This window comes from Amphibalanus amphitrite, unplaced genomic scaffold, assembly GCF_019059575.1.
Source record: "Amphibalanus amphitrite isolate SeventyFive unplaced genomic scaffold, NRLGWU_Aamphi_draft 000063F_arrow, whole genome shotgun sequence".
In the NCBI taxonomy this organism is placed as follows: Eukaryota; Metazoa; Arthropoda; class Thecostraca; order Balanomorpha; family Balanidae; genus Amphibalanus; species Amphibalanus amphitrite.
Genome location: NW_024881559.1, coordinates 247,502 through 526,108, shown reverse-complemented (window position 1 = coordinate 526,108; position 278,607 = coordinate 247,502). Strand labels below are relative to the sequence as shown.

The following is a 278,607-nucleotide window of genomic DNA, read 5'->3' as shown; positions in this document are numbered from 1 at the left end:
GACCCCTGTGGTCCTATAAGTTGACGGGTTTCTTCTCACAGCGCTGTGAAGGAATGAAAAGAGGTGTTTATGATTCCCTTTGTTTCTAAGCATATTTATATGTTGCAAACAATTTACCTATGGGGAGTTGATGCCACTCTTGAATGAAATGCTGTGTGGTACGTTATTCATCCTAAAGGACAGCTGATCATTGGACAAAGGACAGAATGCTCGTTTATTACTTGAAGTTGGGCTGCGTGTTATTACTCCGCTCACAAGAGTGCCTATGTAAATTTGTTCATAAACCTTGCTGGCCTTCTAAACAATCAACAAAACGTTTCTTTATTATTTAACACTTGCATGAACAGAAATATAGTCACATCGATCTTGCCTCCATGCTTTTCCTGTTTGTTTCCTGTCGGGATTGCAGTTCCATGATCTGATAATTTCTGCGTCATCCTCAAACTTGAACCCACGATTGCTGTGATATAGGGGCCACGGGAATGGACCTCTTGTAGCTTAGATAGCGTGTAGAATGACCGAGGGGCAATAAACGTGGAGAATAGGTAACACTTTCTACGACATAGTTCCCTTCTCGTCGGTTTACTAATCCTGACAGATAATGCAACGCAGGTATGTGAGCCTATATTGTTTGGTATTGTCCTGTAAAAAATGCATCACGATGCTTCTTCAAAGGTTTTCATATAGATTTAGGTTCATGGAATATGTTAAGCTGTTTTAGTATTATAAACAACCAGTATAACGCCTTTTGGGGCGACTAACGGAGCGAGCGAGAGGGTGGGCCTTGCACGTGCGAAATTGCGAGGGGGTACCTCCAACTGACTTGTGCACGGCACCCTACTAACTGGTCTCTAGCGATGTGCCAAATTTGGGCACAATCGGCCCAGCCGTTCTCGAGATCTGGAAGCGGCACCCTGCACGTGCGCACGTGCAAAATGGGTCCCAACTGACTTGTGCACGGCACCCTACTAACCGGTCCCTAACCGTGTACCAAATTTGAGCGCAATCGGTCCAGCCGTTCCCGAGATCTGGAAACGACCCCTGCACGTGCGCACGTGCAGCAGCACCCCAACTCTGGCACATGTATATGCAGTGCCTAGTGGGTGCCTACCTACATGCCAACTTTCAGCGCAATCGGCCAAGTAGTTACCGAGATATTGCAACAATTACAAAAGTGACACCTCTTCGTTTTGCACGTGGCACGTGCATAAGGGGTCACCCACATGCATCGGGAATAGTCCAATACTTGGTAGAAGGAATGAAGCTACCCTACAAAAATTACCGCGTGTAAATCGGTCAAGTGGTTGCTGAGATATAAGCCTCGCAAAAGCGTGACCACGGCCGGCCGGCCGGCCGGCCGGCCGGCCGCTCATACTCAGAAATTTCCGTTAATCTAAGGAAAGACTACGCTCGCTTCGCTCGCTCCGTAACCACTGCGAACCAAGTACAGTTGCTATTGCGTGCGGGCTGATGCGGTCGATCCTGAACTGAACACACGCAAATGTAGCTATATACCTAATTAATCGGACACAGAATGCAGACGTGCATGCATCGAATAAAAATTGTTTTCGCCTGTTTACCTATGTCTAGATCGTGTTCGATTGTGTCCGACACATTCGTGCTTATTGAGACGTTAAGCCAGGCTTTTGTGCCTATCAGCATTTGTCTCGGTCGTATGTCGTGTGGCATGCCTTCAGATCGGTTATCCACTTTTGCTTCTTCATGTCCTTGAGGCTGGCGATAAGGAAGCGTTAGTTTCCGGCGGTATTTTTCGCGATGTCATTACTTCTCGGGCGATGGTGGACGCCTTTGTCGGGTGTGACGCTGGAGACCACTCGTCGTCCCTCCGATAGGGGGTCGGTGTGGGAGCCGTCCAGGGCGCCTCAATGCGGGCCCAGGTGACCGGCATTGGCTGGCCGTTCGGTGCGTCGCTGGCCGTTCGGTGCGTCGCTGGCCGTTCGGTGCGTCGCTGGCCGTACGGTGCGTCGCTGGCCGTTCGGTGCGTCGCTGGCCGTTCGGTGCGTCGTTGGCCGTTGGGTGCGTCACTGGCCGTTCGGTGCGTCGTTGGCCGTTGGGTGCGTCACTGGCCGTTCGGTGCGTCGCTGGCCGTTCGGTGCGTCGCTGGCCGTTCGGTGCGTCGCTGGCCGTTCGGTGCGTCGCTGGCCGTTCGGTGCGTCGCTGGCCGTTCGGTGCGTCGCTGGCCGTTCGGTGCGTCGCTGGCCGTTCGGTGCGTCGTTGGCCGTTGGGTGCGTCACTGGCCGTTCGGTGCGTCGTTGGCCGTTGGGTGCGTCACTGGCCGTTCGGTGCGTCGCTGGCCGTTCGGTGCGTCGCTGGCCGTTCGGTGCGTCGCTGGCCGTTCGGTGCGTCACTGGCCGTTCGGTGCGTCGCTGGCCGTTCGGTGCGTCGCTGGCCGTTCGGTGCGTCGCTGGCCGTTCGGTGCGTCGTTGGCCGTTGGGTGCGTCACTGGCCGTTCGGTGCGTCGTTGGCCTTTGGGTGCGTCACTGGCCGTTCGGTGCGTCGCTGGCCGTTCGGTGCGTCGCTGGCCGTTCGGTGCGTCGCTGGCCGTTCGGTGCGTCACTGGCCGTTCGGTGCGTCGCTGGCCGTTCGGTGCGTCGCTGTCCGTTCGGTGCGTCACTGGCCGTTTGGTGCGTCGCTGGCCGTTCGGTGGCCACCAGGCCGGGGGCCATCGGTGGCGTTTCGGGAGCGCACCGTTACGCGGTCCGGCTAGCGATAGCCGCGCGCTGAACACGGGCGCCCTCACCTGCCGCGCTGTATCTGCTGCCCGATCGGCCGGTCCGGCCATCGCCTGACTCTCGGCCCGGCACGCGGCCACGGCCCGCCGCCGGCGTGCAACACAGCGCTAATCGGCACGGCACAGCGCCAGCCGGATAGGATGCGACATGCATATTTGTCGCACCTCAGGTTCTCGTTCCGGCTCATGTTGGCGAGCTTTGGCGAATAGATGCGGCTGCTCCTGTTCTTAGTTTCCATTTATTTCTTCCATTTTTTCTTCCAATGCGTTCCGTTTCCAAATTCCAGTTTCCTGCACGTTTCGCTGCTAATTGTTTCATAACCATGGATGAGAAATACCCAGTGTCCTATCCATCCAATTATCATTCATGATCGTAGGAGCATCATAAAGAAATTGGCTTCTTATACCGAATTCGGATTTCATCAGTGAATAACTTCTTCTAAAACTGGCTTGAGATCCAGCTTTGCCTTGAAGCTGGTTCGTCATGATAATTCTTCACCTGCAGACGGAGAGTTTCGGAACTTTCAGTTGAATCTCTCAGCAAATAGAAACTGTCACGTCGTTGTCTTACAGGCAAAATAAACCCCTATGTCAAACCGACTTTTTCTTAGCCGGGGCCTCTTTCATCCTGATCACCCTTATTTCATACTGGTTGGCTGCTAACAGAATAAGAACCAAATTCTCGCTCGCCATGTTCCTTGTTTGCATGCGGACACCCACACACTAGATGCGCGGTGTTCAGTCGTCGTTAACAGTCCTGTTAGTCAGCAGCCCATGGTGTATCACGTCGCATTCCGCCGACCCGCCCCATGGCCGTGCCTGGCTCTCCCTTTCGTTGGCGATAATCTGTCCCATTTATCAGTCTGCCGTGGGGCGAAGCTGACCAGGAACCGGCGCCGGAGTCAGGGTCGCGGCGATCCTCCGCCGCGGCCAGGGTGAAGGTCACGACCCATCATCGCCTTTGAATCCGCCGCTGGACAGAAGAGAACACAGACATGGATGAGAAATGCATCGTATAACTCTCGTCCATGATACGGGTAGACGCCGGACGTTTGTCTTACGGCGGTGAGCGGTGAAAAAGTGATTAGGGCTGGGTAAAAAATGAGGGGGTTTCGCTGTAGTAACTAGCAACATCCATCTTAAGCTCATTTGCTGGCTTTTTATCTGAAATTCTGCGTAGTAGGGGAGAGCGGGGCAATGGCGGACGGTGGGTAATGCCGGCCACCCATCTCTAGTGAGTACTTTGTCCATCAGTAATCAGCTGATGTTGTTTACATTTCAGTTGAGCGCCATTCTAGCACGTGGTGCAAGTTTGTCACGGTAGCTTCATTATTTTCATTTTTATAGCGTTAAATGTGTTTTTCGCATCTGATTTTTAATTTTTGTTGCATCTATTTGCTGACTGTGAAATGTGTTAACGCATTTTCAGAAGTGCTGCTTTGCAATGACCTTCAATTAAGCTTTTCTTAGGCGACTGCTGGTTGTGACGCGTTTGCGACGCAATGCCTTTGACTGCTGCCTGCTTTCTTAAAATAAAGGTGACCTCGGGGTAATACCGGACACGTGTCCGGAATGACTCCACGCGGTTTTGTTTGCGACTTCTGTCGTTAAAGCTCAACGTTTCGGGTTGCTGTGTTTACGGCTGTGTTAGTTTGCTTGCTGTTTACGGTTGTGTTATAGTTCGTTTTTCTTAAGTTTGCCCCTCACTGTAAACGTCTTTTTGAACACAGCACGAGAATTGCTAGCTGAATTACTGAGAAAACTGGTTGGCGCACATTGATTTCACCAGATTTCACAGACGATCAATTTGATCAAATTTGTTTACTATTTCACAGACTCATAGCTCGTAGTTACCCATACCTACAGCTCCACAGTGATAGACGACTTCTCAGGAATTATGTCTGAACTAATTAATAAATTGCACGGCGTTTAACATTAACGTTACATCGTCGGTGTTCAAAACTTATTTTGAAAATATTATTCATATCTCCAATACAATGTGCGTCAACCAGTTTTCTCAGTAATTCAGCTAGCAATTCTCGTGCTGTGTTCAAAAAGACGTTTACAGTGAGGGGCAAACTTAAGAAAAACGAACTATAGTTTGCTGCTCTGTTGGCGCCGCGCTGTTGTGTTGCAGCGAGTGCAGTGTTGTGTTGCAGTGCAGTGCACTGTTAACTGCTGAATACAGTTGTCGTTTCTTAATTCTCGCTTAAATTTCCATCGAAAGAACGGTTTAAGGATGAATACCAGTGACGATATTTCGACTTTTTGTGCTATTGCACTTAGTGTCCGGCATTACCCCTCGCTTTTTTGCACCTCCATTTTTCACCACATTTTTGCGTAGGCTCTGAATCTGTCATCAGTGATCCGAGATGCTAAAACTGGGTGTTATCTGAAAGCCTATTCCTTTGGCTATAACCACAGTCAAAATCACCATAAAATAGCTTCAAATAGCTAAGCTATTGAGCAAAATGCTTATGGTGTCGCCATTGCCCCACTCTCCCCTAAGTTTTTCAAGACATTTGAAGGGTTAAATTTCGTATAGGTATGCGCGGCTGGTTTGTTCTCGGCGATTATCCCTCGCGGCTGCGGTCCGCCGTTTGCAGGGGTGCGTTCGGCCGCGTCATCGGTGAGATCATCTGTCGGCCGTCGGCGGCTGGCGCGCGGGGTCGTGACCTGCGCTGACTCAGCAGCGACCCCGGTGTCTGCCGCCAGAGGTGCGCGCCGCCCGCCGCTCCGTCTGACAGGCTCGCCGCCCGTCCCGTCCCAGCCGGTACAGGGACCCGCAGTTGCTTCTGTACACACTAGTATTTCAGCGTATTCTTGGCCTGTGACACCGTTGGAGGCGAATTGGGAAATGATTGTGTGCTTATTAAAACCACCAGCTGAAGGGCTTTAAACTGATGTGCTGCTCTCCTAATTCAGTGAACTTTTTATGGCTATATCAGCAAAACATTGTTTTCAGCGCTTTTTCCTGCCCCATTCCTTCTGAAACCTGGAACCGCTTATTCCATTTACTCCTGCCATCTGACGATGGTCTTGCTGACTACTAGTTCCGGCGCTAGTTACTGCTCCAGTTTTGCACCCGGCACAAACTCAGGCGGCACCGGGCCGTGGCTCGACCAGGGGAGGGTCGGACCGAGCCGACTGCCTGGGGCCCGGTTAGATCGGACGCCCTGCTGGGGAAGGGGACGGGAGTGAGGGGGAGGGGAGGAGGTGGTCACGTGGTCCGTCCAAGCTCGCAGACGGCCTGTCCTGCGCCCAGCCATGTTCCGTGATCCAAAATGGCACGAGAGCTGTGGAATGCCTGGAGGAGACGCTTCGAAAGCGAACTTCAGCAGCACTAATTTACCATATTCTGTGGAGATAAATGAATATTATCTTAATGCAGAAAAATTGTAGGTATGCCTAAGCTGTATAAGCTGTATCTTTTTAAAAGTTGTAAATAGGATTATTTTTAGGGACTTATAGGTTTCGGATACGCAGTGAATTGTGTTACATTAAGCTGTTTCGCTGTTATGGTTACTAACTGAAGAGTTATCCTTTTTTCTCACAGGGAATGACAATACAATAACAATACGAATAAAACCAGACGTTTCGCACAAAAAAGTGCCTCCGTCAGTGGCAAGAAATAAGTAATTAGCCATAAATGTTTTCTTTCGATAAAATCGATGAAGTGGTTATCTTTATTTTTTTAAAGATATATTTTCAGCAGTTTTTTAAGCGCATCATGGAAGCTTATAAACATTTGTGTATTTTATCGGCAACCCGGCTGGCCAGACCGAGACGGTGCCGCATATAGTTCTCATCGATGTTAAACCTATACACTTATTTTTCTCCACTGACGAATTGGCACGTTGTTGTCCGAAACGTTTGGTTTTATTCGCATTGTTTTTATATTGTCATTGTCCGTGAGAAAAACATACTCATATGGACTGGTCTCAGTTCATGTAGAAATTGTTGCATATTCATCAACACAGATAAAATGAATATTAGCCCTCACCACACATATAAGTAGAGGTAAGTAGACCGCGCCCCCTGTTTTTCACCAATAAATCGCGGCAAAGCGAAGGATTGCGACGATTCTTTGGTGCCCTGGAGTTAATCAATTTTACAACTTCCCGGAAAATTAAATAGCCCTTATCATTTTTGCATCTTGTCTGAGAATTTTAAATCCCTGAACCAAATTACCTTTAACCTGTGATTATTTTTCTCAAGATCATGTCAGGCCAGAATAGCAATTGAAAGTCAGCGCACATCTTCTGTGTGTTTCCATAGTCGTTTCGTGATTAGCAACGTGACACCATTGCATGTGAAATATACTATCTAATGTTTGTCTCATTGATTGTTGTGGGTGCTAAGGTCACGTGAAACTCAGGTTAAGGTCATTTACTTGAAATGATCTCGGTTAACTTCCTTAAATTTGCACCTTTTTACTGTGGTTTTTAGGAAGTGTTTGGTTTGAAATTTAGCACTCATTTTAGCATTTGAAAACTAGGCATACTTAGGTATCAGTTATAGTGCCTATGCAATATGTTGCAAGGCTGTAAGTGCTGGTTAACATTCTATGGATAGCCGGCAGAACGCCTAATGGGTGATCTGGCGTGACCCGTCCTACCCCAAATGCTTTGATACATCATCTTTGATCAAAGCAAGTGCAAAGTCGGAGTCAGAAGCAAGCCAAGTCCCAGCAAACTTCACTTGTAGAAATTCTAGCAGGACCCAATTTTCCGTGCTTTTGGGTTATTAACCTGATCTGGGAGGTCAACCAGTGACCTAGGATCTCAGCATTGACCAGGACATAAAAATAATTGGCTTTCTCTCGTCAGCGATGACCAGGACCCTCAAATCATCGGATTTCTCTCGTCACGAGCAGCTCGCTCTTTTTTTATTTTTCAGCGAAGCTCTGGCTATTTTTATCAAGGGCCGAATGGCTGAGGGTTTCTACGCCCCTCCGCCACATGTAAGACGCTGAAAAGAAATGCCTAAGTGGGTGAGCGTTAAATATCGATTGGTTTTTAAGTGCCGAAGCCCGAAGCACTTTAATTTACTTCGATAGCAGTTTTAAGACCAACGAGCTCGAATACTATAACTTCTTGAACAATGTAAGCACCACATAAAATGAATCGTAAGAGAAGCGGCTCAAGATTAAGGAGCTATGAGACACTTAATAAAAAACGGCATAGAATAGAAACTGCACCTAACTTGCACTGGTTTTTAAACCTTTTCGTTGCAGACTGGTAGATTAAATTTTAGGATTGATTTCAGCTGATGCTCAAATGGAGCTATTCATTCGTTAATTCATGCGACCATCCAATCCCATTAATAAAAGAAGCCAGTGACAAAATTGTTCATTTTAGATAAGTGTGAAATACAAACTCAATAAAAGTTGAATGATACGGCAAATTTGACAGCTTTTATAATGAACACACAAAAAACTTTAACAAATCAAAGTTGACAGTAGTGATGTCAATTACGGGAAATCGGAATACCGATACCAAACCAAATGCCAACCAAAACCACGAGGAAATACCGAAACCAAACCGACTTGGAAAAATGAGGGAAATACCAACTTTTTACCGATTTCTTAGCCTCTTATACATTAGTGAGGGTTCATGATACCAACAAAATACCAAACACATTAAGATTCAAATACCAAATACCAAGTTGGTATCGGTTTGGTATCGGTATACCAAAAAGTTGGTATCCAATTGACATCTCTAGTTGACAGCCCCAAATAGGGGAGAGTGAGGTAAGACTGATGAGCCAGGGGCAAGTTTAGCCACCCCATGTTTCTCAGCTCCTATGGCGCTAATTGACTTGAGCTTCCATGTGCCGTTCGCTTACGATGCTGCAGTCTTTCACGTGAGACGGCAACGTTCTCACGCTCAGCACCCGGTAACATGTGGTATCGCCCCTGATAACTAGGACATGTTTTGCCTTTAAAATGAGATGGTTGTTATCTGCGGTGCGTGGTTATTTTCCTTAGCGGGTGTCATTAATCGAAAATGGCCACGGGTGGGGCAAGATGAGCCATTTTCACCTGGGGGAAGATGAGCCGGATAAGCCATTGTTGTCTCCGCTGTCGAAAACCAGACTGAGCTGCGCTTGTTTCTGCTGAATAAAAATGGTAGAAAATTGTTTTTCTTTGTTGATTACACAAGTTGTAAGTGATTTGCAGATTAGCTGAAGGATAAAATGATTTATTCCGTGATAGAAAACTTGACGAGCTATTGGAAGGCTTAAAACAGCCACTTTTTGATGGAGGAAAAAAAAACTTTACCATAAGTATCTATGCCATGGAGTAAATAAAAGAGCCCACTCTTCGCCGCGCCCGGGAAAAGAAAAGGTTCGCTTTTTCTATCCATGCTCAACTTTCCCCACGACGTGTCTCAACTTACCCCGCCCATGGGGTAAGATGAGCAACGTGCAAGATGATTTTTGACGTAGCCTTTTCAGTACAAAAATAAGCGGTATGAAACATTTCTGGCCACCATTACATGCGCAAATCGCCACTCTGTCCGTCCAACCCGTAAACGCAGAAAAATGATCAGTAAGTTAGCCTGTAGCTTACGAAAAACAAAAAGCGGCTCAACTTACCTCATTCTTCCCTACGTAACACAATTGAGGGCATTTTTAGGCCATCAGTCAGACATGTGCATGGATCCGAGAAAATGGATCTGGGATCTGATCCCACGGATCCTGATCTCGGATCCGACGGGATCATAGATCCAGCTCTGTAATTTATCGAGAAATCCGTAGGGATCACAGATCCGAGTCTCATTTTTTGCTTCAGATCCAGTGAGATCACAGATCCTCACTTATTTTTTATCAACACATATATCCCAAAAAAGCACTTGTTTCAACTCACAAACGTTCTGTTTTAGTGATTTTATGTGATCACACGTCATAATCCATAGTTTTGTGTCACTTATTGGCATAGAAACCCTTTAAAACTTGGTTTCAAATGTGGTGCATAGTGGGATCCATTCAGATCATAGATCCATATTCTTAATTTATCGTCAGATCATATGAGATCATAGATCCAAGATGTATTTTTCACGCCGGATCCGGTGGGATCCGGTGGGCCTGTACTTTGCTTCGAGATCCACTGAGATCATAGATCCATCACTCGGATCCATGCACATGTCTGATCACAGTATTTGTCAACAATTGTTGTTTGGGGGACTGGGGAGGGTGGTTACTGGCTCATAATCTGTCCCCCCCCCCCAAAAAAAAAGAAGAAAGAAAACGAAACCGATCATCCGCAAAAAGAACTATTGAGCTCGAACCAAGGCGACGAATCGATTTATAGGTATGCAGGATGACTAACGATGCCACTTTTTGACTTCTTGTGTCAAATAAATTCCATCATCTGGATAGCACGTCAACATTCTATTTGACATTTTGCAACAAACGTATACTATTTGGCGCGACTAGCCTCATAAATGTTCTGAAACTAAAACCGTTTCTTCGCAATTAACTTGAACCACGTTATCCCAGCTTATGCACGACAAAAATAAAATAATGCTTCAGGATCACTGGCCTGAATTCCAATGCTTAAAGTTTACTCAAAACCGGTGTGGCTGAGGCACTCTTCGCTACATCTCGTGACGGCCACCATTGTGTTGCATTTTTCGGTAAGCTATAAGTTAATAAGGAAAGGATTGGTGAGTGGGTTGAAAACAGCCCTCACCCTCCACCCCCTCCTTCTTCTGGAAACATAAGTAACCGAAAGATCTGGCGATGGTTTATCCACCTCCTCTGCCGCCGCGCTGCGAGGCCTCGATTCGTTCGGTATGTGGCTTCCTGAGCGGTCCTCCCCGGAGGCAAGGTGAAAGGTCATGGCCTGTATCAGAAATTTATACGTTGCTGAATATGTTTTATAGTTCTTCCAAGGCCTTGGACATCGTTTTATTATATCGGATAAGCATTGCACTTTCTTGTCAGTCAATACATCTAAAGAAAACTTCATCATACTCTTATACTGCGGCAATTGTAGTTCTGCTTACGGTTGCCTCTTTATGATACGGGCCACCACCACCTCCACTGCGCTGGAGCTCTGGCGTTCTACCCCTCCCCGCTACGGACCGGCCCTCGGGCTAGGTGTGTTAGTACTGAGCGCAAACCTGTAGTAGTCACGTGACTTTCATTCACGTAGCGGGAACGGAAGCTATAGGCGATACCAAGGACGGGCTCTGGGGAGGCAACCGGCGCGGAAAAATAGCACGATTGTAGTTTTGGAAGAATATCTGTTGCGGTAAGAGGAATTATACAAAACATACGTCCTAGGAGCAAACATGTGTTATTCGTCCATACTTTGCACTACATTTCCTTTCTCCAATGGCCAGCACTTAGCAAATAATAGCGCAATTCTAAATTGGTAATATATGTGTACAGTAGCAACTGCGGGTCCCTGTACCACCTGCACTGCGGCGGACTTCGCATTCCGCACCCACCCGCCGCCAAAAACACGCCACCGGGACACACTCCGCACATTCACAGCCATTCCGACTCCCAGCGCGGTGTTCTCGGCCGCGTAATTTGTCATCCGTCTGAGTGCATTGCAAGATAGTGCAGGACTGTCGTTACTCGTTAGGGTTGTGCTCGGTGCTCCTTTACTTCTTCCATGGGACGTCTGGATGTTTCCTTTGCTGACGTTCCTGTCTTTGAGAAGCGCGACCAACTGAACGAAACAGGTAGCGAGTTTAGAGTGAAATGCCGCTCGCTGACATCGCGACGTTTGTAAAGATCGACATTTTCTTAATGCCTTCTTCACTTTTCTCTTCACAGTCGAAATACACACGCAGGAAGTGTTAAAAATATAGGTAGGGGAGCTGAGGCTAGATAGGATAGAGTCACCAGTTAGGTTAGTTTTGGACGGACGTCATGATGGGGGCTGAGGAATGACACCGATGAGAAAGGGAGAAAAACTAGCATTCTAAGCACGAAATGATTTTCTACAAATCAAGCAATGGGGCAAAGTGGAGCTCCAGAGCACTCTTTTCGGCTGGAATTTCCGTGGAATTTCCCATCTACGTAATGCGCTGCCACCTTAACCTATCTGCTACCACCACGCTGCCGCCTTTGACGAACGGAAGGAGGAAAGTCCCAACTCTTCAAACTTTTGCTGCACGGCTGCATTGCCATGCTTTGTCACTCCTCACTCGAGGTTACTGAGGCCCTACCCGCCATCAATCGTGGCGAATGCACTTTTTTTCTGCATTCGGTACTTATCAGGACTAGCGGCCAGCGGGTGCATACTGGCACGCCAGTCAACCAGCCTGGTACCTATAGTTTTTACCGACTGCCCGTCTATAGATGCGTTTTGGTCACTGATCAAGGTATATAGTGGCAGGCTGATGTTTGTGATGTGATATTATTGGAAATAGCCTTAGTATTTTCTCTGACAGGTCAGGTAAAAATAATACGGGCAGCACAGGTCGTGTCAAACGTAAAGCGCACATTCGACGGAGGATTAGTAGGCTGATGACTTTGAGTCAATGATTATCTCCCAACTACAGGAAGCATGAAGAATCAAGGAGTCGATCCCACATGACGTCGCGATTTCGGTGAGCCATACTCGTGATTGTTGTGCGTGACTAAGAAAAAAAAAACGATGCCCAAGGGTAAAAAGTTGTCAGATGTGGACTGATTTTAATCGACGATTCATCAAACACTCCGCTTCACGTTGTGCGAAAAACTGAATGTATTCAATTCAACAAACAGTGACAATCCTCCCACTAGGAAAATGACCCAATGGGCCAGCGACAACACGGCACTTTGCCAATATTTGGCATTCCCGGCGCAAAGCAGCGACACCCGGCGAAAGTGGTCCGCGGGGAGAATGAATGGCCCGGTAAACAGGTCTCCGTCTGACGGCCAAGGTCGCCGCCCGACTCCTGACCCGGCGAGAAGCAGCTCTTACAGCGGGCTGCTGACGGTGTCACGGCGTCCCCGTCCGGCGATAGCGGGCGTCCGCCGCTGGCAACGGGGACCATGTGTGACTGTGCTGCAGCAGGCGTGACATCAGGGAGCTGCCAGTTGGCTTCTCAATCTGCGTCGAATGGAACTTACGTTAGATTGATACGCCTTACGTTAGCGTTGCTAAGATAAGGATTCTTGAACTTGGCTGAATTGACGTTAATTTGTAGGAGGGGTCGACCGCCTTTCAAGCGTCAAGATGGTGGATGCATTGCTTATCAGATGCTGTAGATATCCGTAGGCATATAAACCGCCCGAAGTAAAATTGCATGCCTTTTGCCATGAACTGTGACGCAATCCAACTAGACAGCGCAGCTTTATAGGAAGTCGTTCTATGAAGTACCTACCTTCAATCCTGGGATGGTGAGTCGTTCACGGGGATTCATTCGTGGTAATATATTTTAGCGGACTGTGTTTTAGCAGATAATGACTTTCATTCGCATTTACCCTCTTTTCGTGTGGACACAATGTGCTCTTCAGAAAGGAATTGTGAGAGCGAAAGCAAACATAGTTTTTGTATTGTTATATGTGGATATTCCCACGGTCTGTACCATAATATTATTCAGACTTGCGGGTTTGGTAGTATTCATTGTTCATGAAATGTAAGTCGGGTCGGGTTGGATACGCATACTGATGGTGCTCGTTGTAGTGTAGGCAGAAAACGATTTTCTGGCTTGGTCGAATCGCCTGTTAGAGATTAATTTAGGTATGTTAGGTTGTTCAGGCCTGCCGTCCTTTGTCAAACATCCAAGCGGCGCTAAGTGATCTCATGATGAACGGATGTGTGTGAGGAATGTTGGCTACTATATGCATAGGAGGTATGAGCGAAGTGTTCGGATTTCTGCGGCCAGTGACTATATTGTGACGACACGGTGACGATGGGTGCAGCGTTCCGCGCGGTGCCCGGTCGTCCAATAGAGTGCGCGCTGGCAGCTCATTGACCCCTACCGTCCTGTGTGACCAGTTTTTCCGATACATACCTCAAAGTGAGGATTAGTGAGTAACTCGTTGCTTTTTTAATGAGTAAGTAGTCGGCGCACCAGCTTGCACTCTTTACGCAGCTCTGGTCCGGCTGCATTGCCTATAGTGGGCAGCGTCGTTAGGCCTATAGTCTGCATCCTCTGAGTGTGGATCCCAATTACGACTGGTCGGTCTAGCACACTCCCGCTATTTGCGTTGTGACTTTAACTGACAAGTGATCAGGAAACGGGCTGTTGATATCCATCCACTATAATCTCCGTGATGTGCTGCAAATTCTCCAATCAAAATATATGGATTTCGAGGAGCCAGTACCATACTACTGGCACTTAGTTTCACAAACAAGTGATCCGTGAAAATGGCGTGCGTCCACAAAGCATCCATAAATATATAAAAATCCCATAAAAATTAGTTAAAAACTATGAAAAACTATGAAAACGAGTACCTTAACCCGCGCCCCGCTTGGGGGGGGGGGGGGCAGAATCTGCCCCTCCCGTTTTTCGCTAATAGCTTCTAAACGCGTTACGCCAGCGACGTGAAACTTTCAGTACCTTATCATACATCAATTTGACACGATCCCTGAAAATTTGAGCGAAATCTGTCGGAATTTTTTGAGAAATTGACGTTTTAGTGACGTCATGTTCGCCATTTTCGCCTCCAAAACGGCAAAATTTCAAACGCCGCTAAAATCTTCCATTTTAAAGGAATCAAGACGTAACAAAAAGGTTATGCGTGATTCTACTGTGTCTATCAAATGGCTATCTCGGTTTTTTGAAAATTCTGGATTTTGGCCCAAATTGTTTTTAAAAAAAATGACTTTTTTGGGAAAATAATTATAAAATCCAAAATTTTGAGGGTATCGAAAAAACCGGAATATATGTCAGAGAAGTGGTCTATGTGCACCTACATACCAATTTTTAGAAGAATCGGTTCAAAAATGTGGGAGTTATTCAAAATTTTATGACGTCACGACACACAAAAATTTTGAAAAAATGATTCTTTTGGAAGTTCTAGACCTCGTACGGAAACAAAAATAGCACCATTCGATTCGCCGTGAAAAACTGCATCAGATAGACACCTTTTTAGGCCTCAACAACCAACTTCAAAATTTGACCTCACTTGACCTGACCTTGACCTGACCTCGACCTGAAATTCATCCAGAGGTGGTCCATATCACTTATTGAGTGTGCCTATTGAATTATATGAGTAAAATGACCCATAAAACATGTGTCGCACATGCCCTTTTCTATATTTTGTTTTTGGTGACCTGACCTGACCTGACCTGACCTTGACCTTGACCTTTGAATGACATTTTTTGCAACGAATATTGTCTTGGTAGTCTAAGAACACGTTTTGGGCAATCAGTCTCAGTCCATTCTTCGGCAACTACGGTGCAAGTCCGATACTGTAGAAACTTGCATTTTGTACCCTTGACCTGACCTTGACCTGACCTCTGACCTACTTAAGCAAAAAGATTTGGGCTCTTTAGATCCGCATTGTCGAGAGCTTTCGATTGCCGTTTTCCCCGTCTTTCTACGACCATCGGTTCGGAAGTTAGACAGGGGGGCAGAATCTGCCCCCCCCCCCCCCCCCCAGCAGGGCGCGTATGGCTGAATAGCCCAGCGGGGCGCGGGTTAAGTTGCCATGAAAATTGGTTAAAAATTATGAAACCGAAATGCCCTGGCCATCAAGCATGATAAGTAGCCAGTAGGTATGAACTCGGGTATTCGATGTTATATCGGTCACGTAGTTACAAGAGCTTATACCAGGGCCTCGTCTAAGGAATTTTCACTGGGGGGGCAGAGACTGAAAGAGCCAAACCTAGGGTACCCCCAAATCCTGTTTTCTCACCGGATTTAGGCTTCTTGTTTTTCGTCACAGCCCTGAGACCATGATTTTTTAACAAATTTCTTTTTAAATTTATTTTTCATCCCGCGCCGGGCCGGGGGATTTTGTAAGGGGGTTACCCTGCGGTTTTCGTCAAGTGACCTCACCTCAGAAAAAGTTAGAATCCGCGTCACAGCTGCACCGACCAAACGATCACCTTAAAACTTTCAGCAATTAATGAGAGTTACAGTAGGTATATAAAAAATGGATCTCTCGGAATTTTGATATCGGTGACCTAACGTCAGGTCAATTTTGCGACCTCTCCATTATTAGTTAATAGGATAAAATTGAAGGGCGCCTTTTTGGACGAATGCCATTCCAAACACTCTCAAGCATTGTGTTACAGGTAAACTCGACAAGCTGAACCGAAAAATGGCACCCGTGACCTGTCCTTATGACCCTGAGGTCATATCAGGTCATAAAAGGTCCCATTAGTTTTTTGACAATAACTTTTGATAGAGACATGCTAGAGCGATGAAAACACCGCAGATGTGTTCAGCTTCACGATACGGATCGACTGATATGCAACATGACCTTTTCCAGTCAGGTCATGACCTTGACCTGAGGTCAATTTTTCAAAATGACCTTTCAACGTCAAATTATAGTTAATTCGACGCGTCTCGACAAGAGGAACACGATGCTGGCAAAATAAATGTCACTTCCTTGAGTCAAAAGTTTTTGCAGAAAAGCGTTTTTCTGGAGGCTAAACCGTTGACCTGATGTCAAATCTGAGGACACACCGGCGAAAGAGCGTTAAAAGAGCTTTCGAATGGGCTTTTCAGCGGCGCTGTAACTCTATCGGTTCCAGAGTTAGCCGTTGGCAGTTTCCATTTTTTTTTTTTAAATGTACAAATTTTGACTTTTGATGACCTCTGGCGATATGACCTTTGACCTGACCTAAAAAATGACTGAAGTGTTTCCGTCATTATTTTTGACGTTCTTTCGAATGCCGCTTACCGCGTGTCGCTACGTGACCCAGGAGCGGAGTTAGACGGGGGGGGGGGGGTGTTCAGACACCCCCGGCCCGGCGCGGAAGTAGCGGAGCACCGGCCCGGCGCGGGTTAACATTGTGTTACCCCCTCACCAGACAATGATAAACATACGTATCCGTGTTGGGCGTTTGATTGAGTGTGTGTGTGGGGGGGGGGGAGGCACACACGAGTTGGGTCACTGGCCAGCTGCTAATTGACAATTTGCTACTTGGCGCTCTCAGCTCTGAAAATCACAAACCTCTGGCTTTTCCCGTAGCCATGAACAGTTATTGAACAAATTATTTTATATTTCTCGTTAAATCCAAGTAAGACTCCTGGCAAAAACGTATTGCAGATGAGGTACTTTTGTGAGAGTTCACGTGTTGACTGGGGGGGCAAATGTTGGCCACTGGGGGGGCAATCCGCTCGACTGGGGAGACAATTGCCCCCCCAGTTAACATGTTAGACGAGGCCCTGGCTTATACCTATGTATAGTTTTTTGTTGATTCGTGACTAAATTTAGCAACTGCAGCCACCCGTAGTCACAGTCAGCACCGAGATGACATAGCTTCAAACAAAGAATTTGCATCTGCAATTCACCGGTGCTAATAAGCATTATGGGTGTGAAACTAGCAATCGTAAGAACATGTCCTGTTACAGACGCTGGCGTGACACTTTGTGAAAATTGGAACTGAAGATAAGTTTGTGGCTCCTTATTCAGCAGAGAACATTTGTTGTTTCACATTTCATTGCTCAGTAACAGGCCTAACGATCAATGTTGCAATTACGCATTCACATCTAGAACAGTGCATGTAACTTGTTCGCCTGTCAGCATGACAACCCATCGTAAGCTGCACGCACACTGCGTGCTTGTGATGTCTGTGCCGAGGCCATTACCTCCAGAAATGTGTAGGATCATTTACAATATATACCTACACTTTGGATAGGAATTAGGATCACCAATTGAAGACGAACGACAGTCATCACACTTAGAAATAAGTAACTAATTAAATAAGTAAGTAAGTTAGGTGGTACGAGTTTGCATAGGTACCTATTATGTCACTGCTACAGCCTACAACATGTTAACCCTAGAACGCCTAGGGGGGGGGGGGTTGTATCAACCCCCCCCCCTGAAAAGCGCCCGAACCACTATTTTGCTAATTCTTGTCACCTCAATGGGAATATGCAGCAATATTAGCTTCTATAGGGAGCAAATGGACCTCCCAAATCCAAAAATACAATTAGATTTCAAAAATTTAAATTTTGATTTTTCGAATTTCTGCCGCCGACTGTGACCTTGCCGACTTCCGGCGCTCCCAACGCGCCATTTTTAGAGCTAGGGAAACGAAATACATACCAAACGATAGAGAATTGATCAAGGAACACGATAGTGAAGGTTTCAAGTCGATATCTCCCACCGTTTTGCCGCAATCGCCGCCGAAAGTTGAAAAAGTCTATTTTTCCGAAAGTCTATTTTTCCGAGGGTTAACCCTCGCACGACCAGGCCATTTCTCATAACACGAACGACCGGGGGGGGGGGGGTTGTTACGACCCCCCCTGGCGTTTCGAAACGGAAGGTCGTAGAGCTTAGCGGAAAAAAACCAACGGATTGCTCTCAACGAGATCTCGCGATTGGTGGTATATTTTTTGGTCCTAGGTCAACATTTGACCTACTTATGACCGGTCAAAGGTCAAATTTTCCGAAAAAATCAAACTTTTTCAACTTTGCGCAACGATTGCGGCAAAACGGTGAGAGATATTAACTTCAAACCTTCAACAACGTATTCCCCACTCAATTCTGCATCATATATGGTGTTTTTGGTGTATTTACCCTATAAAAGTAAGAGGCCTATTGCTGATGAGTGATATGGTGTCACATCACCCTCCGGTGTTTGTCCCGATTCGTCGGCTGTTGACCACTGCTCCGCTATAAATACTGTAGGTAACGACTCAGAAAAGATATGTGGATATCCACTGCAATGTGGATAGCATCAGCAGAAAACCTCGGGACTCGGTACACACTTCGTGAAAATCCGGCCGGAGGCTGTACCTCTTATGACGTCATAACTCCGTGACCTGACCTGACCCGGTCAATTTTCTTGCACCACACGATAGCCAATGCTTGCCCCAACATGCATGGGAAGTTTCATCATGATCCATCAAACAATGTGGGTATCACCGGCAGAAAACCTAGGGATTCGGCGCACACGTTTGGTAACTGTCGGCCGGAGGCTGTACCTCTTATGACGTCATAACTCCGTGACCTGACATGACCCGATCATTTTTTCGGCAAAAGATGCGCAAAGGCTGCCCCAGAGGGTATTGAAAATTTCAGCCCGCTACGACAAGCCGTTTAGCGTGCACTTCGAAAAAACCTCAGGGGGGGGGGTGATACAACCCCCCCCCCCTAGGCGTTCTAGGGTTAATAACACATGTTATTAATCCGTTCGTTTACAAAGGACTTGATAGTTCAAACTTCAAAAATCTAAAAGGTCTAGAGCTATTTGTATAGGATCAGGCATTTATTTCGCATTTCCGGAGTGTCGACAACCTGAAAACGGATAAAAGTAAGCCATCATACTACATGGCTTATATGTACTTTGTAGTATTTGATAAATAGTTTGATTTATTTTTGATTAGTAGGGTAAGGTGCCTAATTAGCGACCCCCTTAATTTGAACCGTCATTGCTCACGCTCTGTGGGTGCCACTGTATTACTGGCTTGATTTTCGGAGAGATCGTTCATTTTTCTATTAAAATATAGTCATTTTCTGCCCCAATATTCACTAACTTATTTGTAGTGAGCATTTTGGCAAACCATTGCAAAAAACGCTAATAGGGAACTCTTCCCGATTAGCGACCGGGGAGGGTCGCTAATAAGTCTATGGGTTTCCCCATATTAAAAATGGCAAAAAAATGCGACGCCTGAAAAGATGAAATATGATCTGAAAAAGGTAACCTATACGCAAAGCACTCAATCACTCGAACATGCACGTTTATCCAACACATTTACGTAAGTAGAAACTGATCACGTGATGCACCGAAGGCGAAAAGAAGGCGGAAAACCAAATTTTGCGGGCTATCTCGTATGATATTCGAGGTCCGCGCTGAATTCGGCACCCCTGCAGTCGGTGACGACATTTGGCATCCCCTGCCACACATTGCAAGCTTCAGCAACACCTCATTTTCATTTCTCTCTTTTCCCCTTTCTTTCCCTTCTTGAGCTATTTGCGACCATGTCAGGCGCAAATAGGAAATATGAGTTGCGACACATTTTTAACCGCCATGCTGTGCACAGTTGAGCGATTCACTATGGGAAAACGGCAATCAATAGAAAAAGGAATGTCGATTCAGAATAAAAAAGGTGCATCATCCTAATGTGCCTCGCTTTTCATCAGAGAGGGCCCAAACACACACGTTTTGGATAAGAAACTCGTCATTTTTATTTAAAGTCACCTGAAACGTCCCACCAGAAACATCGACGACCGGAAAATAATTCAATTTGATAACCAAAGTATGGCTGACCTTTTGACGATGTTTTTACCCCGTTTTCTCCTGCCAGTTTTTCTGTAGGGAGGTAGGTCGCAAATCGGAAAGGGTCGCTAATTAGGCACTGACACCTTACACAAGTGTATGAATATGTGATGTAAATAAATGTTACCGTTTCTTCATCTGTGTTTTGTTCCGGCTTTTTCGGCACTTCGGCAAAAGTAAGTTCCCCCATTAGATTTGCTCACACACACTAAGGATAGGCTCCCACGTTGCTATTGCTTCCGGGTTCACATAAACCGGCTTAACGTAAAACTTTGTTCTTGGCCAAAATTGCCAGATGTAATGACCCCCGGCTCCAGACTGGCTTTAGGCTGGCGGAGCAAAAAAAAAACACTGAATCAATTCCAATCATTACAGATATAATATTTTGCATTAAACAGACATTCCAAAGCTCTTCAATGCGGAAAAGATTAATTTTCAAAGCAACAAGGTCTTAGAAATCAGCTATAGTTGGTGGGACAAAGCGCATATTGATGGGACAAAATACCAAGTTGGTGGGGCAGCCGCAGTGGCGCGGGAACCGGGGGGGGGGGCTAGCGGGGGCTGAGCCCCCCCCCCCCCAGCTTTTCGGCTGGGGGGGGCTCGTAATGTATTTGAGTCCCCCCAGCTGGAGGAATCGAAATCGGAAATCTACCAACATAATTTCATAGATTCATACATAGGCGTGGGAACCGGGGGAGGGGGCAGTGGGGGAAGCTTGCCCCCACAACTCTGCGGCGGGGGCGGTGCCCCACACCGTTTCATGAGGCCAGGAACCGTTGGGCAGCTTGTCCTCCCCAAATTAGGGGTTGTGGGTCACAAAGGAAGAAAGCATGTAAGTGAAAAATCCACCTATTTCACTGGGTCGGCAACTCATTTGGCAGATTAAAACCTTTACTCCAGGTTGCCAAAACGGTAGTTTCTTCACTCAGCGGAGACGGAATACCTCACTTTTTGAAAATATTTTCGTGTGTTTTTTTTTTTGTTGAAAAGGCCAAGGTCTGAAAAATAAGTGGCCTAAAACCGGTGAGAAACTAGATTTGGGGGTACCCTAGGTTGAATTCTATTATGGTTCAGCCCCCCCCCCCCCCCCCCAGTCTGGAAGAAGTTCCCGCGCCACTGGGCAGCCGCCCTACCAACTGTATAGAAAGCTCCGCCCCTGCCGGTAATAAAAGCATCTTATATATCTGTTAAGATACGATTTATTTATTATTTTATATTTTCGACATGCAAATATTCCAGGTTAGCTGCACGTACAGTGCGCACCTTTCTGCCCTGTGTTACAGCACTTATAGCACGAGCAGTAAAGGACGGGATCGTATGTCTCAGGTCCGCCCGCCAGTTTACCCGTGCGGCGAAGCGGCAGGGGCGTTATAGGTAGGATACGACGCAAATCCGATCCGGTCACAGCCTGCTGCGCCTCCCCCGACGAGCGCGTATTTGTGTTACGGAATTGTGTCAAGAAGACTCAGGACGGAGTAGGTATTTTTCGAGGCAGCCGTTCGCCCGGAACCTGTCCTCACGTCGCGCATGGAGAGGCGGCAGTGGAGGGCAAACGAGCCTGGACCCTGACCCCTCTATACCGGCGGCAGCATTCAGAGCGACTGACGGGAACAGATGGGCGGGCTGGCGGCTGGCAGCGTCGTGAAAGGACGCGTGCATCACTGGGAGTCGGTGCCGCCGTCCGGACCGGTCGACCCGGACCGCCGCGCCGGCCCGACGGCTCACCGCCGGATAATCCGCGCTTGTTTGGTGACCTCTGGAGGTCACACTACTCGCTCCGTACTCCTGTCGTGGTGCCGACCGGTCCTTCGGCACAGTTCAAGGCCGAACCGTTTGCGAGTTTGCGTGCTTTGGCGGCAAAGATATCGGCTGAATATCGTAAATGTTGCGAATGGTTTAATAGGAGTCTACAAGGCGCCGTATTTTAAAGGTAGTGTGCCAGCTTTCTTGGACCGTATGGAGTTAATGGCCCAGATAAGGAGAACCGGATTTTTAGAACTTATCCATACCTTCAAAACTCATGGAAACGTCTTAAATTCTTCAAATTTTGAGTACCCCAGTGCGAAATTCGCCCCGACGGGTTGTCGGTCGTACCCCAACCACATTTCACACCACTATGAACAATAAATGCACACACTGAAATCGCTATTACCGATATGCTCATCCAATCAAGTTTCGATAAACCCGTTCATCATCATCTCCTGCGGTTTCGAACACGCCTGTTAGGTGGCTTCTGATGCTCGTCGAGGTCGGAATTTCCAAATACGCGTGGTGCGTCGGGCCGCGCGCTCTGACTTCGGCCAAGAAAAATGCGTCAGCTGATCATTGTCATTTCTGCCACTTGCGTGTGGTGAAATGGGGTCATAACTTATAAGACGGCTTTTTCATATCAATTATTTTACATAAAATCATATTTCAAACCATAAATAATGTTCGACAGCCAAATAAAAGAAACAATACCAATACGGGCTTACAGTTTAAGGCTCGACATTGTGTTGTCTACGATTAGACAGCTGATAACTCATTCCCGTACGTCGTATGGTCGTAACACTATAATGACCTTTGCTTATTGTCACAAGTGCGCCGCATTCGCGATTGTTGCCCGACGCCTGTTTGCAGGTGAGCCCACTACAGTTGTTATACATATCTAAAAACCGAAAAACTTTTAGGCGAAAAAGGCCCTATTCCAGGCCCATTTTTGATTTTTTTTTGCGATATTAGGTAAAAACAGAAGCTTCTTATCCTAGGAAAAATAAAATGGGAAATCTTTCAAAGGTGGCACACTACCTTTAATGAAAGGAATTTTGAGCTGCGAGTTCGTGCTGGATTCGAAGACTAACCAGTCACGATATCAACCTTGTATAAACAACCAATTAATGGCATACTCTAAAGGCGTGCTGGATTTTTTTTGCGCTTATTAATGATCCGAAATCAACTCTAGTTGATTAAAAATAAATTAGTGGAGAGGGTGATTAATACAGAATGACAAAGTTTGCCTCCGCGGGGGGCAAATAATATGAATTTTAACATATAAACAGCACACTGTTAGATTGATAATTCTTGGACATTTGACCTACCACAAACGGAAATCAGTTTTGACACTTCGTTTGTCTATAGGAGGTGCTCGAAGTGCCCTCCCCTCTACGTACAACAGAGTTCGGCCAGCTGCGTCATATACAATATCCAGATAAGTCTGTAAAAGGGCTATCGAATGCGCTTTTCCGCGGCACTGTAGCTCTATTGGTTCCCGAGTTAGCCGTTGGGTGTTTCGAAAATTGTTGAAATAGACAAAATTTGACATTTGATGACCGAGCTGTGACCTGACCTTTGACCTGATCTTAAAATACACCGAAATATTTCCGCCATTATTTTTGACGCTCTTTCGATCGCCGCTTACTGCGTGTCGCTACGTGGCCAAGAAGCCGAGTTAGACGGGGGAGTGAAAACGCCCCCACCCCCAGCACGACCCGGAAAACTCAGGCCACCAGCACCATAGGCGGCGGAACGGGGAGGGCACCGGGGCACCGTGCCCCCCTTTGATTTTGGCATTTTAACATAAACCCTATGGGCTTTGCATGGAAAGAATGGGACCAAAAGTTGGCGCCCCCCCCCCCCCTTAATTGAAGATGTTTTGCCGCTGCTAACCAGCACGGCGCGGGTTAATTAATGTCAAAACGACCATAGCTCAGACGCATGATGTTCGTTGTTCATTAAGCAATCATTAAGCAATCAAGCATTACCTACGCAAATGTAATGCGTTGTATGCACAGTGTACGCGCTGCCGAATACCGCTCGGCCGCGTGAGTGTGCACAAATTGTTCCACCCCGCGCACGCGCCATCAGACGACAGACATCAGATCAGACTTTCCTAACTGATGTCTGTGTTTTGTGCATACACGGTTAGGTGGCTGTTGCAGGCTGTTGTGAACGAAGCGCCTTCATGACATATATTGCGTGTTTCATGACCGCAAAACCGAAACACCTAATGCAGTGCACACTGCACATCTTTCCTTAATACTTGCATAATGCATATGCTATGCGTGTTAATGCCATTGTGCTGGGTAGGCAGCGTAAGCCTTAGAAGCCGGCTTTGGCTGAAGGATATCGAAAGAAAAATCTCCAAGTTGTAGTAAAAATCTTGGATCTATGCAAAAGTTCCTACCGCTTTACATATATCTCATTATATAGGGGAGAGGCGGGAGAATTGGGACTTAATTCTCAAGCCATATTTACTGAGATAGGTATTATTTGAAAAGTATTGTTGCCAAGCTGCTTCGTGCAGCACCAATAAAAGATAGGCCATTTCTCTGCAGCATGCCATCATAAAAAACCGAGCGTATGCAGTGGTGTGGTTATGTGTGGAGAAAAACAAAAACACTTATTTTGGGGAGAATAGGGACACACGCAGGAGAAAAGGGACAGACACGAGGCTGAATTGGGACACATAAAAATGAGATATTGGGACAACATTTTTATCTCGAATTTTTGATCTGTCTATGCCTAGGCAATCAATTGATACGTTGGAACTTATATTCACACTATCTGCTTCGTTAAGGCCGGGATTGTCATTCACGATCACGATGTTCCCATGAAATGTACATTTTCAGATTTCTTGGTCTTCGCTTTGATGTATTTGTGGATAGGGGGCGCAGATGCAAACCCGTCCAAAACATGAAGGTAAATACACATCTTTTTGCACCATTTTACCATTTTCACCATTTGGTGTCCCAATTCTCCCACACCACCACCATATCAAATCGCGCAATTTTTCGGTCATTTGTCAGTTACAGAGCGTGTTCATGCAATCTGGCAATCGCATAAAGACGGTGTTTAGCTAGCATCGCAACATCTTGAAAGAAAGATAGTTTGGCATATGCAATACACAGACAACTCAGAATAACACTCGAAAAAACAAGTTTTTTGGTGCTCAGACAGCACAGCCCAACCGACGGACACAAAAGGGTTGCTGAGGCTTCCCATTGTTGCACGACACATCGAATCAAAAGGTAAAGGCAAAAATCGTGCAAGGACGCTGCCCATTTTTTAAATATTGGCGTGTCCCTATTCTCCTGCGTCCCAATTCTCCCGCCTCTCCCCTACTGGACAGATTCACTTGCGTTTTTTTTTTTTGTAGGATATCTTCATCCCTTTTACTATGCATTGGATACCTCATGCGTATAGGTGACTCCACTGCACATGCCGACTCGGGGTTGTGCTCGACTCATGTGTTGAGTCGGTTTGTTAAGTCGGATTTGTACTTACCACTCGACTCAAATCCGACTCAACAGTTCAGCTATTGTAATCCACTGGACTCAAACTCGACTCGTTTGAGTCAGAGTTGAGTTAAATTTCCGACTCAATTCATGAGTCGGCTCAACTCAACTCATGAGTCGACTCAACTCAACTCATGAGTCGAGCACAACCCGTGGCACGACGGCCACGTGCAAAATGAGGAGGCGTCAGTCTTTTGTGACAATTTACAATGTTTCGGTAATTACTGAACCGATTGCGTTGAAACTCGGCATTTTAGACAGGCACCCGTCGGACAATTCATTTCTATGTGCCACGTAGGTGCTTCTGCGTGTGCGCATGGGTGCAGGGTTTGCTTCCAGATCGCGAAAACGGCTGGGCCGATTGCGCTCAAATTTGGTATAACGTTAGAAACCAGTTAGTAGGGTGTCGGCTGTTGGGCACATGTCAGTTAGGGTACCCACGCGGACTTCCGCACGTGCAGAACCCACCCTCGTGCTGGCTCGTCTGTCGTCCTAAAAGGCGTTTTACTGTTAGACAATAGCCGTTTTCACGACGGGCTATCTGGCGAATGCACCTAATTCTCACCAAACTTGCACCAAATTTCTTTTGACAAATATCTTCATATAATGAATTTATTTCAGTGTTTTAATCGATGATAATAGTGTCTGATGATATGACAAGGCAGGTATATAAGCAACTAGTGCAACCCTATAGCTACTAAGCAATACACTGAACCTAATTTGACCAAATCGTCACCAAATCTGCACCTAATTTACACCAAATGTGTACCAGATATCCGTCGTGAAAACGGCTATTATGTACGGAATGAAGATGCCTCGCTTACTGATTGCACATACGTATTATTTACAGTGTTGCTATATTTGTATACTGGATTCCTTTCCTATAGGCATGCTGTGAGCAGGCAGTCATGTTGTTTCGCACATGTCCTTTATGATGACCATTGACCAGCGACCAGGTCACCCTACGGTCGACAGAAGGAGAGCGGTCACTCGGCCGACCCGCAATGTTGGATATTAACTCACGAGGTCAGTGATAACACCGCTCGGCCCGAGACCAAAGTGAGCCAAGGTCGCGCAACAGCCCGGCATGCACCAGCCGCGACGAAATCGGCTGCCGGTACCGCCATTCCATGGAGAACGCTGTCCGACAGTGTGTTGATCTGCGAAACCCATTACCCAGTAGTCCGTTTGAATGGGATATGCTGGAGTTGCGTGCCAGCCGTCTAGGTGATACGGAATGTGGGCTTTTCAGCTCGAGCTTTTGTGGCGGCATTGTGCGAATTAGCGGAGAAACCCAGAGTGGCTTTGGATACTGAGCGTGTGCCATGAAATAGCACTGGCATACCAGAAACACCGATTATTTCCGTTATTATTACAGCGCTATTTCCTGTTATGTTTATCACCGGATCTCAGTTCTGAAAATGTCACGGGCTCTCTGTGAAAATGGTGTCATCCGCTGAGAATTTGTTGCACGTATGGAATTCCGTGGTCTGATTCACACGTGGCATGTGTCATCATTTGACACAGATGCCTACCTGATCCAGCAGCACCATAAGCACCTTTCCTCATCTGCAAAGGTGAGAAAGTTGCCATGTTTAATTTTGTGAATGCCTGTAGAGTGTAGACGGCCCCTTCTATTCCCGACCGGTCCGTTAAAACTTAAATGCACTCCAACACTGAACACATTCTACATTGTTCATAGGAAAGTGCTAAGGGAAAGGCACATGTCCTCATTCAGAACGAATGACTCGATGACCGGTGCACTACAGGCGTCTTGTTGCTAAATCAGGTAGGTATGATTCAACGATGCCTTTTTCTTTTTTCAAGGGTTGGAATTCGCTCTTTTACCGCGCACCTAACAATTAATGGAATATTCTGGAAATGCTTGGAAGTTCGGACGCACCGTTATCACAATGGACGTGTTTTCTCCCTTCATGATAAAAGCGATAAAATAGGTATTTTGTATCTTTGATTTGCATCGAATGCCAACCGTAATGCAAGATTATCGGTCTTGGCATTTTGAAATGAATTCCTGCGCTCCTATGAGTCTTCGCACGGTTCGTCGAATGAGACCGTGGACTGCCCAGCATGTTTTCCGACCGGCGTCGGTCTGAACCTGGTAGCGTCCGGAGTGGTAGGACGGTTAGCTGAAGTTGCTCAATTCAGGTGACGTCTCTCTGGAACACCCCTGTAATCGACATTCTACATTGAGCTGAGTGGATCTTTTCCTCATCATGCCGACAAACATGCCAGACTGTCGTGATTGTACTTGTTAGGTGTTTTACGCCAGCATCCCGCGGCCGCGGGCACGCCAGCTCGGCTCCGAGTCGCCGACCGAGCGACGGCGACCGGACGCGTGGCGGCCTTTTCCAGACTCCGCTGGCTGCGCCGTGTGGGCAGACACAATGTGGGTTAGCATGCAACCATCGACCGACGCTGGCGGCGCGCGGTGCCGCCGACCCGACCCGCCCCGGCCCGGCGGAGGCGGCGCCGGCAGTGATCGGCGACCGGCCGTCGGTCCCGCCGGGTTATGGTGACCCACCCCGGCCAGCGCGCGGTGCTCTCCCCCCGTCCATGACCGCCGCGAGTCTCCCCACCTGTCCCCGACGAGCCGTGTCGTAACCGACGCGGCGATAGATCGTGCGAACGCCGGCGCCGGAAGCGGTGAGCTCCAGTGGGTCGGGACTGCCTGCGCGTGGTCGGCGCGGCGCGGGCCGACCCAGACGCCAGTGACCCCTGACCTGACGAGCAGCCGGCGGCCCCCCGCGGCGCTGGAGTGGTGCTCGTTTGACGTCAGCGCCGACGAGCTCCGGCGACGGGCACAAGGTCGACCAGCTGTCGGACCGGCCGCCGGCGGCGCCGCGCCAGCACCCGCCCCCGTGCATGGCGCTGGCGTGCCGACGAATCGAACGTGCACTTTTTTGTACGGAAGGACGGCGCCGAGGACATTCTGGACCGTGACGCAGTGAGTCAATCGGTCTATACTGACCGGACTGCATCGGTCATGATCGGTCGCCCAGCGCTGTATCGGTCTACACCAAGCGGGAAAATAATCCACGAACAGTCAATGAAATATTCATCCCCACCTGCCCGTGAGACGAGTCCTTGCCTAACGGTGATGATGTAAACCGCTCGCCGCGAACACTGCCTGAGTCACACCCTCCTCCGACCCTATTGTGTTGTGTTGGCTGGCCGGGCTCCCGATGGCCACGTGTGCTGATTTGGGCTCAACTGGAGCGGTTAAACAGCATATCTGTATGCCTGTAGCCGTTATGATACCGTTCACCGGCCCACGTGGTCAGTAACTGGACGGGTGACTGCAGGTGTTTGACTGAGGGGGGCTGACTGGGCGAGTGTCTGAGTGGGGTGAGTGGGCGGCGGACTGAGTGAATGGTGGACGGGTGGGATGACTGGTCGGGGCGACTGGCTGGGTGATTGACTGAGTGGCGTGGCCGCCGGGATGGGTGTCTGGTCGGGGTGACTGGCTGAGTGACTGACTGGGTGACTGAGCCATTGACTGGGTGACTGAGTGGGTGGCTGGGCGGGGCGCGGTGACCGCCGCCGGGCCCGCACCGAGAGGAGAGCGGCGGCAGAGGATTGCGGCCCGCTCGTGACCGGGGGAGGGGAGGCTGATCCGGCGCCGGCCGCGGTGACGGCCGCCCGGCTGGCCGGTGCCAGTGGTCAGTGGGCCGAGCGCCGGAGAGTGGCCAGCACGGGGAGTGTCGCGTGGCGTCAGCAACACGTACCGAGGGCCGGTCCGGACGGCCACTCTCACTGTCACCCGGCGCGCGACCAGACAACGCAGCCAACGAGCCAGACCTATCGGCCTGGGAACCACAGCACAGACGGTACTGGGCAGGACGACCAGTGTGTGAGGACAGTGAGAGACGGTCCACAGTGCTGCGGACTGGCCTCTGTCCGGCTCACTGTCCGACCAGTGTGTGAGGACAGTGAGAGACGGTCCACAGTGCTGCGGACTGGCCTCTGTCCGGCTCACTGTCCGACCAGTGTGTGAGGACAGTGAGAGACGGTCCACAGTGCTGCGGACTGGCCTCTGTCCGGCTCACTGTCCGACCAGTGTGTGAGGACAGTGAGAGACGGTCCACAGTGCTGCGGACTGGCCTCTGTCCGGCTCACTGTCCGACCAGTGTGTGAGGACAGTGAGAGACGGTCCACAGTGCTGCGGACTGGCCTCTGTCCGGCTCACTGTCCGACCAGTGTGTGAGGACAGTGAGAGACAGCCCACAGTGTGTGAGGACTGGCCTCTGTCCGGCTCACTGTCCGACCAGTGTGTGAGGACAGTGAGAGACGGTCCACAGTGCTGCGGACTGGCCTCTATCCGGCTCTGCTCACACCGTCACCAACTGCCGGCCCGAGTCGGGTATACTGATAGGTCTGCCGACTGTTCAGTTCAGGATCAGAGGGACTCCTGGACCCCCGTCTGACCAAGGTAGGTCCAATGACAGCCCCGTTGGCGGAGCGGACCTTCACTCCCCCCGTGTGACTCCCCCCTCCCGACCACCCCTGGATCGCCGAGGGATCAGCCGGCCCTCGCGGCGCGCCTGCGCCCACCGTTCTCGGCTATAGTACCGTAATACCATGGCGATGCTATGACGCTGTAACGTCACTATACACTGATGCCATGGTGATGTGGCTGACGGCTGGTAGACTGAATGGCTAGGTACCGGAGGTGACGGCGCCGCAGATTGACTGATTATCACCAGTCGACCACCACCTGATGGTGATCTGACGCCGGAGGCCCGTGCCGGCTGCAGAGCGAGCTCCACCGGCCGTGATTCCTCCCCTGTCCTCTCTCTCCCCTCTTCCCTCCCTTTATCTCCTCCCCACCCCGTCCCCACTGAATTCCTATCCCCACTGCACGTCCATTCCCCACCGTCAGCAGACAAAACATAGATCGTGTGGCGACAGTTCAGTGCCTGTTCTGTAAGACGAATCTGACGACAGCTCAGCGTGTGCTGTGTTACACGACTCTTTGACGGCTCCTGTCGCTTTGTCGGCATGCAAATTATAGGTTCAGCTGAGCGAACGTCTTTCAGGGCGGCATACAATTCTCGGCCAAGTGGATACGAGTGCCACTGTTTCATAACGGGGCCGCTTCGTGCTGACAGGAGGCGTGCGTCTGTCGTATACCGATCTCTCAACCAGAAGGTCGGCTGGTGCGCTTGTGAAGCGACTGTCACGGAGCCGCTGAATCGCCCTCCCATGTATCTCTCTGACGATCATCCGGGATGGAGCGGTCGTGACTGTCTCAGAGCTGCTTGGTCCTCTTCCCTCCCCCTTGAACGCATTTATGACGGAGCTACTGGGACTACCCCGCATCCCCCCCCCCATCTGACGGCCGGCTAGTGCGCCCGTGCCTCGGCTACCACGAAGCTGCTGGATCGCCCTCCCTCTCCTCCTCACGCTGGGCGGCTGGTACACCCGTGACGCGGCTGTCACGGACAAGATTCTTGGTCACGGAGCTGCTTGGCCGCCCTCCCCTGCCTCCCATCCCCGAGTCGTCAGGGTCAGGCGCCAGGGCAGCTCGTGATCCAGACTAAGGTCGGCTTCTACGCTCCGTCGTCAAATAGCTCCCGCTCGCTGATCTGAGTTCGAACAGCTCGCCCCTGGCTCCTCAGACGAGGCACCGTCTAATCGCGCTATTAGCCGTATGCGTAGGTATATCACGCCGCGGTCGTCTCCTTTTTCCGTTACCGTGGTCCGTGCGGTGACGTGCGAGACAGGAGAAACGGCACGATAGCTCCCAGAATCTCTATCGTAATGTCTGTATCCTGGACCGTTTTATCAGTTATTAGGTAATGGCGCAGATAGCATGCTGAACCGGGCTTTCGTAAGGAATAAGGACTGAAACAATTATCGTAAGTAAATTTGATGCATAGCTTTCGTTGAGAGGCATGTCACTGTCAACCTACTTAGTTGTCTTGCTTGGTGTCAACGAAAGTGTTCTTTATCTTTGGAAGCCCCCGTGTAATGTTGTGTGGTTAGTAATGTGTTTGCCCTTATATGGTCACGTATTAAGGAAATGTACAAAAACAAGGCTGGTTTACGAACAACCTGGCATAGCAAAATTTCCATTTAGTCTCTTGGTAATCTGGATTAGTCAGCATGCAACCATTCGTACCAGAACTGTCAGCATTCCTCTAATTTTACATAACAGAAACAAAGTACAAATAACAGAAATAACATCGGTGCTGAAGTTACCGAGGAATTTCTGATGCCACGCGTCACAATTCGCCGGATGTTGCAGCGGGTTCGTGGCGCAACACCGGGGATCAATCGGCCGACTCGACTCCGCGACCTTCACGCTCTCTGGCGGCGTATAATCCGCACCGTCTCGGGACCGAGACCGTGCCGGGACCAAAGGTACCGAGACCGTGCCGGCCGACTGTACCATGATGACGGAGCGGGGTGGCCGGTGGGGGGCTGGCGCCAGGAACGGACTTGGGATGAACTTGGCGACTATAGTCGACGTTGAACTGGGAAAGGATCACACCTAAAGAAAGAAAACAGCTGACTCTGCAGAATGGGACGGGTCGAGCTGATCTGGGAACGGGTCAGACCTGCAGTGGCTGGTGCCGAGGCCGGTATTGGCTCGCTGTCGCTCGCAGCTCGTTCAGCCAAGTAGCGTGACACACCAACAGCCGCCGCTGCGGTGAATAGCTCGGACTCATCCCCAATCACTGGCTGCTGATCTCATCGCCAATCGCAGTGTATTTCACGGCGGATTTCACGGCGGATGGATGTCAATAATGGTGATATATGCATTGATCATCGTTGGATTTCAAATAGGTGTTACTGGATTTGTGTCTGAACCTGCTTTGCGGAATACCCCAACCATATGTGTTTTTGAATGGCATGCATCAAATTTTAAGCATTGAAATATTTGTGAGCCAACTGAACTTTGAAGTTTCCATGATATAGGTAAGTATGACAAAGACTTTATGTAGTTTGCTGCGTTATTTTCCCGAACGCCCGAGTTATATAACTGGCGTAAGTGCCTCCATACTTCAAAAATACTGTTATGTCCCGTGCCACGTTTAGTTTAGATAATTTTGTCACGAGATCTTGCCGCCACCTCCGAGTCAGCTGATAGGAGCGCTGTCGACGTGGGCCGTCGGGAGTCGGTCACGCAGGTCCGATGGCCGCTTCCTCAGCGGCGGCGGTGCCGTGAGGAGATGTTCGGTCGATTGTCGACCCACGAGCGGGCCCGGCCGTGGGCAGAGGGCAGAGGCGTGAGGAGCTGCTCGTGAGACGGCGCTCCTCCGCCCCGTGCCAGCCTCGGTACCGCGCGGCCGTGACGGCGGCGGCCTCAGACAGAGATCAGCGGCCCACCAGGGGCGGGCGCTGCAACTGCCGTGAACCACTTGGCACTTACATCGGCGGATCTAGAAAGGTCGTTTGGGACGCTGTGTTAGATATTTTTCCCAAAAAGGTTATTCTATTTCCAAAAACTCCTCGGGTCTCACTTCTTTAATGTGTTAGATATGGTGCAGTTTAACGCAAACTTCTTCATCAAAGTTGTTCAGATTTCTTGTAATGCGAGAAAAAAGATAAATCTCAACAATTTCGGATAGGTAATGCGCGAGGCCCGAGGGGCAAGTGCCCGAAATGCGTGCGCCCCTTCTTACCCCCGCCAGTAAGTGAAGCTAGTGTAATAAAAGTCCAGTGGGTGGAACACATGGGTATCAATGCGAAATTAACGAGCGATGGACGGAAGCACAACCATGCATATTGCTTCAGGTAGATAAGCACGGCTTACCTACTTTGACTAGAGGAAGCATGGATAGCCATCCTTCGAAAGCTAGAAACGTGCGATCGACATGCCTCGCTTTTAGTGCGCTGGGAAAGGTACTCCTGAATTATAATGCACGGTCAATGCTTAGTAGCTTTAGTCACTAATGAAGGGCAACTAGGCGAAGCTTTGGCAATTCATGGACATAAAACGTATTATCATGCATAAAAGGTGGTTTTACTATGAAACAGATATGCAGGCCACCGGGGTAGCAGCGCCGGCCACCTGTCTGGGGCACCTGTCTTCCGTCCCCTTCCCACGCCTCCCCTCCGACTGGGCGCCTCCCCTCCTTCCGACCGGGTCAGCAGGCCGAGCGGACGTCCCCCCCCCCCTCCCTCCCCATCCGGCGGCGGCCCCGCTGTCTGCGGCACCCCGGGCCTAGACATCTCGTATTTCCTCCGCTCGCGATGCACGATACCTCCATCGGACGGCGATGCGTCCGGCGAGAGATGCGCGCCGGTACGGCGTCTCAGCCGGATCCACCGGCGGCGGTGCCGGGGGCAAGGCCAGGCGCCCGGTGCAACGTCATCGCTCAACGCCGGAGGGTGACATCAGCTTTCCGCCGATCGCTAACAGTTTTGATTTAATTGGCACCTATTGCAGAGCGAGCAACAGGATAAAGATTGTTTGTAGTTGCAGTTGCATCAATTATGTGGCGAAATAGAGTCTAATGAAGCTCGAAATATTGCGACCTATTGAAACCCATTTATTAGTGGTTGACCTGAACAAGTTTATTTGGAATTACAAACAGATGTAGATACGAAAGACATGTAGGTATATTGTATATATGCTAAAATACTGTTGACACTGGAGGGGCATGTAGCTGTCCGAGAGATATTTACACCTATACCTAATAGTCAATAGCTCAAACGTTCCTGAATCTGGCCCGGGCAATGAACAGGTTCATAAATACAGGGTGTAACGAAATTATCCGGACATCTTTCTTCGCGCTGTAATTAAGAAGCAAGACATTCTGATATTTTCCCTTTTGAATTATTATATAGCCACCTTTCATAAGAGCGCAGGTACACATTTTTGGAGCATTCCAGCCACTGGATTTTCCAGCACAGTGGGTTTCATATAGAGTAGCGCCTTACTAACCTGTGCCCGCAGTTGGGCGGCGCTGGTGGCGGGTGTCCCCTCATTCATCTCCTGATGGACAATAGTCCATAATATATCGACGGAATTGCATGGGAACTATTTCCAAGCCATAGCCCTTTAGCCCAGAAGAACAAAAAGGTCCTCTCGGCATCACTTCTCATTCTGCTAGGGACTTGAAGGTGGTGCGCCGCCCCGTATGAAGACTGCGCGGCTTGAATCAGGTATCGGTACACGTTCAGAAACCGAGCCATCCTGTGCCGTCTGGTTGAGTGGCTCCAACCAATCGCTAGCCAGGATGTTGCGCCGGTAATACTCGTCACTGATAGTGGTTTTCTGTGTCGTCATGAACAGCTTGAATATTACACAGCAGCTGAACATGCTCCAGGTCTGGATTTTGGCCGGTTGTTTGACGCCGGCGACGGCCGGCACATTCGAGCTGCTGGCAGCCCACACATGGCCGATTTGACGGTTCAACGGGTATCGCAGCTCGAACAGCTTCCCATCCGACCAGGTCACCTCATTCGTGTCTTCCTTCGACCAGTGGACACGCCCTGGCCTGAAGCCAAAGGTGGTGGACTGGTTGTTTTCCCGTCAATTTCATTGTCTTTTCCAGTTTGAAGGGCAGTAAAACCAAGCTAAAGGGCGGGTAACGGTGAATCATGATGTGGGACCTCTTATTATCTACCTTGGTAAGAATTCGAGTCAGTATGCGGATTAATTGGTGCCGTTTCCTTGTCGCTATCTTGACAACTCTCCTCACCACTTGGCAAAGGGCGCCTTTTGCGATCGAGGCCGGGCTGAGTCTGCCACCAAGTCCCAGCTTATTACGCCTCAGGCAGATGTGCTACTGGCTGCTGCTGATGTCCAGCTGCTGACAGACCAGCTTCTGGCTCATGCCACCATGCCACCAACACGTAGCCTTACTACGAAACGAGAGACTGTGCTCCTTTCTCTCCACTGCCTTAAACGAAAACTATCAAATGAACCCGTCGGCGACTCGACTCTTACTCAGAGCAAGAGTCATTTCGCAAGGTCAGATCACTGCTGAGTTGAGAGCAGATACCAGAGGTATGCATTCATCCAATTTTCCAGCTTCTGACATTAAAAGAGAAACTGTGCGAGCAGATATGGCGAAAAAATAGATGTCCGGATAATTTCGTTACACCCTGTACGTGTGGTGTCTGTATTTTAACCCGCGCCCTGGTGGGGTCTGTTTATAACGCGACCTGGTGGGGGGGGGCTATTTTTTTGCCCCCCTCGTATCTCCGAAACTATGTACTGGACGGATCCGCAAAATTCAAACGGCGTTCGAAAGGCCTGTCAAATTTGTCGAATGAAACCTAATTTCATTGACCTCGGGGTCACCGATGACGTCACAGGTCAGGTCAAAGATGAAATGTTTCACCGTTCACGGGTCTTCTAGGGAATGCGCTATAACACCGAGGAAAACGCATTTTGTCGAGAATCACCGATAGGGCGTCAGTTGCCTACTAGATATGTTGCTATTAGAGGTCACTGACAATACCAGGTCAGGTCACAGGTCAGGTCACCAAGGGTCACAGGTCAGGTCACATGAGCCCAACTTTACTAAGGTTGTGTGCTGCATGTTTTATGGCCAATTTTTCATTTCCAACTCAATTCGGTTGGTTATAAGACTATCAGGTAGGTACGGCTTAGGTCACTTTCTGGTGAAGTTCAGGTCAAGGTCAGGTCAAGGTCAGGCCAAAAAAGGTCAAATTTAAAGTTGATAGTTTTGCATAAAATGGGTATTGATTCGATGCAGCTCGTCACGGGGAGTCTAATGGTGGTTTTTGTTTTGCGCTACGGGGTCTAGAATTGCTAAAAATTGAGTTTGAAAATTTGACGTCATCAATTTTGAACAGTTTTTTTTTCGCTATAACTTCGCCAAAAAAAGAGGTATCAATCTCAAATGTGGTATGTGGATGGAAGGCGGTAAGGACTATCACATATATTCCGGTTTTTGCGAAATTCAAAAAAAAACTTTTTGGATTTTTCGATTATTATATCCAAAAAATTATTTTTTGATTTTTGGGGGTCAAAATCCAAAAATTTCAAAAATCCGAGATAGCAGTTTTGTAGCCCTGTCGATTCTACAGCTTTTATGTCTTTATCATTTTTCTGTATTTGCAAAGCTCTAGGCCTGACAGCTCTTCCTGCAAACCCTTTTTTGGGTCGAAAACGGCAGAACATGATGTCACTCTGACGTCATTTCCGGCCAACCTATCATAGCCTTTGGAAAAAAATTTTGGTCGCAATGTGTAAAATTGATGTCCGGGAGGGTACTGAAAGTTTGGTGACGATCGGCGCAGCGGTTCTGGAGATATAGCGAAAAGTCTGGAGGGGGGGGGGGCAAAAAATAGCCCCCCCCCCCACCAGGTCGCGGGTTAAGCGATGCAAAATGAGCACTGTTCTGTGACACAGGAACAAGCATGCAATAATTCGTTCTCCGTCCTAATTGGGAAGAAAGGTGAGTGAGACTTGCGGTCTAAGGATTTCTGAAAGAGCGTGGCGATGTGGTGCCGGATAACACCTCATAACTGGAAGACATTGTGCAATCCTGCTTACATTGAAGCATCAGTCAACCGTCTGAGAGCTAGTTAGTACACATCACTTTCACACGAAATAACACACAAGGTATTCACAAGGCATTTCTCGTGGTTAGTGCCATACATACTAGGTACGTACTCATAGGCATCGATATGTATCGATTTATCATGTAAACTTGCGTGACCATTCCCGCTTCGGTTGGATATAACTCTCCTGTGCTGTTTCATAGGGGCTAAGAATGGTTAAATAATTTATTTTAATCAAATCAAAAAGCTGTAAAAAAAGAATTAAGGCAAATGTAACAGGTCTTGCATTTTGTAATCCAATGTCTTCTAAAGATCGACAGCCCTATCGACGGGCTGACGATCAGCTCGTCGTCCACCCGCTGTCTGTGACGGTTTGTCGCCGCGTTTTCCGTCGTCCTGAGTCAGCCGCAGACAGAACAGCCCAGAACACCGCCGACGGCACGTAAAGTCCCTCTCCGGGGCACCGTTTTGGATCACGAGCGGAGCTGGTAGCGTCACGGACCAGGAAAGCAGCTCGTTCCGGGAGCGGGCGGCGGGGATGGTCTGTCCGGCCGGCCGGCCCGGGGGCGGGGAGCGTCGCCTCCGTCGCCGCCGCCGCCGCGCCGTGCGGCAGTCGGGGTCGTCGCGCAGACAGGTGCGGACGGACGGACGGACGGAGGGACAGACGCGCCGCTGTCAGTGCGGGCCACCGAGCCGCCACCGCGACTGGAGGGACAGTGACGAGCCGCGGACACAGGAGTCGGCCAGACTCCCAGGGACGTGATACCGTCCGACACCGTCCGCGTCCGACCTCTGAGGAGCCGGAGCGGCATACCGCTGACAGGTAGGATCGTGTAACCCAACACCGACGGGTTCAACATGATGATAAAGGTGGATTGCTGAGTGGTGTCCAGTACGGTGATGGTCCTTGATTCGTGTCGCCGGTCGGCATGAAATAAGATGCGGCAGTTGCGAAGGATTTCGATGACAATGCTGACCTATCGATTTCGCATCACGGTTGATAAAATACTTGGGTAGTTCAATAATGTTAATATTTAATGCAACTTTAACTGTGTAAGCATTCTTTTTGCTCAGCATCGGTCAATGAGATAACACATCCATTATGATAGCTGATGATTAGGTATAATCATAAAAGCGGATGATTCAGCGAAGTCTAAAAAGTGAAACAACCGTTTCTCTGTAAATCTGTAAAGCATAGCAAGGTAAATCAAACGTCTAGCTTTTTTAGGACGAAGGGGAACATTAAGAACCACATTTCAAGCAATTGCTTCAAATCGGTCGATCATTCAGCTGTGCCTGCGGGCTACGCACACAAATATTTCGTTCATCTAAGCACTTCAGCAGCTACGTACAGTTTAGCGGCACTCCAGTTTTCGATGACGAGTTTGTCACGACCGACGGTACCTCGTCGTCACTGTAGGTAAACCCTCAGGCAGGTCACCCCTGGACCCATCGTGGTGTGGTCGCTGTCCTTGCAAGGTTATGCGCCGGATGTTATAGAGCCGTCCATCAACATAAATGCTGACTGTGAACAAAATGGACAAGGGCATACAGCTCACGGAGACTGCATTTTCCCACAGAAGGCTAACTCGAGACATGCGGCGCAGTATCTCACCTAAGATATGGATGCGACTTACGAGATATAGTGATATTTAGCATATGCCGAAGTATGCCTTTAGCATTAGCGCGAGCGTGCGGTAAAAGCTTTTTGGATTAAACCGAATAATGTTGAAGGCAATTGGACAAAGGTTTCGGCCCATGGGCAAAACATTTTATCAGCGAACTTTTGAAGCATTTCCTGAGACGGAGGAAGGCGCTGGAAAAGAGCTAAACTGATAGAAATCTAACGTGAACTTACGTGTTGCATTTGGTCGCTTTGAACTATTGAACAGATTGTAAATGTTGGTTTTCAATAAGATAATATTTTAAATCCTAATGTACAGACATATTAATTAATCACCTACATTTATGGCGTCAATTTCATGCCTTTTACAACTGCAATGAATTGACAAAAAACGCATTTCACATTGATCAGTAAAAACTTTATTCATACTGACATGGGTAAAAAACCAAGCGCTCACTTCACAGGATAGTATACCTTCCACTCTTCTCTAATATTGAAAACGAACGTTACTCCTAGCTTCTCATATGACATAGATTGAAATAGGTAGATGTTCTTGGTTTGATATGAATCCAACTCAGAGGCAGACACAAGGATGGAACACAGTGATCTTGAGTCGGCTTGGTTTAGGTATTATCTTGGTCAGGGAATATGTACATTTTTTAGTTCTTGATATTCGTTCTTGGTTTTTTCACTTCTTTCAAGCATGTACAATTGTTAAAGAAGCTTAAATATGGAAATTAAACGTAACGGCATATGCTAAAATAAATATCACACTTGGGCCGGAATGTTTCATTCAGGACCTCGGGCTTTGTTGAATTTTCCGCCCTCGACCTTCGGTCTCGTGCGGAAAACTCAACAAATCCCTCGGTCCTGAATGAAACATTTTACCGGCCCCGTGTGATATTATATAATCTCGTACCTAACCACATCTCTGCTCAGAGAGGTAGTAGCATTTCTCATCCATGCCCAAACGATCTAGTAAACATTGTATTATTATATAATATCACACGGGGCCGGTAAAATGTTTCATTCAGGACCGAGGGATTTGTTGAGTTTTCCGCACGAGACCGAAGGTCGAGGGCGGAAAATTCAACAAAGCCCGAGGTCCTGAATGAAACATTCCGGCCCAAGTGTGATATTTATTTTAGCATATGCCGTTTAATTTCCATATTTAAGCTTCTTTAACAATTGTACATGCTTGAAAGAAGTGAAAAAAAAACCAAGAACGAATATCAAGAACTAAAAAATGTACATATTCCCTGACCAAGATAATAAACCAAGCCGACTGAAGATCACTGTGTTCCATCCTTGTGTCTGGCTCTGAGTTGGATTCATATCAAACCAAGAACATCTATTTCAATCTGTCATATGAGAAGCTAGAGTAACGTTCGTTTTCAATATTAGAGAAGAGTGGAAAGTATACCATCCTGTGAAGTGAGCGCTTGGTTTTTTACCCATGTCAGTATGAATAAAGTTTTTACTGATCAATGTGAAATGCGTTTTTTGTCAATTCATTGCAGTTGTAAAATGCATGAAATTGACGCCATAAATGTAGATGATTAATTAATATGTCTGTACATTAGGATTTAAAATATTATCTTATTGAAAACCAACATTTACAATCTGTTCAATAGTTCAAAGCGACCAAATGCAACACGGTAGTTTCTATGGCCTTGGCAACACGTAAGTTCACGTTAGATTTCTATCAGTTAAGCTCTTTTCCAGCGCCTTCCTCCGTCTCAGGAAATGCTTCAAAAGTTCGCTGATAAAATGTTTTGCCCATGGGCCGAAACCTTTGGCCAATTGCCTTCAACATTATGCGGTTTAATCCAAAAAGCTTTTACCGCACGCTCGCGCTAATGCTAAAGGCATACTTCGGCATATGCTAAAATTCATAACTAACTATTTTATACCTAATAGTTTATTCTACACACGATGTGCGCGGCTTTGAGCGTAACATCAAAACTTTCGTGTTCTATGCCTAAAAACAGTTGTAATGCAAATACCGGGCTTCTCAAAAAAGTCAGACGAATTTGTAATTCATATATTTCAGGGCATATCAGTGATACAAAAGTGAATAAGGCACCACCTGAAAGCCTGATCAAAGATCTTTTGTTTGAGGGCTTTTCAACCGTCGGCGGTTGCCTCACTGAGCCGCACCGATGACATGTTCGAGATGGGCTCCGTTTCGATCGATGCAGAGCTTGGCCCGGCGCAGCGCGGCCTCTGCCGCAGCACGGCACACGGAGGGCGGCAGGCGGCGCACCGCCGACCTCACTGCGTCCTTGAGCTCTTCAAGACTTCTTGGGTTGTTCTGGTACACCTGGGACTTGAGGTGACCCCACAGGAAAAAGTCCGGTGGGGTCAAGTCCGGGGAGCATGCCGGCCACGGGTGCGTCTCAAACCTTGAGATAACGCGCTGCCCGAAGCGCTCCCGCAGCCACTCCCGATTTTCTTGAGCAGTATGGGCTGTGGCGCCGTCTTGCTGAAACCACTGGTACCTTAGTGCTTCTGGATTTCTTCTCAGTCTGGTCTGCAGGATCCTCCAAAACTTTGTCAGGACCGCCCGGTATCGCTGAGCGGTGACAGTCTGTGTGTCACCACCTCCATCTTCAAAGAAGTAGGGCCCGATTACGCCCCTGCTGCTCATGGCACACCAAACCGTGATTTTTGGTGAGTGCAGTGGCGCCTCTGCTACCACGTCGGGCTTCTTTCCGGACCAAAATCTGAAGTTCTGGCTATTAACCTGGCCATCCAGATGAAAGTGGGTTTCGTCACTGTACCAGACTTGGTTGACAAAGTCCGGATTCTGTTCGCACATCCGTACGAACCACGCACAATAGCGTTTTCTAGCAGTCTTGTGGGCTGCGGTCAGAGTCTGGTGGATTGAAATCTTGTACGGGAAGAGTTTCGCGTCAACTCGTGCCATCCTGTGTGCTGCAGCGAGGCTGCATCCGATTTCCTGTCCGAGTCTGCGCATGGACTTGTTGGGACTTCGCTGTAACGCATCTCTCACGCGAGCGATGTTCTCAGGGGTTCTTCGACTGCGTTTGCGGCCGCTGCGTCCCTTGAACCGATTGTTGACATTTCCCTGAGCCAGAAACTTGGCAACAATATGCAAAATTACGTTTCGGGACGGTCCTTTTTTGACCTTGAAGTGTTTTCGGAACTTTCGCTGTGTCGAAACGACCGACTTATGTAGTCTCAAAGTATAATTGTACGATTTTTGTTTTTGCGTCTTCAGACCACGGCTTCATTTTTGCAACTCAGCTTGCAACTCAGCAAGTATGACATAATGTAAATCTCTGAAAAAAATCTTGTTCTTTCCACGTGTATTTTATTTTGTTTAAATGTTGCTAAGGGTCCTCCATTCGCAAAAGAAATTCGTCCGACTTTTTTGAGAAGCCCGGTAATTAGGTCCATTTGGATATTTTGCAACAATATCCCAGTCATCTGGAAAACTTGCATTGCAGTTGACTCACAGATGATTGCGCTGGTTCCGAAAATGTTTTTACATTGATTTGGAGTAAAGTTAACTACGAGAAAAAGTGAAGCGACGACAGACAGTAGTGTATGTACATACGGAGAAAATAAATGCAGCAGATCTTTGGTGAGTATTTTAGGCGGGGTCTTTTTTATGCGTCAAATTTGATATGACGGACACAGCGCACCCACTCAGGTCCTTTTTCATTCCGGAGAGGAAGGAAGGGGAGGTCCGCTAAGCATGTATGAAGATTGATGTCTGATTCTGTATATCGCTCATCCACGTTTCAATGGGCTATTCTTCCCTTCATTAATTTAGCACATCTGAAAGGAAAACCGGCCCCGAACTTTGACCTGCATCCATTTGACTGCTTGCTCTTGCCTTGATTTATAACTAATTGGTATATTTCACTGAATGGGATACGCAAAGAAACAATAAAATGAGTGGAAATGTTGTTTATCTTCAACGAAAGGGAAGGAAGATAGAATGTCTCGTTATTGCCGTCAAATCTTAAAACCCTGACAATTAGAACAGCTAATGAGGCTTTTGTAACAAACCCGTCTGCACCACTCTAAATCTGCTGCCTGTGACATTTGTCTTATGGTTTTTGCTGCCTCGTGTGAAAACCAGCTTACCTACGTCGCGCTGCCTGTCTGCAACTTTGATGACTTCTCTCCCAGTGTGATCAGCTGCAGATCAGATGCACCGTGTGCCGTGCATTCTGCAATTATGGACTGTCGGGACGCAACCCTCAATATGCGGTCAGAGATCGGCCATGGATATGGTATGCTCCATTTGAAACGAATTTCACAAATGCGGTTCAAGTGAGAGAATCCTCTTAATGAGAATATGGAATTGGGGCTAGCAGTTCTAGACGAAGCCTTGCACAAACACTTGATATGAAGATAGCAAACATGTCTTGCCATTTCAAATCACTTTCATGGAATCGGATTTACGCAACCACTGAACATTTCGCCCATATCGACGCCGGATGGTTTTCTCTGGCCGCACTCCGGTACAGTTCGCGCCGGGCTCCATATCGGCCGGGCGGCGGGCCCATCATGGGGCCGAGGTGCCGATCACTGAGACGTCGTCTCGCGGTGTGGCGCTCAATAATGAGCGTGGCGCAACGTTGGGGCACCAGTGTCATAACTGGGATCCGAGGCGTGGTGCCGGGTCATTCGGAGCTCCTCTGCGCGCCGACCTGGCCGCCCTCTCGGCCGCCGCGCCGCCGAACGGGTCATTGTCAAGGACGACGCCATACGGCGCGGTTCTCCTCAGCTGGCCATCAATGGAAACACCACTTTGGCCGCCCGCCACTTAGTGGCTGTACGGCGACTCCAGGGTCTTTGTCACAAATAGGTGTGCGACCCCTGTTTCCTCAGAGGCGTCCGTTGCGTTTTTCAGTTATTCCACGGACTGAGATTGTTGACCCTAGACGGATTTCTTAAACGGTTTCTAATAAGGAGCACCGTTAGGCGACGCTGAAGGCCTTCATAGCCAGGCGTGCTTCATGGGCCGTGAGTTCTAGTATATCTTCTGCTGCACTTCACCGTTACAAATTGATGCAATATCATATTGCATAGACGCAGGCCTGAGATTGCCCTGAGCTAAACATATGACCAAGAAAGCATTTTAACTTTAGTCCAAGAAAGGGTAGTTTCATTGCTTGATTTCGGGTCTAACGTTCTTACCGTTCTTGATCAATAACAGCTGGATCTGCTGGATCTGCATGACCCTAAGCTTTTGGCAGCCAATATATGTCTAAACCATGGCATGTATTTAAAACTGCGTAGGATGGCGTTCGTCAATAGACGGTGCATTCAGGTCTCCAAAGTGCCAATTGTTTAAAGTCCGCCCTAAACAGCTACTTGTTCCTCACCGTCAGGGAGGTATTTTCGTCGCATTAAAACGTCAGCGGAGAGGAGCAGTTTCAGCATTGCCAGCAATCATTGGAGCGTCTCTGCGTCTCTGTGGCAGTTACCTTCAGCGGGACGAGAGGAGCCCGCCGCGCCGCCCGCCGTCGCCATTATGCCCACTGAAAGGGAGTGCCGGACTCGGCAGCCGTGGCCGTTTTACATCGGCACATTGCCGAGGCGACAATGGTGGCGGGTGGAGTGGAACAGGTCAGCCTGCGAAGGCCGACCGAGCGCCCGAAGCCGACGGCATCGGGGCGATGCGGCTGACGAGTGTTTGTCAGCAGTGGCAAATTAGCATAGTGCCGCCGGACGCCGCGGTGTTTTATACAACAGCCAGACATCGGCCATGTGATGTAACACGGAGGCCGTCTCGACACCGACCGGCGCGGCTGAGGCGGCGCGGCTCGGGGAGCGGAGCCTGCCGTGGCAGCAGCCGTACCGACCGAATGCCTCTGCCAATCGGCTCTGTGACGATTGTGTACCGACCGAATGCCGCTGCCAACACTGCTTCAAGATAGGCAGCATCACATATGTACTGTAACCCGTACGACCGTACATTGCCGCGTACAGTGCCCCGCTGGTCTGCGGCTTTATGTAAATCCGCCATTAGACTTAAGCTGTTGTGGGAGCTTCCCACCACGACGCCGCGCCGGTGACATATCTCTAGCCGGTGACGCGGGCTGAATCTGTGGCGGTGACGCCGGCTGGATCTCTGGCCGTTGACGGGGTTGGAACACATTCAAGTGGAGAAAGGAGTCCGTGAGCTCTGACTTCACCGGAGGATGGCGGTGCCTCGCTCAACCCCAGCGCCTCAGCATACCTTAGGAGACTAAACAAGCATCCCGTCACACCGGGGCACTAACCGCCCGAGTGGTCCGGCCGGCTCTGGGGCGGAGGTCTGTCCCGCGCCCATAGCACGTCCCTCCGCGCCGCCCCGCCGGAGATCCCACCACCAGCGGCGCCCTCCGTCCCACACCGACCGACGGCCTTGTTTGTTACGGCCCGTGGGTGCTCCCCACGGGTGCGCCGCTCAGGTATGCCGTCCCTCCGAGACACCATTGTTGTCACCGAACCGGAGACGGCAGTCACCTATCTATATCAGAGGGCGGTACAGAAGGCAGGGAACAAATGTATTAGAGGTCCCTGCTCCATTTGTGGGTGCTGCAGTCTGCAGCTACTCTGCACATTTCAAAACTAGGCATGAATGTTAAACGCTTTGCTGTTATCATTACCTAATAAGCAGTCCATACCGTCAGTAGGTTAATAAGCTGACGTATATTCTTTATAAAAACCGAACTGACAATGGACTGCTGAAGTAACTTGAACTTTTCGTCACAACGTCCCCGCCTGGATACTGGGTGACAAAACAATCGCCCAGGGTGCTTCAACACGTGGGGACAAGAAATAGGTGGTGTTGACACGCTGTTTATTCGTATATAGCCGAGGTTTCGCGGAAAGCAGCAGCGTGACTGTTATTTCGCAATCATTTACAGTGGATTACGTTCCTATCAGAAACGATTAAGCTTATGTTTGGCTTGATTCGGCCAGTCGTGACTTGCTTGCATATTTGGCAAATAATGATTTTAAATTGAGATATTCTGAAAACAATGCCACATGCCGAGGAAGCCCACAAAGATATTCTGAACATCTTGGTAAACAAGCTGCATTCTGTGAAATATTACCCTAAATACTTTTGATAGCACTGTCGATAACGTGCAATCACTGTAACCGTCGGCATCAACACAGCACCGGTATTTCCCTCGCATGTCAAACGTAACCCGACCCCCGCTGTACACAGACCAGTGCCTGGTTCCATATGGGATAAGCCTGCTGTCGTGTGGCGCTTCGTGCCCGTCCGATTGCCGTGTGCCCTTGTGTGCCGTCCCCGGCCGGCCGGCCGGTCTGACCGTGGGGCGCCCGTTCTGCCGCAGGATGGGGAGCGGACGCTGGGGGAGCGCGGTCCCCCTGGCGGCCGGCCTGCTGCTGCTGGTGCTGCTCACCCCCGTCCACCCAGGTAAGGCCGCCCCGGCCACCCGGCCGTCCGCGGCGCCTCACGAGACACGTCAGCCCGCACCCCACCACAGGCACACGACAGGGGGCGAGCGTTACCAAACAGCAGAGAGGGACATGCACCGATAACTATGCAGAGGCGGCCACCGGTCTTCGATGGTGTAATAAATGGTGATTTGGTGAAAGTTGCAGGAAGTGTCAATGCTGCATGGATATCTATATCTATGGCCTGTGCACAGTTTGAGGCACCTATGATACAGATCCCGCTTTTCGATTGATGTGAAGTAAAATACCCACATTCACCCCGCTAACAAACCATCAGAATGTAAGCCACAATGCACGTAAAATACAAAATATCGGACAGTTAAGAGCAGCGAACTGAGAACAATTGCACAAAGTGAACATAGCCTGTCAATGCACACAAGAGAATGTTGGTGATTTCCTTCACGGACTTTATTAGATCCATTGTTCCAGAAACTTCTTCAGATTAAGTGTCGTCAAGCCGAGTGATTGGTAAACGATATCACCTTTGCTTTTTTCAGAGTTTCAGTCAGTCATGAAAAGGACAAAATCAGCATTACGTGGTGCTGCTATTAAAGTTGGACCTAAATACTGATGTGTGTGTGGGCGCTGTTTCATACGAACTAGAATATGGGAGTTCGTCGTTCCACTAAATGAGATTGAAAGTATTGTATCGTCCGAGCATGCGGAGTTTACAAATAAGTGTATAAATGTGGGTAACTGTGTCGGGTGGGCGGATGAGGATGAGGCGATTTACGATCCAGCGTGTCGGTCGAGCATATTCGTCCGGCGCTGGTGAAAGGCGGCGCTCGGGGCGACCCGCGGGCCTGCCGGACCGGGGCCGGGGATCGTGAGCGGCTCGTTTCCGCACGGCTCACGGGAGGAAGTACGGTGATCGGTCGGCTCGTCGTGTCCCCGACCCCGCCGTGAGTCGCCCTGAGTCGCGCTGTGTCGCCCTGAGTCGCGTCGAGCCTCCGCGAGCCGGGCGGGGTGGGTCGAGATGCGCCTGCCGGCCGGCGGCGTTCGCGGCCGTGTCGTAACATGACCGGATACTCACGGCCTCTGATCTTTGCAGCGCCGCTGGACTGGGACGCGCCCACGCCAGGTGAGTCGGCACGCCCCCTCCCTCCCTCCCCGTGCCGCCACAGGGCTCACACCTGCCCGCCGGCCACGAGTCATGGGCCGAGTCAATGGGGCGCGCAAGATCTCTGTCAGCAAAAATAGTCGCACCCGTTTTACTTAGACTTAAATGTTCATTGAATATGGTGTAGCTTCGCGAGCCTCTCGTTATTCGGCCGAATTTAACGCCCGCAAGATCTCTGTCAGCAAAAATAGTCGCACCCGTTTTACTTAGACTTAAATGTTCATTGAATATGGTGTAGCTTCGCGAGCCTCTCGTTATTCGGCCGAATTTAGATTGCTATTTTAAACATTGCTTCGATTGAGAAACATCCTATATAAGAACAGTGACAGTAAGACGAGCAATGGGTTAAAAGAAACATGCTTAATCAAGTATAAGTGTTTGTAACATAAATATGTCTGATCATATCATTCGTGTTCAAACTGAAGGAAAATGTGGTAATCTTGGTAGCATGGTAAGCACATCATGTCTGCTTTCGTTTGCGCGAGCCGCTGCCTCGAGCCGTACCGTTAATGGTCGGTGGCCGGGCGTGGGATAGTTGCGGTCGCCGTGAAGACCCTGCCACCTCTCTTTGACCCGTGCCGCGGCGCCGAGGCCGCCGGTCTCCCCACTGACGCGCTCTCTCCGTCCGCGGCCCGCGCAGCGCCCGGCTGTTTCCACATGATGCGCCACTACGAGAACGGAGAGCAGATCGTCACCGGAGAGCCGTGCCTCAACTGCACGTGCCGCGACAGCATGCACATGTGCTTCCTCAAGGTGTGCCCCTACGTGCGCCCGCTCAGCAAGGGGTGCACCGCGGAGAAGCTGCCGGGACAGTGCTGCCCGACCGTCACCTGTGACCAAGGTGAGCGAACGCCGCGCGGCACCGGCTCTGATGAGCGCTGTTCGTTTGCCTTCTATCCCCAGTCAGATTGATAGGAATCCGATTCCGCTATTGTTTGTTATCCGTATGATGAACTGATTCTATTGTTATCGGTAATCGGAGTGAAGATCTTTGCCGTCATTATGCGCCGGAATACAATCGGTTCTCAGAAGCATAATCTTGACGCATCCTATTAGTAGTTACACTGAAATATGGACCGCCTCTTGTGCTGGTATAGCTGACGCTTACAGCCCGCTGTGTGGGCTGCAGTGCAATTTCCATACGGTGCGATACCCTCTCCAGTGTGACGTCACGTCGTTTCTCTGTACTTCCGCCGGCGCCGGGGCGGGGCGGTGGCCGGCCACACAGTCCGGATGGCCGGCCTGGGGCGTGTGCCGCCGCCACCATAGATAGTCGAGCGGTCACGGCGGCTGCCCCCGCGGCACGGCGGCCGGTGTGCGGAGTGTCCACCGCGCCCGGTCCTGTCCCGCACCGACCACATTCCACACACGTGGAATGTGGACCCTTCACACACCGGACCCTTCAACAGGCAGCCGCTCGGCCGTAAAATGCATTCATCCAGATTAGTGGGATTCCTCTATTCCGCTTATACACGCAGCTGCGTGGGTCAAATCTCTGAGGCCGGCTGAATCCCGGACTTTGTTGCAGACATAGGTTATTGAACTGTTCTTGGTTTTTATCGAGCATAGCAATGATAGCTGGTCATCAGTCACAGAAAAGTTATAACTACAAACTTTAACTAGTGCTGAAGTACCGCATACAAAACATGCGGCGACATAAATGTGCCTCTATCATGTGTATCTACCTGTATCATTTAATCGCTACTGCACGCGACTATTAAAACAACAGTTGCATGCATATAGCCACTTATGCAAAAAGTCGGAAATACATGAAACGAAGGCTACCACCATGGCACGGCACACCTATGTTTTCGGCACATGAAAGGACCACATGCCATTGGCCGCAGACCGTCGTCGCCTCCCCCGCCGCACCCTCAGCGGCACAGCCATGTCCTCAGCCCTCACCGGTCACCGACCACTCCTCGGTCGTCCCTGGTCGGCCGTGACCCCACTCCTTTCGCAAAGCGTCTGTCCCGGTCCGGTCGGACCGAACGAGCCGCTGCTGCTGCCCTGACCCGACAGGACCGGCCGGCCGGCGAGCGGTAGCCGACGAACCGCGGAGTCCGATCACACAACAGACCCAGCATTTATGCTAACTCAAGTGTCTCGGTTTCGCAGGTTTGCATCAACACCACTTTTATTTTGATACTGTGAGGTCAACAGGCATTGATTAAAGTAGAGCTGAGGCCATGCGCCGGGCGAACCGGTCTGGCCGGCGCGTGGCGGGCAGCACCAGCGGCGGCCAGTCGAGATGAAAGGCCCGATACCAGCCGCAATTGGCTGCCACCCGTGTCACGGCCGGGCGAATCGGGCCGATATACAAACTAGGTATACTGACAACTAACGGCAACGGGGCAGGCGCAGAACGGCGAGTTAGCACATAGTTGGGCGCTATTGCCATTTAGCTGAAGGTAATTAGTGTTTCCGGTTATGCACTTGTAGCAGACAGCGAATGGTACGCGATGATATATGTGATAGGTTATCGTACTGGAATTAATAAGTTTGTTTTAGCATAATCTGTACCTAATTTTAATTGTAAAGACTTAAGTAAGTGAAGTGAGGAGTAGCATCAAATCAAGCACACTCGACGTTCACCGGCGATAGCATAACATGAATGAGCAGCGAACGATGGCCATCGTCTTTGGAGACTGCGATGTAGACCGCAGTCACCATGCATAGGGGAGAGTGGGGTGGGTTGTATCAGTTTTTACTCCGAGACCCATAACCTCGTAACTATCCGTGATAAACTCATTATTTCCATACCATCCCCTTCCTTGATTCTTCTGCTTTTTTGTGCAAAGTAACTTTTCCGCTACCTCTACCAGTTTTTCTTCTACGGTCTCCCGAATAGAACAATGTTTTTGATACAACTTGCCCCATGGCTTGGGTGAGTTGTATCACATGGTGGGGTAATTTGTATCACTATTTCACGTTTCAGGGAGTGTGCTTGCTACTGGTTTTGAACATAACAACAACATTAAATGGGGTTAATACAATGTATAGGTATGCTCAAAGGCTTCACTTTATTAGACCAAACTTAGGTCAATGCAATCCGAACGATACATCAACAGACTAGACGCCAAAGTGGCCCGTTAAGAGCAAAGAAGCCAACACATTGTGCCGAAATGGAACGAGCATTGACTAGCTACCTACAAACGCGAGCCAGGGCTTAGCTTTCGCGATCAAAAGCAACATACCCATACATACATACATACATACATACATACATGTTACAACATACCCCACCCGGCTCTGATACAACATGTACCTAGCCGCCATCTTGGAAAAAACATCCTCGTGCTAAAAAACAGCGGACAGCTGGAGAAATCCGTTTTCACTCACGCAGCCTTAGAACCTACCCTCACCACCGCTACGGAGATCTTTCAAATTCGTGCACATCTAAATGCCCAGAACACATATTTTCTTGCAACTTATTTTTTTAGAATGACATTAAAAAAACATAAAATCGGCTCTCACCTCGAGACGCGTCCACTCAGCCACAAGACAGAACAGGGAAAGATGGCGCCCGGAAAACCTCGTCGACTGGTCGTGTCGCGAGCGCCATCCATTGGATAAGTTTGGCACAATTCGCCCTGATACAACTTGGACATGATACAACTCTCCCCGCTCTCCCCTACTCGGAATGCCTAAGCATCTGCCACTAGTAAACACTCCTTATAAATGATAGCACAAGCTATCAAACTGCATTTCTTTCCCACATTTACCTATTTCTTTCACATCAAACCACTGTTTTCCGGTGAAAAAGCACGTAGCCGTCCAGGATGTGCTAGCGGCCTACCGCTCGTGCAAGTCGCCGATGACCGCAACGCCAAACAAGCGCTAACTGCGCCCGATCGCCAAAGCGGGCCGGCGATGGCGCTCCATTTTTCGCCTGACCGTCACGCTGCCCGTGTCGACTCTATTGGGCAGTTCCCGTTCCCGTGATGGCGATGCTCGGACTCGCTAATGTGACGGAGCCGACGACGACGACGACGACGTCGACGACGACGGAGGCGCCGCCGGCAGCCGACGGGACCGACGCGGCGGGCTGCACAGTGGACGGACAGAGCTACCGGGACGGGGCACAGGTGGGTGAGCGGAGAGAGGCGTCGGACTATTGGCCAGCGTCAGAGGGAATTGCGCGTAATGAATAACATCACGCTGCATGGGTCGCTTCTGATAGCACTCAATTTTACGTAATTATTTGGTTATATTGATGTAAATGGAAGCGTGCTCTCCTTGCACATGAATGTTCGCAGACACCCAAAACCAACAATCATATATCTTGATAGCATTGCTAAAACGGCACATGGAATATGACAAAGAATGAACGGCGTGTTTGCAGATTCCGTCTGACCCGTCGGAGCCGTGCGACGTCTGCTACTGCATTCGGAACCACACGGCGTGCGTCCAGCAGCGGTGCACCATGTCCGTGCCCGGCTGCGAGCCGGTGTTCGAAGACGGCGTGTGCTGCCCCGTTCGATATAACTGTGGTACGTCCATCCTGCCCCTGCCCCTGTACCGGGGCGCAGGCTGTTCGACATTGCATGTCCCGCCATCGGTCAAATCTGACGGTTTGATTTCGCTATTCACTTCTATGAACGGTTTTAGACGATGCGGTTTCGGTGCAAAGCAAAAACCGACCTGTCATCCATGCAAACAATCAGTGACCTTCAGTTGAGGAAATATCACCCACATCGAGATTGCGATGTGGCGTGTAATTCGCATATTTTGACACCAGGTGGACAGTGGCCGCCAATCAGCCCGGGGAACGATGCCCATCGATGAACTAACACGAACACGTGGCGTGTGTCTGACAGATTTCCAGACGACAACGCTGCCTCCGCTGACAACGGCGCGGCCGGACCCGTCGGCGGGCTGTCTGCACCAGGGCGTCAGCTACGCGGACGGAGAACAGGTGAGACACACACAGCGGAGTGTATTACACAGACGGTAAGTAGTCCGAAGACGACGTCGAGGAAATAATGCCATGGTTGGCGACCTATGGCAAGTTCCGAATTTTGATCCGACAATACGAGTATAACTCGAGAAGATTTTCAGGCCATTCAATACCCCCTGTAAAGATCTGCTTCTATCCAAGTAGACGCGAATTTACCAATAGCCGTTTTCACGACGGGCTATCCGGCGAATGCACATTGCACCTGATTTGAACAAATCTGCACCCAATTTCTTTTACAGCAAATATCTTCATTTTATGAATTTATTTCAGTGTTTTAATCGATGATGCTCTTTGATAATATGATAAAGCATGCAAATAAGCAATTAGTGCACCCCTAGCTGATAGCTGCTAAGAGACACACTGAACCTGATTTGACCAAATCTGCACCTAATCTGTACCAGATGTGCACCAAATTTGTACCAGATGGCCGTCGTGAAAACGGCTAATGCCGACCAGATTTTCTCGCCTCTCTATTGCCATGCGTCTCCGGACATAAACACCATCTTCCATGTTCTCTGTCCGCAGGTGACGAGCGCCGACCCGTGTCAGCACTGCTACTGTATGCACGGCGAGGTGAAGTGCGCCGTGCGCAGCTGCAGCACGCCACTGGACCACGAGCGCTCTTCGTGTCGGCCCGTGCCGCCGCCCCCTGGCCAGTGCTGCCCCGACACGTACGACTGTGGTGAGTGGCACGGCTCGGCTCCGCCACCATGGGCGAGCCGCGGGTCTGCCGGCGGGGTGCGATAGCCAAATACAGCCAGCTGCAGATGATGGGCAAACAGAGGTGGTGGCTGTCTGTGAGTCTCTGTCTGACTTTGTGGAAAGTTCCTGTTTGTCCAAACACGCTCGGCGTGTACCTCTTATTGTACGCTTCTTATTTGTTTCTTCTGTGCACTGTCGAATGTCGATGGTCCGATCGTGATCTTCGCCTGAAGTCTTTTGATTCTCAATGGATATGTTGCTGTAAATACTCAATGTCTGAATACAAATACCAAGTCTTCATTGCGAGGATGTGGTTGGTCCCATCTCGCACTCGACATGTTCTTCTTTGTCTTTCTGCGTCATTGTGCACGTGTGTATTATGCTCGGTGGCTCAACCAAGTCTGTCTGTCGAGGTAAGTCGGTGATCATCAGTCGCTGCTTCAAATCTTCCAGTCCGCCTGTCCGTGCTTTCCAGGCGACCCATCTATACGACAGGATGAGGGTGCCAGACATCTGGGATACCATAACATGACACCGGACCACGGTAATTTCCCTAGTTGCAGTCCCCTAGCAATCTCCGGTAGACCGCATGTCACTGATTACCAGTCTGCTGTCGTGACATAGCGAACCGGCATGGGTGCATGCCTAAAGGGAGGTGCCCGATGTCTTGACAGGACGATCGTCCGATCTCAGTAATGAGAATGTCTTTGTGTAATGTGATTTAGAAGGTACCGGTAACATGACACCCATGTATGAATGTAGACAGCTGGCCGATTAAGGTAACAGTATCACATGGAAAGCATGAAGCACATTTCCATATTCACGAATCACGGACTGCACGGTTGTTTGCGGATTGGACACAACACTGACATTCGTGCATTGCTATTTGTTTGTAGCTGGATCATGCAAATCGTTTGTTAGTTTCAGTGTCTTAACATGCACATGTCACCTGTAAAATACATTCACACCTGTTCATATAATTGTTTACGCTTGCCTCCATTTTGAAGACGATTGTGATATATGTAGCATGTTGTAGGTATTCTGTAACATAGTTACATCACCAAAGCACCCCTCGTGGACCAAGTTTAACCCGCCCCGCACTGAGACAATCTCCCCTTCCACCCCAGATGCCTCGGACGCTAGCGTCAACAAGAGCTCCGAGCCCAGCACGACTGGAACTAGCATCACGGACATCGATATCACGACTGAAACAGATGTCACAGAACCAAACACCGCGACTGAGGCAGTCGTCACGGAACCCAGCACCGCGGCTGAGACCGACGCTACAGAACTCAGTGCCCCGACCGAAACTAGCAGCACGGAATCCACAACTGCAACTGCGGCAGGCGCCACGGAAGTCAGTTCTGATGCAACGCAGACAGACGGGACCGAAGGAAGCACCACCGAGTATGCTCCCGCAACTAGTGAAATAACGAAGGGTTCAGCTGTCGTGGATGCGACATCTGCAGAGGATGTCAGCGAGGCGGAAGGCCCCACCGCGGATGCCCCGAGCGACCAGAATGACAGTACTGCCGATCCCGCACAGGGTACGGCGAGTACGAACACAGGCAGCGGCGCCGAGACAACACAAGGCAAGGCTGACCCGGTCACAGGCAGCGACGCCACGAAAGTTCCACCGGTCCCGGACAGCGCCACCACCCCCAGCACCGACAGCAACACCGTCACTGGTGACACCGAGTCCACCCCTAGCGAGCTCGGCCCCGGAGAGAGCACGACGCCACTGCCCGACAAACAGTACCGACTCGAGGACCTGCTCGACTACCAGAACGAAGTCACAGGAGAGGAGCTGGCCCCAGGGATCGAAAATGGCAGCGGACTGGCGCCGGGCGCTGAAAACGGGTACGAGGTGACACCAACTGCAACAGATCGCAGTGAGGTGACACCAGCCGCAGTGGACCGCACTGGGGTGACACCAACTACAGGAGGCGACAGTGAGGTGACACCGACTGCAGTGGACGGCGGTGAAGCGACCACAACTGCAGTGGACGACAATGAGGTGACACCAACTGAGCCTACTGAAGGCCAGGGTGTGAGTGATGTCACGCAGCCGGAGCAGTTGGCGGATCAGCCATCGTCCATTGCGCAGGGTCCTTTACAGACTTCAGCGGAGGTTCCCGAACCATCCGGTTCCGAGGCTCCATCGTCACTGGAGAGCGCAGATCAAACAATCGACAGGACAACCGGGCCAAGCGTCAGCAGCACAGCCAACCCATCTGATGTCGCTCTAGAACAAAGCACAAGTCCCTCTGAATCTCCTGTATATGAGAGCACAGATAGCCCTGCTACCACCACGGAGCGAGCTAGCCCTTCTGAAGTTACTTCAGAACAAGAAACAGCTAATTCGGCAGACGGTGCGGCTGAACCGTCTGATACCACCACAGTCGCCACAGCTGGACCATCTGATGTTACCACAGTCAACTCAGTTGGGCAGTCTGATGCCACCACAATTGACACAGTTGGACCATCTGATGCTACCACAGTTGACGCAATTGGACAGTCTGATGCTGCCACAGTTGGGCCAGTTAGACCGTTTGATGTCATCACAGTCGAGCCAGTTGGACCATATGATACCACCACAGTTGACCCAGTTGAACAGTATGATGCAACCACAGTTGAGCCAGTTGGACCTTATGATGCCACAGAAGTAGAAACAGTTGGACCGTCTGATACCGCCACAATTGAGCCAGCTGAGCCATCTGATACCATCACAGTTGAGCCAGTTGGACCATATGATGCCACAACAGTAGACACGGTTGGACCGTCTGACGCCACCGCAGGTGAACCAGTTGGACCATATGATGCAACAACAGTTGGCACAGTTGGGCCGTCTGATGCCACCACAGTAGACACAGTTGGACCGTCTGATTCCACCACAGTTGAGCCAGTTGGACCATCTGATGCCACCACAGTCGAGCCAGTTGGACCAGCTGATGCCACCACAGTTGAACCAGTTGGACCATATGATGCCAAAACAGTAGACACAGTTGGACCGTCTGATGCCACCACAGTGGAGCCAGTTGGACCATCTGATGCCACCACAGTAGATACAGTTGGACCATATGATTCAACCACAGTCCAGCCAGTTGGACCATATGATGCTACCACAGTTGAGCCAGTTGGACCATCTGATGTCATCACAGTCGAGCCAGTTGGACCATATGATACCACCACAGTTGACCTAGTTGAACAGTATGATGCAACCACAGTCGACCCAGTTGGACCTTATGATGCCACAACAATAGACACGGTTGGACCATCTGACGCCACCGCAGGTGAACCAGTTGGACCATATGATGCAACAACAGTTGGCACAGTTGGGCCGTCGGATGCCACAACAGTAGACACAGTTGGACCGTCTGATGCCACCACAGTTGAGCCAGTTGGACCATCTGATGCCACCACAGTTGAGCCAGTTGGACCATATGATGCCAAAACAGTAGACACATTGGGACCGTCTGATGCCACCCCAGTTGAGCCAGCTAAGCCATCCGATGCCATCACAGTCGAGCCAGTTGGACCATATGATGCCACAACAGTAGACACAATTGGACCGTCTGATGCCACCACAGTCGAGGCAGTTGGGCCATCGGATGCCACCCCAGTTGAGCCAGTTGGACCATCAGACAGCACAGCAGCAGAAAGTACTGAGACTGGCGGAACAGATGTAGGCTACCCATCGGAAGAAGACAGTCCAGCAGCTGAAACTGAGGGCTCCGGACCTGAAGAGTACTTCATCGAAGGCCGAACCGGTGACTCGGGAGACCTTGACGTGCAGGGAAGTGGATACACAGAAGCAGCTGATGAGCCCGTCGCCACCGAGCCGACCACGGAGGGTCCCCTTGTCTCGGTACCAGCCCCAGGCACGACCACCGAGTCACCTGACGCCACCCCTCCCAGATTCGAGCCTCCAGCGTCCGCCGACCTTCCCGCACCCGGTACAGGTGGTCCCGACTATCCTGTCCCCAGCACGAGCACCGCATCCCCCACCACCCTCAGTCCCGACAGCGGTGCATACAGCACCTCGGGGCAGTCGGAGCAGGGCACAGATCCAGAACAGCCCGCCACAACCACACCAGGTATGCATGCGTTCTGAAATGCAGGACTTTTCAGCGCTAATACGCTTGATTGTACACTTTACGATGCACGTGAAAAACAATTTTCAAGATTATTAGCTTGCGAGGTGAAAGTTTGCTGTACTATAATTGTAGACTGTTATCGTTTTAAAACATGTTCCAGCATGGCTATTCAAATTAATGTTGATAAATGCCTTTTCCAGACTTTCAATGCATGATAAATTAATATGTCAATGGTTTTGTTAATAGTAATATGACATTGGAGTACGATCTTAAATCACGTAAAATTCTTCCACTGGCATCCTTTGCATTAAAATATTTCCGTACATAAAAAACACTAGATGCATGTCTAAATTCGACTAAATAAATAGACAACAATATTTGCGAAAATGAGAACACTGGCGAAATCTGACCACCGTTTGTATTTCAGCGGCTCTCGATCTGGAGACGACCTCGGACGACAGCACTTCTGCCGAAGACGCTGCTACTCCAGACAGCACAACAGTTCCAGACAGCTCAGCTGTCACAGACATAGCCACCACTGAAGAAAGCTCGGCTACGCCAGACGCCACGACTGTCCCGGAATACACGACTCCTGTCGAGGAACAAGAGGCGACAGCCGGTGATTCAGTTGAAGGTTCCGGAACGACTGTCCCAGGATATGAATATCCAACAAGTGAAGGCGCTGAAACGTCTTATCCTGGTACAGATTCAAGCGAGTCTTCCGTGAGCCCAGCAAACGAACTGTATCCCACGGTCCTAGCCCCCGGATCCGAAACACTGGATGAAGGCTCTGGATCGGGAGAAGAGCCACCTCAGACTACTGAAATGGAGCAGCCGATTGTCTCTGGAAACGAAAACCCACTGGTGACAGATGGCACTCCATCCACTGATGACAGTCTAACCACTGAGGCTGCTGACGAAACGACCACAGAACGGCAGCAGTCAGGTGATCAGGCTAGTGATACAACATCACCAGTAGAGAGCAGACCCGACGGCATCATTCGCCCCAAAGGACATACATTCGAAGACCTTCTCGGCATTCCAACCACAACCGAGGGCAACATAATACAAGTTGAGGACTCTACGACTGTCGCTCCTGCGTCTCCGTCAACTGAGCCCGACAGCTCGCAGGGAACCACGGTGAATGCTGGTGCTGCTGAGGACCAGACGGAAGAGAGCGATATTCTGAAAATAATCGATGGCGTTCTCGATCGCACCACAGAGCCCAGTCTCCCCTATGATCAAGAGAGCGGCCCAACCATAGACGGCTCTGGCCAAGGACCAGATCAGGAAGAACAGACGGCTGTCCCCATTGAGTCAACCACTGTCACCGAGGCACCTGGTGTCGAGAGGCCAACCACAGAGATCCCAGAGAACACGGACGTGACTGAAGATGCTTCCAGTGGAGTTGTTCCCACAGACAGCCCCATTGAAGAAGCCCCCGAGGCTGACACGAGTGCTCCTGAGGGCAGGTACGCTGACGAGGCTGGTCCGGTCCTCGAGGCCAGCGGAGACGGTAGCTCCGCGGAAACTGAACAGCCCGGGTCTGCGATTAGCGATGAGGAAGGCTCAGGGAGTGAGGAAACAACTCAAACGACCCCCGAGTATGTTCCCGTGGTGATCTGGGAGAGTGACAAGCAAACTACCACGGGATCTGTCAATGGAGAGAAAGGAGTCACGGAAGAGTTCTCCTCCATAACGGAATCTGTCACTGTAGGAAATACATCTACGGAGACTGGTCCTCCCTCAGAGGCTGACACTGATGCGTATGTTGCCTCCCAGACTGGGCCGACCACGGGACCTACAACTGAAGGATCGTTACCCGATGAGGCCGGTGCTACTACAGTGCTTGCGGCTGAGGCAGAGGCAACCACCGCAGCAGGACCATCCATAGAAATCATTACTGAAGCAACGACAACCGCTGGGCCTGGTGAAACCACGACTCCTGCTGGCGTGGATGTAGAAGGTGAGACCAGTCATGCCTCGAGTACTGTCACTGCCGTAGACACAGCAACTGAGGCCGAATCAACTACCGTGTCTGATGTAGAGACAACCACCAGCACCGCTGCTAGTGAAGTTTATGGCGATGACACTATACAGAGCACAGAGTCTGAGCTTCTCATTGGTTCAGAGGAAAGCACAGAGCCCACTACAGAAAATGTTGACGAAAATGTATTCCCCAACTTTGGCTCCATTTTTGATACCATAACCGACGCTCTTGGTCTGGGATCAACCGAATCTCCCAACGCTACGTCTGAGGCTACTGATGCTACGACTGAGGCACCTGTAGTAATTTATGAAGAGACCACACAGACGCCCAGTATATCTGTGGAAGACATGGGACAAACCGAGCCTGGCACTACTGCTTTACCTGCCGAAGAGGCCACCACTTCTCCCACAACGAGAGATGATTTGATTGATCAGCTTCTCGGCATTACTCATGGGGAATACACTTCTACTGAGGCGCCTGGAAACGAGGAAGCGAAGGCTGGACTAATTCAAGGTACCGAAGACGGTTCTGGAAGCCTAGAGGGAGACAAGGCTGCAGCGACCCCGTCAGATATCGATACCACTTCATCTGTGGTAGAATCGACAGAGCCTGATACCACTCCATTCGGGACAGACGCAACCGGTGACACCAATGCAGCGACATCTTCGCCCGAGCAAACCGATAGTCCTGCTGAACAGGATGGTGTAGACGGCTCTGGGGATGGAGCCCCGACCACCACGAAGGATACCGCTCCTGAGACAACAGAATCCAGCATTTCCATTATTTCTGCTGAGACCACCACATCAAAACAAGATGTAACTGCGTCACCAACATCCGAGAGCACTTCCGCTTCAGTGGAGTCCTCTGGAGATTACGTTGAGGATTATACTACTGAGGGCATCACTGCTGTGACGGAAACCACTTCTGAGCCGGCATCGGACGAAATCGAGCAACCATATGCTGGGACTGTAGAGGTTGGGGCAAAAACAACCGTCAGTCCTACAGAATTCCTCGAGGGATCCGGAGTCAATGCAAGTGATGAACCAACTTACGAACCGAAGAATCCAGATAGTGCCGTCGGCCCTACAGAATCTGGTGAAGGCTCGGGGACCGATGTGGGGGAGGAATCGAGCTATGGTACTACAGTGTCAGAAAGCACGGTCAGTATAGCAGAACCTTACGAGACTGCAGAAACCAGTGCAAGTGAGGAACCATATACCACTACCACGGAAGTTAGAGGCACGACTGACCCCACAGATCCATTCGAAAGTGAACCGGGCATCGAAACAACGGAAGTTGAAACTGCCGAGGAATATACGACGAGTGGGCCCGTTGTGCCCATTCAGGATGGAGTAACCGATACTGCCACGGATTCCAGTACTGGTACTACGGCGTTGGAAGATATTCCCAGCCCTCCTGAAACCACAGATCGCTCAGAAACAAGTGTGACTGAGGAGCCAGTATCTGAGACGACCGATGTCGTAAGCAACGACGAATCAGTCACAACTATCAAGGATACTGCACCTACCGATAGCCCAACTGGCAGCGAGTCACCTACTGATGTGTACAGCCCTGGAGACCAGCTAACACCGGAGAGTGTCGCACCAGACAGCGCCAGTCAGTTGGCGGGAGAAGATGAGTCAACGCCCGCTTCCTCCACGGATGGCATAGAGCCGACGAGTCAGCCGGTCACAGAGGGCAGTAGTTCCCCAGCGCCCCCATCCGCGGGCACTGCCGGTCCTGACTCCATCGCCGAAGACATCCTGTACCCACTCCTGCACCTGGTTGACGATGAACGCAAATCTCGAGAAGATGTCACCAGTCCCGCTACCAACATCGAGGCGGCTGAGGTCGTACCAACGAGTACTTCGGCGCCTGTAGTGAGCATCCCAGAAACTGGATCCTATGGCACGTCGACGGTAGAAACATCACAGACTCCGATAACTGAAATCTATGAACAGACCACGCAGCCCGCAACGTCTTATGAAGCCGGAGAACCCGTGACAGATTCTGCAGCTCCGTCCAGTGGTGCTGCGACAGAGTCTACGGCTCCGTCCAGTGATGCTACCACAGAACCTGAGACAGAATCCGCTGCTCCGTCCAGTGGTGGTGCTACCACAGAGCCTGTGACTGAGTCTGCAGCTCCGTCCAGTGGTGATACCACAGAGCCTGTGACTGCGTCTGCAGCTCCGTCCAGTGACACCGTTACGGAGTCAGTGACAGGATCTGAAGCGACGTCTAGTGCTGTTTCCACTGAGCCTGGGCTGACGGAAGAGGAAACTTCATCCACTGACTCTGCTACAGAGCCAGTTACAGAATATTCTGTTCCGCCCAGTGTTGTCACTGCCGAGCTCGTCACGGAAGCCACAATTACGTCTGGTGATGGGTCAACGACAGAATCTGGAACCTCGTCCAGCGCCTCTAGTGAGGAGCCTGAGACCACGGATTCTTTGAGTGATACCACTGTCGAGGTTGTAACAGAATCGACCAGTCCGTCCAGCACCGATTCCACCACCGAAGCTGCTGCAACGTCAAGCGACTCTACCACCGAAACTGAGACAACAGAATATGTAGATCCATCTAGCAATTTTGTGACCGGGACAGTGACAGAATCTGCGGCTCCGTCCGGTACCGACATGACCGAAAAAGAAACGGAATCTACTGTCCCACCTAGTACTGAAACGACCACATCTGTGGTTCAGCCGAATGAGGCGGATGGCGAGGTGGTGAGGGAATCTGCGCCTACATCCACTGCTGATACTTCAGAAGAAGTGACGGACTCATCAGCTCCATCAAGTAGCGATGCTGTCGAGCCTGGGACGACGGAATATGTAGACCCGTCGCGTGACGCCACCGTAGAGCCGATGACAGAACCGACAGCTCCATCAAACGATATTGCTACAGAGCTAGTTACTGAACCAACGACTCCATCTGGAGATAGTGCAACAGAACCAGTTACGGGGCCTGACGCTTCATCCAGCGATAGTAGCACAGAGCCTGTGACAGACGGCGCGGCTCCGTCTCTTGACGCTACTACAGAGTCTGTGACTGACACCGAGACTACGTCTGGTGAAAGTATCACTGAACCAGTGACAGTGCCTGACACTTCGTCCAGTGACAGCACCATCGAGCCTGTGACAGATACCGCAGGTCCCTCTGCTGACAGTACCACCGAGCCTGGGACTGGTGACGCGGCTACGTCTGGTGACAGTACCACCGAGGCTGTGACAGATAACGCAGCTGCGCCCGGTGATAGCACTGCAGAACCAGTTACAGAACCAGGTACTTCCTACACCAGTAGTACCACAGAGCTTGTGACTGATGCCGCAGCTACGTCCAGTGATGGTACCACAGAGTCTGTGACTCATGTCGCAGCTTCGTCTGGTTACAGCACTACGGAACCTGTGACTGATGCCGCAGCTAGGTCCAGTGATGGTACCACTGAACCTGTGACTGTTGCCGAAGCTTCGTCTGGTGCTACCGAGCCTGTGACAGATGCCGCTGCTCCCTCTGGTAAAAGTACCACCGAGCCTGTAACAGACGCCGCAGTCCCGTCCGGTGAGGCCGCCACTCAGCCTGAGTCGGACTCTCCGTCTCCGTCCGACGCCAGTCCGCCGCTGGAGGACAGCTCGGTGCCCGGCGAGGGCTCTTGTCTGGTGGACGGCACGACGTACGCTGACGGCGAGGACGTGCCCACCAGCAGCCAGTGCCAGCTGAGCTGCGTCTGCCGAGCCTCGGTCGTCAACTGCGAGACGCGCAAGTGTCCGGTGGCGCCCGAGGGATCCTGCCGACCGTACTACCAGAAGGGAGCCTGCTGCCCCGCATATGACTGCGGTAAGCATGACGTGGGCACGGTGTCCACCAAATACATAGATAGGCAATGCAAGCAGAACAGAGTTCTTTACCGTCTCAAGGGAGAGGGACAGGAATGTCCGTCATTTAGCGATACGCAGCTATTTATCTTCACTAAATATATCCGCCCATTTAAGCAGGGTGCAAATGTAAAAAATCACACAATAGTCAAATTTTACATCCCATTCTAAACTTGACGATTCAATATGTAGCTACCAAAATGTAATCGTCACTTTCACTTATTGCTGCTTCCTTCAGAACCGAAGCTGACATGATGCCTTTCGTATTTGCAGCGGAGGAGCCTCCTACTCTGGTGTCCCTGCAATGTTACGAGAACGGCTCCATCTACGCCGAGAACGACCCGGTGCCACACGAGGACCCGTGCCAGTACTGCCTGTGCCTGGACGGTCAGGTGGTGTGCGCCAAGAGGCTGTGCGAGCTGCCGCCGGAGCTGGAGGGTCGGGACTGCAAGCCGCTGCCGCCAGCACCCGGCCTCTGCTGTCCCAGCGAGTACTCCTGCGGTAAGACGGCCGTTCCGCGCTATTAACGAATTAAGCTTGACTGGCACAGATATTAACATATAAATTCATAGACTTTTAGCCATTAGGCTATGACGTAGCCTATTAATTTAAAAAAGTGTCTCAAATTTTACTCACTGAATTCCTCCAATGTGTCACTCTGACCATGTTTAATGTTGGTTTCGTTGCAGACGTGTCTGTGCTGGACAGTCTGGGACTGCGGGCGGAGGACACCAGTGAGGGGCCAGAGCCGGGCTCTGTGATCGTCACCACGTCACCGCCGACCACCCCTGCTCCCGTCACCGAGACGCTGAGCATCAGCGGCCTGGCCATGACGCCGGCCACCACCGCGCCGCCGACAGTCGGCACCGACACGGCACTGGAGAAGGAAGGTGGCCGCCAGCCGCCGAAACAGCCACGGGAGCAGTCGACGGAGGGCTCAGACAGTACCACCGAGCCCGCCCTGACAGTGGTTACCGCCGAACCGGCCACTGGAGCTGAAACTACGGAGAGCGTTACTGGTGCCGAGACTACTCAGACTGATACTGGTGCAAATGTTACCGAGTACCCAGCTGATGTCGATACTACAGTGCCTGTGACAGGTGCTGACACCGAGTCTACGGCTGAAGTTGGTACCACTGAATCTGCCGCAGTCACGGAGTCAGCGAATGAATCTAATGTATCTCAGCCTTCTCTGGACGCAGATGCCACCGAGTCGGCGTCTGTAGCTGAGACGACCCAGCCCAGTCCAGTTCCCGACACAACACAGCCCACCACCGATGTAGGAGCCACTGAGGTAACGACCGACAAAGATGGCACAGTCTCCATCACGGGCGACTATTCCACGGTCACCATGAACGGCGTCATCGCTGAATCGACTACATCAAGCTCCGCTTCTGAGCCTACCACTGGCGATAACGTAGTCGAAGTCACGACTGCTGTGGGATCCGCAGACGATGCCAGTGCCACGGAATACACCAGCACGAGCTCTGATTCTACCACTGCGCCTGATGCTACCGAGGCAAGCGCTTCCGGGTCTACCAGCATCGACACCGAGTCTTCCACTGACACCGACACTACCGAGTCTGTGACGCAGACTGCTGACACTGAGTATTCCGCTGGGGACTACGCTACCGAGGTAACGACTGGTGCTGATAGTCCGAAGACTACACTAAGTCCTGGTGCTGAGCTCACAATTAGCTCTGACGCTGAGCCTACCATGGATGCTGGTGCTGAGTCTACCACTGGTAGTCCTGAATCCACTACCGGTGCTGTTGCTGAGTCCACAGATGCTGATATCACAGAGTATCCGACCAGTGCTGACGGTGGATCCTCCATTGAGCCTGGTGCCTCTGAGTCTACCACAAGCAGTTCTACGCCTGTGTTCGCAGCAGAAGACAGCAGTGCAAATACCATTGACACTGATAATACAACTAATGATGTCGAGTCTAGCACTTCATATGAAGTAACTGCAGAGCCAACTACTGGTGGTGGCATTCCGTCTACATCCAGCGCTGACGCTGAGGTCACAACAGACGGTGAACTCACAACAGACACTGATTCTACCGAGCCTACCACCTCCACCGATCCCAGAGAAGCGACTTCGGGAACAGATGCCTCTGAAGCTTCGTCGGGTGCTGATGCCACGGAGCCGGCAACTGGTGTTAACCCGACTGAGCCAAGCACCGGGGGCACTGACACCACGGTCAGCTCTGGAACCACTGAACCTGCTACAAAGTCTGACGCCACAGAGAGCGCCACCGGTCCCGACGGCGCCGATGTGACTGGTGATACAACCACCGAATACCCCACAGACGCCGACACCACAGGCGCTACAACCGGCGACATAGAGTCAACCAAAGTTGAGGCAACAGAGCCCTCAACGAGCACTACCGGCGTCGACGCTACGACTATCGCCGATGGCACCACTGAGGCTGCTGGAGTAGAACCCTCTGAATCCTCTACCGCTCCGACTGACGTTACAGGATCGGATGCTACGTCTGGCACCACTGAGTCAACGGTTGATACTGATATCACTGAGCCTGTGACAGACGCTGATGGCGCCGATACCACCACAGTGACCGCCGACACCACCGAACCATCCACGGAAACGCCTGCCGTAGATGCTCTCCTCGAAGCGGTAGGCCTCAAACCGACAGAGGACACCGAGAACGCAAAGTCCGAGGATTCCGCCGCCGGCGACACGCAGCAGTCAGCTCCGACGACCGAGTCGAATCTCACTGACATCACAGCGGACACGGAACCGGCGACCGCAGAGCCAGAGTATAACGAGATTGCCACCAACGGCGGACCGCCCGTCAAGCCAGTGGACGAAGCCGTGAAGGCTGAGGGCAGCGGCGAGCCGGAAGAACTCTCGTCAGAGTCCGATCCCACAGGGTCAACTGGAGCTGAGTCAGCGACTGAGGATGTCCCGGGAGCTCAGATCATCGACACTACCCCGACCGGACTGTACGGGGGTCAGCCGGAAGATGCAGCGACTGAGGTCACAGAAACACCGTATGGAAGCACAGATGGGTCATTGGAGGTCACCACAAGCACCGAGACGCCAGTCACCGACGCACCATACGGGTCCACAGAAGCACCATACGAAGCCACCGATGCAGCAGATGCAGCCACAGATGCTCCAACCGAAACCACATACGCACAGGTTGATGCCTCAGGCACACCAGCTGGAGCAACAGGCGAACCGGCTGAAGACACGTACACAACGGTTGACTCGACAGATGCTCCAGCTGAGTTCTCAAGCACTGATGCCACGGGAGCTCCAGGTGAAGTCACTGACACACCGGCTGAAGCCTCAGACGCTCCAGCTGATGTTACAGGCACTCAGACCGAGACCCCTGGCAGTCCTTCCAGGCCACCGGGCTCGTTCGACACGACCATCGTCTACTCCACGCCGAACCTGAGGCTGACCAATGACACCTCCGACCAGCCCGAGTCCCCGCTGATATCAGTCACCAACGAGACGCTCGACATCCTCTCCTCGGTCGGCGCCGACGCCTTCGCCAACACCACCGACATCACGGACGCCGAGGTGGCCACGCCGGAGCCGGCCGCCGCCGCCGCCATCGCCAGTCAGGGCGCAGTGCCCGTCGGCACCTGTCTGTTTGATGGCAAAATCTACGCGTCGGCGCAGCAGATCGCGCGGGACGACCCGTGCGACTTCTGCTTCTGTTTCCGCGGCGACATCATCTGCCTGCAGCAGTCGTGCCCGCCGCCGGTGCCCGGCTGTGTGGAGCAGCCCATCGTGGGCTTCTGCTGCCCGCGCTACGAGTGTCCCGTGGACGAGGAGGGCACCGAGCCGCCGACGGTGGTGCCGCCAGGCGAGCCAGCGGCCAACTGTACCGTCCAGGGCGCCACCTACCGGGCCGGCGAGCTCATCGAGTCGTCCTCCGGGCCGTGCCTCGAATGCAGGTCAGTCACCACCCGCCCGTGCACTGCCGCGCGGTGCAATTTCAATATTTGTTCTGGCACAATGTAGAAAGTAAAACGAGAAACACCAGTCAAGTTACTCCGGAATCGCCAGACCAGAATTCGAATACCTTTATATCACCTAAGTCCTTTATTTATTAAATGCGTTGTCCTTTGTCACTGTACCGGGTAAATTACTCCCATGCCACCTCCTAACAATAATGTTTGATCAGTTTTTCCTTCATAGCTCCGTAGGTCTTTCCAATATGGCGCAGCATAAAAAAAACACACGGGCCGGGTTGGAGAGAATAAAGAGATGGAAAAGACATTTTCAAGCAATTTCCATCTATAGAAAAATGCACTAGGTACTTACCCACGAACGATGGCCACGTGTCGTGCCGACGATCGCGCCACAGGAAGACTGCGCAGTGCGTAAGGCATTGTTTTTGCAGCTGACCGTGCTGGATATAATTATCGCGGCCAGCCCATCCCACGCCTAACCGCCATTGTTCCGTCCTTTCATAACGTAAAACGCAAAATCTGAAGGCAAATAGCGCCAGCACTCAGCAGTACTCTTGCTGTTGAAGTAAATAAAAGCGAATGCACTGCAGTCTACACTCCACACTCGTCCCCCACGTGGCTGTTACTGCCATCTTGCGGCAAATCTAAAACTAACTGTCGTGCGGCACAGTATAACTTCAGGCGTTCACTACTTGTGCCACCTAGCGGCAGGTTTATCATTGCGGTACGGATAGCTATAGATTCTTCATGCACATGGGATGTTTTTTAGATGTATTTAGATCAAGACGATTGGATGAAACCATCAGCGGATGTTCAGGTGATTAAATTAGCGTTGACCGTGCGCCAGCACAATAACGCTCTCACACTTAGCACCTACTGCGAACAGCCAACACCCACGCGCATAGGTAGTCTTTGTACCCAGTACCTACCCACGCCTTCTGTCCACCGTTTGCATTTGTCTGCCAACTGCGACCCTCTGGTAACGCGGGGCCGTTCCGCTCCCAGGTGCGGCCGTAGCGGAGAGATGGACTGCGAGCCGCGCCACTGCGAGCCGCAGCCCGTGCTGAAGAAGATGATGATCACGGCCGCCCAGCGGAGACGGCGGTGAACCCGCTCCCCCGGAGGTGTTTTCCGAGTGGTCACCAGCTGAGTCACGTGCCGTCCCTACTCAGTGCGATAAAACTGGTGAGCCGCGTGGGTGAGATAAATATGACAGAGGGCGGTGAGAACATTATTCCGTTCACCGGTATAGGTGAGAATCTGAACTATGGGGCCGAGGAGAGGTCCTCAGTGGCGTGAGAATCAACTGGGTGTGCGACCTGTCTGTGAGATTTGGCCAAACATAGAGTGAGTAAAATGTATTGGCGTTAGTTCTATGGGTAGATGGTGCCAAAGTGGATGGTGGATGCTTGAGAGAGGAGCTGACGCGAGAGTTATAAGTCACGCACGCCACGAGTCACGAGAGCTGGGAATGCACCAATCACTGTGACGGCATCAAATGAATGTTTGACGTCACTTCACGACGTGTGCCACACGCCCGGCTGGGTTCAACAGTTCTGAGTATGAGAGGATGCAGGGCATTGCCGAATGACGACAGGGTGTCTCGTTGTAGTGCGGGACGGCTCCGAGCGGTTTTGTGTGTACGCTGAGATACGTTCTGTCGCCGGTGTCCTTAGAGACACGGGGTCTGTGACTTGGGGCGACCGTCTTTGGGACACAGGGCGGGCGTCGCTGAGACACGGGGGACCGTCTGCTGTGGAGGAAGCTTTACCGGTGTGTGTATTTGGCATGTGATGGAACTGGCAATCTGGTGATACTGGCGCCGCTCCGGCCACGAACGTTGCCGTCCGACAGACTCCGTAACTTTCGTATGGCAGGGGTGTGACTCCGGCTCCGACTGAGCCGAGCACCTTTAGCTTTTGGCTCATCCGAGCTCAGGGCTGGCAGCTCCGACATGACGGGCTGCGCTGAGCCAACGTCTGAACAAGTTAATCGTGTCGCGCCCGGTTGGGCTCCGGCTTTGCGGCCCTTTGACATGATGCCACAGATTATCGTTGTAATACATATCGACTGGAAAACTCGGCGTGTGAGAGTACATACTGTGATACTGACACGTCAGTAGTGTAAGTTCAAAAGACTTTGAACCGTGCACAGCTGATTATCGTTGACGCAACAGTGCAGCGGTCGCTTGGCCAATCCATCACGACTGCTGACACAACGCATCGCTAATGCATTTGTAACGACACTCGAGCTGCGTACGAAACCACACTGTAAACACGGATGATGTATTACATAATGCCACATTAATCATATATCACAGTGGCCGCAGACTGAGCGACGGTACCTCCGCAGACACAGCTTCGCACAGTCGCCTGGCCGGCCTATCGGAGGCGAGGACTGCGACTCTCCAAAGGTCTCTGACCGAGTGTAGGTCGAGCCAACAGAGGAACTGACGCCGGGAAGACGACCTGGGCCCCGTTCTGTCATAACAAGGCGACACTGCCGCCCCCGCCGCGTTGTGACTGTGCTGTCGCGAGGGCACCACTCAATGAGCTACACCTATCATCTGGAACACGGAAACACAGAGAGGTTGAAATAAAGACGAGCTTAAGACGTTCTAGGACTTGAACCGCTGATGTGGCTCGTCCTAACACTAAACGCGATTAAAATCGTGTTGCACCGCAGTTCTTCGATTACGAAACATGCTTGTCGGGTAAAATTCTACATAAAAGGTTTACAATGTCAAAGACAAATATGTTACTGAGGGCGAACTTTAAATTGTTCAAGCACGCAGCGCAGCAATGCTAAATGTTTCTCGAATGAATATGTAAGTTGCATCCTTCTTCCGATAATCATCGGAGGAAGGTCCTTGGACTCACCTATATTATACAATAAATTCCTGGACTGTGATGCTGCAACCATGGACACTTTTACTTGGTCTCGATGAATGTGACAAATAGTCTGAAAAAGGACATCAAGGATTATTATGAGATACCGCAATAGTTACCGTAAAACAGCAAACGATTCCAGTTTGAACGATGTAGATAATGCACTTCAGTCGACGGATGAATGTAATTCATTGCGTTAATGAGTCATGAGGATTAAAATGAATAGCCATTTCTACAACAAACGACTATTTAACTCACAAAGACTTTCGGATGTTCAGTGAAGGTTACACGCATAGACCTCTGTACACCCGTGTGGGAGAAGCCAACTGCCGTGTGGGAGGACAACTCATGGCTCCTCTGAAGGCGCATGTCTGTACCCACTGCGGGCGATGGCTGATTGTTGTGCTATGCTGAATGCTGTGTGGGATCGACTGGAAGGTTTGGCGCAACAAATGTGATGAAGGTTACATGACGGTGTACAGAGGTCTATACTACACAATATGCATACATCCCATAACCACTGTCCCTTAACGACTGACCCTGCCGACTATATAGCGCCTTGCTGCCGACTGGGCACGGTGAACTGACCTGGCCTCGGCGCGGCGCTGGCCGGCCGGCGGCCCGGCGCCGGGGAGCGCGGTCGTCCCGGGCTGGTGCCGGAAGTGGTGCTGGTGCTGAACGTGGTGCGGAGGTCACCACCGGGTGTCACCACTCGGCTGGTGACGCTGGCGCCGACCGCGGCCACAGAGTGATAGTGTCGGGTCTCGTCCGGAGCGGTCGACTCACCATCTGATCAGCAGCGGCACGGCAACACGGTTAGTCAGCCGCTGAACAGGCCGGGAAGTAAATAAGGCCACATCGTTCATTGAGGCAAAGTTAGTGCTCGAATACGCTACGGCAATGATGCCATACCAGATGGAACAAAACATATCTATTAAACCGCTAGTTACATAGTATGTTGTCAGGCTGGCAGCTCTCGTCAAATTATCCTTTATTGCAACTTCTTTATTGCATGATATATAGTGACCATAATGCATAGCCTACATCAGTGATTTGCGCTTAACGTTTTATGATCAATGCAGTTATTATTCGCAGCCCCAAAAACAGCTTGTAGAAGAATCAATGGATTAGCTAAAATACTACAGCGATTATTTGGAATTAAATGGGGTGAGTGCAAGCATATCAGACCGGTGAGCACCAGTAAAACGCCGAATGCCGCTGCCAGACTCACCGTTTGGCGATCTGCCGTGGCGGACCTTGCCGGTCCCCATCTCGTTCCACTGCATTTCCGTGTAGAAATGTGGTGAGCTGGCATTCAATTTCTGGGTGATAACCAATCGAGTGTTTTGGACACGCTCGGTCGCTGGAGGGGGCTTTGTTTGTGGTTTTGGTTTTAAATTCTCCGTCCGAGAGCCTCGATTTGTAGCACTATTTCTGTCGCCGCTATCCGCTTTATCTCTGTGGGAGCTGGGCTTTGTCTGCGTCCGTGCTGATTCAGTAGTACGGTGGAACTTTGTCGCCCTGTCTCCAGTAACAGACCGGGGACCGCCGTGCCGCCTTTCCTCACCTCTGTGTGCCTCAAGATCACTGTTCGGCCCCGCTACCCTACGTCGCTCATTATCCTTCCGCTGGTCAACATCCACACGCGAAGTAGTGCTTAGTGTTGTCGGCGGCTCTTGTCTCGGGACAGACGGACTATGGCTCGGAGCGGACGGGGCTTGTCTGGCGGCTCTGGCGGCCGACACTCTCTGAGCGGGCGTCCCTTCTCCGGGCCCAGTGCGGTGCTGCCGCGGCGGTGTCACACCGCGGTCGGCCGCGGGGCGGGGACGGGACACCGGCCGCCCCGCGGCGGCGCCGCTCCGTGCGGGCTCTACTTTCTGTGTGACCTGCGTGCCACGATCAGCCCGACCGGACCCGGCCAGCAGGCGACCCAGCGCCACCTCCACGCTCCTGCCAACAGCCGTGCTGCCGGACCGGCCGGCCTGGGAGCCGGGGGCGACCAGACCCGCGTGCCGCGCCTTCCAACTACCGAACGTTGACGCTGGTGGCATCCTGCGGCTCTTCTTGGAGGGCTGTTGTGACGACTGGGGTTTCTCCGATGGGGCTGGGGATTCAGAGGTCGTCCTGGAGTTATGGGGTTTCTGAGACTCCTCAGGCAGCTGATGCGTCTCAGGCCTCTCACCTGGTGATGATTTGAATACGTCCGATGTATCTGACCGACTGTTCAATGATTGTGACTCCTGAGCCGACGGCAGTTTTGACACGCTATGGTTTAACAAAGACAAGTCGGACTTTTCCGACAACTGGCAAGACGTATCAGACACTGTGATGGAAGACTTCGCATCCAAAACTGACTGGCGACAATCTTCCTGAGCTTCGTTCGCCCTGTCAACCACAGATGACTGGCAAGATTCAATCGAAGTCACGAGCCTGCTCCCTTCCACTCCACTGATGCTCTCACCTGCAGTCCGTCCTATGTCTTCTTCCAACCGATCCAATTCAGCTTTACGTTCTGAAGTTTCCAAACTTCCTAACAACTTTGGAGCGTTATCAGAGGCCTGTGCGTCTGATACTCGGAGAGCTGCGAGGTCATCAGACACGGATGAAGAAGGCGTTGGCGGTGCTGCTGCCGGCGGTGCTGTCCCCGTTTCCGGGGCTGCAGCAGACTGCGTCAGCTCTGACTCCAGGGAAGCTGACAGCGGCGAGTGCGGCTCCGTCTCCCGTGCTACGGCAGCCGGCTGAGGCGGGCCGTTCCAGCGAGAAGCCTCCGGCGGCCGCGGCTCGTCCGAGCGTGGTTCGGCCGGCGACGCCGCGGCCTCAGACGCCGTAGGCAGCCACTCCGCGCTGCCGCCATCTGTGAACACGGCCTATGACTGTTGCTAGTCCGGCGTCTGTTGGCCGGTCGGCCATTCCATCCGGCTAGACAGAGCTACTAAATTGACCGGCAGCGCCGAGTGTTAGTACCTGTTAAGCATGGCAAAATGCAAGTGGCAATAGTCTGACAAGAGAAATGGGACTCAATGGAAAAAAGGATGGCAGAAAAATAGGCTTTTAAATATCTGCTCACAATCCCTTAGAAATAATTAACGGCAGGTTTCCGTAAGTCACTTGCCACGGATTCTATATAGCTAAAAATGAGGCACCGTTACAGCAAACAAAATAAAAATAGACCCAGGAAGTTAAACACAGCACTGACTAGTGCAATCAATCCCAAATGTTTTTGGTTCACTGTTAACCCGCGCCCAGATGGGGTCTGCCGAGCAACGCGGTCTGATGGGGGGGGGGGGCCATTTTGGCCCCCCCCCCTCAGATCTCGAGAACCACGCAACATAGCGACAAGCGGTAAACGGTGTTGGATAGCCCCAACGGGGAACTACCTTGTGACCCAATTTCATTGACCTCGGTCAAACCGATGACGTCACAGGTCAGGTCAAAGGTCGAATTTTCACCGTTTACAGGCATTTCAAGAAATGCGTTGTAAAATCGTGTAAAATGCATTTCATTGAAAATCATCGATGGGGAAATGTTCTTCAAACACATATTTTGCTATTTGAGGTCACTGATACCAGGTCAGGTCACAGAGGTCAGGTCACTGGGGGGGTCACAATATGAAAGTGTCGTGTGATACATGTTTTATGGTCCATTTTACATGACAAATGCGATTATGTGGGTCAGACAGACTTAAGGGCCAGCTAAGGTCACGTTTTGGTCAAGGTCAGGTCAAGGTCAGGTCAAGGTCAGGTCAAATTAGGTCAAATTTCAAAGTTGATATTTTTGCATAAAATGGGTATCGATTCGATGCAGCTCGTCACGGGGAGTTCAATGGTGGTCTCCGTTTTGCTCTACAAGGTCTAGAATTGCTAAAAATTGAGTTCAAAAATTTGACGTCATCAATTTTTAACAGTTTTTTCGCTATAACTTGGCAGAAAAAAGAGGTATCGATCTAAAATTTGGTATGTATATTGAAGAGCGCAGGGACTATCACATATATTCCGGTTTTTTCGAAATTCGAAAAATTTTTGGAATTTTTTTGAGTTTTTCTAAAAAAATCAATTTTTTTGATTTTTGGGGGTCAAAATCCAAAAATTTCGAAAATCCGAGATAGCAGTTTTATAGCGCCGTCTTTTCTCTACACAACCACATAAAGAACTTTAAAATTGCTTGTTAACTGTAGAATTGGTGAGCGTTTCAAGATGTCATGTTTTTTGCTCATTTTTACTCGAACATGACCTCAGTTTGACCTCAATAACTCCTGACCTGAGGTGACCTGTGACTTGAAATTTTGTGTGAAGGTGTCAAATTGATGTCCGGTAAGGTACCCAAAATTTGGCGGCGCTGCGCGCCGCCGTTTTCTCGCTATTTAAGAAAAACCACAGGGGGGGGGGCCAAAATGGCCCCCCCCATCAGGGCGCGGGTTAACAGGTGACTGGAACTCAGGCTTGTTTTAAAACTGATCGGTGGCTCGGTGTGGACCAGCCTTCTAAAAATAAAGTGCTCGAGATGCGATCTCCAGCAATTTCTGGCCCGTTTAATACTGTGGCGCCGGCCACGCTAACTAGCCGGTCAAAATGCAAATGAAATGGTAAAAGGGAAGCCAACGTAGGAGCCTACGAGTACGAACGGGACAGCGCTATGTCTGTGAAATGTTGAATCCACCAGTTGTTAATAATTAATGGCGAGATGTTCAGTAGTTTATAAAACAGATGTCGATGAGGCAAAATAAATATCAGTTATAAGCCTATATGACAGTTCACAAGCAAGCATGGTGACTGACTACACGCAATCACGGAAAAAGTTAATGATTACTTGTTAATATAAACAGAGACAGAGTAAGCACAGAGGCATGTCTAAGTACTTACCCGCTGTTCCAATATGCACCGTTTTCATCTTATCGACATACAGGTGCCGAAAATGAGTCATCGAGAGATCCCTCTGCTGTTCCCCGGAGACGGACGTCGCACTCAGCTGCTCCACCTGGCCGACGGGTACCGAGAACATGAGCTATAAACCACCCCGCGGACACACACACCGAGTATACACTGCTGAATAATGCACCACACAGGGGGATCCGTCGCCGGCCGCCGCGAATACAGCGCAACAGCCGGCCAGCCCGGCCACTCCCCTGGCATCGCCGTGCTGCATAACTCTGCATAAACACATAAAGCCGGCCCGGACAATGGTGCCGGTGACAGGCTCCGTGCCCCGGTGGACGCGCGTGCAGCGGACAGGCCGGGCGGGTCCCCGGGAGCTCACCTGCACGTGCTGCCGCTCCCCGTCAGACAGTCCGCCGCCGGACACTGGCCGCTCAGACACCGACCCTGCCGAGTGGAGGAGCCGAGACTCCGCACCTGGGAAACCAGCGGCGCCATATTGAGTGCCATGGAAGTTAGAACAATTCATCAGGTTCGCCGCGACAGAACATTCGTAACTGCAGGAAGTCCAGAAATGTTATAAAAATACAAAGCGCGCTTGTGAAAATGTGTTACTCACTGCATGCGTCTATGGCGGACTCAAGCTAGGTCCAATAATAGCTCAAAGAATGGTAATTTTCTACAACTCTTATGTTTGTTTGTTGGTGGTTCGGGGCGCGCCGACTGCAAGGTCATTTTGCAATTTGCTGCAACTCATTAACCTTACCAATGGGTGCCGCTGACGCTGAGCGCGTATCTTACCTGATACGGCGGTGGCTGGTTGGGTCGGCCGCCTCCATCCGGGCAGGTGAGACGTCTCAGTGGCCGCCGAGGCCGCAGCCACCGGGGTCCTCCACCAGGGAGATGGTGACGGTTGCGGCTGCGGTTCTGACACCGCAGGACCCGGGTGAGATCGCTCCTGCGCTGCTGGGCGCGGCAGCGAGTCGGCATCGCCCGCCGGCGCCGCGGCGTCCAGCTCGTCGTCAAAGATCTCCTCGATGACAACGCCTGAGTGGTTGGAGGCGGCGTCATCGGCGTCGTCCACCTCGGTGATGACGAGTCCCGGGCTGGAGTCGCGCTCGATGTGGATGGCGTGGATCGTCTCCACCACGGTGCGGCCTGATGTCGAACTGGTGGCGGAGGCGGCGGAGCTGGCCGCCGGCCGCGGAGGCCACGGCCCCGCCCGGCTGCCGCTGCCGCCCATCTCGGATCGAAGCTGGCGCTTCATGCGCTCGATCTCGGAGCGGATCTGCTGCTTGGTCCGCTCCAGGTCGTGCCAGTTGACGTTGCTGGCGCGGCGCCGCGGCTGCTCAGCGCGCTCCCAGCCGGGCCGGCTCTCACTGGCCACGCTCTCCAGCAGGCTGGGTGCGCTCTGCTTCTTCAGAATGGAGCGCGGCGCCGGCTGGCCGCGCTGCTGGGCCGTGTGCCGCAGGAACGCCTGGTGCCGCCGCTCCATCCGCGCCCAGTCGTCCTCCAGCTGCCGCTGCAGCTCGCTCGAGCCGCGCCGGCTGTCCTCGGTCCGAGACGCCGCCGGAGACCGGGGTGGGGACCGGGACGGAGGCGGTGACTTGGGGAGGGACGGCGGTGGCCGAGACGGCGGAGGCGACTTGGGAAGGGACGGCTGGGACCGGGACGGAGGCGGCGACTTAGGGAGCCGGGTCGCTGCCGGCAGTGATGTCGGCTCTCGTTGTGCTGAAGGAGTCGGCTGCCGCGCGTCAAACAGGCCCGGCAGCGACACTGGCTGCCTGTCGGAGGCTGTAGCCGGTGGAGCCTGTACTGCCGGTGTCGACAGAGGCCGGCGGGCCGCGCGGAGGCCGGACAGCGACAGCGGCTGCTTGGCCGGCGGCGGGGACGTGGGCGACTTACTGGAGAGCGTGGGCAGGGAGGCCGGCTGGCTGGTGGACAGCAGACTGGGCGACGAGCGCTGAGAGAACAACGACGGCCGCTTCCTGGCGCCGCCCAGGCTGATGGTGAAGCTGGTCTGGGTGCGGCTCTCGGCGGCCGGCGCCGCGCCGTTCAGGTACACCCCAGTGCTGGCGCGGCGCCGCTGGGCGCTGCCAGCCGTTTCTGGGGAGTGCTCCGGCCGCGCCACACGCACCTGTACTGTGTGCCGGTCGGCGGGCGCAGCAGCCGCGCCGCCGCCCGCCCCTGTCCACTGAGCCGTGCAGTCGGCCGCGCCGGCGCCGCTGTCGGGTGTGACCGCCGGCAGGCTGGAGGGCCCGCGCCCCGCGTCAGAGGCGAGCCCAGCCGGCCGCAGGGGACGGCGCGCCGCGGGCCGGCCGATCGGTGCCGCCGGACTGTCGGACCATAGAGAGGGAGCCACACTGGGAGGCTTCCTACCCACACTGGCCGAGCCGTCCGATACTACAGGCACCGTGGCGAAACTGGGCAGACTGGTCGACAGGGATTGTCGCCGGGGCCGCTCGAAACGGCTGGTCCACAGCGGTTCAGGACCGGAGTCGGTCGGCGACTCTGGGGGAGGCACCGAGGGCAGAGGAGGGGGAGAGTCCGGGGGAGAGTCCGGGGGAGGCTGCGAGGGGGGCGGAGGGGGCAGGTCACACGGCGACTCGGTCGGTGAGTCGGGAGGAGGACACGAAGGAGGCTCGGGCGGAACCTCAGATGAAAGCTCGACGTCGGCGTTGGCGCTGAGATCTAGCGGTGCCGGTCGGGGGCCGTGTCCGCCGGCCGGCGGGCGTGACTCGGAGCTGAGGCGTGGCTCGGCCGGCTGGCCGTTGGCCAGGCCCGCGGCCGGCTGCCCCACACTGGCCGTTAGCAGCGTGGTGGGTGACTGAGCGGGGTCAGCAGTACGGCTCCAGGCGTCTCCTTTGAGGCCGTCCCGCAGACTGCGCCGCTCCTGGCTCCTGGGCAGCCAGCTGGGCTGTTGGTCCGTCCCACCGAGCAGTGTAGAGCTCGACAGGCTGTGAGGCCGCGCTGGTCTTGTGCTGGGCAGACTGCTGGGGCCGGACGGCAGCAGGTGGCTCTCGTCGGGACCCCACAGGTGGACCACACTGGTGCTCAGCCGCCGCCGCGGGCCGGTGGACGCGGCGGTCGAGATCGAGCTGGGCGGCCGCTCATCCTCCGTTTCCAGAGTCATCGCGGCGTCCGTCCGGCCTCCAAAGACGTCACACCGGTCTCCAGTGACGTCAGAGCGCTCGTCGGCTGTGTCGCGCACGGTGAGCACGTCGGCGGTGACGGCGCTCCAGCACGATCCGATCGAGTCGGGCGAGAGGAGGCGCGGGTCGGCCGGCCGCTCGGGCAGCTCGTCACCGGCCGCCGGCGCGCCCAGTCGCAGGCAGCTCTCGGACAGACGCCGCTCGCGCTCAGGGCTCTGGTCGCCCGAGGTCAGGTTGGTGCAGTACAGGTAGCGGCGGATGTCGCGCTTCTCCTGCTCCAGGGTTGGACTGGAGGAGGAGCGGTCCGAGACGGTCAGCGCCCTCGTCCCTCCGCCGGCGCCCAGCTGCGTCAGACTGGCTGCGCGACCCACGCTCGTCACGCTCACGTTGATCTTGCCGGTGACCCAGGTAGCCGTGTGTCGCCGGCGCGGCTCCGAGGCGCTCCTGGCGGCCGCCTCTGCCTGGCGGCGGTGCGCGATCGTCCGCCGCGCGTTGAAGGCGCTCTGTGGCCGGCGCCGATCCTGGCTGGAGAGCAGCGGGGTGGCCGGGGACGCGGTGGTGCTGACCGGCCGTCGACTCCGGTAGGTGCGCCGCTCCGAGCCCGCGGCCGCAGAAAGGTCTGATACAGAGTCGGCAGAGAGCGGGCTGAGGACGCGACGGAGGGATGGCGGGGAGTCACTGCCGTCCGCCGAACTGGAGTCTGTCTCCAGCTCCGCCGACCGCGGCTCCGGGAGACTGGTGACCGGCTGCCGGGGCGGCGACTGAACACGGATACTGGCCCTGCTACCGCTCTTCAGCTCTCCTGTCCTTTCAAACAATGACGGTGGCGTCCTGTCCGGCTCCTGTTCAGGTTCCGACGGTCGCTTGGACTCCGGCCGCGGCTCCTGACGGCTCTGTCGCTCCGGCTGTGTCTCTGAGGCTCCGTCGGACGTCAATTGGACGCTGGTCCTCGCGCCGTGCTCGGTGAGCGCCCTCCCGATGCTGAACTTGAGAGCTCTCGGTGCCGCCCTCGGCGGGCTGCCTGGGGTCTCTCCGGCGAACAGGAGACTGCCGGTGGACTTGCTGTGCCGCCGCGGCTGGGGCCGAGGAGCGGTGGGGGCTGCCGAGTCGTGACCCCTGAGCGAGGAGTCGTGACTCGAGTCGGGCTCGGGCCTCGAGTGGGTGCCGGCTGGCGCGGCCGGCGGGCCCCGCAGGCCGCTGAGCGGGATCGTCAGCCGGGTGGTGGCGGTGGGCACGCCGTGCGGTACCAGGCGCGGCCGGCGCTCCCCCGAGTCGAGCAGGTCGCCCACGCTCGAGGTCAGACGGCCGGTCGGACGGCGCCGCCGCGGAGGGGCCACCGGCACTGAGCCGGCGTCGGTCTGCGGTCCGCTTGCTGCGCCCACACCGCTCGCACTGTCACCACGCTCCGACGCACTTTGTTGCGTGGCCGCGGCGGCCTGCTCCGCCGCGCTGACGGTCACCAAACTGATGCGCGCCGGCCGGCCGGGCCGCGGCGGCCGACCCTTCACGTCATCGGTGACGACATCGCGGTGGCCGGTGACGTCACCGAGCCGCTGCGCCGGCTCCGATTGGCGGCCGAGCCGGAGCGGCGCCGGCAGCTGTCGGCAGAGGGGGCGGAGTCAGCCGGCCGTGCCGGACGTGCTGGGGAGGAGCGGCCCCACCCCGGCCGCAGCTGGGCCGAGCGGGCGCTCTGCCAGCTCTCGGCGCGTGAGCACATCACTCCCGGCGCGTCACGCAGCGCGAGCTGCAGTAACAGAGAGAGTGACGGTGACGCATCGCGCAACAACATCGAACGCGTCGCGTGTTTTATTGAAAAACTGGTGACAGCTGACCTTGGGCGCCCTATATACCGAGCCTTCCGTTCTCCATAAACACATCAGAGCCGGCGGCGCAGTCAGTCGCGACGGCATTGCACAGCGCCCACGACACACAGCCGTCACACGAACATACCGGCTGCAGGGCGGGCGCAGTACCGCGCCCCGAACATCGCGGGGCTGGGGTAAAATAAAGGAGCAAAATTGAATTCGCTATTAGCATTTAGCTTCACCCGTTCCTCATGTTAAGTTTTGCCATTCCTTGCTTGTTTTGCCTTTTGTCCATGTTATTCAACGCAAACAACGCACGGGAAAAATACATTATGAAAGATGGTGAAGCTTTGCGTATGCACTATTATATCATAGCTAAGGGCGACAGAGGGCCTGGACATCTGGGAATAGCTCTCAACTATACAAAAATAAGAGCCGTCTCTTTTCATTCTTGAATTAAAACTTTCCAATGTACTATAAATCGGTAAAAGGTTTAAGGCAGTTGAATACCAGCGAAATGGACGAATTTGGATCCCAGTCTCAACTTTTATTGGATTTGGCGCTGATCGAGTTCGAAAAGAAAGGGTGTCGATACTGGTGACCTGAGCAGTGAGGTGTATCGAGCACCTAGGTATAAATAATAAGTATGCATTACTGGACGATCACGTATCGGAAATTAGCGTTACGTATCGGGAGCTCGAAATATAACCATTTAGTAGCGATCAAACCACTAGCAAATGCAAACATAATTAGTAATTACTGATGAATAGATCGCAAATGAACGTTAACAGTAACATATATGTACTGACGTACTGGAGTCGTTATCTATTCCTATTCATGACATATCTTGGCGCATTGGCGCAAGAGTGAGAGTGACAGTGAGAGGAGACCTCAGTCGGGGCGTCTCCGGGCCAGACTGAATAATCAGCAGCCGGCCGCCTGCCCAGCTCATGTGTGATGTATGAGCCGCTCGCCGTACCCTTGGCCCGGATCCAACACAACTTCCCCAGAGTGAAATGACATTTTGTCGCTGCAAGTGTCTCCCATTGCAGCGTCTGTAGGCTCATCGGTCTCGCAGTCTTTTTGTTGGCCCACCCTGTCGCCCCAAACGCAGTCGCCGCGTCAGAGGCGGTCTCTGTTCCTCCCGTCACAGTGAGGGTTTTTACCTGGGACGGGGTCGCAGCGTCGGCGCGCAGTGCCTTCTCGATCCAGGTCGGCGGCCGGCGGTCCCCTTTGATCGGGGACGGAGCGTCCGGTGCCGTTTCTGACCGGCCGCCTCCCGGGACCGGGCTGCCGGTGATGATGGTCGTCGAAGTGTGGTTGACGGCCTCCTTCGCTGTGTTCAGCACGGTCGTCGACCGATGATTTGCCTTGGCAGACCGCTGTCGAAACCGATTGGTGCCTAGAATCTGAAAATGAAGGGATGTTCAAGCTATATAAGATTATCATATATTTACTAGTACAATCTTTTTGCGTGCGCGAAAGCATCGCAGAACGCATTACAGGTGGCCATTAGAAATAGCATTCATGCGTAACTGATATTACGAGGCGGATATGGAAGCTTCCCATCTGCTATATTTGGTCCCTAATCCATGATCGGCTTTTGTTTTTTGACATGCAGCGCACAGCTCAGAATGTTGGCTAATGTTATAGCTTGTTGAGTCCCTGAGAGATGTAAGTACAATATCCATTACAGGAGCTAAATGTGCGTTTTTATTAGTTGATGCGATTCAGATCAGGACTGCTTTCGCCCTGGACTCCAGATCGGCACAATTGGTCGAGGGCACTTTTTCTCGGTATATCTTAACGAAGCGTAAAAACAATAGGTATGCACCGTTTACTAAACAAGTAGGTAAACGGCACCTTATACATTAATAGTCTAAATGTGTCTTAACTGGGGTAAAGTAGGCAATATGCATGCCTATAAACGAATGAACGATATAATGAACGAATGAACGAATAAACGAAGACGGTGGAGTTTATGTCACAGATGTCTGTAGTGTAATGCGGTACAGCATATCTACAGGCGCCTGTGGTGTAGTGCGGTACAGTATATCTACAGGCGCCTGTATTGCGGTACAGTATATCTACAGGCGCCTGTATTGCGGTACAGGATATCTACAAGCGCATGTAGTGTAGTGCGGCACAGTACATACATGTACCCTATCTATACAGGCACCTGTGTAGTGCGGCACAGTATATTTACAGGCGTTTATTATAATGTGATGCGGTACAGTATATCTACAGGCGCCTGTGGTGTAGTGCGGCACAGTATATCTACAGGCGCCTGTATTGCGGTACAGGATATCTACAAGCGCATGTAGTGTAGTGCGGCGCAGTACATATACATATGTACACTACAGGCACCTGTGGTGTAGTGCAGTACAGTATATTTACAGGCGTTTATAATGCAATGCGGTACAGCATATCTGCAGGCGTCTGTACTGTAATACAGTACAGTATATGCACATCGGGTGGGGCGGAGCGGCGCTGTTGTCAGCGGTGGCTTGGTTCTGCTGACCGGGAGAGGTGCCTAGACATAGCCCAGACACATGGCTGTGCACCAATCCTAGGACGTTTCTTAGGTCATATATATTGTATGTAATGGAAATACAGATGTGATGAGATGAAATGCGTATATCTCAACTGATCTGTAGTGTCATGCGGTGCAGAAGTATCTACCAAAGGCGGCGGAACGGGGGGGGGGGGCACCGTGCCCACTTGATTTTGGCATTTTAACATGAGCCCTATGAGCGTTGCATGGAAAGAATGGGACCAATAGTCCCATTCTTTCCATTCTTTCCATGCAGTGCCATCCCCCCCCTTAACCCGCGCCCCGTAGGGGGGCCGAAACGCCCCCCCCCCCTGTCCTTTTCCGTCGATATCTCCTAAACGGCTAGAGATATCGCCACCAAACTTTCAGGACCCCTCCGGGCATCAATTTTACACATTGTGACCAAAAATATTCCAGAGGCCATGATAGGTTAGCCACAAATGACGTCAGAATGACGTCATGTTCTGCCATTTTCGACCGAAAAAAGACCTTCGCGAGAAGAGCTGTCAGGCCTACAGCTTTGAAGATACAGAAAAATGGTCAAGACATAAAAGGTGTAGAATTGACAGGGCTACAAAACTACCACCTCGGAGTTTAGAAATTTTTGAGTTCTGACCACCAAAAATTAAAAGAGCATTTTTTTATATATAAGCCAAAAAAAAATGAGTTTAAAAAACGGAATATATGTGATAGTACCTACCGTCTTCTATCTACATAGATCGATATCTCGTTTTTTGGCCAAGTTATGGCGAAAACACTGTTTAAAAATGATGACGTCAAATTTTCAAACTTAATTTTTGGAAATTCTAAACCATGTAGGGCAAGATAAAGACCACCATTAGACTCCCCGTGACAAGCTGCATCGAATCAATACCCAATTTATGCAAAAATATCAACTTTGAAATTTTACCTAATTTGACCTGATCTTGACCTGACCTTCACCAAAACGTGACCAAAGCTGGCTCCAAGGGCTGCCTGACCCACACAATCGCATTTGTCATGTAAAATGGACCATAAAACATGTATCACACGACACTTTTGCATGGAAAGTGAATTCGATTTCACTTTCATATTGTGACCCCCAGTGACCTGGCCTCTGTGATCTGACCTGATATCAGTGACCTCAGATAGCAAAGTACCTATGTGTTTGACGAACAATGAGTACCATCGATGGTTTTCAATAACTTACCAATTTATTCGATTTCACAACGCATTTCTTGAAATGCCTGTGAACGGTGAAAATCCGATCTTTGATCTGACCTGTGACGTCATCGGTTTGACCTAGGTCAATGAAATTTGGTCACAAGGTAGTTCCCCGGTGGGGCCATCGAACGCCGTTTGAATTTTGAAAATCGGCTGGTAAATTTCCGAGATCGTAAGGGGGGCCGAAACGCCCCCCCCCCCCCCACTTCGGGTGGTAGGGTCCGCCGATAGCCCTACAGGGCGCGGGTTAATTGAAGGTGTTCCGGCGCTACTAATATCTACAGTCGCCTTAATGTAGTGCGGTACAGTATATCTATCTGCAGGCGCCTGTAGGTAGTGCAGTGCGGTACAGTATATCTACAGGCGCCTGAAGTGTATTGCGGTACAGTATATCTGCAGGCGCCTGTAGTGCAGTGCGGTACAGTATATCTACAGGCGCCTGTGGTGTAGAGCGGTACAGTATAGCTACAGGCGTCTGTGGTGTAGTGCGGTACAGTATAGCTACAGGCATCTGTTGTGTAGTGCGGTACAGTATACCTACAGGCGCCTGTGGTGTAGTGCGGTACAGTATATCTACAGGCGCCTGTACTGCAGTGCGGTGCAGTATATCTGTAGGCGCCTGTGGTGTAGTGCGGCACAGTATATCTACAGGCGCCTGTAGTGCAGTGCGGTACAGTATATCTACAGGCACCTGTACTGCAGTGCGGTGCAGTAGGTATATCTGTAGGCGCCTGTGGTGTAGTGCGGTACAGTGAAGTCACCTACCCAGACCACCTCGTTGGCCCGTTCGGCCGCAATGGGCAGATTGGGCCCACAGTCCCGCCGCTGTAGGCCGCTCAGGACCGGCTGCTGCTGCGCGCCGTATATCTCCGACCACGGCACCCACAGCTGAACGGCAGCCTCCTCAGCGCTGCGAGCCACCGGTGCACCATACGGCGCCAGTCCCAGGATCTGGGGACGGGGACGGCGGCAGCGCTGCTCGACGGGGCTCGCTGGCTCCACTGGGGCCGTCAGATCGGCGGAGTGGACCGTCACGGCCACTCCTCCGCCGTCAGGACGGTCACTGCCGGTTGGCGGTGGAAGTCTGTCGAGGGCGACCATCTCTTCAGCACATTCACTTACAAATTCTCCGCCGATAGCGAACCCTCTTGTTTCATCACTCGTCTCCCTGATAAGGCCGCTATCCCAGTCTGATCTGAAGACGGTGCGGAGATTCCTGACATCAGGCAGCTGCCTGATGATGATCTCTCGGCTTCCGTACCGCAGCTCGCCCAGCGTCACCGACCAGTGACTGGTTATGTCGGACCTATCATCAGACACTGCCGGACGGGGCCAGACGTCTTCTGCGTCGGTCAACGGTGGATACCAGGTGTCCGCCAGATCTGTGTCTGCTGGACGGAGCCAGACATCCTCTGGTCCTGCTGCGGCCTCCAGCACCACTGTCGAAGGACGGTCCTCCGTCGCTGCTGTTTCCGCTGACACCGGTGCCAGTCGAACATCCGCGGCACCTCCTCCGTCCTCCACGCGGAGCGGCCAGCGGCCTGCCGCGCCGGCACCTGAGGCCGACAGACGCCGCAGGAGCTCTGAGGTAGACGCCGGAGTCATGGCCACCCTCTGGACAGTGACGCCACCGGTAGGTGGAGGGAGGCCGTCAGTGGAGGCCCTCAGCAGCAGAGCTCGCCACAGCTTCGCCTGAGTGGCGTCACGCGGGTCTCTCGTTGTCAATGCATTACATTCACGAGTTTTGTCAGTGGTCGAAGACCCCGAAACCCTGCTCAGCATTGCAGACATATCTCTCAGAACAATGACAATGTCTGCAGGTGAGGAGACTGGATCATTATGGACAACCTGAAAGTCAAACATGGGAAGTCCCTTTCTCACATCAAATCTCTGGTTTATAATGGAGCCAGTTTCATCATCAAACATTTGCGGTGTCCAATATTCTGAAGGTATGTCGTTGGCAAAGACTGGCTTGTCATCGTCGAAACCTTTGTTGGTGTCTGATGCAGTGGAATAGACGGCGCTTTTATTATTGCTGGTGAGAGCCGCTGGCATTCGAGTACGATCCTCCTCAACTATATTCAGGCGTATAGACTTAGCTGCAACGTTCATCATCTCCACAGACCTGGCCGGTCCCCCGGAACGAGCCCTACGATTCCGGCGGGAACAGGTGGAATGCCCGACCGGACTGCCGCAATGTTTGAAAACCACCATTTGGTTCACGGCATGTGGCGGTGGGTTCTGATTTACGTCGTCCTCTCTAGGCAGCTGGCTTAGATGAGACGACACTGGCTGATGCTCGTCATCGTTCATTTCTATCCTGCTCCGCTTTTCTTCGTATCTTTTACTCTCCTTTCGCTCATCTGGTCGGTCCGTCATATCAACAAACTCCCACAGCTTTGTTGACTGCTCTCCGGCCTCTGAGGCAAACAGCCGCTCGTCGATGTCCTCCTGGAGAACGTCGTGTCTGTCGGGCGGCGGCGGCCACAGCTCCGGTCTCAGGTAGCTCAGACGCAAACGGCGCGAACTGCTCCGGCTCGGGACGACGGTAGTTCCTCCTTGGCTCAATTCACAGGACAGGAAGGAGTCGCGACGGGTGCTCGGAGGGCCGACAGTGTGGGACACAGAACCCGTCCGCTCCGTCTGCCGCCCACTGCCATCAGGGCAGACTCCGATCTCGGCAGCTCTGCCCACGGTCTCGGCCGCCGCGGCCTCACTGAGCCGCCGACACGGCCGGACGCTGATCCGCTCGGTGCTCGTCTCGCGAACAGTGAGCACCTCTCCCCTCCCCAGACGGGTGTGGGTGCTGCGCGCGCGCCGCTCCAGCACCGGCAGCGGCCCGGCGCGCTGCAGCTGCCGCAGCTGGCGCAGCTCGCGCTCACCCACCGTTCCCCCGGAGCCGGCCACCAGACGGCCGAGCTGCAGCAGCGCGGCCTGCGGCGGCGGCAGCTCGGCGGGCTGACACCGCTCCGTGACCCGCAGCTCGCGGCCGGTCAGAGTCTGCTCCAAGAACCGCGGACCGCCGCGCTGCAGCGGAGAGAGCTGTCTGGTGCGACGGGTAGTGATGGTCACTCGCTCACTGGGAGACGGCGGGCCACGGCCTACACCGAGCTGCCGTCGGTCGGAGCCGCTTGGGTCTCGGCTCCCCCCGTTCATGTCAGGATCTTGCTCTGACGGTGGTTTTTGGTCCACATCGACCGCCAGTCGCACTCGTTCAGAGGGGATTCTGTCTACACGGCCTGTCCGCGCCCGTCTCACCACATCACCACTCACTGCATCTGGCACCGTCTCTGTCCATCTCACTCCTGTTCATCTCACACTGACCGGCCGACGGGGGCTGTGACGTCACGCCCGCGAGGTCCGGTGGCGCCGGGGTCGAGGGTGTGGTGAGTCGCCGGGCGGCACCGCAGCCCGCCGCCGTCACCGACCATTGCGCGTCGTTTACTGCTGCGGCAGCGGCGGGCACGGAATGCAGGACGGGGCGCCGACCGAGCAGGGCAGGGCCGGGAGAGGGGTGGGCGGACGCTGCTGCCGCACCGCACACTAACATGCCACCGACACGGACGGCTCTCGTGTGGCGGCCTTGGCGCGTCTATGCGGCGGCTGAATGGGCCGCGAGGTGCGCCGGCAGGTGTCAATGGGACTGACCGGCCCACCGCACGCCCCCAAACGAGCGGTCGCACTCCCCAAACGGTGGCCCGCGGGGTCCGTACAATGGTTACCGCCGGCCGCCGGACGATACGCCCACTACACAGGACTGTCAATGGACCGCTGGGACACGCCGGCCCGTGGCGGAGATACACCGACATTGGCAGACATCCGGCGGTTATACAACAGCCAAACAGCCACCACTAGTCGCCGGCTTACAGGGGCACTCAGCTGCTGCGAAATCGAGTCAGTCGCATCTGGCTCAGTAGTGTCCAATCAATCTATGCAGCTTAAATGCCGAATAATCGAATTTATTATGCAAAACCGATGTAATGCATTCATGATCCAACTGCAGTGAGGGCATGAGCTCGACTTAGACATAGGAAGCTTGTCAAACTTGTTTGCAAAACCTGTGTTCCCAAGTACCTGACAGCACATAAAACACAACCGTTTTATGTTACCAAGCCGCTTTGTGACATTTTATCCGTTGACCAAAAGTCGTGACAACTGAGATGCCTAAATGCCTCATTGAATTCAACATGCATGGCTAAGCAAGCCACTCAGCTTTTTAGGTAGGTATAGCACAAATCACAATTATATGGTATATTGGCGTACATACAAATTGAGCACTTTATCAGTGAATAGCCTCAATAACTATGCATAACTTGGTCTGTCAAGGATCGAAAACCGGCATGGCATTAAATGTAAGCGCTTGATTAGAACGTCCCTAACTACCAGTGCCTATTGTTGGTGTGCTCTTAAAATGACGGGAAGACAGTGAAACTTCTGAAGATTTTCCACATAACTAAGCATTATGCAGGACGTATTGAAGTGGATCCAACGTGTTAAGAAGTAACCCACAAGTGTCTGAGTTATTACCTGTAAATCGTTTATGCTTAGTCCTGAAAAATTACTTGCGTTGTAACCGATAAGGACCTTCAATGAGTGGTCTGAGGCCTGGGCTTTGACTAACCTCCCGTTTTTATGATGAACTGTTATGAACTATTCTAAGATATTTTCTTTTCCGTTAATAATACTTGTCAACAATAAAAAATGCAGTACCATTGACGTACAGAGCAGTAATTCGTTTTCAGGGGGGTCCTGACCCCCCCCCCCGAGATCTCCACCTCTGGCTATATGTCATCCTCATCGCCAAACCGTGCGGCAGTTACGCAATCTATACCTACATGAGCTTCCAAATCTGTATGAGTTCTATGAGTCCTTTAGGTCGCAAAAATTGACTCATCTCATAAGATTCCTTCTAAAAACGCTTGTCAGAAATCCTCTTAGCACAGTCACCCATTCCGTTAAACGTCCGGCTTTAGGTACTGCCGGCTCACAGGCCGGGTGCGTTCTAAGGACGACGCGTGCCGTGAATTTTGATGAGCTCAAGTGTGAAGAGAAGTGTCGAGAGTGAAGGTTATCGATCAGTTCTTATCCAAACTCTTCAAACGCGACCTACTTGGCTGTCTGCCGGCCTGTCGGCTTGATTGACAGCGACACCATTCGAGGGGTCAGAACCAGGGCGCCGCCTGTACGCCACTGGTCGAGTCAGAGGTGCGGTACTCGGCCGCCGACGGCGCCGCCGTCGCCCTCAGCTGGTCCTGGCGGCCCGCCGGCCCAAGGTCGCCACTGACGGGAACAAGGCGACGGCTTTACAAGGTGAGGGTCAGTGGGCGGCCGCGACTCGGGCCGGCCAGCTGACCATTTGTCCACGGCGAGGTCTCCGAGCGCGCGAGTTCCGCGGCGGCGGAGACAGCCCCGCGCCCAGCGGGACAGTTCAGCCCACCAGAGGCCGGTGCGCCGTCCGTCCTCTCAGTGCGGGCCGCGCGCCTACACACGGCGCCGGGCAGCACCGGTGAGACCGCACTGCCGGCGACGCTCGGACGCTGGCCATTGTCCCCGGCCGTCTCGGTGATCCGCAGAGCTGGAGATGGATGGTAGGGACCGCCTGCGGAGGCCGACCGGGCGCGGCCCTCTCCTCTCAGCTCCGATCACGCACCAGCGCGCGCACATATAGCCCACCATTCACGGGTGCCGGCGCTGTCAGTCGTAAACTCCAGTCGGCGAGGGCCTGCCGTCCTGTTAGAATGCACGGTATGCGACAGTCGCACGGATTAGCAATGAATGGCCTGCAACATATGCGAGCCATCAATTAAGTTTTTGCTTTTTTTACTGCAGCTCGATGCTATTATTTGAGAATACTTGCGGGGAAGTCGAACAGGCAGCTCACGGAAATCGGGGGGACGCGCGACGGTAACAGATTGGGCCGTTTTTACACCGATCTCCGTATAAAACGCATTCAAGGCGTCAGGGGCCACATCCGATTAACTGTTGTATCATGAATGTAATATTATACCGGGAACGAAATTTGTGAGGATTAATGCAACACATCCGCTGCATCAATGTTGTGCTCAAATTAAGTACCGATGCAAATTAGACGCCTGCCTAAGCCTACGGCATACGATGCATGGAACATGCAAATACGATGTCACGATAAGCAGCGGAGGGAAACGTTTATATTGAAAGTCTTTTGAAATCGCATGGCTCATTAAAGAGATAATATATAAAAATATGACAACTAGAATTAATAGCATCGGTCATGCTACCGGATAGCTATTGGGCAATTCCAAGCACGATGTCAGCGGCAAGGGGTGAAGGGTTAACATGCCATATCGTATGGCCCCGGTTTGTTCCGCCCACCGACATAATCTGGCCTTGAGCGGGGCCGCTGGCTCCTCTCATACGCTCTCCTCCCGTTTGGAGGATTATATGTCGAGCTGCGCGCCTCTGAGGAGAATTGTACGTAAAATTCATATCCCCTCCAAACGGTCAAACGGCCGTTTGGAAACGGTTAATCGGAAACGGTTAGTTAGCAAACGTTATTTGGTTGGACGGATACTATTATGATTTCAAAAGACAATTTACTCAACACAAGCGACTTTGTCGTGAAACATACAGTCACGGAATATGTTAGGACCCATAATATAAAATTTGCCGAAGATATAAATATGGATGCAATTGCAATCAACAATCTTTCAAAATAGGGCCATTGAAGTGCTCACGCTTGTCGTCGCGAAAACACTATTATATGTACTGAGACGTCTTTGTGTTTCAATTAGGCAATTCACTGGACTTTATGAACTTCTTTTTATTGGAGTCTCACCTAGTTATGTCCATGGCTTCGTGTTAAAGAAAAAAAAAATGAGGATCCAGGCAAGCACCTACCTTACCAACTAACAATTTCACTCGAGAACTCAAAGAATAAAAAGGAAGCAATTGCTCGGCAGTAGCACTATTTAAGCTCAATGCTCGGCAATTGATTTAACTGTTGTTGGGATTATCCGATTTATAGGACGCTAAAGGGTCCAGTTCAAGAGTTCACACGGTTTCGCACCACCGAGCTTTCACGAGCTTTCACTCTTCCCAGTGCAGAGTTTGCCAGTTCGCGTGTGATGTAAGTAATGAATAATGCACGACGATGGCCCACCGCCCACCACTTAGACCCATCTGAAACATGCAGCACTCATGCAGAACGAGACGTTACAGTCGCCGAAGCTTTCCAAGGCTATCAAAGGACGCTTGACAGCATCCGAGACATGTTCGTTGCAAATGATGACTGTGCACCCCACGACAGTGAGAGTGGCCATTGTGTTTCTCTGTCGGACGAGAGACGGCCAGCGTGCTCTATGAACATTGCAGCGGCATGTATTTACGGCTTAATATTGCAATATACGACAACATTCAACAAGTAACATAGGAAACCAGTACATGATATTTGCATGGCTCATTGTGTTTGGTGCCCGTCAGTGAGCAGCATTAACGGTCCGGGGTACGGCCGTTGGACCCGCTGGTGCCTATTCCCCGTCCCTGAGCCCTCTCTGCAGAGAGAGAGGTCTGCCCGTGGCAGCGGCGGGACGTCCCCGGCTCTCACCAGTGATGTGATGGACGACAGCGAACTCCTGGCGGCGGGCAGCGGCGGCCGCCGTCCGCCTGACCCCGTCTGGCCCGCCGGCCCGCTGACCGGGGTCACAGAGGTCAGACCGCTGACCGGGGGCGTCCCGGAGCTGGCCGGGCCATCGGGTCGCGGCTGGGAGCCGAATAGCTGCCGGCAGAGAGACATATGGCGCCGTCACACAGCCCGACAGGCCGCTGACCACTGCGACCGCCATGTGGGAGCGAACTGTCCAGCGAGTCAGGAGCAGGAAGGCAGGCCTGTGGGAAGGGTTTTGGAGCACGTATGTTTATAACATATTGTGAGTAGGGTCCTGGGGTTTGCAATGCATAGCTATGAGAACATTAAAGAAAACACCTGGCCGTCAATTTTATGGTCCTGTGACATTTGCATTTTTATCAGAAATAAATACAATGGTTTGCTGGAGAGACAACACTGTGTGTGGTTTGTTCCGCGTCATTATACAGAGCTAAAGCTTTAAGATCGGGCAGGCCCGTGGGAGCTGAATGTCGCCATTGTCACATTCGTACTAAGCTGTCGGAATGGAGATAATGAGACAGGAGCGATGAGCAATCGTCAGATGCCTACAGAGCTTCATGCAGAAGTGCGCATTGGTGAAATATTCATACCGGTTCCTTCGTATTGCAATGAATAATTCTCCGGTAACCCCTCATAGTAACCATTCTAAGGCCAGCTTATTGGGCTATTGAAAATTTAGAGAAATACCATCGACAATGAAATATGCAATGCGAGCAAAGATTGTGGGAATATCCATAGACCCCTTGATGTTACGAGACGAATAATAGTTTTGAAGCAAGGAACATATTTTTAGAGCTACATTAATATCGCTTTTGTCATTTAAAAGGATTACAATCCACTTACAACATCATTTTACCGCGCGGCACATAACTGCACAAGCAGCGGCACAAAAGGAGCGCTCGGCCGCTGACCTGTTTGTATTTGGCGGCCTTCTGAGCGTTGTGGCGGTTTTTGGCCAGCCAGCGCGGCGAGTGGTGGAACTCATCGAACACGGCGCTGTCCTTGGAGCTGACCGTGGAGCTCGAGTGGGGGCCTCCAGTCTGCTTCACCAGGTCCAGCGAAGCCACTGGAGACGTCAGGCCGGGCCGGTAGCCGCCGTCGCCCCGCACGAACAGAATGTCGCTGGCAACGACGCTCATCTTACCGGCCACTGAAACGGCACAAAACATATCATCTTACTACTGAAACGGCATCACACACAGCGTCTCACCGCTGAAACGGCACAACATATCGTATATACCATCGAATACCTTTCACAACCTATTTTTCATTAATGACATTATATGTATAGCATGTAGCACCATCTTTTAATGGCCAATTACAGGTGTTCAGCATGTCTATCAATTATAAAGGCGCATATCGCTAGGAAGCTTAAACGAAAAAAGGGATAAAGTGGTTCATTCATGCAAATGCATTGTATATATGCATAAGGGCGACATTTAAATGCACGATTTGTTATAAATCATCCTCCACTTTCCCGGTAGCAACATTTGCAGTTGGCGCTATCAGACAGTCTAGCTAAGCATTTAGCTTGTCAAATAAACGGTCGTGTATAGGAAAAGTGGAAGGAATTCACATAGCTGTATCGATTGTCGCGCAAATGTAGCAATCGTGTCCCCACCGATAAAAACCTGACCACGAAATATACAGCCACCGCGACATTGGCCGCATGGCCAGTTCCGCGGCGCATGATGTCACGGTAACCGCTGGGACCGGACCGGTCTCCGATTCAGGGCCCCGGTGACCGCGCCCTTGCAGTACCTACACCAGTGTATAGGTCTGCCTCTATCTGCTGGTCGAGACGGCATACTCATACCGACTCTAAACGACTGCCGCGCATGGCAGGCTTCTCCATATTCGTACTGTCAATGTAGTGTTTCAGCAAAGTTCAAGCGATACGGGCATTTGATGGCAAAGACTGTCCTCTGCACATTTATAACCGATGCCTATTTCAGCTTATTATGTCCTAGTTCGAAACTCAAATTATCACAGCAAATGATCTCGTTAGAGGTGGAAGTAGCATTTCAATGGAATCATCTGTTTGCAGGGCGCGTCTCTGAGAGCCCGCCACGGGCCCGGGGGCTGAGCACTGAGCAGTTCGGGCGTCTCTGAGAGCCCGCCACGGGCCCGGGGCTGGGCGCTGAGCAGGTCGGCTGCGGGTCGAGGTCGGCAGTTAGCCATTGACGGCCGCACTTACCAGAGGGGCACGCCGTGCGCTGCCCCGGCCCCCACACGCATAAAACCCAATTACGTGCTTGACATCGGGGGCGATAAATTAGTCGCCCTGCTGGCGTCGAGTGGTTATTTTTACGGAAGCGGGCCCGGGGCGGCGCGCAGTCACCTTGACGCCAGGTGAATACCAACTGGAGCGGCGCGAGGTCGCGCGGGTGATACGACGACCGCCGGCGGACCTGGTCCAGCCGCTCCTGCCCTGCCCGGCTGCGTAACGCGTGAGATAACACGACGCGGAACTGACCGATCTGACGCGCTGGGGCGGCCGCGGATTTCGGCCCGATGACAGGCACTCGGCTCAGTCCGCCGCTGCGACTGTCACATTCAGCGGTCGGTCTCTGCCGCGGAGGAACCAATGCGCGATAGATTGAGATTAGCCGGCACGGCGGACAGAACCGACGGGCAGCGATCTGTGCGGAGATTTAGTGCAGATCGCGGGCGGCCGCAGCACAGCTGCGGGTGACAGAACTGTCCGTTTAGAGTCAGTGCTGTACTCGGTGCTGTCAGACCGCTCCGGCGCCGTGGCGTCCGACACAGAGCACCTGTCGGCCCGCAGACATCTCGGCGCCGCGGTCGGGCCAGTTCAGAGGTCACAGCCGCCGTGGGTGTCGCGCGGGACAGGTCTGCAGGTATGCAGGAGACCCTCGGTGCCGACGCGGCCGCGCCGCCCGGTAGTCGCAGTCCGCGACCGCCCGCGCGGTGTGCTGGCGTCCCTCGCACGCGCACAATGCAGCTGTGCGACGTCGGCGACATTGCAAACACCCCGGCCGCTGCAGGCGATACTACCGAGATAGCAGCCAGCCCGACTGACGAGTGGGTTTTATAGCGCGCACGGGGGCAAGGACCGGCCCACGGCCCACCGGGGTGACAACAGCCGGCCGGCCGGGCCCGGAACGCCCACAGTGGCGAAGCGCCATCGCCACCGCGCCAGCGAGCCGGCTGGAACGTCAACACACAGCTGCGTAGGTATGCAGGCTAACAGCGAGACCCAGGAAACCGGACGGACACCGCCGCAACTCAAAGGGGCGAGCGATCGCGGGCCATCACCCCGCGGTCCTGACCCGGCCGTCCTGACCCGGTGAAACAGCTCGCCACGAATCGTAGCGTAGATCGACAGAGCATCAGATAGCCCCGGAAGACGAGTACAAAAACATCTGGCGGCCATTCACACTTCAGACCGGATAAAGTAAAAAAAGGTTAACTGAACAGGCTGTGCTGTTATGCTTCTGAAGGCAGCCGGTGACCAAGAAATGAACTGCATCAGCTTAGCATGTTGATAAAAATGCATTCCGTCAATGCGAGAGCCGCTGAGGCGGCTATGTTGAACAAACATGTCGTGCTGTGTAAATGTTACCAGGCAGCCTACCGTCTGACAGTGCACCGAGCAAAACCAAGAGTTTTAAACCGCAGAAGATAGCGACTACTTCTACATAGTTGAAATGTTCATTGTATCGCTCATCATGTGTGATGCTATGCAAAAAAAGACACAACAGATCACTAAAAACCGTGCTACTGAACATCACATGCATCTGCATGCACCGCATCTAACATGCCGACTACTTGTGTTTTTATCCGATGAGCCAGGCTATATGTTAAAACCGGCAGCAGTGCACGGTACTTGTAAAATGCAGAGGGCAGACAATCCAAATTACAATTAACCTTAATTTGTATGGACGCAGTTTTCAGTTATTATTCAGAGAAACGCGGGAAAAAAATCATTTCGGCAGCACAGCTATTGCTACGCAGGGCTGCGGAGTCGATGGATTTTCGGCGACTCCGACTCCGACTCCGACTTCGGCTTTCAAAAACCAGCTCCGACTCCGACTCCGACTCCGGGCAGAATTGTCGACTCCGACCGACTCCAACTCCCGACTCCGACTCCGCAGACCTAGCACGGCTGCGGAGTCGACAGATTTTCGGTGACTCCGACTCCGACTCCGGCTCGGGTTTCTAAAATCGACTCCGACTCCGACTCCGGTCAAAACTGTCGACTCCGACCGACTCCGACTCCGACTCCGACTCCGCAGCCCTGTTGCTACGAAATGCGATGATTGATTAACGGACAAAATAATTAAATGCCAAAGGCCGAAGAACACTACCTACCTATCGTCCAACCACCAAAACTATTGGACTCACTAATCTACCCTGAACTTTTGACCCAACCACTCCCCAGCAGCGACACACACACAAACGATGATTAAATACATAGAATCTCTGGAGGACGGATCCAGCCGATACCCGAAACAACCGAACAAAGAACCGTTTTCCTAGACTCACTTTGTATTTTGTTTGACGAGACCTTCTTTGGGACGAGAATATCAGAGCATAGTTTCGCCTATGTCGTAGAACAGCGATTAAAATATCGGGTGCTCTTGAAAACGGGTGTATGGAGATCGCGCTCGATAGGCTGACAGGCTGGGTCGGATGGCGTTCAGCTCGCAGGTGCTCGACTCCCCACGCGGCGCACAGGGCCGTATTTGGGACCGACACCGCAGCCAGAGTGTGTGGGACTGTTAACAAGCTCGGCTGGCTCGGTGACGGCTTGGTCGGCAGAGCGTGTCACCGGCCGGCCGCGGCGCCAGGCACGGAACGACGGTGATGGGCCGCCGCGGCCACCCAGCCTCCTCCGGTCCGGCAGGCCAACACAGCACCGGGGCGGGGCGCGCAGTGGCTGAATCGCCACTCAAAGTGCCACCGTCCCGCTGACTCTGATCGGCCCTGACCCCGGCGACATCTGCGCCCGTGACGGCCGCGCTTCCCGCGTTTAGGTGGGCCGGTCTGTGTGTCTGTCTGTCTGTGTGTGACCTCGCGCGCCGATCTGATCTGATTGGCGGCGTGGTCGGCCGGCGCCGGGCACGCACCGAGCAGTGCCTCCCATCAGACGCAGCGGAAGGACTCTCCGGGTGACCTCGAACCACTGACTGGCCCCCAGCGTCCCTACCAGGGTCCAGCGGAACCGACCCCACCTCACCAATAGGTAACCAATAGCCTAACCGGGTCACTGTGGACTGACCCGTATGGAGCCGAGCTAGTCTGACCTGACCTGACAGGACTAGCCGTCACTGACCCCACCTGATGGCCTAGTCTGACCTGACCTGACCTGACAGGACTGGCCGTAACTGACCCGGACACTGACGGCCTAGTCTGACCTGGCCTGACAGGACTGGCCGTAACTGACCCGGACTGACCTGAACCGACCCGGACACGGCTCAGTCTGACCTGACCTGACAGGACTGGCCGTAACTGACCCGGACTGACCTGAACCGACCCGGACACGGCCCAGTCTGACCTGGCCTGACAGGACTGGGAACGGGTCTGACCTGACCACAGACCGGCCCGGCCGGCCACAAACAGCCGGTGCCGGCCGTTTAATATTCCGCCCGATCGCGGCCACTCACTAATCCTGGCACCTGAACAGGGCGGAAATGAGAGGCAATTCGGAGCCGAGTCGGTTATCGCGATGGTTCCGGCATTTCTGAGGAGGTTCGCGTGCCCAGGGCGGCCCGAGCGTTCATCTGATAGAGCAGCCGTGCCGAATTCCCACCTCGATGACTAATGGGAGACGCGCCACTTCTAAAGGCTTTGTAGCGGAGGACGTGCCGTTTCCTTAGCATGTGGAGCTGAGTGCCCGTCTATCTTTATGGAACCTCGGGTCAAGGGTGTCTTTTTTCAGCCGCTTTTCTCTAAGAAGCGCGGACCTCCCATCGGGTGAGACGTCAATTTATTAAACTGCTTCGGTCTTCATGAGAGGTACTTTTTCATTTTCGATTTCGATACATCATCCCCAGTAATCATTTATACGGGAGCGATTCATGGACGGGGTTTCCATATACATCCATCAGGATCTATACGGTGATAGCGAGAATGCATTGATACCGAGGAGCAGATAACGTAACGAGCGAAACGAGGCAGCATCTACATAGCTACTGACTGCCGGCTATCATACCTCGTATGGGGAATAACACCAGTGAAACGTCGTGAAAACGGCTTCCATTTAAGCATACTCAGAAGTGATCACCAGGGCATTACATAAGCCTTTATATACAGGATCGCGACTCTGTCGTATTTTAAATTGGGAAGACGGTGTCACACTCGGGACATTTATATCGGTATTACATAGAACAGTCATGTCCCGCCACCGCTTTGTCACTGTTTATCCCGATTGTAACGGACGCAGCACGGAGACGCGTCACGGCAGATGAGTGAGTACTGAGCAGCGCATCGGTTACCATATTTCCAAAGAAATCAACTCTCATTAGCATCGATTACCCAATACCTAGTCCATAACTTTGCATTCGTTACAGTGTTGGTGTGAATCTTGGTGGGCCGTAGGTACTTGAATGACCGATAGGTTAGGCAGGTGGCATATGCGATAAGAATGCATTTCAAATTTAATGCCTATTGATTTCTCATGAATCTAATATTATGTGTCACAAAACTGCATTGCTGTGCAGAGGTAAATTCACCGTTACTTAGGAAGTTGCATTTTTAGGTAGATAAGCACTACTCAGAGACATAAGCCGTAAAAGCGTAAAAATGAAACGGCAAATGTACCTGTGTACGAAATAGCATGACGAATAGGACCGATCATATGTTGACTGTCCTCGTCCTTGAAGCCATGATATGAGGAAATAGCGCTAAGTCTGCAAAAAATGCATTGAACACGCTCACTGGTTAGGTAAAAACGTCGGGCATTTGATATTCAAAACAGAAAGTAGGTACTGACCTTTGAAACCAATTGGCTATATTTTATATTGTAGGTACAAAACCGTTTCGATATTAGCGGCCATAGTACAGATACGTCACACATGATCAAGAGCTCAGAATAGCTGTTATTTACCTCTTAGTATCTACACAGATATTTTCCTTCACACTTTCCCTTAACGGCTCTTAATCCGCACAGTTTCAATATGATTGGTGCATTTCCTAGCCACTCCCATTCTTGATTCATGCACGTTTCAGCAACCATTGGTATCGGCGCCGTCAGCTTGCGAGTGAGGTCACGAATGGGCAACAGAATAAGACCATCGAATGTAAGAACTTTGGAACAAATAACAATACAAACCATCGTTGTTATACCAAGGACATACACAAACAGAGCATTTATTTTCACCGGCAGTCACAAGTCAGTGCAATGTAAACATCATTGGTGTGGCCTGACCCGAGCAGCTGCGGCTCAGTTCTGGCAGGCGGCGGTCGGTCGGCCCTGGCCAGTTCCCACACACGGGCCCTCCTCTCGTGACCGCCGCACCGATGGTGGCGGAGATCGGGCAGAAACACGGCTCCATGGAGTCGACCCGCGGAGCTGGCACGGACCCTTCACGGAACGGTGCTGAGACGGGACGAGATGGCACGGTTCGTTCACGGACGGCGCTGAGTTGGGACTCGGCGAGCGGACGGGAGGGCAGACCGGTGACGTTTATAATGTGCGGCGCCAAACGAGGTGAGAGTAACGCTTCGATACTGTGGTGCCGGCCATCGCTCTGTGCCGCGCTCGGCGCTGGTCGTCAGCCGCTACTGACTTTCTCGTGAATGACAGTCGTGAATGACATTTTGACCGCTGTTCACAGATGGGAGCTGCAGCCTGCAGGAGCGTAATTGGAGCCCGACATAGCCACAGGTACCTAGTGTTCCTAATTCTTATTCTCTGAGCCATCCCTTCCATAAAGGGAGCACACGTCGTAGCTACACGACACAGTGGTAGACGTAAAAAAAAAACAAGTAACAACCCTTAAAATAATGTTACAAAATGATACTGGTAAGATGATATTCACCTCATTCCCTGTGCTGTGAGCGTTAGGGTATACATGGCCCATCTGACGGCATCCTCAGATGTCACCGATAGTTAAGTCGATAATAGGCTCATCTCGTTATCACATTTGATAACTCGAGCGACTTCAAGGCACATAACAATGGACACATCCATTTTGTCAATGCGCTCATCCAGCTACTGGCCCGCCATTCCGTTACCATTTGATGACAGGCTAGTTAACCCTCAACTGGCAGCCGACATTCAGGGCGCGCGTGCAGGACTGGCGGCCCGGAAGGGCGGATGCACACTACACAGAGCGCACGCAGGCTCCCAGCGTGAGCGGTGGCTCCGGCCGGTCCGGCACGTGCTGGAGGCCGTCCTCGCCCCGCCCTGTCCGTGTCGGAGCCACGGCTGGCCGTCACGCCAGGCGGGCAGCGCCGTTCCGAGCCGTACCGAGCCGCCGCCGTGCAGACGTCTCCCCCAGACGGCCCTTTGGCGACTCTCCGAGCACAGTTCTCGGAGTCATCGGTGTTGGATCTACCGGCGCATTCACCAATCTGCCTGTCGCGAGGGGCGGCCCGTCGACAGCTTACCAGTGTCGGTACATGGACCCGCCCATGGAACACAGTGCCGAAATCCTGTCCGCCGAGGACGGCGGCGTGGTTCGCCGACAGTTCACCAGTGTTGGTCCATGGACTGGTCCGTCGAACACCCTCTGAGCGCACTGATGGATGGCCCGCGACCCGGCCTCCAGCCCGCTAACCGCAGGAAGGCTGAAAAACGGCGGCCAGCCCGCCCGGACCCGCGCTGGTAATTACCGAAGGTCGACCGTACACATTTATCAAAGCACCCGATAAGTCAATGACGGCTCAAGGCACCGACGCTTTGTTCGAAGACGGTGCGTAAATCCTGACTCAAGCTTTGATATATCGCAACTCCTTATATGGCTGGCCGTCATCCAGGTAAAAATGGAATAATGAACAACGTAACGACATTCCGTGAGTGGTTTCTGCGTGCTGTGATGCTTGACGGTGAGGTCAGAGTGGAAAAAGTGAAACGTGCGACTCACTCAGGACGACATGAGCAGTGCATTCGGGCCAATCTGAAGAGACGTAAAACTTCTCGAAGTTGACAGGTCTGATGCCTGTGACAGACCAACAGCACCCGGTAAAAGTGGCCCGGTCACAGGGAGGTTCAGACTCGCCGCCAGACATCATCGGAAATGGACCAAATGCTAATTTGCAGGTGCAGCGAGTGCACAGTCCCCTGGTGATACGCCCACCTTGTTATGGCACGCTCGTTTCGTCAGCACTCTGCAGCAAGCAGGTCTTCCCTAGTATTTTTTTTTTATCATATGCTTCCACTTTCCAGCGCCTTGGAGCCAGACAGACCTCGGGTATTGGTGTCCATTTACAAGGAACGCCGCGCTAAATATAGCCACTGCTGTCACGTGCAAAGTGTTAATTCGCTGGGAAGGTGGGCCTAACAAGTCACAAAGCCTGGGCGTCAGCCCCTTCTGTGTAAGGACGGGCATTGCGGGTCATTTATAACCGTGATGAATGAACAGACATTCAACCCGTATGGCCGACCAGGCCCGAATTGCATGTGGACCCAGGTCGGAAGTCTTACAATCGTTCAGCACCCAACGTTTTCAACCAAATAGAATGCCTCACACTTTCTCTTTCTCGCAAGCTTGGCCTCACTCCCTCACTCCCTCGAATTGAACAGCATTCAATAGCTTATCGAACTATTAAACTTTACCGAAGGAAAATGTCAAACTGATGCGCTATTGCACTGCTCCACTACTGACCGCTGATAGGCATGCCTACACAGTGCTCGTATACATTTCGTGCCGTTTTGCGTTATAGTCATCACAAAGAAGCAGGTACGAAAGTCTTGCAGTTGTTTTTGAAGCAGTAGCCCGCTCAGAATTCTACCTTAGAAACCCGCCGCCTGTTCACGAAATCCAATCGACTTGCCTATACCTATCTGCCACATTCGCCAGTCTGCCCTCCGCGGAGCCGGCGGCGGCGGCGGACCACGGGAGAAAAACGATCAGCGGCGGCGCGCCGGCCGGGGAGGAGCACCGCAGATGGTATCGGCGGCCGGGCCGCCTCCCCGCCGCGGATTACACCCGGCCGGACCGACCTGGTTGGGCCGACAGCACACCGGCGCGGCCCCGGGGAGCGCTGACGTCACCGACGATAAACTCCGCAGTCGGCAACGGCTCAACGGAGAAACGGGGGAGTAGCGTTCTCGAGGAAAAGGACACGCTTTCGATTGTAAGCATACAAGTACAATCCAGAGCAAGGATCGCTCGTACAAACTTGACGACGTGCATTCGTTTTATGCATTATTCGTATCGTCATGCACTTACTGGAAGCACTTGTCAATATTCTTGGAAGCCTACACCGCAGGCAGTTGGCATAATTACCTACTGGTTGTTGTCCCGGAAAGGATGAATCCAAATCAGCCATCGCATAAAACGTGATTCCATTTCCCTGAAGGTCGATGTCAGGCGTTTATGACGTGTTTGGAAGGTCAATGAGATACATTATGCATGCAGCCCGGCCCATATTTGACTCCTTGAGTGACACTGAATTCTGAAATCAAAACATGAGTGGCTGGGAACCAGGGAACACTGAATATTAAAACAAAACTAGTTCTGCCGAACGTTATCAACTCTCAACGAGCAATGTAGGCCAGACAGTGTTTAGTGTCTGCTTGCATGGATAATACACCGTTCACTGTCTATTCCGGCCGTTAGGCTCTTATCACAAAGCGTATCGGTCAGTGACGCCCATTCTGCGAAACCGGCTCGACTTCAGCCGAGCAGCGGCGGTCGGCTTAGTTTCAGCCGCCGCCGCCGGTGTTCCAGATTCCCTCCCGGATCCTCGCCGACCGTTCCCGCTGATACCCTGCATTCGGGACCCGACCGCCCCACACTGGCCGGGCGAGCGGACTGGGGAGTCACGGCGCCACAAAGACACTCTGTCTGGATACATATGACGTGACTGCTGCGCTCCGGCCGGCTCACGGCTCGTCCCTGTGAGAACCAGAGCCATCCGACCGCCGCGCCGGGGTGAGCATCCACCGGTGGTTTCCGGCCGCGGCCGAATAAGGACCGGCCGACAGGACGGCCGGCGCTGTATTAGGCGGCCACCCGCCGGCCGGCCGCGGCAGGTGTCACCGCAACAAAGGAAGCGGGCGTACTCGGGATTCAGGGCGCACAACAGGTGCAGGGATCGGGTTAGGCCGAGCCAGGCGCTGCTCGACATGGAACCACCCGCTAAACGCAGATGAATATACTAGGGAAGAATTGGATGGGAATCACCTTCCAGAGGAGCGAGCTAGATGCCACGGAGGACAGTGAGCACAGCCATATACACACAGGGCTCGCACGGGGCCTAGACGGGAGTGGGCTCACTCAGACATGCCCGAACCGGGGTAGAGCGGCCCGAACCGGGGTAGAGCGGCACGAAACTGCTATGGCACGGGTGGTCTCAGATAGCATGAGATAACTAGGACCAGACGGGACAGGGCGGAACAAGGGGAACATGACAGCGGCGGCCAGCCGGGCCGGAGTAATGCACGGCCAGACGGCGGCGCGGCGGCGCTTTACCGACGCGACGGGCGGCGGTCGCGCGCGAGCCGCACGGGGACGGATGTGGGCGGCTCCCGACAGGACAGGGGAGCGGCGACACCACGTGACCGGCCGGCGCGGCGACACGGCGCGTCACGTGACTGGACGGGTTCGGCCCGGAGCCGGCCCTCCTAATAAGGCGGCCGGCCGCTCGGCGCTGAATACGCTATCGTGACCGGGCCGGCTGCCGTCCGCCGCCGAGACGCGGCCCACCAACATATATGCATACATGCATGAGCCAGTGTAAGGCGGTCAGTGTGGTTGGCTGGCCGGCGACTTTCCTAGGCTTCCTCCACCTCCCTGTTCGGCGCCGAGCCGAATTCCGGGAACGGGACCGGACTCGGAGCTGGCCCACCCAGGGATAAAGAGAGAGAGAGAGAGAGAGAGAGAGAGAGAGAGAGAGAGAGAGAGAGAAGAGAGAAGAGAGAGAGTGAGTGAGTGAGTGAGTGAGTGAGTGAGTGAGTGAGTGAGTGAGTGAGTGAGTGAGTGAGTGAGTGAGAGAGAGAGAGAGAGAGAGAGAGAGAGAGAGAGAGAGAGAGAGAGAGAGAGAGAGAGAGAGAGAGAGAGAGAGAGAGAGAGAGGTGCCGAACCAAAGTGCGGACCTACATAAGGGACCACAATCCGCTCCATGTGACCACGCCTACGGTACGGTCCGCTGAGATCAGGACCCGAGGAGGTCAGGGCATCGACTCATTACTTGGAACCGAAGAGACCCTTGGAGCAAATACAAATGGAATCGCTTGTCCAACGAGCAGATGATAATAGAAGCGGCACTCCGAAGAAAAAAGCACGTTACCAGACTCAGCTAGCTAAGAAAGGCAACCAACAGACAACCGGTCGATAAAAATGCACGAACGTAGCTTGTAGTTAGACGTAAGCACTCCTGAGAAGAGGACTATACGTCAGAGAAACTCGCTGATCGGCGCGAGGAATCCTGACTCAGTGCCACCAAATCGCCAGTAGACAGTCAGACTCAGCGCTAAACGTGCCGCGTACGTCAAGCCTAGTGATGTCAATTACAGAAAATCGTGATACCAGTATAACGCCTTGACGGGCGACTAACGGAGCGAGGGAGAGGGTGGGCCTTGCACGTGCGAAATTGCAAGGGGTACCTCCAACTGACTTGTGCACAGCACCCTACTAACCGGTCTCTAGCGATGTGCCAAATTTGAGCACAATCGGCCCAGCCGTTCTCGAGATCTGGAAGCGGCACCCTGCACGTGCGCACGTGCAAAATGGGTCCCAACTGACTTGTGCACGGCATCCTACTAACTGGTCCCTAACCGTGTACCAAATTTGAGCGCTATCGGTCCAGCCGTTCTCGAGATCTGGAAACGACCCCTGCACGTGCGCACGTGCAGCAGCACCCCAACTCTGGCACATGGATATGCAGTGCCTAGTGGGTGCCTACCTACATGCCAACTTTCAGCGCAATCGGCCAAGTAGTTACCGAGATATTGCAACAATTACAAAAGTGACACCTCTTCGTTTTGCACGTGGGACGTGCATAAGGGGTCACCCACATGCATCGGGAATAGTCCAATACTTGGTAGAAGGAATGAAGCTACCCTACAAAAATTACCGCGTGTAAATCGGTCAAGTGGTTGCTGAGATATAAGCCTCGCAAAAGCGTCCGCACGGCCGGCCGGTCGGCCGGCCGGCCGCTCATACTCAGAAATTTCTGTTAATCTAAGGAAAGACTACGCTCGCTTCGCTCGCTCCGTAACCAATACCAAACCAAATACAAACAATACCCATGGAAAATACCAAAACCGAACCGACTTGGGAATATGAGGGGGAAATGCCAACTTTTTACCAAATTCTCAGCCTTTTTTAGATTAGTGAATATTCACAATTACCAACAAAATACCAAATGCATTAGCTTTGAAATACCAAATACCAAGTTGGTATCGGTTTGGTATCGGTATATCAAAAAGTCAGTATCCGATTGACATCTCTAGTTAAGCCCGAAGGAACATCACAATGATTGCCGCTGAAGTATAGGTAAGCCACACATTGTCGAGTGTAGATAAACAAAGACAAGTATCACGATATTTACCCGCATGACTGATTGATGCTAAAAGAAATAAGTGAACGGCAGTAGATAGGTAACAGGCCACGTTTGAACAAGGTTAATATCAGTTAATAGCTATCTAATTTCAACGATCTTCTATTGCAGCAATGCATGCTAACTTTTTGCAGTGATTATCATATCACCCCATGGCCAATCCTCCATTTAACGCCGAACACTTTGATGTTTTTTAGGCGTTTCAATGAAATTATTGATCGATCCATTACCTTCGTTTACCGGCCAGGCAAAACTCTATAACTGGGAAGAACCCGTCGAATTCTTACTTGGCTGCGATTTTGGTAGATGCCTGAAGCCATGGGTATTCGACTGCACGCTGAAGATGGCAGAGGCAAAGGGTTATGTAGAAGTGACATTTTCCTACTTTCTTAAGAAGATAAAATTATTCATTTCTAACATGGGTGGAATGTATAATTGTCAGTACAATGTATGTGCCTACCTAATTATTCGCTCATCATGCAGCGAACGTGAGATAAAGCCATGCTATTTCCATTGGCAGATAAGCTGAAAAAAGCGGAACGATGATAAAATATTTGATGCATCAGGAGCAGGACAACTTTGCGAGAAATGTATTGGTAGCTTGGCAACGCCATCTTTTCCTAGTACTTAGCAAGGTTATTGAACGTCCAGATTCGTCGATAATGTCAACGGAATACAGGAGTGCACTGAAGTTGCGTGGTGGCACGGTATCTTCTCTGCACTTCACCAGCGGAGAACACGTGAACCAAACGGGTAAACTGAGCGCCGGATGTCCGTACTTAAAGGGACCCTCCCACCTTCAAAAAAGTTTATGAATTGGCATGAAAGTGATGTCGCTCGGTTCAGAAAGAGCGAAAACGAATATCTACCAAATTTCACCGAAAAATATTCACCGGTTTTCAAGACATTAGACTTTTACTTTTGTTTACTTTTTTGGGATCTCCGCTGTTTCTAGCGACTTTATTTTAGAAGTGCGGCGTTTGCGGCAGATGTTGCGCGCAAATAGCACATACCACCGCGTGCTACAAAACGTTTTAGTCAAACATTTGAAAATCGTTAGATATCTGCGCTGACGTCACACATTCAGAGGGGTATTCCTAAGCATTAGCCCCTCTGAATCAAAATGCTGCAATTTTGAAATTCAATATTTCCGATTTAAGGCATTTCTCGATGTTGTGAGTGCCGAAACCGGTAATTGTGAGCCAGGGACCCCATTTTGGCTATCTCAACTCAAATCTAATGTTAAGGTGGGAGGGTCCCTTTAATATCCCTCTCATCCAGACGCAACATTCGAATTTTATGTAGCCTGTAGGAACGCTATATAATGTCGTAAGCGTCGCCTTTGTACCCATTGTTGCCGTTATATATCATTATGCATCCTAGCCCTTCCACTAAGCATTGCATGGGCATTGGGCATCACAACATCTCAGCATATCCACGAAATGCGGATGGGTTCGCAAAAAATGCCATGGCGTCAGTGCAGACTGCAGACGTCTTCCTGGATTGCACCGGCGCCGAGTATGGTCGTCCCGTTGTTCGGCTGGCGCGTTCACAACTGTTCGATGTGGGTCACCCTGTGGCAGTTTGGACTCGTGTGACGGAGACGGTATAGGTTATAGAGGAGTGGCGCTGTGCTGTCTGCCAGCGCCGCCCTTTATATGGCACTGGCACAGACATGGATCGAAGGCGAGCCGTTCCACGTCATACAGATGTCTGCCCTGTGCAGTTCATTGCAGTTCACAGTGCCATCGTGCACAGCGCCGCTCAATCGCTGGATCGAGTACCTATGGTAGTTGAAAACAAATAAATACATAAGTGGAGATTCTTCCACCTTTGCAATACATTAACAATAGAGGTGGCAAAATGTGGACCCGAGGACCCGGTCCAAAGAACCAGTCTGGACCCATATGGGTCCAGACCGGTTCCTGGGAACTTTCTGACGGGTCCAACTGGGTCCTACCATAAACTATACATCGTGCACACTACACATTATTGCAAAATATGAAGTGAATGAAGTGAATGTTTCTTTACACACAGTAGCTCATGAGTATTCCCAGTGGAAAAAAGGTTGTTTTACATTATGCCACTTATGATACCTACAAGTAAAACAACCTGCGGTTATTAGTATTAATTGACTTTTGGGGACCGGGTCCAAATGGTTCCGATTCCAACTTAGACCGGGTCCAACTGGTTCCACAAATGTCCAGTCGGGTCTGGTTCGAGTCCGGTTCCCAAATTTTTCATCTTTTGCCACCTCTAATTAACAATACCTACCTAAAATGTGGACTTTCAGGTTGCAGCACCGCAAGACTGACAAGTCCAATGGCATAACAAAGGAGAAGCCATCGCTGCTTCAGGTGCAAGCCGCTGTTTGCATCAGCAATGGTGAACAGTTCGGAGACCGGAGTTTCATAAATTATAATAAGCCCCGTTACCTACGTCATTCCCCACCAATTCCGTATACGCGTTGATATGCCGCTGGTCGCTCGATCATCTGCCAAACTTCATGAGAGAATACTGGGGGTGCATGTTTTATATGCGGGCCGCGGCACGATTGAGAAATGCGCGACATGTGTCCGGAGGACGGCGGGCTGTGACGCGGCACCTTGCAGTGACGTACGGCCGGCGGCGGCCGATTCCAGCCGCAGATTGTCTGCACTGACTGGCGACTGCCGTCCTGAGTCACGGCGCGCCGGCCGCCCATCGCCGGCTATCGGGCCGTCGGACGCATGCCGAGTGGCGGCCGGCGACATGCACCCGCGCGGCGCCCGGCCGCCGCGCTGACGACTTGATCGGATGTCAACAGCCGCCGGTCGACCATCAGTCAGACGCATTTACGAAACGACACACAGCACCGCCCGCTCGTCATAATGAGACAATAATATCATCGGTTATAAGGCGGCATATGATCAGACAGTAATTTATTGCAGTTGTTTCCACTTAACGATTCGAAGTAATATTTGCATTAGTTAGCACCTAGAAACAAGCTCATAACTCAAATCGCACTACGTTTTATGTGCGAGGCATGACCGAAATACGCCTCTCGATTATGATAAACTGCAGCATGCTGATTCTCTCTGGACTCTGAGGCATGCCCGCTGCATTATAGAAAGTGTCGGCGGGTCGCTGGCCGGCCGTTTGGCCAGAGGAGATGAAGCTGATACCCATCGTTACACATACGGCTGCCATCGATCGTAACTCGCAATGGTAACTCGCCCGGGAAGGGGCGCCGCCCGGGAAGGAGCGGGTCACGACCCGGAGAAAGACGGCGGGGGTGGCGGCGGAAATAGCACGGCGATGATGCGGCGCGCGGTCGGATGGGAGCGAGACGCGTAGAGGAACGCCAGAGACGACTCATTCCCAGCACCCACCTACACCTGGTCCCAGCCTAGTGCCGGCGTTCTGTCTGACCGGGGCCGTTGGTCACGGCTGGAACCGACATTCCGCCACGGTCGTTCTTGTAGCACACGGCCGGCTCTGAGCCGTGACAGTCGGCGACGGAGACCGTTTGTGGCCGTGAGCGGTGCCGCATTCCGGCCCGGCGCCGTGAGCATGTCATTGAGTGCCGGGCGGGTGGATAGCGGGGACTGGCCAAGGCGCAAACGAGTCCCATCGTCTGCCAACGCATCGCACATGGCCACAGATCACCACGAGCAGCAGCGCTCAGCAGCCACATCGGCCATCCTGCCGACCGGCCGGGACGGATCCAGAGGGGCCGTCGTGCCCGTTCAGAGCCGATCCCAGAGTGACCAACGCCCCAAAAGAGGACCAGGGTGACCACTGACCGGCGCTAACCGACAGGACAGACACCATGGTGACCGGCGCCCCCGGGCAGGGCCGAGCCCAGTCGACCGGCGCGCCCGGCAGCACAGACGCCCGAGTGGCCGACGCGCCCGACACGAGACACCTTCCGGACAGACGGGGTGGAGGAAAACCGACACTAAGCCAGTCAGGGCGTGCGGCTTATACAGTAACTATACAGAGAACCAGAAAATGCGCCGATCGCGGGGTGAGATAGCCGGCCCGCTATGGCTGCTGCGGCGACCCCCCTTCTGTCAAACATCTCCCACTCGGGGATTCCAGGCTCCAGCTGTATGAGCATTCAGCCGTTCTTTTTAATAATTAGAAGGACCGAGTCTTGGGCCTGCGTCATACTCATGCCTAGGCACTTATCGCATACTTTCGTCGCACAAATGGAGACTCGCCGTTCGTCACAGTTTCGTCGCACAAATGGAGATTCGCCAGTTATCTTACAAAATATTGCCTAATCGAGTCACAGTCAAAATGTTAAAATATAATAGATTCAAACATTGAATGTCGATACGGTGAAACACGAAATGGAGCATGCAGAGCAAGCTGACGGAACGATTGGGCTCCGCTGTGGGTTTGGGTGCCGAGAAGAGAAGTCAACTTTGAAAAGTTTAGGCCCAAAACTTTGGTCTAAATACGTTTCAAAATGGAAAAGCTGGATTATACAAAACGTCTACACCCTTACTGCAACAAAACCGAGAATGTAGAGAACCGAGCAACCTCGATTATGTGAACATTTGCTAACTCATTTATCATATTTTCGAATATCTACTTATTGTAGAGTGAAAATTAAAACAAAATGCTAACCAGGTTGCCCCGACCTAAGCAAAGCCCAGGATTTTCACCTTGTTAGTTAACCGTTTAATGACGATATACCCAATACCAATCCATGACCAGATAACCGGGATTCGAGATGTACCTTGGTGGACAGCCAGCAGTGCGCACCCACTCAAAAAGCCAAAAGACATGCTGTGGTTGTGGACGACTACAGCGAATGCCAGATACACCTTCCACGTACTATAGGGCACCTGGGAGCCGTCTCCCGTCCATAGGTAGGTTTCCCGAGAAATGACGTCTGTATCTCGCCCCATCCACTGAACAGAAGGGTAGTCGGTGTATGGCCTGGCGATGACTCACGAGCATAGATCAGAGGTGACTGCTAGTCGCAGGGTCTCCCCGACTGTGTGCGCGGTACGGTACGGACACCTGCCCAGCTCCGTGGGACCGAGAGACGGTCTCTCTAACCGAGACATCGCCTCTCACCGAGGTGAGGATCGCGCCCATGAAACGCTGCGGCGCGGGGAGCAGACAGTGCGGTCTACGGGGACGGCTGGAAGCAGCCGACACAGCTGTCCCCAGCTACCCTCGCAGCTGCCCCGTGGGAGGGCTGCGTGCTCGGGTTTCGCCACCCGTCACCTCCCCCAGACTGAATACACCGGTCGTGTCGCAACTGGAGACCTATCGACGGCCCATCTGGTAAAACTGCCTCTGCCCACGCGATCCCGTCCCGCAGACGACAAAGCGCATTCTAATTGACGAATGATTTGTGACACGTCTATGTAATCAGTTTATCTGATGCCTCGATCAATGAAAGAATAAGGCTGTGCAGGCATGTAGCGATGCGCCTGAAGCACGCTGCAATCACTAGGAACACACCAATGGCAAACCATAGCAAACACTTCATGAAAACACATGGTTTCCCCTACATCAAACCCAAACGAATGCAAATGGGGAGGGAGGGGGGCTGAGCGTCCATATTGTGCCAAGGATCAGACCGCGATGATCTCGGCAGTTCGATGGGGTGACCGGGCCCTGGTGTGTCGGTCGGCGTCGGTACTCACCGGTCGGTCGGACGGCGCGTGTCGGCCGGCCCCGCCTGCTCCCACACGTGCCGCGCTACTGCCGGCCCCTGCCGACCGGTTGCCGCAGCCGCGCCGGCCGAACGGCGCGGGGGCGGCGGCGGCGGCGGCAGCGACCCCGCGCGCCGCGCCCGCACGGCAGACCACAGAAACGCCAGCTCTCCACCTGACCGCCAGGTGTCCCGCTGGCTTACAACAGCGCCAATCGCTTGGTTCTACAGGTCCGCACAGGTGACCGGAGTTCTCTGAAATGGCCAGGACAGTGTGAGGAAGTCATCGGGACAAGGAGTGTTGCGAAAGGATAGGAGAGAGAGAGAGAGAGAGAGAGAGAGAGAGAGAGAGAGAGAGAGAGAGAGAGAGAGAGAGAGAGAGAGAGAGAGAGAGAGAGAGAGAGAGAGAGAGAGAGAGAGAGAGAGAGAGAGGCGATGCGAGGATAATACCGCAGTGTGCGAGTCTTACAGTCTGACAAAGAATTACGTAGATGGGAAAGGGATGACAATGGAACGGAAGGCGAACAGGTTATCAAGCAGAGGCATAAGTTAAACATGATCAACACCTAAACTCCCAGCTGCATCCAGAACAGCCCCTCCTTCCCTTGTTCATATTGTTTCGCCCCACTAAAGCAGCCGAAGAGTGTCCCATTCGAGGTGATCGTTCAGCGGGTCGGGTTGCCTGTCCCATCGTGGTACGCCCTTCCAAGTCAGGACTTCATTCCCTTTATCTCCTTTCATTCCACGACCCTGTACCGGCCTAGTTTGTACATACATGGCCTCAAACTGTTCAGTTGCTTTGAGGTCAAAACGCAAAACCACAAGTCGGAACAAAAGCACAAACAAATGATGATGAGTAGCTTTCTGTATTGATGCACAGACTCACACAATTCACTGGCACGCTTACCAGTACATACGATTCAACTGATTTCAAACGTCTCAAAAACATGTGCACCAATCTGGTGATTTACGTCAGCCAATAGACGTCCAGGCGCTATCTGGTTGTAATAAGTCAAAATGTGCATATTACCCTATTATAATGTATCAATTAATCGAAAATAAAACATTCCAAAACAAACATCTGTAAACAGCATGGCATTGACAGATATTACCTCCAGTAAGCGGCAATCTCACACCACAATCCAGGAATACATAAACTGGCTCGACACCTAGCTTGTTAATCATTCCCTTTGATGACATTACGAAAATTATCTTATCATCAGTCATCACATACCTTCGGAATGTTTTAATCAAAAAACTCACAGTAAGCATATTCTGCAATTATTCACGGTTATACTTTCTAACATTGATCTAGCAACTTTTCTCACTGAGTGGCCACTGGTACCGTCAACAGGTCAGAGGGACCCGCAGCCGCCGCCGGTCTCCGCTGGTGACTGGTACGGTACCCTGGGGTACCGCAGCCTGCCGGTGGGGGGGGGGGGGGGAGGGGAGGGGCCACCGCCGCCGGTCTCCGCTGGTGACTGGTACGGCACACAGTGGTACCGCAGCCTGCCGGTGGGGAGGACCCGCCGCCGCCGCCGGTGTCCACTGAACTCATGGTGCCCAGTACGGCACACAGTGGTAGCGCAGCCGGCCGGTGAGGGTCTCCGCTGATGCCCAGTACGGTACACAGTGGTAGCGCAGCCTGCCGGTGGAGGAGGACCCGCCTCCGCCGCCCACCACCGCGTTACTCGGCGTTGGGCACGTGCAGCGGCTGGCCGCGCGGGTCGTCGAACCGGTCCATGGTGGGCACGCTGGCCAGCATCATCAGCGACCAGACGAGCACCAGCAGCAGGATCAGCGACAGGAACAGGCCTGACCAGATCGGGATCGTGAAGAACGTGGTGCAGTCCCAGGCGCGGCCGAACGTCTCGGGCGCGTCGTCCGATAAGAACGCCTGCACCTGGTGACGGACGGGCCGCGGACGCCGTCAGACAGGGAACGGGAACACCGACCGACCGCCCGGAGCACCCACACACGACCGGCCGCCCGGAGCACCCACACGCGACCGACCGCCCGGAGCACCCACAGACGACCGGCCTCTCGGATATGCGACCGACCGCCCGGAGCACACGGCGCAAAGTAGAAAACAATCAACCACACTCGCAACTCTGCCATCAGAAGCGATAAGAAAAGAGTCCACGTTAAAACACAACAGAGGCTTAAGGCCTGGCTACACTATGTTTCTGCATGCGTTTGTTTTGCGGGTTTGCGTGTTTTGCGAAATATCGTTCTAGAAAAAAAAACGATATTACGTTTGTGTGATTTTTAAATATCAAATTTTAGTTAATATGAGTTATATTAACTTTTGTATATAACTAATACACAACTTAAGTAAAAACTATAATGAACTATATTATTAACCCTCGCCCGCACATGAAGGGGTTGGTTGCCACCCCCGCTCCCCTAGGTAGTTAGTTTTTCTGCTCTGCACTTAACATTTTTAAAGCTAGAAGCCTGATTTTTTTTCGCATGGCTGCTTCTCTATCCTTTCTAAGCGTCCACTGAAAATTTCAAGTTTCTGTGGCTTTTGGTTTCGGAGATATGGCCTGTCATGTCATTCATTCATTCAGGTCATGTCATGACCCAAATGACCAATAAATACCTAATATCTTGCGTTGGCTATGGGTCTTGTGAGCTTTTGACACCTTGATTTCGGTATTATTATTATTATCATTTTGCTAGTCCTACCTCCCACCTATCATGGAACATGTCATTCGACGATGTACAGATGTCAGGGTCAAGGTGAAGGTCAACCTAGGTCATCTAAGTACATTGCATTTTAGGCTAGCTGAATTTACTTTTCGTGAAGTTTTTTTTTACTGCATTCTTGGCATGTAATAGGGACACACAAACCAATCGGTGCACACCTCAGTACACACACAGACACACACAGACATAAAACACATACAATTGACCTTGACCTAACTTGACCTGAAATGACCGCAGCCAGTAAAAACCTAGTCGGATAGTGTGACAAAGAGCTGCTCTAGCTGGATTGACACCACAAACGGCAGCGACATCGGTATATGATGGGCACCGCACGTGACATTCCAACGGTGGCCCCAAACAGCAACATTTGTTAGTTTGACCTGACCTGGAAGGTCAATGATTGACCTAATGTGGTAAAATTGGGTACACTCGGGGGCGATTGATGTTCCACCACTCCCTACCCATCGGGCTCCCATGGCTCCCGCACTGGCTGCTGCCAGTGTTGCCTGCCCTCAGCACTGGTCAGCACTGCCTGCCAGTGCCAGTGCTGCCAGTGCTGCCAGGCAGCACTGGCTGCTGCCAGTGTTGCCTGCCCTCAGCACTGGTCAGCACTGCCTGCCAGTGCCAGTGCTGCCAGTGCTGCCACTGGCGGCAGCCAGTGCTGAGCCATGGGAGCCCGATAGGTAGGGAGTGGTGGAACATCAATCTGCCCCCGAGTGTACCATTGGATTCGTCTCTTCCCAAAGAAACTGTTGGTCTTTGCCGCGAAGCTCTATCTCCACTCTCCAGCATGAGCGAAATAGCGGGGGGGGGGGGGGGTGGCAACCACGATCCCCCAAATGTGCGTTCTAGGATGGGAAAATGGCATGTGCGGGCGAGGGTTACTTACTTTTTTCTAGAACGATAATACGCAAAAAACGCAAAGCCGAAAAAAACGCACGCAGAAAACGCATAGTGTAGCCAGGCCTTTATAGTGTGACGAAAATACCGACTTCCCTGTCGCGAACGGTTCGCTTTGTTTACGATCGTGTCGAGCATCAAAGCACACCGGCGGGTGAGCCGCCACTCGGACAGCGACACCTACCTGGAAGCCGGGCAGCTCCAGCGCCGAAAACGCCACGCCGAAATCCTCGGTCAAGTTTTGCCTGGACAGCATCCAGGAGCGGTTCGTGCAGTGGTAGGAGAACTCCATCGGCGCGTATACGTTGCTAAAGTCGAGCGGCTCCACCCTGTCGATGGTCTCGTTGTCCAAAGTGATGCTGTAGGTTAGGGTGACCGGCTCCAGCGTCCAGGAAGAGACCTTGTTCTTGTCTGGATCATCGTTTCCCGACATCTTGGCCTGGAAATTGAGCCTGGAGCCGCGCACGCTCCCCGTTAGTCAGGTGCCCGCGGGGGCGGCGGACGGACCCTGAGTCCGCTCACCGTCAGGTGGCAGCCTCCGCCAGGGCGTATTTTAACATGTTAACTGGGTCGGCAATTGCCGACCCAGTCACGGAGAATGCCGACCCAGTGACAGCCGTTTGCCGACCCAGTTGCCTCCCCCTCTAGGATGCAGCACGCACATGCAGGCTAGGTGCCGTCATTCATAGTGAGGCTGCTGCCCTCCGAAATGATAATGCCGCCTCTTAAAGTGAAGCAGCCGTCTATAGAAAGTGATGATCCCGCAACTCAATGTGACAGTGCCGCCCCTAAATCTGTTAGTAGTCCCACTCAATGTACCTAATGGTGCCGCCCTTCTAAGCCATAGGCGGCGGAACGGGGAGGGCACCGGGGCACCGTGCCTCCCTTTGATTTTGACATTTCAACATTAGCCCTATGGGCGTTGCATGGAAAGAATGGGACCAAAAGTCGGCAGTGCCCCCTCTTAACTGAAGGTGTTCCGCCGCTACTGTTCTAAGCATCTGTGGAGCCCCGCAATGTGATGATACCGCCCCTCAAGAAGATGATGCCGCCTCTTTCAGTATCGGTGGCGCCCCTCAATAAGATGGTGCCGCCCTCAAAGTGCCGGTGGCGCCCCTGAATGTGATGGTGCTGCCCGCCAACGAGTCGGTGGCGCCCCTCAAAATGATGCTGCCGCCCCTTAAAGCGTTGGCGCCGCCCCTTATAGTGTCAGTGACGCCTTTCGAAGTGTCGGAGGAACCCACCAATATAATGGTGCCGCCCCTCTAGGTATCCACATAGCCCCTCATTGTGATGGAGCCGCCCCTCAAGCAGACGATGCCGTCCCTCAAGAAGATGATGCCGCCCCTGAATGTGATGGTGCTGCCCGCCAACGAGTCGGTGGCGCCTCAAAATGATGCTGCCGCCCCTTAAAGTGTTAGTGCCGCCTCTCATAGTGCCAGTGACGCTCTTTGGAGTGTCAGAGGAACCCACCAATATAATGGTGCCGCCCCTCTAGGTATCCACATCGCCCCTCATTGTGATGGAGCTGCCCCTCAAGCAGATGATGCCGCCCCTCAAGAAGATGATGCCGCCCCTTTCAGCATCGGTGGCGCCCCTCAATGTGATGGTGCCTCCCTCAAAGTGCCAGTGACGACCCTAAATGTGATGGTGCCTCCCGTCAACGAGTCGGTGGCGGCCTTCAAAATGATGCTGCCGCCCCTAAAAGTGCTGGTGCCGCCCCTTACAGTGTCAGTGGCGCCCTTCAAAGTTTTGGAGGAACTCATCAATACAATGTTGCCGCCCTCTAACTTTCTGTAGCGTCCCTCCATATACATAATGGTGCCGCTTCTCAAACCATCCGTGGCGCCCCTCAAAGTGATGGTGCCGCCCCTTACAGTGTCGGTGGTGTCTCCTCAAAAGTCAAGGTGCCGCCTCTCAAAGAAATGCTGGTGTCCCTCGAAGTGTCGGAGGCGCTCCTGAATGTCATGTTGCCGCCCCTCAAACCTTCCGTAACGCCCCTCAACGTCATGGTGCCCCCCCAATGTGCTCACGGCGCCCTTAAATGTCATAGAAGCGCCGGTCAAAGTGATGACTGTGCTCCTGGCAGTGTCGGTGGCGCGGGCCCCTTATAGCGTCGGTGGCGCACCGAACAGTATCGGTGGTGCCCCTCAAAGTGATGATGTCACCCTCAAACAAACGGTGACGCCCTTCGAAGTATCGGAGTCCCTAAATATCATACCTATTGCCACCCATTAACGATCTGTAGCGCCCCTCCATATGAAGGAGCCGCCCCTTAAAGTATCCGCGGCGGTCCTTAAAGTTACAGTGCCGCCCCTTACAATGGGGTGGGTGGCGTCCTCAAAATAAAAGTGATGTTGCCCCCCCCCCCCGAGTAATGTTGCGTCTCTTCTAAGTATCGGAGGCGCTCCTCATTGTCATTTTGCCCCACATTACTGCGCACATGGCGCCCTTCAATGTAATGGTGCCACCCCCAAGGCTCAAAGAGATAACTGCGCTTCTCACAGTGTCGGTGGTGCCCCTCAAAGTGGTTTAAGTGCCCTAAAAAGTTGGTGGCGCGCCTCAAAATGATGCTGTCGTCCCTTAGCATATCTGCAGCGCCTCCAAAATGATAGTGCCTTCCCTTAACCGGCGCCGGGCTGAGGTTTGAACCCCCCTCCCGACCCCTATAACTTGGCTACTAGGCCACGTAGCAACACGCGGTAAGCGGCATTCGAAAGAGTGTCAAAAACTACTTGGTTCAGTTTGTTTACCGTACTTTGGTTAGGTCAAGTCAAATGTCAAATATCAGGTGACCAGAGGTCATCAAAGGTGAAATGTGGGTGAAATGTTGTCTGTTTCAACATTTATTGACAAACTGGCGCATAACTCGGGGAAGAATAGAACTACAGCACCGCGAAAAAAGCGCATTCGATTGCTCTTCAACGTTCCTATAAAGTCCTCAGACTTGACCTAACATCAACGGCTTAACCTCCAGAGCACAACTAGTTTAACCCGTGCCGGGCTGGGGAGGGTTGGAGTGGACAGTGGACCCCCTCCGCCCCTCTACTGAGCTGTTTTAACCCTATTAGTGGCAGGCTCCTGGCTACCCCTATTAGTGGCAGGGGGAGGCTGTTTACGACCCCCCTTGATATCTCGAGATCTAACGGGCCGATTTTCAAAATTCAAACGGCATTCGATTTCGCTCAACGTGATCTACATTTCTAAAAAATGAAAATTAAAAAATGTCAATAGGGGGGGGGGTAGAGGAGGGTAAAAACGGGCAAATTGCAGATACATTTTAGACTGTTTATCACGGCCAGGTTTCTGAACCAATCTTAACGCAACTTTTGCCGATCGATAGAGAATGAACCAGGAATTCACATGGATCCTAAAAATATGCATTTTCAAAAATCATAGGCGGATACAGATCATTGAGATTGGGGGTACTCAAAAAGTATAGTAAATAAGGTTTTTGTTGGTACTGTTTCTGAAAAGGGTGGTAACGGTCTTGTTATGTTACAATTTTCTTATGAGAGAACGACTACAATTGTATTGGTCATGCATAGGCGGTGTCAGGGCACCTATGTTGGGAGGTAAAACATAAATTAAATTAAAGGATTAAAACATAATCCTTTTTGGACGCCTGGATCCGCCTATTATAGCAAAAACGTGTCAAAAGAGGAAGTACAATAACTGTATATGTTATCACATGATACCTTTCATTCACTGTTCGTAAAACTGGTGCAGCATCGTGATCTTCGCCCAAATGACTCGCTTCACGAATAGGACCCCCCAATTCCCAGTGCTCTGGAGCCGCCCCTGGTAAAGTTATGAACTTGAAATTTTCAGGGAATGTGCCCAATTTAGTTTTAGGAAAAGTCAGAAAATTTCAGCATCGTAGCTTCAGCGGTTTCGGAGATATTCCCGAAAAAGCTGAGGGGTGGATAAAAACAACCCCCTGCCACTAATCGGGTTAATGAAGAACCTTTTTACTGTAATAATTATTGACTCACGAAAGTTATGACATTGTTTTTTCAGTACTGTGCTCCTCTCGTCGAGATACGTCGAATGAACTATAATTTGACATTCAAATGTCATTTGGGAAATTTGAGCTCAGGTCCAGGTCATGACCTGACTGGTAAAGGTCACGTTGCATATCAGTCGATTTGTATCGTCAAACTGAAATCATCTAAGGTGTTTTCATCGCTCAGGCATGTCGCATGTCTCTATCAGAAGTTATTGAAAAAACTGCTGGAGGCCTTCCATGACCTGACATGAACTCAAGGACATAACGAGGGGTCGTGGGTGGCAATTTTCCGATTAAGTGTTTCATTTTTAATTGTTTTATGATGTTTAGATTCGTTAACTTTGACATTTGTCTACCTATAAAAAGAGGCATGCATGCCCTGATTTTCTCCCATTTCCTTATACCTAATGGAAGGGTCGCAAAATTGTCCTTACCTTCGGTCAAAGACATAGCAATTTCGAGACTTACATTTTATATATACAGGGTGGCGCCGGTAAATAACCGCAAATTTCAAACCTGTGTTACGAGGAAACTATTTAGTGCAAAGCAATAATTTTTTTGCATTCATGTGCCATGCTTTATGTAAATTGTTGTCCATAGCAAAAGGGAACGTTGCAGCTGAAGATGATAGCGGAAGAAATGAAAAGGCACGCGGTCATTGTGGCGCTTCACGCCGGCAGCGAGGCACCCCAGGTCGCCAACTTCCTCAGGGTCTACAAAAGCCATGATTATAAAGTCGAGCGGATCTTGGATGAGTCTGTGGGCGACGTTCCGTCTGTGGCAAAGCGGAAGAAACATCCCCGACGATCTGATGCCGTCAGAGACGACGATTTCATTGCAAAAGCCGAGAACATCGTCGACGACGACCAGACGTCGACGTCACCGTCGATGACGGTGACGTCGTGAAGCCCTGGATCTACCGAGTGGCTGAGGAAGGCCCTATGTGTTCCAACAAGACTCTGCACCCGCCCTCAGGCCAGGGTGACGCAGGAGTGGATGAGCGCCAACCTGCACAGCCACATCACGCCCGAGCTCTGGCCGCCAAACTCCCCGGACCTGAACCCGCTCGACTATTACGTGTGGGGCGTAGTCGAGAGGGACACTAACAAACACCCACACAACAATATTGACTCTATGAAGTCAGCCATCAAGCAGATGATGGTCAAGATGGACAAGACCATGCTGACCAAGGCCTGCGCCCGGTTCAGGCCGCGCATCGAGGCCGTCATCGACGCGGAGGGGGATTCATCGAGTGAATTCTGCTCGACAGGTCGCCATCAGTCACCCCAGTTCCAAGCTTTCATCCAATGTACTGACTTTTGTCAAAAAATTAATGTTTTGTGTGGAGCACATATTGTCTTCATTTATCAGCGCCACCCTGTATATACAGTTACACACTGTTTGTCTTATCAATCGCTTAAGTTATAAAGGGATCGTTCAGTCGGTGTATCTATGGTGAGCATTTCCCTGTTCCGTAGCTCAGTTGGTAGAGCACCAGACTCCCCGCATTGTCTTCGCTTGCGTTTTGTCCGCCGGCCGATCCGGAGAGAAAGTTACCGAGTGAAGATCATTTAAATTTCAAAAACTCAATGAAAATGTCACTGGGGTCACGAAAATATTTGAGTAGGTAGGTATACCATTCATTAATTTGGGGGGGGGGATGAACGTATCGTTACAAATCAATACGCTGTTCATTACGCGAGTAACTAATGAATAAAAAATGTATGACTTCATCCTTACTCCACCCGCTCTCCCTCTCCATAAAAAGAGAGTTAATTGTGTTGCATTTTATTAACCCTCGCACGACCAGGCCATTTCTCATAACACGAACGACCAAGGGGGGGGGGGGTTGTTACGACCCCCCCTGGCGTTTCGAAACGGAAGGTCGTAGAGCTTAGCGGAAAAAACCAACGGATTGCTCTCAACGAGATCTCGCGATTGGTGGTATATTTTTTGGTCCTAGGTCAACATTTGACCTACTTTTGACCGGTCAAAGGTCAAATTTTCGGAAAAATGGACTTTTTTTCAACTTTCGGCGGCGATTGCGGCAAAACGGTGGGAGATATCGACTTGAAACCTTCACTATCGTGTTCCTTGATCAATTCTCTATCGTTTGGTATGTATTTCGTTTCCCTAGCTCTAAAAATGGCGCGTTGGGAGCGCCGGAAGTCGGCAAGGTCACAGTCGGCGGCAGAAATTCGAAAAATCAAAATTTAAATTTTTGAAATCTGATTGTATTTTTGGATTTGGGAGGTCCATTTGCTCCCTATAGAAGCTAATATTGCTGCATATTCCCATTGAGGTGACAAGAATTAGCAAAATAGTGGTTCGGGCGCTTTTCAAAAATAGTACCGGACGCTGTTCCTCTTGTGACGTCATAGCTCCGTGACCTGACCTGACCCGGTCAAATTTCTTATACCATATGATAGCCAATACTTGCCCCAACATGCATGGGAAGTTTCATCACGATCCATCAACCGATGTCCGTACCACCGGCAGGAAACCTCGGGCGTTGGCACTCAGTTTGTGAAAATCCGGCCGGAGGCTGTACCTCTTATGACGTCATAACTCCGTGACCTGACATGACCCGATCAATTTTTTTTCGGCAAAAGATGCGCAAAGGTTGCCCCAGAGGGTATTGAAAATTTCAGCCCGCTACGACAAGCCGTTTAGCGTGCACTTCGAAAAAACCTCAGGGGGGGGGGGTTGATACAACCCCCCCCCCCTAGGCGTTCTAGGGTTAAGATGCAGAAAAATAGAGGCGTCAAAGGATATGGCCGAATATCAGCGACCCTTGCCGTGTAAGCAATGGGGCTTGCAATGGGGTATGACAAGTGGGGGTAATGGCCCCGTCCAGCGCCCATAAAGTGGGCACCACTCGTGCGACCTGCCGACCACTGTTCTAGAGCCATAAAACACCGTGAATGTTTTAAGCTTGACGATACGGATCGACTGGTATGCAACATGTTTTATTTATGGTGAGGTCATGAACTTGACCTCAGGTAAAATTTTTAAATTATTTTTTGTAAAGTCAAATTATAGTTCATTTGTCGCATTATGACACGAGAAATACTAGTTATATCCCGGAAAAATAGACGTAATACCGCTGAGCTTAGGTAGGTTGAATCTGAAATCATTACTTAGAAAGAGTTATAAAAGAACCGTCGAACGTGTCTTTTTTGTCATTAAATATCAGTAGGTATGGCGCCCCCCTCAGATGCCAAGTGCCGCCCCTATGAGTGCAAAATGCCGCCCCTAAATGTGATTGCCGACCCAGTGAAAATCCCTTAAAATACGCCCTGGCCTCCGCGGGTCGCCCTCCCTGCTCCGAAACCTCACATCCTGCGCCACACCATCACCCAAAATTATTCCTCAGATTAGTTTTCATTTTCAGCGATAACTATATCTTAAAAAAAAAATGAGGGAACACGGCTAAGAGGTGACCAACGCCTCGATAAAATGCCAAGAGTCTATGACGAGCCTCTACTATCATTACCTACGAATTAGCTTATCTGGTAAACAATATTAAGGATAAAAGGAAACTTTAAAATCATGTAGCCCAGCCAATGCAAAACTTCAGTATGACATGCTTCTTTTAAAAAGCAATGGAGACTCCATTGCACTTAGTCATTTCAGACCAGTTGATTACCAATTATGTCCATACGAACGAAAGAGAAACAAGCCTCTTCAATATAACGGAAAAATCTCAGTATGAGCGGCCCGGTACGGCCCAGCCTGCGCTTTTGGAGGGCTTAGCCTTATATCAAGACAATACTAAAAGACTGACATTTCAATTTTCCTGCAATAAGAATGAATAGAAGCCCTTTCCTCATTACTAAAGGAAGCCGAAAAAGTCCAAAATATGCTTTCGGCGACGGACCTTCTTCTGTGAAATCCATTGAAGAATGCCGATATCACCAGCAAACTTTCAGCACACCCTCTTCAAGATCACATTGTAAAAAATCATTCCATTTGATTTAACAGATGCACGCTTGGCACGGAACATATACTTTGGCGTTTTTCGCCTTCCTTTATGAACAAAAAGCCAACTATTCACTCTTTATTGCAATCATCATAATAATAATGTCTAAAAAAGTTGCAGACCATCCTTTTTTACAATACCCTGAAAAGCGTGACCAAGGGGTATACTTCGTAGCGCGCATCAAGCTCTGCTTATAGCGGGATTCGACACAGTCCATTTGTCCATTCAACGATTTGAATTCATAAAAAAACTTCAAAACTGTAGAGGTGACAATTCTTCTCGCAACCCATTTAATGACCGAAATGCAAAGCGTGACGTCACTTTAACATCCTTTCCGGGTGAGCTACCACGACCTTTTTTTGTTACTATATGGAAGGCGTACTGAAAATTTAGTGGCGAAACGACATTCCTTTAGGAGATACCTTATAGGTAACAAAACAAGGAGCGTTTCACCCCCCCCCCCCTTAGGAGTTTCGATAATGAAAGACTGCATCATGTACAGTTACATATACTTACTGGAGGTCGATATTGGCCAGGGTAAGCGTGTGCTGATCGTGGTCTTTCGGACCAATATCATTCCAAGACAGCGTCACAGTTTGACTGGAGTCAGATGCGTTGCAGTCGGCGGCGAAGGTAGCGTTGCCCAGATCCACTCTCCAGCTGAAACACAACACATTCAGCTCAAGGCGTGTAACAAAATACTTTTACAAATGCTCATCAAACTATCGAAAGAAAAGGCATGCTGCTGTCAAACATAACAGCTTTCTTTTAACCCAGCGGCTGCCACCCTCAAGCCGCTGAAGGGGGAGGGGAGGCAAATAGTTACCCCCCCCCCTTACTTCTTCTCAAATTCAAAATACAAATTCTTCTTACGATATCTCCGACGATATCGTCGCTATGCGAAGAGAGAAAGAAACGAAACTTTGCACACATATTTCTAAATAACTAGCCGAGGTCCTGCCCAAATTTGGTGTCGATCCAATTTGAAATGACGTCACAGTGACGCCAGAGGCAGAATTATAGATTGGCGTTGCTCAGTCTCTACGGGAGAAATATGACCAGTATAACGCCTTTTGGGGCGATTAACGGAGCGAGCGAGAGGGTGGGTCTTGCACGTGCGAAATTGCGAGGGGGTACCTCCAACTGACTTGTGCACGGCACCCTACTAACTGGTCTCTAGCGGTGTGCCAAATTTGAGCACAATCGGCTCAGCCGTTCTCGAGATCTGGAAGCGGCACCCTGCACGTGCGCACGTGCAAAATGGGTCCCAACTGACTTGTGCACGACATCCTACTAACTGCTCCGTAACCGTGTACCAAATTTGAGCGCAATCGGTCCAGCCGTTCTCGAGATCTGGAATCGACCCCTGCACGTGCGCACGTGCAGCAGCACCCCAACTCTGGCACATGGATATGCAGTGCCTAGTGGGTGCCTACCTACATGCCAACTTTCAGCGCAATCGGCCAAGTAGTTACCGAGATATTGCAACAATTACAAAACGGACACCTCTTCGTTTTGCACGTGGCACGTGCATAAGGGGTCACCCACATGCATCAGGAATAGTCCAATACTTGGTAGAAGGAATGAAGCTACCCTACAAAAATTACCGCGTGTAAATCGGTCAAGTGGTTGCTGAGATATAAGCCTCGCAAAAGCGTGACCACGGCCGGCCGGCCGCTCATACTCAGAAATTTCCGTTAATCTAAGGAAAGACTACGCTCGCTTCGCTCGCTCCGTAATAAATGGTATATATATATATATATATATATATATATATATATATATATATATATATATATATATATATATATATATATATATATATATATATATATATATATATATATATATATCCGATCACATATTCAACCGATCACTGGTAAGGAAGTAGGAACTAGGTGAAAGTGTGTTTAGATGTGTCGGGTGCTCAGCTCATTTACAGTGGCGTTTCGCTTTTTTAAATATAGATTTCTGGGGGGATCCAGAGCGTCGTAAGCCTCGTCGTAGCTGCGACGTGTCGCAAGTTGTGTAGTAAGTCGTTTTTGAAGGGATCAATTGATGAGTAGCGTTACTTAAGTTGTAAAGTCTATCGCAAATAGCCTGATTTGCGACACAGCTTACGAATTTGAAATAGCAGTCGTAAGTTGTGTCGCAAGTTGACCCTTGCCTTGAGGAAGAGGTCACAGGTCACAGGTCATTCGGGTCATGGTCACGAAATTTACATGGTAGGTGCAAAATTGTTTAAACTTTAGATCCTGAAAATTTGGTTGCAATCCGTTGACGCTAACGCGAGTTATAGAGCTTGAACTGACGGGTCGTCTAGGAGGCCTCAATCGGTGCCAGCGAGAGTGTTGAAAATGGTGCATAGTATGTTATATTCACATTTATTGGGGTATTCGGGGATATGAAGTAGCCTAACACCATTCCAGCAACTACTGGCGAATCCAGAAAGGCGGTCTTGGACGTTGCAAGGGGCATCTCCCAAAATATTCTCCCCATTCCAAAAACGACGTGTCCCAGCTGACCCCGATGACCTCCAATGAGCTCTGTGATGACCCCAAGTTGACCTTTTTGACCTGGCCTGTCCCAGATGACCTCCGTGACATCCTATTGAGCTCTCTGATGACTCCAAGCTGACCTCTGTGACCTGACGTGTCCCAGATGACCCCCATGACCTCCAATAGAGCTATGTGATGACCCCAACATGACCTTTGTGATCTGACGTGTCCCAGATGACCTCCGTGACCTCCAATTGAGCTCTCTGATGACTCCAAGCTGACCTCTGTGACCTGACGTGTCCCAGATGACCTCCATTTGAGCTCTGTGATGACCCCAACTTGACCGCTGTGACCTGGCGTGTCCCATATGACCTCTGTAACCTCTAAGTGACCTCTATGATGACCCCAAGCTAACCTCTGTGACCTGACGTGTCCCAGATGACCCTCATGACCTCCAATAGAGCTCTGTGATGACCCCAAGTTGACCTCTGTTACCTGACGTGTCCCAGATGACCTCCGTGACCTCCAATTGAGCTCTCTAGTGACTCCAAGCTGACCTCTGTGACCTGACGTGTCCCATATGACCTCCAATTGAGCTCTCTGATGACCTTTAGTTGACCTCTGTGACCTGACGTGTCCCATATGACCTCTGTGACCTCTAAGTGACCTCTCTGATGGCACCAAGCTGACCTCTGTGACCTGACGTGTCCCAGATGGCCCCAATGACCTTCAATTGAGCTCTGTGATGACCCAAGTTGACCTCTGTGACTTGATGTGTCCCAGATGACCTCCGTGACCTCCAATTGAGCTCTGTGATGACCCTAGGTTGACCTCTGTGACTTGACGTGCCCCCAAGTTGCCCTCTGTGACCTGACGTGTCTCAGATTACCTCCGTGGTCTCTAATTGAGCTCTGTGATGACCCCAAGTTGACCTCTGTGACCTGACGTGTCCCAGATGACCTCTGTAACCTCCAATTGTGACCTCCATCTACAACTTTCTTACCTCTCTGTGACCTCAAACTCTCGGAACTCATTTCTTCTAAAGCATAGATTCTAGATGCCCTATAGCCACGAATCTCCTGTGATCGATCCCAAATTTTATGGCAAATCACGTGAGCGTTAGCAACCACAAGTCACCCAGTTAATACAAAGCTTCAGAATCAGAGAACATGCTTGACCTTGCTGTCTCATAAGCTCGCAAACCAGAAAGGCGAATGTTCCTTTATGCGTGATAGAGTTTTCGACCTTACTGACGTTTACTACGGGATCAGCTGATCGTGTAGCCTTTTAAATTCTCGAGTAAAGCGGGTATTTAAGCCTCGTCGCAGCTACGTTCTGTCGTATCCTCCGACAAACCCCTCTTTCCTCAACATCCCTCCTTTTTCGCTACGACACAACTTGCGACGGGACATGTGTCGTAACTTGCGACGTGTCGTAGATGGACTTGCGACGCCCTGGATCCCCCCGGCCTTAGTCCGAATCTTTTGAATGGAAGGATTTACAAGGACAGAGCCCCCGCTAAGCCAAGCTTGTCGCGTTGGCCCTGCCCTCTGCCTTCCAATCGCGCAATTCCTGTTCTACAGCCGAATTTAGAGTCCGAAGTTTAACCCGCGCCCGGCTGGGGGGTCCTGGATTTCCACGCCCTGCTGGGGGGGGGGGGTGTTTGAACACCCCCCCTTGTAACTCGGCTCCTGGGCCACGTAGGGATACGCGGAAGGCAGCGTTCGAAAGAGCGTCAAAAATAATGACGAAATCACTTCAGTCAATTTTTGGTCAGGTCAAAGGTCAGGTCACCAGAGGTCATTGAAGGCAAAATTTCGTCGATTTCCAGGTCGAATGTCGAAAATTTCCAAGAAGCCAACGCATAACTCGAGAACCAATAGAGCTACAGCGCCGCGGAAAAGTGCATTCGATAGCCCTATTAAAGCTCTTTCTGAGTAATTCTCTCAGATTTGACCTAACGTCAACGGTTTTGCCTGCAGGGGGCAAAAATTGCAAAAATTGCCGATTTTTTCGGAAACAGTTTTTCTGCAATTACTTTTGACCCAAGCCTTGTACGAGCTTACTTTTACCGGCATTGTGTTCCTCTCGTCAAGACGCATCGAATGAACTATAAGTTGACCTTGAAAGGTCAACTTGAAAATTTGACCTCAGGTCAAGGTCATGACCTGACCGGAAAGGGTCATGTTGCATATCAGTCGATCCGTATCGTCGAGCTGAACACATCTAAGGCGTTTTCATCGCTCTAGCATGCCTCTATCAAAAGTTATTTGCGAAAAACTGTTAGATACCATTCGTGACCTAAGATGACCTCAGGGCATAAACAAGGGTCACGGACACCATTTTCATGTTCAGTGTGTCTAAGCCACTTGTAATTCGGTGTTTGGGAGTGTTAATAATGTCTTTTGTCCAAAAGAGGCGCATTTCAATTTTCTCCCATTATCTTATAATGGGGAGGTCGCAAAATTGACCTGACCTTAGGTCATCGATATCAAAATTCTGAGATATACATTTTGTACATGCTATTGCTCTTAGCAATCGCTGAAAGTTTCAAAGCGATCGGTCACTCGGTGTAGCTATGACAGACATTGAAACTTTTTATGAGGTGAGGTCACTTCAAGTGACCTGGTGACCTGACCTTGAATGACCTTGGTCTGAAATTTTCACAACATGTGTAGAATTGATGTATGATAAGGTGTACCAAAAACGGCGGCGCGGCGCTTTCGAGCCCAGACTGTTATGACCGGGAACGCGTGCTCTCACCACGTGGAGTCCAACGCTCCACCGACTGAGCTACGGAACCGGTTTCATGCTCAGTGACATCAGAAACGGTTCATATCGGAAAACGACAAAACTTTATGACGTCATTGTGACGTCATCTTAAGTGCTATAACCACCAAACTTTCCTCAAATATGTCCCAAGTATTCATTTGAAGCTATGCCAAGTTTCAAGTTCATATCTTATCAGGTTTGGAGATGATATCACACAAAACGTAAAAGAATGGGGCAACTTTATGCCCATTGCCCCCCCCCCCCCCCCCCAGGCGGCCCTTGGGTAGTCTTCATTGCATATCCGATCTTCCATAATCCGGAGTATCTCAGGCTGCGGTGTTTTTCCACCAGCTAAATGGAAGGTCGACCCGTGAGCAATGCCCACCACTCAGGGCGCGGCCGCGGTCGCCATCCCGGGCCGTACTCACGTGCTCCTCGCGCCCTTGTCGCCGGCCAACGAGAAACGAATCACGGCCGGCGCCGACGTGTAGATGAACACGCAGCCGAGATTCTCGAACTGAGACGCGTCGGCGGCGGATTCATCGGCCGCCTTCAGACTGCGCACCTTGCGCCGCTGCGCCTCGCCGCCCTGACAGCGGAGCGCCGGCCAGACCGGTGATCAGACCAGTGATCACACACACACACACACACACGGGCCGGTCACAGATCAGGCCCGGCCGGGGAGCGATACCACCACACCGTAACCAGCCATCAACAGTGGCAAGTCTTCAGGCTTTTAACAAAATAAATGCACTTCAATCACCAGCATTACACAATGAACAACTAAGACAGGTTGGTACGGAAAATGTATAGCGTTGACAACACGCAGTAAGTGCAAAGTGTCGGAAGAGCACTACACTCACCATGGTGGTGTGCTTCCCTGTCAGCACTGCAGAGTACTTTCCAGTCAGACTCTTCACTCTGGCCAGGACTGTGGAGATGAGCTCATCTGCCAAACAGACACGACGTTCCTTGTTCACGTCACAATGTGCGAGCGAATATTCACCAGTTACTAAACCAGTAAAACGCCTTTTGGGGCGACCAACGGAGCGAGCGAAAGGGTGGGCCATGCACGTGCCAAATTGCGAGGGGGCTCACCAACTTACTTGTGCACTGCACCCTACTAACCGGTCCCTAACCATGTACCAAATTTCAGCGCAACCGGTTCAACCGTTCTCGAGACCTGGAATCAACCCCTGCACGTGCACACGTGCAGCAGCATCCCAACTGTGGCGCATGGATTTGCGTGGGATTTGCATTACCTAGTGGACGCCTACCGGCATGCCAGCTTTCAGCGCAATCGGCCCAGTGGCCAGTACAGAGATATTGTAGTTACCGAGATATTGCAATTGTTACAAAACTGACACCTCTTCGTTTTGCACGTGGCACGTGCATACAGCATAAGGGGTCACCCACATGCATCGGGAATAGTCCAATACTTAAATGAAGGAATGAAGCTACCCTACAAAATTTACCGCATGTAAATCGGTTAAGTGGTTGCTGAGATATAAGCGTCGCAAAAGCGTGGCCACGGCCGGCCGGCCGCTCATACTAAAAAAATTCCGTTAATCTATGAAAGACTACGCTTGCTTCGCTCGCTCCGTATAAGACATTTTTGTTAGAACGAGTGATTATACCACACTGGTCATTATTTACCCGTATCGACGTTCAAAATACAGCCACTCAGCAATCAGAGCATAAACACCTTGCTGACAACGTGAATCACTGTCAGCGGTGTCCACTCTCCATCGTCTCCGCCCTAGGCGACACCGGCACATGCTGCGACCGGCGGCCGCTCCGAGGCAGACACCAGGTCAGAGCCGGAAGTTCTGGCAGCAGCACCGACCCCGGTCCAGTGGAGGCCGGCGACCCCCTCCCCACCGCCGCGCCGGGTGAGCACTCACCGGTGCGCCGGAGCGCCGCCTGCCGCTCCGAGGCCGCCCGCTCGCCGACGTACACCAGGAAGAGCGTCTTCTGGGCGCCGTCGGCCAGCTGCAGAGACTCCACGTCCTGCGTGTCGACAGTGACGCGCCGGTAGGCGTCCAGCTGCTCCGACAGCTGCGCAGCGCACCGTCACCGGTCAGCGGCGCCGCGGGACGGGGTCGGGGGTCAGCGGCGCACCGTCACCGGTCACCGACCAGCGGCGACCGGCGACGGGACGGGGCAGCGCGGCGGCGCAAACGCTGACAAACACTACAGGCGTCGCAGGCGGATTGAAGTGAGTCACCGATAGGCCGTGCGACGCCACTGCTGGTGTCCTAGGTTCAACAGATTTGCAAAACTAACCAACTACCATGTGACAGAAAGTTAGCTGCAGAGTGCAGGAAGTAGCACGGTCTTTGCTCCGCTCACCCCGCATGACACATACCTGAGACGGGTTGGACATGCTCGGAGTGAAAGCATTCAGGGACGATTCAAACTCCCGGCGCAGCTGCGGGAAGGCGCTCGGGTACCCGCTGAAGTCCTCGACGTTGAGCTGGCGGAACATTTCAGGCCAATGAATTATAGTGAGATACTAGCAAAAACAATCAATTGCTCTGCTGCTGCTGGTGGTGGCCAAAAATTCAAATGTATCTAACATTGCTCACACCTAATGCATTAACTAATTCAAAGAATTTAGTGAGAAAGGTCATACACTTTCAACCATGGTATGACAGAACTGCTGGTGCTATGCTCATATAGGTACACTCAGATAGAAAACAGCTGCGGCAGCTGTTAAAAATATTTTGCTTAAACATACATCTTATGACTTACCTCATTCATAATGAACATAACAAGAGCCTCAGAGTCCAGTGAATTGAGATGCTTTTGAAGCTGTGAATTGGACATTGCAGGAATAGCTGGCAATGCCTGAGCAGATGACCTGTAATGCATAGCAATAGTGAGTCATGACCAGGCTGGGGGGGGGGGGGGGGATCAGGGGGAGTCATGATTGGTCATGACACACTTTGTAGGAAATAGTGATGAGCTTGATAGGCATGAGTTTTCACATTGTGCACATTTTAAGTCATATAGTGAAGTAGATAGGCCTGCAAAATTAATGTCACTAGCTCTAATATGCAAAGTCTGTCTTTGCTTCACATCTCTTGTAGCAGCTGCTGCAGCATGTGGGGATTAGCAGCTGGCATATGCCTAACAAAATGTAATATAATGAACATTGCACACCTTTGCCAGACTGCTACTCAAAAATTGCATAGGGAACAGTTGCAATGGTCTTTGCTAATTGCCATATACACTAACAAACATTTAAGCAAAATGTGGGATAGGTATCATATGAACAGCTACTTATACTTACTCTGTGGACTCCCAGACAAGGACAGGAGCACTCTTGTCTGCCAGTGTAGTCACTGCCACTCCCAGCAGAAGGAGGACTTTTAATGACCGCATGACTTTTTTGTAAGCTGCTACTTCCTAAAAATGTATCTGAAATAGAAATAAATTATATACGTGCAATCATAAGTTCCTACACACTGTGACACTTGTAAAGCTTGTAAATAAATATGGAAAAATTAAGCATGCTAACATGAAAATGCCCATTTTAAAATATAAAGGGTGGGCAAATCAACTGGATCAATGGAAAACTCAGAAGTAATATATCTTGCAAATGCTTTCACAACACATTGGTAGGCATATGTAAAACCTTGCACAGGTTTATGATATAGTCAAGTTTTTTTTTTGACAAGGGAACTTTGTATGTTACCTCTTGCACCACAGAAAAGGTGCAGGGTCTTATGGAGCTATAATATATGGTAAGGTTAAGCAATAATGATTGCTCTTTAAGCAGTCTAAAGCTTGAATTAGCAATGCACATGACACACAATTTTATTTCTGGCAGAGAATATGGCAGCTTAGCTAATCATTGCAAGCATAAAATCTGAGATTCGTGTATCGATCACTCAGATCAGGGTTCAGAGTCAGCTGGAGTTAGTCAGAGACCAGAGTCAACAGTTCTGAATGAAGTCAGAATCAAATTTTGAAACAGGCAGAACCAGAACCACAAAAAAATCCAGACTCCTCAGAATTGGTAGGGCTGTGGAGCCTGAGTTGGAGTTGGTCAGAATTAACAGTTCTGCCCGGAGTTGAATTTGGAGCTGGTTTTCATTTTTTGTGAGCCAGAGTCAGAGTCACCAGAAATCCATTGACTCCACAGCCCTGGTATTGATATTCAAAGATTCTCAGAGTACAAAATGATGCTCTAGTCATATATCATGCTTTCCCTATATTATTGTCACAGTTACACACCACAACTTTTTAAAAGCAAATTCAGGATCACACCAATAACAACAGTAGCGGTGGAACACCTTCAAGTAAGGGTGGAGGGGCACTGCCGACTTTTGGTCCCATTCTTTCCATGCAACGCCCATAGGGCTAATGTTAAAATGCCAAAATCAAAGGGGGCACGGCACGGTGCCCCGGTGCCCTCCCCGTTCCAGCGCCTATGAATAACGATATGGGGAAGAATAATATGCATCAACCACCTATTTCATTTCCTATCAAATCAAACAACGACAGCGAAACTAATGCACCACTTCCTTCCAGTGAAATAATTTGCCAGTTACACAGGCAAAAACATATTTTAACTAATAAAAATGGATGAAAAACAGGAGCTTTGCAAACTTTTATGCTGATGGTGAAATGCCAGATCAACACATCAACTACAGGCACAGCATGATTATGAAAAATACTCATGACAAAAGCATAGGTACAAATAATGTTTTACAAACAAAATGATACAAATAATTACAAAATGTAAAAAAACTACAACGCTCACACCATGGATTACACACCAAACACACCCCAAACACAGACACATCACCACATACAAAATCTTCAGCGCCACCTTTCGTCGAAAACCGGCCACTCGATCTCGTGACTAGTGGTGGTAATATTTTTCGTGTGTCTTGAAAATATCAAAAAGATACAAGTTTTATGTTCTAAGTATGCCTAATAAACTGAAAAATAATTTTTAACATTAATCAGTAAAAACATGAAACAATGCGACGTATCACAGCGAGCATTTATGGCGCATTCACAGAACACCTCTAAAAGGATCACTGCCGTTTTATTGAGCGCACAGGATGTCCGTGAAGTTAGCGTCAGCCACGCTGCCACAGCAACTTCCTAGACCAGCGTCCCTTGACCTGACCTTGACCTTGACCTCAAACTTTAAATTAAGTACATGTTTTTGGTTGTTCGTGATGAGATCTTTCGATCGGCGTTTGAATTTTCCAAATCGGACCATTAGTTCGGGAGATAACAGGGCGGTGTTTCACGGGCTGCTGCTCAGGGCTGCGGAGTCGATGGATTTTCGGCGACTCCGACTCCGACTCCGACTCCGGCTTTCAAAAACCAGCTCCGACTCCGACTCCGACTCCGGGCAGAATTGTCGACTCCGACCGACTCCAACTCCAGACTCCGACTCCGCAGACCTAGCAGGGCTGCGGAGTCGACAGATTTTCGGTGACTCCGACTCCGACTCCGGCTCGGGTTTCTAAAATCGACTCCGACTCCGACTCCGACTCCGGTCACAACTGTCGACTCCGACCGACTCCGACTCCGACTCCGACTCCGACTCCGCAGCCCTGCTGCTGCTACCACGCTGCTATCAAATTGCGCGAGCTGACGTCACACTTGTGGTAGTGTTGGAGCAATGGGCCTGTTGATGTCTCCATGGAAACCCAATTTGACAAGTCGTAAAATCGGCGTGCTGCTATCACCGGTGAAACAGGGCCCAGGGGGGGGGGGGTAAAATTTACCTCCCCCCAGCCCCGCGCGTTCGGCTGGAGACCCCAGCCCCGCGCGGGTTAAAGGAAGGGGCGCGTCAAAAGTGCCTCAAAGGTTCGTCTGATCGCCAAAATAAGGGCGGCAATCGATTCCTCGGGTCAATCTAGCCGCAGCAGGGTTCCATGGATGTGTGCATCAATTACCCCTTACCCCTTATCGCCCTTAAAGGAAGGGGCGCGTCAGAAGTGCCTCAAGGGTTCGTCTGATCGCCAAAATAAGGGTTGCAATCGATTTCTCGGGTCAATATCTAGCCGCAGCCTTGGCCCTTGGGTTCCAGATTGAGGTGTACATGCATCTACCACTTACCCCTAGTTAATCGGCCCTTATTTTGGCGATCAGACGAACCCTAGATGCATTTTTTGACGCGCTCCTTCCCTTAAAGGAAATAGTTCACTTTTTAACATGGGTTTTGAACTGGAATAGCAGTTCCGTAGCTTGGGCTGAGACGAGCATAAATCAGGAGCTTTTACAGCCCAACGATCACCCTAGGCAAAGATATTCTATTTCTCGTCCCGAAAAAGGTGTCTTGCGTTGAGGATGTGTGCCTTGCATATATTTCCATCCAGTATGAAAAGAGCATGGGTCCCGAAAATTCTTCAGAAAGTAGAGAAATTATCTACGAGAACTCTAGAGAAATTCTTGTACTGATCAATTAGGACATTCAGGGGAACATTATCAGATCGAGCAGATCGCCCAAATGCCGGTGGCTGTGATAATTTCTCTGTTTCTGAAAAATTTTCGGGACCCATGCTCTTTTCATACTGGATCGCGTGTGCCTTGCAGAAACTGAAAAGTTCTTCCTATATCAAAATATAGAAAATAATCTTTTGTTATAAAAAGGTTTTATTTTCTTTGCTGATTATTTTGAACATAAAAAATCATAAATCCGTTGCAAAAAAAATAATTTCGTGAAAGTGAACTATTTCCTTTAAAGGGACTATCCCACCTTCTAAAATGTTGTTAAAACCAGTTAAATTGTGCCCGACTTTATGGATTGGATGATCAGGAACACGGTTCTGGCATTTATTTTTCATTAAACATCTTTGGCTTCCCATATTCCAAACACAAACTTTCAAATATGTGACGTCATAGCCCAAAATTACCTACTTCCCCAGGCCACATTACTGTCATAAAGCTGATTCTTTTTACTCTGTAGGCACCACAGCAAAGTTCAGACCAAGTTTTAAGCGATTTTTCAAAGAACAAACCCATTTAAATCAGAATGACTAAACGAGGTCGAGGTGACGTCACACTAACGGTCGCTCCATGCTGAAGATAGGACCTTGTACAGTAGGTCTACTAAAAAAGTCCCCCGCTCCAGAGGCGGCCGGCCGGCCGAACCCCCGGATTCCAGCCCCGACTCTATTGCGCAGGCCGCGGCAGCGACACGGGTCAGGTCGCGGCGCCCGGCGAGTGGGTCAGTTGGCGGCGGCCGGCCGTGGAGTGAGGACACCGTGTGTGGGGCGCAGAGATGCCGCAGTGCAGAGGAGGGGAAGATAATGACTGCACGATGCCGGAAATGATGCCTTTGTGATCTAAATTAAACACCTGCAGTGCATATCCTCCCTTGCCCCATTCCTATTTTATCATAATCCTTCAATAATCTGTAATGGTCATTCAGCGCAAGCAAGCAAACAAAACAACCCGTTTAGCGGCGACATCATCTCGGATAAAAAAGCGACAGTGATGATTAGAATAGACTTAGCGCGAGGGCAAATCGAGGGGTATAACTATATGTATCACATACCTACCGAGTATTTTATTCCCATCTAGCGAATTAAGATTGGGGATCTTGTCCAACAAGTCACCGGCCGTTCTAGACACAGAATAATGCTTTGTTTTCGGTCACATCATTATCTGCAATAATTTGAAGCGAGGTTTAACCCTCGCCGGCCGAGAAGAAGGGGTGGATGCCGTCACCATACATTCTTTTTGCGGTAGCTCAAAGCACACTGATGATAGAAGGCTGACATTTCACATGCCTTACATTTCATTCAAGCCGGATCACTTGACATCAACCACGTTTTCAGGTCAGGTCACTTAACTATGACGTCTTAGGTAAACCTCTGCACGGTTGTCGGTTATAAAATGATGCAATCCGTAATGCACTTAGTGTCGTATATAAGCATAATGGGGAATTATGGAAACTGTTATTTTGGCGTCGGGAATGATCTGGAACTATACCTCAAGCACATGAAATCGTGACTTCATACATTCTTGGCAAGGTCTAATGCTTCACTTTGCATTGTTCACCTTGCGTGACGTCATTTATGACGTCACTAGGGTCATAGGAGTGTTTCGTCAATAACTCCAGATCAAAATGAGCTAGCCAGTCGGGACAGCCATCAATGGACTTTGCAAGACTTCCCGAATCAAATGTTATGCAACATGTCCTCCTTTCAACAGCTTCGTGACCTGCATTGCCCTAACATGACATTGACCTGAGATAAACATCCTAAATTGCTTCACCTAAACAAAAAAGCATATAAATCGACGCGTCTGAGAACAGAAAACACGATTGTATCGAAATGACGATAATGCGTTTAGTTATTTACCAAGAACCGATCAAATGCCTTGGGGCCCTTGACCTGCCCTAAGAGGTCACTTATATTTTAAAATGGGGTGCCAGTCACTGCGTCATGTAACGACGCAAGCGCTCGTTTTTTTCCGCGAGGCTCTAGCAGCTAGCTCAATTATAGGAGCTAAAAATGGAGGTCGGGGAATCACTCCCTTCTCATTCACTATTTGGCTGGGATAGTGTTTGCAATTATTGTTAAAATCTAGCATTTTAAGATTTCAAATGACCCATTTTTTTCCCGCCCAAGTCTTTCAATTCAAGGTCATAACATCAGGTTACGTCAAGTGACCTTACCTCAAGGAAAGTTCCTGTGCTCATCATATCTAAATACACCGACTAACCGATCGCTTCAGAACTTTCAGCGATTTTAATGGGCAACAGTATGTCTTTGAAACGTTTACTTTGCAAGTTTGACATTGTTGACAGAAAGGCCGGGTCAATTTTGAGATCGCTTAACTCTCAAGTCAATGAGAGAAAATTGAACTGCGCTTTTTTGGACGGAACGTATAATAAACACTCTGGAAACATGTGGTGCTTGATGAGATACAATACTGAATGAGAAAATTGTTTGTTTTGTTGAGGGCCATCTTTTTCGGTCTGAAAAGGCCCTTGCAGAGCAATGACATAACTATGCTGTGGTGTAGTAATTGGGTTGTGCGAGCCAGCGACAGTGATCTGCGGAAGCGAGACTGTTCCCGTGGGACGATTGCCCTGTCAGGACGGTCCAGCCGTCTTCCAAACGGTCACCCGAAGAGGACTATGTGTCCTGGAATGGATCCGACATCAAGTACTATCGTCAAGGTGTCATTAACAAAAATATGAAATTCGGGAGGATAAATTGAATATAGAAATTGTGGCCGACAGAACATTATCAGTTGCATTCAACATACTCGCAAGCATGTTCACACACCCAGTTTACATAATGAGCCATGTAATAATTATTTTTGATAGACATGCTTAAGTTATGAAATCATCTGAAGTGTTTGTAAAGTTCCACGATACGGATCTAATATGCTTCTATGCATTATGACCATTTCTGGTCAGGTCATGTCTTTGAACATAGGCCAAATTTTTCAAATGACCTTTAACCCTCGCCGTCACAGGGGGGGGGGGGGTTGATGCACCCCTAAGGTTTTTCGCGAATAACTCGCGTAAAAAGCGGCCGATCGCAACGAAATTTTCAGTACCCTCGCATTGATCAATTTTACACCTACCCTGAAACTTTCATGATCCTGACATCCAATTGATCCAATTGACCTTTGACCTGTGACCTCTTTTCCGAGACCATGTTTGGCCGGAATCGCGATTCGGCGTATATGTCGGCTCGCATTAGCCGCGCGTTTGCAAGCTTTTCGTGGTTTCAAACGTTCAATCATGTGATTTGATGTTGCTCCCATACATTAGGGTGGGTGTCAAGGTCACCTGAAGGTCAGGTCAGGTCATTGACCTTTGGTGACCTCGGGTGACCTCGGTTCACTTTTTCGAGTTTTACATGTTTCTAGGCTAATGTTTGGAGCTGAATTCGAATTTAGCAACCATTTGAACATTTACGAAGTAGTTTTGGTGCATTCGTAACATGTTACGAAGCTGTCAGAGGCGGTTGACACGTATTACGAATACCCGTCACAACCCCTACCGGTTGACCTGACCTGACCTGACCCGACCTGGTCTAAATGCTTAGACATCATCTCTGATCAAAACTGACACGATATTCGTGATTAGCACCCCGGAAAACCACATAGCAGCCACACTTTACGACTTTCTAACAGGTCCCGATTTTCCCGGTTTTCGGGTCATTGACCTGACCTGGAAGGTCACCCGATGACCTAGGACCTTAAAATTGGGTATCATCGGCTTCCTCTCGTGACGGGCAACACGCTCGTTTTTTCCGCAAAGCTCTAGCTCGATCAGGAGCCAAACGCGAGGGGGGTGGTACCAACCCCCTTGTGCCGTCGAAGGACGCAAAATGGCCTGTGCCGGCGAGGGTTAAAGATCAACTTTTGATTCATTCGAAGCGTTTTGATAAGATTAACACAAGGCTGGTAAAATTAATTTCATGAATGTTTTAAGCTAAAAACTTTTGAGTGTTTGTGGAAAAGCAATTGTTTTCCTCATAATACCGATGGTGGCAGTTGTTGTTATTTACATGCTAAGCCGTTGACCCTAATTAAATCTGACAATATTATTCTGATTTCAGACATAGCGGTAAACGAGCTGATTGTTGTGTTAGGTTAGGCTCTTTCGGTCGATTTCAGAGTGGGAAGGATGATAGGAAGTAGGGGGAGACAGGGGGCCTGGGCAGGAGTCCTGGACCGCATGCTCCGCTGGGGCCGAGCCCATCACGTGGGTTGGATTGCCCTGACACATGGATAGCTCTGGGCGGTGTTTCACGGCCCCGCGCTGCAGCACGCTGCGCTGCGCTGCTGCATTGTTGCGGCGGTTGATATGAATTCGGCTCCACGCTAGCGTTGCGAGCCATAGGCGCGGGAGCCGGGGGGGGGGGGCAGTGGGGGCAGCTTGCCCCCCCAACTCTGGGGCCGTGGGGGTGTTGCCCCCACAGCTTTGAGACGGAATACCACACTTTTTTGCAAATGTTTTTTTTTTTGTTGAAAAAGCCGAGGGATGAAAAATAAGTGGCCTAAAACCGGTGAGAAAACTAGATTTGGGGGGACTCTAGGTTGATCTCTATTATGGTGCAATCAGAAAGTAGTCAGAAAGTAGTTCCCGCGCCCCTGTTGCGAGCTTCCGAGTCTGTTGATGTTTCCATGGAAATCGGAAACCCAATGCACCGGTGCGCGCAACGCACCCTGTCTAGGAAAATTTTACCATCGATGACCTCTAGTGACATGACCTCTGGTAATGACCCGATCCAAAGTTGGCTGAAGTATTTTTTTTCTTCTTTTTGCTACTTTTGACGCTACTTCGAATATCACTTAAATGCCCAAAGCTGAGTTAAAAGAATGATGCTCAATCCCCATTTCCCCTCCAACAGGCCGTGAGAGTCTAGGCCAAGGCACGGATCACCTAACGGATCGGCAACTCTCCCCGCTTCCCATTGTTATCGGTGTACCCGCGGAGCGGGCTGCCATCTAGCGGCGCGGATATCTTCACTAAGGAGGGGAGCCGGCCGCCCGCCGCAACCAGTGTTAAAAGGCACGGGGAAACGGGTGTGAACGCAACACCCGTCCGTCGTTTACATCCTCAGGATGTTCAGATCAAGTTCAAATCCTTCTCCTCCACGCAGCAACTCTCGATCCGGACTGGACAGGCAACTTTATCTCATGCGGGCTGCTCCCTTGAAGCGCACCACTGCTCCCTAGGGAGCACACCCGTAGCCGGGTGCAGAGAGTGCTTGGGGGGCTGGTCGTCCTGTCCATTGGGACGGGCTCAGCCCCGGTGACTCTCTAGGGTGCCTGTCCATACCAATGTTTCCCCCAATTCCTATAATCCTTCCGGCTCTGCAATGGTCTCAATGGACCGAAAGGGCCTAACCCAACGAAACAAAAACAATCAAAGGTTGTGAACGGATTAAATTACAGAGTCTCTCTAACAGCTGGAATGTTACCATAACATGGAAATGTTACATACTTTATTCCCTAATCAGCTGGAGCATGCATAATGATACAAATGTTTCTAGTCATGCTTGAGTTGTATGAGCAAGAACCACGTCCTCGCAACTTTAACGTCGTTTTTGGCCGTACACGAAGCCACCTTTCCTCATCCGTCTGCCCATAGTACGAGTTCATCCTCTGTTCCTATCTCGATGGTCACAGGCTACCAGTTGGAGTAGATAACATCGGAGCAAATCCAACGAGCTGGCCATTAACGTGACTATAGGTGGATCTCGGCCCCTGTTTCACGATACGACCCTCCCCGCCGCTACAAGGTATTGACACTTAGCCGGTTTCCATTAAGACGTTGGCAACATTGTGAAGTTTGCTTACGTTTCCATAGGAACGGAGGCACCCATACCTGATGATGCTAGGTACTGGGTAACAGCGTGCTGCTAAACAGTGCTCGTATAGCTTTGGCCCCGAGGCTGGTTTAGCCACGTGTTACATCAGACATCTCAAAATATCTGTGGCTTAGAGCCAGGTCAGGTCATTTTGCACCCTATATATTGCCGCATACTCAATACTCTCTCTCTCTCTATATGCATAATAATATGTGTAATACTAATAATAATTCAATAAGAGCAAATTGAAAGGCGTCTCATTTGGTCTGGGCGGGTCATCCTTAACACCCTCAAACATCGGGTTACATGTATGTAAACAGTGGAATAAAAACGTTCACCAGCAGTTTTTTACTATAACTTTTGATAGAGACGTGCTAGAGCGATGAAAACACGTCAGATGTGTTCAGCTCGACGATACGGATCGACTGATATGCAGAATGACCCTTTCCGGTCAGGTCATGACCTTCACCTGACGTAAGATTTTCAAAATGACCTTTCAAGGTCAACCTATAGTTCATTCGACGCGTCTCGACGAGAGGAACACGATGCTGGCAAAAGTAATGTCGTGGCTCGTTTGAGTCAAAAGATATTACCGAAAAAAACGTTTTTCGTAAACACGGCTATTTTTGGAGATTTTGCTCTCTGGACGCTAAACCGTTGACCTGAGGTTAAATCTGTGAATAAAACTCAGAAGGACCTGTGAAAGAGCTATCGAATGCGCTTTTCCGCGCCTCTGTAGTTCTGTTGGTTCCCAAGTTATGCGTCGGATGTTTCGAAAATTGTTGAAATAGACAAAATTTGCCTTTAATGACCTCTGGTGACCCGACCTTTGATCTGACCTAAAAAAATGACCGAAGTATTTCCGCCATTATTTTTACGCCCTTTGGAATGCCGCTTACCCCGTGTGGCTACGTAGCCCAGAAGCCGAGTTAGGAGGGGGCGGGGGTTTCATACACCCTCGGCCCGGCGCGGTTGGTACCGTGTACCGGCCCGGCGTGGGTTTATACTTTATGCAAGTAGGATATTTGTGAAAGTTATAGATTTAATTTAATCGGCAGATGAATATTTATCAAAAATGTACTCATGAAATATATGTAAGAGATGACAGCGATCGGAAAATTACCAATTTAGCGATGGACGCTAGGTCGCCCACGTGGGTATGAAAACAACGATTTTCATGACAAAGGATACGATCTCAAATACTTAACCTGTCTCTAACGATTCTTGCCATTCTCATTTATACCATAGGTATCTTCTGAGCTAGCTGAGAAACCATGTTCCGCAGAAAAATCACTTAATTAGCTCCGACACGACGCCCTCAACACGCACGAGGCCGGCCGCTTCCTTAGTGAAGATAGTTCACCTAAATGCCCACCAGGTGGCAGGGGAGACAGGTCGCGGGGGGGAGTTGCCGATCCGTTATGTGATCCGTGGCCAAGGCTATATAAACCAGGTAGAACGCTCCCGACGAAAAAGTGGTGACAAGCGATAATTAGTAGCCGCGACCCTCTTTTGTTCAAAACTATATCCGCAAGCAGCATTTACAGGCTAGCGGAAATCGACCAATCGGCGTTCGGCAATACTCAACGCTGATTGGCCCGATGCTCGTGACGAAATTGCGGGGGACTGCAGCTATTCCCCTATGGCGTTTAATAGACTTACGGCTTTTGAAGGGGATTTATACCAGTTTTTGTTGGGTTTGAGGCCATTTTTGAGCTTGGATATTCTTTCTGTGACTTTTGACTGTGTAATAACGACATTTAATCATAACATTTCTATATACTACCGGTGTCACATCGACCAAAAAGACCGTAAGTACATGGGATAGACGGACCACTGCTGATGGGGCCACACATGCCGGCGTGTGGTCATCGGAGGCCCATGAGGGCTCGACATAGGCCCTTCATGGGTCGGTATAGGCCCGGTGGGTCCAGTGCAAGCCTATCAGGGGCCGGTGCTGACCCAACAGGGCCCAGTGACATATAATGTAAGGCCGTCTAGGGACGTTGAGGGCTCATGGGGGCCATATAGGACCAATAGGGACCACATAAGCCAATCAGGGGCCATTTAGGCCAATAAAGGCACTTCAAGGGACTTGAAAAGGTCATTCAAGAGCTGTGGTGGGCCCATGAGAGGACGGCACTGGTCCAGCAGGTGCAGTCAGGGGATGTTGTACGGGTTTCTCAGTGGCCCATTTGGGCATATCAGTGACCAATTTAGACCCAGCAGTGGGCTTTGTAGACCTATCAGGGGCTGGTGATGGTTCATCAGGGGCCAGCGTTAGTCCATCGGGGCACGGCATATGCCCATCAGAGGTAATTGCGAGCCCACGCTGAACAATGATGGCCCTTCAACGGCCCCATGGATCTACATTGACCCATGGGCCATGATGTGTCATGTATGCCCCTATGACAGGCCTACTCAGACCCCTGATGGACGTTCCCGGCCTCTGATGACCCTATGCTGAATGCTGATGGGGCTCTAAGAGTCTCCAATAACCCTTCGTCACCCCATTATTACCATACGCTGGCATTAGGGACCCCACATCAGCCGCAGGGCAGTCCGTACCATGACAGTATGTCTTTTCGGCCGATATTTCATCGGTAATATTTATCAAAATCATGATTTTATGGTGCCATTATATAGGTAACAGTCATAAGAAATATATTTCAACTCGAAAACAGCTCGAAACAGCATATAATTTTAAAGAAACCCCTCCGAAATCCAAAAGCCTATTCGGGTCCATAGAGAATAACTGCGGTCCCCCGCAATTTCGTCACGAGCGTCGGACCAATCAGCGTCGAGTACCGCCGAGCGCTGATTGGTGAATTTTCCGCTAGCGTGTAAGTACTGCTCACGGAACAAGAGTTCGTCGACAATCCTCCACAAACGTCTGTCACCATTTTTCATAATGCTAAACAGCCGGAGCGTACCCCCCTGGTCTAGGCATTCCTGTGGGGCACGGGCTAACAATGACTATCTCATAATCATTGTGGCCATGAACATCTACTGCCATTCTTCAACACCGGTTTCGCTGCGCTGAGCGGTGGCCGTCCCGTTTGTTGGATTCTACAGCTGGCTGGCGGAAAGCGTTACCGGCCGCCCGTCCACCGCCCGCGGGCCGGACCGAGCGGTCCCGTTGACCCTACCTGACCTGAGCCCGGCGCGATATGGGACAGGCAGACGGGGGTTCGGCTCAGCGAAGGCAGCGCCCACTGGTGCTGGGGACTTTTTTAATAGACCTACTGTACAAGGCCCATTTTCAAATGAAGGGAACGAATTTCTTCAACACCAAGAGGCCGCGGGGGTTGCAACCTAGATAGATAGTGGTTTCTGAACCTCGCCGCAAACTTGGCTATCTCAACTCATACCCCATGTTAAAGGTGGGATAGTCCCTTTAAGGGTCGATTTAAGGGGTAAGGAAGGGGTAAGATACACACATCTGGAACCCGAGGCTGCGGCTAGATATTGACCCGAGGGATCGATTGCGACCCTTTTGCAACGCAAGATAAAAAAGGTTATACCTTATGAGTAAAAAAAATACTTACCTGATCAGCCTCAAATGGTTACAGGTTGAGGTGGATTCAGAACCCCCGATTACCCCTATGACGAAATTTCGTAAAAATCCGAGAGATGAAGGCTTTGTGGCCTTATATATAGCCTTGGATGAAGGTGTCAAATTCAAATAGGAAAAAGTGGTACCATCTTGATTTTGATAAACCGGCGTGCAGCGCGCGCACGTTGCGTGTATTTTGTAAACAATGCACCGTAAACGAATAGTAAAAATAGCTACCAAATTCAGGAATAAAGGATAAATCACATTCGATCCATAGATATCGTCTTTCTACTTTAAATAAAAAATTTATTTACTAGCGAAATCGTCACGTTAGTTGCTTTTAAAGTGATTCATTATGGATTCTTTTTAAATAGCTTGTATTTCGAAGTGAGAAATTTAATTTATAATGAAATTTCATTTATAATAGCAAAGTATTACCTTCATCAATAAAGGGAAACAAATATGGCTACTCTTGGTATACTCTTGGTATCGAAAAGAGGGACGCCGGTGAAAACAGGGCGCCGGAGGGCATATTAGTCACGTGATATTTGGAACTTCTCCCCCCTCCATGGGCCTTCTACAGTTCTACATACGAAACGTCACATGTGAATTTCACGAACCTTGATCAAATCGCCCCAGGCGCCCTGTTTTCACCAGGGTATATAGAACAGGGTATATATGGGCCTGTTCCAGCGCCTCCAGAAGAAATTCTTGACTGGAGGCTCTACCAGAGGTTTTACTGGAGGCGCTGGAACGCAATCTGGAGATTTCTGGAGATTGGCGTCATAGATACCAAAAGAATGACGATTGTTCTCTCTTGAAAGGCAAAATTTGTTTTCAATTTTAGTTAAAAAGATAAATAAAATTATAGCAATGTAATTTTCTTTACATTCAAGTTGTAAAATTATCAGTCAAATGTCCTTTGTTTACATTCGTGATTGTCACATGTGCGCCATAATTGTAGACCAGAGCCTCCAGAGAAATTTGGACCTCTCAACTCTCTGGAGGCTACTGGAGGTTTCTGGAGCTTTGGCGAGAGCTTTCTGGAGCTTTCTGGAGGCGCTGGAACGCTCTCTGGAGGATTCTAGAGCTTTCTGGAGCTTTCTGGAGGTTTCTGGAGGCGCTGGAACAGGCCCTATGAAAACCGTCGTTCGGACAGAGAGAGAGGTAGGTAGCTGGGTAGCTGGAGCGGCTGGAGCGAGGCAGCTGAAGGGGCGCTGAAGGATGAAAAATACGCGGTATTAAAATTCATTTATTCAAAACAAGATTGAAATCTCTCGCCTCGAATATCGCCCGGTAAGTTGACTTAGTTCAGCGTTTCTTTAAGTGGACCGTGGGCAGGGAAAACAGTAGTCACTGGTCATGTCATGCTACGACTGGAAAAAATGCCTCCACTACGCTGAAGTTCTCGGCGGAGTTGATGCGCCGAAATTTCGGCGCAAGGGTTTATGCGCCGAAATTATTTTACCAAGCCATGCTTCATGCGCCGCAAGGCCCTATATAGAAGGTATGCTCATTAGGCCGAAGCAGCGATTTCCGTGACGTGACGTCACTGGTACGAAGGGTCGGACGGCTGTAATGCAATCCTATGGAAAATGACCCAACTTTAGTGCTCTCCCACATAGCTGCCAACCTCGACACTAAGGTAAAGGTTATATCACATAAAAGCTCAAATCAAGACGAACAAGAAACCTATTTGACGTTTTTAAGTATTACTAACGGCTTAGACTATTCAAGTATATTCAGAGCTCTGCATTACCTCACTTTTTCTGCCGTCAATGCGACTACAAATGTCTAGTCGGCGCACGTGCGCTTGTCGAGCGGGGACCACCAGCCGGGCGATTCAGAGCTGCCGCCCAATCAGAACGCCGCAATGCCGTGACGTCATTGGTCGCACACGACACGTTACGGAGATAGGGATGAGACAGCCCTGCATGCGCCGAAAATTTTCAAGGCTTACTGATGGCTGCAGGCTGTAGCCACGCACTTTTCGTCGAGGGGGGGGCTGGGGTGTGTGTGTGGCTGTTTTCCAGTGACTACTGTCTACAGACGGTTGTTGGCACGGTCGACGGAATCGGGCAGACAATAGACATCAGCAGGCCATGCGGGACCGAGCACCAGCGTTCGCTATCACAAAATCTCCTGACTCACAAACTCACTGGCATGTTCCATAGCGTAACCTTTATTTTGTTGCCCGGCTCTGATCAGCAGTATGTGCCCAGCCGGTGACTGACGCCTGACGGGGCCTTCAACAGGCGTGGTGCAAGCACGGCCGATGGGATCGGGCAGATACCAGGCCACGCGGGACCGATTGTCAGCGTCCGCTCGCAAACCACACGCCGGAAATACAGGAATCACAACGGTCAATACGCAAACGATAGCATACGTTATCTGAACTAGGGGATCCGACAATCCATAACCTCACTCTCGATCGGTGAACTGTTCCCGCCGTGGGAGAGTCGCAATCAGGTTCACTGAACATGACTTAAATACCCTGAGACGAACACGAGACAAGATAAGTGATATTTAAGATGTTTAACTCCCGAAGATATTTAACCCTCGCCGGCCGAGGGGGGTTGGTGCCACCCCCTGACGGGTTTTTCGCGACTGCTCCGGATCCGTTTGCGATAGAGGGATAGAGAAAACCGTCGATTTACGCCGAAGTACCTACGCCGAAAATTTCGGCGCAAGCCGTCGATTTACGCCGAAGTACGCCGAAAAATTTCGGCGCAAACGCCCAACTACGCTCGAGTTCTCGACGAAAGCGTGCATTTTTTCCAGTCGGGAATTGCTAATTAGTTGTTGCTTGATGCTTTTCATCTACCCTTTTCAGCTGACAGTTCACAAGTTTTTACTTTTGCTGAAGCACTTTTCTAAAAATGTTTTTTTGGATGAACAGGCGCTTGGACAGTTGCATTAGGGATCAATTCCCATGTTTGTTTCCCATCAATTCCCAGGGGCCCAGTGGCGGCGGAAGGTAATTTTGGATGGGGGTGCAAAGTTTTCTCAAGGGGCCCCTCTGGAAGTTTTGGGCCCCCTTCAGTTTTTTTTAGTGATTTTTATTGACTATTTATGAAAAACGAAGAGTTTGGAAAACTCTCCCCATACACACAAGTTCTGTAAAAGGTTTGAAATTGCAGTGTACCTACCTACCTGTCTCAAATAATGAAAGCAAAAAGAAGCAAATGCAGCTAGTTTTTATCGGCTAATCTTTTAGTCTAGCCACCACCCACAGTGTCTCAAACCACTTTTTCTGGATCCGCAGTGGACCATTGAGGGCCCTACGAGACCGTTCCAAGAAGACCGTGTTTAGAAGCCCCTTGGAAACCGACCACATAGAGACTCCTCCAGAAAACTACATGACTCCCCAGACTGAATGAGCCCTCCGATCAGGGTCAGTCCCTTGAAAGTTGCTGAAAGGTTTCAGAAGGCAGTATAGGCTCGAAAGTCTTTTGAGGGCTCTCAGAAACCGGCATCGGACCCCAAAAAAAGCCTGTATATGGAGGCCCTCCAAAGCCGGGATGGAGGCCACAGGAGCCGATGTTTAGCCTAAAGAGCTGGTATGGAGGACTGAATAGAGGAAAGGGGTCTCAGTGGGGCCTTCAGGGGCAAACGTTTGAGCCCCAAAAGTATGTGTGGGGTCTTAGAGGCAGGTAGACCCCTGGGGTATGCACGGGGTCCCAGTAGCTCGCGTGTGAGCCCTAACCTAATATTCGGCTGGCAGCTACTAGAACCAGCATGGGGATTCTTAGAAGCCGCTTAGACCCACATTTCATGGGTCATGAGTCCCAAGAGTCGATGTAGGGGCCATAAAAGCCGGTGTAGGGCCCATGGCCCCATAAGTTCTGACATTGAGACTCTCAGAGGTCGGCGACGGGGCACCAAGAGCAGATAAAGTGCCTCAACAAGCCGACATGGGGCCTGAGAATCAGTGTGGAATTCCAGGAGCCTGCGTGAGCTCTCGGAAACCTTCGTATTTCGTAAGGTCCACAAAGGTCGATGGATCATCTGAATCTGAACTCTGCGGGGCCCTCAGAAGCCAGCATGTCTCCTGGCACCTGCCTGCGTTGAGTTGAGACCCTCCGAGGCCCTCGTAGGGTTCTTCAGAGGCCAGCGTTTGCCCTTGAAACCTTCGTTAGGCCCTAGAAGCCGTCAAGAGGGCCCTCAGAGGTCAGCATGGCCCCTGGAGCCTGCCTCCGTCGAGGCCCTCAGAGGCCGTCGTGGGACCCTCAGACGCCAGGCAGTGTGGGCCTTTGGAGCTTGCGCTGGGTCTTAGAGACCATCGTGAGGGCCCAGAGAGGTCGTCGTCAGAGCCCTCAGCCCCTCAGGGACCGTCCTGGGGTTCTCAGAAGTTGTTGTGAGGGCCTTTAGATGCCTTCGAGAGGATCACCAGAGGTCGTCATGAGGGTCTTTGGCCATATTGAGGGTCTTTATGGGTCGTCTGAAGCCAAATGGACCATCAGACTTGATTTGGGTCTAGGGCCGTCACAAGGGCCCTCAGAGACCGTCGTAGAGGCCCTCAGAGGCCAGTGGGGCCCCTGGAGTCCTGTAGGACCCTCAGCGGTCGTCCTGAGGGCCCTTAGTGGTCGTTATAGGGCCCCAGGGGACAGAGTTCGTCGTGAGAGCCCTCAGAGATCATCGTAAGGGCCCTCAGAGGCCGTCATAGGGGCCCTCAGAGGCCAGCGTGGCCGCTGGAGTCTCCTTGGGGCCCTGGAGTCTCTGTGGGACCCTCAGCGGTCGTCATGAGGGCCCTTAGTGACCGTTATAGGGCCCCAGGGGACAAAGCCCTCAAGTGGGAGCCCTCAGAGATCGTCATAAAAGGGCCCTCTGAGGCCATCGTGGGGCCCTCAGATACCGCGTGGAGCACCAAACGCGGCTCGGGACACTTCTAGCCGGTGTGGGGGCCCCAAAGACTAGCATGGGGCGTTCCTGACCATAATTGGACATCCCGGATGATTCCACATCAGTGTTCGTTTCCCGATCACTGGTTTTCAGGAGAAATGTATTGGATGGTGCGACGGGCCCCTTGAACGGATTTTGGGGGTGCAAAAAGATATGTTTGCACCTCCATGTTTTTCGATGGGGGTGCAGCTGCACCCCCTGCACCCCCTATTCCGCCGCCACTGCTGAGGGGCCTTGGACACTCCCATGTTTGAGCGTCCGTCTTTAAGACATGGGCTAATTCGCATAATATGGCCATCATTCTATGAAGAAATTCATGGTTAGTAGTTATTGACTGGAAAACATCCACACTACGCCGGACGCCCGTATCTACCAGATAGAGCATCCAGGGGCCTTGGACACTCCCATGTTTGAGCGTCCGAATAAGTTTATATTTCAGCAGAACCCCAATACATACCACAATACAAGCTCTGTTCACCCCCGTTTATTTATCAGCAGGCTGTGTGCATGCTGATACTTCTTGGCTCCTCATTGGTCGAATTCAAGTGGTCAGACCAATAAGAGGCCAAGAAGCGCCAGCAATAACTTCCTTATATGGGGAAAACCGACAGCACGCTGATATAAAAACAGCGACCGAACAGGGCCACGCTTAACACACTGTACCGCCGTGCCGTGAAGCAAGGCCCTTACCGGAAATTCTGCGGCCACAAAAATCGGCGGAGCGGTGTGACTGTGTACGATGCTGGCAGGCGCCAGCAAGGGCCGGGCAGCAGAGCAGCACATGCCCCGGCACATCAGCCTCTTCTCAGCACACGGCGCGCGGGGCAGTGGACACCGCTTGTCTGAGCACTGCTGGCACGCCTCAGAGTAGAGACGGCCAATTCGTTGCAGGTACTGGGGCGAGCGGCCCCAGTGGCTCGGGCCCTGCCCTCACCTGGAGCCAGGTGTACCGAAACGGTGTCCTCTCGGTCCTCTCCAGGGATGCCTAGGGAGCGGCGGCGTGCTCCCGAGAAGTGGCTTGAATAGTGACTCGGACCAGTTGTCGCGCCATTGACCTGAGGTCGCACAATGAACCATCCGGGTCAGCGTGCGGGCGTCAGACGGCAGGGCGGCCACTTGTTTTGCCTGGTCGACCTGGCTCTTATACCCCTCGATACGGCAGTGGGCAGGATTGCAGGAACCTGGCTGCAGTATTTCTTTAATGACGCTCGGCGATGTTTAATAAGGTCTTCCATACCTATCCATCTCCGTCCCAAGGGTGGAGGCCTTACCTGGCCGGCCGCTCCTCCGCTGAGTAGACGCAGGGCCGCTCTCCAGTTTGAGCACTCTGCAAAGTGCAACCGGGGCGGGGACGTCTCATCCCGAACCCTCTTCAGAGCCGCCTGTAGGGTAAATCTGCTGCTAGATTGACCAGCGTGCTGACTAAATTCGGTGACCGTCATTTGCCAAAAAATTATGCGGCTGCCCTGCTCCGAAACATTCTGCTGCCACCATGCGCGGAATTCGGCGCATGCGAAGTTTCGCCGGACGTACGCTGACATTTTTGTCGCAATCCCGCCACTACGCCGGACATATTCAGTATAACATATATTTTTCCAGCCTGGGTAGTGGGTACTAACTAGTTAGTACAGGATCCGGCAAAGTTTTGACCTCTTTTTATCTATGACCACACTTTCCGGTCCCTAATCGTTAATCCCCAAGGGATTGTAGTTCTGGCTGCACCCCTGCATTGCACTTTCCTTGTCCTCGGGACGATGTCGCGAACGGACCTTGGGTCAAGAATTACAGATTGTTCACCCGAACAGCCGCATACAAAATAAAGGTCTAACATTTCTGTCATGGGGAGCTGAACCAGACGTCGGCATGTTCCAGGCCGAAATGACATAGCATGCCATTGCTTGATTAGTTGGGACCACAGTGCGGCGCACCGTTTTGTTGAAAATCATTGAAATAGCCGAAATTTGGCCTTTGATGACCTAGTCTGCTTACCTGATCTTTAACCTGACCTAAAAATGGCCGAAGTAATATCGTCCTGATTTTTGGCGCTCTTCCGAATGCCGCCTACGGCATGTCGCTACATGGCCCAAGAAGCGAGTTAGAGGGGGAGAGGGGTACCTATTCAAACACGCCTCCACCCAGCAACGCGTGGAAATGGGGAAGCCCCAGCGGGGCGCGGGCTAAAGGAAACGCTCCCTTGCATACAATTTTGTTGTACATATAGGACAAGGATGCTGTTCTGCAAGTCGATGTCATCCTGACCATGGCTGATACCTTCTCGACAGGAAACCGGTGGTGGCCACAATGCTGCTAAGTCCCACCCCGACTGGGCAGCCACTCACCTCTTCAGATGCCTGTTTGAGCATCGTACACAGTCTGATGTGCCACCGGCAGGGTGGCGAGTCAGAAGCCTTCTCCAAGAGGGCCATCGAGAGTCTCATCAGGAAGCTCAAGGTCAGTTTATTTCGGGTACCTTCTTGGGCAGTGATGTCCAGCAGATTGTGCTATCCATTGGTGATCTTTTTAAGGCAGCTGTTTCTCTGCATTGTGAGTGTTTTAGGCCTGAAACAGACTCTTTCCGCAGTCAGGAAATCGCATGCGAGAGCCTATTCAAATACATGGAAGCACACTCCCGCGAGCGATTGATACGAGAAGAATTATAATGTATTTGAATAGGCTCTCGCATGCGATTTCCTGAACGCGGAAAGAGTCTGTTTCAGCCTTTACTCTATACCGCTATCGCCGTGAAGATCAGATGACCGTGATCTGTGCTGTTCAGTAAACCCCTGGACGTATTGTGACTCGAGTCACAGTCCGGCCGGACGAGGGTTCAATCAAATATATGTACTACAAAAGGTAGCCAGTGGAGGATGCTTGGAAGTTGAAAGCCAGGACGCGCTGTCATCGTAGTTCGTCTCTGCTAAGGCTTTATCAGTCGAAGCCCGTCTATACCGTCACTGGTGCAGCGTCATATTTGATATAGGTACCTTCTAAATCTAGACCATTCTTAGGCTCTCTCCTCTACTGAATGGGGCATCACTTATTTAGTGTATAAGCGAAACCGGTCGTAAGCGGATTGGTGTGTTTTCCCCATGAACATTGAACTACCAATTATGATGCAATATGTAATATGTATGCTGAAATCCCGTAGCTCCATTGGTGGCAGGGATGTAGCCTAGTTCAGGGGAACGATTGAGCCGCGCTCCCTCTGGGTCACTGTCGCCTAATAGACGAGTGTCTGGCCTGTGGCGCTCTTCTAGCCCTACCCTGGTAACCACAACTGAAATGTGTGGATCAGATAGTGTAAGTCATGGCCTGCGCTACATGTACCCACTCCCTGGCGCGGGCTCCGGGTTTGTTGATTTGCCAATGTAAATTTTGATTTACTTTGATTTACTGACCTACATTAGCAGTGATCCTCAAGACCCCGAACCTCTTACGCCTAACCACTTCTTGTTGGGCTCATCTGATGGAAGAGAAGGACTACCGCCAGGGGTATTCAATGATGCTGATGCTGATGTTGTTGGACGGAGGAGATGGCAACAAGTTCAGATCCTCGCTGAACATCTGTGGAAAGGGTGGCTCAAGGAGTACCTTCCTACGCTGATAAACAGACAGAAATGGAAGGCAGAAAAGAAGAATCTGCAGATAGACGACGTAGTCTTGGTCGTCAACAGTCAGAGTCCTAGAGGATACTGGGAATTGGGACGCATCACAAGAGTCTACCCAGGCTCTGACGGAGGAGTCAGATCAGCGGAAGTGAAGACAAAGAGTGGGACGTATGTTCGCCCGACAACGAAGTTGTGTCTCTTGGAGAGTCTCAACTAAGCCTCTAAATCGGAATCATCGGAGAATCCGTGCGACGGGCACTGCGACGGGGTGCACGGCCAACTGGCCCAATATGTGATGTTCATGTGAGACGAACCGTGAAAGTAATGTTGATCTTGATGAATGGGATACGTTCTGTGTTCGAAGACATTGATAATGATCCGCGTGGCTAGCACCCACATTTGTGACCTGCGTAAGGTCAACGCGAGCCGTGACAGAATCGGCATGGGCCGTTAGTGATCAGAGCTGACACGGTGTGGTCGTTAAGTGCAGAGTGAAAGACACCGAGGGGTGTCAGGAACGTGTGGCCTGTATCGCGAGTGACCTATTTCGTGTTCCCCCTTGTGAACACTGGTGGGGGAGGATGTCGCGACCGGGGGGTACTGTGCGTTTGTTGCCTAGCAACGAAATTGTTGCCACCTTTTTGTGCTTAGAAAATTAAGGAAAAAGGGGGCCCTGGGATGAGAAAAACTGATTGAAACGGGGTCATTAATTATAGCTTATTCTGAAACAGTCAAAGTAAATATGCAGAGCCAAGGGCGATGCATTCACTGATTAACAAGTGTCAAAGTGACATTCAAGAAAGGTTTCATCTTTATGTTTAAACTTATTTCTTAGTTTATTTTCTCTCGTTAGCCGCAATGTGCGACTTTTGGAACGGTGTTTTTCATTTCGGTCAAGGAGCGAAGTGGATCAAGCCTGTACCAAAATAAACATTGATTTCGAAAGTGCATTTGCGGCATTAAGTTTCATATTTTTCTAACGGCTAACGGTGACAGGAGTGATGTTTCTATAATAGAAACGTGGCCCACTATTATACCCCCGCCATTACACCGTTCAGAACAGAGGGGCCCAAAAAGCAATCAAGCTGACAATCAGTAACCTCTTTAGTTTGCGTGCTATGATTCTTGACCTTATCTAGCAACTGGGCCTCCTGACAGGTATGGTTGCGTTTGATGGCAGGCCGTATAGCCAGGCGAAGTCAGTGAGGGGACCGGCCGTGCGCGGCTATGTGCGCACGTTAACCCGCGCCCCACTGGGGGGGGGGGGGGGGGCTATTCATAGCCCCCCTCCCGTTTTTCTGCAATAACTTTCAAACCACCGCTCGACGTATCGACGCCAAACTTTCAGTACCTTCGGCTGCATCAATTTGACACCTTGTGTCAAAATATAAACTTCGTAGCTACCATAGGTCGGCCGGAAATGACGTCAGAATGACGTCATGTTCGGCCGATTTCGACGCAAAACATTGAACCATGGCAATCGCTCCCAAGAGCTCAGTATTTAAGCTAGATCCAATTTCTTTGCATGAGAGGACTCAAAATAGACTGCGCTATCAAACTGCTATCTCAGATTTTCAAAATTTTGAAAATTTTGAAAATTATATATAATAAAATTCAAAATTTATATTTTTATATTTTTTCAAAAACTTATTGACTTTTCGAAAAAAACGGAATATATGTGACAGAACACATGCTTATGACTTAGTGTAGCAAGTTTTTGCTAAATATCTTCAAAAATGGCAAAGTTATCCGGATTATTGCAAAAAAATCACAATTATAAATTTTTCAAATCAATTTTTCAGTACGTATTTGACATCGTACACCAATATAAATAGCACCATCGTGTTCCTGAGCTCAAGCTGCATCAAATAGACACCTTTTTTGTTGAAAAATTTTAACTTAAAATTTGACCTTTTTTGACCTGAAAGTGACCTGACCTAAGCTAAATTCAACTCAGAATGACCTCGAATGACACAAACGACATCAAATTCGAAATCTATGGCCTAAATGAACCATAAAACATGTGTCACGTGACCGACGCTTAATATAATATTTCCGTGACCTGTGATGACCTGACCCTGACCTGAAAATCAAAGTACAAGTTTGGTACCCTCAGGGTATCTAGAGCATCTGTTCACAAGTGTGTAACACAAAAATGAGCCTGATCTGACTTGTAAGACGGCGGCCAGAGCCCAAAATATGAACAAGCCAAAATGCTAATAATTTTTACTTTGACCTGACCTGTGACGTCATCGGTGACCTCGAGGTCAATGAAATTAGGTTTCGATCGACAGTTTTTCCTGGGCTATCAGACGCCGTTTGAATTTTGACGATCGGCCCAGTAGTTTCGGAGTTAGGAGGGGGGCTATGAATAGCGCCTCCCCAGTAGGGCGAGTTATACGCAGACCCCAGTGGGGCGCGGGTTAAACTTTGGACTCTAAATTCTGCCATGGAACTGGAATTGCGCGATCGGAGGGTAGAGGGCAGGGCCAACGCAACAAGCTTTGTGTTCTATCACAACAAGCTTTGGGCTCTATCTTTGTGAATCCTTTCTATCAAAATGTTCGGACTACATTTATAAAAACAGTATTCTTTTATTCCTGAGTGGTTTAGCTGTCCTGCATTCTGCTGCCGATTCTGAGTCGCCCCTTCAATGGGTTGTCATCTAGACTGTCCCCTGGAGTCGCTGACCCCGTCTTACTCGACACTCCACCGGTGACGTTTGGCACCATGGACTGTACTGCTTACTGTAACTTCATGCGAGTACCGGTCTGTGGTGAGCATAGACCCTGGCTAGTGATTCCAAGCTACTTGTGTAACTAGCTGAAGAAGTCATATTATATTTTCCTTCACAGGAGAAGCGCGATGAGCTCGATTCACTCATCACGGCAATCACCACGAACGGCGCTCACCCGAGCAAGTGTGTCACCATCCCGCGGACACTGGACGGACGGCTGCAGGTACGAGTGGGGAGGGGAGAGGAGGGAAGGGAGGGGGGAGACCAAGTGTGTCACCATCCCGCGGACACTGGACGGACGGCTGCAGGTACGAGTGGGGAGGGGAGAGGAGGGAAGGGAGGGGGGAGACCAAGTGTGTCACCATCCCGCGCACACTGGGCGGACGCCTGCAGGTACCAGTAGGGAGGGGAGAGGAGGGAAGGGAGAAAGAGAGTGTGTCACCATCCCGCGCTCACTCGACGGCTGCAGGTATACTACCAACTATGCCCGGTGGGTGCGAACTGTGAACGCCAGCGTTATGACTGACTGTGTTACTACTGGAATACTAACTGGCCCCACCAGTTTTGGCCCGACAAAACGGGCTCGCACCTCACAATCCTTATAAACGGGTCCGTTTATAGTGATATCAATCATGGAGTACTCCTAAGCCGTTTTCTCTCATATGTCCGTATCACCTCGCTACTCCGTCTACATATTCTGTATTCTCCTCACAGGTAAATCAGCGTCTAGTACCCCCCCCCCCCTGCTGTGCATGTGCTCTGACAAACTTGCTGTGCTGTGTGCTATAGGTGGCTGGCAGGAAGGGCTTCCCTCATGTGGTGTACGCCAAGATCTGGCGCTGGCCCGACCTGCACAAGAACGAGCTGAAGCACGCCAAGTTCTGTCAGTACGGCTTCGAGCTGAAGGCGGACGCCGTCTGCGTCAACCCATACCACTACGAGCGCGTCGTGTCGCCGGGCATCGGTGAGAGAGGCAGCTGCACCTGAGGCGCCCCTGCACTACGAACCATATTAGGTGTCGGCGCTCTGCACCTGAGGCGCCCCTGCACTACGAACCATATTAGGTGTCGGCGCTCTGCACAGAGCTGGGACACGCCGAGTGCCTCAGCGTCATATAGGCTATATTTTTACAGCCCGTCTTGCCTTCTTATGACCGAAAATGTCTGGCCATGTGAGTTGATGTCTGTCACTGAGCTGGTGTGGGACTGTTTCAGCCAATGTCTGGCTGTCCGACTCGGTGCCTGGTGGTCTGAGCCAGGGTTCAGCCGCCTGGGCCAATGTCTGACTGTGGTGTTTATCTCTGCGTGCCGATATGTCTGACCGGGTGCCCGGTCCCGGCCGCCAGACCTGTCGGGCCTGCAGCTGCACCAGCCGGGCCCGGCCGGCGTCAAGACCGAATACTCCCTGGGCCGGGACGAGGCCGGCGGTCCGTCCGGCTGCGGCGACCCTCTGCTGTCCCCCACGCCGTCCGCCCAGCGACAGCAGCAGCAGCAGCAGCAGCAGCAGCAGTCGATGCTGCTGGGGATGCCGCCGCCGTTCGGCCTGCCGCCGTCACAGAGTGAGTGCTGGACGTGCTGCAACCCTTCCCTGGCTGAGCCCGTGCACTGGGTCAGCCGACTTGTTCTTGGCTGCTGCTAACTCCTACCGGATTTGCAGCTGGTGTGGGCTTCAGAAAACTCCCGCTGGATGTGTTGGTTTGTGCGTCAGGTAAATCCTGCTGGATGTTCATGGTGTGGGCTACTCCTGCTGGATGTTTTGATGTGGGCTGTGGATAACTCCTGCTGGATGTTTTGGTGTGGGCTGTGGATAACTCCTGCTGGATGTTTTGGTGTGGGCTGTGGATAACTCCTGCTGGATGTGTCGGTGTGGGCTTTATATTTCTTCGTACAGATGCCAGATTGATATTTCGGTGTTCTTTTGGGTGTGCTAGTGTCGGACAATTTTTCGTGGAATGTGCTGAGGGGTTATAACTCCCGGATGGATTGGTGTGGGTTAACTCCCGCTCAATGATTTAATTTGTGAAAAAAGCCTGAACGGGTTGGTATGGGAATTGGGATGACTTCCCCCGGATTCAGTCATTTGGTGTAACTGAACGGGATGGATTCACGTGGGTTCCCCTGGTTAGGTTGGGGTTGGTGTGGCTGCTGATAACAGTCCCGCGAGGTTTGACAGTGTCAGCTGAAGTGTAACTGGGGCTGAGGTATAATGCGGATAGTGGGCTTCGGTACATACACAAATTATTCAGCTGATGCATTGGTAACGCCAGTCATGTGACACTCGCTACTCAGTACTCAGACCTTGGGCCACACGAGCTGGGTGTGATACGTTTAACTTACTTACTTACTTACTACTAACTTTAGTCGGGCATCGCACCGACGTGTTGGTATCCTCTGCTGAGTGTGCCATTGTGTGCTGGCTCGTGTGCCGCGCTCAGGTTCAGTGTGGCCTGCCCGTAACTCCGCTGTCTGTGTGTCAGTGCGCGCTTCTGGGTGTGTCGGTGTGCCGGTGTCGCTCGTCCGGGTGTCAGTGTGTCAGTGTGCCGGGTGTCAGTGTGCCGGTGTGCCGGGTGTCAGTGTGCCGGTGTCGCTCGCCGGGTGTCAGTGTGTCAGTGTGCCGGGTGTCAGTGTGCCGGTGTCGGTGTTGCAGCGCCCGGGTCGCCGTCTGCCGCCGCCGCTGGCTCGCCCTGTCCGGCCGCTCTAGACTCGCCGTCCTTCGCCGAGCCGCTCACACGTAAGCGCGCGCCCCGACTGCCGGCCGCCGTCGGCACCGCACGGTAGGGCTGCTGGCCGGAGTCGGGACCAGTACACGGCCATCCCGCCCCGGGTCCGTAGTCCGCGAACGCTCAGCGGTACACCAGTTCCAGATCAGTCAGTGGTGCATATCATATAGTTTTACTTTATACGTTGTAATGATAAATGCGCTGCTGTGGGTCTTTTGCAGCGCCTGCTTTGGTTATCCAGGTGCGCAGCAGGTTAGTGTGTCGTGTGTCGGCGACAGGCGTCCATGATGCCCGGCGGCAGCTGTTTGCCCGCGTTTGACCGCTCCGCCCTGTGCCGCCAGCCGGACCGTCCTCGCTGCCGCCGCTGTCTCCGCACCTGCAGTCGGCCAACGGGTACGGAGGGCTGGGCGGCGCGCCGCCGGCCGTCAGCACGCCGGCCCAGTACGGCGGCTCGTGGCCGGGCCGGGCCGAGCGGCCCGCGGGCGCCACCTCCACCCTCAGCTACCCGCCGACGCTGAGCGCCGACCGGCCGGCCGGCTACTGTGAGTGGCGCCCCAGTGAGCGGCCGCCCGGCGAGACGACGGGCCGTCGCGCTGGCCGGATATTGGTGCATCTCACTATTTGTCGTCGATGCCGCGACTCATTTTGATTTTTTTATCTTTGCTCGAATTCACTGAAATCCTTGTCACACGATCACATGTGTGTGCAGTTGCACGTGTTCACGTGTCTGCGGAGCGGCTGACGGTGCTGCTACTGGTGCCGACAGACGGCGGCGGCGGCGCCGGCGGACACGTCCAGCACCAGGACACCCAGGTGCTGCTCTCCAGCGTACCGCCGCCAGAGTTCTGGTGCAGCATCAGCTACTTCGAGCTGGATACGCAGGCGAGTGTCGCCAGACGCCACGCCCCTTACCTGTCTGGAGCGATCTTACCAGCTGTCTGGAGAATACCGACATACAACCAATTACGGTTTCCATGTTACCGAAAGTGCGGATTCATTTACTTTAAATTGTATGAGAGTTCGTTCTATCTCGTGGTGCGATTCCATGCCTTGTTCGTGGCTACCCAGTCTTTTTCGTTGGGACCCAGTGAGGAACGCGGTACCCGATGTTCTACAACACCCTGTCTCATCTGACATCGCAGTACCATATTGTTCCGTTCCCATCTCTGACGTTATGTCGTACCCTGTTCCCGTAAGTAAAAAACCCTACCCTGTCCATTCGTCAAGCTCTCAGGTCCCGCCCCTACGTTGTCGTTTTGTCAATCGTCTCTGACGTTGCGCGGAGTTTCCGTATCAATTATTGTTACTGTCTCTGAAATCAAGCAGGACCGCATGTATTATCTTCACTGCTGCGACACCTTATTCCTGTCTGTTCGTGACATATTGTGCCTGTCCGCCTGCTCTTTACAATCGCTGACGTCCTGAGTTGTGGTTTGTCGACACGCTACACCATTATTACGGCTGACGTCCCGAGGCGTCGCTCCACAGGTGGGCGAGGCGTTCAAAGTGCCCTCCAGCATGGCGTCCGTCACCGTGGACGGCTACGTGGACCCATCCGGGGACAGCCGCTTCTGTCTGGGCGCCCTCAGCAACGTGCACCGCACAGAGCAGAGCGAACGCGCCAGGTGAGGCCTGGGGCGCCGCGTGCAGCGCCGGCCGGTCGATTGTGAAGTGTTGGCATGTTCTGAGATTTCGGTAGGGTTTAGGCGCCTGGTCTTCGGTCAATGGTAGTTGTGAATTACAAATTACTTACTGACTTGTTATTTACGGGTGCGTGCCTCTTTACTGTAGTTTAATAATTTGATTGAAGTCTCTACTATTAACACCCATGAAATACTAGAAGTAAACCTCGCGCGCTTCTATTTTGTGTCCCTGCCCACTGGACGTGTCCTCTGACTCCGATTTGGTGCGTTTGGCGGCAGGCTGCACATCGGCAAGGGCGTCCAACTGGACGTGCAGGGCGAGGGCGACGTGTGGCTGCGCTGTCTGAGCGACCACGCCGTGTTCGTGCAGAGCTACTACCTGGACCGGGAGGCGGGCCGCGCGCCCGGCGACGCCGTCCACAAAATCTACCCGGCCGCCTACATCAAGGTGTTCGACCTGCACCAGTGCCACCGGCAGATGCAGCAGCAGGCAGCGCAGGCGGCGGCGGCGGCGGCCGCGCAGGCGGCGGCTGTGGCCGGCCACGGACAGGGTGACGGCGCCGGCGGCGGCCTCTCGTCGTCCGTCTCCATCTCCTCTGTGGCCGGCATCGGCGTGGACGACCTGCGGCGGCTCTGCATCCTCCGCCTGAGCTTCGTCAAGGGCTGGGGGCCCGACTACCGGCGGCAGAGCATCAAGGAGACACCCTGCTGGGTGGAGGTGAACCTGCACCGGGCGCTGCAGCTGCTGGATGGCGTGCTGCAGACCACGCAGGCCGGCCCCGGGGCGGCCACCTAGGGGCGCAGCTTATGGAGCGCCGCCACCCATACACAGCCCGCCGGCCCAGCAGCCGCCAGCTCGGCGGCCGGCGGACTGGGAGAGACTGTACGGTACCTGACGGGGCCGCGCCCGCCCCGCGGCCGGCCCCCGTAGCGCTGTAGGTGTTGGGAGGCAGTACCGACCACGGGTCCTGAGCGCGCCGGGCACAGGGTGCGCCGTCTGATACTGCACCGGGTACCTGTTAACGCCAGTAGACACCTGGTTATAGACTAGTCATCAGTTAGTCACGTTCTCAGTAGTTACAGCTGCCCGGAGTGGGCATTACTAATTGTACCTATTGCGACGGGTCTGTCAGCCGTGAGACGGCAATGTGCATCCGCGGCGTCGTCTACGGATACGGAATACGGGAGCTGCTATGGTGCAGCGCTGGTTTCCGCCTGTTGGGGCCGGCGGTATTTGGTTTTACACTGGTTAGCGAGAGCGAATGGGGGGGGGGGGGGCTACGGCGACCGAGCCAGTAGGTTGTAGAGGCTAGACGTGCAATTTCCGTGTATGGTGTTCCTTTATTGTTTCGGCGCCAATTCGTCGCGGCTCGAAGTTATAGGTGCCTTGGCGATATTTTTCGGGCGAGCGTTTTGTATCTACGAATGCTGCCAAGCAGAGCGGCCGGCCCCGAGCGGTTCCCGTCGCCTCGTACCTGACGGATAATACGTGTCTCTAGGGGGTGAGAGCGGGCACCTCAGCCCGCTTCGTGCACGCTCGCTGCGCGCGGCGCCAGGTATTTTCGTTACGTAGTGCTCCTAGTTAGTGTTTGCTTCGCTGCTTTGCCAGTTGTGAATTGACGATGAGCGAGGGTCTGCTAAGAGCGTCGCTGGTGGCTGGATGTAATATCTATGTGGACTTCGGAGGTGACTTGGCTCGGCGGTTTCTGGATTTTACGGTCCCGCGCTGCTGTCTGAATATGTACGGTCCCGCGCTGCTGTTTGAATGTGTACGACCTCGCGCTGCCCAGCTGTTTGAAGGTGTACGGTCCCGCGCCACGTTTGAATCACGCATGTCCCCCGCCGTTTGGATCGGAGTGGTGCTGTAGATGTGTATGTGTCTGTTCCATCTGGATCGCGCTGGCGACCGTCTTGGCACGTGGTGCAGCCGGTGCGACACTGACCAATGGGGGTCGCACGCGGGCCAGTAGCCCAGCTCAGCGAACTGTCGGGTGCATCCGCCGATATTTTGCCAACTCAGTTATAACGAAACATGTGCCATGTTTGTGAAATGGTCGCTGCTTAGCGAGCGCCAAGCCTTGGTTGACCTGGTCGCTTTTATTATCTTAATAAAATACGACACGGAGGGCAGAAATAACTACTTCTTCGCATGGGAGCTTCCATTTTCTACCTTTCGTACGCTACGCAAATCATTTCAACAATCGCTGCATACATTAAATACACAATGGACAAATAAACAGCAAGTCCGCAGGACTGCTTTACATACACGGTGGCGGCTACATCGCAACACTTCACCTTTGCCATGCTGATGTGCCTCGGTTTTGTCTGTATTGGGGTGGGGATGCAGTTTCAGGCGGCTCGGGCGCGGCCCGTGAGCCGGGGTCCCTGCAGCGCCCAATGGCCGCCGCAGAGGCAGGCGCGCGTCCAGCGCTGGTCCCAGGCGCGCGTCACTGGTGTGCTCTTCACCTGCGAGAGCTGCTCCGACGAGCGAGCCGACGTGACGGCCAGACACCTGTCGGCGGCGGGCAGAGACAACCGTCAGGGGCGGGCACAGACAACCGTCAGCGGCGGGCACAGAATTGTCAGGGGCGGCCACAGACAACTGTCAGGGGCGGCCACAGAACTGTCAGTGGCGGGCACAGACAACTGTCGGGGGCGGGCACAGACACTGCAGGCGGCGGGCACAGTCAACTGTCAGGGGCGGGCACAGACACCTGTCAATGGTGGGCTCAGACAACCGTCAGGGGCGGGCACAGACACCTGTCAGCGGCGGGCACAGACAAGTTACTGTCAGCGGCACGCACCCAAGTCGACACGGATGGATACACGGCTGTCGACACAATGCGTGGTAATCAACAAATGCACACCTGTCTACGACAGACCAGTAACACAGACACATTACAGACCGCTGCCAGCACAAAAGACATCTGTCTCGGACAATAACTCAGCACAGAAGACATCCGCGAGCCAATGGCTGACCTGGTGCACTGTTTGAGACTGCTGGGCCGCGCGCCCAGGCGCAGGTAGCGCAGAGCGTCCACCGTGTAATTATCCTGGTGTCGCCGGTGGCTGGTGGGACTCTCGGCGCCCTCAGAGTCGTAAAAACAGTACTGTGGACAGATACAGACCGATTACGCTGAAAGCAAAGTCGAACGAGCGACTCCGGATGTCTGGGTAACCGAATGTAACAGTGGAGGGCAATTACGTGATAACTATGTCCACGATCCGGAACCAGGCCGCTTATTGATTCCAGCTAAATGGACCGTGTAACATCGGTCCCGCGGCGGGGTGTCACCTCTCGCGCCGGTTCAGCGCGGATCAACTCATACTATGTCTCCCAAACCCCGACTCGTATCCCAGCGCCGACCCACGCATCTCCGCCCGGTCCAGCGCCGACCCCACGCATCTCCGCCCGGCCCAGTCGCCCACTCACGTGTCTGACGGCGGTGCTGGCACCGGTGGCGCTGACGGCCAGTACGCCACGCGCCGGCAGGTCTAGAGACCAGTGCTCGGCCAGGCCCGGAGACGGCAGCAGCGAGAACTCGTCTGTGTGCACAGCACGCGGTGACAGTCAGAGTCACAGAAGTGCAGTACAGACGACAGCAGTTAAAACCAGTGGCGGTGTGCGCATCAGTCCACCAGGTAGGTACTTTTCATCGACACGGCAGACGAGAAAACATCGTTTCCCGTCAACAATTCAGGAAAATGATCGCTACAAGCTTTTACAGTACCCAGATGATTTCCTTTTTTGGACTGGTTAGGCCCTTTTGCTCTAACAATATCATTCCAGAGCCGGAAGCATGATAAGAATTAGGGGTAGACATTGGTTTGGGCGGGCACCCTAGTGAGCCGTCGGGGCTGAGCCTGTCTAAAGGGACGGGCCACCCAACGGTCACCGCACGGTCACCGCACCCGGCTACGGGAGTGCTCCTAGGGGAGCTTTCTGCGTGGGCTTTCTGCATGGAATAAATTTGTTCGTCACACCCGGAACAGGGGGTGGAGGCGTGGAGGAGAGTAATTCGACTATCCTCAGGATGGAAACGACGGAACGGCTGACCTAGATGATAGATCATGGATGAGCTTTCCTACATAATCCCTTTCAAAGTCGGGTGCGCGAGGAGAGGTAGCGTAAGCGCTTAGTTCAGAAGGGTCTGATTGTGATTCCATAGCGGTTCGAAGTTTGCACATTTCCTAATGTTGTATTATGTTCTGATGTTCTATTATCGATCCCTCATCGCAAGTAAATATCAAAATTCGCGGGGTATAACGGGTCGTATCATCTTTTCAATGCTCAACAGGTGCGTGTACACTGCATGACATAATATATGTACACTCGGGGGCAGATTGATGTTCCACCACTCCCTACCCATTGGGCTCCTGTGGCTCAGCACTGGCTGCTGCCAGTGGCAGCACTGGCAGCACTGGCACCGGCAGGCAGTGCTGAGCAGTGCTGAGGACAGGCAATACTGGCAGCAGCCAGTGCTGAGCCATGGGAGCCCGATGGGTAGGGAGTGGTGGAACATCTATCTGCCCCCGAGTGTACATATGTAGTGCAACTATGAGATGATAGGTAACAATAATAGATCAAATCCCTAAAGCATATTATAACAAATCGCACACAACATTTTCGGCGTGAAAATACCTTGGTCACTGTATACACGAAAAGGAGGTCGGAATTCGGAGACATCTATTTCTGAGATTTCTGACTTTCCTTCTGTTTAACCCTCGCCCGTAAACGGCGATCTGCCACCTTCGCCCATGCAGGGGGGGGGGGTTGGTGCGACCCCCCCTTGGCGTTTGAAAACGGAGCGTCGTAGAGCTTAGCGGAAAAGACCAACGGATTGCTCTCGCCAAGATCTCGCGATTGGTGGTATATTTTTTGGTCCTAGGTCAACATTTGACCTACTTTTGACCGGTCAAAGGTCAAATTTTCGGAAAAATAGACTTTTTTCAACTTTCGGCGGCGATTGCGGCAAAACGGTGGGAGATATCGACTTGAAACCTTCACTATCGTGTTCCTTGATCAATTCTCTATCGTTTGGTATGTATTTCGTTTCCCTAGCTCTAAAAATGGCGCGTTGGGAGCGCCGGAAGTCGGCAAGGTCACAGTCGGCGGCAGAAATTCGAAAAGTCAAAATTTAAATTTTTGAAATCTGATTACATTTTTGGATTTGGGAGGTCCATTTGCTCCCTATAGAAGCTAATATTGCTGCATATTCCCATTGAGGTGACAAGAATTAGCAAAATAGTGGTTCGGGCGCTTTTCAAAAATAGTACCGGACGCTGTTCCTCTTGTGACGTCATAGCTCCGTGACCTGACCTGACCCGGTCAAGTTTCTTATACCATATGATAGCCAATACTTGCCCCAATATGCATGGGAAGTTTCATCACGATCCATCAACCGATCTCCGTACCACCGGCAGGAAACCTCGGGCGTTGGCACTCAGTTTGTGAAAATCCGGCCGGAGGCTGTTCCCTTTGTGACGTCATAACTCCGTGACCTGACATGACCCGGTCAAATTTTTTTTATCAAAAGATGCGCAAGGTTTGCCCCATAAGGTACCCAAAATTTGGCGGCGCTGCGCGCCGCCGTTTTTGCACTATTTCCGAAAAACCTCAGGGGGGGGGGTTGCACCAACCCCCCCCTACATGGGCGAGGGTTAAGGCGACCCAAGGTATTTTCATAACGAAAGCTTCATGGTTATTTGTGATTGTATTCATAAACATTTGATTTATTATGGTTATTCGTTGGGACATAATATATTCTTTCTCTACTTAATTAGTTGTTGGAAACGGTATTGGTGCTAGCAGATGATAGGATGACAAAGTTCAATCATCTCCAAATGAGTGGTTGTCAGCTGGGTAGCCTTGGGCATAATGTTGCCTAATTATATCAAAGTCGCCGTGCAAACTATTAATAGTGCAGTGCCGGTCGCTGAGGGTCAACGGCCCGCCGAAGAAATTAAATTCAACAATGAAATTGTGGGGCTCCAAACTCTTGAACAAACAATTACAGGCAACATCAAAACACCGTCGGTTGAAATGCTCAATGAAGACTGGAATTCAGCGACTGCTGTTCTAGAGAACAAGAACAGAACAAGTGAGACACCAAGCGGCCCTTCCCCTGCTGTAAAACCCTTGCCAGACCCATACCCAGCCGGCAAGACGGTCTTTAGGAGGACGTGCGCATCACCGCGTCCGCAAAATCTGTGTTGGCGCCTGGTGTGGCCGGTGTGAGGCTTTCAACTTTGAACCATTGACCTGTGGATTCAAGGCTGTTCTCTTTGAACCAATGCTCTGAAAGCCATGATTTATTTTGGTGGACAGAACTAAGCAATACGACACAATGCCAAACAATGCGTACACGGGCGGAGTTGGATAAATCACTAACGATTTGGCCGTGAAGGTGACACTGACCATCGGCCACTGTGAATTACCAGTGCTGAAAATTGATGACAGTGTGCTTGTAAGCACGCATATGGTGATATGCGTGGTAAGTAGCATTAGCCAGCTGAAATCGGAAGGAAGGGGCGGGTGAAACAATTCATCGTACATAGATAGATGCGCATTTGCCGATTTGTATTGTCGATTCGTACATACAACCATATGCTTTCAAGCTCCTCTACAAAAAGGTGCGTATCATCGGCAAACTTTTGTTCATGTATTCAAGATCAGTACAGATATTTCAGCAAATCCTTCTAAACACGCACTACTAAGCATTAACCGTCAGAGAAAGAACTGCCATTTCCTGCGCAGCTCGTCAACCATTCGAACGGCTGATCCCGCCACTAGTCGCTCAGAACGGGATCTGACAGATGAAGCGGGCCTTGTCGCTGGGCTTCTTGGTCTTCCAGCCGCCGGTCTTCTCCATGAAGACGTACAGTCGGTCGTCGTCGTCCTTGGGCTCGTCGCTCTTGAACGGCAGAAAGGTGACGGGCTCGCCGCCGGCCCAAACCCAGGGCAGCTCCACGGAGCTCCGCTGCAGGCCGATCACCATGTCGGCGTCCACCGGCAGCGCCGCGATGATGAAGTCCTGCTCGGCAGCGCCGCCGATCGAGACGATCCGCGAGCGGGCGTCCAGCAGCAGACACTCCAGGTCGGCCAGGTCGGCGCGCGCGCTGGACTCTGAGCGGACGTAGCAGCCGCGCTGGCCCTCGGCCCAGCCGGCCGGGCAGACCACGGGCCGGCGCAGCTGCAGGCCGGTGACGCCGCCCGGCTGGTCCAGCGCCGCCTCCAGCAGGCTGCAGCCGCCGCCGCCCGTGGGCAGCACGGCCGTGCAGTTGGGACTGCGCAGACAGGCGGCCGCGCACTGGACGAGGCTGAGCCCTCTCAGCGGGCCGCCCACCGGGCGCTGCCGGGTCAGCTCGCGCGGCAGCAGACGAGCGGAGGTGATCTCCGCCCGGCCGCCGGCTGCCCACAGCAGCAGCAGCAGGAGCAGCGGCGGGGACAGCAGCGACAGGGAGGCCATGGCTGGGCAACGGTCACCGGACCAGGCTGTGACGGAACGGAGCAGGACCAGACCGCGCGCACTGCCCGTCAGCGGTGCTCGGTGCGGACGGCGCGGCGGCAGTCGCCAGTCTGTGGCGACCACTCCACAGCGGGCCCGGCCCGTCAGCAGCCGACGCCGCCTGTCCACTCCACCGATACCCAGCCGACGACGGGCCCGCCCGCCCACACGGCACACACCGACCAACACATCGCCGGATTGACAGATACGAACACATTAATCACTGCCCGGTACAAGACACGCCGCCGCCGCGCCGACCAGCCGATTTCAGTTCGATAACCACCGGCACGGACCGTGTTTTCATTGCCGCTAATGGCGATGAGATGGATAGTAATCTAATTTCGACTACGGTCAGTCGGTATCTGGCACGTGTGGGTAGTAAGACGACGGCAATCGGCAACGAAAAACAACACTGATGACGTGACTGAACCGTGTTTTCCAGGAAAAAGAAATGCGCCGCAGCGAAATGTGTGCAGCGGTAGGGTGCGAAGCATAAACAATTCGTACCTGATTGTCGTCGCTCGTCTGCGCCATTTCGTTGATCAAACCAGCGAGTGGGCTTCAGTACATACAATTTACGTGCTGGACATGCCACCAATATCGGAGGAGTGCGCCCATTAGCAAGTTGTCCATCGGTAAAGCCACGCGAAATGTCCATCAAATCAAGGGACATCGGCGCCCGATCGCAGCCCATAGTATTGAGTCATTGACGTGTCATCTCATTTCGCAAAAAAAGAAAAAGCAGGTACCTATGCGATTTGCGAACAATATCAGCCCGGTTCGCATTACTCTAGCTTCCAAAGCGATGTATGGTAATAATCAACCTTTTTGCAATATTTTCCTTAAGACTTCCTTCGGGAAAACGTAACCCTTGCCGGTTTTCAACAGCCAACACCAGCATACAGTATATGGATCAGGATGTGTAGCAGATATAATTGATGGAATGTTTTGTTCCATACCGAATCGAAAGAGTACCACTTATGTGTCTCTATGACTATGTGTCGACTATTCAGTGTGTGCGATAAAGTTAATTAATATGCATATGCATATCTGTTAAAATCCGTCAGTCAATCACCGTTAATCTAATCTCAGGAATTGATACCAAAATAGGCGAACAGGACAGGGACGTTTCTATCTAAATAACACTTCCCATGCATTCAACCACAACCCGTCACCATTCAAGCATGCAACGTTAAGCTCAACCGTTCCCCCTAGCCGAGCCCCCGGCAGTTAGAGTACTCACTGATAAGCGCCTCGTCCGGCTCGGCCGAGTGCATGCCCAGCAGTTTGGTGAGCAGTTTGAAGAGGAGCGCGATCACATCCGTGTGCTCGCCGCCGCGGTGGAACACGGGCAGACAGGCGGGCCGCACGGCGCCCCACCGCCGGATCATCACCAGCAGCTCGCGCAGCAGCAGCAGGCTCTGGCGCTCCCGCAGCACCGCCACCTGCGGCGGTCAGGTCAGGTCACGTCAGATCAGGCCAGGTCAGGTCAGGTCAGCAGACTGTAGCGTCGAGTGACGTTAGATAAACAGTTGACCTGGTACTGCTCACTAAGGCACCCAACTCCTTGGACGGCCAGCCCAGCTGACATCCTGTCACCGTTCACTGAAGCAGCCTAGCACCTCGACACGCGGACGGCCGTCTCACCTGTTTGTGCCGACCGTCGGTGAGCGCGGCGATGCTCTGCAGACAGAGGTCGGCCACCCACTGGGCCAGGTGCTGCAGCTGCGCCAGCGAGGCCGCGTCCGCCGAGCCCGGGTCGCCCTCCTTGGGGTGCGCCAGCAGCACCTTGTCGATCTCGGTGGCCAAGTTGCTGGCCATGAAGGCCGTCAGCGACTCGCTGGGCTCGCCGTCGCCGCCCGAGGTGGACAGGGACGACTCGGTGGGCCGCAGCAGCGCGCGGAATGCCGAGGCCACACAGCGCAGCATCAGCAGCGCGTTGTTGTCGGTGACGCGCCGACTACCCGACGGCAGCAGCCTGACGGGTCGACGGGCGGGGTTAAAGGCCAGCTCGCGCACAGGTCAGAGGTCAGTGGGGCGGGGTCAATGTTACAGAGGGCGGCAGCCGGCCCAGGAGATTAGCAGACGGTAATTCAGAGGCAGGAGGGATTGGACGTTCCGATGGCATCAGTTCCACAGCACTACCAGTAATGAGTACTAGAACACCCATCATGACAAAACAACTCAGATTGCACTGCCGCTGAAATCTCGCAAGCCCTTCAATTTTCCGAGCCGCTGGTGCTCTCGGCCTCTGCAGGTACCGTACCTGTAGAGTGACGTTTTGATGGCCATGTGTCGGACGTAGTAGTACTGCTGCACGGGCCCCGGCTGTCGGTGAAACGTGTCGGCCAGAGTCTCGCAGACCGACTCCAGGCCGCCGGACAGGTGGAAGCGCAGTCCGACTAGCAGGTCCCACACGTCCAGGCCGGTCACCATGTAGTACTCCAGCTGCAGGACCAGCGACGAGACCACCGACAGGCCGCCTGAGGAGCGGAGGATAACGGTCAAACGGGCCACCGACACATAGCCTGAGGCACCACCGACACACCGCCTGCGGCACCACCGACACACCCGCCTGAGGGACCACCGACCGACACACCGCCTGAGGGACCACTGACACACCGCCTGAGGGGCCACCGGCACACCGCCCGAGGGGCCACCGACAGGCTGCCTGAGGGACCACCGACACACCCGCCTGAGGGACCACCGACACAACGCATGAGGGACCACCGACAGGCCGCCTGAGAATCAGTCAGAGGACAAGGGTCAAACGGGCCACCGACAGACCGACTGGGGACCGGAAAGGACCAGATCAAACGAGATCACCGACAGGCCGTCTGGGGGCCGGAGAGGACCAGATCAAACGGACTACCGCCTGGGAACGTCCGGAGGACCAGGACTAATGAGACAACCGACCGGGTGACCTGGACACGGGATCACACATGTGTGGCAGAAACGAGCCGTGTCGGTAAGTGTAGCATATTTTCTGCATTTAAAACGGTACTGTGCTCATAAAATGATATACACTTACAGAAACTAGTGCAAAAACCGGCGACCGTAACACGCAAATCAAAACAAAAGCGCCTCTCCGACATTCCTGTGCCCCGACTGGCGGCTCTCAGCCTACGCTCGCTCTCGGGGCGACTGACCTGGGTCGGCGGCGGCGCCCACCCTGTACAGGTAGAGCTGTCCGCGGTCGTCCACGGCCGCCGCCAGGTGCCCAGCAGAGGTGAGCGCCACGTCCGTCAGACGCACCCCGGCGTCGGCCGCCGCCGCCGCCGCCGCCGCCGAGCGGGCCAGCTTCAGCGGCGGCTCGCCGGCCGGCCGCGGCGCCGGCTCCGCGCACCCCATCGCCATCTGACCGAGGGAAGGACCGAGGGTCAGCAGGCGTCACAGCTGGGGCAGGGGACCGCGTCAGCGTCCGTAACAACGGCAACACCTAGCACGACACGAAAACGTAAATGAGGCGACACCCTAAAGACATTTTAAAGATATTTCTATCATGCCAAAGTTTGCTATTGCGATAACTGTTAAGCATTGTGTTTCTAATTCAAGCGAAGAATGACGATGATGTCGAAACTCAGTATCGTGATGCCTTTATTGTTATGTATCTCTGACGGGTGTCGCGTGGTATGTCGCGTGAATACAGTGGGCTTGAACAGTGTGTCGTGATGTCACTGAACTATGCTATTGTCGCTGACCTGAGATATTGTTTCACAGTACCACTGACCCGTGTCACATTGTCACTGACCTGCGCCATGGTGTCGCGGTGCAGGCTGACGATGCCGCCGTCGGCCGTCGTGGCCACGATGGGCGGCGCCGGCAGACCGCCATCCTGCAGACACACCCGCGCCGTGTCCACAGAGGAGAGCGGCCGCTGCGACTGGTAGGAGGCCGACTTGAGCCACGTCTGAGGCAGGGAGAGCCGAGACGGCGGTCACACATCCACCGGGAGACAGCGCACCGGCCGCGACAGTCAACACACCGGCCGGACAGCCAGCACCGCCGCGACAGACAGCACACCAGCCGGAGAGTCAACACACCGGCCGGAGAGTCAACACACCGGCCGGACAGCCAGCCACCGCCGGCCGGACAGTCAACACATCGGCCGGACAGTCAGCTGTCACCGCTCCCAGTACCTGTCAGCTGCCTACTCCCCAATGCACACTGACTCCCTACAGTTGACAAACGGCTGCTGCCTACAGACGCATCCCCGCCGACCCCTGCCTGCACCACATCCGTCCGTCGGCCGGCGCTCCCACCTGCACGCGCGGCTCTGAGCCGGAGAAGTGTTTGAAGATCTGTCCGAAGCTGACGGGCACCTCGCCGAGCTGCCAGAGCTCCAGCACGCCGCCGCCGTCTCCGGCTGCGGCCACCAGCAGCTGGCTGGCGTCCTCCTTGTGCAGGTGGCGCACACAGGCCACCGCCTGCATGCCCGAGTCGGCCTGGGCGCCGCAGTCCAGGTACACGCTGGGCAGCTGCTGCACGTCGGCACACAGTTCCGAGAGCGTCTGGCGCAGCGACACCTGGTGGCAGGTGACGGGCGCGTCCGGCAGGCCGGCCGAGCACGCCACCAGCACGTCGCCGTCTAAACACGACCGCCAAGGGTCAGACGCGACGGGCCAGAACAACAGACCGGCCACCGGCGAGGTCAGAGACAGTCACACAAGCCGGCACTACGGTAAGAGACCATTCATCTGTACAGGTCAGAATCAGTCATCATTTTACACAGCATACAATTACATAGCCAACAGCATAGGCCACGGTATACCTCGGTGTACAGAGGTCTATGTCAGTGTTGATTTTATCAGTACAAAGAAGGTAACGCTTATGTTACAGCGCGTCGTACAATAATAAAAGAAAAAGGGTCACACGCAGTCAGCCCCTTCAAAACCGTGTAGCAAGGAAAGGAGCCACTTACTTTTGGAATACGCCATGCTGGCAAACTTCACAAAGCTGCGGCGCTTCGACAGTTCGAACTTCTTGAAGGTTGCTTCCGACCCATTACCGTTGAGCGCGCACACAGCCAAAAGACCTGCAGAAAATATATGATAAAAGAATCAGCGATTGGCTTTGAAATGCAATCAAACACAATAATTGTACCTTTGAACTTCGAAGCAGTGCTCGTATGTCAGGCATATATTGATAATTTACCCACAAGAAATCACTTATACACGGAGCATTTGAACGTTCAATGACGATCAAATCCCTCCAAATCTCATCTCAGCACAAACACTGAGCAGCATCAACCAAAGGTTACAGAGAGTCACAGCGATGTGCCCCATGTACCACCTGGTAGACGTACCTAAGAGGTGTGTGCTCGCAGCACGGTGCCATGTTGTCAAATCATACGCACCTGATGACGTCAGTCCGATGAACCCATCCGTCGGGCGGCCGCCGAAATGGCGCAGGGTCGGGCAAAACAAGGTGTTCTGGAACTTATCATTGTACAGAAAACTGTCCTTCTTCTCCGAGGCTATTGAGATCTGGAAAGGACATACCGAGACATCAAATCCATTCTCAGAAGTTTTCAAACTGGATTAACAAAATGTAATTACAAGTGACAGTGCGATTAACCTGTCATAGATGTGGTAAATTCTGCAAACGACTTAAACAGCATCTGATCTGATAAATGACTGTCAACTGAGGTCTTTGTTGCAGTAGCTGGCTCAGACACTACCTTTTTGCCGTTGTGGAAGAAGATGGCCTGTACGATGTGCTCGTTGTCGGCGCGGACCGAGTGCAGGCAGTGCCAGCTGTTGATGACGTGAGCCGGACTCTGGAGCAGCTGCAGCAGGCCGTCGGCGTGTCCGAGCAGGAGCCGCGTGCCGGCCGCGTCCCACTCCAGACAGGTGACCGGCGAGCTGCCGCTCCACACTCTGACAGAGCGGGCAGCCGAGACGGGACGGGTCAGACGGGGGCGGCGAGTGGGAATAGGCCAGGCAGGTATGCTTAACATTTGGGTTCAATCATGTCTGAGTAGTTATGCAAAGCATGAAGGCCTGGCTACACTAAGCATTTTCTGCGTGCGGTATTTGCGGGTTTGCGGGTTTTACGTAACATCGTTCTAGAAAAAAAGATATTACGTTTTTGCGATGTTTTTCATGTTAAATTTTAGTTACCTAATATAAGAGTTATATTACCTTTTGTATTTAACTAATGTAAAAGTATTTATAACTTTTTTCTTGAACGATAACACGCAAAAAAACGCAAGAAGAAAACGCATAGTGTAGCCAGGCCTTAACACATAGTTATACGACAATGAGATAGGGGACAAAAGGACAATATTCCATCATAATGTATGTACGTTGCAATTAATAGCAACATCGCAGCAAATATAAATATAGAATAAAAATATAGCATAGAATAAAAAAAAACATAACAAGAGACACAAGGAAAAGGTCCGAGTTTATTCTCAACACTGACATACACCTGCAAAGGTGCGGTGCGGTTAACACTCACAAGTGTATATCCCACGGGGTGTTGAGGTCGGCCACGAACACGTGGTAGCCACGGGCCGCCACGTTCAGGCCCTCCTCCGGGCCGCCGCTGGCGCTGAACGCTATCACATTGCCAGACGAAATCTGACACAGGTTCTCTGCACCCAGTGCTCTGAAACAGGCAGAAGCGTACATAAGCTGTTGTTAACCCTCGCCCGTGTAGGGGGAGGAGTCAAACGCCCTACCCACTCGGTTTTTCGCGAATAACTCGCGTAACAAGCGGTCGATCGCGACGAACATTTCAGTACCCTTGCGTTAGTCAATTTTACACCTACTCTGAAAATTTCATGACCCTGACCCGAAGGACCTTTGACCTGTGACCTACTTTTCGAGATCATGTTTGACCGAAATCGCGATCCGGCGTACGTCGGCTCGCATTAGCCGCGCGTTTGCAGTCTTTTCCTAGTTTCAAGCGTTGAAACATGTGATATGATATTACATACCCGATACGAACATACTCGATAAATCGTTCACATTTGACTGCTTGAAGCGGCGGAGCGGCGATCTTCTGGCCCTCCAATCGGCCGTGCACATCTCGAATCTCTGCATCCGAATCTCTGCATCGGCCGTGCTCATCGCACTGCCGGCGCCTCGCAGAGCCGGCTCTGGTGCGTTTTGTGTTGTAACTAAGGCCCTATATACCCAAGGCCCAAGTTTGCAACAGTGCGAACTTGCAGCCAACCCGCATGATTGATATGACCATCAGCGCTTGCCGCTGGCATAGTCCATTCCAATCACCACACACTCATGTTTCATTTAGACTCGAGAGTGCACTGAATTACATGTCAAGGCTCCAGCTTCCAACAATGTTTTTTTTTCAATTTTCCTAATCCATCTTGTCGTGTCTATCAGGCCTGTCACTAAGCTAATTCTACACAGCACTCCACTAAATCCACACTACACAACAACAAGTCCAAATCTGCACAGTGCCACACTAAATCCACACTGCACCACACCAACTCAGCACCAGCCAAAGAAGCTCGCACCGACAAGTTCTCATCATTATTGCCATACTTTGCAGACTAGCCTCTGCAGAGTACCTATGTCCCAGGGGCCTCAGGGCGAATCTGCTGCTAGATTGGCCATAGTGCCTAAAAATTGGTGATCACCATTTGCTGAAAAATTTGGCGTCCGCCACTCCCCGAATAATTCTGCAGCCCCTATGTGCTGAATTTGGCATAAGTGAAGTAATACCAGACAGGCTCCAACATTTTTGGCGCAATCCCGCCACTACACCAGACATATTCAGCATAGCATGTATTTTTTTTCCTGTCTGGCCAGAGGTGTGATATCACAACCAGCAGAATACCCTGCCGAGTGTGGAGCAGGCTTATGGTGATGGTGATCCAGAGGGGTGTTCACGGGCACCGCACACTGCTGCGTGCGGTGTGTGCGGTGTGTGCAGCAGGCGTGGGGGTAGGGGATGGGTAGGCGATTCTGACGTCACGGCTGCGTGCGGTGGACGGTCCGCTGTGGCCAGTCCCGACCGGCCACAACGATCGCTGTGTGCGGTGACGGAAGGCTGACGTAGGGTAGGTAGGGACGCAGTGGGCGGAGCTTGGAGGCTGTGTGCGGTCCGACCGCACACAGGGCCCGTGAACAGCCCTCGGATCAAGTGTCAAACTCACAACAAGTCATAGCAATAAAAAATATGCAACACTCAACAACAACAGGAGCTGCTTTATTGATAGTTACCTTTCAACATTTGCTGCATTCTTGCTCTTGCGAGAACTAATTGGAGTAGTTCCAACTGAATATATGAGATCCATGACTAAGATATCATTTATTTATTTCAATACGCGAATAATCACGAATACGACATTCGCCCAGTCTCCGCACTGCAGCAATTGAAAATGAAATGTTGTCAAAAATGAAGGTCGCAACTTAAATGCATAAAATGCGCAGTTGAGGCATTCAATAAAATTTGTTAGGTTTCATGACGTCACAAAGCTTTTTTGGCAAGAACATATAGAATATTCGTTATTTAATATTAAATTTCCGTACTAATAACAATAAAAATTAAACATGCTAGATACGAACATATTTTAAATGAAATTATCACTTTTGATACAGCAAAATATTTAAGTATTTTTATATAAACGCAATATTTTTAACAAAATTGATTAACCAATGCTGTTCAATAAATAGTTTTTCAGTTCATACTCGAGACCATAGGTCTTTGATTTGTGTGTTTTTGCTAACAGCATGTTCACGGTGCCTTATAGAACATTTTAGTAGGTCCGAGTTGGGTAGTGGATTGTGTCCGTAAATAAGACGCAATATTATTACACAATCATTTGTATCATTTGTCACTTTGGTAAGGCACTGAAGCGTCCAAGTATTATACATCCAACATCCAAGTAATATTACAGTGGTTCAGTACCTTGAATTAATATTATAGGATTCAGAAGTATTCACCGGAGATAGGGATCAGAATCTCTTTGTTCGTATTATGTTCGTATCCATTCCTTATTCACATAGGTTGAGGTAGCGGTTTGTATCGTTTCAATTTTGGGCTTTGAGCTTCATAGTTTGAAGCATTGTATAGCCTTTTTATTTTGATGGGAACAGGAATGAGTAGTTACCATTTGCTTGTATTTAAAAGGAACTGAAAAAAAAACAAAATGTTTTTGGTGCTGGACTTTTGCAATTGAGTTGAACTGGGATCTCGTAAAAGGAATGACATGCATCAGATTTGACATGTATGTTCATTGTTTGATTTATTGTGTGTTACCATTTAATTATTTCAATTTGTTGATTTTTTCTTATTTCTAGGTTGCTCCAGTTTGCCCAATCATTGGAATTCTGGTGACTGCAGAGTACCTACAGGTCAACTGAGAACAACAAGGTCATGTCTGAATACCAGATGCTGGGAAAGAGTGGGTTGAAACTAAAAGGTGTTGCCGACGTGTCTTTGAAAAAGTAAGTACAGCTTAGTGACCTATTGAAATTGATGCAGCCCCTGGGAGGAAGCTAGTAGCTACACACCTACTTAAGTTGTCATTCTGTGTCTGTCTCTCAATGATGTTCCTGCTGCCTGTCCCATATAAACACCTTCTTATAAAGTTGACTGTTTTCCAGTGTGTTGGTGAGCAAATGCCTTACATCAATGGAAGTTCTTGCTAAAAGTTATATTTTTTCAGAAAGAAGAAGAAGAAGGACAAGACCAAGATTCTAGAGACAGTGGTCAAGGCCCCTGTTGATGCCAGTACTGAGGTGTCAAAGAAACAACAGAAAACCAAAACAAAGGCAGAACTAGCTTTTGAGAAACAGAGGGAGAAAAATGTGAGTTAAACTTCCAGCAAAGCGAGTGTCTAAAATCTATGTTACCACTTCATTTTAAAATGAATTTGACAACTTGTGAGCATTTGGGGGGGTGAGATAAAGATTAGGAGTCACTTCTCTCTTACATTGATTTTTTTGCACAGTTGTTGAAAACAAAGAATGTCCACCAGTAAACACACTTTCGGTGACTTGTTTTGACCACCATTCTGCATTTTTAGGAATTGAAGAGGATCATGGAGAAGGCATCAAAGACACACAAGCAGAGAGTGGAAGATTTCAACAGGCACCTGGACAGCCTCACAGAACACTTTGATATCCCCAAAGTCAGCTGGACCAAATAAGATGTCTCATGGGTACTGGAAAACTTCACTTTGTGTTTCTACCATTCATTGTCACGTGTTGCAGTCGAATTGTCGGCTTCCCACATCGTGCGCCCCTGTGTGCGAGATGAATGGTTCGCGATTCGCGAATAGTGTAATGAATGCTGTGACATCCACCATATGTACTTATGTAGGGTAGTTCTACGAGAGCTGCGCTTACACGGTTCGTCGCTTCCTAATCGTACCAAGCTCATTTTATTTTGAGCATGTCAGCTTACGGTATTGCCCATCAGCGCGTAAATCTAGTTATCGTGGCGAGAATAAAATACACCAAATCTCTGACTACTAACCTGTATTTAACAAACATACAATCGACAATGTTGGGGACCTCTTCCGCATAATCCTCTCGTAGGTGATATTTGCACGTATAACGTACACACACCGCAGGCTGAAGGGGCTTCCGTTTGCCGTCAGTTGTCTCACTGCCGGCGCAGCAGGGACACCGCAGACGTGTCTACCTCTCCGCCGCGGCCGGGGGGTACGGGGCAGTAGCGCGGCAGATCGCGGTGCATATAATTGATGTGTACAGTGACGGGATAGGTGCTCTCACTTCTTCTTTCCTCTGCCCTTGCCCTTTTGTTTGACGGTGCTCTGCATCTTGGTGATACACCGTGGGCAAAACCAGTCTTCGTCGCCGGGTGGCACTTGGATACCGACACATACCCTGTGCGAAAGGAGACGACACACGTCAAATGCCGGCTGACTCTCATGTGGGAAGGGATGTCACGGTAATTGAGGTACACAGTACACACACTAGATGTTGTCCATATGTCATGTTAGAACGGAAACAGCACAAATGAGATGTCCAAACAGGACGTGCCGTCAAAAATGAACCATCGGTGCTCTCTGCAGGGGTTAGACTGAGCATCGACATTTGAACCACCTTTCGAAGCAACATTCTATATGTAACGGACAAGAAACAAAACATGGGAAGATGTGTTCCAACAGGGACTCAGGCCCACTGTAAAAAAGCAAAAAAAAAGAAGCAAAAACAGTTCCATAAATCGCTAGCCTTCGAAAACAGTTCGTTAACCCTATTCCTGGCGGGCTCCGCCGGGACAAGAAACTGGCGGGGGGGGGGGCCGATTCGGCCCCCCCCCCCTGAGATCTCGAGAACGAAGCAAGATAGCGACAAGCGGTAAACGGCATCGGATACGCACGGCCAAGATCTACAATTTTTACAAAGGTCATTTTCAGGTCAGGTCAAAGATGACGTCACAGGGGTCGAAAAAGTCAAAATGGCGGCGCTAGATATGGAGAGTTTTTCTCGAATAACTTTCGAATTAGTCAAGATAGGAACAAACTAAGGGCATCACCGTGATCCTCTCGTCAATCCGCATCGAATGATATATGTTGACCTCGAAAGGTCAAGGTCAAAGGTTGACCTCAGGTCACGTGACCTCGAGGTCATCATGTATATCATTCGATGCGTCTTGACGAGCTGAACACAATGAGACCATCCACGCGTCTGTATCTTGTTCCTGTACGGAGTTATTGGCCAAAAACCTTTGGTGACCTTTGATGACGTCACATGACCTCACAGCTGCCCAACAGCAAAACAGACCTCAAGGTAGTGAAGGTTGATCGTATATGAAGTCATGTATGGTATATGGGGCCATTCCGACCCGTTTTAGTGGTAAAAACAGGGAGTTGATTTTCCCCCCATTGACTTATAATGGGGAGGTCGCGAAATTGACCTGACCTTAGGTCACCGATATCAAAATTCCGAGATATACAAATTGCACATACTGGTACCCTAACTAAACCCTGAAGAGAAGAAATTGATCGGTCAAAAACTCTAGCTCTGGCGTGATTGCAAACTTTTCTGAGGTAGGGTCACCAAACCGCCTCTGGTGACCTGACCTGAGGTCAGATCAACTCAAAATTTTCAGACATGTTGCGTAGAAGCCTTTTAGGAAAAGTCAGAAAATTTGAGCTTCCTAGCTCAACGCGTTTGGGAGAAATAACCAAAAAACCTCAGGGGGGGGGGCTCCTGAGGCCCCCCCGCCAGGAATAGGGTTAAATCGTTAGCCATTTTTGTCGACCCATGACGAGACGTTGCGGCACCAACAGTACTCACCAGTGATACCAGTCGTCGCAGCCGTCGCAACCGATCATAGGCGACCCGTCGTCCTGCCGGCCGCACTCGGGGCAGATCCAGATCCGGTTGCCTTCGCTGTCCTGCAGTTGCCGAGAGACAAGGGATTACAGCCAAATATTTCACACTGCACAGTGCACACGGGTCGCGGAAAGCGTCATTGGGCAAATGCAGAATTTGTTACATGGGGAATATACGTGGCTAGTTTTTTTCGAATTTGCTGTAAACGAGCAATTATGAATAAAATAAAACATTCGCGCTCAACATTCCACATGAGTGGGCAATTAGTGAACGTCTTGGTAAATGGTAACCTGGTGTCAGCTGGCCTATCCGTTCAAAGTTCAATTAAAACAGTCCGTACTGCAATGAACGGCGAACCGCCGACAGTCAGCTGTCATTGCGTAGTGTTCAGTGTACAGTACCGCCCCGTCCCCATCCGTGCTCTGTCCCACTCCCACTCACCAGGAACGAGCCGACCGTCTCGGCTATGACGGCCGCCGGCGGCGCCTTGGGCGACGCCAACGCCTTCTTCGCTTTGCCCATCGGCGACTTCTTCTTCTCCTTCTCCTTCTTCGGCGGTTTGAGCAGCGCCGGCTCCTCGGACTTCTTTTTGTCGATCTTCTTCTTGGGCCGTCCGACGTTGGATGTGGACGGCTCAGGCGTTTCTCGCACCGGCTTGATCGTCCTGTGGGGCGCAGACGTGCAAAGACAATGATCAGAAGTAAGAACGATATGACAAAAAGATGAGATAGCATAAAAAATGATAGATGGAGCTGCGTACGCATTTCTATGCATGTATGGTACCATAGATTATAGTTATGTATGTATGCATTTACGATCATGAGCGATCCACACAATATGGCGTAGCCTGTGTCTCTCAGTCACTACCGGACAGCGAGGGCAACCAAATATGGAGCTGCCCGGGGTGCGGCCGGCATTGGACAGTCGTTATACTTGAAAATGGTTATTTGAAAGCATGATAGAAATATATTCAAGTCTGGATAAGAAATCCCTTTCTCTGCCAACATCCGATCGCATATCTCGCCGTTCTGTCAGGCAATCCGAGACCGAGCTACCCACAAGACAGTAAAGCGTACATCAAATCTACCGGCGCTGGAACGCGGGACCACTAGGCAGTACGGGGCCCGACACCCCGTGACCACTGCCCGCCTGAGGTGGTGTCCGGTTAACTCACAGTTTGGGCGGCGGCGCCGGCTCCGGAGACGGCGAGCGACTCTCGGTCGAGTCCGGACTATTGAGGCGCAGGGTCAGCTTCGGGCCCGACTCGTCCCTGCCACCCTGGAAAACGGCGCACGGTCCGGTCACGATGGTCCATACGCTCACCGAAACGCAAGTTCAGTTCAAAATACATCCCTGTAAAAACACATTATGCGCTCCAGAAATAAGAACGGGAACATGAATATACAATTCAGCATCTGCACATTAACGTTTACAGAACCTAAATATTCAGTCACCGCGATAAAAAGCCTGTCCCGTAGCTCAGTCGGTAGGGCACCGGACTCCCGGTAGTGAGAGCCCGGGTTCGAGACGCTACGGCGCTCGATATTTGAGACTCCTGACGGGGATGGTCTGCGGTTGGTGGGAGCAGCCGCAGCCAGTTGAAGTCGGTTGAGTGGGACAGGCCGTGTCCGGCTTTGAAGGACACGTTAAACTTTGGCATCTAAATTCTCCCGTTGCCCGGAATTGCGCGATTGGGCGGTAGGGGTCGGGATCCACGCAACAAGCTCGCGTGGGCTCCGGCTCTGTCAATCCGTCCATTCAAACATTCGAGCTAAATTCATAAAAAGGCACACCATTTACCTCATGTGCTTTCCCAAATGCCTTTTCTCTCTCCTCTTTTCTCTTCTTCTCCTTCTTTTCACTCTTCAACTCCTTTTTATCACGATCCTTCTTGTCTTTCTTCTTCTTATCTTTTTTGTCCTTTTTGTTTTTCTTGTGCTCCTTCTCCTTTTTCTGAAAGGTTCAAGTGGCAGATTAGCATTGGAAAATGGCATCAAGTTACAATATTAGAACTGAATGTATAAGCCAAGCATGGGAATAGCCATAAGTGAGCAATTTTCTCACACAGAAAAAGATGCTTTCAAATCTCATCTAAGAACTAAGCAAGTCATTCGGCTACATCGCGAGCATAACGCCTACTAAGCAAAACGATATTTGAGGATTTATGCATATTTTAAACTGTTTTGCAGAACAGTTCATTAGTTGACGCAACATTCCTTGAAGCTGATACTAAGACCACTTGAGCATCATGCGTTTACGGCGTACCTTCTCAGCGCGCTCGGCTAGTTCCAGTCTCTTGAGTGGCGTCATGGCGCTGATGTCGGGTGTCGGCGAGCGGGTCATATCGCTGGTATCGGAGGGCGAGCGGCGCGGGTCCAGCGCACGCGCCGCCAGCGGCCGCGGCTTGTCGCGCCACTCGTCAGGCGACTTGGCGCGCGCCTTACCCGCCCCGGCGCCGGCAGTCTCGGCGCCGCGGAACAGCGCCGGCGGCCGCAGGCCCGGCATGCCCGGGAACGGCGGCGGCGGCACGCCCTCGGGCCCGGCGCCGCCGCTGAACGGGAACGGGAAGCGCGGGATCAGCGGGTTGTTGAGCAGCGCGGCCGGGTCCGGCGGCGGCGGCGACTCGCCGCGCCGGCCGGGCAGTTCGGGCGTGCGCGGGCGGTCCGGCGTGCCCGAGTCGTCCGAGCGCGGCGACTGGTCACTAGCGCTCAGCACGGACGGCTTGCGGCGCGGCTCGGGCGCGCGCGGTGTGCCCGGCGTGCCCGGCGGCGTCAGGCTGCTGGTGCTGGCCAGCGGCGGCGACGGCGAGCGGGGCCGCGCCGCTGGCCGCTCCGCCTTAGCAGCCGCCTTCGCTGACGGCCGCTCGGTAGACTTGGGCGGCGGGGCGCGCTCTGCGCCCTTCGCCGCCGCCTTGTCGGCCGCTTTGACCGCGGGACGGTCGGCCTTGGCAGTCGATTTGGCCGGCACGCCCACCGGTTTGGACGGCGAGCTGAACAGCTGCGGCTCGTCCGGCAGCATGGGCGGCAGCTTCTTCTTGACCTTTTTCTTGGCCGGCGGAGCGGCGGCCGGCGCCGGAGCCGGCGCTGGAGACGGCTCTGCGGGCGGTGGCGTCGGCGCCAACCCAGCTGTCGTCGACAGAGACTTCTCTGATGGATGTCCCTGCTGCTTCTTCTTCGCTAGCTTCTTCTTGAATATCGACAGCTTACTGCTCTTGACATCGACAGGCTTCGGCTTTTTCTTTTTCAGCTTTGCCTTTTCAGCGTCGGGTCTGACCCTGGGTGAGGTGGCGACCGCGGCCGGGGGCGGCAGCGCGGTCGGCGGCGGCTCGATAGCCGACCGGCTGGTACCCGGCTCAGTCTTGGGCTTCTTGAATGGCTTCAGCTTGGCTGCCTGTGTGGCGGTGGGCAGCTTCTCGGGGCTGCTGCCGGCGCTGCCCTCCTCCTCCTCCACCTTGACGTCGATGATGTCGAAGAGGTCGTCGTCGCGCAGCCAGCGGTCGCGGTTGCGGCGCTCGTTCTCCCGCTCGGAGAGCCGGCGGTAGGTGTCGGCGCGCTGACGGCGCGTCTTGATGTGCCGGTAGTCGTCGCCGCAGTCGTCCAGCGGGTCGGGCAGCCGCGCCTCGGGCAGCTTTCCCTCGCGCGCCGGCGAGATGAAGCCGGAGGTGGTCATCATGACGCTGCTGATCTCGCGCATCGGCCGGCCCTCCTCCTCAGGCAGGTAGCTGAGGGCGCAGAACGGGCGCACGGGTCACAGGTCTGCCACCGGGACAGAAAGACGCAACAGACACAACCCTCCCGTCACCGCAGAAAGAGGTACAAATACTTCACACTCCAGGATATGGTATCCTGATGGTTTAAGCACAGATCAACGCCATCATAACGCGAATCTATTCCCAACTCTACTACGATGACCAATATGATGACCAATTAAACCCACCCGCCCGGCGGAGGGTTATCTATGTCAAACCTCTAACATCGCTCGCTGCTCACCGTCCCCGTTTGGCGTCGGCGCCGAACGAGTCCCCGGGCCGCTTCAGACCGGGACTGGAGGTGGTGGCCGCGCCGCGGGACGTCGCCGGGTCCGCCGACGGAGAGTCGGTGGTCTCGTCATCTGGCGAGTACAGGAAAAGTATGCCTAGTATATTTGCCATGTGGTTTCGTGGTTACATTACAAAGCCACACTAGTATACAAGGCGGTCATAAATTACGTTTAGAAAAAACAACTCATGGTGTACACAACATGAAATATGGACCGTACTTGGCAAATTGCCACTAGCAATGAAAATAACTTATGACATAACCAGTAGCAGAGCCTACCGTAATGTCTCGGCCTCCGTCACCGATACTTATCTGCCTTCCTATCAGTCTACTGTAGCTCGCAAGACACACATGATAGGTACCCTTCCAGAGACACAATGAGTCCATCCACACCACGTCAACCAAACAGCGCACGACCCCGGCGCCGCACGTACCTGCTGTGTCCGGGTGCATGGGCGGCAGGTGCTCGTACACGTGAATGGGCCGCGTCACGATCTCCTGACTGCCCGGCTTCAGGAAGCTGAGGTTGGTGGCGCGCGGCACGGGCAGCTGCGGCACCGGGTGCGGAAACGGCAGTGGCTCCACCGACGACAGGTAGTCCTCCAGCTCCGCGACGGGCACGCCAAAGTCGCGCAGCGCCAGGCCCAGGTCGTCCAGATTGGCCAGCGTGCGGTCAACTGACGGCAAAGGCGCGCAGGTGGCGACGTCAGCACGTGCAGGCGAAAAAATGACATAGTTACACCACGTGCCTGACTTAATAAAAAGATCTTGGCAACATGTAAATAATGCACTCTTTATAAAATACCGATAATATAAAGCAGAATGGAGATACAGCAATTGGATATGATTCAGTACCATTTCAAACAGTACCTACCTACAAAAAACACGGAAGCTGAGTGCACACAGCTGTCAGCAGTGCAATAGAAGTGTTGGAGTTTCATCAAGACATCGGGCACTCTAAGCTACCACCGCCCACCTGATTCCCGCTGAGCGTGCAGTACTCACACTGGTTGGCGTATCTGCCAGTCAGCTTGGCCATCTCGCTGATGTAGTTCTTCATCACGTCCACGAGCACGTCGAGCGCCGTGCCGGAGGCGCTCTGCCAGCCGAGCGACTGACAAAGCTGCGCCACGGCCACGCGCACTGCCGCCCTGTGGTACTGCTCAGAGGTCGACAGCGACGGCATACTGGCGCCTGAAAGGCGGCACAGACGGGAGGCAGTCAGAGCAACAGTCGCAACAGTGGGTTAAGCGTCGACATAGTGGCTGAAAGGCGGCAGAGGCAGTGGTCACAGGAGCAGCCAGGAGAATCTGGACATCGCCGGCATAAACTGGCTGAAAGGCATGACGAGCCTGCTGGGTTGCTGGCCGGCAGTACCGCAGGCATGTTGTCGTTACAACAATAAAAAAAAACACACACACACACACACAACGTTTCTGAGCATAAGGTTTGCACAACACACTACCAAGTACCAGCATCGTTACTAGTCTTGAAAACCTATATAAAAATTGTCCGGGTAGAGGAGCCAAAGAAGAGTCAGAACGAAAGTGAATAAAAAATATACACACGGGCGTGCCCAAACTGTCTGCCAATGCTCCAGTACACAGGTATCTGCTCGAGGAATGGTTACTTAGCAAGTTAAATCAATTTGAAATCCTAAGCGAAAGTGCGTTAGATACATACAGGTCACAGCTCAATTGATATGAATGCAAGTTTAAAATCACTCACCAGTTGTTTTGTTGTTTTGTAGAAACTATATATTCTCACTTCAACTCATGCACATTACTGTGCACTCTAAGCATTCACACCATTTCCGACTCTACATAAGATAATCCTCCAATGTACACTACACTATCAGTCACCTCACACTACCCTGAGCCCCTGAGGGTGCCACTGAATTCACTACACGAAGTCCACGTCCTCTGGATCGTCCGAGGGCAGTGCCCGATCGCGTTCGTCCGACGGCGGCGGGGCGTCCACCCAGAAGGCAGAGTTGAAGCGGCGCCGGGCTCGCACCGACTCCGGCACAGCCTCGTGGCCGTACACGCAGTGGCGACACGCGTTGCCGCAGCACTGGCCACGCAGAAAGTGCCGCAGCCGCGTCAGCACGCGCAGGCCCGTCTCCGGGTCGTCGTAGGTGAAATGTCCGGCCTCGACGGCGCGCTGGTGGGCCTCGTGCGCGGTCCGCTCGGCTTCCGAGAGCTCCTCGATGCGAAGCTGAGTCAGCAGCAGCCGCTCCTGCTCGGCGAACGCCTCCCTCAGCTGCCGGCGGCGGCGGGCGGCGTCCGTCGGCGGCGGCTGCGAGCAGAGGGTGAGGTGAGCGCCGCGCCACAGCCGACCGGCACACTGTGCAGCGCCCACTGGCCACCGGATGGGCCGTGTACTGAGGAGCATCAGCCTGTAATAGCAGCGCCAAGGGCAGCAGAGTTATAGGTAGTACTTAGATGTTCTCAGAAATGCAGTTGAGAGGGACGTAATCTTCGTAATAGTAATTAACCCTCGCCCGCACATGGGGGGGGGGGTTGCCCCCCCCAGGTAGTCTTTCTGCTCTGCACTCGACATTTTTAAAGCTAGAAGGCTGATTTTTCGTATAGCTGCTCCTCTATCCTTTCTTGATGTCCACTAAAAATTTCAAGTTTCTGTGATTTTTGGTTTCGGAGATATGACCTTGTTTTTCAGGTCATGTCATGACCCAAATGGCCAATTCTCAACATCTTGCGTTTGCTATGGGCCTTGTGAGCTTTTGACACCTTGATTTCGGCCTTTTTTGCCAGTCTTACCTCCAACCTATCATGGAGCATGTTGTTCGACGATGTACAGGTGTCAAGGTCAGGGTCAAGGTCAACCTAGGTCATCTAAGATAATTGCGTTTTAGGCAAGCTGAATTTACTTTTTGTGAAGTTTTTTGACTGCATTTTTGGTAAAAGCTTCTCAGATCATGATTTCATGTAATATGGACACATAAACAGTCGGTGCACACATCAGTATACACACAGACACACACAGACATACAAACACATATAATTGATCTTGACCTAGCTTGACCTGAAATGACCTCAGCAGCAAAAATCTGGTCGGGTAGTGTGAAAAAGAGGTTCTAGCTGGCTTGGCACCAGAAAACGGCATCATCATCGGTATATGATAAGCAGCGCACTTGATATCCAACGGTGACCCAAAACAGCAACATTTTTTAGTTTGACCTGACCTGGAAGGTCAATGACTGACCTGAGAAGGTAAAACTGGGTATCATTGGATTCCTCTCTTCCCAAAGAATCTTTTTGGTCTTTACCTCTAAGCTCTATCTCCAACAGGAACGAAATGGCGCGGGGGGGGGGGGTGGCAACCACCCATGTGCGTTCTAGGATGGCAAAATGGCATGTGCGGGCGAGGGTTAAAAGAGACTAACATAAAAATAACTATAAAGACGAGTACTGTTGAAGCAATGCTTGTTTCGTGCCCAGCATCTGTCAGTCTCCACCTGGTTCAGCTATTTTGAGGGAGATGTTTAAAGAAACTTAACACATCACAGAGGAATATTGGTAATAATTCACCCATGTTCAATTCAAAATCCATGTTTTTCTTGCGCTCTAGGGCCTAGGCTAAAGAAGTCGGGTGAAAGAATCAGATATGCCCCTATACCTTTAGCATCTAATCTACACCTGTGCAAATCTTTGTCCACAAATAGCTGTTACCCCTCATTAGGATCCCAGTTACCCTAGGGGGGCACTGCAGCCAATATGCCACATCATTGCTAAGTGCCAACTGCTAAGTGAGATTTGTCAGAAACAAGATCTAGAGGGTTCAGTTCAGATAACAGATTAGAAGGCCAATAATCTGTTGGAAGAAATCAAATTTGAAATGCAAGTTTAAGACAGAAGACCAGTCTGGAATTCAGAGAATAGATTGATGTTCCCATTGGCCATTGCTGACCCATCCATACATGTATAATAATCCTGTCAGCAGGGCTGCGGAGTCGGAGTCGGAGTCGGTCGGAGTCGACAGTTGTGACCGGAGTCGGAGTCGGAGTCGATATTGGAAACCCCAGCCGGAGTCGGAGTCGGAGTCACCGAAAATCTGTCGACTCCACGGCCCTGCCAGGTGTGCGGAGTCGGGAGTTGGAGTCGATCGGAGTCGACATTTTTGCCCGGAGTCGAAGTCGGAGTCGGAGTTGGTTTTTGAAAGCCGGAGTCGGAGTCGGAGTCGGAGTCGCCGTAAATCCATCGACTCCGCAGCCCTGCCTGTCAGGTCACCTACCTGTCCCAAATTCATACCCCGCGTTCGATGTCTCTCGGACGACGAAGATTCTACGTCGTCCGGCCAATCCCGTCCAAGGTCAGCGGGGGCTCGGCTGCGGTTATGGAACGTGATTGGCCGGACGGCGTAGAATCTTCGTCGTCCGAGAGACATCGAACGCGGGGATAATGTGGGCACCAAATAGACCCCTGGTCAAGCTCATTAACCTATCCTTATCCTTATGCTAAGGTAGGTCAGCTGTCAGGTTAGGTTATATTATCTTTATTTAGTTTTTCCTGGTTAAGAACAGCCATACAAAGATTTGTCCAAATCAATATGAAGATTAGCTACACAAGCCTTTAAGCACCCTCTAAGAAATGCAGGAATTCACAAAATGTAAACATGAAACAGAAAGGAAAGAATGCATCCTTCTGACTTCTGAGCTTAAAAGTGACACTACGCAGCAATGGACAATGCTTACAACTCAAACTTCTTACGCAAAACATTCAAATTGTGTGAAAGTTGCATGATTTCCATTCAATTTGAGAATGCAAAATACAAATTTCATCCGAAGATTGGTCTTGGGTCTGCACAGACGATTTACGAATTCACGATTCACTTCAACTTGTGAGTTGTGGGGGAAACTATTTGAACTTCAAATTTCCTGTTTTAGGGGCATTGAAATTTCCATTCATCGGCATAGGTTGAGGCAAGGCTATATAAGGTTGAGGTATCCTACCTAATCTAAATTATTTATATACACTGTGCTACTGCTAAATGCTATATGGTACATAAATATACACCGCCTTGCTATCTCAGCTTCACTCAATATACCCTGATCTCAGCAACCATCGATACATATTTCTCGATTCTTATTTCTCACCCTACAAATCTATACGCCCAACAAACGACGCTCCCCACACTCCTGTGGAAATTTTTATTTCTTATTTCGCTGAATTACGAAAGCTAAGTAGCCTGCATTTCAACTCAATTTGCCAGCTATCCTACGTCATTAGTTTTGACACAAAAGTGCGATTTTTTGTGAGTTGAGCTCAGTTACGGTTTATTAGCCATTCATTTCTTTCTGGTAAATGCATTTTAATATGAAAATAAGAAATACTGCAAATTTGATCGAAATTTTTCTTACTTTTATATCATTTTGCAATGGTTCCTATGCCGTCATACCTCGCCATAAAGCCAATGCTGTTCATCATATTTATCAATGACTTACCCGAATCCGTGCAGAGCTCCATCAAGGTCTTTGCAGATGATACCAAAATCTTCGGAACACCATCGTCCACTGGAACAAGCTCAATCCAGCGAGACATTGAAGAAGTGGCCAAGTGGTCGGAGAAGTGGCAACTGCCGTTCAATGAATCAAAGTGCAAGGTCCTTCATCTCGGCCCTAGGAATCCTGGGCACTCATACACCATGAATGGTCTCCAGCTGAATACGGTTGAAGTAGAGAAGGACCTGGGGGTTCAGCTGGATTCTGACCTGAAGTTTCGTAAGCAGGCCGCGTCTGCAGCTGCAAAGGGCAACCAAATGCTCGCACTGATAAAAAGATCGTTCATTTGCATTGATGCGACTACCCTGCCGATTCTCTTCAAAACGCTGGTACGACCCCATCTAGAATATGGGAACCTCATTTGGGGGCCCTTCAACCGAGCTGATCAGAGGCTGATTGAACGAGTGCAGCGGAGAGCAACCAAACTGGTCCGTGAGCTAAGACACTTGCCCTACCAGGAACGCCTCCGGCGACTCAAGCTCCCATCACTATATCACCGAAGACGGAGAGGAGACGTAATCGCCATCTTCCAGATTTTGACGGGAGGAGTCAACGTTCGGCCGGACCAGTTTTTCGAGCAGGCAGTCTCATCTGTCACCAGAGGACATGCTCTGAAGCTGCTGAAGCCTCAAGCTGCTTCAAGACCCAGGAGACACACTCTGTCGGTCCGCGCCATCAACGACTGGAATGCGCTTCCTGCCTCTGTGATCCTCTCTACGTCTGTCAATATCTTCAAAGCCCGTCTCGACTCTCACTGGGGTGATGCATCCTTTGACATCCCAGCCCAAGATTCATGACTGTCTCTAGTAAGGAGCTCGATGAGATCAGATCCCTACAGGCCTTATAGGCCTCAAAATTCTGTATTGGTAAGGTAAGGTAAGGTAAGGATAAACATTAATCAATACTTAACTTGTTACCCTATTCAACGTCCCGCTAATCATAAAAATTATCGAAGGTATCCATGACAGCGGATAATTATACACTCTTATTAGTTCGGTGTTAGGGTTGAAAATGGTTATTTCTTGCATACCCTTTCTGTTTTTATCGTTGATCAACTCGTTCCATTAAATTTCATGTTTTTTCCGTGTTAAAAAGTGCTTTAATATATGATAACGTTATTTCTTGTTTAGGCTGATCCTGCAAATTGAAATGGAAAAGCCGCTAGTCCATGAAGTCAACCATCCACCTGTCAAAAAAAAAACTTGACACTTGTTGTTATTGATGAATGGTGTGGCCTAGTACCATTTTTATTTTCAGTGTTTCTGTACTTCGATAGGTACGGTCAAGGCCATCTATAGAGTATTGTCTCTTAGATGGCCTTTAGTATTGTCATTTTTGGTGGATATCACCCTCTTTCACCTTAGTTAGGCTCAAAACTAAATAAAAACTGCACCATATTGTCATAAAACATATTAGCCAAGGAAATTGATTTAATGCCAAAAAAATCTGGTGCACTACATTCAGGACTAATGAAACCAAATATTGATATAACCTGACTTAACCTTACTTACCTAACCAGTATAATGCCTTTTGGGGTGACTAACGGAGCGAGCGAGAGGGTGGGCCTTGCACGTGCGAAATTGCGAGGGGGTACCTCCAACTGTTTTGTGCACAGCACCCTGCTAACCGGTCTCTAGCGATGTTGCAAATTTGGGCACAATCGGCCCAGCCGTTCTCGAGATCTGGAAGTGGCACCCTGCACGTGCGCACGTGCAAAATGGGTCCCAACTGACTTGTGCACGGCACCCTACTAACCGGTCCCTAACTGTCTACCAAATTTGAGCGCAATCGGTCCAGCCGTTCTTGAGATCTGGAAACGACCCCTGCACGTGTGCACGTGCAGCACCACCCCAACTCTGGCACATGAATATGCATTGCCTAGTGGGTGCCTTCCTACATGCCAACTTTCAGCGCAATCGGCCAAGTAGTTACCGATATATTGCAACAATTACAAAACTGACACCTCTTCGTTTTGCACGTGGCACGTGCATAAGGGGTCACCCACATGCATCGGAATAGTCCAATACTTGGTAGAAGGAATGAAGCTACCCTACAAAAATTACCGCATGTAAATCGGTCAAGTGGTTGCTGAGATTGTCAAGTGGTTGCCTCGCAAAAGCGTCCGCACGGCCGGCCGCTCATACTCAGAAATTTCTGTTAATCTAAGGAAAGCCTTAGCCTGTCTCGTAGCTCAGTTGGTAGAGCATCGGACTCCCGGTAGTGAGAGCCCGGGTTCGAGACGCTCCGGCGCTCGATATATGAGACTCCTGACGGGGATGGTCTGCGGTTGGTGGGAGCAGCCGCAGTCAGTTGAGGTCAGTTGAGTTGGACAGGCCGTGTCCGGCTTTGAAGGGCACGTTAAACTTTGGCATCGAAATTCTCCCGTTACCCGGAATTGCGCGATCGGACGGTAGGGGTCGGGGTCTACGCAACAAGCTCTGCTTAGCGTGGGCTCCGGCTCTGTCAATCCGTTCATTCAAACATTCGAGCTAAATTTATAAAAAAAGACTACGCTCGCTTCGCTCGCTCCGTAATGATTACGAAACATAACTTTATCTGACAGTGTGTGGACTGTGGTGGGGACACAGGGCCTGTGAGCAGCCCTCTGGTTAATCTAGCAGCAGATTCGCTCTGTGAGCGTCTCTGGAAAGGTTTCGGGACGAGACGTCCCTGCCTTGGTCATCGCGTGGTGTATACTCGAACTGGCGATCCGCTCTGAGTCTACTTGGCGGAGGAGCGGCCGCCCAGGTGAGGCCTTAATCCTCGGTGTGGAGATAGGTTTGGAAGACCTTGCCACTTCCTGCCCACTTTGGTATCAAGGGGAATATGAGCGCGGACGCCCTGGCGAAACTAGCGGCCACCCTGCCCTCAAACGCCTGCTCGCTGACCAGGGCGGCTCATTGTGTGGCCTCGCATCAATGGCTTGACAACTGGTCCGAGTCACTATTGAAGCCGCTCCTCGGGAGCACGCCGCCGCTCCCCATCTCCGGCGAGGACCAAGAGGACGCCGTATCGGTGCACCAGATGAGGGCGGGTCACTGAATCGGCCGTCTCCACTCCGCGGCGTGCTAGCAGCGCCTAGAGCCCTGTTTCACCGGTGATAGCAGCACGCTGCTATTCCATTTCGCGAGCTGACGTCACACTTCTGGTAGTGTTGGAGGAATAGGCTTGTTGACGTTTCCATGGAAACCCAATTTGACACGTGTGATAGCAGCTTGATAGCAGCGTGCTGCTATCACCGGTGAAACAGGGCCCGGACAAGCGGTGCCCCGTGGCGCTCTTCGCCATGTGCCAAGAAGAGGCTGACGTGCCGGAGCACGTGCTGCTACGCTGCCCGGCCATCGCTGACGCCCGCTAGCCTTCGGACACACCGCTCCGTCGATTTTTGTGGCCCCCGGAACTTCCGGCTGTTTATGTTATCACAAATGTTTTCCTTTGCATGAACTTGAGTTTTGCAGGCCTTCATCCCATCATAAGAACTGCAGGAATTTACAAAATAAAAACAAAAGGAAAAGACACATCCTTCTAAGCTTGAAGAATGTGTATTTTCTATGATCTTTCTTTTTTCTACATCCTTCTAAGCTTGAAGGATGTGTAAAAAATGGGCGCACAACACATGGACCCATTTTTAGGGCATTTGCCCCAGCCAGCCATTCCAAGGGCTAGTAGTTATGAGCTTGGGTTACATCTGGGCTTGTCACTGGACTCAATCTGGGTCCCAGATGGGTTAAATGGGTACCTAAGTGCTAGATCTTTACGAGTTTCGGACACAAGATGGAGGATACCTATCATACTTGTTGATATACTTAATTAGTAGTCACATTTTTAGTGCTGTTATTGTTTTGTCACCCTATCAGTGTGTCAAATTTAAAAGCCATCTGATTTTCAGGCTTCATTCACAATGTCTGTTGAAGGAGAATTACTGGTAGAAGATCATTACCAGCTAGCCGGCTGGACAGTGATCGATAACAGCACAATCAGTCTGTATGAAAATGGAACTGGTAAGAATACTTTTAACAAGTTAATCATGTGGCGAATAGAGATCTCAGGTAACTTGTGGGAGTCTTATTTCTCTTCATTTATATCAGTTCGATAAAATAGATGATTTTTTTGTGAAAGTGGACCTGCTGTTGCACTTGACGTGTCTGATATTTTGATGATTTGTTTTGTAACAGAAAAAAGACCAAATAAGCTGTACCTGTACTGTAGTGTTGGCAAAGTTTTTTTGTGGTTTTGCTAATCCATTGGTGTCTGCAGTGTGCTGCTGACGCCGCACTGTATGCAGTGTGTCGCTGACGCCATACTGTATGCAGTGTGCTTCTGACGCCGTACTGTATGCAGTGTGCTGCTGACGCCGTACTGTATGCAGTGTGCTGCTGACGCCGTACTGTATGCAGTGTGCTGCTGACGCCGTACTGTATGCAGTGTGCTGCTGACGCCGTACTGTATGCAGTGTGCTGCTGACGCCGTACTGTATGCAGTGTGCTGCTGACGCCGTACTGTATGCAGTGTGTCGCTGTCTCGCTGATGCCGTGCTGTATGCAGTGTGTCGCTGATGCCGTACTGTATGCAGTGTGTCGCTGATGCCGTGCTGTATGCAGTGTGTCGCTGACGCCGTATGGTGTGCTTCCGAGACGCCGTGATGTGTTCAATGTTCCGCTGACCCCGTGGTATATGTCGCTGACGCCGTGGTGTGTGCCGCTGACGCCGTGCACTGTGTTCCTGACGCCTACCGTGTGGTGTGTGCCGCTGACACTGCATTCTCTGTGTGCCGCTGACGCCGTGGTATATGCCGCCTTGTTGTCCGTGTCGCTCACGCCATGTTGTGTCTTGCTGCGGTCGTGGTGTGTTCGCCGACGCCGTGCAGTGTGCGCCGCTGACTCCGTGGTAAATGCCGCTGACGTCGTTGTGTTGTTGTGCGGCCAGTGCCGAAGGACTGCTGTTCGGTCGGCTGGCAAGTGACTGAGAAGACGTGGTGGTGGTTCGGCTGCGTCATGTTCATCGCGCTGCCGCTACTGTTTGCCACCATCAAACACTGCAGGTCAGTGTCTGATTGCCACTAGGTGACTCGTAGGGCCGATATTTTCGTCTTGGTGTAAATTGTGCGCTAGCAAGCGTTTACAATGAGAAGGGTAAGGATTCATGCGATTTAATTATTGTATTTTGATTTCTCCTGCCCTGCTCGTCTGTACATTATGCATCGCTTTTTATTTAGTTATTTCATATTTGTTTGTTTTTAGGCTCTTGTGACTGTCACTAGGAGAAGAAAAGGTCTCACTTTAACCTGCGATTCCTCCATCACGCATGCTGTGTATTGTTTTTCATCTGGGATGTTTTGTATTCGTTAAAGGGACCCTCCCACCTTCAAAAAGTCAATGAATTGGCATGAAAGTGATGTCGCTCGGTTCAGAAAGAGCAAAAACGAATATCTACCAAATTTCATCGAAAAATATCCACCAGTTTTCAAGATATTATACTTTTACTTTTGTTTACTTTTTGGGATCTCCGCTGTTCCTAGCGACTTTATTTGAAAGTGCGGCATTTGTTGCGCGCAAAGCAGCATATACCACCGCGTGCTACAAAACGTTTTAGTCAAACATTTAACGGACGTTCGAAAGCCTGATGACGTCATCAGATTCCCGTAATGGTTAAGAGATAGGGACCACGCTGGTCCCACCCTGCAAGTAAAGGGAAGAAATTTCTTGAACACCATAAAGCTGCGGGGGCTGCGACCAGGATAAATGGTGGTTTCTGAGCCTGGCCGCAAACTTGGCTATCTCAACTCAAAACTAATGTTAAGGTGGGAGGGTCCCTTTAAATAACGGATCCAATACACGTATGCAATGAGCCTTCCCCAGGTTCGGTTCGAGTGCTCACCGCGTTCTGCCCGTTTCCCACAGTCGACTAGCGGAGGACCCCAAGGCTGTGTCCAAAAATAAGCGCGCCATCTTCAAGCTGATTCACGGTAAGTGGTCGTCGGTGCCAGAGTTGATTGATGCAACAGCCCACGGCAAATGGCAAATATTGGTGTGTATCCTTATATCTGTGCATTGTATATCCAGGGTTGTGTAGTGATCTGTTGATAATCTTTGGGCGGAAATGTTTATATTTTCCCGTGTTTCGACTCTTTTTAGGGAGTTTATTTCAACGCTCGCCGCGGACTCAAAAGCTCCAATCATCTAGTATAAGCGTCGGCGATGAATGCTTATGTTAGATAAGTTTCCATTATCCTATATGTTGGGTCACCGTTGGGTTTATAAACGGAACTAGCAAGTAGCAGTCAGCGATTGAATATGAAATTGATGATTGACGTAAACTTTGAAAAAGGACACTTTGTGAATTATGTTGTCGGTACTTAGGTATAACGAAGCCATGTTATACGCAACGACAGCTCCCACCTTTTGAGATATCAGTTAACTTAAACTTATTCTTCTCCCCGCTAGACCATGGCTGAACAAAGGTAAGCCTCCGTGGTGTGCGTTTTTCGTAACATTTTCCTGCATGGCCCACTTATTTGTGCTGTATTTCGGATTTTTCGGTGAGCGGCTGGTACGGTTTTTGGTTAAAATAATGCCATATCCGCTGCTTAGTGCTTTCTATGAGTTTTATTCCAAGGGATCATTTGTCCAAGTATGAGTTTTGACGTGCCTGCGGAATGACGTTTATTTAATTCATCCTCGCGATTGAAGACGCACCGATGACCACCGCCCTACCTCCCCCCCCCGCGATTAGAGGGTCGTTGCTTGGTTGTTTTTCTGTGTTGTGTAGTTTTTAATTGGCATCACAGCGTTTGAAATGCTTTCATATTATTGACGAACATGACCCCAACAAGTTTGCGGGGTAGACTTTCTTTTGAGTAGTTTGCTCCATTGCATGCACTTTCTCACAATGCGTGTTTTCCTTATTGAGGGCTGAGGCAGCACTAGATCTTGAACAGCCGTGACCGAGCTGTCGTTAATTCCTGGGCTGAACGTCCCTCTGTGAGGTAGCCATGCTCTGGTATGTGTGCCGTGGCCGCGGCTGATCTCCGCCGTACCCGGACGGAATCGGCGTCGTTGCAGGGCCACTGTCGCCGGCCTGTCCGCCGGCATCCCGGTCTGTTTGTGTACCACTGACCAGGCCTCCCACCTCCGAGCGCAGTAGAGCTCCGCCGGGACCTGCCACTCGACCAGATCCCGGCTCATGTTTCAATGTGGGTGATTAGGAGTCAATCAAGTGGTGGGTATAATAGACACGACATGAAGTTGTATCCAATACTAGGTGCGGTGCCGCGTATTAATCGTCTTGCGTCAATCAGTTGTTTGTTGTGGCTCGGCCGGTTAGGGCGAGGTAACGCATTGGTACTCGAATAGGCTCCTGTGCTGCCCTGGTTGTGCCGCTGCCAACCCTGGTAGTGCTCGTGGAGATGTTCGCTTGGACTAATGAGAACGAATGATGCCCCATGGCTACTGTCGACCGACCAATCACACTTGCACTTGCACGTGTTCATTGCTGCCCTGCTTTAACCCTCGCCCCGTTGGGCGGGGGGCAATATAGCCCCCCTGTGGTTTTTCCTAAATAGCAAGAATTTGGCGGCGCTGTGCGCCGCCAAATTCTCAGTACCTTCCCGGGCATCAATTCCATACCTTCACACAAAATTTCAAGTCTTAGGTCACCTTAGGCCAGGAGTTATTGAGGTCAAACTGAGGTCACGTTCGAGCAAAAATGAGCAAAAAACGTGAAATCTTGAAACGCTCACAAAAACTACAGTTACCAAGCAGTTCAAGTTTCGATGTCCAATCATGTGGTCGTTTAGAGAAAAGCCAGCGCTACGAAACTGCTATCTCGGATTTTCAAAATTTTGTGATTTTGACCCTCAATATAAAAAAGATTTATTTTTATCAAATAGCAAAAAAAAATGTGAAAGTTTTTCGAATTTCGAAAAAACGGCATCTATATGGAATCCATACGATTATTTATCTACATACCAAATTTGATCGATACCTCCTTTCTTGGCCAAGTTATAGCGAAAACTATTCAAAATTGATGACGTCAAATTTTTAACTCAATTTTTTAGCAATTCTAGACCACGTAGCGCAAAACAAAGACCTACATTAGACTCCCCGTGACGAGCTGCATCGAATCGGTACCCATTTTATGCAAAAATATCAAGTTTCAAATTTGACTTACCTGACCTGACCTTCGCCTTCACCAGAACAACCTTAACTGGCCCTTAACCCTATTCCTGGCGGGGGGGGCCTCAGGAGCCCCCCCTGAGGTTTTTTGGTTATATCTCCCAAACGCGTTGAGCTAGGAAGCTCAAATTTTCTGACTTTTCCTAAAAGGCTTCTACGCAACATGTCTGAAAATTTTGAGTTGATCTGACCTCAGGTCAGGTCACCAGAGGCGGTTTGGTGACGCTACCTCAGAAAAGTTTGCAATCACGCCAGAGCTAGAGTTTTTGACCGATCAATTTCTTCTCTTCAGGGTTTAGTTAGGGTACCAGTATGTGCAATTTGTATATCTCGGAATTTTGATATCGGTGACCTAAGGTCAGGTCAATTTCGCGACCTCCCCATTATAAGTCAATGGGGGAAAAATCAACTCCCTGTTTTTACCGCTAAAACGGGTCGGAATGGCCCCATATACCATACATGACTTCATATACGATCAACCTTCACTACCTTGAGGTCTGTTTTGCTGTTGGGCAGCTGTGAGGTCATGTGACGTCATCAAAGGTCACCAAAGGTTTTTGGCCAATAACTCCGTACAGGAACAAGATACAGACGCGTGGATGGTCTCATTGTGTTCAGCTCGTCAAGACGCATCGAATGATATACATGATGACCTCGAGGTCACGTGACCTGAGGTCAACCTTTGACCTTGACCTTTCGAGGTCAACATATATATCATTCGATGCGGATTGACGAGAGGATCACGATGATGCCCTTAGTTTGTTCCTATCTTGACTGATTCGAAAGTTATTCGAGAAAAACTCTCTCCATATCTAGTGCCGCCATTTTGACTTTTTCGACCCCTGTGACGTCATCTTTGACCTGACCTGAAAATGACCTTAGTAAAAATTGTAGATCTTGGCCGTGCGTATCCGATGCCGTTTACCGCTTGTCGCTATCTTGCTTCGTTCTCGAGATCTCAGGGGGGGGCCGAATCGGCCCCCCCCCCGCCAGTTTCTTGTCCCGGCGGAGCCCGCCAGGAATAGGGTTAAGGCTGCCTGACCCACATTATCGCATTTGTCATGTAAAATGGGCCATAAAACATGTATCATACGACACTTTCGTATTGTGACCCTCAGTGACCTGACCAAGTGGCCTCAAGTATCAGAATGTGTTTGATGGACAATTTCATATCGAAGATTTTCAATAATATGCCTTTTTACTCGATTTTACAGCACATTTCTTGAAATACCTGTAAACGGTGAAAATTCGACATTTGACCTGACCTGTGACGTCATCGTTAGACCGAGGTCAATGAAATTGGGTCACAAGGTAGTTCTTCGTTGGGGCTTTCCAACACCGTTTGCTGCTTGTCGCTATGTTGCGTGGTTCTCGAGATCTTAGGGGGGGGGGGTCAAAATGCCCCCCCCCCCTAACGGGGTGCGCTGCTCGGCAGACCCCAACGGGGCGCGGGTTAATATTGGTCATGAATTCATCATCCCGACGTCGATAGAACACGACATCTCTCCCTTCAGATCCTTCGTTTGATTGTAAGGGGAACTCGTGGGGTAAGGATAGTGATGTCTTTCTTTCTGCGAGTATGTCAACTGTCGTGCCTCATTGTCAACAAAAAGACGGCTGGCTCTGAGCGCCCAGAAGCCTAAACAGCAGTCTGGTGACCGTGTGACGTGCCCTGGCTCAAAGTGCTTATTTGTGTTTACTCGTGTAGTTTCTTCGGGCACAACGCAACACCCATCAAAGAGCTGGACGCTAGTGTAGTGCTGTTTTCTCTGCTGCTTCAGTTGGCACGATCTTTATTTACAAACCTAAGGCTTCTTGAATCGCATGTCTTGTTTAAGTGTCGCCAGTCACCAGTCATGCTCTATGTTCTTACATATTGTGGGAAATGCTTCAGGTTTTACATGGCTCAATACTTTCGTAATTACCGGACGGCAAACGGCAGAGCACGCCTGCCGAGTCGTACAGCAGTTCATTGAGTGATCAGGTGGCTATTGGCCGTTGGTTTTGCCGTATTGGTGGCAGCACCGCTGGAGTGCTGTTCCGTGTAGCATTGTGTGCGGTGCCGGCCGCTGTGGCAGCTGAGCGCTGCTGGAGGTCTGCAGCCGGCAAACTGCATGTGTGTGTGTGTGTGTGTGTGTGTGTGTGTGTGTGTGTGTGTGTGTGTGTGTGTGTGTGTGTGTGTGTGTGTGTGTGTGTGTGTGTGTGTGTGTGTGTGTGTGTGTGTGTGTGTGTGTGTGTGAGTGTGTGTAGGCATTGGTTGCTGACAATGACGCCCAGTGGTCGGCTCTCACGCCAAAGGGCGCCGTCAGAGACGGCTGGCCGGCAGCGGCGCAGTTCCGCTGGCGGCCAGCTAATGAGTTCAGGAATTTCTTAGGAGCAATAACTATAGGAGGTGTTCATGGATAGTGCACACTGCACACCCTTCAGTATTCGTAGCTTCTTGCTCTTAGACCCCTTAGAAAGGGTGCCATCGCTTTTAGTAAATGTAGTTAATTGACATGTTTACCCTGCTTGGTGATGTCTTGGGTTGTAAATGACCTCTGTGGCCACATTTCTGACAGGCTCGTTTTTTTCCTGCATATCGGCGCTTAATATCGACCTGTGTTTCGTTAGCTAAGAGTTAAATGGTGAACTGCCTTTTATTGGGCTCTGCTGAATCCAGAAGATATGCGTGAACATGCATCAACACTGCGTTCAAAATATTTCCGGGAAACTAGCATAGGCGGCGGAACGGGGAGGGCACCGGGGCACCGTGCCCTTTTGATTTGGGTATTTTAACATTAGCCCTATGGGTGTTGCATAGAAAGAATGGGACCAAAAGTCGGCAGTGCCCCCCCCCCCCCTAATTGAAGGTGTTCTGCCGCTACTGGAAGCTAGCCATTTAACCCTGGCTCTTTGTAAAATTGACCATGAAAAATGCGCTACAATTATACATACCGATAGTTTATTCTTATATGTATTGTATATCGTGGCCTTGGTCAAGCCTTGGTCTTGATTGACGTTCTTTTGCATAGCCTTGGGCGCTGGCCTCTGAGTTCCACGCGGAGCGCCATTGTTCGTCGGAACATTTAGTTTCATAAGCTGCAGTGGGCGTTAGTCGGATGTGATAAATGAGTCCGGTTAGATCAGCGAGGCACGCTGTCCATAACAGGGACTGGATTAGAATGGCTTCATTTTAGGTGGTGTGATGTGCTTCTACCGGGTTGGCTGGAACGCCAAATGTGCTATTTAAGCAAACATATAAACTCGTCTCACAGTACGAATTTATTGTTCATTTTCTTTGGCAAATGGTGCATATGATCTCAGTATGCATTCATGAGGTCATGTGACTTAATGATAAGTCATTTTTCTTTAGGATTCGAGTTTCCCTTTCAAGGTCTGAGGTAGTGACTCAGATGGTGGTTCATATTAGTGGCAATTGGTGTCCATGGCGTGTACTATCCGTGCGTCCTGGAAGTATCGACTGCGACTGTGTCGCCGGCGGCCGACGGGCCATCTCGGTTGGAGGGAGACGAGGGTGTATCAGCCGACGGTCTATCTCAGCAGGCGGGGGGGGGGACTATCTCAGTGGGCGGGGACGAGGATACCGGCCGACGGCCTATGTCAGCCGGCGGTCATCCATCAGCCACCTCTCCTGTCGGCGCGGATTGACCAGTCGCTCCATCCGGACCCAGTGGGCGGTGTCGACTACCTCTCCTGGCGGGGCGCATGGGCCAGTCGCTCCATCCGGACCCAGTGGGCGGTGTCGGCTACCTCTCCTGTCGGGGCGCATGGGCCAGTCGCTCCATCCGGACCCAGTGGGCGGTGTCGGCATGGATTACCTACTACCTGGATCGGCAACTCCGCGGAATTCCCATTGTACTGCGCGACCGCCCGAAAGTGCTGCCACCTATCGAGCAAACTGGTCCCTGCTAAGGACAGCCCGCCGCCGCCGCCCAGTCAGGCAGCGGCCAATACCAGCAAAGTCCGAAAATGACCGGCAAGTTACATGGCCTTAAAGGGACCATCCCACCTTAACATTAGTTTTGAGTTGAGATAGCCAAGTTTGCGGCCAGGCTCAGAAACCACCATTTATCCTGGTCGCAACCCCCGCAGCTTTATGGTGTTCAAGAAATTTCTTCCCTTTACTTGCAGGGTGGGACCAGCTTAGTCCCTATCTCTTAACCATTAGCGGTTTTTTGATGACGTCAGCAGTCATTTCAACGCCCGCCATTCCTTGAACCCGAGTTTTGCTGACCTTGAGCTCCCTTTTTTATCAACGTGAAATCCGTCGTCGGCGCTGAGAAAGCGCCTATTGATTTTCATTTTAATTTGAATATTAGAAGATACCCACCACTGGAACTTGGACTGATATTATACCAAGGCCGAAGATGATCAAGCTGCCTGCTATATCTGGAGCTTGGTGTTCAACTTCAACATGGAATAAAAAACAAAATATCAAAGCAAACTGGATATGGTACTGCAAGTTAAAGTCCAAAGAAATTTGAAGACCTGACAATTGACATTAATTCTTTTCCTGCAAGGTTTCCATATGGAGATCACAGTCACACCATGAAGAAATATTTTTGATGTTAACAGTTGAAAGGGGATTTATCTTCCAGTTTTGACGAAAGACGCTGCTGAATGTCTTTGGAAAAGGATGTCGGCATGAGGTGCAATTGTGCTTGTGAAGTGGTTATAACTGGTCTTTTCACAGTATTAAATTAAATGTGCCATTGCAGCCAAGTGTGTTATCATGTAAGGTAAAATCAAAACTACAATGTTGGTTTTACGAGCATTGAGAAGGCTGGTAGGTAACACCTGCCTTTGCTCGTAAATCATGCTGCCAGAGTATTCTAAATTAACTTTATCATACAATTTTGTTGTCCAGAATGGTTGCACTATTGTTTGGTATCATATTATTCCATGTAAATATGGTAGTGTAAAGTCCGACCAACATGTTACCAGATTTGAAGCTGTTACGTTACCTAAGTAGGTACCTGTTTTTTACTGGCGTGGTGAATGTCACCTGGATTTTGTTTTGAGGTGCAGACCTAGTAACTCTGACTACATGGGTTTGAAGCTATTATCTATTCTGTTTTTACTGGCCTGGTGAATGGCGACTGATGTTGTCCGTGGACGGCACTGAAACAAATTTTGAGTGTTTTGTACAGTGTTTTAATACAATGCTGAGGGCTGAAAGTTGTCTTGTTTAGAGTGGTGAAAGTTCAGGATATGCCAGCCACCATGGTGGGTCAGAGTTAAATGTGTTGCAGTCAGTTCGGCTTCGGCAAGCACACGGATGGGCATACGCATCAAGACCTGCTCAGCCATACTTTCAGCCAATTTTACCTAGGTAAGTCTTTTCTTTTTTCTGCCAAAAGCTATGACATTGTGAATTTCAGCACTGTGGCCTGTGTGTAGCTTTCAGGAAAGCAATTCTAAATAAAGCTCTGATAAAGTGCAAAATCAGCAATGCAGCCCTCTATTACATTTTCTACAACATCTTACTTGTTCCTTGCATGGAGAGAAAAATGCAATGTTATGAATTCGTTTATTCACATAATTTGACAAGCATGCAGTTACCTGCTACTATCACTGCACAAAACAGAGCAGAAAACATCAGTTGATCAAACACAAGACATAACAGAAGTTTACAACATAGGGCTGCCGAACCTGCTTCCTCCCACCACAGTTGATGCCATTTCCTAGCCTGGCTTGATGTGAGCACTGAATAGCTGCTTTGTCTAATTACAGCTCACTACCATTCAACTTAAACTACTCTCTTTAAAGTAAGAGTGAGAGCGTTCAGTGTTCATAGCAGCTCGACAGACGACAGACAACAAACATCTTGACAAACCAACCAGTATTTGATTTGGCTAATGATTTATGTGCTTGTTGTATCATGGCCAAACTACTTTAACAGCAATAATCCCTGTTTCATCTTGATCTTGCTTTTATTTCCATTTGAACTCAGATCTTGAAACAATCATCTGAAGTGATATCAGATAGGTACTGGCTTCTGTTTCTCTTGAAAGCAAGTTAAAACAACAATGATAAACTAAGGCAGGAGATGTGAGTTGTGGCAGTAGATTTTTGATTCAACATATGTCAACCTTATATTGCTTGAGACCTCTGTGACAGACAAACAAATATTTATAGTTTTTTGATAGTTTGGATTCTTGGCTTGATTTAGCAGATCAGCTGTGAACCTTGACTTTGAAATCACATAAATGTCATGGTACCCGAACGAATCCTCGTATGACATTTCTTCGTAGCACAATTTTTCGTCCGCATTTCTTCGTCTACAAATCTTCGTCGGTGCATTTATTTGTCCCTCAATGCTTACTCTTGCATATATTTGCGTTGAAGAAGAAATGCGAGCCGATTTTCATATACCCTGGTGCGAGACAAAGTAATGCGATAGGTACGAATAAATGCCCTGACGAAGATTTGCAGACGAAGAATTGCGATACGAAGAAATGCCATAAGAATTGTCTGAAATCCTTTATTGGCCATCATATATTGACCTTGATAAGATAAACGCATCATTCGCGCAATATTTGTCGCACTTTGATACCAAACTATTGCTTCCAAATGCCGACGTAAAGAAAACCTTTATGTGACGTCATAGAAACAGCGGATTTCCCAAAAAGTAAACAAAAATAAAAGTCTTATATCTCGAAAACGGGTGAATATTTTCCGGTAAAATTTGGTAGATGTTCATTTTCGCTCTTTGTGATTCACGCTACATCACTTTTATGCCAATTCATTAACTTTTTTGAAGGTGGGAGGGTCCCTTTAACCAGCCGCGGCTAAGTTGGGCATCGGCCAACAGTGTCGGGTCCCGAAAGAGTGGTACAGGGCGGTTCCATAGACTCTCTATCGTTTTGGAAAGAATGGTGTGCATGGGTCGTTTGCCGAGCGCGACTGGCTGATTTTACCTCAGCACGTCGTATTGTTATTTGTTAGCTCTCATGGCCAGGCCAGGCGCCTTCTGCCTGCAAATACCTTCGATCAAACGACTTTGTCTATCACTCGGGTTGCCCTCTTGCTGATCATCTTAAGCATTCGGACTCAGTCGTCGGCACAGGGAATGTGCCGTTCGCCGTGAAACATCCGAATCATTACTACAGCCATTTTGACTAACTTATAAAGATCAAGACAAATGCTGTCATATCGATTAACGAACATCTGCATCATTTAAAATTTCTTTCAAGAAGCATTCCAGGATTATAAGCTTACCATACGCCGTTTCGGTAAAAAACTGTTTCCGTATTGAACTTATATTTACCGTCGCATGAGCGAATTGCATACTGAGTAGAGGCTGAAACCGACTCTTTCCGCAGTCAGAAATCATGTGCGAGACCGAGAGCCTATTCAAATAAACCCCGGTCGCACTCGCATCCATAGCACGCACCTACTTGCGTGTGATTGATGCTATTGCAACTTAATGAATTTCGCGTGCGATTTCCTAGTCTGTTCCGGTCTGAGGTTCAGAATTTAACACAGGTTCAAATGACAACTAAGGTGAAAGATGACACACAATGTTTACAATACATAGACTGATAGGAAGTCTTCGAGAAACGACGTGCCACATGCCTACTACACGGTGTCGTAGCACCAAGTTGGTTTCCAATTCACATCTCCCACCAGAGTATATCGGGAATAAATGCAAACACGATAATGTACACGAACGCATTATCCGCTCAATGGGTATGCCCATAGGTATGTTAGTCAGTTACACACGCCGTGATAACTTAAACAATTTTCGGTCGAGCCAGTTCACAGTTCATACCCCGTCCGCCTGCTGCCGTCACGTCACACGTGTCCGCAGCGGGCGTGCACCTGCGAGTGCGTGCATCATAATTCACATCACAAATCACAGGATGCCAATTCAAGTCAGCACACCGTGAAAACTGAACCCATCTCTTTGATCTGAAACAAAGATAGAGAGAGGGAAATTAGATACCTGAGCATACCATAATTAAATGGAGAGTGAGGGCATTCCAAGGCAAACTGTTTCCCCACAGGCCACAACATCACAAAAAAAGTATTTTACATTGCGATGATGTTGAGCAAAAAAAAAAGTAATAATACCTTGACAGGATACTACCTAACAAAAGTACCCAAAAGCTTAACACCTCATCTGCTAGGCTTACATAGTTTAAAATGACTTTGATCTTACTTAAATCTATCTGATATCTACACAGTTTGTCTAGCACTCGTTCTAAAAAAGTGATTGTTATATATCATTAAGCCGTTAGGCTTTCTTTTTACTGTCAAATGGTTCAGTTTTTCAGGCTGAGAACATGATTTATTTAAATGTGTTTTTTGATCCAATATCATTCAACTCTACTTTTGAAATCAGGGCATTGGCAAATGGCAAGCAGGTTATAAAAATTAGCTGAAATGACATGATGCCAATTAACTGCTCCTGAGTCCTGAAGTGTGTTGCACTCTAGTCAGCCGTTCAGAGAAATACGTAGGAAACTGATATAGGTGAGCAGTGAGTAGGAATGAGCACTAGCAGTGAGCAGTGGACCAATTTATAGGTACACTAACTGATTTTGCCAAACTAAAAACTTATCAAAAACTTAAGCAATTCACAACTAACAATGCATCATCCACCACCTATCATGCGCTACCAAGACCGAAATTGTGTCACAAACAAAACCATGGCTATATCATCAGCGGCATGTATAAGCTTGAGATATGATGTGTCAAACATATAACAAACATATAAAGAACATAAAATTTAACATATTAATAAGTGATTGACCAATTACGGCCCAAATTATATGATTTTTGACGACATACGGCGAGAAGCAATGTGCGCCAGTATCGTCAACAGCCCCTCTTTACAGTAATATCTTAGGCCACTCAGACCTTCCAACCATAAGAAAACCTTACCAATCTTACCTTGCCATCTTCCTGCATCTTCTGAAACCTTCCAATCTGCTCCAAAGGGGCTTAACTTTTCAAAAAACAAGGCAAACGACCCTACGATGCGACGCCGACCATTGTTTTGAATAGCACCCGCTCCCCCGCGTCCTTAGCGCTCGACACCACTGCCACCTAGCGGTGGTCGCAAACATCGAGGAGTTGCCGATCCAGTATCTACTTCATCCATGGTGTCGGCTACCTCTCCTGGCGGGGCGCATGGGCCAGTCGCTCCATCCTGACCTGGCGGGCGGTGAAAATCCGGGTCTTCCTTTTTCGGGTCTTCGGTGCTAATGGTCGATGATCACGCTTTTCTTCGTCGCAGGTCGTTGGGGGGGGGGGGGGGGAGGAAGGGGTCCCGGGCCCTGCACTGCTATACCTGCGACCTATCCGGCTCGGGTTAAGGATGGATGTAGCCAGTATTTGCCCGTTGAATTGACACGAAAACCTGAAATACGGTCAACGGTGTATCCATTTGTTACCATGAAACTGGATTTCCTGTTCGTCCAGGATGATACGTTTTTATCGTTTTTTTGTTCAGCTGACCTGCATGGCAAAGGTGCGTTGTCATTTCGACTATCCATAGGTCATAACTCATGGGCTGTCTTTTGCTCTTGGATCTCGGAATCTCTAAACATTCACATGAAGCGACATTATGATGCAGCTACTGCTTGACGGTGGAGCCAGATGTTCCGTCCGCGTGACATTCTAATCTACATCTTATCCTTGGTACCGTGACAGCGGGACGTGTCGCCGGCTGTGAGCGTCACCTAATGACAGTCTCGCTCGCCGCCGCCGCACCCACAATGCACCGGCGTCGTTAGCATCTGTGCGGAAAGGTCGGCCGACGGGAACGGTCGGCCGGCGGCAGGTGTGTCGGTCAGGTGCCGCCGGGCGGCGCCGGGTCACCAGTTCGGCCGACCCGGGGCGGAGCCCGTGACCTGCTGACGGGCGTGCCGGCGGGTGGCGCGGTGACCCGAGTGACTGATGGTGACGGCCGTGTCCGTCTCGGCGCCCCTTATCGATTGGGGTCCGGGGGGCTATCACTCGGCGCCTGCCGGTGCGAGTGAGACATGGGGCGCAAGGTCGATGGCGGTGGGTGGAGAGGCGCTCCGCGCGGCGCCGGCCGGCCGGCCGTGCCAGTGTGGGGGCGCGCGCGGCCGGCGCCGGCCCGATGAGCTCCGAGCCGCCGCCGGCCGGCTGCTGCCGCGCCTGCTGGAGCTGCCGGCCCTGCCCAGGTACGGACGGACGCAGCGCACGGCGGCCAGTGCCGCCGGCCGGCTGCGGCCCGGTGACGGTCTGCGGACGACTTTAAACTAGGTGGTTGATTGTACTTTGCATGATATCTGGGCTTTTCGCGGCTATATATTATGTATAACATCGTATCTGGATTTCTCGCCAGAAATGTTCATTGCTTGCTTCTCCTTCAGTCTGCTGTGTCTATGATTGGCTGATATCGCCCCTGAATTGAGTTTCTTCATAACGCTATTTCAGGCTAAGTTGTATGGATAAATGCTCTTCTTGACCAAGCGGCTGGTCGTGGCAGTATCGTACATAGAGCCAGTATCCTCGCCGCTCGCTCCTCGAATCCACCGTGTCGCACTGTTGTGTATTCAGTGCAGCAATCTAAGTGGGATCTTCATTTGTACAATGTACTTCCGTTTGCGCTGATCCCCAACTACCTTTCCCTCACCGAGCTTACCGTGCGACGGTGTCCCGCTCAGGTTGATGCTATGCTAGTGGCATGAAGTTATTATGGTGACATATCCTTACTTGTCGTATCCGGATGCCTGATCAAATAGCGATGATTAAAAAAAAATCTTTATGAGCTGACGTATGAAGGCGGACGAGTGTTCTCTGTTCATCCCCCTCTCCCTGCGATGGGGTTAATGAGCTCGGATGCCACCATCCTTGGACTATAGCCTCATAAGCTCTCAGCAATCTAATGAAACCTACAGCTTACCAATGAAAGTGGTCGCTGGTCGCTGGGTTTTCCAGGACCAAAGTAATCCTGTTTTGGATCCGCCCGTTTTTTTCATTAAACGTTTCTAATCCTACCCCGAGTATTGTTGCTATTTTCAGCGTTCTCTTTTTATTATTAGTTACGGTAAATGGTATGCCCATGTAAAGTTATAGTTCGATGTTTATGTTGTTTCGGCCTGGTCTGTTTGGGACTCGGGGTGCGACCTCCTCGTTAGCTGCTGGGCCCTGCACGGGGTTTCTCCCTCCCCTGAGCCACCTATTCTACTCCGCTTCGCCACCCATCCTATTCCGCTTTGCCACCTTACCTGTACGGCCACGCCACGCACCCTGTTCCGCCGCGCCGGCCAGCGCGGCCGCTGGCGGCTCTCCCACACTGCGCGGCCGGCCGACCGGGGATTTGTTAGCAGTGATCCGCTGGCGGCGGCGGTGACACATGTCACCTTGATTGGCCGTGGCTGTGCTCCCGGCGGTAATCCCCGCCGGGCGACCTCAGTCGCCGCCGCCGCGCCGCTCGCGGACACGCTCCCCTGATAGAGATCGGACGGCGTGGTCCAGCCAGCCGATAATAGGACAAATTTGGTGTCTACGAGTACGCGGTGGCTGTATTAGTTGTGCTTCCGGAAGGGCAGACTCCGCTTATTCTTTGTAGTCACTTGTATAAAGGCAATGCCTCGCTTCTCGCCGGACCAGGACATTTTCATTCATAGGTGGCGGCACCTTTCAACCCGATTATTGTTTATGTGCCTGCAATATAGGGCGGAGATAACCTGGAGGCAGGAAATCCTGGGCGTTTGAAACTTTCCTTTGACTTCGGTCCCTCCCAGTTAAATGTCTGTGAGCTTTCCGCCGTGCCGTGACGGCCTCGCGCCGTGCCCCGGTGCCCGGGTGCGCGGGACGGTCGTGCCGCTGCTGCCGGCCGGCCTGTCGCCGGGTGATGTGTCTGGTCGGCAGGCGCCGAACCGGCAGCGTGTGTCGGCCTGCTGCCGGCGCCCGGTTAACGACCGGCGGACGCAGAGACACCGCCCGCCTCTGTTAGGACCGGAGAGGACACGCTCCAAACAGTCGCCCCTGATGAGGCCGTGTCAGTGTCGACGCCAGGCGGGCCGGCGACCCGCGCGTCCGTCAGGTGGCTCGAGGAGCAAAGGCCAGAATGACACACCGACGCGATGCGGTGCGGGCAACTGTAAAAGCAGGTTGCCCATGGGCAGGGCTAATATAACGGTGCGCATGTGCTAAACGAAATGTCGCGTGTCGCTGACGGAAGGTAAGGCAGATGATACCGTCAACAAAGATGTTGGTAGTCCTTGGAATAGACCAGCGCAGCAACCTGTTTCATTATCTTTTACCAGCAATACGCTTTGCTCTGGAGGTCTGAGCTGGGCGCTTGATAGCAAATAAAGCTGGACCTTTTGATTCCAGAAATATAAATGCGTCAATCAGTGCCGCTTCTGCATCTCAAATATTATTATAATGAATTTTTTATTGCATCGAAGTATGCCTAAATCACGCATGAGATACGACGTTATCAATCCTTAAGTGTTGCCGTTCCTGAGAGCCGAGAGGATGCGGGGGAAACATTGGCGTGACTGGATCTCGGCTTTAGCCCCCACCACTGGTCCGTTCGTCTGGGTGTGGCTTCGCAGCTGCTAACGGTCAGCCCGAAGGGCCTTGCCCCTAATGAAAGGTCTCGCCTGTTGTCTTGAGATGGGATGAGCGTCTTCTCGGAGCGGGGAAGTGCGATCAACAATAATGATTGGGTGGTCCTGATAAAAGTCAAGATACTAAGCTTGACGGTGATAGTAACATTACGTATGTGACGGTGATAACGCTACGTCTCCTGTCGGAGCTTCACTGAGTTTATTTCTGTTCAGTCACTCTCCAGTCTCCACGGGGAACCCACAGCCGTGCCGCAGCGCTGGTGGATTTGACGCGTCCCAGCCGCTGCAGACAGCTTATCATCCTCTGCCGGGCACCGGTACTTCATAACGGCTCCCAAGGGAGCACATGTTTATAACACGTCCCCTGTCGCATCTGCCTCGCCCAAGTCCTTGGAACTGTGAGTGTGCAATGTGCATGTGAGGGTCGAAGCTGGCGCCCCTAGCGGCCGGTTGATGTACCTGTGGTTCTGCAGAATCGCCACACGGGTCGGCTCATGTCTGCAACGTAGGGGAGACCGGGGCAAAGCGGCCACCCGGGGCAAAGTGGCCACCCCGTGTTTTAGCTCTTAACAAGTGGCATCAACTCCAGTTACTGGTTACCAATTATGGTTTTCTTCCCGGCCGTTCGAAACGGAAATGTGTTTCTTCCCAGGTTAGGCTATGTTTTGCGCTTGTAAAATGTAACTTTACTCCATAATCGCTTGGAATTTCATTTAAGCGTTCCAATCGTGCATTGTGCGATTAGCATACTTGTTTTCTTACTAATTTCAATGTATTTCCTCACCAATAATAACTGAGCTGGAAAATTTGTCTCGGACGATTTGCGCAGCTAAAGTGAACGGGGCAGAGTTGACACCTCCCAATTGGCCAGAAGCTGCTTATGCTTCCACTGGAACAACAAACGCTATTGACATTTAAATGTATCGCCATGCGTTTGACTCTGCGGCTTTTCGGTTACATGACTTACCAAAGAATGCAATGCAAAGTTTTCCCTGAATGTCCTTGCGTAGCTTCTGAATATTGGGGAATAAATAATCAAAATCCTCTGCTGTTCATATTCGTTCTTTGTATTGAAAATAGTTTTTTTTATAAATTTTCAAGCCTGACATTCGGAAATATCGATATGCATCAGGGTATATGCGTTTCCAATGATTTGCGCTACGCGTGATGCCTATTTGTATCATGGCTGATTGAGGGAAGGAAAAGTCAAAGATTAAAAGCTCTATCATGAACGATGTATGTACATATTCGTCGGTTATCGTAGGCACCTTGATGGGATCCGTCCAAGTTCATGCTGCATTGGCTGATAATGCCCAGCTTTAAGACGGCAACTAATTGTTGCTTAGCTTAGCAAGCGCATGCACCGTAAATAAGCAATTATTAAGCGCAAATAAGCAGCGTTACATGGCGTCTGTAGCCAGCTGAGAGGGACATTGGCTATTGGCGCTGGAATGAAGTTACTACAGTACTAAATTTGTGACCTTCCACCAACCATTAGGCATGTACAGGGTGTCCAGAAAAAACGGATACTATTATTATTTGCTGTAATTCCGAAAATAAACACCGCACATTTTAAAATGGCACATGCTTGTATTCGTAAAAATATGGCAAATATTGTAGGTATCTGCGAACGTTTGTGATTCATTTCATCATTTTAATTACTGGATGGCATGTGTAATGTGTGGACTACCAAGGATAAGACAATATATTTTTTAGCCGTAGCGGTTGCTGCTTCCCTCTATTTCGTGCGCACGACTCATACGTCAACTAAATTGAATAATCATGAACGTGAATAGGAAATTGGGAGTTATTACCTTGCAACTTGGCCCACATATTGTAGCAACCGCTTCACTGCCGGACTAACCACCTGTGGTAGGTAATATGCACCGTCAGGTCGGTAATGCACCAGTGAAATATCGCCTCTCCCTGTTCTGTCACGGCGCGGTGGGCCGGCCGGCGGGCACGCCTGGACGGTCACGCGGTGCGCGCGTGGGTCGCCGCTGGCGTCGGCCGGCCGGCCGGCGCGCGCCAGTGACGCACACAGTCGGCGCCGCTGCACATCCGGACGGCATACCGGGCCGGCCGGCCGGGCGCCCACTCCGGTGACTGCTGCTGTTCGCAGAACCGGCGCGCCAACCAGCGGAATCCGGGCCCGCCCGGCGCGCCGCGATCGTTTTTGTGACCGGTCGCATATACACGCCGCGCCGGGGTCGGCCGTTGTTTAAGTTCGGTGTTGGCACATGCTCCGAGCCATGGACCGGTGGAATGTAGCCGTCTCGGCGGCGCTGGTGGAGCGTGCCGCCGGTGTACAGTCGCTCTGTGTGAGCGCGCTGTCCCCGGGATGTCGGCCGGTGTGTCAGCGCCGCCGGTCGGCTGTGTTTGGCGGTCGGAAACGGTCTGTGTTCGGCTCTGGGCACACCGCGTCGGGGCGACCGGTTTGGCTTGGCCGCTACCGTCGACCGGAAGCCCATCGCCCGCCCGCCCGCTTGCCCTCGAGCCCGACAGAAAACATGGGGCGGCGCCGGTGTCGGGGGAACAGACCGTCGGGAAACTGCAATGCAACGCGCCAACTCATACAATTCAAGGCAAAGCTTCTTCGGAGATTTGCGGGCGGGAAGAGAAAGGCATGGCTACACCTGGAATTGAAGCTGTTGTCCTGTGTAGATGGCTTTAGCGGTAATTTTAGCTGGTTTTTGGGAAGCAGTGTACAGCGCTTCGCACCATGCTGTATTTGATTTAACGAAGCAGCATTATGAGATTGCAATTTCCCCTCCTCCCGCGTTATTCTAAGAGGAGCTTGACAGCCAGGAGCATGGCCAGTCTTGTCAGATTTACTTCGCCGTTGTTTGCCGTTTCACTGGAATTCGAACGTGGTCCTGAACCTAATCGTCCGGCTAAGTCCTACTAATTAACATCCGTTGCTTTTATGGCTGATGGCGCTGTAATGGTTTCGGCGAAGGTCGATCTCAAAACCTTTACTTGCATTTGACATTTGTACCTATGCAAACGAAGAGCAGCTATTTAAAGAGTATTTAAAGACTATGAAGAGTATATCTATTGAAATGTTGAGTTGAGGCTGGTATTCGATGACATCGCAACTGCTTGTGTAGGGTCCAGCAACTTTGCTTATGGTGAATTTGATGGCGATATAGACATTTGTGATCAATTGCGGTAGAGGTGGCCCGCCGATGACCGTCGCAGTCCGGGCGCCCTACAACCTCAAATCGTCGTCATCATTGATAAGAGGTGGCGCATCGCATCGCTTATGCGGACTCGGAGCTACCGCGCCGCCCTCTCCCGCCAAGTTGCGCGTCTGGCGGGTAGATAGGCTGCACCGCAGGACTCCGGCGTTCGGCGGCACAGTCTACCTCGTCAGGCCGGACGGCGCGGGGCAGTCTGTCGTTCGTTCCGCGGGGCCTGGCGGTTCATCGGTCTAACGCCGATCGGTGCGCTCAAGGAGCGACTGCACTAGGAGCAGCTCTTGTGCAGGATTCTGCAGACAGTACTGCGTGGTGCGTGGGTATTGCAAGTTGAAACATAATTTTTTGTTTAATTCTCGTTGTATCTGAGTGTAATTTCAGCTGAGATCTCCTATTGGAGGGAGGGGTAGGGGTGCGGAATGATTCGGTTTCTCCGGCTATCGGTATGACTGTGTTATTTGTTAGTTTTTTTTTGCTCATTTGCTCTCTGGGTCATCGCTAATCATACTATCCATCGACTCAAGTCGCTAAATTGTTGTTAGTTAGCACTTTGTTGTTATTGATACTGGGTAGCAATTGTTGCTAAAAGTTGCTGGTTTGATGATTGTCATATAAAAATATACGCTCACTTCACGTCATATGAGTCTGAGCACTCTGACAGTTCAGTCAAAAATAGGTATTTTATTTGCGAAACGGTGCATCAAATGCCAACATTGATGCTATAGTTTACCGATGCTTCAATCAAATCACGGGTTTGCTGCTCGCTCATGAAGTTTCTGAGAAAAAGTACGTTTTAATATTAGCATGCAAATGTTGGAATGTGTATGTGGTTAAATCATTTCCTCGTATTGTGGTCGATGTTTTATGGATACGCGGCTTGGTTTTAACGTTTCACATTTTTCACAAGGGTAGAAATTAATGATCGTTGACACATACAATTTATTACAAAAACTGCCCGTTTGGCGAGCATCCCTCGTCGGATTGGTGTAGTTCTATCTTGACATTTAACCGATGTTTTCACTTCGAGCAGTAACTCAGAAGTAGGTATGGGTGAGGATCCCTTTCGTCAGCATATTGGCACTTGGAGCGACTTTCATGCCGCAAATGCCGGCAGCTATCCAGTTGTGTACGTTGGCCGTGCGAGACCGTTTTTCTGGACGGATGCCCGTGTGCCGCGCGATGTTGAGTGCCTCCAGACCTGGCGGTTCGTGGTGCGTGCACTCACCTCGAATCACTGCACGTCGTTCCCAATTAGTGGTGTCAATCGGTTACCAAAATTTCGGTATACCGATACCGAACCAAAACCGATTCGGTATTCGGTATGATATACCAAAAGCATTTGGTATTTTGTCGGTGTCATGAAAATCAACTACTGCCATAAAAGATTTGAAAGCATTTTTGATAAACCTTCTGAACTCAAAATTGATTTGCTAAATGACACTGGATGAAGAAAAAATGGCAATCATGACACATTTCTCCCAAATGCATGATGTCCTAACAAATGGGCAAACACATGAGCTGCAATATCAAATACATCAGACCACCAATGTTAAATGGCAACTTATCAGTTATCAGTGTTAGCAAATTCCAATACCATGAGGATAATTATCTTACAAAGGAAGCCAATGTGCAAGACATGAACATGAATTAATGTTTTACTCACTGTATGCTGGAAAACATACTTTAACTGCCTTTCTCAAAATTTCCAAAGCATTTATTAGCAACAAATTTGACTTTGTTTTGAGGAGTCTGTGATTGATCTTGACCTTGTCTTGCTCTCCATTTCACTGCAATGCAATTACATTATCCAAAACCCTGTTTAATACAGCACTAGATTCACCATTATCATCTAATATTGAAGGCAGCATTTGTCACTTCATCATCATCCCACAAATCTTCAACTTCGCTCAACTTCAAAAGCCTCTGTAGTGAGCGATTCTGTCATGATCCTGTGGATAATTTATTTTCTTCAATTAGTGTTCTCTTTCCTGCTCACCTCAACAGATACAGATCGCTAGCAATGTTATCATAAGCATTAATAAAATATAATTGGTTTTTGGCTTGATTCGCACACAGCAGTTTCAAAACTGAACACATCTAAAAACATTTCAATGTCGCAGCTGCGCCAAGTACCGATGTAGCTCAATAGCTAATTGAAAATAATTGAACAACTTTGTTTTTCTGGTACTTCATTTTTCAGCAAAAACGGCCTACAAGCTTTTTTGAATTAATTTTAAGATGTCAAAATTTATACAAGGAATTTTGATTTAAGTGGACTTAAGGAAAAGAAAAGAAAAACTTTATTTTATACAGCTTAATGCAAATGGCCGCCGCCTCTAAGGCCGCCATTATGGAAGAGATGACACGTGACGTGTGTCAATGCTTCCGTAAAATTATGGACATTTTACTTAGATTTCATCGCGATATCATTACAGTGGTGTCTGCTATCTATCAGTGTGCCTCGTAAGTAATCATTTATCAAGTTTTGTTGTGTTAAACATTTGTTTATGAAGAAAAATTGGCTGCGTCAGTATCGTCACCAATCACCATGCTACTTGGGTTGAACGGTTGAACTGTAGGTATTGTTATAGCGTGAACTAAGCTCGGCACCACAGCACCACACTCCTCCGATCACCGGTCAGAACTGTATTCTCACTCGATCAGCTGACCCGACTCAACCCACACCGCACAGCTGAGCGCCCCCGGCTATAGGTCAAGCGAGCGCAAGCCCGCTCTCAGGGACGACGGATAGGGCGGCCAGTGGCGCACCCAGGCACGCCAGCCAAGAGGCTGTGTGACAATCTACCACATTCCTCCCCCCTAGTTAACAACTATTTTCTCGGTCTCAGGTTATAGCGTGGTACCTGCGGCGCTGACACAGGCTCGCGACACTCAACACTCTCGCCTCGCGACAATTGGACGTCACACTTCAATCGCGAGTTGAGCTCACCCCGTCCCTCCAACCCACGAGCCGGCCGCCCCACTGGGGAGGGAGACGTAGGCCTCTCCCGTTCCGGACATTCCGCTGGCGGTGGCGGAAGCGGCGTGGGAGTCGGCGGTGAAGGCGTCGGCGGTGAGGGCGTCGGCGGTGAGGGCGTCGGCGGTGAAGGCGTCGCCTGCGACGTTGGAGTTGTCCGCAGCGACGTCAGCGGCGTTTGAGGAGGCCGCGGCGCCGCCGTCCAGTCCGTCGGCTGTCGGACGGCCTGGTTCCCGGCGACCGCTTTTGGGACCACCTGGTCCAGATGGCGCTGGAGGACTCGTCCGTCGTCCAGCCGGACCGTGAGCTTGAGTCCCGAGATGTTGATGCAGTGTCCGGGTAGCCAGCGTGTTGTCCTGCCGACGCCGGCCAGTCCCGACACCTGTGAAACGAGGACAGACATTCCTGGTAGTATGGTGCGCCGCTGTGCCTGTCTATCATACCGCTCCTTCATCTTCCACTGCGAGCTGACAACACGATCCTGCAGACTGGGAAGCATACAGTCGAGACGAGTTCTCATGCGCCGCCCGGTCATTAGCTCTGCTGGCGTCACTCCTGGGCCCAGTTTCACCAAGTGGGGTAATTTCGGCATGGGGTAGATTTCCATTCTGCCCCATGGGGTAAAATCCAGTTTCACCAGCTCAAACTACCCCCATGGGGTAGTTTCGGCGTCTCTTATGAATGTTTGCTAAGCAAGCAGCATCAGCAAAACAACGGAACGTTTTGATTGGTCGAGAATTTCATTTCACGACGGCGTGAAATGAAGAACACATTTGATTTGGCTTCTTGTATTTGTCTACCAATCACCTTGGTAACGATGGCACAATGGCACCTCAGTTTCCAAGATTCACAACTTTATTGAGATATTGAGAAATGAATGCAATGCACAACCGCGAATCTTGATGGATAGGTTACAGAACAATGGCATGTTTTATTATCGAATAGTATCGAATGTTTAAAATTAATTAGTGTTTTAGTAAATTTGATGTTTATATTAGATGTTTAGGGTAGACCGGGGCAAGTCGCCCCGCCGAGGTAAAACGCCTCACCGATGTTTCTCGGAACTGGCAAGGTTCTGGGAAACATCCTCTCTTCTATAAAACGTACACTATACGATCATTATATGAGCAGACTGGAAATAAATTGTGATGACTCTTTAGGGAGATATAGCCAAAAATTTGTTTTTGGAGTGCTTTTTATGTTTTCTTGTCAGATTATGCATCATGGCGTTCTTTTATCGTCCACATCAGGTTAACGACTTTAATGTATTTTGAACAACTATTGTCTAACGCTTATAATGCCGGGTTGGTTCGTGTTAAATTATGTCTTCCTGGAGTGCAAGGCGTTGTTCTCTGACCGAACTACGTGATGGGGTAAAACGCCCCAGTAGGTCGCGGGGCAAAAAGCCCCATGGGGCGTTTTACCTCATGTGTTGTTCGGACTACCCACTTCCTAATGTTCGGTAGCTAGCGAACGGTATGTTTATATGCATTAATATGTACTTTTCTCAGCAACTGGATGGCAAAGGAAGTATTTTGTTAACATTTGCATTGCAATAATTTATTATTTGGCCTTATGAGGCAGGTGAAAAACCTGCTCATACAATAGTGTCGTAGCTGAACACCTGATAGGATGGAAGGTGCTAACTTCAGTGCCATGCCTCCGAAGGTCTAACGGACCCTTCATATAAGATTTAGTCAACTAGCATGTTTAATCTTTAATCTAGAGTGTGGGGCTTCTTGCCCCAGGCCGTGGGGCGTTTTGCCCTGGGGTTGGGGCAAAACGCCCTATTTGCAGTTGCTTCACAAACCACTTCCTAGCTGGGAGTCCGATCATAAGTGAATGAATTTGAGGGGTGGAATTTAAAGTAAAATGTCCAAAGAACGCATTGAGCACAAATTTGGCCTTCCAGGTTGTGTGGGACAAAAGTTATGTAGCAAAATAAATTATCTGGGGCGTCTTGCCCTAGGCTACCCTAGATGTTTTAGATTAGATTAGATGTTTAGTGTTTTATAATTAGAATGTTTTAGTAAATTAGTGCATGTTTTACTAGTATCGAATACACCTTGCTTGGTATTTTTGACGACTTTTAACTACGAATCTTTTGCACCAGATGCTTTTATTTCTAATGTGCATTACAAAATACATACTGTACCTACAGATGCACGGCACATTTAAGGCAACTTTATTGAGATATGCACAACAGCGACAAAAATAAAAAAATAGATATGGAAAGTATCGAATCCACTTGGCCTGGTATTTTTAACAACTGCTTATTACGAATTACTTGCACCATATGCTTTTTATTTTTAATGAGAATTACCTAGGTATGCACGACATTCTCTTGCTGATTTAGGTACGGCATTTTTATTTTGATTTCAGTTGTAAGCGTCTTGATATTTGCTGGATATTTGCACATTGACCGTAAGGCATATAGATACCTCGAATGATAATTTGAATAGATCACACAAGTTGAAGTACTATGATCATTTCAACAAGACACATCGTCAGCATGTAACCACCGTGAATAATGTGCATTTTTATTGTTTATATTTCAAGGCTTCCTCATCCGGTATTCAAGGTCACTGTTGAAGAAAACCTTTAATAGTTAAAAAAGTAAAATTCCTGGCATTCAGCTATGGGCGACATCTATGTATAATGCTTCTTTTGGTGTTGTAGATCACAAGCATGGTGGCGCAGGCTACATGCAGTAAAATACTTGGATGAAATTTGAAGTAGGTATGCTATGAATAATGCGTACTCAAACGTGACAGGTGATTGGACTTCAATAAATTATGTTCTTATTACTATTTTACTGTCAATTCTTGCTCACAATCGGTATCATATTCACAGATTACCCCACGAATGTCTGCCGTAATTTTGGTCGGATATTTGGGGTAGAACCGACGATAATCAGCTGATTGATTGGCTTGTTCAGTTGCTCACTGACCGTGAGCATCTGTTTGCATGGCAAATTTGGGGTAAAATAAGAACTACTCCATGGGGTAGTTTGGAAGTGGCCAATCAGAACCTACCCCATTTGGTGAAACTGGTTTGGGGTAGTTTCGCCGAAACTACCCCAAACAGAGCTTGGTGAAACTGGGCCCGGTAGTGCTGTGGGGAGATGAACGGTAGGTGAACAGCACCCTTGCCAGCTTGGTGTGCAGCGTTCCATTCCCCTGTTTCCTCAGACCCTGCTTTACCGTCTGCACTGCCCGCTCAGCCAGACCGTTGCTTTTTGGAGACAACGGCGCAGTGCGCAGGTGTGTGATACCATTCTGAGTACAGAATGACTGGAACGCTGGTGCCACGAAACACTGAGCATTGTCTGATACCAAGAACTTGGGAATTCCCCAGTATGCAAACGTTTTCCGCAGCTCCTCCATAGTAACCTCGGTTGTTGCCCTAGTTGTTACATGTACGTCAATCCACTTGGTATATGCATCCACTACAATGAGCAGCATTTTCCCCTCCACTGGGCCACAGTAGTCAATGTGCACCCGCTCATATGGCCGGGACGGGAGGGACCACGGACTCAGTGGCGTGACGGGCGCTTGGTGGCGGTATTGTTGACAGGTCACACACGCCTTAACCATCTGGGTTATGTCAAAATCTAGGTTTGGCCACCACACGTACATTCTGGCAAACCCCTTGGTATGGCTCTCTCCCATATGACCGTCGTGCAACATCTGTAGCACCCTCTCCCGCAACTTGACTGGAATGACGACTCGAGCTCCCCACAAGAGACATCCGTTCTGGATGCTGAGCTCACCTTGCTTCGTGCGATATGCACTTAACTCCGGTGACTCGCCGCTCCTGTCCTCAGGCCAGCCGTCTCGGGTGTACTGCAGCACTCTGCTGAGGGTGGCGTCACGTTCAGTCGCCAGTCGAACCACAGCGGCGGTCACTGGCGAAGCGTCCATCATCTCCACCAGGTGCAGAGTCTCGCCGGGCTCTGGCAAGTCTCCAGCAGCTGTCGGAAGAGGCAAACGGCTGAGACCATCGCAATGTCCCTGTCTCGATCCTGGTACATACTCTAGCTTGTACTGATAGCCCGACAACAGCATTGCCCATCGAGTCACTCGCGGTGAAGCCATCATGGACAGCGGCTTGTTCTCCCCCAGCATGCCCAGGAGGGGCTTATGATCGGTCCGGATAACAAATTTCCGACCTGCCAACCAATGATGAAAGCGGCGGACCCCCAGAATCACCGCCAATCCTTCCCGGTCCGTCTGTGAATATCGTTTCTGCGTGTCTGTGAGCGATTTCGAGTAGAAGGCTACCGGCCTCTCTCCCAGGCGCTTGTCAACCACGCTCAAGACACACCCAACCCCGTAGGGAGAGGCATCACAAGACAGCACGATCGGTGCCGTCTCGTCAAAATGAGCCAGCACCTGCGTAGACTGCAGCAGGCTCTTCCCCGCCAGCCACGCGCTCTTCTGATCGGGTCCCCACTGCCAGGGCTCCCCCTTTTTGAGCAGCCGGTACAGTGGTGCCAGCACGGTGGACAGATTTCTCACAAACTTGGCATAATAATTGATCAACCCTAGCCAGGCCTGAAGCTCCTTCAAGTTTTTCGGAGCGGGTGCGTTTTTGATAGCACTGACCTTGTCGTCGGTCGGACTCACGCCGTCCGCGCTGATGCGGTGTCCCAGGTAGGTGATAGATGACACTCCAAACTTGCACTTCTTCTTTTGCAGGCGCAGGTTGGCCGCCACCAGCCGCTGTAGCACCACCTCCAGCGAGTTCTGGTGGTCCTGTGGGGTTTTTCCAGCGATCATGACATCATCCAGGAACACTCCCACCCCTGGTATTCCAGCCAAGAGAGTTTCCATATAACGTTGAAAGATGGCCGGAGCACTCGCGTACCCATATCCCAGTCTGGTTGGCACCAACAAGCCCTTGTGTGTGTTTATGGCCAAATATTTGCGACTCTTCTCCTCTAATGGCAGATGGTTGTACGCATTTTTCAAATCTATCTGACTGTACACTGTCGCACCTTGCAGTTTACTGAACATCTCGTCTACTTTTGGCAGAGGATACTTTTCTAACGGCGTAACCTTGTTTACTGTGAGACGATAGTCTGCTGCGATTCTGATCTCACCTGAGGCCTTCTGGCAGGTCACGATGGGCGTCGCCCAGTCGTTCCACTTGACCGGCACCAACAAACCTTCCTTGATCTGCCGCTCCAACTCGGCGTCCACCTTCTCCCGGTAGGCGAGTGGCACCGTCCGAGGCTTGTAGAAGATGGGCTTCACGGCTGGATCCACTGGAATGTTGAGCTCTACATCCCTCGCACAGCCCAGATCGTCCTTGAATAGCTCGGAGTATTTTTCGAGCAGTGTTCCCATGGCTGGACTCAGAGTCATCGCAAAAATATTGTGCCAGTCCAACTTGATCTCTCCCAACCAGTTACGGCCTAGTAACATCGGACCGTTACTCTCCACCACAGTCAATGGCAATCGATGACTGACACCCTGATACAGCACGTTTACCCACGCCTCACCTCGGACTGAGAGCTTCTCACCGGAGAACGTGCGAAGCAGACGGCTGCTCGGCTGCAGCAACCTGTCTCCGTCCGGCCAGAGCTCCTTGAAGCGGCGGTACGTGCAGACGGAGACGGCGGCGCCGGTGTCCAGCTCCATCTGCACCGACTGACCGTTGATGCTGACGTCGACCTTGATTGGAGGCTTCACCAGACTCGGCCGCTCCTCTGCACATGTGAACAGATCGCTAACCAGAGCGTCAATCTCACCAGTCTCTACTTCCATCTCCAGTCCACCCTCGGCACCCTCCTGTGACTCAGACTCGGGTAACATCCCCACACTGTTCACCGTGCCAGCTCGGTGGGCTGCACTGGTGTGTCCATAACGAAAACATTGAAAGCATTTCTTTCGGCGAAAATAACAGTCCTCTTCTGCATGCCGGTTACTCAAACACCTCCAGCACTTATCTTTCCCGCCCTCCAAGGCCTTACTTGTGTGATGTGTCATGCCAGCCTGCTGAGCTGGGCCCCTTGGAGCTCGCTGCTGTGTCGCTGGCCCCGCTGCGGTCGGCCGGCTCCGCTGCTGTGACCGAATCTGCTGCACCTCTTGTCGCGGCGGATCGGCCGCCTCCGCTCCCGACAGCTCCTGCAGATTCCGACCGGCTGTCTCCATGGCTACCGCCATCTCTGTCGCTTTCTTCAGAGACAACTCGGGTTCTGACAACAGCCTGGACTGGATCAGGTCAGACTTCACACCACATACGAGTCGGTCACGAATCATCTCTTCTAGAAATGTACCGAACTGACAATCACCAGCGAACTGTCTGAGACGAGCGATATACGTTTGTATCGATTCTCCTGGTAGACGGTAGCATGAAAAAAATCGAAACCGTGCGACCGTTACCGACGGCTTGGGGTGATAATGGGTCGTTAGTTTCTCCACAATCAGCTGATACGTTGAACTCGCCGGTTTAACAGGGGATAGTAGCGATCGTACGATACCGTATGCCTTGGATCCGATGTTGCAGAGCAGAGTCGAACGTTTCTTGGCCTCATCTGTGATGTCATTTGCCACAAAATACTCTTCCATACGTTCGACATATTCTTCCCAGTTCTCTTCCTCCACATTAAATGGCTCTACTCTGCCCACCGGCATTTCAATTTCTCTGTTCAAATACCTCGTCGCCAATGTTATAGCGTGAACTAAGCTCGGCACCACAGCACCACACTCCTCCGATCACCGGTCAGAACTGTATTCTCACTCGATCAGCTGACCCGACTCAACCCACACCGCACAGCTGAGCGCCCCCGGCTATAGGTCAAGCGAGCGCAAGCCCGCTCTCAGGGACGACGGATAGGGCGGCCAGTGGCGCACCCAGGCACGCCAGCCAAGAGGCTGTGTGACAATCTACCACAGGTATCATGGGTTTTGTTTACATTAATGGTGTAGCCCAAGGTGTAGCTCATCATTGTCAATGGGGTCACCACTTTTGGATCATGATAACACACTTAACCCTGTCTTGACCGGACTCGAAATGAATGACTGGAATTGAAAGAACGTTTGTTGGTTCAGGCATGGACAAGTTATTGTTCTAACACCTTATGCAGATGACTTGAATCCACATTCCAGTTAAATAACTGACCTGAATATTAATAGTTACAAAATACAGTTATGAATGTTTTTTTGCAGTGCAAATAGTTAAGAGGTTGCCTGATTTGTTTTTGTTCCCTTATTTTAAAGTATTAGATACCTTTCAAGGCTAATCATATGTCTTGAGAAAGTTTGAAGCACATGTCTGATAATTCCCTGATTTCGGTATCTAGTCGGTATTTCCCCCCTATTTCTGAAAATCGGTTCGGTTTTGGTATACTCTCAGTGGGTTTGGTCGGTATCGGTTTGGTATTGGTTTCCAAAATTTCTGAAATTGACATCACTATTCCCAATGTCCCGTGCAGTCTCTCACTTTCCCGAGGCCAGTGTGGAGACTGCACGGACATTTGTGGGAACTGGCACGCCCCTTCCGCATTTCCAGTGGTGGCTGAGGCAGCTGTCCGGCTCGCCGACACCTGGGGATGTCCTATCTGTGCCACTTGTGCTGAGTTGATCAGCGAAGCTCCGTCTGCAGGCTAGTCAGTCCCAGCTCTGTACGGGCGGCTGACTTCTGATCCCCGGCTCCAGGGGCGATGTGACCTGGCACCGCGGCGGCGTGCCGAGCGTCCATTACCGCCCGATGATGAGCCGGTGGTCTGCGTGCCAGTCGTCCCCGACCTCTGATGACGAGGGCGGTGCGTCGGCACGCGCCCGCGCCGTCGCCGTCGGTCGCCGCCGACTCCGAGCCGTCGGTCGACGGCGGGTCAGTCGGTGGCCGCGCTCGGCTCGGCAGTGTGGCGCGGTGCGGTGCGGATCGAGTGTAGCCAGCCATGGTCGAGGTGCGCGGTCACAGTGTGGACCGTCTGGACGCGCGCAGCTCCGCCTCGGACGCGTCCGGCAGTGACGGCCAGAGACAGCGCGGCCGACGCGCCCGCTCGGCCCAACGCTATGGGGAGACCAAACCCAAGCGGCGGCACCGCTACTTCGGCTCTGCGGGCAGTTCGCTCACCTCGATACCGGGCAAAATCCAGCTGAGCATGCTCAACAGCGGCCTGATCCCCATAGGTGAGCCGTCAGACGAGTGGCCGTCCCCGGCAGTCGGCAGGGGTCGTGCGGGTCGGTGTCGACAGTGAGGTGACGCCAGCTGACTGCTAAAAACCGTGCAAACGATCACACGAGTGTTAAGGTTCAATTTACTCACTGCTTATCTTCAGAAGCTACTTTTTAATTCTTCAAACGTAAGAAATGTCTGGAGTTCAATCCTGACTGCTTGGCGAAGTGTGCAAGGCAATGAAATAAAGAACACCCGCCCCCTCCAGGCCTCCAGTCAGCAATTTCCTAACGGTGTGGCATTCCCAAGTGTCTTACAGCGTTCCCAATGACTTAGGACCATTGAAACGGCGTAATTCGTCGTCGGCTAATGCTATTGATGACGACTGGTGTAGTGCCCGTGAATGGACGTATACCGGCTGTGTGCCGAGCCCTATTTGTGAAGTGTGAATGCTGTTGACTTAGCTAGACTCCATGGACACAGACGCTGCAAGGCTCAGTCATGTTTCTGAACGATAATGGCTGAACCAGTTCTATAGCCTTGGCTGAACCTAGCCACGCTGACAGGCGGTAAATATCCGGGGTCGGCCTACGAGGCCGTGCGATGACACGCGGCGCCCACTGTACCCTGAGCCCTGGGCTCGTCGTTTGTCGCGAAACGCGACCCAATGTTACGTCTGCAGGGCGTATGATGGACCGCAGCATCACACACCGGCACACACCTACCCACTCGTATGTCCGGGCTCTGTAGTTAGTAGTCAGCTGCTGTTAGAGGTGCCGGGTTCCGGGTAGAGCCGCTTTGGCGTCATCCCAAAACAGAAAGGCTGGTGCCGTTCTTCCTAAGTGCCTGTGCCATGACGTGGCTGTGTGAAATGGCCACAGAATGGCGCACAGCGGTGCTGGTAAAGTTACATTTAAAGTGCTGTATGCTGCATTAATGGTATGCAACAACAAAGAAAAAAGATCGTTTGTGGCACCGAAGCGATCCAGGGCTGGCTACTCCCTGTGATATTTGGGATTGTCAAAGCATGAGTTACTCCCATATAAATTCTGCGGGTCCTTTCAGATTTCCAGAAGACTAGTTAATCATTTCGGTGGATTGATACGCCTTCCGACCCATCGTTTGAAACCGAACGCAGGGTTCTATGGAAAATGCCACCACTCAGTGATGGCAAAATTGCAGTGAAGATCAGAATTGTGATGTGCGCTCGCGTTTACAACCTTCCATATGTTCTACCCGCATAAAATCGTTGTGTTGGTGAAATGCACTAATAATACAGCATTGTTTAGCGCCAAGAATTGATGGATGATCTATGTAATGGTCCACTGCGCAAATGTGATGCAACAGTTGTGGAAAATGGTGGTGAGGAAAACGGTGAATGCTTTGACTATGCACTGGAATATAGCGAGCGTGTATTTCGCGCTATTACATCACGGAGCCTTTCGGAAATAATGTAACCGAGAAATGAAACACACATACCTTCTTTGATTGCTTTCCACAAGCTCCCCCAATTATCACCGAGGATTCTGGAGTCAAGGTTGATGTTGCTGTTGTTTTTTTTTTTTTGCATGATACAAACATGTTATATTGACATTTCTATGACTGCTACGAAACCCGATCTTTGTGGTTGTGCTGAATATTGAATAACTGCCTATTGATTCATCTTTACGGTCCTCTGTGTCTCATCGTATTTCCGCGTTAAACGATTTTCTTTTGTATTCAAAAGTGGGCTACCTAGCATGTTGAACTACCTAATTGTTAGGCATAATCTGGCTAATGATTTGCTGAAGCAAAACCACCATGACCACGCTGGCGTGACGTAAATGCCTACTTTTTATGTGATGCGCCGATTGCATAATCCAATGAAATGCATAACATCGGGTAGCTCATCGATGTAACGTATATCATGTTAAACCTTAATCAGAAGCTGTAAGCATATCGCTCATCCTCGCATCCCGAAGGGTTTTACCGCTTGTAATGCACCAGGTTTGTAGTGTTTTCTTTCCTAGTGCTAGGTTTATCTGTCAGAAAATCATGGTATCGCTCTTCGATTATCGCGTGGAGTAACGTAAAGCCAATACTAGCCTGACGTGGTTGTCTCAAGGATGTGACTCAGAGCCTTGTAACATGTAACAGTCACTGACGTTTTTCGTTCTCCCGGACAGCCGAAGAAGACAAAGCGATCCGAGCCATTCCCAAAAAGCCGGTGGAGAAGGCCAACTTCATCAAATATTGCGAGCAGCACAGGAAATATCCCATCCTGTTCAAAGTCGAATTTCAGGTGAGTTCCCAGTTAGCATATCACTTGAGTGACAACTTACTGGTTTGTGTTTTCAGTATTTGCCCGACCCGCCCCAGATTGGTTGGCCTCGAGTCGAACTCTAAAGTCTCGTGCCGAACCGAAAATGTGTGGGCGTGCTGCGATTCATGTGTATTTCCATCGAATGGCGATTCCGATGCAGGCCATCCATTTAAGCTATCCAAAAGTTGGCCGTTGTTTGCTCGTCATTGGCTGGTCGGCGGCCCGGCTGACGGACAGGCGGTCGGTCGCTGGCGTGCCGTTACCGCCATCCGCCGGCTGACGGCGACACGGCTGTTTACCTTATTGATCGGGATCCGTGTGAGACGCGGATACGGGCTGGCTCCGGGCGCGCCGCTCACGGCCGCTCGTTAGCCGTTGCCGGGGACACGGACACGCTGCGTTTGTGCGGATCATTAGCTTCATGGACGTACGGTGTTTGCCGGCCGCGGTAGGTCTCCAGGAGTTCGCCTCCTGCGTGAGGTAATCACGGATATGCGAGTATTGTGTGTCCACAGCGTGATTCTATCGTCAACGTCGCTTCTAATTGCTGGGTCATTCAGTAGTCTGGCCTTTTTATCCACAAGTGATGACGCAGGATGCTGGAATGGCGTTGCTGCTCTGCGTCGTTACCCCTTCTGTTCCCGCCGCGCTGGCTGCGGCCCCGACGGCGCGATGTCCGCTCTCAGTCACCGCTGCACTGGCCTTCGCGGGCGGTGGGCCGTCTTTTGTGCGGCATGTCCGGCGGAGGGGAGCTGGCGCGGCCGGCGCTGCTCCGCCCGATCTGGGTCAGGAGCGCCGTCGGCCGGGCCGCGCCGGTGGCCCAGTGCCCCACATTGGCCGGCCGAGCGCTCCGACCGTCCCCGCGGCGACCGAGCCGAGACCGCTCCGGCCCTGAGGGAGGGACGACCCGGCCACTGCCGGACGGCGGCGGTACTCCGGGGACCGACCGGGGGTCTGGGAGACCGGAGTTCAGTCACCACTGGGTGCCGATTTCGTGTCAGTCAGTCTCCGTGAAGGAGGGAGGGTGGCGCGGACGATCGGGCGGCGCCGGCGTGCCACCGCGCCCGCTCAGGTCAGCGGACCGAGCTGGTGTTTGCGCGGAACGGCCGCTGGATACGGTGCCGTCGCCGCCGCGCGGATTCCGGCGGCATTTGAGTTGGCAGCAGCGCGGTCGGCCGATGCCAGCCGCGGCGGCGCGACTTGTCGCCGGCGGTGGCTCGGCCGGCGGCGCCGCTGACGGCTGGCCATCATGTCCGGCGGTGAGCGCGACGCCGCGTGTCGGCGGCCGCACCTGGCGCCGCAGCGCCCGCCCCGTCCGTCAGCCGAGCCGCTGATCGGTGAGCCTGGTCAGATAATAAACAAACAGACGGCTGGACAGCCCGGCGGCCGCCGGCGATGACGCCGCCGCCCAGATGGATGACGCCGCGTCAGAGCGGGTGTCATCAATTGACGCCGCGGTGGCGGCGGCGGCGGATATGGGCCCGCCACGAGCGGCGCCCGGCTGACCCTGAGCCGTGGCGGGCCGCAGTGGCGCCGGACTCGGGTGGTTTTGGCGAGAGTCGAACTGGTTACAGGCACTGACGGTGATTGACCAGCGCCGTTCGACATCAGTCAATGTCGCTGCAGGGGTAAAGTGGTGTGACAGGTGAATAATGATGAGTGTTTGGAAAGCTAAATGCCAGTGCCTCCAGCGCTTCAGTCCATATTATGTTTAAGGTGTGGTGATCTATGGTTTGTTTCGAATGTGTGCTCTTATGGTGCTAGGAGTTTTGCCGAAGTAGGTTTTTTTACCGTGACACAAATTAATTGTTTGTTAGTTACAATTGTCCTCAATGAATTTCTGCATAGTGTCATCGTCGCTGATTTCTTGACTGACTTTAAGTCGATGCTGCTTGCTTCTCCACCACTGCTTAAGGAAGAGAACAATTAAAACAGCACAGGATACGGCACCATGGTTCTAATCACTCAGTAGGTGTCGTATTATCTCATTCATGGTATCGTGCAACATCCAGTAACTGGTTGTTCTTGAACCGCTGAATTCTATCGTGAGCTATGAGCATGTGTTGGCAAGTCTCTCCACCGCTAACAGACAACAGTGGAGCTCGGCCCCATTCCATTCCATTGAGTTGGCTGCGAAGTTTGTCATCGTGCCATGCGGCACAGCATGTATCCAGGCGCTGTCTAGCCCTCGCCCGCACATGGGGGGGGGGGTGGTTGCCACCCCCCCCCCCCCAGGTAGTCTTTCTGCTCTGCACTCAACATTTTTAGAGCTAGAAGGCTGATTTTTCGTATAGCTGCTCCTCTATCCTTTCTTGATGTCAGACTTGTGATCAGCTCAGTTGAGCCGGCTCAAAAATCAGCTCAGCTCATGAGCCGGCTCAACATTTTGCCAAATTGTTGAGCTGTGAGCTGAGCCGGCTCAGTAATGCATTGAGCTGAGCTGCTGTCTGAGCTGAGCTGAATGAGCTTGAGCTGAGCTGAGCTGAATGAGCTTGAGCTGAGCTGAGCTGAGCTGAGCTGAGCGAGCTGAGCTGATTGAGCTGAGCGAGCTGAGCTGAGCTGAGCTGAGCTGAGCTGAGCTGATTGAGCTGAGCTGAGCTGATTGAGCTGAGCTGAGCTGATTGAGCTGAGCTGAGCTGAGCTGATTGAGCTGAGCTGAGCTGAGCTGAGCTGAGCTGAGCTGATTGAGCTGAGCTGATTTAGCTGAGCTGAGCTGATCCAGTTCTAATTCTTTTCAGTTCATGCTTGGAAATTAACTCAGGATTTGATGCTTCAGCTATGAGCTAGCTATGGAGTGAGCAATTACACTGCCTTCGTGATCGCACTTAAAAATATCAAAACTCTAAAGAAATCAATATTAATCACTAATCAACATAGGCGCGGGAGCCGGGGGGGCAGTGGGGGCAGCTTGCCCCCCCAACTCTGGGGCCGTGGGGGCGGTGCCCCCACAGCTTTGAGACGGATTACCACACTTTTTTTGCAAATGTTTTCTTTTTCTGTTGAAAAAGCCGAGGGGTGAAAAATAAGTGGCCTAAAACCGGTGAGAAAACTAGATTTGGGGGTACCCTAGGTTGATCTCTATTATGGTGTGCCCCCCCAGTCGGAAAGTAGTTCCCGCGCCCCTGCTAATCAAGCTTAATTTATTTCATCCATGTTGCATGGAAATTGGAAGACCAGGGTCTTGGCCAATTTACAGGCTAATACAGCCAGTCTCAAGTTTCAAGTCTGACTGCAAGATGAATACCTACTGTCAGGCTTTGATGCTTCGCCTTGACACTCTGCTCCGCAATGTACAATTCAGCATTCTTCACTTTGTTATTTAAGCAGTTATTTAAATTAATTTTATCGATAAGGGTTCTTACCTCTGCATAAAATATTTACAATTAGGAAAATAGCAAATGTTCCTCTTCGTTGGTTGAATGTGGGCTAAGCAACCATATCCTATTGAAAGGTGTAATCGCCACGCCGATTGTGGATTGCTCTTGATCGTCAATACATACATACATACATACATACAAAGTGGGGTGGGGCAGAGGCGCTAACTGGAACTCTCACCTTCTGATGTCCATAATATGGGAAAAGCTCCCTTATTCACACGCCGACTATGAATTCTAATTGTGTTGACATTGCCTTGGTTGAGATCAGGGTGGTGTTTGGTTTCACTCAAGGTTTCACTGATAACAGCACGCTGCTATCACACGTGTCAAATGGGGTTTCCATGGAGATATAAACAAACTCTTATCTCCAAGTTCCAACACTACCCCAAAATGTAACGTCAGCTCCTGGCAGGGTGCCAAGAGCGGATGGCGGCGTGGGCGTGCTGCTCTCGGCCGTGAAACACCGCCTAGTTGAGATGATTCCATGGCGTTTTTTTCGTCTAGCAGATTTTCGTCCGACTTTTCTTCGTCTGGCATTTTTTTGTCTGTACATTTTTTTCGTCTGTAAACTTTTTCGTCCAGACTTTTTTCGTTCGTATATTTTGAACTTATATGTTATGTTAACATCGCGGGTGCACACTCTGATAACATGTGATAACACTGCCAAGAACAGTCCATTTCATGTAACTATAGTCTGAGTCCAAGTAGACGCACGACTCGCAAAGTCTCAAGGTCTTAATGAGCTTATCTCTTTTGCCCATTGTGTAAGTTGCCTCGCTCCTTGTTAGAGGAGACTTACTTATGCGCCAAGAGTTGGTCTGCATGTCCGATTTAAAAAGAACGACTGAGCGATCTAAGCGTGAATTTAACTGAGCGGAAACTGAGCTAAGCTGAATTGAGCGGAAACTGAGCTGAGCTGAACGGGAACTGAGCTGAGCTGAGCTGAGCGGAAACTGAGCTGAGCTGAGCGGAAACTGAGCTGAGCTGAGCTGAGCGGAAACTGAGCTGAGCTGAGCTGAGCGGAAGCTGAGCTGAGCTGAGCTGAGCGGAAACTGAGCTGAGCTGAGCTGAGCGGAAACTGAGCTGAGCTGAGCTGAGCGTGAGCGGAGCACAGCCGGTTTGAGCGGAGCGTGAGCTGAGCTGAGCCGTGTTAAACTGAGCGGGAGCTGAGCGGGAGCGGATAAAACGGAGTTGAGCTGAGCGAGCTCACTTTTTTCTTGAGCTGTCACAAGTCTGCTTGATGTCCACTGAAAATTTCAAGTTTCTGTGACCTTTGGTTTCGGAGATATGACCTTGTTTTTCAGGTCATGTCATGACCCAAATGGCCAGTTCTCGACATCTTGTGTTGGCTATGGGCCTTGTGAGCTTTTGACACCTTGATTTCGGCCTTTTTTACCAGTCTTACCTCCCACCCATCATGGAACATGTTGTTCGACGATGTACAGATGTCAAGGTCAAGGTCAAGGTCAACCTAGGTCATCTAAGATAATTGCGTTTTAGGCAAGCGGAATTTACTTTTTGTGAAGTTTTTTGACTGCATTTTTGGTAAAAGCTTCTCAGATCATGATTTCATGTAATATGGACACATAAACAATCGGTGCACACATCAGTATACACACAGACACACACAGACATACAAACACATATAATTGACCTTGACCTAACTTGACCTGAAATGACCTCAGCAGCAAAAACCTGGTCGGGTAGTGTGAGAAAGAGGTTCTAGCTGGCTTGGCACCAGAAAACAGCATCGTTATCGGTATATGATAAGCAGTGCACTTGATATCCAACGGTGACCCAAAACAGCAACATTTTTTAGTTTGACCTGACCTGGAAGGTCAATGACTGACCTGAGAAGGTAAAACTGGGTATCATTGGATTCGTCTCTTCCCAAAGAATCTTTTTGGTCTTTACCGCTAAGCTCTATCTCCAACAGGAACGAAATGGCGCGGGGGGGTGGCAACCACCCCCCCCCCCCATGTGCGTTCTAGGATGGGAAAATGGCATGTGCGGGCGAGGGCTAGGGACGCCATCTACCGGCGGGAATATAGGCTTGGCGTCGGCCCCTGCAGGCAGCTGCTGCCGCCGTGAGTCAGCCGACACGTGCCGAGTTGCAAGCTGCGTAGCTCGGGTGCCAGAAGTTGTTCTCTGGAAAGTTCTCACAATGTTATCTCCGAGTATTCAATCCCACTCTTGCCGAACTTCCAAAAAGCAATACAATGTTTACCTGTATGTAATGCCTAGGAAGACCTAGTCGTTACCTACATGTTAACATCGACTCTGATGGACGATTGGATTGTAGATATGTATCTGTGTCTTTGGTCATTGTTACGTAAGGTATCCCTGATCGTTACAACTTTTTTCCAATCGGACAGGCGGGACCTGTTTGTTTTGAGGAAAATCAGTTACTTTTATCGAGCTGTTGCATGATAACCAATTTGCAGGTAATTGAAAATTGCATTACCCCAGCATGGTACATTTGCATACAGTACGTTTCCTTCTGTTTATCTATTTTTTTTTTTGCAGCTGGCTCTGGAAAATAGCTGGAAGTAGGGGAAAGTGGGGTATGACGGGCATGTTAGTTTTGTTGACTTGTATCTCTGAAGTCATTGCTTTGATAGCTTTGTCGCTTTGGCTCTGGCATCTTCAGACATTTCTCTTTCGCTGCCCTTTTGACACCTAAGGTCTAACTCTATTAGTTTTCAAATGATAACATGTTTAGCGAGACACTGCAAAAACCCGTCTTACCCCACTAGGTAGGGTAAGACGGGTTTTGTCTGGGGGCAAGACGGGCATAATATGTTATTTACTATGTATTTCGCACGGCGAGCTACCGCTCGGAAAATGTACGATCTGCGATGGTGAATGTTTCACTCGGCATTGGAAAGGTCGATAAGCTGACCTAGCCTGGGTCGGGATAGCGCGCTGGCGTGGAAGGGGGAGGGTCAAGTGTCCGCTTCGGCTGCACAGTGCACAGTGATGGCGTTCAGCGGCGCTACGTGTCCGTCTACTAGTTATTGCAGAAAATTGAAATTAAGTAGCCATAGGAGAATCGCCTCCACCTATCTAAACACCAAGTACAAAGCAGCAGCTGCCTATATTTCAAAACCCAACAGTCGGGCAAACGGATGCAAAACTTGAACACACCAACCAAAACATGAACACTTATTTAAGCTAAACGTTGACAAAGGTGTCGGTTTCACACAATGAACGCGCGCGCGTGCGCGCCATTCCGCCGAGCTGTGCGCAGTGCCAGTGAATCACAGTCCACACTGATGTTTTACGGAGCACAGAACTCACACACGTAGTTGGCATCGTTGTCATCCAGTCCAGCGCATTCATCATGGGCCCACTTTTTGCAACAAGTGCAGCATGCCCACCCCTCGCCCGCTACTGAGTCACCAAAGGACTCGCCACAGTACAAACAGGGAACAACGGCTTCAGCAGCGCAGGCTCCTCGCTCCTTTCCGCTCCCCTTTCGGCAAGCTTTGGTCCTCTTCTTCTTGCTTTGTGTGGGCTTCCGTTTCGTCAGGCTGTTCTCCAGGGCCCTTTTGACAGGCGAACTGGTTAATATAGCTGGCCCAGCTACCGGGGTGGTCCGTCTTCTGGCACCAGCAGAGGTTGCCGGCAGATTTGCCCGAGGTAGTGGCAGTATATCGCACGGGCGGATCTCCGAGGTAGTGCCGGCTGTCGTCTCGCTGGCCTGGAGACCGGATGGCCCGGCTGTCGTCTCGCTGGGCTGGAGACCGGATGGCCCGGCTGTCGTCTCGCTGGCCTGGAGACCGGATGGCCCGGCTGTCGGCTCGCTGGCCTGGAGACCGGATGGCCCGGCTGTCGTCTCGCTGGCCTGGAGACCGGATGGCCCGGCTGTCGTCTCGCTGGCCTGGAGACCGGATGGCCCGGCTGTCGGCTCGCTGGCCTGGAGACCGGATGGCCCGGCTGTCGGCTCGCTGGCCTGGAGACCGGATGGCCCGGCTGTCGGCTCGCTGGCCTGGAGACCGGATGGCCCGGCTGTCGGCTCGCTGGCCTGGAGACCGGATGGCCCGGCTGTCGGCTCGCTGGCCTGGAGACCGGATGGCCCGGCTGTCGTCTCGCTGGCCTGGAGACCGGATGGCCCGGCTGTCGGCTCGTCCAAAAGACTCGATGCCTCCTCTTCTGCGGCGAGTGTTGACGGACGCACCGGATGCGTCACGTCAGACGGGCTGAAGTCTTCTTCAGCGAATACGTCCATGTCGATGGGGAAGATGCCGCATTTTTTGAATGCGTTGATCGCCGTTGCCGGGGTTGCTGCCTTCAGGTAGGCCTCGCCGAACAGTCGGGCGATTTGGTACAGCGTGACCACTCGGCCCGGGTTCTGCCTCAAGAACTTTTCGATGGCTTGGACGTAGAAGGTGTTCAGAGGCTTCATGAAGCCCACATCCAGCGGCTGAAGGCGGTGGCTCGTGTGAGGTGGGATGACCACGATGGTGACATGGTTGGCCCTGGCCATCTCGATCACATCCAGATTTCTGGTGTGCGTCATATGTCCATCCAGTATGAGCAGTGCTGGTTCTTCCGCGCTGGGCTTTGCGTGGCGGATGAAGTGCTGGAACCAGCGGGTGAAGATGTCGGTCTGCATCCAGCCCGATGGATGGTATTCGAATACGGTCCCGGGTGGTGCGCCTTCCTCAAGGTTCTTGTTCACTCTGGCCCTCGGCAAGATCATCATCGGCGGAACAAAGTTGCCGACTGCCGACATACAAACGACCGCTGTCGTCAGCTCCCCACGTTCTGCTGACGTCAAGCTTCCGACTTGCTTCCTTCCCTTCTGCGCCAGCACTCTGCTTGGCTTGCTTTGCACTGTCGTGATTCCTGTTTCATCTACATTGTAGACGACGTGTGGCCCCTTCACGCTCTTGCCGGCCTCCACCAGGATGTCAAAAAACTTCGACACCACTTCCTTGTTGAACCCCTTCGCGCGTGCCGCTGAGGTCGCCTCGGGGGTTCTCAGCGACAAGTCCTTGTTGCGTTTCAAAAAGCCTATTAGCCAGTCTTTTCCGGCGATGCCGTTCTTGAACCTGTGGTTCAGCCTGTTCTTTTCCGCGTACTGAAACGCGAGTCGGCGAGCATCCGTCTGTGTCAATCCAAAGAACATCCTTTCCATCTCGATGATATGATTTTTCAGTTGGCGCTCTTGCTGTGGGGTGAAGACCGGCTTACGTGGCCCCAGTGGCGCCTTCAGTGGACACTGTCCCGACAGTCGGCGCTGCAGGGAGCTTCGAGGGACACCGTGGTCCTTAGAAGCCTTTAGAGTTGACTTCCCTTGTTGGACGTCCTCCAACGCGGCATACATCGCCGCCCTCGTCCACTGACCTCTTGACGTTTTTCTCGTGTACGATCGAGGCATGGTAAGTATCTGAGGAAAGGAGAGCAGGTATTTTAGGAAACGAATGATAGGAACACTCCGGCAAGGTAAGTGACAGGTAGCAGACGAGAGGGACAGCCTAGGGTGGGAAGAAAGCCAGGGGAGAGCGGGAAGGGAAGGTTAAGTGGCAAAGTCAATTATCGACAAGGAGCGGGAAACTCGGCTCGGGCTGTCAGAGCTCTATGTATGAGTCTATGTAGCTCTATGAGTCTATGTAGCTCTAGTAAAAAAGGAAAGCTTAACCCTCGCCCGTAAACGCCGATCTGCCACCTTCGCCCATGCAGGGGGGGGGGTTGGTGCGACCCCCCCCCCTTGGCGTTTGAAAACGGAGCGTCGTAGAGCTTAGCGGAAAAGACCAACGGATTGCTCTCGCCGAGATCTCGCGATTGGTGGTATATTTTTTGGTCCTAGGTCAACATTTGACCTACTTTTGACCGGTCAAAGGTCAAATTTTCCGAAAATCGAACTTTTTCAATTTTCCGCGGCGATTGCGGCAAAACGGTGAGAGATGTTGACTTGAAACCTTCACTATCGTGTTCCTTGATCAATTCTCTATCGTTTGGTATGTATTTCGTTATCCTAGCTCTAAAAATGGCGCGTTGGGAGCACCGGAAGTCGGCAATGTCACAGTCGGCGGCAGAAATTCGAAAAATCAAAATTTAAATTTTTGAAATCTGATTGTATTTTTGGATTTGGGAGGTCCATTTGCTCCCTATAGAAGCTAATATTGCTGCATATTCCCATTGAGGTGACCAGAATTAGCAATATAGAGCTACCGGCACTTGCCAGAAATAGCACCGGACGCTGTTCCTCTTGTGACGTCATAGCTCCGTGACCTGACCTGACCCGGTCAAGTTTCTTGCACCACACGATGGCCAATACTTGCCCCAACATGCATGGGAAGTTTCATCACGATCCATCAACCGATGTCCGTACCACCGGCAGGAAACCTCGGGTGTTGGCACTCAGTTTGTGAAAATCCGGCCGGAGGCTGTTCCCTTTGTGACGTCATAACTCCGTGACCTGACATGACCTGGTCAATTTTTTTTTACCAAAAGGTGCGCAAGGTTTGCCCCATAAGGTACCCAAAATTTGGCGGCGCTGCGCGCCGCCGTTTTTGCACTATTTCCGAAAAACCTCTGGGGGGGGGTTGCACCAACCCCCCCCCCCTACATGGGCGAGGGTTAAGGACAACACCGACCCCCGTCAGCGACGTCCCAAGGTAGGTACCAGGTAGCCGAGAGAGGGACACAAGGACAATCGTCCCTGTACTCCCTGCAGGTGAGCTAGGACATTTGTCCGCTCGCCTTATTGTATTTTGTATTTAAATTTGATCCCTCATGTCTCACGAAAACAAGTAGGTATATCGCATCTATAACTCCGACTCCAGCTTGAGAAAAAATCGACTCCGACTCCCAACGACTCTGACTCCGACTCCGGCTTGAGAAAAAATCGACTCCGACTCCGGCCGACTCCGAATTCGACTCCGGTTTCCGACCCCCGAAGGACATGAGTGGCCCTCTATTTTCTACGAACTTTTCGGTGAACTGAACTGAACTATGTGAACTACGAAATGAATTGAACTGAACTTTGGCTCTTGCGGGAACAGATTGAACTGAACTGAACTTTCAAAGCGAATCGGAGGCAGTGAACTGAACTGAACTGAAGCAATGTCAATTGAACTTTGAACTGTAGATTACCAAAAGTTCACAAACTGTTCCGATTCTGAAGTTCATGTTCTCAGCAATTTTGTGGCGGCGTGCCAATTAAGAGGGGTTGAGGGTAGGGGAGGGTGGGGTGTGGTCAGGGGTATCGCTTGGGGGGGCTGGAGAGGGGGGTGGCTATCAGCCATGAGAGCGACGCATCAAAGAAGGCTAATTACGGTGACCTAATTTGACCTCGACGTTGACATCGGCCTTCATGCTCTCTCAAGGCACGCTCTGGTTGATGCTCGAGATTTTAGACCTGGCTAAAACAGCCAGCAATTTGGCCAAATGCACTACAAAACAATTTCTTGATCAAAATAGTGACTGGGGTAAGACGGGCAATTTTTTATATTTTGCCCGTCTTACCCCATTTCGTCGCCGACAACAAAAACACGCAGCCTTCGGGCGCCATATTGACGGATTAATTCGCGAACATACACAGTAACATCAGATCTGATAACAAAGCTGGCATAACAGTTTCATCAAAAACAATCCAGCAATAGAGTCAGAAAACGTTACGATATAATATTTTTACTCTTAGAGTGCAACATACGTTTTTAGTTTTTCCATAATATTTCAAATACGACGGACAATACGTACCCGTGCCTTCGCCGGCCAAGAAAAGAGCGTCGGGCGAGTTAGTCGACGCAAGCTGTCATAGGTGGCGCCACGGGTTTAGGCTAGAGGGCCGGTGCCCGTCTTTCCTACCCTGCCCGTCTTACCCCACTTTCCCCTATAGAAATTAGCGAGTTAAACCACAATGCTGAGAGCTATCGCCTTTGATGGTAATGGCAGCCGTTTTAATTATGCTGGTTGATTGCAGTCGGCGAGGCCGGAAATTTATGTTCGCTGAAGTTGTCTTTTTGCAATCTGCCGTTGAGTTTCATGCGTAAAGCTGCAAAGAAGTGCACTTACATTTACAATATTATCATCACTGATGGTAGTGCTTTACAGGCTGATCGCATTGTGAACGTTCATGCGAGCTGGGCGGGGGGAGGGGTAGCCTATCTTTGAACCACTGCTGGATCCAGGGGGATTTAGGGCAAATGCCCCCCCCCCCCACCCCACGGTGCCCGAAATCGACAATTCTGCGTTCTTTTTATAATAAAAAGAAAGCAAAACAACTTTGATAAGGAAAAGTTTGTTTTAAACTGCTCAACAGTGCGTACGGTATCGAAATCCGGGGAGCTTTTGGAAATTGGAGAAACTTTTTTTTAGGGGTTATGCCCCTCCCTGCAGCGTCCAAGACCGCCTGTCTTGATCCGCTAGTGCTTTGAACGTTGTTCATTGTCCTCATTTTCTTTAGACGGGAAGCGCTTATAGCTGGTTGTTTCTATCGATCTGCCGTCGTGCCCGGCTCTGTGGGAAATGAATGGGGTTTGTGTATCGGCTGCTTTGTCGCCGCGATCCCGGGTGGCCGCTATCTTCCCCCGGTCAGAGACGGATGGCGGTCCTCCCTCAGCCCTCGCTCGCGGCCGGACACACGGCCCACATTTCACGCTCAGACAGCAGCGCTTCGAGTTCTATCTTCCATTGGGAATGAAGCCTAGCGAGTTATTAAACTTTGGCTCCCGCTTGTAAATCAGATGTGTCAGTGATGCAATTTGCATGGAACTTTGCCATTCACATGCATTGTGAACTTATTTATTGCCACTACGTTTCATCTTCCAGCTGAAATTGCTCACGATTTATAACACTTCTCAGCATTTCCCTTACATTTCGAAAATTATTTCTCAAGTCATACATCATGCGGAACCACAAGGATATGCATTTAAACTTTCCTCGTGGAATGCTGGTCTGAAGCCAACCCTTGCTGAAATGGACTGGCTGAACTGTAACCTTTCCCGCCGAGTACATTCGGCTGAGCGATTGGTTCCGATACCGCCCAAATATAGCCTCCTGTGTCTTATCACTGAAGCAAGAGAAGACGGGAGCGATTTGTATCCCATATTGTCGTTAACCCGTGTGCTGTCACAGAGCTGTCAAGCCGCGTTGTACCCAACTGGGTGGTAAACGTATCTACCACCGACACACCTAGCCAGACCAGTCTTATTTCTCCTTCCTGGTGTCACAGTGGAGTATGTTGAATGTGTTCCAATGGTCGTTGTGTCTGTCCCTGTCTGTTACCTAGTTCGATCGGTACCGCGTCTCTCTCCCTCTCTCTCTCTCTCTCTCTCTCTCTCTCTCTCTCTCTCTCTCTCTCTCTCTCTCTCTCTCTCTCTCTCTCTCTCTCTCTCTCTCTCTCTCTCCCTCTCGCTGTCTGCACGTGTCGATCCGATTTGGAACTGTTGCCACCTGGTCCCGGGGGACCCCGCCGCGGAACGGCTGGCGTCGTGCGGTGCGCCGCCACGGGCCCACGGTGCGCCGCTCATTGCCTGCGATAGTGGCTATCGGGCGCGTCGCCGGCCGACGGACGCCCGCTCCCGGTCCGCGGGGACCGCTCCGGTGCGTCACCGCGCCCGCTGACGCCGGCCCCCGGCGGCGGTGCGGTGTTGTTTCTACAGCCGCCCGCGCCCGGCCGCTGGGACGGACCGGCTGTCAGGGGGCGGAGAAGGTGCTCTGTCTTTGTCACTAAGTGAGCGGCCGACAGCTCGGCTGGGTGGAGCTGTGGCTCGGAGCTGGAGACCGGTGCCCGGCGGATGTCGCTGTGGCTGAGTCGCTCGCGCCGGGATAGTCGAGATAACCTGCCGCCGGCAGTCGCGAGTCTCTGGTGAGACGGTTGTCGGTCATTGTCTGTGCAGGGCCCGAGTGTCCGTCAGATATCTATCCAGTTCAATGCTTGTCTGAGCTCAGACAAGGAGCTCGCTGACTTGGGAGTAACTGCCGTCATATGATTCTAGTTCCCATGAAGTAAATGTCAGCTGCGCGCGCTACCATAATGCCCGGTGCCTACTGTTTTTAATCAGCTCGATCGAACGTCTCTTTTATATTTTGAAGACTTCCTCAGGGTGATATAGAATAAGGTTCCATTTTTACTTTAAATGGCTCACATTTTGTCTGCGTTGTTTGTTTCGGACGCCATGCGCATGGCGCGTGGCCACTTTTATCGCCGTTTTAAAATGCTTCAGGTAATTATCTTTCCAGAGAACATTTAGCGTGCCGACGTGGGTGACTTTCGTGTGCCTCCCAAGTGAGCACTCTATCTTGGCTGCTAGATTATGCAAGCACGCCGGCCGATTGCCAGCGTCTGTGGTAGTGTTGCGTGATAGGTTACTGTGTGGGGATCGGACGGGCCGTGACAAACACATTTCTGTGGCCGGTCGGACTCTCCCCAGCCGGTAATGTCCCGACCCGATCTTACATTATGTACATCAACGGCAAATTCAGCCTTATTCGAACCTTCGATGGAATCCATTAGTAGGCATTGAGCTAGATGATAACATTAGTGATGACATGCTAAATTGAAAATGGTTTGTTGAAGCTCCCTCATCAATGTAACAAATCAGTAAAACGCTGCACGAAGTTGGGGACTTAGTTGGACAGTTCATACAAGACCAACAAGGAATCCTAGGATGCTTCTAAATGTCTCAGTCTGAGCGGAGAGCTTTCATGTCCATTTACATGATCAGCCGCTTCTTCTGGCTGGGACTTCGAGCTTTATCACTGCCATCAGAATATCCAGCATCTCAGACAGATTGCATGAGATAGACTATCATAGCCAAAGGCACTTTGCCTTGCTCGTGTGCTTAGAGATAAGTATGATATGGAGCTGATGCTGCATGTATCCCGTGCGATATCCCTGGACCCAATATTGGAAGTGCAATGCGCTGAGAAGTGCTGCGCTTCCAAAGTAGCTGATCGCTCCTGTTCCCAGACATTGCAGTCGACACACATGATGAGGGCTACTTGTAAATTGCCCGACATAACTATGATTAATGATAGTAATAATTTATGATTGATGGAAACCGGTACGTCTTGTGTCCATAAAACAAGCTCAAAAACGTGTGTTGATGGCAGAGTGTATGTGATTGACGTGTGTCGGCCCTCGTGTCGTGTCGTTTGGCACACAACATTTGTGCTCGTGTCAGCACCGTGTTGTGTGGTGTGCCTACTGTATCACTGTGCTTGGTATGTGACTGACATGGGCGCAAAATGACCTTTGTAGTCGGCGCCCTAAGGCCCCAAGACGCGAAGGGTATGTGGCTAACGATACCGTTCCTGTTTCGCAGCACGCCGGCCGGATCGAGGCGCACCCGTGCCGCCACGGCACCAAACCGTGCAATGAGCCCAAGAACCAGAACCACAAGATCGTCCCCTGTGAGTAGCGCGGGCGGTGGGGTCGGCGGGTACCGCGGGGACCCGCTGCCGCCGAGGGCAGTCGGTCCCAGCCGGTCCCCGGGCGCGCACCACTGGGTCAGGGACACGGCGACTCCGACAGGTGTGGCGAAATAGTCAGTCACGGCGGCTCATACGGACTATTCCTGTTGTATCGATGCATATGTTTGCCATTTTTTATCTTGCATGAACGAGTTTCGTGGTGACCCACGTTACCGTTTTTGCACGGATTAGCTCGTGCGTCATTAATGGATGGATTTCTGGGTAGAATTACCGTCCTACTGATGGCATGCCCAGCTCATTGATGTATTCCCTCCATTCAGGCGTTAGTTCTAAGTATTTAGTCCTGCCATCAAGCGTTCCTTCCCGAGCCTGACGCCGTGTTGTTGCGCCCCTCAGACGACTACAACCGGGTGGTGTTGGACATGCTGCCCGCGGATCCCGATCCCGTGGACGAGGCAGAGTCCGACTACATCAACGCGTCATACGTGGACGTGAGTTAACGGCATCACTGGTGTGATGCCTGATGTGTGTAGCGTGGCTGTTTGATGTGTAGCGGTGACCATGGGTCGTGGCCGACTTTTTCAGCTACCCTGAATGGAAATGTGTGACAATTGATTGATTATACTATTGGATGGCCTGTATTGGCCATGCCAGTAACACACACACGCACATAACACACATACACACATGCCTCGGGTCAAGAGGTCGGAACCAGCCGTAGGATGGGACAGAGTGATCGAGCGGACTGCAATGGTGGGGCCGAGTTGATTGCATGGCGGGACGGAGCCGTTCGTACGAGCGCCTCCGACCCGGTACTGAATGTGTACCGTCCCTAAGACCGCGGATGGCACCACTACAGCCGCCTGTGATGGAGTGAAGGCTCAGTGAATGTCGTCTTTGTAGGCAGCGTGAATAGCTGAGCAGCTCGTGACATCATGTAAAAGCGGCGTGAACAAACACGTTCGGTGTATATGTTCATCTACGCCATTTTCATGTAGCTGAGGGCATTTGGCTCGGCTGGGCGGCTGACCTAGATGCCCAAGGGAAGTGTATGCTGATGGTCGCCTTTTGGGCTCCGTTCCGCTCCGTTTGCTGGCACACGTCCGCCCGACTCTGGCGGGCCGAGCGGCAGCCCCGCGGCGCCGGCCGGGCATCCCTCGGCGGGCCGTCCGACTGCCGAGCGTGAGATCCGATCACGGGGACCGGTGGAGACGGACAGGACAGGCACCGCTGATCACCCACGCCACAGAGCTGCAGAGGCCTCATAGTGGCACTGTGTTCCGTTATATGATCCTCGGAAGAATGAATGGCTGGACATTTCAGCCGAATTCCGGCAGCAAAAAGATAAAGCATTTGCTGGCTCTGCATAGAGAGCGTTTTTTTATTATGCAATCTGACACATTTGCGTAACAATGGGGGCCCACATGCGACAGCGATGTCTCGTTCCACTCATGATTTTCACGAAAGAAAAGCCGCGGAACTGGCACTGTTTTTGTACAGCATGTTCATTTCGTGACCGGAGCGCGGTCGGTCGGGCCGCGGCCTACCATCACCGTTAGGTGGTAGTGGGTGGGGTCTGAGTACCGGGCCGTTTCGCCGATCCGGTATCAGGCACGCCGTTACCGCCGCGCGCTGTCCTGCCGAAACGCCGATACTAGTCGACCATTGATCGGCGCCTGTGGATTGGTAGCGCCTTAAGGCGGCCGCACACTAGGCCATTCGGCGGGCGACATTCCGCAAAAACGCAATTCCGTGGCGACATTACGCTTTCGTGGACGCCGAATCAGCTGCCGAAACGACAAAATTATCAGCCGACCGCTGCCAGCTAGCTGTCCGCGGGTAGAGTGCGCATGCGCGCGAACAGCCGCGGAGTTGCGGAAAAAGCTGGACCGGTTCAGCTTTTTCCGCGGCGACGCCGCGGACACCCGAAATTGTGGAACTTGAAACTCACCAACTATTGATGGAGCAGCCGAGAAACAGACTTCACTTGATAAAAAATCGTAGCGGCACTTCTTTCCCCATATTAAATGGTTTTTATACACTTCATTGGTTATTCCAATAATGGGTTACTATGTGCCTCTCCACAATTGTCTTTAGGTTTCTTGCATTTGTCGACAAACACCGTTGTTTACATTAATCACGAGCTTTATTTTTTTGCGACTTCCTCCAGAAATTATGTCAAATTAATAGATATTCAAATCTTTATTGTACAGAAATATAGCATAATCGCATTAAATAAGCAAATATTGTATTTGCTTAAATGTATTTAGTTTGCATTCGTTTATATTTATCATAAAATGTTTCACATAAAGTTCCTGAAAATACTAAGTAGAAAATCGCACCGCCGAATGGTCCTGTAAACTGCTGAAAACAAGCGGAAAGTCGCTGTAGGAATGTCGCCCGCGACATTCCGCTTTTGCGGAATCTCGCCCGCCGAATGGCCCAGTGTGCGGCCGCCTTTACTCTGCTAAAATAGTCCGCCTGCGGCCGCAATTATGCTACACCCACGCTCACTCTCAAGGCGGCCGCACACTAGGCCATTCGGCGGGCGACATTCCGCAAAAACGCAATTCCGTGGCGACATTACGCTTTCGTGGACGCCGAATCAGCTGCCGAAACGACAAAATTATCAGCCGACCGCTGCCAGCTAGCTGTCCGCGGGTAGAGTGCGCATGCGCGCGAACAGCCGCGGAGTTGCGGAAAAAGCTGGACCGGTTCAGCTTTTTCCGCGGCGACGCCGCGGACACCCGAAATTGTGGAACTTGAAACTCACCAACTATTGATGGAGCAGCCGAGAAATAGACTTCACTTGATAAAAAAACGTAGTGGCACTTCTTTCCCTATATTAAATATTCCAATAATGGGTTACTATGTGCCTCTCCACAATTGTCTTTAGGTTTCTTGCATTTGTCGACAAACAAGGTTGTTTACATTAATCACGAGCTTTATTTTTTTGCAACTTCCTCCAGAAATTATGTCAAATTAATAGATATTCAAAACTTTATTGTACAGAAATATAGCATAATCGCATTAAATAAGCAAATATTGTATTTGCTTAAATGTATTTAGTTTGCATTCGTTTATATTATCATAAAATGTTTCACATAAAGTTCCTGAAAATACTAAGTAGAAAATTGCACCGCCGAATGGTCCTGTAAATTGCTGAAAACAAGCGGAGAGCCGCTTTAGGAATGTCGCCCGCGACATTCCGCTTTTGCGGAATCTCGCCCGCCGAATGGCCCAGAGGCGGCCGCACACTAGGCCATTCGGCGGGCGACATTCCGCAAAAACGCAATTCCGTAGCGACATTACGCTTTCGTGGACGCCGAATCAGCTGCCGAAACGACAAAATTACCAGCCGACCGCTGCCAGCCAGCTGTCCGCGGGTAGAGTGCGCATGCGCGCGGACAGCCGCGGAGTTGCGGAAGAAGCTGGACCGGTTCAGCTTTTTCCGCGGCGACGCCGCGGACACCCGAAATTGTGGAACTTGAAACTCACCAACTATTGATGGAGCAGCCGAGAAATAGACTTACTTGATAAAGTATCGTAGCGGCACTTCTTTCCCCATATTAGATTGTTTTATACACTTCATTGGTTATTCTAATAGCAGGTTGCTATGTGCCTCTCCACAATTGTCTTTAGATTTCTTGCATTTGTCGACAAACACGGTTGTTTACATTAATCACGAGCTTTATTTTTTTTGCAACTTCCTCCAGAAATTATGTCAAATTAATAGATATTCAAAACTTTATTGTACAGAAATATAGCATAATCGCATTAAACAAGCAAATATTGTATTTGCTTAAATGTATTTAGTTTGCATTCGTTTAATTTATCATAAAGTATTTCACATAAAGTTCCTGAAAATACTAAGTAGAAAATCGCACCGCCGAATGGTCCCGTAAACTGCTGAAAACAAGCGGAAAGCCGCTGTAGGAATGTCGCCCGCGACATTCCGCTTTTGCGGAATCTCGCCCGCCGAATGGCCCAGTGTGCGGCCGCCTTTATGGCTCACTCTGAATAAATGGAAGTCTGGGCCGGCGCCGGATGGAGAAGGCGGTTTCGTAGTTCGCTTTATTTAGGAAAAGAGAGATTAAAGGACTTCTTTGATAGGTATGCTCTATGACATGTAGCTTACACGGATGCTGTTTCCAACTTACACGAATTTTCACACGATCTTGGCCGAGCTATTGTTTGTCAATGTAAATGCGGCAGCTGGTCATTCTCCCATGTTCTGTTGCATAGTATCGTGAAAAGCCATGTGCAATGAGCATTATCATTTGCGTTCATGTGGTATGAATGAGTGCTCTGTAACCCACTCCTTGTCATTTTTTTGTGAATGAACTGTACCTACCTGAGGCCAGTGAAATATTGGTCTACACAGATGGACTGGACCTCCCACTGACTTCCCCCTCTCCATCTGTTATCGCAGAGTCTCCTCAAGCCGAACGCCTACATTGTGACGCAGGGCCCCAACGAGCGCACCCTCAACGACTTTTGGCGGATGATGTGGAAGGAGCGGTCGCCCTGCATCGTCATGCTCACCAAAACGTTCGACTTCATTAAGGTGAGTGCGTCAGTGCCGTCAGAGTGCATCATCTTGTTAGTGCTCCGCTTTGAAGTCATTGTTAGCGTTTGGTTACCAGGCGGCCGCCGCGCTGGCTCGCTGCGGTTGGTGCGCCGGCGAGGCGGCCTTGTTTGGGTCTGCTCCCGAGCCGCGTCCGTCATCTCGCTGGACGCGGCCTTTTATCTCCGGGTGGAATGTGGCGCGGCGGTCAGTGGGGCCAGAGCCCCTCCCCATCACATGACCATTGACCATGGGGCACCGGTGACCACCGTTGTGTCCAGGGCTGCGTCACAGACCGTGAACTCCTCCCTCCACCCCGTCACATGACCGTGGGTCGCCGGTGACCGCCGTGGTGTCCAGGACTGCGTCACGGGCCGTGTTTGGGCGGCGGCACGCGCGCGCCGCTGACGTCACGCCACTCGGCTCCGTGACGTGTCAGCCGCCGACATTGGACGGAAACGGCTGTTTGACGGCGCCCAGCGCTGTGCCGAACCGCCAGCCGCTTTGCGGATCGCGTGCCCGGCTGGCGTGTGTGCTGTGGCTATGGCGGAATGGCGTGGGACAGACCCGCTGCTGTTCACCGACGCCCACGGCCGCTCGGTGTTCGGTAATTTGTGTTCGTTCTGGCATAATTCGTCTGGCATTTAATGTCACCTGTGCTGAACCCAATACCTACCCGTGGAGGTATGGTAGACACGTTAAAGCAAATGCAGTTACGCTGAAAATGTTATTACGCTATTACATGATTTAGCCTGCTGTAGCTGATGTTATTTAGCCTGCTGTAGCTCATGTTATTTCGAAGCGCTCACTTATCTGTTTGAACCTTCTATTATGTGTGTGTCAGCTCCAGACGCAGTTCGTTGCGGCCTAATAGCATGTGGATATGCGTAAAAAAACGTCGCGCGAACTTACAACATTTATTTATTGATTTGTTAAAAGTCGCAATTGTACGAACGCCTCTTTCCGCTAATTGTTTATTTCCTTAACCCTATTAGTGGCAGGGGGGGGGGGGTTGTTTTTGTCCACCCCTCAGGTTTTTGGGGAATATCTCCGAAACCGCTGAAGCTACGATGCTGAAATTTTCTGACTTTTCCTAAAACTAAATTTGGCACATTCCCTGAAAATTTCAAGTTCATAACTTTACCAGGGGCGGCTCCAGAGCACTGGGAATTGGGGGGTCCTATTCGTGAAGCGAGTCATTTGGGCGAAGATCACGAATCACGATGCTGCACCAGTTTTACGAACAGTGAATGAAAGGTATCATGTGATAACATATACAAAGTTATTGTGCATCCTCTTTTGACACGTTTTTGCTATAATAGGCGGATCCAGGCGTCCAAAAAGGGGGGTTATTTTTTACCTCCCAACATAGGTGCCCTGACACCGCCTATGCATGACCAATACAATTTTAGTCGTTCTCTCATAAGAAAATTGTAACATAACAAGACCATTGCCACCCTTTTTAGAAACAGTACCAACAAAAACCTTATTTACTATATTTTTTGTGTACCCCCAATCTCAATGATCTGTATCCGCCTATGATTTTTGAAAATGCATATTTTTAGGATCCATGTGAATTCCTGGTTCATTCTCTATCGATCGGCAAAAGTTGCGTTAAGATTGGTTCAGAAACCTGGCCGTGATAAACAGTCTAAAATGTATCTGCAATTTGCCCGTTTTTACCCCCCTCTACCCCCCTATTGACATTTTTTAATTTTTTTTTAGAAATGTAGATCTCGTTGAGCCAAATCGAATGCCGTTTGAATTTTGAAAATCGGCCGGTTAGATCTCGAGATATCAAGGGGGGGGTCGTAAACAGCCCCCCCCCCCTGCCACTAATATGGGGTAGCCAGGAGCCTGCCACTAATAGGGTTAAGACCTTACTAACTTGAGTAACAGGCACAGAAGCGAATCTGCGACCAAGGCGTGCTAAAACTGCGGCACTTTCGTTTCCTGTCAGTGATTTGTGGTTGCAGCTACATGCAAACAGCCGTGTCGGCTGCGGGCATTGCCTGGGAGGAATGCTATTTCAGCTAGAATCTCGACCGGCCGTCGAGAGTCATGTTTACCTGGCACAAGTTGGCTGACCTTTGAGTTAGCTCCACTCCACTTGGCCTGGGGGGGCCGGCGCGGCGGCTGTCCGCCGGGGTGACCTGGTCGCTGACAGTGGACCGGTCCGGCGGAAGAAGGGTGGTGCTGAGGTGCTGACCAATGCGCCGGGGCTGTCCGCTCCTGATCCGTGACTGACTGATTCCATCCGCCACTCTGCTGATTATTAAAGCAGTTTCTGAGGAAGGTCTGCCAAAAAGATTGTTTTATTGATGGCATTGGCAAATAATAGGCGCACAACGTGTGTCTCCGAAGATGCTGGGTGTGCCGAGCAGCGGTGTCAGCGACAACTTCCTTGACCAGCGCGATGATCACCACTGGTGTAATGCTGGTTGTTGCCAGGCCGCTGGGCCTATCTCTTTCCCTGTGGAATAATCCTAATCGACTTAAGGAGCACTGGAGGCATTCCCGTTCCAGTTCGCCGGAAACAGGCAGTGTAACATTTCGGCCAGTTAAGCGGGACTGGGTTTCCATTGAGCGGAGAACGCTGGCTAAATGTAGTTGCATTTGTAAATAAGCGTCGCTATATGCACAACTCCCATAAATGGCGAGGAATTCTGTGGAGTCGTAGGATTTTGCGATGTTTGACGCGAAAAGCAATGTTGTGCTTCAACTCCAGTGGTTGGGACTGTTTTATGTGGCACGGCTCTGTTTTACGTTCGCCTGGACCGGATATTCGCTGAGCGGCGCGGCCGCTGCCTTGTAGTTCGGAGCTTCTGGGAGTCCGCCAACTCTTTGTATCGAGACCGGATGCCGTTGGACGCTGCTCAGACTGCGTGCATTATGGAGCTGGAACGCGAAAGGTGGTGTGGCAGTTTTGGACGCGAGGAAATAGTATTGTGGGGATGTTGGAATTCTGGTCTCTATATTGGTAGTTATCTTGGCGTAGATATTGATTAATTGAAGCTCATGTTTAAGTTCTCTAAACCCAAGAACGATTTCATGTCTCAATAGAAGGTTGCGTTGCCAGCTTCCAGTGAGTTGGGGCTCTCAAAATTGTTTTCTATTTATTGCTCTATTTCGGGCTCCTGTGTTTGATTGGTCGTTTGAGAATGTGATCATAATTAAACCGTAAGTTGACAATAGTCATTAACCTTGCTCAAGGTAAATACGTAATCTGGTGCTCGCTACGGGTATTGTTGGCTTTTCGGAGTCCACGTCAACTCTCTTGTCTCTCCTCCCCGTCTTGTCGCTGACGTTTAGATTCTCGCACTATGGGCGCCAACTACCTCTGCACTCTGCAGTCCAGACACTTGAAAACCCCCAAAACATCGTAATTTCACGCACCCTGCACGCCGTCCGCACCGCTTGTGGTGAGGAATCCACTGGCCGCTGGCGTGTCTAGGCGCAGTGCCTTCCCGACTGTCGGGTGCAAGTCTGATAGACGAGAGACACGTAGCATAACTGCCATTAGCACCGCTTAGTGCTGGAGTCTTGGCGCAAGCGCTGCCTGGTCGCTGTAGTTCTAGGGATGATGCCCCTTCCGGTGAAGGGGCATTTGATTATTCTTCTCGTCAGTCGTCAACACTTATTTTACATCTTAGGCGCGTTTGTATTTCAACTTAAGTTGCTTACCTACCGACAAATGCTGGTGCTCATCGACAAATTACAAATGTTGCTTGTTTTTCGATACCGATGTGACTCGTATTTGTTCAGAACCGATACCGAGGATGAATGTTTTCCTGTTATCAGATTATTACCAGGATGTTCGTAGGAAAACGCAATGTTGCGTAGCCTGTGACCTCATCGTTAAAAGGATATTGCGTGCTCGAATGTTTCATATCGGGTCTTCTTTCGGCTTTTGGTCGTTCAGACTATCCTTTGAGTGTACTTATTGGCGTATTTTGGCTGTGTTTTGGCCGTCACAGCTGTGCTGCCTGAATGTTATGTGGACCGTATAACCAGTCCGCTGCGTCAACTGCACAGTCTTTCAGAGTTTGTAGCTGGGGTTTACCTGAACATTCCGTGAGGTGTTGATTCTGAGAAATGTCGTCAAACTATGGTCGTTGCTCCTTGGCGCTGTTGTAAATGGCGGTATAGGGCAGGTGCAGTGGTTCCGTCAACTCACGGTGAAGGCAGCGCCAGCAGCAACCCTCCGAGAGCCATTGATCGGGGACAGACGGTAAGCGTCATTGATCTTGTAGGTAACTCTGGCGGTCGATCTCACTGAGATTGTGGTAGCTGTTGGTGCCGGTTGCTCGGCTCGGCTGGGGTGCTCACCACCAGCTGTGTCCAGGTACCGGCCACCGTGCTGGTACGTGGACAGACACAGCGACTGCTCAGTGCTCAGCGCTGGGGCGTAGCCAGCTACGGCGCTGGCATGTCCCAGCCACGGCGCTGGCTGTGCCCAGACAGCGCTGCAGCTGGCACGTTTTGGTCACTGCCACAGTGCAGACACGTCTCGGTCACGGCGCTGGTTGTGCCCAAACAGCGCCGCAGCTGGGCCGTCCCCGGTCACGCCAATCGCTGGTGAACGCCGCAGTATCGGGCTGTGATTACACCACAAATCGATCCCATCGATCCGACAGATGCGACGTTCAACTAATGAGGAAACATCGACCAGAGGATGTCGGGCTGAAAAGGACAACACTTGTCAACTGAGACCCCTAATTGGTCCAAATTTCAGGATTTATTTCAGACGGCTGAAGCACGTAATCCTGGCGGCACTGCAGTGCGGATTTCCGTGCAGAAATGCTCGGTGTCCGCCAGCTGGCCGAGTGGCCTGGCGTCCGTCCCGCCCCCATCCCTCCCCGTCTCATGGCCAGCGCGGCTGATTAAGGCCACAATCACGTGCCGTTCGCCCCCGCACCCGTCACGTGTCGACTGACGACAGACGGCCAGGCTCCCCCGCGTCAGTCACGTGTCCACTGGCGACGGACGGATGGACGGCGCGGCGGCCGGCCGGACTGACCGCGCTGGCTCGGGCGCCATCGGCTCTGAGATGGAACTGGGAAGCCACTCGATGGGCGCCGGACTGGCGATTGGACGGGACTGAGTCTTCTCTGGGACTGCACTGGGTCGTCCGTCCCGACCCGACTCCGCCCGACTCCCGACTCCCGGCGCCGCGCAGTGGCCAGCTTATGGGCCGCGGCACGGCTTACGGGCCAACTTTGGGGCGCTGATGTATGCCGAAAGTTGGCCGGCCTGGCGCCGTGGCCGGATGCTCTGCGGGTGCTGGTACTGCGTGACCTGCCAGAGCGGGGAGGCCCGACTGCCGGTCTCTGGCGCCGACTCGGCACTTCTGCCGCCGAGAGGGCGACATCAATCGAGTCGGAAGGAAGTCGTTAGCGAACGCGAGCACGGTGATACCCTATGGTTCTCTGATCTTGGCGTGTGAACTGTGACTTTCTGCTCGTTTGTCATATGTCAGACGACTCCCTCGGACTCCCAGCAGACTCATCTATCTGTTGGTCTGATCGGTGTTCAAATGGCTCTTTCGAATGAATCTGTTTTTGGAGAATCCCATACGGAGTATCTGTCGGCTGACGCCATCCCTCTTGGCAGTCTTCACGCTGTCTTATGATTCAACGTTATAACTTCCGCTGGAATAGTATCGCAAGGCGGGTTATAAGCAGCTATAATACGCCTATTGGCAGGTATCTTTATACAGTTCTTGTATGAACGGGCATGAACTAAAATGCGGAGGGGAACTTGCTGCAATAATGCCACCAAGCGTAAAAATACCGTGCGATCATAACCAACTGAATCCAGCAGTTGTTTAAACGTCGGAATCGATTTGTGAACTTCCGGCAAAGCGCGTGCAATAGCTTGGCTGTTTTGCTGTACCATAACAGTGATGTCAAGCGTTTACAAACATGTGTGATGCCAGCAAGCCAGTAGTCACTTTCTATAGTGTGTCGCGCCTTGGTCGCCAGTGTATTTATGCTGAACGGCAGCGCTCATTATAAGCGCTGTGAGGGGTAGGCTGCGACATACGGTGACCGGCCACGAAGCGCCGGAGTGATGGTAATGCGACATCAAGGAACTTTCTAATGCTGGCAGTGGAACGACGCTTTTCTGCTGGAGTCAGCCCGGGACGCATTTCCAATCCTGACTGTGGGGATTTGGTCCGGCTTTGGAATCGGATGTCTCCCGTTTATCCTGGCTTTGGTCAGTGGAATGTTGGCTTATGGCTAATGGTAGAACTGGGGACTTGCGTGTGGACTTAGTTATGTAACAGACAGTAATGAGGCTCGTTCCACACTGGTACAATGGGGTGCTGGTGGTGCCCTATGGTTGGGCATGCGACCGTCCAGTGTCCATATATCTGTACCTACTGACCCACGACCGTCCCTACACCTGTGCCGGTGCGCTGTACCGGCACCATTACCCTCATCCATTGGTGCTGTATGGACGGGTCTGAGGCTGAGCGGCCGGCCGTGATCGAGTTGTCGCGTGGGAAAGGGTCGGGCCTCATCACGCATGTGGCTGCGCCTGCATAGCTGTATGATGGGACCGGGGACAGACGGTCTAGGTAGTCAAGGGATGGGTGAAAATGTTTTCTTGAGGAAAATGAAAAAATGCCATGATTGCGGTGGCGTGACCTGATAACTCCTGTGTCCGGACAGGTGATGTGTGCCCAGTACTGGCCGGTGGTTACTCTGATAATTGATATGTGCTCGGACAGGTGATGTCTGTCCAGTACTGGCCACGATAATCTTGACCTGTGTCCGTACAGGTGATGTGTGTCCAGTACTGGCCGGTGTGATAACTCTGACCTCTGTCCGGACAGGTGATGTGTGTCCAGTACTGGCCGGTGTGATAACTCTGACCTCTGTCCGGACAGGTGATGTGTGTCCAGTACTGGCCGGTGTGATAACTCTGACCTCTGTCCTTACAGGTGATGTGTGTCCAGTACTGGCCGGTGTTATGACTCTGACCTCTGTCCGGACAGGTGATGTGTGTCCAGTACTGGCCGGTGTGATAACTCTGACCTCTGTCTGGACAGGTGATGTGTGTCCAGTACTGGCCGGTGTGATAACTCTGACCTCTGTCCGGACAGGTGATGTGTGTCCAGTACTGGCCAGTGTGATAACTCTGACCTCTGTCCGGACAGGTGATGTGTGTCCAGTACTGGCCGGTGTGATAACTCTGACCTCTGTCCTTACAGGTGATGTGTGTCCAGTACTGGCCGGTGTTATGACTCTGACCTCTGTCCGGACAGGTGATGTGTGTCCAGTACTGGCCGGTGTGATAACTCTGACCTCTGTCTGGACAGGTGATGTGTGTCCAGTACTGGCCAGTGCTGGTCGACCGGGAGGAGGAATTCGGCGACATCAGCGTCACACTGCTCAAGGAAGAGCAGCTCGCCAACTTTGTCATCCGCACCATCAAGCTCAAGAAGGACGGCGAGGTGGGTACCGGCCTGTGGGCCGAGTTTCCTGAGGACTGGTGAAAGGCGCAGGCGTCAGTTTATAGTTTGGAGCCTGTGATTAAGACACACTGCGCACAGGCACGGCCCAGGGAATGGCAGTAGGTAGGTATCGCCATCAGGTGTGCCGTTCGTGTAGAACTACTGCGCCCCAGACTGTTGTGTAGGCTCACGTGCCGTGCGGCGATACACGCTCCTTGGCGCGGTGCTGTGCCGCTCGGGCGTGCCGGGCGATAGCCGTAATTTCCCTGGCGATATCGTGCCGGCCTATCGGCCGGGTAATTACGACTGGGCGGGCGCCGCGTGTCCTCCGTCTGACCTGCAGTTGTGTCGGCAGGAGCGGACTGTGCTGCAGTTCCACTACACCGAGTGGCCCTGTCACTCGTGCCCCTTCTCCAACGCCATCCTGGAGTTCCGCCGGCGCATCCGCATCTGTCTGCGCCACCGGTCGCCGGACCTGGACGGACCGATCGTGGTGCACTGCAGGTGGGTCGGGCGGGCCGCCGACTGATGACCTGTGACCCCTGGTGACCGGACCTGCCGGCGTATCGGGTGGTCCAGCGACTAGCGACCTCCGACACCCGGCAGCCTGCTCCTTTTGAACAGTGGACAGACTTACCGACTTCGCTAGCACGTGCTTGTATTGGTGACAAACAAACACAATGTGTCATATGTATCCTTACACAATTAACAGTGGCTCGAGGCCCGTAACAAAATTACATCGAGAACATGGCACGGTACAAGTGACAGGCAACCGGGAAAGTGTGACATTTGTTTCGCTCGATGTTTCAACGAGCCGTACTTCAAAAATGCACAAAATATCCACGTAAGTTGAGGATTTCAATTTTAATGTTTGTTTTAGCTAATTGATAGCGTCAGACTTCGTTTTGCGGAAACAGCCAATGGCCGCAAACCGTCCCATTTATCGTCCGCTTGATATGCTTGGTGGTGACTATGAAGTTGCTCCTACCATGAAGGATGGCCACTGTCCAGCCTGCTTGTCTGAGGACTGCTCACTCGCTCGTAAAATATTGACAAATTGCTGCGAGTTCATCCGGCGCCGGCAGTGGCCTCCTATCTGCAGACACCCCTGCGTCCCATGGCGAGGCACTCGTTCGTGTTCCGCTGGCGAATTCTCCTCGAACATCTGCCGGACTGGCAGTCAGAGTTGGTAGCGCAGCACACACCGTTCGGGATTCCCTGCATACACGTGTTTTCGATGCAGAAGTTTGCGTTGTTGGGCGGTCCGCGGCAGTGCCTGTCGACCTTGCACTGGACGCAGTCGCCCGTCCGTGTGTCGCACTGGCCGGTGGTGCACTGGCTGTCCCTCGTGCACTTGCCGCCGGCTGCGCGCTTCTCCTGACAGCGGCCGGCGTTGGTGCAGTACCGGTTGCCGCCGCAGTCCCTGTCCCGGTCACATTCGACGCACGTCTTGTCGCGGCAGAGATCTGTGTCGCAGTCGGAGTTTTGACTGCAGGACTCGCCGAACTTGTAGCGCGGCCGGCAGACGCCCCAGCTGCAGCGCTCGCCGCTGCGGCACTGCTGGTTGGTGCGGCACTCGACGCAGTAGCCGAGCTTGCCGCACGCCCTGCTCAGGCAGTGGTCGTTGTTCTCGCACTTCTCGTGCAGCTGGCGCAGCGGGTCGCAGGAGCCGGACGGCGAGCAGTACTCGCCGGCCGCGCAGTCGGCGCGCGTCAGGCAGACCACGCAGCGGCCCTTGTCGCCGCACTTGCCCGTGTGGCAGTCGCGGTCTCGGCGGCACGCCATGCCGTGCGGCTGCCGGCTGCGGCAGCTGTGCTCGTAGCAGTACTGGTCCTCGCTGCACTGGTCGTTGCTCAGACAGTCGGCGCACACGCCGCGCGGTCCGCACAGGCCCGACCAGCACTGGCTGTGCTCGTCGCACGGCTTCTGGATGGCCAGCTTGCTGGTGCAGACGCCGGCGCGGCAATAGCTGCCGCTGCCGCAGTCCTCGCTGTGCGCGCACTCGGCGCACGTGCCGTGCCAGCAGACGCGCGACTTGCAGTGCAGGCTGACCCAGCACTCGCCGCCGTTCTCGGCCGGCGCCTTGCACTGGCCGTGCAGGCAGAGCTCGCCGCCGGCGCACGGCCGGTACTGCGAGCACTGGGCGCAGTAGCCGCGCACGCAGCTGCCCGAGCCGCAGCTGCCGCCCGAGTGGCACGGTTCGCCGGCGTCCAGCAGCGGCCGGCACTGGCCGCTGACGCAGTGGTGGTCGCCGCCGCACTGAGCGCTGCTCAGACACAGACCGGCCGAGTACCCCGGCCGGCACTGATGCTGCAAACAGCTGAACGAGTGGGGACAGTCGCTGTCGGCGATGCAGGCCACGCACCGACCGGCCACGCATCGTCCGCCGCCCGCGCACGGCCGGTAGCTGTCACACTCGGTCGCCGGCGGCGGCGGGAGGGCCACACAGCCGGCACCCTGTCGGCAAACACACGGCGTCACCGCTTAGCGCCGCGGCGGGTGCAGGCAGGCTACACGGTTTAGGGGTCTGTTTGCTGGTATCTAGTGCCTTTTCACCTTTTCAGGTTGCGTTTATGTGACAAAACGTAGGTGAAGCGATTCAAGTTAAGTTCAGCTAGGATTCATAATTTCTCACACCAGGCACCGATTAGCCGTCTTTTCCCTATGTAACGGCCTGTGAGAGTTTAAATGGGCTCAGCCCGGGGTGGCGTGTCGTTACTCATGGAGCCTAGGTTAGACCATTGGCCATTCTTATAAAGAAAAGAACGGAGGGACGCTCCGTCATTTCTGAGATTAGACGGAATTTGGTTATCATAAAAGGACGAAGACGAAAGACGGAACCCGTTAAAAGAACGAAGCCAGATTGACGTTACCCCCACCCAAAAGGACGCGTTTCCGTATCATAAAGAGACAAAGACGCCTCTGGTGACGTAAGACTTTGCGTTGTTCGTGAAAAATAACGCATCAGAAATAGCGCTGCTCTTCAGCAGCGCTTTTTTACGGCATTGATACGATATTTAGCTGGTTACGAGAGCAGCTTGTGCGAAATGTGTTTCAGGCTGCATGATAATCGATATGTGAACTGTATGACATTGGTCGGGAGTTATTTCACACGAAAATTAGTCAATTTGACATGCAGACCAAGTAGGTACCTATAGACCGCCACCTTATCGTTCTGCAGCTATCGTTGTTTATCGGGTATACACATTTCCAGGCACGATTAGACACCTTGAGATGCAATATCCAGTGAGTGGTAGGTGTTTACTGTTTGCAACTGCCTCCCAGTAGCTCCACCCTCACCTGGCCTGTGTCCTGTGTCCTCTGGCGCCTCGACTGGTATCACGGTTGGAGGTCTGAGTCACGTGGCACTACAACTTCTCGTTAGCACTTAAAGTTCTTGTTTGCACGCAGAGAAATTCGTATACACTCCGCCAGGCTCAAGCGCTCTCGCTGGACTGTCATCGCTGTCCCGACTCACAGGGAAGATCCACAGGCCATTTCTTCCCCCGCTCCCCCTCCCCCTCTTTAGCGTCAGTCCGTCAAAACAACACCTGCGCCCCCCGTCTCTCTCTCTACCTACTCCTTCCCTCTCTCCCTTCCTTTCATCCCGAGCCGCCGCGCGCGTTCGCCGCGCGCCGCGTCGTCCCCTAGAGCGATAAGATGCCTTATCAGTATCCCCTTCTCTTTTATCTCTACCGCCTGTCCCGAGCCGCCACGCTAACTCAGGGTGTCTGCGTTGTTCCCTTACCGCTTATTAGACACCCTATCACTGAGTAAGACATAGGCATTACCACATTTATACGCAAAAACAATCTTTGGTGGGGTTCAGCCTAGCAGGAAAGACTACAACATATTACATACTTCGCCTATCTATATTATCCTTGATCGTAGCCAAGGCCTCTGGCCAAGGCTATGTATCGTAGCAGACAACAGTCCCCGGTCCCATAAAAATTCAAATATGATCCCAAATAATTGCAGGTTCTCATTTTATTATACCCATATAGCGATCACACAGTATTTTCTTAGTCTTATTGCATTCTTTGTGACGAAATTTATAAGAAAATATTGCAGGAAATAATTCCTGTTTCATTTACTAAAGCTCTTGATCATTTAGACGAAAAACGCATCCTAGCAAAACAACGAAGGGGGAGGGGTAGAGGGACGGAACCTTTATGATAACCAAAAAGGACGAAATCGTTTAATTCATTGAGTTCTTTTTTTCCTTCCGTCCCTCCGTCCTTTTTCTTTATAAGAATGGCCATTTTGTGGCCCACGTTAGATCCTGTCGCTCTTCACGCAGCTTATGTTGATCCCTGTCGCTACTCACATGGCAGGGTGCTGGCTTTGGGTGCAATAGGATGGTCGCCCCGCGTCCCCCGAAGCCGCTGATCGCGTCCTTTAGCAGTCGGAGCCTCGGCTGTCGGTTCTCTCCCTCGGCGCTGTCGGACGAGGAGTCCGTGTCGGCCGCCGCTGCCGCCGACACCTGGGACAGACCACGGAAACGAGTAACACGCCGCGTCGGGAACAGCGATACACTCACGACAGCTCGGGAGAACGGAGTGTGCTACCCAGCTCGGGACACGGGCATGATAAGAGCCTCCGCAAAACTACTTTCGTTTGTTGACTGATCACAGAAACCCACATGCACAGCTGATGTATTTCGAAAAGGAAATATTTGGTTTGGAAAGTCTGGTTCGTTTAATGTGTTTGCTTTAACCTTTATTTACTTGCTCAACATAAACGTAAACTTTGTCGCGAAGTCGAGGCGAAAACCACATATGAAGTTCCGTATAAAATGTCAGCTCGTTGGTCGGTTCACCGCTGAGTGTTGCAGCTCGGAGCGGTCGGACACTCACCAGAAGCAGGGCGAGTAGATGCAGGCGCGCCATGGCGGAGGGCGTGCCGGTGACCCGGTCCCAGTGGCAGTGCTGCCGGCCACTGTGTGCGCCGTCATATATAGGCTGCAGCCACCCAGTGTGACCTGCCGGGGCGGCCCGAGAGTCCGCCGAGCGGCTGGCTGGCCGCGCCAGTCGGACCGGCTCGGAGCCCGTTCCCGGCCGGCCGGTCCGACAATCCGCCCTGGGAATCCTCTGTCCCTGCCTCACACCTCGGCCCCGTACTCACAAGAATGCCGCGAGAGCTCGCTACGGACGGGGTGTCGCACAAGATCTGAGCCATGCGAATAGTGAAAAAGGAAATGGACTGGCGACTGGGGTGCTAGCATCGAGCTGACTGAAAACACCAAAATGTTCGAACCGAAGATTGCCACCAAATATTCATATCTTCGGTCCGAATATGTTGGTGTGGTAGTGCCGACATTATTTCAGTTGAAATCGTTCCTTTGTTTCCTATTATGTAGGGAGGTACTGGTGTTCAATAAGAGTGTGTCTTGCTGACTCGGGTATTGGTGTAGTGCGTAGGCGGTCTCGGTAATGCGTGGTTGAAATACAGTTTCAAGCTTGTTAAGTGCTCCATATTTCCGACTTTTAGTCTCAGATTGATACGATGTGTCTGTGTCACTCTTTCACTGCTCACACTCAGACCATAAGGCTCCCGCTAACCGAGTTTAGTTGATAAAGTCTTGAGTTGGCAAAGTCATTCATCCGCCTGTCTCCAGGAAAACATGCATTGCGTAAATGTGTCACCCAGGCTTATTCATTTTATGCTTGATGAAACACAAGAAACTGAGGATAAGATGTCAAAAGATCTCAAAATTTCCAGAGTGGATCCCATTGCGTCGGCGAAATCTCCACAGGTTCAAAAGCATCCCGGGTGAGGCTTTAAAGCTTCCTGGATTTCAGCAAATCGCTTGCGTTTGACAACGGTGGTCAAGAGGGCCTCTTATTCTTGGGAGACCTCTTGAAACCGTATGCTTAAACCAAGATTTCCCCTCGTTACACAACCAGCTTATGTTGCATGTCCGGTGGGCATTAACCGACGATTATCCCTGCGCGTGGTTTTGCCATTTATTTATTATAATAGGCATACTTATTTATTTAGGTATGTATATCATAGGTCCGATAAGTCAAATAACTAGGCGTTGATGTCTGTTTTAAAAATTATAATAAGGTTATCATGAAGATAAGACAGGTTACCGAGCTGCTAGCAATAGCTACTTAAGTCGCATACCGTCTTGAAGATTTAATGACCATTTACCCAAGTACTGGCGAGTGGCGATCTTAAGGCCGCCCCACACTGGAACTCGCATGCGGGTTGCGAGTTTTTGGGTTTTCGGGTTTCTTCAAAAGCAAATAATACAATCTAAGCTGAGTGACCCTCACTACCATCTAACAAGCGAGTCTGCATGTTTTTAGCTTGTGAGCGACCTTGCATCGCATTCCAAAAGTTGATTTTGAGTCAACTTTTGATTTTCCTCGCTGCGAGGTCTGCGAGTTCTGCGAGGTTTGCGGGTTTTTCGTTGAAGTCGAATTTTGGTTCGTTGTGCTGGTATTGCGACTATATGTAAGTTTCTGAAGGTGGACCGGCTTCACTGTATTCATGAAGTTACCATAAGGGAGCGGTCTAATTGCTCTATGAATTAGTATTATGCCCGCAAACTCAAAACCCGCAAACTCGCAACCCGCATGCGAGTTCCAGTGTGGGGCGGCCTTTAGCCGGGTTCCAGCGCGTTATTACGTTAGAGCTAGTGCGTACGTTGGCTTGTTAGACGTCGCAAGGAGTTTTGAGCTAAAAACTAGCCACCTGAAACCATGCTGGCTGCCGAAATAAGTTGCGGAAAACATGGTTGACCCGGATGACTGGCTTAGCGCTAGCGAAGCAGCTTGGCGAAGTAAAGCCAGTGAACCGCCGAGCGGCTGCTTTGTACTCTGAATAAGGGAGCGCGCGCGGGGTGTGCGCCTACTTTCGCTGTTCTCAGTAAGTGGGCTAAGCGGTTCATGTGAAAGTTCGCCGTGTCTGTAATTATAATCCTTTCGCCACAAGCTGGATGGATAATCCAGTCATCCACCGTATGATCCCTGGACGTGCCGGAATGTGCTGGGTGGTAAAATACTTCCAAGCGGTTCCATGTCTCAGATCGGTAAGAGGGTAACGATCATAAACGGCTGTCCCACTGAGCCATGGTTTGGCTTCTGTTTGCTATGGAATCAGCACAAAAAATATCGAGCATTGTTCGAAATCGACCAAAATCACTAACTAATAAGTATTTTTTAGTGGGAGGTCAAAATGAAACATGCGTGGTGGGTAATCGTTGACTCATGAGGAACTGGAAGCTGCATCTTCCGTAGAATGAACGTATGACATCCAGAGGCATACAGAGGACTTGCACGTAGGAGCGTGTGATCACCAGCTAGGCATATTACAACAGCATCGTTTGTTTCAGGGGGGGGGGGGGGACAATCGCTGTCGTAATTGCGGGTTAATGCCTGGCTTAATTTCAAACACTGTACATTTGTACAACGCATCGCTATCTCAGCTAGTATCTGACAACGTGGTCTGACACTAAGTCTGATACTTACTACACTAACATTGCTTGTGATCCCATATTTACCTTCAGGCGATCCTTTGTGTTCGGCTTCCTCAGTGCTCGCCTACATATGTCACATCAGATCAGTCGGCAACCGGCTTTTGTAAAATTGATCCAGACGAGTGATAATCGTACATTGCCACCTTGTTGAACAAGTATCAGGTGAGATCGCCATGTTCGGCGGTCCCAAACTGCGTTCAGCATGTCGTGTCTAAAAAGCAGACGAGATTAGCAGACGAGCCCATGCTCAGTAACTACTGGACCGATTTTGATAATTCTTTCATCATTCAATAGCAGGGAACTTATATAGGTGCCGTTTTTCGTTTTTTGGCGATTGGTTCACTCTGACTGGACCAATCGGACCAAAATGGTCCAGAACCATACACCCCCTTAAAAGCAGACGAGCCCATGCTCCGAAACTACTGAACCGATTTCGATGAAACCTTCACCATTAGACGCGCCGTGGTCTGAAACGGTGCCGATTTGGATAATTTTCTGATTGGTCCACCCTAAGTGGTCCAAATCGGTCCAAAACCACTAAAATCTGTTGCAGACGAGCCCATGCTCCGAAACTACTGGACCGATTTCGATGAAACCTTCACCATTAGACGCGCCGTGGTCTGAAACGGTGCCGTTTTTGATAATTTTTTGATTGGTCCACCCTAAGTGGTCCAAATCGGTCCAAAACCCCTAAAATCTGTTGCAGACGAGCCCATGCTCCGAAACTACTGGACCGATTTCGATGAAACCTTCACCATTAGACGCGCCGTGGTCTGAAACGGTGCCGTTTTTGACAATTATTTGATTGGTCCACCCTAAGTGGTCCAAATCGGTCCAAAACCGCTAAAATCTGTTGCAGACGAGCCCATGCTCCGAAACTACTGGACTGATTTCGATGAAGCCTTCACCATTAGACGCGCCGTAGTCTGAAACGGTGCCGTATTTGATAATTTTTTGATTGGTCCACCTTAAGTGGTCCAAATCGGTCCAAAACCGCTAAAATATGTTGCAGACGAGCCCATGCTCCGGAACTACTGGACCGATTTCGATGAAGCCTTCACCATTAGACGCGCCGTGGTCTAGAACGGTGCCGTGTTTGGTAATTTTTTGATTGGTCCACCCTAAGTGGTCCAAATCGGTCCAAAACCCCTAAAATCTGTTGCAGACGAGCCCATGCTCCGAAACTACTGGACCGATTTCGACGAAACCTTCACCATTAGACGCACTGTGGTCTGAAACGGTGCCGTTTTTGATAATTTTTTGATTGCTCCACCCTAAGTGGTCCAAATCGGTCCAAAACCGCTAAAATCTGTTGCAGACCAGCCCATGCTCCGAAACTACTGGACCAATTTCGATGAAACCTTCACCATTAGACGCGCCGTGGTCTGAAACGGTGCCGTATATGATAATTTGTTGATTGGTCCACCCTAAGTGGTCCAAATCGGTCCAAAATGCCTATAACCCGTTTGTACTTTGTCAGAGTCCCGATAGATTTCTGCAGCACAGAGGTGCCCCAAACCCATTGAAATGCATTTTGCTTTCCAAACTAGAGCAAAAATGCATGCTGATTGGGCCTGGGGCACCTCCGCGCTGCGGAAACCAGCTCATCGGTTGACTACGTGAAAACGTATTTTTGGGCTGTACTTAAACCGATTAGGACCACTTAGGGTGGACCAATAAAAAAATTATCCAAAAGCGGCACCGTTACAGACCACAGCGCGTCGAATGGTGAATGTTTCATCCAAATCGGTCCAGTAGTTTAGGAGCATGGGCTCGTCTGCAACAGATTTTAGGGGTTTTGGACCGATTTGGACCACTTAGGGTGGACCAATCAAAAAATTATCAAAAACGGCACCGTTTCAGACCACGGCGCGTCTAATGGTGAAGGTTTCATCGAAATCGGTCCAGCAGTTTCGGAGCATGGGCTCGTCTGCAACAGATTTTAGGGGTTTTGGACCGATTTGGACCACTTAGGGTGGACCAATCAAAAAATTATCAAAAACGGCACCGTTTCAGACCACGGCGCGTCTAATGGTGAAGATTTCATCGAAATCGGTCCAGTAGTTTCGGAGCATGGGCTCGTCTGCAACAGATTTTAGCGGTTTTGGACCGATTTGGACCACTTAGGGTGGACCAATCAACAAATTATCAAAAACGGCACCGTTTCAGACAACGGCGCGTCTAATGGTGAAGGTTTCATCGAAATCGGTCCAGTAGTTTCGGAGCATGGGCTCGTCTGCAACAGATTTTAGGGGTTTTGGACCGATTTGGACCACTTAGGGTGGACCAATCAACAAATTATCAAAAACGGCACCGTTTCAGACAACGGCGCGTATAATGGTGAAGGTTTCATCGAAATAGGTCCAGTGTTTCGGAGCATGGGCTCGTCTGCAACAGATTTTAGCGGTTTTGGACCGATTTGGACCACTTAGGGTGGACCAATCAAAAAATTATCATAAACGGCACCGTTTCAGACCACGGCGCGTCCAATGGCGAAGGTTTCATCGAAATCGGTCCAGTAGTTTCGGAGCATGGGCTTGTCTGCAACAGATTTTAGGGGTTTTGGACCGATTTGGACCACTTAGGGTCGACCAATCAAAAAATTATCAAAAACGGCACCGTTTCAGACCACGGCACGTCTAATGGTGAAAGTTTCATCGGAATCAGTCCAGTAGTTTCGGAGCATGGGCTCGTCTGCAACAGATTTTAGGGGTTTTGGACCGATTTGGACCACTTAGGGTGGACCAATCAAATAATTATCAAAAACGGCACCGTTTCAGACCACGGCGCGTCTAATGGTGAAGGTTTCATCGAAATCGGTCCAGTAGTTTCGGAGCATGGGCTCGTCTGCAACAGATTTTAGGGGTTTTGGACCGATTTGGACCACTTAGGGTGAACCAATCAAAAATTATCATAAACGGCACCGTTTCAGACCACGGCGCGTCTAATGGTGAAGGTTTCATCGAAATCGGTCCAGTAGTTTCGGAGCATGGGCTCGTCTGCAACAGATTTTAGGGGTTTTGGACCGATTTGGACCACTTAGGGTGGACCAATCAAAAAATTATCATAAACGGCACCGTTTCAGACCACGGTGCGTCCAATGGTGAAGGTTTCATCGAAATCGGTCCAGTAGTTTCGGAGCATGGGCTCGTCTGCAACAGATTTTAGGGGTTTTGGACCGATTTGGACCACGTAGGGTGGACCAATCAAAAAATTATCAAAAACGGCACCGTTTCAGACCACGGCGCGTCTAATGGTGAAGGTTTCATCGAAATCGGTCCAGTAGTTTCGGAGCATGGGCTCGTCTGCAACAGATTTTAGCGGTTTTGGACCGATTTGGACCACTTAGGGTGAACCAATCAAAAAATTATCAAACACGGCACCGTTTCAGACCACGGCGCGTCTAATGGTGAAGGTTTCATCGAAATCGGTCCAGTAGTTTCGGAGCATGGGCTCGTCTGCTTTTAAGGGGGTGTATGGTTCTGGACCATTTTGGTCCGATTGGTCCAGTCAGAGTGAACCAATCGCCAAAAAACGAAAAACGGCACCTATATAAGTTCCCTGCTATTGAATGGTGAAAGAATTATCAAAATCGGTCCAGTAGTTACTGAGCATGGGCTCGTCTGCTAATCTCGTCTGCTTTTTAGACACTCCCGTTCAGCAGACACATGAGAGATGGCGAAAGCTGCCGGCGTCAATAACAGTGATTTTACTCAGCTCTCAGTCACGTGAGCTGTCGGCTCTGAGTCTGCTGCTTTCACGGATGACGGGAAGCGGCGCGTCGATTGCACGGTTCACATCTCATACCGCTCCTCACTGTCACTGGCGGCTGTGTCGGCGCCTCTGTTTGACCACGAAGTAGGCCAAAGGTGCAGTTTCCATTCCGGTTAATAGGTGAAGTTACGCAACATCTGGCAGCCATGGCTTGTTAGAAACTGTGGATTGGTGTGTGCAGCTGGTAATCTCGTTTCACACCCATGTTCACTGATCTGACGGTGTGTGTGAAGTCGGTGACCGTGCGTGGCCCGTCTCTGCCGCCAGTGACGGCGCCGGCCGGTCGGGCGTCTTCCTGGCCATCGACGCCAACATCGAGCTGGCAGAGGAGGACGGCGTGTTCGACGTCTACGGCTACCTGAAGAAGATGCGCCAGTCGCGCCGCGGACTTATCGAGACCATCGTGAGTGGGCAGCGGCGTTGGCCGCGGGGGCTGCGGTTGGCCGGCGATGGAGGCACCGTGTCTACCGGACTGTCGGAACCGGGCAGGAGAGAGTTGGGAGCCCGGATGAGCGGACGGAATATTCGTTCAGGCTAGGCTAGGTTACGGTACAGTGTCTTTTTCTGGGTGTCGAGAGTGCTGGTGTACCAGAATAAACACAGATGTGTTTCTTAAAACAATAAAAATATGCCCGTGTCAGTTATGTTATCGTAATCGAAGCTTTGATAACCCGTATGACGCTTGTCAACTTCAAGTTTGTGTCTGTTATGCGCTCACTTTGGACCAGCTTCCAAATTCGTTTTCTTCAGTGTCCCGTGGTCAATACAAGTTCGTGCCTCAGGCCCAGTAAAAGTCTGTGTCCCTCTATGCCCCAGGACCAGTTTGTGTTCCTCTGCGCCGCGGGACCAGTACAATATCGTGTTCTTCTATGCCGCAGGACCAGTATAAGTTTGTGTCCCTCCATGTTTCAGGATCAGTACAAGTTCGTGTACGACACTCTGGAGGAGTTTGTCACCTGCGGCTACTCGTCGTTCCCCGTCTCGGAGCTGTCACAGCGACTGAAAGAGAAGGCCGTCAAGGGCCCCGACAAGCTCAACGACTACCAGCGCGAGTTCAACCAGATCTGCCGCCAGGTGCCCAAGTTCACCATCGGCGACTGCGCCGGCGGCCACCGCGCCGACAACCGGCACAAGAACCGGGACGTCATGATCGTGCCGCGTGAGTGCCGCCCCCGCCCCCTCCCCCGCCCCGGGCTGTCAGCGGGCGGCCGGCGCAGACGGAGCGGCGGCCCTGACACAGAGACCCAGTGCCGGCGGCGCGGTCCCGGCCGGCCCGCCCAGACGACCTGACGCGGACGGGGAGGGGACGCCGACGAGCGTCCGTCCGAGACTGTCACCCGTCTCACATACCGCCCGGGCCCGCGTCCGAGTGGATATTGTTTCTCTGAGCTTGGCAAAGGTCCAACTGAAATCGGTCCAGTAAATTATGTAAGCATATTGCTGCGAGTCGGATTAGGAATATATTACGGTTATGATACTGTATTTGTACTTTTCTGTGATCCACGATGTGTTGTAGGATGCGTGCGTCTGGTGTGGTGCCACGCCCTTCTTTGTTACACTTGCATGTAAGCGACTCTGTACCACATGAGCGTGGTGACAAAGTCGCGGCGCTCCGGTCCTGCCCGGTCCTTATTGGCGCCCCTGCCCCTGTCCCTGTTATCTGTGAGGCCACGCCCCTATCGCTGTCATCGGTGAGGCCACGCCCCTATCTCTTTTGACTGTAAGGTCGTGACGCGACCCTGTTGGCTGTGAAGTTCCGCCCCGGCCCCTGCTAGCTGTGAGACCACGCCCCGGCCCGCCGTGCCGCCCGGGGTGACGGTCTGCCGGCCGGGCGGCGCGCGGCCTCTGGATGCCGCCGGCCGGGTGTGACCAACCTTTGTGTCGGGTGCCAAGCCCGCTGGACGGCGGCGTCCGACCCCGACTGACCCGCTCCCGCCCGGCCCCGTGTTGCAGCCGACAACTTCAGGCCGTACCTGACCTCATTCCAAGGCACCAGCGCCACCGACTACATCAACGCCGTGTTTGTCGACGTAAGTCCTCGGCCGCCGGCCAGCTGCCGGCGCTCGGCGGGGTGTACCGTAGGCAGTGTCCCGACACCCACCGCTGACATGACGCGAGTTCTGGGAAGGGGAAGGGAAATGGGATGATCTGCTGGTGTCAGAAGCTCTTCACGGGATTCTGGCGTAACTGTAAAACCCCGCAGTTGCACCAAGTGGCAGACTGGTTCCGTGGACGGTATTTGTAACCACTTGCTTCACGACTCGTGAAGCAATGGGACTTAACATGGCATTCAGATAAAGAAATCTAACAACCATACACCAGGGGCCAGGGCAGACTTGTCGGTGAGCGGGGTGATCGGAGTTGCCAGCAGAGTGCCCTAGTGAAATGTTTCGAGACTTCGGGTTCCAATGCTGGGCATAGGAAGGGTTCTGGTGTTGAAGGGACTGCCCCTTCTGAGATCAATAATGGGTGTCCCTTGAGGTTTGGATGAGTCTGTCCCTTCAGCGTTCTCAGAGCGATAGGCCATCTCTAGATACAGAGCGGGGGCTGCCCCGTCAGGGATCAGTGATGGGTGTCCTTTCTGGTTACGGAGGACCGGCTCGTTATGGGTACCCTCTCGGGATCCTGGGGGGGGGGGGACCTCTGACTGGCCCGTCAGAGGTCGGAGTGATGGCGCCCTCTCCGGGTAGGGCGGGGCGTCCACCGCAGTCGGGACAGCTCCGTTTCGGGACGCCTCACGCCGGTATGCGCGGCCCGCGCCCGGAATGCGGCGCGCCCGTTAATTTGTCAGGCTCGGTTTCACGGCCGGGGCTGCGGCCGCGGCCGGCGTCCCACGGGGGCCGCCCGGGACCCTCCCCCCCCCCCCCCCCCCCGCCGGACCGGACCGCGGACCACCGGCCGGAGCTGGCTTTCCGCGACCCGCTAAATAGTTGGCAGCGCGTCCGGCCGAGTATTTCTGTCGGCGCCACTGCGGCGTGCCGTCCGCTGAATGACATGCCGCCGCTGATATGACGCCACACGCGACTCAAATAGCCGCGCCCGCTGCCCCCGAGCAATATAGCATTGTTTGTGTGACTTTTTGACGTCTGACCTAACTCTTCAAGCCTTAAAATCATCGCGTGTTTAAAGTGGCCGTAATGGCAATGGTGTTCTCGTTTGTTTCGGTTTCGTATTGACTATTTCAATGGCATCACAGCTGAAATCCACCATGAAGTTGGTGCATAATGCATATCACGCTTCTTATTTGCTGCCCTCACTGCGGCCCAGTTGGTTTAAATCTGCGCATTGCCATTCATCGCCTTGCCCGTGTGACTAATTGCGTTTTGGACCTCAGTTGTCACCCATGGTAGCACTCACTGCTTTGCGTTTACATAGCACCACGTACAATGCTCCGCCGCATATCCACAAACCATGTGTCCGTTGTCAGCACTCGGCCATTTCCCTCTAATTATTTGGCTGGGCGCGCCACTAAACTGTGTTCAGCCGGCGGCGCTTCACGCCGTGTCCAGTGTGATCTGTGGAGGACTCAGAGGCCTGTGAGACCGCCCTGCTGACCGGTCAGTGTCCGTCCGCCCCCGCCCCCGCCCCGCCCGGCGCCGTCCCGTGCCCCTCCAGGAGTACAACCGAGCGCGCGAGTACATCGTCACCGAGTGGCCGCTGCGCTCGACCCAGAGCGACTTCTGGAGCCTGGTGTACGACCACGACTGCAACTCGATCGTGGTGCTCACCAGTCCTGGCGACAGTTCGGTGAGTGGCCGGCCGGCCGGCGCCGCCCGACCGGCGCGCGTCTGTGTGTGTGCGTGTGTGACGGGTGGCGCCGCCGTTACAGGGCTGCACCCACCCGCGCGAGTACATCGTCACCGAGTGGCCGCTGGCGCACACGGTGCCCGACCTGTGGTCGATGGTGTACGACCACGACTGCAGCGCCGTCGTGGTGCTCTGTAATCCGGAGACGTCGCCGGTCAGTCGGGTCTCGCAGCCGCCGCCCCGCCGCAGCAGCAGCAGTTTTTGTGCTGTGTGATCCACGTCACCCTGTATATAGTCACCGCAGGCCGCCGGAGACCTATTTAACGCCACCAGTTTTACCCCGTCGCCACCAGATCAGACGTGTGCCAAACTGATTTAAAGGTCGTCACCTGACAGCCGTCATGTTTGTTTGCTAACCGATCGCGGGTTTTCTCGACAGCAGTTTATAATCAACTGTATGTGATTGGCCTCTGGTGACTAGCCTTTTTTAATGTCAGTTTGGCACGTGTCTGGTGACCACTCCCGCTGTCCATACGTGCCTCCGCGCCCGGTCGGCGACGCGTCGGAGGCGTCCCCACCGGCACCCGGCTGTGTCGCTCCCACCACCGGCTGGTTGCCATAACAGCTGCCAACCTAGTTTTTTTGCGTTTGTTATTTTTGTGTCTGTTGCTTTCATTCACTGTGATAGTCGCCATTTTGTGCTTGATGCAGCGTGTTGACAATTCACGCACATGAAGGCTCCTGTGCTTGAGTTGTGAATACGCTGTCTCTGACGTGTTTTGTAAATTATAAAATATGTATAGTGTGTATATTATATACGTAAAGACGCCCATGTTTGTCTGTTTCGCGTTGTTATCGCTGCAGTATTCAGTGTGCGGCGGTGCAGGTTACGCTTCAATGATGAAACTGCACACGTTCTGACTGCTTGTGCAGAGTATTAGCTGCGAGTGCCGACTACTGTGCCGCTGACTGGTCGGCGGGCCGGGATCTGCCTCCCGTCGGAGCGTGTTTCAATTTGTGTTGGCGGTACCCGCGGTCGAGGACCCGGGCCGCCCCCGCGTTGGCCCGCCGGCCGCCGGTGTCGTCACTCCGTGCCACTGATACCTGCTGGTGGCGCCCGTGCGTGTCGACCGCCGCCGGCGCCCGCTGACACCTACTATAGTGATCAACAACTGAGTGTGTTGAATTCGTCATCTTACCTTTGGTGATTGCTTATTCAGATCTCAAACATCCTAGTTTATCATTGAACTACCTATGGCCGTTTCACAGCCAATTTAGTCGTTAGGTGATGAGCATCTGAAACCGGCTGGGATGAATTCAGTTTTCTGAAGAATATTCACTAGACGACATATTTTGCAAGTTATTGACAGACTGAAAAAAATGTGATGCCGCCAGTGGATGTACAATGCATTCATGTAACATCGTTGCAATTTGAGCTAATGTGAAATATGCAATTTCTGATTTTGTTTCGGTACTGCTGCTCATTCGAGCAAGGCCATTTCGTTATATGGGTTCTCTTCGATCGTTAATCGCGCGATTTCTCTAGTGTCACCGGCTTCAAACCCGCAGTGTTGCCTGGCTCGCTATGGCGGCGATACCCTCCACTCTGCCGTTCAAAGGCAAAAACTGCTACGTGAGGCAGCTTTTGCCTTTGCACGCAGCACTTGTCACCATCGCCGCATGCCCCTGTATTCATGTGACTACGCCGCTCCAACCAGTCGTCAGTGATCACCCCGGCTGCTGAGCTCTTTTTACGCGCCTGTACATAGTTTGTGTAGCACTCATTCACTATTAGAGGACGCATTTACACGTGTGTTAACGCGATATTCACCGTAGAATCGTGTTGGCTGGATACCCTGTAATAGCAGTCATTGCTCTCGTCGGTCGTTTATTTTGTGCCATGTTATCCATGAGTGTATGTTCGGATAATGCTGACATACCGCACCGCGCCCCTCCCAGCCTCCCTGTGTACGTCACTGGCCGCCCGTACCGCAGTGCGGCGCCGGTCTGTTCGGTATCAGTACGGAGGGTGGATGTCCCAGGTCCACTGCGACCACTATCAGAGCTCAGAGCCAGTCGAGACTCACTCAGAGTCTGGTCACTCTTCCTTGGTTCACTAGCGTAACTGTGTTGTTTGAGATTTTTGAGGTCCCGGTGTTTGAGGTGTCCTGGCGACCACCGCGGCCACCCTGCCGCCCATGGGAACTCACCCCGACTTGTTGGGTTACAGAGCTTCCCCCACTTCTGGCCGGAGAGCACGCGCTCCAAAAAGTACGGCGCTGTGTTCACCGTGGAGCACATATCGCACCAGCACTACCAGAACATCAAGTCCTGGATCTTCAAAATCAACAAAAAGGTGAACATCGATTCAGACATAAAGCTGCATGGCTCCGGCGGTGTGTTTGTTGCATTCTTAATACGTCTAGTCTTAGCATTAATTTATCATTTTGTTGATTTTGAGTTTTTGCTCTTGTGTTTTTATTTTCTTTTTTGCCCTTCTTTATTTGCTGTGCTCGCACTGGAGTGCCATGAGCCTCCAGCCGTCTGTGTGTCGTGTGTCAGTCGTCCTCCGCATGAGCCGGCGCTGCGGTGGGCTCCGCCGTGTGTACTCACCTCCCGACCGTCGCTATAGGAGATCGCGCCCTACCGTAAGACCATCTCCACCAACGTGGATCCGCAGCAGGGATCGCAGGTGAGTGTGAGGGTGGGGAGGGGAGGGAGGGATGGCAGTGGGTCCGTCTCTTCCTCAAGGGAAGTGAGTCCGACAAACGGTGTCAGTGGAAAGTGCGCTGCATAGTGCATAGTTCTTTATCAATTTACTGCGCTTACATGCATGCTGATGTATAGTCGACTACAGAATGATGTTCCACTCCTCAGAAGCTATCAATTGACCGGAGCGCTAAGTTGTGCCGTTTATCACGCAATTAAACGTGTCGATTATGCGTGAGCATTGGGACAAAGCTATAATTGGTGAACTCAGCCCGTGTGATGCGGCACAGCCTACCACTCCAGGCAAATAATTGCCTGTGAAAAGTGGAACATCATTCTGTAGTCGACTATACATGATGTTCTACAGACGATGCAAGCTTATTTTGATGTAGCTGTTGGTGATTATATGATATGTTATAGATATGATATGCATAGATTTGATATGATATAGGTATATTATATACATATATATTTGATATAGATATGTGATATAGATGTATGATACGTCGTCCACTCCAAAAGTTTTGAGACTGGCCTCGTAAAATCCATATGAACAGTGCTAGATACTTGTTGTTCTCACAAGTCCTTACCACAGTTGTTATAAACGTACTTGCGTAATTTTGTTTTTCTACGTTGCAAAAGACGGCAACGGTGTCACCCTGAACATGGCAAGTCGCACGCGGCTTGTCACAGTGACCAGTGTATAGCACAATTCATGTGAAGACAACTTGGAGGGTCGCTCTGCCATAAAATTTTGGTATTAGCTTGGGAAAAATGCCCGAGAAACATAGCAAATTGACTCTCAAGTGACTTGAGACGAAAGCTGGATGTATTTTTACCATCATGAGACCAAGAGACCGAAGGTCCAATGAAAACACTCTGACTCCTTCGGACCCAATAAAGACAGACAGCGCAGGTCCACTGGGAAGCTCAAATTAATCCCTTACTTAGAACAAACAGGCAAAAGCTTCATAACCTGGGTCCCCTACACGGGCAGATGGTCAACAAGGAATGATTCGTGAAGTTTCTGAGGGAGTTGAGAAAGAGATTTCGCCGCAAGAGGTCGGAACTCTTCAACTGTGGCTAGGGGCTCCTGCACCAGGACAGCGCACACACCCACAAGTCCACCATGGAGACGAACTATCTGACACAGATGTGCGTCAAAACCGTCCGAAACCCTTCCCACAGTCCAGATCTGGCCCCCTGGCTTCTGGATGTTCCCCAGACTGACAGGGAAGCTCAGGGGCTGTCTTTCGGAGGATGTGGAGGAGATGAGTGAGGCTGTGACAGAGGCCCTGGGCACCTTCACTTTGAAGGCCTATCAGCAGGCCTTCAGGCAGTGACAGGAGCGCTAAAGCAGATGCATTGGACTCGGGAGGTTCCATTTCGAGAGTCACAGATATAGAAGTTTCATGCTTCTCTGAAACAGACAACTGTCTCTACTGAAAAAGTCTCAAAACTTCTGGAGTGCACCACGTACAAGATACAAGTTTGGTTGATATTGCTCTTTCCTAGTGTATTTCTTGACCGGCTAACTGACACCTATGACAGGTCTACCTTTGTTACTAGACCGAATTTCATTAGCCCAGCTCGATGGATTCACGCTACTTCGCAAGTCCATCTCCCATCACGCCGTATGTGACACCGTATGTGACGCCGCCCGGCCTCCGTCCGTGCCCCCAGATCGTCTCGCTGACGGAGCTGATGGCCGGTGTCAAAGCTGAGGTGAAGACGTGCCAGCTGTTCCAGCTGACCTGCTGGCCGGCCGGCTACAAGGTGCCCACCTCCACCAACGCGCTCGTCGAGCTCATGAACATGGTGGAGCGGTGGCGGCAGCGCTCCGGCTACGGGCCCGTCGTCGTTGTGTCGCCGTGAGTGCTGTGGGCAGCCCAGTTCGCTGGGACTCGGGACGTCCGTCCAGCCCCGTGTCCGCGCAGTGTCCTGCCGATAGGTGGCAGCCTGGTGGACGTACCGCCGGGTTGTTGGCTTATGTTGCACTGTGCCGAAAAGACGACCCACGGAATGTTTGAGGTTCAGACGGAATGATGGATGACATCGGGCTGAGGCGGTCATCAGTCGGTGCGCCCCCGTGGCTCTGCTGTCCCGATGGGTGGGCTGAAAGGATAGGTCACCCGCCGCAGTGGCGCAGCCAGGATTTCGTTTCGGGGGGGTCATCGCTTCCAAAGCGGGCCCCCTAGTGTGCGGGCCCCCACCCATTTTTCAGAATCTCTCCATATTTCATACGCATTCTGCTGGGCGGGCCCCCTTTACCTGCACGATAACCCTGAGCGAGTTTGAATCAGAAAATTTGCATAGAACAGTAGCTCGGTAATCACCCGGTCTTCACTTTTTACGCAAATTGACCACGACAGAAATATGTTACTATGACGTATGACTTCGTATCTTTCGAGTCCGATATGAGCCCCAATTCCGCAATATGCATAGCATATTATATGCAATCGGAACTGTTGCCTGCTTCTGTCGCACAAGATTTAAAAGTAGTCCCATGTGCCTGTCCTAAGTCATCTATTGGCTGCTGTAGTAGATTGTGCTTTTATTCTTCTTCATTACGTGAATTCGCTCGTAAGAAGTTTTAACCCTCGCCGGCACAGGGGGGAGGGGTTGATGCAACCCCCTAAGGTTTTTTTTCGCGAAGAACTCGCGTAAAAAAGCGGCTGATCGCGACGTAACTTCCATAGTGCGCTGAAATTCGCGCAACTTATAGAACAAGGATGGGTAACGTGCCTGTGAAGAGTCACAGCTCGATCGGGCCGGTGGTGAGCACATGGCGCGTGCTCAAAAAGTGCAAATTCGCGTCATAGACTTTACATGCATAAATCGGCTTGCAAAAATGGGCGACAATGGCTCAACTTGCCCGACACGGGTCCGGTCCCCGTGCAGTATCTCGGTAACCGTGGGTCCGATCGGCACGAGGAACACAGTATCGTGCATGAGAATCGAACGGGCTATCGAATGGTGTGCGGTGCAGGGATGGCACGCGCCACGTGCACCCGTGAGGGCACTTATGCTTGAAAAATTGACGTTTTGGACGGATTTTGGACTTAATGCTATTTTTGGGTGACTGTCAGACAGAGCGGGTTCAAACAACGCTTGTTGGCAAGAGAAATGTACCTACCGCCTCTCATGGGAAAATTGTGAAAAGCTAATTGATCAAAAACAAGGTGGAACAAATTGCTGGAGAAAATAGCATTTGTTTATGACTTACTTAATTACAGGGGTTTTGCTACATAACCTGGTATGTTTGACAATTGAAATGGGCATAGATTGGAAGAGCATTCAATTGTGACCAAGGTCCAATCATCGCTTTTGCATGACGAGCAACAATATTCTTAAGAATATAAATGTTTCAAACCTCTACATAGTAATTCATCGATGGCTTTCACTCTTCAATAACCTACGCCAACCTATGTCATGAAATACACTTGGCATGTTCTATAGTAGAACGCATGGTTTTTATCAGACACGAGCACCTCGATGCGATGGATATTTTTTTCCCAAAACCAAAATGCTTAGCCGTCGAAAGGCAATCGACCGTAATGGATACATAACCCACAGACACAAGACCAACCAAACGCCCACCGATCGAAAATACCCCTTATTCGCGTTGCGAAGCAAGCGGGTCACCCTAGCGGGCCCCATTCACCCGGGGGCTCGGGCCCTATCCACATGGGGGACCAAGCCCTATCCATACGCGGGGGCCCGGGCCACGTTCACCTGGGCTCCGGGCCTCGTCCACCCGGGGCTCCGGGGCCCGCCCACCAGGGGGCCCGGGCCCCATCCAGCCGGGGGCCCGGGCCCCGTCCACCCGGGGCCTGGGGTCCGTACTCCCGGGGGCCCGGACCCATCCATCGGGGGGCCCGGACCCATCCATCGGGGGGCCCTGGCCCCATCTACCCGGGGGGCCGTGCCCCATCCACCTAAGGGGCCCGGGCCCGTTCTCCCGGGGCCCGGGCCCCATCCACCCGGGGGCCTGTGCCCTATCCACCCAGGGGCCCGTGCCCTATCCACCCAGGGGGCCCGGGCCCGTTCTCCCGGGGCCCGGGCCCCATCCAACCGGGGGTCCGGCCCCGTCCACCCGGGGCTCAGGGCCGTTCTCCCGGGGGCCCGGGCCCCATCCAGCCGGGGGCCCGGGCCCCCTCCACCCAGGGGGCCCGGGCCCGTTCTCCCGGAGCCTCGGGCCCCATCCACCCGAGGGGCCTGGACCCGTTCTCGCGGGACCCGGGGGTCCGGGCCCCGTCCACCCGGGGCCCGTTCTCCCGGTGGCTCGGATCCATCCACCGGGGCCCCATCCGCCGGGGGGCCCGGGCCCTATCCACCCGGGGGCCCGGACCCATCTACAGGGGGCCCGGGTCCCATCCACCCAGGGGGCCGGGCCCGTTCTCCTGGGGGCCCGGGCCCTGTCCACCTGGGGCCCCAGACCGACCCCTCACCCGAGGTGTCGCAGTGGGCATTTCTCGAAGCGGACTCGTCCGATTAGATTAGGACCTCTCTCTCTCCTCTCTCTCTCTCTCTCTCTCTCTCTCTCTCTCTCTCTCTCTCTCTCTCTCTCTCTCTCTCTCTCTCTCTCTCTCTCTCTCTCTCTCTCTCTCTCTCTCTCTCTCTCTCTCTCTCTCTCACTCTCACTCTCTCTCTCTCTCGAGCGGGCCCCTGACAGAAATTTCGGGGGGGTCAGCTGACCCTCTGACCCCCCCCTGGCTGCGCCACTGGGTCACCGAGTCGAATAGCTACCACGCCATGAAAAGTTTACTCCAGTGGAGGTCCTCCGCCTCAAACTCATCTTCTGTTGGCCGTCAGGCCCGGAGCACGTGAGAAAATGATTGATGAAGGGCCGGGAGGGTCCCGGGGATAGAAAAGACGAATGATCGCTGGCCTCTCCGGCGTGCCTTGGTGATGTGGTGATTAATGATAAAGGCGGGCCTTGGTGAGCTTGCTGATTTGACTAGGGTGGGGTCACAAACGTGCCAGATGAACCGATGGTGCTGGTTTTGAGCCGAGGGAGCGTGCATTGGTTTGGGTACGGAGCCGCGAGGGCGATATTCGGTGATAGACAGCGGCCATCGTTCCAGGGCTTGACAGCTGTCGCAGCAGCACCCGCCAGTATAACCAATACGAGTAGAACGGCATCGCTCAGTGGCTACCGTGTCCACCGATGGGTTGTCCCTTAAAATCCGCCTCCGATTGTCCATCGTCCGCCCATGCTGCTCCACGGTTCGGTGATAGCCGTAAATGTCCCACGCCTACCCCTTTCGGTGAGAATTAATGTCGAGGTGACCTGTTCTGCTCAGCTGCCCAGTTACAGCTCCTGCTGACCGTTGCCAACCCCACAGTGACGGCCAGTGCCGCGTGGGCGTCCACCGTCTAGTTACATTCCGCATCATCCCACTGACCCGCGCGCACAGTGACGGGCTCGACCTAGTGACCCGGTGTGACTTCCTCCCACAGTGACGGCCAGTGCCCATTGGGCAAGTTTTTACATTTCCCGTTTACATTTCCCACTGTCCCACTGACCCGCACCCCTCCCTCCCCGCAGTGACGGCCAGTGCCGTGCGGGCGTGTACTGCGCGGCCAACGCGTGCATCGAGCAGGTGATCCAGCACGGCGAGGTGGACGTGTTCCAGGCAGTCAAGACGGTCCGCCGCCACCGGCCGCAGCTCATCTCAAACATGGTCAGTGCCGCCGGGGTGGGCCAACCAGGGCTATTGTAGAATACTTCTGTCAGCATTCTCTAGAACAAAGCAAATGCATCCAACCTGTCAGTTTAAAATGCAGTTTGTTTTCTGTGGTTCCTATGCTTCCGGTGCGTTTCATTATTGTCATTGATGCTGTCGCTGTGCCGATTGGGTGCGAACGCTGTTGCTGAGGTGTGTGTCGTGTTGATAGGCGTTGACAGCGAGGGCATCTTCAGGCTGTTTTCAGTGGTATATTGTGGTACTCAGTATTTGGATACATATACGCTAGTCATTATCGACGTTAAGCATCAGTATAAGTCAAGGTTGTGCGACTCAAACGCGTTTCTGTCCATTTTTCAGACCGAGTACAAGTACTGTTACGACTTGGTGTTACACTACGTGCTGCACTACCTGAACCAGGAGGCGAGCGGCCACTGAGCGCGGTCGGTCCGTGTGACGGTCGGTCGGGCCGGACCGGGGCCGGTGTGTGACTGTGGTCTGTGGCCGCGGCGTCCAGTGAGCACAACTGCGCCGGCCGGTGGCTGATCGGACTGTGATGGTGCCGTGTGACGGCCGCTGTCGCCGGACGCCCGCGGGCAGCGGGGACGTTCTCCGGTGCAGTCGGCCCGCCGAGTGAGAGACAAACAGCACGCGGCCGGCAGGTCCCGGCGCGAAATAACCAGCTTCGTAGTGGGCAGACGGGCGTGGGCTTATCTGAAGTAACAGCTCGGTATCTGAGCATCTGCGACTGACCTGTATCGCTGTAGGGGCGGTATCTAACGCCGTGACGGAGAAAACGTGTCGCCTTATAACTGTACCTTTGAGATCTGTTCACGTGACGGAGCGAGTGTGGCGCCCTCGCGTGGTCACCCGCGGTGGGTGTGTGACGGCGGTTTTATCCGCCCTGTGCGACTCCGCTGGACGGAGGTCCTGCACAGTGGAGACTCGCGCCGGCCAGAGCTTGACAGGCCCGTTTAGCCATTACATTGTGATGCTATTTTAGAGCAAGAGATTCATATACATAAGATAGGGTGTATGTTTAAGCGGGGGATGCCGCAGTGGGTCGATCCGCCCTCCACGTCCGTTTAAGGTATGTACGATATTTTACGACTGTTACAGATCTAAGTTGGGGCGGTATTTGTATACCGTGCCTTCCGGAGCTGGTAGGTAGGGGCGCAGCTGCTGGGGCCGTGGCGGCAGCTATGGCTGACAGTGTAACCTGTGCCCGAGTGTCCTGTGTATCTGTCAGACCGTCCGTCTCGGCCGGGACTCCCAATGGGCGACTCTGACTCCCAGGTCTGGTGGCCTGACGCTCGGCAGTGGTCAGCAGATGATACAGAGGGGTCCGCCACCGGTCCGCGGCGTGGGCAGTCCGAGCTGCCGTACACAGAGGGCGTCACTGAGCGGCCGCTTCCGACAGAGCCCGTATCCGAGCCGGGGTGCAATGTTTTCGGAGGACGCCGACTGACCTGTTTTGTACGGTGAATGACGAGAATGCAATATACGACGGATGGTACAGTCGTGTACAGGTTGATGGTCCTCTACTCTTTATCCACCGGGTTCCTATGGCTCAGCATTGGCAGCAGCCGCCTGGTACCGGTAGGCTGTGCCGCATGACCCGAAAGTTATGCGGCACAGTCTACCCGCGCCGTTTGACATCGGCTCGGGTCGCCGGGTGGAGCGCTTTGTAGACCAGCTGTTGCGTCAGACCAGCGCGGGGGAGGGCTCGTCTCACTGGTTGGCGTGGGCTGGCGAGTGGTGTGGGGCGTGTTGGTGGACCATTGGGGCTGGTCGGGTGTGTGTGGTCACTTCCTGGACCTGCATTGCACATTTTGCGTCGCTTAACAATTGCATTCCTGTTTTTGATAAGCACAATGCACGGAAGACCCAGCTAATATAATTTACTTTACTTGTGCATTGTGCAAAACGTGATTTGGCACGGTATCGAGGCAACCATAGGTCTTATGCCTATGCATGATATTTAGGCAATACGTTTATGAAAACGGTAGATTGATGCTGGATGTCAATTCGTATGCTAAATGTCGGCACGTATTAAATGAATGAATGAATCAATCAATCAATCAATCAAACAATCAATCGACATGTATAAAACCGTAGGTATAAATGGCTCGCAACCACTTATAGCAATCAAACCATCCTAACTCGGAAAAGCAGCCGGAGCCCTGGTGAGGCTCGAACCGGGACTCCACGCTGTAAATTTTGCCAATGATCTATCATCATTCCACCAAGCTAGAGTGACCGGCACCCAAATCCACAAAAACATTAATTGACTTTGCCGCCGACCTCCCGGCTCCGCCGCCCGCCCGGCCAGACTTTGCCCCGGCCGTAGCCACCATCCGGTAGTGACTCAGATAGTGGTTCATATTAGTGGCAATTGGTGTCCACGGCGTGTACTATCCGTGCGTCCTGGAAGTATCGACTGCGACTGTGTCGCCGGCGGCCGACGGGCCATCTCGGTTGGAGGGAGACGAGGGTGCATCAGTCGACGGTCTATCTCAGCCGGCGGGGGGGGGACGATCTCAGTGGGCGGGGTCGAGGATACCGGCCGACGGCCTATGTCAGCCGGCGGTCATCCGTCAGCCACCTCTCCCGTCGGCGCGGATTGACCAGTCGCTCCATCCGGACCCAGTGGGCGGTGTCGACTACCTCTCCTGTCGGGGCGCATGGGCCAGTCGCTCCATCCGGACCCAGTGGGCGGTGTCGGCTACCTCTCCTGGCGGGGTGCATGGGCCAGTCGCTCCATCCGGACCCAGTGGGCGGTGTCGGCTACCTCTCCTGGCGGGGTGCATGGGCCAGTCGCTCCATCCGGACCCAGTGGGCGGTGAAAATCCGGGTCTTCCTTTTTCGGGTCTTCGGTGCTAATGGTCGATGATCACGCTTTTCTTCGTCGCAGGTCGTTGGGGGGGGGGGAGGAAGGGGTCCCGGGCCCTGCACTGCTGTATCCTTGGCTGCTTTTATTGTAACGCACCGTCGCACACTGGTCGGAAACGCCCTCACGAGAGGCCACGGGCGATTCCGGAGTTTCGGATTATTTTTTATATAGATCGATTTGAAATTGATCAAATTATTATACTTAGGCCAAAAAAACTAATTCGGGTGACCAAAAATAACTGTAATCAGCCCCCGAAGATGGGGTATCCCAGAACTCGGAAACTGACGCGGAGCAAGAGGTTTCTTGAGTCGGATATTCAGAGTCTTATTGCTGATAG

At 51.5% G+C, this 278,607-nt stretch overlaps 9 protein-coding genes and 1 long non-coding RNA gene across 56 annotated transcripts; 4 read left to right on the top strand and 6 right to left on the bottom strand.

Moving 5' to 3' along the window:
- Nucleotides 1–37,496: 37,496 nt before the first annotated feature.
- Nucleotides 37,497–68,738, top strand: LOC122378673 (mucin-19-like). Of its 2 annotated transcripts, none has more exons than XM_043360006.1 (13): nucleotides 37,497–37,709; nucleotides 45,845–45,927; nucleotides 47,020–47,049; nucleotides 47,729–47,929; nucleotides 51,019–51,176; nucleotides 51,434–51,581; nucleotides 51,909–52,006; nucleotides 52,574–52,730; nucleotides 53,878–56,847; nucleotides 57,275–62,671; nucleotides 62,983–63,210; nucleotides 63,399–66,642; nucleotides 67,666–68,738. In XM_043360006.1, exons 2-13 carry the CDS (start codon nucleotides 45,846–45,848, stop codon nucleotides 67,766–67,768), a joined length of 12,816 nt encoding a protein of 4,271 aa, XP_043215941.1. In that variant the 5' UTR covers nucleotides 37,497–37,709; nucleotide 45,845; the 3' UTR covers nucleotides 67,769–68,738. The 2 variants fall into 2 exon arrangements, with proteins under 2 accessions (XP_043215941.1, XP_043215942.1); XM_043360007.1 differs by lacking the exon at nucleotides 53,878–56,847 and adding an exon at nucleotides 53,226–53,294 and having other exon boundaries at nucleotides 37,501–37,709.
- Nucleotides 68,739–68,929: 191 nt separating this feature from the next.
- Nucleotides 68,930–110,350, bottom strand: LOC122378674 (proline-rich protein 36-like). 3 transcript variants are annotated; one of them, XR_006256062.1, is made up of 11 exons: nucleotides 110,122–110,350; nucleotides 91,687–91,925; nucleotides 90,716–90,886; nucleotides 80,543–80,785; nucleotides 75,221–79,169; nucleotides 74,802–74,896; nucleotides 74,408–74,522; nucleotides 70,780–72,415; nucleotides 70,137–70,337; nucleotides 69,540–69,621; nucleotides 68,930–69,226 (listed from the first exon to the last, which is right to left on the bottom strand). XR_006256062.1 is itself a non-coding variant. In XM_043360008.1 (11 exons), the coding sequence occupies exons 2-10, from the start codon at nucleotides 91,912–91,914 to the stop codon at nucleotides 69,545–69,547; spliced, it is 6,702 nt and encodes a 2,233-aa protein (XP_043215943.1). In that variant the 5' UTR covers nucleotides 91,915–91,925; nucleotides 110,122–110,278; the 3' UTR covers nucleotides 68,930–69,226; nucleotides 69,540–69,544. The 3 variants fall into 3 exon arrangements, 2 of the variants coding, with proteins under 2 accessions (XP_043215943.1, XP_043215944.1); XM_043360008.1 differs by having other exon boundaries at nucleotides 70,780–72,402; nucleotides 110,122–110,278; XM_043360009.1 differs by lacking the exon at nucleotides 70,780–72,415 and having other exon boundaries at nucleotides 110,122–110,282.
- Nucleotides 110,351–110,983: 633 nt separating this feature from the next.
- On the bottom strand, nucleotides 110,984–143,068 carry LOC122378671 (V-type proton ATPase subunit S1-like). Of its 13 annotated transcripts, none has more exons than XM_043359994.1 (11): nucleotides 142,868–143,015; nucleotides 130,298–130,425; nucleotides 129,757–129,865; nucleotides 129,371–129,478; nucleotides 128,907–129,060; nucleotides 127,866–127,951; nucleotides 127,431–127,591; nucleotides 122,249–122,392; nucleotides 113,926–114,193; nucleotides 111,775–112,032; nucleotides 110,984–111,551 (listed from the first exon to the last, which is right to left on the bottom strand). In XM_043359994.1, the coding sequence occupies exons 2-10, from the start codon at nucleotides 130,387–130,389 to the stop codon at nucleotides 111,817–111,819; spliced, it is 1,338 nt and encodes a 445-aa protein (XP_043215929.1). In that variant the 5' UTR covers nucleotides 130,390–130,425; nucleotides 142,868–143,015; the 3' UTR covers nucleotides 110,984–111,551; nucleotides 111,775–111,816. The 13 variants fall into 13 exon arrangements, with proteins under 13 accessions (XP_043215929.1, XP_043215933.1, XP_043215928.1 ...); XM_043359998.1 differs by lacking the exon at nucleotides 142,868–143,015 and adding an exon at nucleotides 131,790–131,826; XM_043359993.1 differs by having other exon boundaries at nucleotides 110,984–112,032; nucleotides 142,868–143,068.
- An 867-nt stretch (nucleotides 143,069–143,935) lies between these two features.
- Nucleotides 143,936–160,621, top strand: LOC122378667 (mothers against decapentaplegic homolog 4-like). Of its 4 annotated transcripts, none has more exons than XM_043359986.1 (10): nucleotides 143,936–144,042; nucleotides 150,060–150,228; nucleotides 154,241–154,345; nucleotides 154,912–155,086; nucleotides 155,468–155,680; nucleotides 156,769–156,852; nucleotides 157,183–157,383; nucleotides 157,608–157,723; nucleotides 158,330–158,466; nucleotides 158,764–160,621. In XM_043359986.1, the coding sequence occupies exons 2-10, from the start codon at nucleotides 150,079–150,081 to the stop codon at nucleotides 159,278–159,280; spliced, it is 1,698 nt and encodes a 565-aa protein (XP_043215921.1). In that variant the 5' UTR covers nucleotides 143,936–144,042; nucleotides 150,060–150,078; the 3' UTR covers nucleotides 159,281–160,621. The 4 variants fall into 4 exon arrangements, with proteins under 4 accessions (XP_043215921.1, XP_043215922.1, XP_043215923.1 ...); XM_043359987.1 differs by having other exon boundaries at nucleotides 144,008–144,171; XM_043359988.1 differs by lacking the exons at nucleotides 143,936–144,042; nucleotides 150,060–150,228; nucleotides 154,241–154,345 and adding an exon at nucleotides 154,394–154,430.
- A 119-nt stretch (nucleotides 160,622–160,740) lies between these two features.
- LOC122378663 (mediator of RNA polymerase II transcription subunit 16-like) lies at nucleotides 160,741–174,347 on the bottom strand. The gene is made up of 14 exons (XM_043359963.1): nucleotides 174,188–174,347; nucleotides 172,455–172,604; nucleotides 171,673–171,871; nucleotides 171,349–171,478; nucleotides 170,914–171,027; nucleotides 170,255–170,580; nucleotides 169,744–169,902; nucleotides 169,142–169,349; nucleotides 168,259–168,475; nucleotides 167,640–167,970; nucleotides 167,236–167,437; nucleotides 161,918–162,030; nucleotides 161,464–161,594; nucleotides 160,741–160,996 (listed from the first exon to the last, which is right to left on the bottom strand). The coding sequence occupies exons 1-14, from the start codon at nucleotides 174,259–174,261 to the stop codon at nucleotides 160,834–160,836; spliced, it is 2,517 nt and encodes an 838-aa protein (XP_043215898.1). The 5' UTR covers nucleotides 174,262–174,347; the 3' UTR covers nucleotides 160,741–160,833.
- Nucleotides 171,826–176,446, top strand: LOC122378670. 10 transcript variants are annotated; one of them, XR_006256061.1, is made up of 4 exons: nucleotides 171,826–171,844; nucleotides 175,268–175,414; nucleotides 175,636–175,777; nucleotides 175,996–176,446. It is a non-coding gene; the product is annotated as an uncharacterized LOC122378670 (long non-coding RNA). The 10 variants fall into 10 exon arrangements; XR_006256056.1 differs by lacking the exon at nucleotides 171,826–171,844 and adding an exon at nucleotides 174,670–174,809; XR_006256052.1 differs by lacking the exon at nucleotides 171,826–171,844 and adding an exon at nucleotides 174,731–174,852.
- LOC122378662 (transcription initiation factor TFIID subunit 3-like) lies at nucleotides 176,433–187,497 on the bottom strand. Of its 2 annotated transcripts, none has more exons than XM_043359962.1 (11): nucleotides 187,430–187,497; nucleotides 184,042–184,611; nucleotides 183,319–183,507; nucleotides 182,748–182,990; nucleotides 182,266–182,386; nucleotides 180,542–181,997; nucleotides 180,077–180,229; nucleotides 179,451–179,554; nucleotides 178,718–178,940; nucleotides 178,238–178,338; nucleotides 176,433–176,821 (listed from the first exon to the last, which is right to left on the bottom strand). In XM_043359962.1, exons 3-11 carry the CDS (start codon nucleotides 183,497–183,499, stop codon nucleotides 176,704–176,706), a joined length of 2,700 nt encoding a protein of 899 aa, XP_043215897.1. In that variant the 5' UTR covers nucleotides 183,500–183,507; nucleotides 184,042–184,611; nucleotides 187,430–187,497; the 3' UTR covers nucleotides 176,433–176,703. The 2 variants fall into 2 exon arrangements, with proteins under 2 accessions (XP_043215897.1, XP_043215896.1); XM_043359961.1 differs by having other exon boundaries at nucleotides 184,042–184,711; nucleotides 187,430–187,476.
- LOC122378664 (receptor-type tyrosine-protein phosphatase S-like) lies at nucleotides 187,458–276,893 on the top strand. 18 transcript variants are annotated; one of them, XM_043359974.1, is made up of 19 exons: nucleotides 187,458–187,510; nucleotides 191,722–191,835; nucleotides 192,761–192,875; nucleotides 193,735–193,799; nucleotides 225,041–225,156; nucleotides 239,834–239,921; nucleotides 240,339–240,433; nucleotides 244,375–244,509; nucleotides 251,837–251,971; nucleotides 252,327–252,475; nucleotides 263,499–263,634; nucleotides 264,144–264,390; nucleotides 265,185–265,261; nucleotides 266,847–266,978; nucleotides 269,209–269,334; nucleotides 269,611–269,670; nucleotides 271,371–271,558; nucleotides 275,239–275,374; nucleotides 275,738–276,893. In XM_043359974.1, exons 2-19 carry the CDS (start codon nucleotides 191,736–191,738, stop codon nucleotides 275,813–275,815), a joined length of 2,178 nt encoding a protein of 725 aa, XP_043215909.1. In that variant the 5' UTR covers nucleotides 187,458–187,510; nucleotides 191,722–191,735; the 3' UTR covers nucleotides 275,816–276,893. The 18 variants fall into 18 exon arrangements, with proteins under 18 accessions (XP_043215909.1, XP_043215904.1, XP_043215910.1 ...); XM_043359969.1 differs by lacking the exon at nucleotides 187,458–187,510 and adding an exon at nucleotides 187,777–187,803 and having other exon boundaries at nucleotides 191,724–191,835; XM_043359975.1 differs by lacking the exons at nucleotides 187,458–187,510; nucleotides 266,847–266,978 and adding exons at nucleotides 187,794–187,803; nucleotides 267,061–267,192 and having other exon boundaries at nucleotides 191,724–191,835.
- On the bottom strand, nucleotides 214,415–219,790 carry LOC122378666 (uncharacterized protein K02A2.6-like). 2 transcript variants are annotated; one of them, XM_043359985.1, is made up of 3 exons: nucleotides 219,356–219,790; nucleotides 217,855–218,721; nucleotides 214,415–215,303 (listed from the first exon to the last, which is right to left on the bottom strand). In XM_043359985.1, the coding sequence occupies exons 2-3, from the start codon at nucleotides 218,672–218,674 to the stop codon at nucleotides 214,603–214,605; spliced, it is 1,521 nt and encodes a 506-aa protein (XP_043215920.1). In that variant the 5' UTR covers nucleotides 218,675–218,721; nucleotides 219,356–219,790; the 3' UTR covers nucleotides 214,415–214,602. The 2 variants fall into 2 exon arrangements, with proteins under 2 accessions (XP_043215920.1, XP_043215919.1); XM_043359984.1 differs by lacking the exon at nucleotides 219,356–219,790 and having other exon boundaries at nucleotides 217,855–219,343.
- On the bottom strand, nucleotides 252,618–255,431 carry LOC122378668 (cyclic nucleotide phosphodiesterase inhibitor-like). The gene is made up of 2 exons (XM_043359990.1): nucleotides 255,272–255,431; nucleotides 252,618–254,428 (listed from the first exon to the last, which is right to left on the bottom strand). The coding sequence occupies exon 2, from the start codon at nucleotides 253,754–253,756 to the stop codon at nucleotides 253,064–253,066; it is 693 nt and encodes a 230-aa protein (XP_043215925.1). The 5' UTR covers nucleotides 253,757–254,428; nucleotides 255,272–255,431; the 3' UTR covers nucleotides 252,618–253,063.
- Nucleotides 276,894–278,607: the final 1,714 nt, after the last annotated feature.

Bases quoted from the DNA above. Each gene is read 5' to 3' on its own strand.
- LOC122378666 (XM_043359984.1), bottom strand. From the start codon at position 218,875: ATGCTGGGGGAGAACAAGCCGCTGTCCATGATGGCTTCACCGCGAGTG. The intron at 215,304-217,854 runs GGCCCAGTTTCA...AACTGGGCCCAG, and splicing joins ATCTCCCCACAGCACTACCG to GAGTGACGCCAGCAGAGCTA.
- LOC122378667 (XM_043359986.1), top strand. From the start codon at position 150,079: ATGCTGCTAAGTCCCACCCCGACTGGGCAGCCACTCACCTCTTCAGAT. The intron at 150,229-154,240 runs GTCAGTTTATTT...TTTCCTTCACAG, and splicing joins GTCTCATCAGGAAGCTCAAG to GAGAAGCGCGATGAGCTCGA. The intron at 156,853-157,182 runs GTAAGCGCGCGC...CTGTGCCGCCAG, and splicing joins CTTCGCCGAGCCGCTCACAC to CCGGACCGTCCTCGCTGCCG.
- LOC122378668 (XM_043359990.1), bottom strand. From the start codon at position 253,756: ATGGCGTGCCGCCGAGACCGCGACTGCCACACGGGCAAGTGCGGCGAC.
- LOC122378663 (XM_043359963.1), bottom strand. From the start codon at position 174,261: ATGGATCTCATATATTCAGTTGGAACTACTCCAATTAGTTCTCGCAAG. The intron at 170,581-170,913 runs GTAAGTGGCTCC...GGTCGTGTTTAG, and splicing joins CAGCATGGCGTATTCCAAAA to ACGGCGACGTGCTGGTGGCG. The intron at 167,971-168,258 runs GTACGGTACCTG...TCGACCCGTCAG, and splicing joins ATCAAAACGTCACTCTACAG to GCTGCTGCCGTCGGGTAGTC.
- LOC122378674 (XM_043360008.1), bottom strand. From the start codon at position 91,914: ATGAGCGTCGTTGCCAGCGACATTCTGTTCGTGCGGGGCGACGGCGGC. The intron at 80,786-90,715 runs GTGAGAGCCGGG...CTTCATTTTCAG, and splicing joins TGTCGTCCATCACATCACTG to ATTCTAGGCACCAATCGGTT. The intron at 74,523-74,801 runs GTGAGCTCCCGG...CCCGTCGGCCAG, and splicing joins GGGAGCGGCAGCACGTGCAG to GTGGAGCAGCTGAGTGCGAC.
- LOC122378671 (XM_043359993.1), bottom strand. From the start codon at position 130,389: ATGCGGTCATTAAAAGTCCTCCTTCTGCTGGGAGTGGCAGTGACTACA. The intron at 129,866-130,297 runs GTAAGTATAAGT...TATGCATTACAG, and splicing joins CTTGTCTGGGAGTCCACAGA to GTCATCTGCTCAGGCATTGC. The intron at 114,194-122,248 runs GTAAGTATATGT...GCGCGGCTCCAG, and splicing joins CTGGCCAATATCGACCTCCA to GCTCAATTTCCAGGCCAAGA.
- LOC122378662 (XM_043359962.1), bottom strand. From the start codon at position 183,499: ATGCCGTCGCTGTCGACCTCTGAGCAGTACCACAGGGCGGCAGTGCGC. The intron at 182,991-183,318 runs GTGAGTACTGCA...CTTTGCCGTCAG, and splicing joins TGGCAGATACGCCAACCAGT to TTGACCGCACGCTGGCCAAT. The intron at 180,230-180,541 runs GTACGCCGTAAA...TGAACCTTTCAG, and splicing joins TAGCCGAGCGCGCTGAGAAG to AAAAAGGAGAAGGAGCACAA.
- LOC122378664 (XM_043359964.1), top strand. From the start codon at position 188,796: ATGACAGCGGATAATTATACACTCTTATTA. The intron at 251,972-252,326 runs GTGGGTACCGGC...TTGTGTCGGCAG, and splicing joins AGCTCAAGAAGGACGGCGAG to GAGCGGACTGTGCTGCAGTT. The intron at 266,979-269,208 runs GTGAGTGGCCGG...GTTGGGTTACAG, and splicing joins CCAGTCCTGGCGACAGTTCG to AGCTTCCCCCACTTCTGGCC.
- LOC122378673 (XM_043360006.1), top strand. From the start codon at position 45,846: ATGGGGAGCGGACGCTGGGGGAGCGCGGTCCCCCTGGCGGCCGGCCTG. The intron at 45,928-47,019 runs GTAAGGCCGCCC...TGATCTTTGCAG, and splicing joins GCTCACCCCCGTCCACCCAG to CGCCGCTGGACTGGGACGCG. The intron at 47,050-47,728 runs GTGAGTCGGCAC...CGGCCCGCGCAG, and splicing joins CTGGGACGCGCCCACGCCAG to CGCCCGGCTGTTTCCACATG.